Source organism: Colius striatus, chromosome 3 (assembly GCF_028858725.1).
Source record: "Colius striatus isolate bColStr4 chromosome 3, bColStr4.1.hap1, whole genome shotgun sequence".
NCBI classification, from domain to species: Eukaryota; Metazoa; Chordata; class Aves; order Coliiformes; family Coliidae; genus Colius; species Colius striatus.
Window position 1 is genome coordinate 54,080,117 of NC_084761.1, and position 288,358 is coordinate 54,368,474.

Below are 288,358 nucleotides of genomic sequence, written 5' to 3' on the forward strand. Positions count from 1 at the left end.
CTTTATATTGTTAACAGGTACAGATTCTTCTGGCAGTTTCATTCAAAAAAAGTGCATCTTAGTTCCTACAAAATGTGGATGTACCAGCAGAGATGGTATGAGAAAAGGAGTGGGAAGAAGGAAGGCAAAGCTCCTAATTGTTTCCAAACAGTCAGGAAAACATATGCTGCAGTCTTCACTGCTAGTATAACTTTGAGTTTAAAAAGTAAGAGATAAATCAACTGCTGACACAACAGAAGCCTGACACCAATGTGAGAGAAATGTCAAGGCTGCCCCAGTCCTGAAAGCACTGTCTTTTGGCCATTGACTGTTTTGGGACTTTCCTCCTCTGTCATTCCAGAGCCTGTCATTCTACTCCCACCTGCTGTCCTAGTTGGCCTAGAGCTTTATGAGTGACCTTAGGTTTTGTTGTGACTTCAGTGCCCAGGAAGATGATGGAGCAGATCATCCCAAGTTCTCTTGTGTAGCACATGCAAAACAATCAGGTGATCAGGCCCAATCAGCATGGGTGTATGAAAGGCGAGTCTTGTTTAACAAACCTGATCTCCTTCTATAACAGGGTGACCAACTTGTTGGATGAAGGAAAGGCTGTGGATGTTGTCTACCTTGACTTTAGTAAGGTATTTGACACTGTTTCCCACAGTGTTCTCTTAGAGAAATTGGCTGCTCTTGGCTTGCAGATGACACCAAGCTGGGTGGAAGTGTTGATCTGCATGAGAGTAGGGAAGTTTTACAGAGCGATCTAAACAGGCTGGAAGGTTGGGCCAAGGCCAATGCCATGCTTTTCAATACAGCCAAGTGCCAGGTCCTGCCCTTGGGACACAACAGTCCCCAGCAGCACTACAGGCTTGAGGAGGAGTGGCTGGAAAGCTGCCAGGCAGAGAGTGGTCTGGGAATGTTGAGTGACAGCGGCTGAACGTGAACCAACAGTGTGCCCAGGTGGCAAAGAAGGCCAATGGTATTCTGGCCTGTATCAGGAACAGTGTTGTCAGCAGCAGCAGGGAGGTGATCATTCCCCTGTACTCAGCTTTGGTGAGGCCACGCCTGGAATAGCATCCAGTTTTGAGCCCCACTCTACAAGAAGGATATTGAGGCTCTGGAGAGAATACAGAAGCAGGCTACCAAGCTAGTAAAGGATTTGGAGCATGTCTCATGTGAGTAATGGCTGAGGGATCTGGGACTGTTTCGCCTGGAGAGAAAAAGGGCTCAGGGGAGACCTTATCACTCTCTACAACTACCTGAAAGGAAGTTTTAGCGAGACAGGAGTCAGTCTGTTCTCTCCAGTAAGGAGCAATAGAACAAGAGGAAACAGCCTCAAGTTGTGCCAGGGAAGGTTCAGGCTGGATATGAGGAGGAATTTCTTTACTGAAAGGGTTGTCAGGCATTGGAATGAGCTGTCCAGGGAAGTGATGGAGTCATCATCCCTGGAAGTGTTTAAGAGACAGGTGGATGTTGCACTTAGGGAAATGGTCTAGTGGTTGCTAGGGCTGAGACAAAGGTGGGACTGGATGATATCAAAGGTCTCTTTCAGCCAAAACGATTCTAAGATTCTGTGACTTGATCATGTGAAAATCTTGTTTGTATTTTCACCTGAATTCTTTCACTCTTCATCTGTTACTTTGAGTTGCCCAGGACTTTGAATACTGCCAAATGCTTGCATTCAGTAGAGGATAGCATTTAGACATATCAGTTGACTCCAATAGTATTAGTAGTGCTTTATCTCTCTGCAAGCTTTTTGACACTTTCTGGTTAAAAAAAGGTAAAATAAGTAAAAAAAGAACTGAAGCTACTTCTGGTGGATCTCAAACTGTATTCTACTGTTATTCTACTGTTGCAAAGGCACTTGAAGCTCAACTGTGAACAACATGAATGGGTACATTGTGCTCACACAAGATTTTGTGAAAGAAGACAATAAATTTATCTTTTTCTTCCTAATAAAAATTTTAACAGCATCACATAGGACTGCAGACAACTTCTCATACATATTATTGTAATATTGATATTGGCTTCAAACAATATATAGCCCTATCATTACAGTTTACTAGAGCACGGGAGTGGAGAGCAAATCACACCACACTTCATCACCCTGCTGTTTTAAGCAGTTTGATTAGATTTTTTTCATACCCCTTTTGATGGAAAAGCAATAGAAGGTAAATATCAAAGCATTTGTACAACAGAGCAAAGATGCTTTCTCAAGGAGACTGAACAAACACAGTCTCTATCATATTTTTACTAAAATACAGTTGTATACACCTACTTTAACATCAGCTGCAATAACAGAAAAGAAAAAAAACCTCTAGATTTGCACTAAATTTGGCCATATTAAAAGAGAACAGCATCTCATGCAGTTACAATAGTACTAATGTTCAAGTAAACAATTGTGAGAAGTAGTAATTCAGCAAAATTCATTCTTCTTTCCATTTACTTGGAAATAGGTTTTATCTTAATTACCCACCATTAAAAAAGCATGCCTTATGAATTTAATTTTAGTAATTTGATTCTTAGATTTGAAGTGCTGCCTTTAAATATTTGAAATTCAATGTTTTTCAGATTTTGATATTAAAGTATATTCTTTAACAAAACAATTTTTGCCAAAGTATTTTGTCTCAGTTAAAAATTATTAAAGTAATGCTTGCAAGTAGTTTTTCCTGGCATCCTTGTGGTATTGCTGTGGTGTCCACAATGTAATGACATTTTTCACATTTAAAAGAAAGAGTTTTATTATGCCTAATACATGAATCAGTAGATAAATCTGACGGCAGGAATTGAAATGACTAAATTTGAACAAGCACTCATTTGCAATTTCAGCTGGTGATTGATTACGTTCTTCTGAAATACTGTCAGACAAATCATTCGGAGTACTCAATGCCTTACATAACATGGCACATCAAATCTGTGGAGATAGAAGCACTTTGCTTGAAGAATTGGAGCAGCTTAGAAATATAGTCTTGCATTCATAGGCCCCAAACCTTTACATTTTGTTCCTATGCTTCACCAGAAACTAGCATTACAAATCCCTACTGAGTTGTAAAAGGCTCTTGGCAACAGTAAGGCTTAAATGTTTGCAGAAACAGTGTTTTACTCATCCACTCTAATGTATCTACTTCCTTTTGGAAGACCACTGTTAGAGATGACAGTTTAAAGTTAGCATACAGATATTCAGGCTACTTGAACAGCTAAGTCTGAATATTTCACTTTCAGATTTTGTTTTGCTTCTACCTATCCTCTTAGGTAATTATATTTCTTGAAGGGGTTAAGAAGGCAACTGAGACTCTTTCTGCACAGAGGAGAAAGATTTGATTCTGGGCTTGCCCAGAACTGCCAAAACCTTGGGAGAGCTAAACAAAGAGCAAAAACCCTAGCCCTACCAGGATCTGCAAAGGAGGTGATCCCTTTCCTTGCCAGGCTTTCTCATCCTATGAAGTGTTGCTTTTTCCTTATCATTCTTATTTGTGTTCTTAAAAAAAATATCACTAATCCCCACTCTAAATTCCACCTATCTGTGAGAAAAGAAAGAAGTCTCCTATACCCCCAGCAGCACCCTTACTAGAACACCCGGCCAAGGAACAGAAGATGGCTTCAAATTCCCACCTCTACTGAAGGTGAGAGAATATGAAAAGTACACTCTATAGGTTCACAGGGCACTCTGACATCCTTCTCTATCAAAGGAATTCTGCTTCCATGGAAAAATTACTTCCCAGATCAGCGAGACTGAGAAAGAAAGCGATCATATGCCATCTTACAGTTGATGTCAGAAAATTGCTTCCCAAGTGTGTAAATCTAACTGGATAACCTAAGAGAACATTTATTCAAGAAAGGGACAACTCACCAATCACACTTCATTTAAATGGTTAACTGAACAATTTCACAAGCAAAACAGAGTGCTTTATCACAGAATTCTTTTCTTGAAGCATTCTTACTGTAGATAGGTGAGTAGGGTTCAAACCTTTCCATTGGAGAAAAACCTTAGTTTTCTAAAACCTTAGCAAATATTCCAACATCTAAATACAGTTTTCTTTTCCTTTTAAGAGGTTATTATTCCAACATATTTTAGTTCTGAGAAGCTTGTGAGGATTATAAGCTACTGATAGACTGCATTTATGATAGCTACATTTTGTGGAAACAATTGGTTTGCTCTTTTAAAACCAGTATCTGTGGTTTGTGTTTTAAGAACAAAATTGAATCTAAATACAGCTCAGTATCCCACTAAGTATCTGATTAGCCGTACTTGCCAGATTATCACATTGACTGACATTGAATTTATTAAATTTGATGAAACCAAATAAAGGAGGTTGGATAAGGAGTGCCAGAAGACAGGACCTGTCTGTGTCTTACAGTGCTTCTTCCTCAAGGGTGAACTGAGGCTGCTACAGTTTCAAAATTGCCATGTCAAAACTTTCTGGATCTTGACCACAGAGCATTCTTTTCAAAATTGCCATATACACAGATGACTCAGATATGGGACACACAGAAGCAAAACAAAAAAACAGAGAGATACATAGCCACACATAAGCAGTTGCTGATTTCTGATCCAGGTCACAAGGGGACTGTCTATCAAGCGTAGCCATAATATGCTTTGACATAAAAACTAAAAAAACAATAAGTCATCTCCTAAATTTCTCATGGGCTACATAAATACTTAAAAAAATTATAGTCTACTCTGTTTTTTAACTAGCCTTCTACACACAGCCAATTTTCTTACTTTAAATGATACTCTTGCCTTTTGAGACACTTGAAGATCATAGATCATCCACTTCTTTAAAACACCACCTCACTGTCACAGGAATGTCCACGAAAAGAGAAATTCAAAGTTCACAGCTCTCCACACGCTGGAAGATCTCTGTGCTAGTGAAGGTGCACTAAAATGGGCTCAGCTTGCAGAAATTGCACAAGCAGATAGCACAACAGGTGTTTGCAACTGTTACCAGCTGAAGAGCAGCAGCAAAATGTGACTGCACCCAACTGCTAAGTACTCCAGAATTCCCACCTGTCTCCAAAAAATATACTCCTGCAAAGAAGTAAGGGAGAGGATAGCATAGGGAGTGAGTATCAATGCCTTTTTCTTTCTAGAATAGTGTATTAATCACTGTCACATCAGAGGGAAACAGCTCTGGAATAACTTTTGTTTTCTGTTCTCAGACCAACAAAAAAAGGACACACACAGGTGCCTGCTGAAGTGATATGAATCATTTCATAAGAAAGTTAGTCCTTTTGAGGTTTTGCCAGGCCTTCCTTGTGCAGGTGTAACATGTCAGCAGGACTGCCAGGAGCTGTGTAGCCAATGCCCACATTCCAGAGAAGCTTTAGAGGCCACATGGTCATATCCCCCAGACAAGGACAGCACAGCCCAGCATGGAAACAGACCTGCAGGGCTCCAGGAAACATCTGAAGGGACCAGGCATGTGTTGCACATTCAAGTTTAACTGCCTCAGAAAAGGCTTGTTTATGTTTTGACAAATACTTTGAACACTTAAAAACCCTTCTGAAGTCTCCTCTGGAGTGGGCCATAGAAACCTTGCTGTTACTTTTTTTTTCCCAATTAATATGGGTAAGGGGAAATATGAATGGCAGAAATTAGGTGAACAAGCACTCTTACCTGTCAGAGATATGATAAAATTTATCCTTGACATTTTTTTTTTTTTGCTAAATAGACAATGAAATGATGTACAAAGTAGTTACACTGTTAAAAATATCTGGCAAATCCCGAAAACATGTAACAGGGAAGTCTTAAGGGGAAGGGGAAGTTTCTGTTTCACAAATAAATTACTGATAGAAAGAAAAATATTTTGGATAATGCTATTACCTTGCATTTTGTAAACTGTTTTGGCCTACAGTATTACTACATTGCTTCTCCATTTGCAGTGCACTGACATGTCCCTTATGTCTCTATGTGTGGCTGCTCAGTATGCCTGTTTTAAGAGTTTAATGCTATCTTCAGCCATTTACATATCAGAAAATCCCAATGCCAACCTGACAAATTTTTACTAAATTAATGTATCTATGGGTTAATCTTCCAGTACTTAAAATGTGGGTGAGTTTCAGATCCATTAACTCTTATACTTTGTATTTACAAGCACTTGCAATACAAATGGGTGGATTTTAAGCCTAGAAGGGGTAGAATTAATCACCGTGAGTTTCATATGTATTAAGAAGCACACAAGATGCATATTTGGTGACAAATTTTGTCACCAATCGACAGATCAATTTTCTGTTCAAAATACATAGTTGCTGAAATATAGTTAAAATGACATTATTCTGCAACTTCCAACTTTGGTAAATTAACCTACTTTGGTATTCTTATGCAATCTGTAAGGTCTTATTCATCTGATACAGGAGAATTTCTGCTTCACTGGGATAAAATAGTAAAATGAACCAATAAAGCTGACTTTCAAGACAAAAAAATAGTATCTATAAAACTCATTTGTAACAAAAACAAGATAAATTCTCAAAGAACCAAATAGAAGATCTGGGTAGCCTGTAAGTCATGGTAATGACAGTGACAAGATTTAATAAGACAAAATTATGAGATCAACAAGTGATCCACAGCTTAGAGGCTGTTATATTTTGAGGAAAATCTTATCTTTAAAAATCTCTGTTGTCACCATACTGTTGAATTATAAGTGAATCTTATTAGTTGATGGCGGATTGTAATATGTGCCATCTCTGAATGGGAAGTGGACAAACAGACAGTATATGACTACAGGCAGCTTTTTATTGCATTCTCTGCTGCAACAAGAAGATATTACTATTAGTCAGTATTAATTAGTACATCTTACCAATCAGTATCCTTAGCAAAAAGAATGTCAATTTTTTTTTAAAACTATCTGCTTTTTCTGCTACCTCTTAGATGAATAATTAGAGTTTGCTGAAAAGCAGCGTAAACAAATCAAATCTGTTCTTAGCTTTGTAATTTTTCATTTTTAAACTTGTGTGATGTTCTATTTTAATTTCGAACATTCAATCATAAGAAAGTGAAGTTAAAAGTTTAATTGTGGTTGCTCTTGCTGATTAAGTGTTTATCTGGGTTTTTTTATTTAAAGAGAATGCTTACATTTCTAAAACACTCACAGAAAGCTATGCACCATCCTTGAAAGACACATCTAAAACTTTGAGGCCTCTAAAAAATGCTTTACTGGTTTCCTGAAGAATTAAAAATATTATTCATTGAAATATTAGTTCACCACATTTCTCATAGGAGCCAGGAAAAAAAAAAAAAGGCATGAAGCAGCAGAAAAATCTAAACTGTAATTTATGTGTTGATTTAAGCAAAAATGAAAAAGTTAAAAATGGAATGACTATTTACATGTAAAAGAGTGACAATATTTAACTCCTGGAGACAGTGAGTGTCAGCAGATGGTACTTCTCCAGAGGGTAAAACTGCTGGTGAAGCAATTAAAGATTGTTTACGGGACAAACAGAGAAACAAGTCCTGCAACTTAAGGTAGCAGAGGTAGAAACGTAGCCTGCTATGGTGGCAAGGGACACAGTGTGCTTCATGGACCTTTACACATTTGCTCTCATCTGTCCTCTTGTTGACTGTTGCAGTCAGTGAGTGTCATGAAAGGACTAGTAAACTCGTTCTTGCTGGCTCTTGTCTTAGTACACATGCAACACTGCTTGTGCACAATACTGTTGCTTGTGCAAAGGCCCAGGCAGGATATGAGGAGAGTCCTCTTCCTCTGCAGGGATAATATTATAGCCTAAAGCATGACGTTCACCTTCCATTATCCAGCCACATGTTTTCACTGCACGATAATTTCTAATAATGAGGATAAAAAAGTAAATAGAGAAATATTCCTCCATGCTACCACAAAAGCTTGAACAAGTTCTGTTAACAGGAAATCCATTGGCTGCCATGGATTTGCCATGCAAATCCATTTGCACTGCACCTCATTAAAATCAAGCAATTTGGGGACAGATTCTTAGCTGCAATGTGGCTGGTTTTTGCCACCCTGCACTGCTGCACTTCTGGTCAATGATTGCAGTAAAGGCAAATTTTAAACAAATCCTAAATCAGGGCAGTCCTCAAGTTGTTTTATGGCTTACGGAAGGCAGCCCAGTCTGCAGGGGACCACACAGCTTCAGGAATAGTGGGAATGAAAAAATAGGCCACTGTTGAAAAACTTGGTGGTGCTGAGCATGTATAAGAATAGCTGCAAACTGGCTTAGCCTGGAATCATCTATCTTTACTTATCCATTTGAAGAGTCTAGGAATTTATTGCCTGTGTGGAAGTAAAAAGAACTTGACGCTTTTCTCCTAGATGCTTCACAGTGAGTAGTTCAGATGATGGGATTAGTATTATTTCAACCTTATGGTGGTGTCAGTAAGAAAGCAATGTAGGCTGGCTTCTACTGCTTTTTACTTGCATTCCAGAAACTATTTTTGCACCATATGTGATCTTATTGCAATATCTAGGTGGGATAGATCTTATTATAGATAAGACCACACAAGGCAGAAGGCACAAAGAATGAGCTCCCCAGGGCCTTATTCCCATGGGTTGCTGAGTATTCTCCTCTCATGGGTAACCAGCTGATCAGCTGATTCCTCCAATTCCTGCTCCCCATGTAACTAGGGGCAGCAAGGATGCATTCATTCTCCCCACTGAGAGAGGAGCTGAAAGGGAGATTTTTATGTTCAGCCCTCTGCAATAACTGAATATCCTTCCACATTCCCAGGAGAGAGATAAACTGTCTGTACAGCCACTTTGCCCCAGACCAGAATAACACAATAAATCAGCCATGCTTTGTCAGGGCTGGGGTTGTGAACTGTGGTGCCTGCTTCAGGTGTTTCTCAGCAGCTTTCCATATAATGTATGAAGAAAATGCCTGCCCGAAGATCCATCTACAAAGCTAGTCAGTTTGTTGCCCATAGGAAGCAGGCACCCCACACATCACACTTCTTCACTTTGCAGTGCTTTGATTTTAGTACTATGCCAAAATACCAGACCTAGTTATATTCAGGCACAACTTTTGCATGGAAATCTCTGCATAGTGGGAAGATTTCTGGCTTGTTTTTCATCACAAATCTTACAGAAGAGCAGCAGTTTCAAAGACTTTTACAAAGAAGCCTCGGGGCTTGTTTGCCAGACTTCAATGGAGATGTTTGGAGTATGGTATATAGAGGCTGAACTGCCTGACTCCCATTAACATTAATAGAGTCAGAAGGCTAAATGCCTGCGCACCACTCTGATTACGTACCCAGAGTGTCTGGCAAGTAGCCTGCTGCCATTTCTAAGTCCCATTGAATATGATGCATCCCTCCTCTATATTGGAGTGACAAAACATAACAAAGAGGAATAGCCTGGTTTCCTTCAATTAAGTACAATAACTGTGGAGATTTTGCCTCAGTTTTAATAAAGAACCTTGTACATAAACATAAACTTCCTTACATACAAGTTATATAACAGTGTTACAAAAATATTTTCAAAAAATGTAGCAAACACTGACAACAAACCACTGGTAACCTATTGATTTAATATAAAAGAGTAGACTAGCATTTCCACAGGATTCATGGTCCCACCAAAGGATACTTAGATTATACATTCTCCTTGAAAATTGCAACAAAAGGAGTTGCTTTTCTAGGACTAAACCTGAAGCTGTTGTACAGTCGAGGCAAGAAGTTAATTTAAAATGTATCCTGTATTAAAAAAAAAAAAAATATATCCTTCATTCTCTGTTTATGAACACCTGCAGTTTATATCACACACATTTTCATTGGAAACAATCTGTTAAATCTGTAAAATTGTTATAGTGTAGTCCAATAGCATGTCACACTGTGGCAGTACCTTTGATCTCAGCCCCTGGGAAACATTTTTTCATGTGGGCAGCAGCAGCAGCTGTAAATACAATGTTAATACTATTGGGGTATTGAATTTCCCTTTTATTTTGCTGGTTGAAGTCTGACGGCTTATGAAGTACTACACTTCCCATATAACGTGCTTTCAAGTTTCTGAAGCTTCAAGATAATCTAGTAAATGGACTGTCTTAGGTACTTTTACAGTGGTGTTACAAGTGACAGAAATAGGACCTCTCTGTTTCTTTCAAATCTGTGAAAACATACTTTGGTGATAAATCTTAATCTCTCAATATCTTGATCCTCTCCTCAGTTGCCTAACAATTCACAGTTTTTCTGCTTTAATCTGATTAAAAGCAACGTGTTGGCTAAATTACTCTGTTAGAACCTATAGACATCCTGTATGTTTGAGCTTTTCACATGTGTACTCCTATTTTAATGAAAAATATTTTCCTTTTAAAATGTTATCTCTCTCCTAGACGGTTGTATCATCACAACAGTAAAATTCTAGATCATATATTGACTTTGCTGTGCACAAACAGTACAAAATCTGCCCTTAGCTTGCCACCAAGCTATGTCACCTATCAACCCACACACACCTATCCCAACTATACCTGCAGTCAATGGTAAAGAGATTAGATAGTGCTCTGAGCAGTCTAAAGAATAACTTGAGCTAGCCCTTATTCAGAGATTTAGATTAATGCTACTCTAATCCCTACCATTTTAGTCTGATATATTTGCTTAGCAATAATATCTTGTTCAAGTTTATACTGGGAAGGTTATAAAGATTAGGAACTTCTTTTATCTTCCATGTACTGAGTGTACATCTTTAGTAAGAATATATATTAAACATTTAAAAAAAAGGGTACATACATTCTGTTAAGTAAAAACTTTCATTTATACACATATCTGTAAGTTAAGTGCCTTTTGCCTCTCAAGAACACTTACTTTAAAAAGTCTTAAGAAAATTGTTCATACCAAATGGCATGCCAGTAGTCTAAAGTGTCCAAATTATCTTGATTTAGCCCCTCCTATTCACTGCTTTGCATTCCAAATGACACACACAAGCCACAAGGCCTGTTCTTCTTTGCATCCTCTGTACAGACTGCTGTCAAATCTGCATAATGACATCCATTTTTGCTCATTTTCAAATACCATTGTAACATCCAGTTGTGCACACAAAGCTTTTGAAATGTGTATGCTGGGTTCTGTGCCTTTGGGCAAATCCTATCTTATGCTGTTTGGTGTAAGTCTAGTTTGAGAATGCCTAAATTCAGGGTCTAAATCTGGGAAAAAACATAAAAGTCCTGTTAGATGGAGGGAGTAAGGGTGGGGGAGAGAGAGGCAAGCAGGTGAGTACACTTCCTACCAAGGCAGGTACGTCTCTTTCCTCTTCAACCTGTAAGTAGCATTAGACATCCTGTTGAGATTTGCAACAGCCAGGAGGCTAACGTTCATGGATTTTCTGTTAATCAGTCATCAGGTAAAGCTTTTAAATAACCACTAGCAACAGCTAGAATTCAGACCTCTCTTTTTCCCAGACAAGAGCTCTAACTGCCCCGGGACACCAAAATAACATGACTATTCTGGCACAAATTCTGTGCACATTCTTCCCCACCTCCTCCCATTTACTTATGGAAATAAGTATGTATTCCTTTATAATGCAGAGCTGTTTCATGGGGGAAAGCCATATTAGAATAGCTTTTAAGTGGAAGATTAGGTTGAAAGGTGGGCATAAACCCTTTATGACAGGAAGACACTGAATCCAAGCTGCCCACATCACCTACTAATACTCTTAGAGGAATGAATGAGGAAACCCATCGCCTCCCACTGCTGTATTCACAGCCTGCACCATTAGCTAAGAGGATGCCAGCTGGATAGAACCCCACAGGTAAAACAGGCTGAGGAATGCCTTGCTTATGAATCCAAATTAGGCTTAAATGTAAATTAGAGCTGGGCCACTCCACACTAAACTAGTTCTGGGGTGCTCAGGAAAAAAGAATTGAAAAGCCTTTAGGAAATATTGAGGTTTTTACATGGACAGGTAGCTAAAGACAGATGCAGGTTTAGTCTGTATTCCCTCCAGCCCAGCTCCACCTAAGCCTGCTCCATTTGAAAAACTGGACAGCTATGCCAGCATGACAATGTGGTGAGGGCTCAGAAAAATCAATGACAACTGAAGAATTCAGGGGGCTCCAAGATTACACGGCCACTCTAGGAAGTTATAAAGGCTGAAGTTTTGGACATAGCACCTTAAAGCAAGTATTAGATACCTGTGTTCTTTCAGATTTGTTCTCTCTTGTCTTTCTTCAGGTTATTTATATGTTGGGAAATCCATGTTAAAAAATTCAAAATTTTAGGGGGGGAAATTTCACATTACTTCAGATGACTCAGAGGAAAGAATTACACTGTGAAAAATCATGGTGCAGAAGAGAACATGTCAAAAGGGAGAAAAAATGGAAGAAGGGCAGAAATATATGCTCCTCCAACAAACTGACAGTCTAAAGACCTGAAGCACTACAGAGGTCCAGTGAAAGTATTTATGCAGACTTCATTGTGAAAATGGTCAGTCTCAACATTTGGAAAGATTTTTAAGAAAGTAAAATATAAGATTGGTAGTGTTATAAAGGAAGAATAATGAAGTTATTCTCGACATTAAAAAAGAAGCAAACACACATATGAATACTTGTGTAGTATATGAATAGTAAATTGAGATTTTTCTTTTGATACCATTTTTAAGCTGCCAATGGGAGATTTTGTTTAGAGCTTTTTCAGATAAAGAAATTTTCACCTCAAACAAAGGATTTCTTAAATTGATATACCTATATTTATCATGTAATTTCAGATTCCTTCAAATACAATCTATATCAGGTTCAATATGCTATGCTCCTGCAATTGAAATGTTTGGTTAGAAAAGCCATTTCAGGTAGCAACATATATCATATGAAAAGAAAGAAAAGCTTTTAGAGGGAAACGGCAGTCCAAATGTAGAAAATATTCCTGAAGAAAAAAAAAAAAAGAGAATAAGGGGCATTAAAGAAAGTGTGGCCAATCTTTAGAAATCTTTCTCCTGGGGATTTCACTGTGGCTTGCTGCAGCCAAATATATATAAGCTAAGACTGCTGAGGTAGGATCTCTGATAAGCAGCACCTCATCTGCCTCTCAGTTGTTTCGGGGATACTGTTGAATCTACATTACCCAGGTATACAGGAATCAGCTCTTTTTTAGAGAAAGCTCTTTTTAGAAAAGTGAGGAAGAGAGAATCTTTTCCAAGTTTCCAGTAACATACTCTAAAAAAACCACATTGTACAAGGGGCTTGGTATGAACGTCTGACAGCCTCCAGTGGTTCAAAGCTATTTGTCTGCATTGAGAAAGGTGATTCTTGGGTCACTCATTACAGCCTGCCTCGGAGTCACAATCGTAAGTGCCTTTAACTGTGGCATTGTAGAAAATTGTATAAGGATGAAGGCAATTCCTGAAATCAAATAGGAATGCACTTCTGTGTATCTTTGACACCAAAGCAGTTAGGGATGCCACCCATCAAGATGACAAAGAGGAGAGATGTCTCTTTATAAATTTTAAAACTCATCCTATCTCTCATATCAAATACTCTAGGGCTCCCACCTCAAAAGCTGCTCAAGTCATCTCCTAACCCAAAACTCCCACTCTCTAGCCTCTTCTCTTCTAGATGCCTATACAGTTTCACACATTATGATAGGAACAAAATAAATAGATTTTAATACAAATCATTCTCAAAACAACTATGATCAATGACAGGATGATGTATTTGTTATGGTCGATTTAAACTATAATACTGACATTTTTCTTTGAGTATGGTTCCGTTGCTCACTCTTGTTGATGTACCAGATAGAGAAGAAACTATTCTGTTTACTATATAGAAAGCAATAAACAGCATTATATACAATGTGCAAAAACCTGAAATTACTTTTGTCAGAGTACATGTTTATAGGTCTATGACTTTAAGATACTACAATATTATTTAGTATAGAAGTTTTTTCTGTGGTGTAGATATAGATTCTGGTAAAAAAAATTTAAAAAAAAAATCTAGAAGTACTCTTTCCTTTCCCAGCACCTTGGTATTCAAGCTGGAACATTATGGGTCTGGATGGGTGGTCTCCTAGATGAGTGAAAACCTGTCTGAGCCCTGAGGCCCAAAGGGTGGGTGGTTAATAGTACCTGATCCATCTGGAGGCCAGTTATAATTTTTTCAGGGGTTTACCCTAGGGCCTCTCTTGTCTAGTATCTTTTCTAGTGACCTGGAAGAGAGGTCAGACTCACCTTCCTTCAACTTTCAGATGACACTTAATTGGTGCATGCAGCCAATCTGCTTGAAGGCATGGCTGCCATCCAGAAGCACCCAGGTAGCTGAAGGAGTGGACTGAGAGGAACCATAAGAAACAAAGCTAGGATGAATGCAAAGTTGTGCACCTTAAATGTAGCAAACACTTGTACTGGTGCAGGCTGGGGACTGACTGTAGAGCAGCTCTGTAGAGAAGACCTTAGCAGACCATAAGCTAAAGATGAACACTCTCTGGCAGTCATGAAGGGTAGTAGTTTTAGGGGCTGTATCATCAGGAACATGCACAGTGTCTATTCCCATTACTTAGCACTTGTTAGACTTGTTAGGATGCTGTGTCCAGTTTTGGGTCTCTTGAACAAGAAGTTAAGACATTAATAAAATGGAGCAAGTTCAGTGGGGACCTACCAAGGTAGTTGGAGACTGGACACCAAGGTGTGCAGGTGTCCTGTGAGGAGAGGCTGGAGCTTGCTCAGCTGGTAGAAGAGATGGCTTCAGGGGGATCCACAGTCAGCACCCCAGTTCAGCAAGAAGACACAGCCACAACAGCCCGTGACAGGTGAGTGAGAGACAATAGACATAAACGGAAACAGAGGAGGTCCTGCTGCAAAAGGAAAGCACTCTTTTGCTATGATGGCAGTCAAGCAGTGGAACAGGCTGACCACAGAGGCTGTGTAGTCTCCAGCCTTGGAGGCTTTCAAGATTCAATTGAATCAAGCCCTGAGCAGCCTGGGCTGACCTCAGGACTGACTCTGCTTTGAGCAGCAGGTTGGACTAGAGACCTTCTGGGGCCATTTCCAGCCTGAATTAATCTATGACTCACAATACATTTTCAGACCTTTCCTGCAGCTTTCTAATCACTACCTTCTCTAACTTGCTTTAGCATGAAAATCTTTTCAATTATTTCTAAAAGTACAACCCTCAAAATAACTCTTCTACTCCAAATACTTTCACTGTATATATAGAAATATAAATTCTGAATACTCTAGCTTATTTTGAAGGCCTCTTCATAAAATAAGGAAAGCAAAGGCAAGCCATTTAAAATGAAATCTGGATGAGCTATGTAGGAATGAATTAGTGCCTAAGGATATTCTATCATATTTCAATGTAGAAAAAATAACTCCAAGTGCTACAAGTAGAAATAAAGAGCTTCTTAGATAGGGAAATTGAGACTCATTTAAGAAAAATAAAAAGGAACTGCAAATGTCTGAGTGACTTAAGTTTCCTTCTTTTGTTACTATGGCTACAATAAAGAATTACCAAAGGAGAGAATTGGATTGGTATGGTATTAAAGATTTGGCATGCTAATTAGTATTCTCCTTTTATTAGTCTGATAGCCACATAATCCAGAGCTATTTTTTTTCTAAATCACTTAACTTTGAATACATTTTAGCATTGTTTCTCAGGCAAATGCTGGCTCTGTTTCTTACACTTTTGTCTGTATCTAAAAAAACAGAAGACCTGTTTCAATTAACATATTTTTGAAGTCTAGACTTTGCTATTTTTTAAACACTCCAGATAACCATTTATCAGCTTTCTAGTGGTGGCATTTTCTGTCGTACAAGTACATATTATGTTTCCTTTGATATATAACTATTTCTGTGGTGCCTCTACACTTTTGGACACACAAACTGTATGTGTATTTGAACATAAGCTACCTCTATCCAAAAAATAGCTCTTTCAAACAGAAGCACATCCAATTTTTGTACCATTTTAACTACATATTTTTATCACATTTTTCTAACATAAAAAATATTTGAAGTCAAGCTGTCTGTTGTCCACTTGAAAATAGAACATTACATTTTTCATCTTCCTGTCTTATTTTGTAGACTAAGTTTGCAAGATGTACATACACAAATAAAAACAAAAGCATACAAAGCTGCTGACAAATAAAAAAATAAGAGAGAAAGTAATAAGGTACATTTTTGGGAAGAGATATATCCTCAAATAACAAAGCAGTTAGGGTAAAACAACTGTAAATGGAAAAAACAAGAGGTGAATTATTTCTATGTATTAGGCACTGAGCTTGGACTCCAATTGTGATTCATTCTTGGCTCTATGGCAGACTTGATAAGGAACAAGCTATCTAATCTCCTTTCTGCCTGAGGCGGTAGGTCCTAAAGTTGATCTGCCTGCTAGCTGCCTCAGTCCTGCCATCCTCCCTATCTCAACTCTGACCCTGGCTGAGCCATTTCAGTATGAAAAGATATATCAAAGGGTTTTGTTCTCCCCTCACTGCCTTTCAGGTTAGTTTTCTATAGATTTAAGGCATTGAAACAATTCAAAGCAAGGCTGGACAAACATTAGAGCTGGTGTGAAGAGAGGATTGCTGGTTTGCCAACAGCGACAAACGTGAATGGCAACAGCCTAAACTAAGGCTTAGCTACTCTGCATGGGACAGCAGCTTCAATTTCTGTCTGTAACATTGGCTTATTGTTGGTTCCCTCTTTCTTTACTCCATAGCTTTTATTTTTTAGCATAGAGTCAACTTAGGCCTGAAAATATTTGTCAACACTTATGTGCTATACATAAAGACTAAATGCATAAAAGCACTAAATGAATGATGTTAGGAGGCAGCAGAATGAGGCAACAAATGAATTTCTGGCAATGTGTTAAGTTTAGAGGCTTCTGGGAATGTGTTTCAGTAGACGTGTAAGAGTATGATGAATATTTGAAAGTAACGGAGGACAATTATACTCCTGCTCTTCATCATTACTATTAATAGGTATTTTTATAAATGCATTAACAGCACTCTGCAATACTAAGATCAAGAAAACTGCGGGGACTTCTTTGAAAACCTTACTCACCCAAAGATGGAACTAGAGGATATCAATACTTAGCCACATTTTCATCACAAAGTGATTTGTTTGCTATTATGTCTGGTCTGGAAAGAATATTCTTCTCCAGAAATGGTAAATTGGATACATTTATCCAATCCATTCTGCTCGCCATTTGAGCCAGCAATAATTGTATTTGGCCATGCCTAGGTGACATTAACATTCTTTTTCCAAAGCAAAAGGAACAATTGAGGACTTGACTGGAAGAAGGGCCAAAACATCTTTGAATAAGTTAAGGGTTACAAAACTTCTATAAGGAAAAGAATTGGAAGATAATTAAATCTGAACAAAACCCCACTAATTTCCAAGAAACAGTGGAACAGAAGCTAGTGATATTTCTCCTTTGCAAATTGTCTGGGGACATTAGGTATGAGGCAGGAGAGTGTTACTGATCATGTGTGTTAGCAGAGTGATAGCTTTCTAACACAGAGTGGATACGTGAAGTTGCTTAGAAATACCCTAAACCTGTGGAAATGGAGGCCCATGGTAAGCATGACCGGAGAAGTGTTCTTAACAATGCTCATCCACCTTGCAGATTTCCCTGGAATATCTGAACAAGGAGGCATACCTCAATTATCTGCAGGGGTGGGCAAGACAAAGATCTGTGTGAAAGAGCAAACAGATAACAGCAAGGGTCTGGGTATCTTCCAGTAAGTAACGTGAGACAGATAAGGTCCCTCACAGCAGCAGTCCGTACAAAGACAAATGCTGTCTATAAAAACATGAATATTCAAAAACTTATGCAGGCACTTCATGTATGTAAGAAGTGTCATCGACTATAATAGGATTACTCATGTATGTTAAACTAAGCCCATCTGTAAGTCTTTGCAGAAGAAAGCTCTTGGCACATACGTGATACATGCTGGTAATAACAGGCTGCTGACGGTGAAGTTCTTTAAAAAACAGTTCAGAGCTGAACTTTAGGATAAATCCACTGGGGAAAGGACTGGTGATCAAATGCCATACTATACAGCTGCTGTTACCAGATGAGTAGCGGTCCTGACACACTGAGCAGCTTTTAAAATGCTACAGTTTGAACTGGGAAAGAGTACACAGGTAGCAAAAACGTGGAAGCAAAGTGGCAGGAGAAGTTGTTATGAAATTTTGCATAAACAGCAATGATGTCATGTGAGTGGGTTTTTTTGTTTGGTTTTTTTTTTTAATTCCTTTGCAGTTTGCTAGTAACTGACAAATATAGGAAAAGCAAACACTTGGTGCAAAAGACAGGTATTTGGCAGCTACTGCTGTAGCATCAATCACTTGGCATGCAGACGGAAATATCAGAAGAGAAAGACACAGAGTAGACCACCTTGAAAATATATTCTTCCATTAATAATGGCTTAATATAGTCAACAGAGCTGTAAGAATTCTGCAATATGAAGAGGTTTACCAAAAGTCATGCATAATCCTTACAAAGAACTTAAAACCAACCTGAGAAGGTTGCTGCCACTGTCTGCTTTGGATCTCTTCCACCTCAGGTTAAGCAGTTGTAGAATATTTGAAGAAAAACTAAAAATATAGTAGTAAAGCACTAGAATTGAGATCCTTAAGGATACTGTACAACAAATTAAGGTGGCTTAATTCCTGTTAGCACAATTATAAATACTCATGTGTGCAGGTGACAAAGCAAAGCCTTTGTCAGAGGACAGCAGCCAGATGGAGACCTGACCATCTTTAGAAAACACTGCACAGCCTTCTATGGAAAAAGCCTTGCCAACATCAGTGACACTCACAACTCAAGTACTACATTCATTACCACCATGTGACAACCCTGTCTCCCTGCCCTGTGAAAACAAAGCAAAAAATAACAAGTAGACTTCTGAAACTGTCAAGAGTATTTTGATTATTTTAAGGTCTACATAAAACTTTCCTATTCATTTTGTGTGCAAGATGCTCAGGTGTTACAGGGAACAGCAACAATAAACAACTCAACAGTCACAGACAAACTTCATTTCAGTGGCTGACAAAATTACAAAACCACCACCACCCTGACACAAAGCATTCTAAATAATTTCAATGTAAATAGCTGTAAAAACACGAGGATCTTATGACTCAACCGATGACACATCACACCTTAAAGGGATGTGAATAACTGTTATTTCATCAATCAAACATTCAGCCTTAATTTGATGCTATTGTTTGGCATGAAATGGCACATGAGCACAAACATGACAATTGTTATGTGGCACTAATTACTTGTATCACATATTAATGTTTTCTAGAACAGAAATCCAAGAAATTGCAGTGCAGATCTTGTCCTTTCCATCTGATTTCCTCAAAACTGTGTGAATCTGTAAATAGAACTGTGGGGGAAGTACTCACATCTAATGCCTGCTGTTCTTGGTTATGAATGAGTCAGACACTCTATTAAGTCTTTGGCACAGGTGAGATTTTCAATATCTGAGTTGCATATTCGAATACTGCAGTCAGATGAAATCGGTTGTCTCTGGTTTGATAGGGCAGACGCATCGGCAGGGCACTGATCTATCATGTAGGAGCAGCAGAATCTAATCATAATGAAGAACACTTATAGCATCGTTCACTCCTGAAGCTAGAAGACCTTATAATTATGGGTTTTTTTTTTTTTCTCAATATGTGATGTCTCCTAAGGAGCAATAAAAATGAGTGTGAGAAGAGAGAAAAAAAATGCCATCATAAATTATTATCAAATTCTTGTTTGCAAATAGAGTTTTCAGATGAAAGTCTATAATAATTCCAACCTCTTCACAACATAATTGAAGGAGTATTGAATAATTTAAAAAAAAAAGATTTCTCCATTTCTCTTAAGACGTCCCATATTTTATTTTTAAGTAACTTTTCCATTTTAAATAGAGAAAAACATATGAAGATAGATTAATAGATATATAAATATTTTATGTAAATAAATAAAATATAAATAATAAATTCTTTCTTTCATGATCACATTTACAACATAAATTATGTGCATGATTTTCAATACTGGACAACTGACTCTACAAAAGGAGTTTCACTTTGGACACAAAACTATGAGCAATAAAAACTTCTGCAGCCCGCATTCGCATGCATGCTTCCCCAAGGAATATTTTCAACTATTAACTTACTATCTCAGTGTTCACTGATCATGTCAATTATCAAGATATAATATAGATGCATAAAATATGTCCTATATAATTTAATGTCACTTGAGCTTCCCCTCAGTTGCCTTAAGGTATCAGTTAAACTCCCCTATCCTCCTAAACTCATTATTTTTCTTCAAAAAAGGCAAACAAGTAAACAATCTGACATATGCATTATTCAGTTAGATTCCTGTGTTATTTTTCCCTTAAAGGAATTCACAGTGCATAGCAAGGTTATAGTACCTAGTCAAAGAAAATATATTTCTTAAGAACTACTGTTTCTTTCCCAAACTTTCACAGTTTGCATTTCTAGATTTCATCTTTTAGTCTGAATAGCTATACATTTCATAATATATAGGCAGATGAGCAATTGGTCCTAAGAAATCCAACAGTATAACACTCAGACACAACAATGACACATAAATGACTCACTCCCTGAAGAGGCCTGGTCTAAAGTAACTTGAAGGGTATTACAATATTCATGTATTTATTAATGAAATTAATAAATAAAAGTAATTGATTGAAAGTGCTGTGTGACCTTCAAGCTTTAGCACATGTTAAACCAAGAATCTATGTATAGAAGTCCCGTTCCCTGAAATGTCAGAACTGTAATATTAGGAGCTGATAAAAAAGGAACATGCAGAAATGTCCATGGAAATATAATTTCTGGATGTCCTGCTGGTTATTATTTCTTTACAGTGCAATCACCTCATCCATATTACTAATGGTGCACTTTCATTATTCAGTTAATGTGTCTGCACACATAAATAGGAAAGGGATGTGTATTATGGAATGGTAAAAGGAATACTGTGTTTGCCAAGTTGAACGAATACGTCTGCTTTTCAGTGAGCTAAAGATGGCCAGCATGTACAACTCAGAAATTATCATCTGTCTGTTCCTAATTAAATTCAGCCAACTCTCACAGCTTGGAAAGGAAGATTTAAGCATCTCCAGTATCAGGCCAGTCATCTAAACATCTACTCCTTCTTCTTGCATCCTAAGTGTAAAAGAATGTTATCTATAGCCCAGTACTCCCTGAATCATTTCTTGGAATAACTGCTAAAAAGGGAACTCTGGGAATTAAAAGCAGTGAGGAAGGACACTTCACCCATCTCCCCTCTTTGTACAAACATAACCTTCTGCCACAAAAAGCAGAATTCCCACAGAAGATAGAAGTTTTCTGTAGACTTCCTCCGGACAACAGCTTGATGCAGTCACCCAACATTGCATTCAGTGTCAGTACCCTCCCTTTATCTTCTGAAAGGGTTGTCACGACAGCCACAACTTACTTCTAGGTCCATTAAAGACCATTCAGACAGCTCCTCTGTCCTTATATCTTGCCTTGCCTACCAAGTGGATGCTAATATTTTTTCAAGGACATCCAATACTTATAGAAGGAGAGTTAGAGCTAGCATTTTGTAAAGTGTCCATCTTAAATGCAGAGTTTCTAATCACAAATTTCACATATAACATTGTATTTATACAAGAACAATAAAACCTGCCCACCCTGATCTTCTTGCTAATATTTGTGAGATGCTTGAGTTTTCTTTTGCATTTTCTATGAGGACTTTCTATTCCTATTTATTCCTGTACACAGAATCACAGAATTTTAAGGGTTGGTAGGGACCTCAAAAGACCATCTAGTCCAACCCCCCTGCCAGAGCAGGACATCTAGTTTGCTCAAGTCCAGTAACTGAAAGAAACTTACAGAAAAACAAGAGAGAATCAAATTATTCAGTTCATCCTCTTTCCTGTAATGCCAAGTAAAACACATGTTAATGAATGTCTTCTATGAGTTTCTGCAGCTGTTTTCAGGCACAATAAGAATCAGTTACTTCTAGCAAGAGACTGTTTTGAAGCACAAGAGGTTAAAGCTGTACACAGGGCTAATATGTGATTTCATTGATTTTACACATATTGAAAGTGTTTGTGGGTGGAAATGCATATAACCCTTTCAAGTAGGTGGTGCACCATGATTTACATGAGAAAGAGGGCTCACAGATTACACCTACTGGAATCAGAAAATTATAATATATTAGGAATATAGTTCAGGTCTCACACTTCTATGAGACAGACCAAAAGGAGTAATTTTGTATCTTTCTCCAAAAAGCTAACAGTAGGATAGATTAAACCAAATTGTTTTTCTTTTCCAAAACAAAGGCAATTTCAAACAAATCCGATTATATCGAAGTCGCACCCTTAATCTGATTTAAAGTTAATAGACTTCAAGATATGCCTAAGACTTCAAGGCTTCCAGGGACTCACACAACAAATCTGTACAGCACCATATAGATATACTAGCTGAAGTTTGGTTGCAATATAACCAAGGCCACATCATCTTGTTTCTGAGACAATAAATTAAAAGATGACACTCATTACCTCTCATGCAACATTATGTGAATGTGCTCAAAATAAACCTCCCATCAGCCATAATGCCTTCTCACAGCTTTCGCTTGAACTTTAATTTCCAGGTTTAAATTGTCTCGATAGGATCAGCTCAATACTTTTGTAGTGGGTCTGGGATGGTAGTGATTTTCCACAGCAGCTCCTGCAGTGCTGTGCTTACTGTTGATATCAATATTATGACTACCGCTTGCACAACATCGGGGCTGTCCCTCCAGCATTCCTTCCCCCACCTTCACCAATAGCTGTGAGTGGGCATGATCTTGGGAGGGACTATGGCCAGGACAGCTGACCCAGGCTGACCAAGGAGATATTCCATACCATATGATGTCAGCTCAGTAATATAAACTGGGGGAGAGGAGCAGGAAGGGGAGGCGAGATTCATTTCTGGCCTTCCCAAAGCAACCGCTATGCGTACCGCAGCCCAGCTTCTCGGGAGGTGGCCGGACATCGCTGCTGATGGGAAGTAGAGAGTAACAGCTTTATCTGCTTTTGCTTTGCTTCCAGCGCGCGTAGCTTTGCTGCTTATTTATTAAACTGCTTTTATCTCAACCCACGAGACTCCCATCTTATTTTCTCCCCTTCCCTGGCTTGCTGAGGAGGTGGGGGATAAAGTGGTGCGGTGGGCACCTGGCATCCAGCCAGGCTCAAACTACCACAACTTTCTACCCCTGCTGACTCACCTATGTCTTTAGAATTTGATGTACTGAAGACTCAGATGTACAGAAATGTTAAGGTTCCTAAATGCATGTGATAGGCAAAATTAAAGGAGTGGATCATTTCCCTTGTGATGAAAGGCTGAGGGAGCTGGGGCTCTTCAGCTTGGAGGAGACCGAGAGGTCATCTCATTAATGTTTACAAATACATAAAGGGCAGGTGTCAGGAGGATGAAGCCAGGCTGTTCTCAATGATATCCAATGATAGGACAAGGGGCAATGAGTACAAGCTGGAACATAAGAGATTGCAAAGAAATGTAAGGAAACACTTCTTAACTGTGAGGGTGACAGAGCACTGGAATGGGCTGCCCAGATGGGTTGTGGAGTCTCCTTCCCTGGAGACATTCAAAACCCACCTGGACGAGTTCATGTGTGATCTGCTCTAGGTGGTCCTGCTCTGGCAGAGGGGTTGAACTACATGATCTTTCAAGGTCTCTTCCAACCCTTGAGATTCTGTAATTCTGTGTAATATCAGTTCCAAATTACAAGATAGCAATTCACATAAAATAATCTCGCTTACATGGGAAGGGGAGAACCTGGAGAAGCTGAATTTCCCTGCATCCCCACTGGGTAAAAAGACTCTAGGCTCAGCCTACATAGTCTGTGAGACATGCAAAGTGGCAGAGCTTCAGGTGGCCCTCTCACACAGGACACAGCAGAGTTACAAGCAGGGGCTCTGACTCCTCTGCTCCTCAGGAGGCACATAAACTCAGATGTAGTGTCACATTAATCTAGTGATGTGGTTTCAAAACCCAAACCAGTGCTGCACTGACATCATATGGTCAGTTAGGTGCTAAATCAGGACAAACCGGGCTTTTTCCATCATGCCCCATGGCAAAAAGATGGATAACATCAAGTAACAAACACTGCGGATCTAGTGCTGAATCCATTTGTGGATGTGGCCTTTTACAGCTTCTGAAAGTGGTCTGGCACATTTCAGTCTTTGAAATTTACCTTTCATCACTTTCCTAGTACAACTTTCATCCTCATCAGCCAAAAAAGGAACAAAAAATATATGGCTAGTACCATATTAATTTAGCAGACTTGCTTGAATGCTCGTGAAATTTCTACTTCTCTTGTGAGTTCGTGAAATCACCTAGAAAGTGTCTTTATATAAGTCTGACAATGATTTCAAAGCAAATCAGAGAAGAGAGAAGAAAAAAAAAACCTCTTGAGAAAACAAAAAGATTCTTGGAAAGAAAAGTAACACTCTCAAAATATATGCCACTTTAAGAAGTAGTTACTGTGAGGAGTTTGTGTGATAATCTAGTTATTCTTTACTTCATTTGCTTTCCAGAGACTCCACAGTCTATAAAAGGACTGGAAATTCCTATAGTGAATACTATAAAGGAATTTATTGTGCCAGAAGAATTAAGCTTGTGTCAACACTTCCATTATAAAATCTTCTTTTTAAGAGCTGGTAACTTGTCTCTATAAATACTGCATGTCTCACTTTATTTCTGAATAAGTCAAAACATTACTATCTCATGGCATAACGTTGCAGTGATGTTACTGATTTTAATAAACAAAGGTCTTGACGAACAAAGATGAAAGTGGGAAAATAAACTTACTACTTTATCACTAAACAGTTCATTTTTGCAACAGTGCATTTTAATTTTAAAACCTATAATACTGGTTTGGGGTTGTTTGTTTTATTTCCTTTTATAATTTAAAGAACCAGCAGTCAGATGTTTTCTGTGGAGACAACTACACTGTTTTTTCTTGTTTGGTTTTTGGTTTTTGGTTTTTTTTCTTTTTTCAAAACCATGTCTGTTACAAAATTATGGTTTGGTCCCAATTTGAAAAATGAGACTCTAGAGTTCAAGCAGGAGATGAAGGAGAAAACAGTCCTCATACATTTGCAGAAACAGATTAAATGGCAAAAATGGTATGAGAGTGGGTACAGCATCCTTTCTTTGTTCTACCTTACACGCCTTCCATTCACTGCAACAACAGCAAATCTGATCTTGCGATTGAATAAAGCAATGTTCAAAGGTTTAGAGTTAATACTTGCTAGACTTATGGATTTACTTCAGAAATTCTAACTTTGAAAGAAGAGAAGAAACCAGGTGCAGAAGGAACTATAAAGCCCATGGTAATTTGACTCAGGGTAGGGTGCAGCTTTCCTTTTGTCACTGAGCATAGGTGTAAAATATAAAGCACCGAAGGCTTCTGTGTTTAAGATGTTACTTCCTATGTAATTTGCACTCTTTACCACTCATTCTTTTGTTAATGTTTATATATTTTTTGTTTTCATAAAACTCCCAACATTATGGAAATGACAACATGGCAAATTAATAAATATATATATAAAATACGGAAGAATCTATGTCAAGAAGACAGAGTTGACTTCTTATAAAAGGTAACAGCTGAAACAGATATGTGCAATTACAGACATTTTTACATTAAATAAACATTGTTTAGCTTATAAATGCACAAATAAGGAAATGCACATGTACATATAAAGAAGCATCAATTTTAATTTTGAAACATCAACACTAGACCCCAGAGATTTTCAATGATCGAGTGCCAAGTTGTAGACACATTACTTATTTCATGGTCTATTTAAACTCTGCAGTTTTAGTCCTTTTTTTAATTACATCACTTTAGATGATTACCCTAAATTTTATGTTCTAACTGATAAGTTTTTAGATTTGTAGGTGCCAAAAGGAGTATAAATTGGGATTTCTTGTAATATGAGGATTCAGAAGGAAGAAAAGATTTTCAGAAAAGCATTTGAAAACTATAAAAAGTTTTAGGTTAGAAAGAAGCATTTATCACATCTATAAAGACTAAGAAGTATAAGATTCTCCCAGTAACTTCATAAACAACTCTTAAAAACAGAAATAAATACCATTAGCACATTCAGTCAACAAATAAAATGGCTGTTATTGAAATATTGAGCATGGATTTCTAATATATCAAATACATGGTAAAGTGGAGGACAGACGTCTGACTTGTCTTCTTTCAGGATGACCAGGTCAGAAAAATAACTCATTTCAATCCCTTTAACTCTCACATGTCCAAATAATCCATAGACAGTAAAATGATTTCCTTATTATCCTTCAAGCTTTAGATGGCAAGAAACAGCTACAAGGAAGATATAAGCACTGGAAGAACAATCATTCTTATTTCTGGCCTTTCAGGTAATTCATACTGTAAAACCCAATCTTCACTGAGCTATATTGTATATCAAGCAGTGGAGACACAGATAAAAATACCAATTTTGGAATTCATTGTAGTCTTTACATGGCACAATACTAGTCCTGCTGATTTGGGTAAGAAGTTGCACTAATGAAGATGTGTTAAAAAACCAATCAAAACAACAAAGTACTACATTTCTAGTTTAATGCATGCCTGGGTTACTCTGAGAAAGCAGAAGTCTCAAAATTAGGAATGCTACATGCATCATTCCAGATCTTTATGGAATAATTACCTGAGTGAATCACAGTCTTCCCCTTATATGGCAATGCAAGTACATGCCAAAAACTTCTGCAATTCCATTTCTTTTTAACTCTGTATACCTCTGGGTTCATCTACTTGTGATTATTACAGATATATAACAAATAAGGTTGTACTTAAAATTATGGTTTTGTTCCATATTCAGAATTCCGAGTGCCTAGTAAAAAGCAAGTACTATCACCTACACCCAACAGTGTAAATTAAGAAAGGGATAATAACTTGCTCAGCATCACATCAGGCACCAGTGGCAGTGTCGGGAGAATAACATTGATTTCTAGTCCAATAGGTCACCAGCTTGAAGAAAGGTGAGGAGAAGATGGTGTTATTATGTTAAACCTGCAAGTCTAGCTTTTGCTTATAACAGTACAGAATCTGTAGTGCAGAATTATGGTCTCAATTTATCTGTTTTCTTTTAATGTATGAAATCCTTAGTGTTCTGGTCGGAAACAAAGGAGGTGAAGCTTTCCCATGTAAACTGAAGGCAAAATTCATTACTAAGTAATCTATCTGTTGGTTCATTAAAAGTGTTTCTGGAATGTCACAATATAAAAAAATATGCACTCAGTTTAGTTTAGAATATGTTTTTATCATAAAAGAAAATTGAATTTTAACATCACTTGGAGATCATAATAATCTAACTGCAACATTATCAGAAAGTACGCTAAGAAAAGATCAGTATTAATTTGAACAATTCTTCCTTTTTCATGCTAGTAAGAAAAGGAGCTCTTTGTACAAATATTCTTACTGATAGTCTTCCATGTTTTGTGCACATACATTTGTGAAGGCGTTATACATGTGTAACATCATGTAAACAGTATGATCTATTGTGCAGAATCTGTATGTTTAGATGTTTACATGCATTCCTGCTTCAAAACTGTTCTCCTGCTTGAATGCTTTGCAGACAAATCCACAGAAGACCATGTAGGAAACTGAGCAGCTGACAGACTGAGGAGAGTCCATCCACTTCTTAAAAATGGAAGAAAAGAAGATGATCTGGATACCTGTACAACAGGGAAATGTCAATATAAAGGGACTACAAAAGCATTAAAAACAGAGATTCAAAGTCTCCAGCCCAGCTCTCCCAGTCTGAAAGAATACATGGGAATAGCACTCAAATTTAACTTTGCTTCCATGGTGTCAGGCACCAGAGGTGATAACATGCAAGGGCCAGGCAGCACCACAGAGCACATGGCCCTTCTTCCCTCAGTACCTCACCAGTGTGCCTTTGCGCATATCCAGCATCAGAGAGTATCTATTTGTGTTTGCTGTTGGGTGAATGAATCCATATTCCTATGGCCGATACAACTAAACTAACAGTCAACATGCTTGGAAATGCTCTTAACTCCTCTTTAATGTCTCCTAAAAGACAAAGGTATTAGAGGAAAAAAATATTAATCCGTATGTCAAAAAGTTTTCTAATTTTAGGTAGAAAGCTGAATATTCCACTATAAATGAACAACTAATATTAAAGATCTCTCATGGAATGAATGCATCACATTATTTTCTTGTTCTTCTCACATGAAGCAATTAATTTCACCCATGGAAAGCTCAGGAATAACATACTTCACAGTATGTACCTCTGGTAAACAACTTTGCTGGAGTTCCAAGAAAAAGTTTGAAACAGTAGAAAATGGAATATAATGCCTCCAATTACTGGAAATATTACACCCACAGTAAGAATGAAATCAAACACAATAAGCTAAAGGAACACCAAGGAACTTAAGATTGCAAACAGAAGACTAAACCTTCAAAATAAAGGTATTCTTGATTGCACAATGGGAAAAGATTGCAAAGAGATGTATCCACTGCTAGTTTTTTAAAAAAATAATTTCTTGCTTGCTAGAGTCGAGTCTCAAGGTACTCATGTCACATAAACGACAATTGCAGCAGCTCACTCCAGCTGCAGAAGTTCAGGATTTGCTGCACTAAACAGCTGAAGAAGACATGCTACCAGAATTAGGAAACAGTCAATATATTATTTTGTTGTTATTGTTTAAAGTTAAATATTAGCCAGCTGCTCAAGTTACAGTAAACTTATGTCACAGGCCAGATATAAGTTTTTACACATATTGTATGTTTTAAGAAAATGCTCCAATACTCAAGTCTTACTCAAACACGTGCAACCACAATGAGCTCTTGTCATTACACTTTTTAATGGCTTTTCAGAAAACAGCAGACAGCCTCTCCAAATCCCTGCTCCACCTTGCAATGTATTCCTCTATGCTTCGCAGATAATACCCAAAACACAACACAAAATGGGAACTATTAGAGTATTTGGTTAATTGGATTTGAACGGAATGCATGTCTACTTGATCTATTAAACGCACATTCCACAGTCAGTTCATATCTGCTACAAAAGCTGCTTGTTTTTTCCCTTGCTGCAATTTAGGTACCTGGTATACAGCTTTTCAGGCCAAAGAAACAATACGTTGGCCAGGCTTCCAAGAATTATAACTCTCTCTCTCCAAACTAAATCTACTCGCACATGACAAAATGTTTCTACTCAGAGGCTGTGAAAGCTTTAAGCCACCATGGCATCATGAACTCTCTTTATCTTCTCCATAACAGTCTCAGCAATAAGACCCATGGATCAAACAACACTGCTGTAACTATAGAACAGTTCACTTTGTAATTTATTTGATCAGAAGCCAGGTGCAGCAACAAAAAAATAAATACCCACAATCAATAAATCTTGTCTATAATCTCACTATATAATCTCAGAGTCAGAAGTTTAAGTAACATAACAAAATCAAGTATTTTCAAGTATACAGGTGGAAGTAACTCCCACTCCTGCATTTCTTTAAGATGGAAGTAACCATTCACTGCTTCATGGCTGGGGTGGCACTTCCAGGTTGTAGCCTTCCCCTCCACACTCTTTCTCGACAGTCTAAACTTGCTAATTGATGTCTCTGAACTACTTTGCCATTCAACACTAAAAACAGTTGTCTTCCTGATGAGTCTCTGAACATTTCCCCCCACAAGCACACCACAGCTCAGTCCCTCTGTTTATTGTCTCAATAGTTAAATCTCTCCATATCCAAGCTTGCAGCTGCCAACAGCACGTAGTGGTTGACAAGCACTCTCTGCATTGCCCACTGTTCCTCCTGAGCTCTCTTGATGCTCTTTATGCCACCTGTGAAAACAAACAGGTATTGGCAACTGAACAAATTACCAATGGACAAATTAATATCCATCAACAGAGTTATAACAGATCCTAGATGTACTTATAGCTAGCACTGATGCAAAATGAAATGCACTAGCTCCAACTACCATTACAGCTGAGGCATACCACTAGTAATAGCAGCACGGACCACTAATGTACTCTTTCTAATGGCAGGATGGCAAAGAGAGTAAAACATACAATGGAAGGAAGAAAAGGATGGGAAAACACTCTGTTAAAAGTTTTATGACTTGACAAAGTAATGTCAACTAGTTGAGTTTCCTTCTACAGCCTGAGAGAAGTCATACCTCACAACATATCCAAAAAACTATCTCACAAGACAGCACATTTAGCATCCAGGTGTGAAGACATGGCAGATTTCTCACTGTACAGCATATTCTTTGCCAAGATCCTCTCTGTCCCTGAGGGCATACCTGAAAGCGTAGCCTCGCAAAATCAGTAAGGAACGCTCCTGCCGTAGTGGCCTCTGTGAAAGGTTTCACACTGCAACAGGTGAGCCTCCTCCTTCAGCCTCTCATAGTCAAGGTGCCCACTAACAGGCAGGTCTCTGCCATGCTTGTTTTTAGCATCTTGTGCTCAGAGCTCCTCAAACAGCAAATACCATCAGTTCCCTAACATGGCTATCTTTCCTCATCAACACCAGTTTTAGCCTCACACTTAGTTTCTGTGTCCTCTCTCACCTGGACTCCTTTTCAAAGATTTGTTCCTGTCCTCATTCTCTTTTGCTCAAAGGAACGATCTTCAAAGACAATAATAAAGTCAGATCCTAGAGCCTACTGGCTCGCAGGAGATGCTACATGCTTACCTTAAATCAGTGTCTGTGAAGAGTTCCACTGCCTCTCTCATTTTTCATCTGTAGAGAACCGAGCTTTTTTTAATTGCATGGACTAACTGTTCTACCTACTAATTCTATTGCTTAACTACACTGACATTGATCTGAAACATCCAAAAAGGCTGTGTGTTTCTGCTTTTCGGGGCCCATTAGCACAGCCTGAAGCCAGGCAGAAAATGCATAGGCTCGGGCAGTCTGGATTCACCACTTGTATTGCAGAAGGACATATACAAAAAAAAGTAAATAAAGCTAAATATTAGATTATAGGATTCTTATTTTAATCTTCTTATATTTTCTTATGAGAGTTTAGAAAACTTAAATTTGAACAGACAAAATAATCCTAGCTGACGAATGGGAGTTCCCTTTCTGCCAATTGGGAATTATTTCTCTAGCCCTTTTCCTTACAGCTTAAAAATAAATCTGTGCTGGGCCTGTTCTCTTGTATTTAAATAAGAGTACTTCCATGAACTCACTGCTTAAAACTGTACTAAAGGTCACAGAGAAGAAATTTTTTACTGCAGCCATCAGAGTGACCTACAAGGAGACTACGAGTGCAGCCAAAATTCTAAAATTTGTTAAGACTGCTTAAAACAGTTGAAAACTAAACTACCATGTTTAAAACAATAATTTTACCCGACCACACAAAGCAGTTTGACGTGATTGAGTGGGGTTAGTATAGCAGTGATATGTTAATACAGGTATTTTACAGAGAAAATTATTTTAGAGGATCTTGTTCACACTCGAAAGAATGCTGCTCTTACTGATTTAAATACCACTCTGGAGCATGGGTAAGGAGATCTGCAGCGTGGCTTAAATACTCTTATTTGTTGTTTCACATTCCCATGAGGCAAAAATAATTTATACTTACTGGGATAGTTTAACTTGCTCCTCATTCTTTTTTTCTCTTCTTTTTTTTTTCTCTTTTCCAGGAAGAGACTAGCATGATGTCATTTGCCTGAACATATTCTCTGAGATAGAGTAACGAGGACAAGTCAGCCTTTGAAGAAGTGGATCCTTTCCGTAGTTGGCTCCCAGCAGTGCTGCTCACCAGCCCTGCATGCTGGGGTTATTTACATACTGGCCTGTCTGTGAGCTGGTGGCAATCATCGTTGTGTGTGGCACCATTGCTGGCATTGCTGCCTCTGGACCACATGACATAAAATGTCTCTATTTGTACACACTATGCAAAGCAAAACTAATATGCAGGAGGACTATTAGGTAAGATATTTGGTGAGAGTTCTAAGGCTATCGCTTATACAAGAAACTTGATCTTACTTGCAAAATAAAGGTGTGATTTCACACAGGATATTGGCCTAGATATAGGCTTTTTCCTATCACAAAACATGATTATTTCATAACTTTATCTTTAGATTTTAACTTGAAAGTAACGATTAACAAAGCACATATTGAACCCAAAGAAGCCTATTCTGGGAGAAATGTAAGTAAAAGAATTTGCCATCTATCAGATTGTAAACATTACAAGGTAATTTAAAACCTAAGTATAACCCTTATGGTGTAAGGAAATGCTTCCCTTTGTGCTTATTAATTCTTAGTTCTCTGATGACTTGAATATCTCAGTGTTAAGATGTAGACTTTAAGTTAAGTGGAATTTGTATGTGTGTTAATCACAGAATGGCTGAGGAAGTGACCTCTGAAAATCATCTGGGTTGCCCCTACTCAAGCTGGGCCACCTTGAACCAGCTGCTCAGGGCCATGTCCAGAATGCTTTTCAATGTCTAGAAGGAGGCAGACTCCACAGTCTCACCAGGCAAATTCTGCCAGTGCTTCATCAGAAAGAAATTTTAATTTATCTGAAACTGGTGAAAGAAGAGTATATCAAATGTATGAGAAAAGATTGTCCAATCTGACAAAAGTCTTTGGGATAATAAGGTTTATAAAAGAAAATAATATGTAGCACATTAACAATGCTTTGTAAAGCAACAATTAGCAACTTAAATTTTATCATTGCAGCAAGTAAATAGTCTGCATGATACTACCGTTTTCATTGAACACTTCATAGCACTTGCAATAAATATGTGGCTTCTCCTGTGTATATCACCTGTACTTTATTATTCCCCTGCCTTTTTAGTAGTGAAACAGCTCATCTGTCCCTTTTGAACATATTAAGCTTAGGTGTGCCAACGGAAACCGAACTTATGACACTTACGACAATCATCTCTGACAGGCAGGGCCTGTGCTGAATTTCAGCTCTCTCTGATCACATTATAAGAGAAGACACATTCATTTATGCAAATAGCCTGTGTTTTATAGCCACTGACAAGGACGTTATGGCCTGTAATTCAAATTCTGGCTAAAGGAGTCCCAAACTACTGATCTGTGGAATTTGGAAAGTGCACTTGCATGCTTTCATTGACCATCACCGTGAATAGATACAAGTTGTTCACATGTCACATAACTAGATGAGCAACTGGTCTACAGTAACATAGACCTTTCATTTGCTTTCTTATTCAGAAAGTTCCAATTCTTCATAATCAATAAGCAGTTTTCTACATGGAAGCCAGTCTGTGGCCAAGGATCATCATATCTCTCAGCAAAACATACAGACTGCTTCCCAGAGACAGATGCAATGAAACAGTTAAAAAAGGATTCCTTCTCACCCTACCCTCACAACCCAGAGTTGATTGTTTCTGTCTGTTTAAGAAATTAGTGCTTAAGCTCCAAGATGTAACTACAGAGCACAACATGGAATGTGACTGTTGTTGTGGTTTACTGAATGCATTGTAGCTCTTGTTGCTTAAGCCTCTGGATGAAAAAGATCAGATACACATTGTCTTTCAACACTTAACCTTCCACAACATGGCATATGAGAATTAACTAAGTGGGTTGCAGCTAAAAAGACTTATTTTTGAGGGTTTGCATGTGGGGCACATCCCTTCCAGAGAACAGTGGTGGTTTTGTTCATTTGAATTCCTTACTTCCTTTGGCAATATCAAGCCTGCTATGACTTCACACTTCACTTTACGCAAAGCCTCTGAAATCAGTCAATTTCTGCCTACCACGTTCTCTCTGTAAGTATACTGAAAGTCTGCTTAGCCACGTAAGCAGATGCTATACAGTAGACAGGTCACCTTCTTTCCCCACTGAAGAGTATATTAGTCCCAGTTAAAGAAATGTCACCTTGAAGGCAGAAAGAATTGGGGGGGTGGGGTTTGGAGATGCCAAGCCTTTTAACATCTGAGGTTATGGAGTTACATATTAATGTTACTGTTTTTGAGGGCAATTACTCAATTTATGACAAAAGGACAAAGAATAAAAAGGACACAGGATAAACAGTGAAGGCAAAAATCAGACTTTCTTCTGAAATTCCATGGAAAACTGTGAAAAGAGTGAAATAAAAGCTTAAAGACTTGTCAGTCTTTAAATGAAGCCTTTTAAACAAGATGGCACAGTTAATTTTACTGTCTTTTGGTTCTCAGACTTGCTAATTGTACTGATCACTGTGTGATGCTGTTCTCAAAAATCAAAACCCTAAACATCGTGACCTTCACTGGCCTTCTCTCTTAAACGAGCTTGAGACAGGTGCTCTCTGAGATCCCAAGGCATATGTGACTGAAGCAGGACAAAATGAAAGATAAAAAAAAATTTTCTTGCCAACCTTATTAGCTTATTGAGGTTCTGCACAATGAAAGCCAAGCAAACTTACTAAGAGAGATGTGGTTCATCACCCACTCTGAACAAGAGACACCAGAACCAAGTTGGCTTGGATTTGTCTGCAGCACTGCAGAATCTAAGGAAAGTAGCACAGGCTCGAGTCAAACTGGCATCTGTCTTCACTAGGCAAAATAAAATCTTGTGAAATCAACTATATGGAAAAACATTCGAGGCTGCAGAACTTCTTGATAGTTGTCTTTGAGAAAGAGGCCTTTTGTTCAGAAAACAGACCTGTAGATTGGGTATTCACATTGATTAACCTCATGCATCTAACAAAGCTGCTTCAACTGGGAGGGCCAGACTTTGACTTTAACTCTGTGAAGACAGATGAGCTCAATGAAGACTGACACAGAGCATGATTCAGAGCGGGAATCTAACTTACGTGATCTGAATCACACTTTCAAAAAAAGCTGTCATCTTCCTCCCGTGACTGGGACTTAATTTTTCTTTCAACAATCTAAGGGAGTTCCAGTGAGGCAATTCGCAAACTGTCTTCTCTGAAAAGTGTCCAATTTATGCTGAAAAAAGTAGTCATATTTTTACTCTGATTTTGGCAGACAAACAAACAAAAGCACTGTCTTTGGGTTTAAAGTATGCGTGAAAGAACTTTCAAAGGCAAATTGTTTCATAAAGCATTCCATGAGAAAAAAAAAACAATGTGAAGAACAAACTTAATCAAAGTAATTTAAACATCATATCATATCACAAGCAGCATCAGAAAAGTAAGTTGGCCTACTTAGCTTCAGAGCTTGGTTTGAACGAGAATCTTGCAACTGTAATTCTTTTAACATGTCTGCATGGGGTTTTATGAGAGATTTTTTTAACAGCAGCACTACTACTCTATCTTCAGAAGTCAAACAGGAAGTAAACGTTTCCAATCTTTATTTCCAGAGTTTGAGACCATCAGAATGAGACTATTTTAGCACCTAATATCCGAATGGCAAAGTTGTAAGAGTTTCCACACATTCCTCCTTTAGAAAGGAAATCAGGTAACAGCTTACACTAGTTGATGCAGTAGCTACTAAACAAGGCAGCTTTGTGCTTTCATCTGTCTTTCCCCTCTACACACTGCTGTATCATGGTTTTTTTTGCTTTTCTTTTTTGTTTTCTCTTCTTCTGCAGAAAAGGAGCTGTTAGCTTGTGCAAATGGGTAGACAAAAAGAAAGGAAACTTAAAGAGCTTAAGAACCAACAGATCTGCAGTTAACGCCCTTGGTGACTAAAGTTTTGGTGCTGCTCCACATCACTCCCATGCTGGCCACAGCTGACAGGAGGGTTCCAGGAATGTGAATATCTACAGAATCCATAAAAACAAGGCACACCATCAGTCGGCAGCTCTCCACCTATTCCTCTGTGGGGAATAATTACTTTTAGCTGAAACCATTTATTGGGAGTACGATAAAACCTACAAAATGCAGCCTACACTATTTTACAGGAGCTACTTTATTCCCCTCAGCTGTTTCCACTGCTTAGGCCCATTGGAAACAGCCATTTCCCTCTTTATTCCCAGACACTGGTGCTTACATTAATGCAGTTCAGCAACTCATGGCTTAAAATAGACAGCAACAATTAAAAAAAAAAAAAAATCTCCACAAACATGTAAGACCTAAGCTTGCAATTGCTACACTGGAAATCACAGGCTTTCTACTCACTTTTGTCAATCTTCCACACAAACAGCAGCCTTGGCATTCAGCAGTGATGACCTGTAACTGTGAAAGGCACTGTTGTTTGCTTGTTAGGAGTTCATTGTTGATATCTTCAGTTAGTTTTTACCACACTTTTTTATTCTAAACAACAAAACATTAATAATAAACCAAAACCTTCAGAGGAGCATTTTCCTGAATACTGTATATAACTGGTACAAGTAGTCTTGGCTCCTCGGAAACATCTGGCTGAAAAATTTCATCCTTGCATAAGAAACTCTTAATACTTCTCGATGGAGAAATTTAAAGGAAATTAGGAGAGGTAGTTAAGCAACTGTTTCTGTAAGTACAGTGTGAAATAATTCCTCTATGCTAAAACTGCATCTACTGTAACTACTGCACTTATTACATAAAGTTCTGGTTTTGTATCAAAGATATTTATCAAAGTTTAAGACCAAATGGTGTCAATGCTCAAAGCATCCCAATTAAACCCAGGGTGTGTGTCTGTTTCCTATCTTCCGCTGGTGGGCAGCATCCCTGAGTGCCTGCTGAGGGCAGCCCAACAACTGGGGCTGGACAAACCTCCCAAAGGAGGAAGGGATCAGGGAGCTACAGGTGTCACTGTGGGGAAGCTGTCAGCAAATTAGGAGACTGTTGTCATTAGCATGTTTTGTTCTTGTCCTTTTCTTATGTATTCCTCCTCAGAGGCCCAGGTCTGACCCAGCCCAGCCTTGCTCCCTCACCATTCTTTGCCTGGTCCCACATATTTTACCTCACATCACTCCTTCTGGCCAAGAGCAACCAGTGTGATTGATTGTTGTGACAGAGCTCTCCTGTGCTGTCAGGAGGACATCTTCAAAACACATAAAGACTCTTCTGGATGCAAAGACCACATAAAACTTGGTTTCTAGACCAAGCCTACTGCACGCAGGCAGGATGCAGTATCAGTTCATCCTGTTACATCACTAGCAGAAGTTACCTGATGCTGGGGTACAACTGCTCTACCCAGTAGGACAGAGCAGGAGAAGTGCACCACTCATTGCCCAGTTGGTACCTTTCTTGAAATCCTTTTCTTGAAAAAAATCAAGTCTGCTTATACTCTTTAAGCTAGGAATGAGATGGAGTGCTAAATCCCTTGAATATACGAGTGGAGGTGGAAAAACAAAGTCCAGGTAGTGGCAGTGAGAAGACATAGCTACAGCACAGAGTTGTGGAAGAGCGAAGGAGCTTAATGATACTTGCCAAGAGGATGGCAAACAGGAGAGATAGTGATTTTGGATCAGATGAGGAAGACAGCACCGTGAAGGGCCAGGACAAAGAGTTCTGATGCAGTTCTAAAGCAAACACTTGGGAAAGAAAGTGGCGCACAAAATTAGCAAGAAAAAGTGAGCCAAAGGCAGAGTGGGGAAATAGAAGAAATACAAGTGACTTATGGGAAGTATTACCCTCCACACCCTTTATAGTTCCAGAAACTCCCAATTCCTTTGCTATCACCAAATACCTACCTCAAAGCGCAAGTCACGCCTTCTTTCATTAGCAAGTCTACAGAGAGAGGACTGCACTTCCTACAGTAGAAATTTTTGTAATGGAATTACATTTTTCAATTGTTCTGAATTATGATGCCAGAGCCTATGATTTCTGTTTTTATTTCAACTTACTTTTCAACAGCTCTTTAAATTACAAAAAAAAAAAAACCCAAAGGCAACATTCATACCAAGCAATTCCCAACATCCCTGCAAAACACACTCCAGTCAAAGACTCAGAATTCAAGTAAATCAGATCTCTTCATTCTGATACAGGGTTAATATTTATACTGTATATTTCACAGTTACATCCAATACTTTTCTTATTTAGTAGGAGGCTGAGGCTGCAGCAGAACAGATCAACTAAGACAGAGTCAGAAGGCATGTGAGAATTTCCCTGAACTGATATCCGAAAGTTATACCAGCTTGCAAAAACCTCCTCATTTTTGTCACAACTCCTTTTCACAATGGAAGCAATAACAGAAGATGTTCTTTCAATTTGGTGGCTTCACATCCCCACATTTTTGAATATGTTGAATGTTTATACAAATAACATGACATTCCTTCTTTCCCCTCTTTCTTCTTGAGGATTTAAAGTAAAGCAGAATTAAGAAAGCAAGTGGAAGCCTTGGTAACAGAAGACTTTTGTTTTTATAACCGACTTTCAAAATGGTAAGTAGAAATCACCCTCTTTGACTTTTCCTGTTATTGTACATTGAACAGATACAAATATACAACCACACAGAAACATTTATTCTCCCCAAATTAGCGTCATTACTTTATTTGGTGATTCCTTACAATCTGCAAATCCAATAGTAAAAAAAAAAAAAAAAACAAAAAACTAGGCATAATGTTAAAGCATTTTACAAGCAAAATACTTTACTGTTTCCTTTTCAATTTGCATAGGGTGGGATAAGTGTACTGGTTAAAGAATATATCGTACAGAAGAAAAAACCCATAGTTCATTACACTGTACTGAAGAGTGTTATGATCCTGTGAGTGGAAAGCTCTTAAACAGCTATAACTGTCAATGGAAAACCATACACTTCAACATTAACAAGGTTGCCTTCCCATCACCGTGATGCATCATGAAGGCTGCAAGCCATTTGACTTCTTTTCTTACGTTGTAGACCATACTACTTTAAAGAAATTAAAGAGTTAAACAAGCCAGACTGCATCTATCTATACTCATTTCTTTTCTACCTGAAGAAAGCCCAGTATGGAGAGAGGGAATTTTTAAAGTGAGCTTCTGAGTCTACTTATAGCAACATCTTGTTTCTCACATTTTCAGTGCCAAGGAGCTAGCAAGCTTAGAGCTTCTTCTACGTATCTCTGTTTATTATTACTGTGCATCCAGGTAAAAACTGTATTTTCTCACTGTGGAGTAACAAGCTGCAAAGAGATCATGCTCCTTTCCCATTGTAACCACATCTCTGTTCCTCCAACTGTATAAATCTGGCTTCAAAGTCTCACAAAACTAAAAAATAGTTGATCTAGATTGTAATAAAAAAAGAATATTAAATACCTTTGGTAAAAATAGATATATTTAACAAGTTTAGAAAAGCAAATAGTTATATTGTCAAAAGGAGGGTATAAAAATGTACACAATAAAAAAAAACCAACCAAAAAATATCATCAGCCATAGTAGTAAGAATAAAGGCGCTGTTCTTTTCAATGTTTGCTTCCTTAGCTCACGTTATTGTCCAGTCTTCTTCTAAAAGGCAGAAGCTTTACTAGAGCATATGGAAAAATCCAGTCCTTCCTACCAGCATTAGACAAATTAAGTTTAATTCAGAACAAGACAGTCTGTTTTAATCCAAGTTTATACAACAGGGATCACTTTGATTTAGAGTAATAGGAGTAGCAGTTGAACACAAAAAGATTTCAGGTGTTTTCAACCAGAGGCCAGATGTACTGGAGCTGTAGAAATGAGACAGCCAGCAGGATCAAGTCTCCATGATGTGAGCCTTCTAACTTTTTTTTTACTCCTAAATTATAAATCCACGTATTGTCAAGAAAATTGTATGGGACAAAAACAATGTAGCTATTGTTTTTAAATCCCTTTCTCCCGTTCTTTCACTGGGCCTCCAAAGAGAGCTGTCACACAACATATAATCCCAGTTTGGCTTCTCTTTTTAGAACTCACTGTAAATCTTGCAGATGGAAGATTCCCAAAGCAAACAACTGAGATTACAGAAGGAGATAATGCACAAGCCCCATAATAGAATCAGCCATTGATTGAATGTGCTTTGAAAGAAAACAGCACAATTAAATAATGTTTATCCTTCAGTATTCCCTTTGCACACACAGTCACACTCCTCGTGGTGTTCCAAGGGTACGTCTGTCAATGATTTATGCAATCCCCGGACACCAATCCTTGGCTTCAGCTGAAGAACCTGAAAGAGAATCAGCCATGCATCAAGAAAACAGCAAGTGCTTCATCACACACCTAGACTATGGGCTAGATTTCACCAGAAACATCCTGGATCACTGGAAGCGTATTAAAAGAAATCGGCTTTCCTCAGCTGAATTTCTTCATTTATTCCACTAATTATTTTTGCTTTTACCTCAAGCCCTTTTACAAAATCCATTAAAACATGTTGAACACACACTTGCTTTTATCAAAGAAGAAAGTCTTGCAATTTCATATTTCTACTTATTTCTACTTAAGGGCTATGATATAGTTAACCTAATGGAATTATTAGATAATTTTGTAAGACATAATCTTAGTTTTAAATTTATAACAATGTAAGTGGAGAGATATCTGCTCCTTTATGAAGTTTACATCTATGACTAGAGAAAGCTGAATAAAGATGTGTGGTTGTGATGTGTCTGAAACTGCACCACTAAACAAATACCTCAGGAATGACTTAATCGTTCCAAAGAAAAGTATTTCAACAAGGAAGCTATTACTTTTTTAGGTAATATCTCATTAAAATGGTAAAAAAAAATCACTACAATTGCAATACAAGAAAATAAAAAATATTGGTGCATTCTAATAGTAAAATTAAATTCCTTAAACGGCTTTTGGTGTTTCCAACATGCAAATGTAAAAAAAGTGTGTACCTCATGGTATTTTTTGGTGACTTTTGTTGGTACACACTGGCACTCATTGCAGCTCTGATGACAACAAGCACAGTTTCCACCACAACGTTTAACCAGAAGACATAATGGCCAGAAGATGGTGTCAGTTCGCTTCAGCTCCTCCCTCAGCGACACCGAGAAGTTGCGAGGAGTACAACTGTACAGCCGCACTTCCTCCTTCAGGAGGTTGAGATCAACCACTGCAAAAAGACAAAGAAACTGGTGCTTTTCTGGTTCATAATCTAAACTCATTGGTGGTAAATCACCTTCAGCAGTGCAGAACCCCCAAGGAAAGCTTATTTTTGTGCAGATGGGTCATGTTCAGACACAAGTTTAATACTGCACTTACAAGAACACCATAAAACCTAAATGGATTGCTGTGCAGGAATATTCACCAACTATTTTATAATTCAGTCAGAGTTGATTCAAATTAAACAAAGCAGGCTTTGGCTACTGTATTCCAATAAATATTTTACCAAATCACCCCTTTGTTCATGCTACTACTCTGAGCTATAGTGTTGCTATTCTATATTAATTTTGGATTGGAGCAAGACACATAGCAAATGAGAATCTTGTAAACCTCCAAATACATCTTTTAATTAACCTGCAGAAAGCATTCCAACTTCTTCCCTGATAAATTTTAGTTATTGCTTCTTCACAAGGGTGAGAAAGAACCAAGCTTTTTATATCTAAGAAGAACTCCTATGTACTAAAAAACTTCAAGAAGTCATATCATCAATGAATACTGTACAGACAACTAAGTACACAATACCTATATAACTATTAGTAGGCCTCATTTTTCCATCTCCTCCTTCATAGTGCATATATATGAATTTGTTGCTTCTCTAGGTCTCACTTTCACTTCATGCATCTTAAAAACTTAAGTTCCTCCTCGTAAGCACAGAACTCGAAGTGCAAGTCAAGTATATAAATATTTAGCACTCGTTTCCCTATATACTGGTTTGACTGTATCACTATGTCAATGGTGGGAACAGTAAGCTTATGAAAAGGTCTAAAGCAGGGTAAACTCCTTTAGGTTCACCTTAGCTGCATAGCCAAGAAATGACAGCTTGTGAAAGACACAGTTAAGACTGAAAAAAACATGGGCTTGGTTTAGTGAAAAATATAATATTCTTTTATTTTGGTGAAAAGCAATGTTATTTCATTTATTTCAGAAAAAATAGACTACAGTGATCATGATCTGTGACTTTTAGTCTGAACTACTTGTCTCCAAACCTACCACCATTAAGGAACAGAAGTAATATCTAATTTACAGGGATACTCTGACTGGTTAAAAAAAGAAAAAGAAAAAAAAAAAAAAGAAAAAGAAGACTCTATGAAAATATAGCTAATGAGATGACTGAAGTAGATGTCTCAAACAAAGCAAGAAAGAGCTTTAAGGCAACCGTTTTCAAGCTAAATCAAGAGGAAACTAGAGGAAAAAGTATCACAGTGTCTTGATTTTTCTGGACAGATACTTTGTATCTATTGCTAGCACTTTGTAAATACAAAGATATAAAATAAAGCTAAAATATCTTCCTGATCTGAACCACTCTCTATACAAATACCATTTTTTCCCCTTTACTGGCTATGTAAAGGCCCTCTAGAGGTCCCAAGGAGGACTTCAGCCTACCTAGGCAAGATAATACTTCACTTATAAAGTGAATTTATAACCTGCATTTCTCTAGTATAAATGCTCACTAGTACTGTCCCAGGAGCATATCTTTGGGTAGCAATTTCATTCTTTATTTCTTCAAACATTTCTTTTGGACACCATATTTGTATACTGGCAAACATAAGTAAATTTTATTGTTGTGAAAGGTCAGTTAAAAATACTGAAGCCTTTTCTCTGCTCACACTTAGAATGAATGCCAAGCTAGGGTACTTCATTCCATCACTATCAGGTTAACATAGGATCCTAAATAAACAATTTGATTTTTAAAAGCAAGGAGTGTGCAGTAACTCCAATAAAGTTACTGATAGGATGCTAGCTTGCCTCCCACACTGCAAGAGCATTCCTTGGAGAAAGCTGAGAAGGGAGTAGAGGAAAAGAGAGACAAAACTTCCGGGGCAAAGATTCTCTGTGAGAAATCAGAAATGATTTAAGCTCTTCTGTTCAGCTAATAGCTCTAGGCTGAGTCATTTAGAGGGTGGACATGTCTACCTCCATTAATCAAGGGCTGGGAAGAGGAACAGTATTTCTTCCTGCTGTTAACGTTTTCAAACATATAATAAGTGAACTGCCTGAATGAGGATAAAATGCCTAAAGCACAATGAGAGAAATGCTAGCTGCTAATACTTACTGCTGGTAGATTTCTACAGAGACTGACATGCTTGGTTCAGTGAATTTCACAAAGTTAAGTTTATGCGGCCTAACACAAATGCTGCTCAGACCTTCCCATGAGAAACTAAAAATGAAAGCTGGGCACTGATGTCTCTTCCAGTAAGCCCACCAACCAGTGGGAGAGAGATGCCTGTGTGGCATTGTGCTTCTCTGTTACTTCCTGCCTACTGGCAGCAGCAGAGGACTGCATCCATTTCCCAGTAACAGCTGCAGTTATAATGTAGAGGAAAGGGCAATATACTAAAATGACCAGCAAGTGTACGATATATTTTGTCACAAAATTGGAATAAAATTGAACTGCACCTCTCAGACCTGCAGACCCAAATTTTAAAAAGGTTCTGTAGAAGAACATGCAATTAGCTCTTTGCAGATATCTTTTAGCATGCCTCACTGTTACAACAGGCTTCAGAAAGATGAAAAAAGTCATATTTGGTTTCCATGCTTTACGATGTACTAAGGTATATTGCTATTATACCTCACAATGAACCCTTGGCCTACCTTATGTAATTCAATTTCATTAAAAGGTCTGTGGCAAATTTATCTCGTGCTTATATAATCACTTCTTTGAAGTGTGTGAATGAAGCTGTTATTTTTTCAAAGAGTATCTGTCTGTCCAAAATTTATTTTAAGACACTGTGGGCACAAAGCTAGATGAGAGAATGTATATATTCCCTTAAAAGTGTTTACTTAACCACAATAAAAGGTTACGTGGATTTCCCAAGTGCACTGAGTTCCAGTACCTGTTATAATGTGAACATTTAAACACCCCTTCAACTTGGCTTCCACTCATGTATCATGTTTGACACAACAGTCAAAGTTCTTTTGTCTAGCTCTAGCTCAGGAAAAATGGAAGGCTCTGTAGTAGCACATGAAAGGGAAACACTAAAATAAAAATAAGGGGACAAGGAATAAAAAGGGAGAAAAAATGTAGATGTAGGTAAGTCTACAAGAGAGTCTGTTTCAAAAATGTGCCTTCACTGGCACATGCAACTGAAATAATCCATGTTCACATCAGTCTGAAACTAACTGTGCTCTCTATCTGGCAACTTCTGCAATATGTATCAAGTAACAGGGAGAATCCTCTTTCTCAAAACATTTTTCCAGCTTGATGCTGCTCTGAAAGTCAATGAAAGAAAATAAATTCTGGTTGGGGCACTTGTGTGTGGGTACAGATAGCAGCAGGGTGGTTTTCATTCCTAAGCACCTTGGAGATACCTTGGAGACGTTCCTGCAAGTGTTTCTCACTGGTTCCTACAATAGCACAGGGCTATTACAAAACCCCAAATGAGGAGTTTAGGAAAAAAAAGTTAAAAAAATAAGTCAAGAAGTCACATTAACTATACAAGAAAAGCATCTACTAAGGGCTGGTTGTACTGTGATTCTTCTTAAGGAGACTTCAGAATATGGTCTAATGCATAGTTTTCAGTGGGGAGCAATGGGATCATTTTTTTTTTTTTCCACAGCAAAATATATTGTATTTTTAGGTATGTTTAATATTATAAAAGAATTTTGGACTATATTTAGACATCAAAGCCTCTGAACTTGGTGTTTCTTCTTTCCTGGCTAGAAGTTTTTGGAAGCATTTTATCCAGAGAAAACATCTGACATAGAAGTTCTGTGGAATTTAGGTTGTCTAAATATAGTCTTTTTAATATGAATTATTAAGTAGGAGTAGAGGACAATACAGAAAGTAACATACACTTTTAATTACATTTTCATTTAATCTAGATGTAAACTGATGTTTGTTTATGAAAGCAGGACAGTTATTTAGCTTTTACACCAAAATACTGCAAAAATAAAACTGATCTAATTATAGAATCAAAGAGTTTGAGAAAGTCAAACATCTTAGGGCATGCACTTATCCCAAACATTTCTTAAAAAGGTTTCTAAATTAAGCAAACATGCTACTAGAAGGAATAACATTTTTAAAAAAAGAAGAAATCAAAAATAATTTTTAAAAAGTCTGCTTTCCCTATCTATTGAATAGACCTAACAGTTAATACTAAGTCATCTCAACTGGACACATTTTTCACCTCATGCTATTACACTATGCACTTGGTAATGCAGTCTGAGGGTGGTCTCTTAAAGATAAATGTAGCAATACCATGGTATGTTTATACAGTGGAAAAATCTATTTCAGCATCTAATTAGAAGACTTAACTCTGATAGTTTCTTTCTAAGATACATCTTTCAGGGAGTTGCTTTTGTCTACATAGATGTTATCCAACACCTGTATTTTAGTTTATGTAAGGTTTCAGAAATTACTTTTTGTTTTTCTCCCACTTACTGTGTGCTTATGCCATACATTTGGCAAATACTGAATCTCTTTAATTAGAAAAGTGTTAAATGACTATTTGAAAGGCATGGTCCATTGCCAAAAACTTTTAAAGATATTTTCTCCTCTTTGACTATTTAGTTGCTGTCTGCATAGCTCTAGTAATACAAGTTAGGTAGAAGGGTTGATTTTTGTGTCTCTCATCCAAGAATTAGCTGTCAAAAAACTTAAATTTTTGAGTTATGAAACGTTTCACTTCCTCCTGTTCCTTGCTGATCAGATGAAAATCTAGTCTACATTTGTTAACAGAGGAGTCTATTCAGTTACACTCGTAAGTTTTGATTTTCATGCTCTATGGTGAGCAAAAAAGGAAGTATTGCCTGCATGATATCCATCCACATGGAATCCATAAACATGAAATAGTGGGCAGCACCTGGATGATATGTGGTAGAAAATGTATGAATGCCAAATTTAGACGGAAGAAAATTATTTGCTGAGAAAGAAATAGCTCCACAAGTCTTGAAATACATCATCTACTTTATAGCTGATTAAGCTGACAAATACATGATCAAACTGGACATGGACGCAGGGATTTTTGTGGTATGGAAGAGAAATGTTTACCTAATTACTCTCGATTCTAAGGAAATAAACCAATTGTTCACATGATACAGTAGTGCAAGAAATTACCAAGCCCAAACAAAAGATCACTCAGGGTCCCTACAGAAAATTATTCTGTCTGCTTCTGTTTGTTGGTTTGGTTTTTTTTCCCCTCCCTTGGTTACATTACCCTGCGAAATTCCTTTCAGTTTTGAGTTTAGTTATTGTCCTTTTTCAGATAAGAGAAAGGTGAGAACAGCTTGCAGCAATGATCTCCGACATATCTCTAACATATTTCTTTCTCAGAACCAAAATTCAAGGTGAAGAATGCTTTCAATTACTATTTCTTTGTTAAAAAAAACATACCCAAAGAAAGCTGCAAGGCCACACAGAAGAGTAATTTACCTCTTGATTTCCTCCCATGAATATATGCCTTTCCAAGAAGTTGCCACGTTGGCCTGTACAAATCTTCCAAATCCAGTTGCCATCGATCTGGTTCAAGATACCGGATAAGTTCTTCCACAGTACTAAAGCCAGCAACAGCATTGTTTAATACATCTAATGGTAAAGCTGATGGGGGTAGCAATGATGGGCTAGGTGCTTCTGTGTGGTGCTGAAATCAAAGACAAGAGTACCAGTCAGAGGGTTAATGGATGTGCTTTGATGAAGTGCTGTACTTTATGAAGTTACATAGCTGGGAAAGTTTATAAGTGGATAGTTTGTTTCCACTGTACAGTTTACCTAATAAGACAAATGACAAGAGTCCAAAAGTAACTAATTATTCTTCAATGGTAATTGTAAACAAATGTCTGCTAGACAGTTTTCCCACTTCTTACATTCCTAGCCTTGAAGATTGCATGTCACTATACCTGTTTTTTGAAGAAATTTACTGAGTGCTGGTCAAGATTTTAGAAATGGAACAAAGAATGGTTTGAAAATATGGACTCATTATAGGCAATTACTGTAACCCTCTAGAAATCTGAGGAAACACGTTTCACATGCTGCCTTTCCTCTGAAACTTAGACACAATCTTTGTCTTCTTGTCTTTCAACGTAATATATGAACATACCCCAGTACAAAGACAGCAAATTCTCCTGCTCTTATCTATAGATGGTAAAAAAGCAAGAGTTGTGTTTCATACAATACAAAGAATTATGTTTCTGGTTAAACAATAATGAACACAGTAATAACAATGGCTGGCATTACTATAATTATTTCTCCCTTAAGAAGAAGAAAAACATTTTCCCAGGGACATGATAAGTACACAAATGTTGAAAGTGAGTACTGAAAAAGTCTATGTACTTTCCCACAGCAAAAATCTCACTGACAAAAGACACTGCAGGGGGGTACTCAGTGACAAGTAATTCATGCAAAGGGAGACTTCTGTTTAAAAATTATGCATTGATTCACATTTTCAAAAGAATAAAAAAAGGCAGAAAGGGAAGCCTACGAGGGAAGCTGCTACAGTATACTGTTAGGAATGAATGACTGAATGTTCTTCCGATAAGTGAACTAACACACTTCTTGTTCATTCCCTGTGCAGTGCATGCTAGTACTGCACAACATTTACATAAACATATTTATTAATATGTATGTATATATATTTTATATATATTTTACAATTCTTATACCACTTAAGTGTCAAAATGGCACTCTCAGTACTTCTCATTTGAATTTTATGCATACTGCAATTTTTTTCCATCTGTTAGCTCCATTGTACTCATTTTATCTTTTCAAAATTATAGAAATACGTGAGAAATGTAAGTCACACAAGAAACAACTACTTAATTAAATAATCCTTGTAACTACTTAATTAAATAATCCTTGCAACACCAGATACAAAACAGCAGTTTTCTAAAATACATATGCCCATGATAGCTGTATTTCATACGAGTAATTAGATTTTCCTTACTGTTCTCTCAATTCTATTAAATATGTATTTTGGTTACAGCTAAATGTGTGGTTGAAATGGCAGCAAATGGAAATAAAAACACACTCTTCCTATTTTTTGCTTCAAGGGTTTTTCTCTCTCCATCTTCCAGAAAGACCGACACTTGAATGATTTGTGCAGCTTTTTAACTGGAGGTCTTGCAAAGATAATAAAATGCATAGATCTAGTGTTCTGCTACTATTAATTTTACCATATTTTCATCTTGCTAATCTAGCATAATTTCCAGTTGAGTAAGTGAAGTAGTTGCTTCCCACTCTGGATTAATGTGGATTTCAAAAAGTTAAAATATTCTTTTTCCTCTTCTTTCCACTGCCCATGTTAAAAATAATAAAACGTCAATCCATCTATTAGGTTATTATAATAAAGCACAGATTTGAGTCTATAATTTAAATATTTGCTCTTAGGAAAACACACTACTCAGCAAGTTTCAAAATAGTGCTACAAAATTATAATTCAGATGGTAAAAAATAAAAAAAAATCCAAATTTTTTCTTTCTGTTTTTATCCATGATGATGTATTTGTAACAGTCACACTTTCTGTTTTGAATGCCAGAAGAAAAAAAAAACAACAAAATAAATCTGTTTCCATCTCAAGAATTTACTTCCATTTCTTACTTCTACTGGTATTTTTTGTTGACAATGGACTAAAAAGATTGTAGATGTAAATACATTGGTCTATAATCTATTTCCACATTTATAACTTTGAATAAGCAAACTTAGCAATACATACCTAGGAACTAACCCATCAGTTCATATTATTCTAGAATCATAGAAGCATTACGGTTGCAAAAGATCTTTAAGATCATTGAGTCCAACCACTAACCTCACACTGCCAAGTCCATCACTAAACTAAACCAGATCCCTCAACACCTCATCTATGCGTCTTAACTATATCGAGGGATGGTGACTCCACCACCTCCCTGGGTAGTCTGTTCCATTACTTAATAACCCTCTCAGTGAAAAAAGTTCCTCCTAATGTCCAATCTAAATCTCCCCTGGCTCCACTTGAGTCCATCTCCTCTTATCCTATCGTTCATTACTGAAGAGATCGACCCCCACTTCACTACAACCCTGCTTCAGGTACTTGTAGAAAATGATCATTATCTCCTCTCACATCTCCTCTTCTCCAGACTAAACATTCCCAACTCCCTCAGCCTCTGCTCATAAAGCCTTTTCTGCAAACCCTTCATTAGCTTCGCTGCCCATCTCTGAACACACTCCAACACCTCAATGTCCTTCCTTTAGTGAGAGGCCAAAAACCGAACACAGTGTGTAAGGTGTGGCCTTAACGGTACTGAGTACAAGGGGACTTCCTTCACATCCTCAGCCCTGCTGGTCACACTATTTCTGATACCATTCTGATACGATGCCATTGGCCTTCTTGGCCACCTGGGCACACTGCTGGCTCACATTCAGCTGGATGTGGATTAATACCCCCAGGTCCTTTTCCAGAGAACAGCTCTCCAGCCACTCTGCTCCAAGCCTGTAGCGCTGCTGGGGGTTGTTGTGGCCCAAGTGCAGGACCTGGCACTAAGCCTTGCTGAACTTCATACAATTGGCCTTGGCCCATTAATCCAGTCTGTCCAGGTCCCAGATTCTAGATCCAGTAGGCATTTGCCTCAGTTAAAATGTTATGAGGATATGGTGAATCATTGCACTTAATGGTAACACAATTAAAGTTGTCATCACTTTCTCATCACTCTTAGAGTAAACCAAATCATAGAGACGGAGTAACTGAAAACTGCCAAATTGCTCAACACTTTGAAGATGAACTTTATTCTGAATAAAGTAGTTCACATCTTAAGATTAAAAATGTTTTTCCTAATAATCTTTTAATTTAATGAATTCAAATGACAGTTAAAATGTACCCAAGACTAAAGATAATTGATATAATTGATGCTATAATTTATAACAAAATAACCTTTTTGAAATCTCAGTTTAATATAAATGGTAATTCATATTATACTCTACATAGCTTTTACTTGCTAACGGGTACTACTTATAATTAAAACTCTTTGGACAGAAGGTCAGAGTGGCATAAAGAATACACCTCCTTTGACTAAAATTTTATCTTGTAATTATATATGATTAATAAATTCACTTTGTTTTCTCTAAGACTTTTTTTTTGTTCTATAAGCAATGTTTATACTTGCAGTAAGGTCTCAGAGAAGGTTACAGGACAAATGACTTAATGCAAGAAATTAAAACTCACCTTCATTGATGGGACATACTTTTTACAACAAATACAAAACTTCAGCAAAATTGAAATGTAACACTATTGTTGCAACTTCAAAATGCTGAAATGCTCCTTAAATGCTGCTTTTCTTCACTTTACAGTAAGTCTAGTACTTCTATTATAATTTCTTCCAATGAGATAATCTCAGATAAAAAACAACATGCCTCTCTTGACATTCTTATCCTTGCTTCCACCTGCATGCCTGATACACACTGAGCTTGTCAAACTACTACTCTCTGTGTAGTGCTATGGACATCAGTACTTAGTAGATGTGAGATGCAATTTCACTGCAGAATGGTGGTGTGAAAGCCTCACAGGAGGACAATCATTAAGCTCTATCTGTTTTGCTGTACAATATTTACAAGACAATGAAGATGATCTTACAATGGAACTACTTGTCAACTGTACCTCTATTCTACAGCTGGTATCACCTAAATTGCTTCACAGGACTATATCCCCCAACAGGTCAGCTAGCTCATAATCAACCTAACAGACAGATGTCTAACAGACATCTCTCTATCTGACAGGTGAGACACAATCCAAGACAGATACTTGCTTAGATATAACAGCTATCTAAAATAGCTTTCCAGATGGAGACCACATACTGGAAAAGGGTATTCTCCAAGCTTTTGTAACATAAATACTGATTTCCAGTAACATTTTTTTCTGTCATAAAATCACATCCTTAATAAATACCAATGGTTTTTGAGTTTGTTTTTATTTTTTCTTCCCAAGTATGAATCATTTCTGTTAAGACAGATTGGAAAAATACATCAACTAGTTCTGTATTTTAATGTGATTCCTCTAGTAAACAAAACACTATATGGTTTTTGGTTTTCTGCCCAGGACACAATTTTAATTTACTTTCATAAGAATAAACATGTTTAAAACCAAGATAGTGCCAAACAGTTGCACCTTTACAGTTAGTTAAAATGATTCAGGATGAAGACCAGAGCAGAAAACATAGGGCTTCTGCTGCCCTGTAGAAAAGCCAAGAAGAATAATTAGTGTTGGATCAAGCAGAATATTCTTTGCCTGTTTATATTGTATTTCTGTATGTGTCCTTAGCTCTCTCAAAACAAACATCTTATAGAAATCTCCTAAGGTGTTTACAAGTGTAAAAGGCAGACAAATAGATCTAATTTAGGAAACAGTTTAAGATATGGGCTTGGAAAAAAAGGAAACAACACAAAGACTACCTCCACAAAACGATCCAGGCCTGAAGACTATACATAACAACAATACTCCAGAAAAAAAAAAAAACAAAAAACAACTTAAGGAGTAAAATGTATTTTACGGTGCTTACAGTGTTAATTATGTGTTATTAAAAAAATCAGAGCTACTCCATCCATCTTGTTTCTCAAAGGGAAAAGGGTAGGACACTCTTACAAGTAGAATAAAAAGGTGACCATGGGTGGCGCAGTGAATTGGAACACAAACTGCAGTAAATGAATACGAAACAATCTAAGAGATAATCCAGTGCATAGCTGATTTTGAAGACTTATGATTAATTTCTTGTTCTGACACATATTTCCTGTGTGATCCTGAGCACAGTATTTAGGCCACAGATTCATGGTGGAAAGCATGTGGCAGCAGCATCCCTTGCAATGCCACCATGGCCATGTATGTGGCTGCATCATAAAGAAGTAACCTTTCTGAAAAAGAGTATTTATCATTTTCTTTTTTCTTTAATTGCAACATTACTGACAACACAGACCTCCAACAGTCAAGTCATCACACCCAAAAGCCTGCTGCTAACACAACCATTTTTAGATTCACTCAGGCACCAGGAATTTCATAGTGTTCAGGTTTGTAACACAGCCTTATGACATCTGTAAAATAAGCATAAAGGCAATTAATTCTTTGATCTCACAAGTTCTGTGAGAGGATTAATACAATAAATATTCCTTACATTCTCATTATTCATTTATCTGAAGAATTCAGAAGTATTTTAGACAATAAAGGGTAAAACTTTGGATATGAGACTATGTTATAATAACCTTTCCTATTCTGCCACTTTCTATCTGTTTTTTTCCTTGCACTGAACCTGCTCCAAGGATAAGCCATTCAGAATAATACAGTTTTCACATAAAATCTACACAAGATCAGTTCTTAAGCACCACCATGATCTAACCAAAGTCCTACTTTTGCTCCTAGGATAGGACTGTAAAGGTATTGACACTACCCTCTTCCAGTTAAAGGAGGGACCAGAAGTAATTTTGTTTGTTTGCTGCAGCCAGGAGAGAGGAATTTCATGTTTAAATAATGTAATCACTGAGTTGAGCTTGGAACAACAAAAACAAGTGAGTCAAATACTTGGCATGACAAGACATTTGCAAGTAGTGAATAATATGTCTAAAATAATTCCCTCCCCACAAAAGAAATCCCCATTTTTAAAATTTCTTGTGCTGAAGAAAACATTGTCAAGTAGCTTCTGAGGGAAAACCCATTCATCAGTTGACACAGTCAGGAGAAGCTATTAGACATCAGATCAGAAGAGACACAATGACAAAGAAAACCTCAGAGGAATCTCCTCTCCTCTGAAAACCAACTAGGATCAGTACTTTGAAAGAAATAACATATTTCTTTTAATGAAATATCCTTACAGCTTTTTTTTTTTTTTTTCAAAAAACCCACACAAATTATTATTATACAGGAACGCTCCACGTCCTGCTTAGATTTGGAGATATGCTCTTGAAAGTAATAGTACATGCACATTCTTGCAACACAACAAAGAAAGCCTGTTTTCTTCCTTTACAATCATAGGTAGTCCTCCTCTTAGAAACACTAGAAGCTCTAAAGGAGAGCAGATATGCAACTCTTGCTGAGTTTGCCCTAAGGACATAGAAGCTTCTTGGCATAAACAATAGCTATTTCTTTATTCCCATGAGTACATGGAGTAATAACTGTGAAAAGCCTCTAGAAATCCTGGTCTACCTGAAAAAGCACAAACTTTTGCTTGCTTGTATGTATGCAGTACAGAAAATCTAAGTCATTTATGGAAGTCTGTTACTTATAATGATATCTTCTCTGCACAACATTAACCTGCACTACTGCTATGCAAATTCTTAAGTCTTGTTCATGCAGCCATGTAAAAGGAAGCGGGGATGACACATAGCTATGTCTGTACACAATCACCTAAGCAGAAAAATCAAGTTCCAGGATCTTCTTCTCGTGCCTCCGGCAAAGGAACGAAAAAGAAGGAGCAAAAGCAGATAACCAACTTAGACTGCCAAAGCCAGAGAATAAAGCAAGGCTGTTTACTTGCATGTGTCAGAGATGGAAACTAGGAAAGCCAGTGCAGCTTCTATCCACTGCAGCACTTATTATTTCTTTAGCTGAAGTTATTATCACAGCAGCTCCAAGGCGTCTAAGTAGGTAGGTTTGGTAAATTAAACTCCAGTGGCACTGAAGAAAACATGCACTCATTCAGCCATCTTCACTTCAAGGACATGACTTCTGCCAGTCAAATGACATACAGGTACCAACTTTCATCAATTCAATCAGCTACTGCCCATGATATCCAGAATGCAGGACGACAGCCCCTTCTTTCTTTACTGGGCCTCCAGCTCTCTGCCTTTTGCAGGCTCCTTAAATTTTCTGGTTTTATATTCTGCTACAACCTCTTATCAAAAGCTTGTCTAGCATTTCTCGCAGGGCTTTCCTGTGATTGCATTAAGGACCTTATTTGCTGCATTTGCTCCAGTTTACATCTTAGACAGAGATGGTTTTCCAAACTCTACATTCATATTTTTGTTATGGTACTTTGAGGATTGCTTCACAAATTGCTCACCATTTCTACTCTCCTTTCAATAACTGCTAACAGGAGAAAGGTCAGAAGGGAAAGTGAATGCATGTATGCTTTTTTGTCTCTGCCTTTCACAAAAGTGAACAAAGATGTGTAAAAGTAGCATTGGGAGCAGGCCAATATTTCCTCAAATTGAAGTTTTGAGAAAAAATAAGTTTTTTGAAAAGTTTAAATATTCCCCAAACAAAGATTCCACTCAGTTCACAGTGAAAGCCTGGAATTCTAATTGCACCGGAAACAATCTAGAGATGCTCTCAAGGAAATAGCATAGGATGTCACTAATCAGTGTCTGTATTTTGGAAAATTGCAGCTTTTTGCCTGAGTCCTGTGCACCCTGACTCCTTTTGAAACACACAGCATAGGTGTGAGACCCACTCCTGTGAAGACAAAGGTGACACACATCTAGAGCAAGTTCATAAACTCTCATCAATAATCTCTGGAAGCTATTTTTCAAATAACTTCCATGATTTGATTGGTTCTCACCATAAATATCTATGATCACATATGTGTACATATACATGCATTTATATATGCATAAAATACTTTTTGCTTTTTTTCCTGTGATCACACATATCATTAATAAACCATACTAATTCATTTTAAAGGCAAAAAGAAGAAAATTACTGCTCACAGTTTTGTATGGAAGACCTTAATGCCTATACACTTCCATCATGACAGTGGTAGTGTGTTTTGTTTTTTTTTTTTCACTTGGGAAATATAGATACACAGAGAACTATCTTTCCTGGATGCAGTTGCATGGAATTGATTTTTTTGGTGCACCTGGTAAGTCTTACCAAAACAGATTACTTCACCAAAATTTCATAAGCACTACAAAACTACCAAATTTTACTCTCCTATGTCTCTTCTACTGAGAGTATTTGCTATTCTACAAAATGATCCAATGATTCAAATATCATTTTGGGCAAGAAATTTATTCACAGATTTATTCTTTTATTTCATTAAGAAGGGAAGATATATGAGCAATTCTGCTCAAAAGATGTGTCACCAGCATCTCTAGCAACCGAAGAGGTCTCAAAACTATGAAGAGAACAATCCCTGTAAACCCTGGAATCCAGAAAGCTTGCAGATTCACTCTACTAGATGCAAGCAAAGTCAGGTTTTTATGCTTTTCTTCTTTTACTGTGTTTTTTTTACTATATTTGTTTACATTAGGAAATTGTGGCTGTAGTATTGAATGAAAAGATTCTAGATAGAAGACTCAAAGAAATGCAAGACCTCTCACATTCTGGACATATTTTGACCTAGTAGACAAACACAGCTTTATTCTGAAAGCATGTACTGAGTTGAACAGTCAGAATCTAAAAGCAATCATGTGGAGTAGTACAGAACAAGTTGTGGCATTGGCTGTCTCCATAAGAAAATGTTTCAAAGTGAAATTAGTGTGTTGGTTTACCTACACTCTCTTCCTCAACTAATTTTTCATTTTTTTGTAGATTTCCAATTACTGTAGATATGCAAACTAATTTTAAGTATACAGTCTCTGAGTTTTAGTTTCTATAAAGTCTTCTCATGGCAAGTAATATCTAAACTATAACTACTTCCAAAATCTTAAGTTTAGTGAGCAATGTCTTCTTATTTATACATCTTTCTCTTCTAAATGAGACTTGAAACAAAATTTACAGTGAGCTCTCCCCACTCCATACAAGTGTGTATATCTATATGGGCCAAAGGAAAAAGTAAGTCTACCTTCTGTATCCTAGTAACAACTGCAAAATATTTTGATTTTTTGAACTTGCATTATATTCTTCTCAAACCAAACATATGCAGTACATTTAAAACCAACTAGGTATTTCTTTACCTCGTGTATGCACACAGAAGGACTATAACTGTAACTTTAAAAAGTTAAAACTCGGTATGTAATTTCCCTTCTTCTGTTATTTTAACACTTAATAAAAATATTTAGTCTAATTCAGACCATGTGCAATACTAATATCTAAATGCACACTTTAAAGAGTACAAAGTGTGTGTTTATGTTTATACAGACAAAGTACCTGATGTAAATGATTGAAAATATACTGTGTATAGGCAGAATGAAGTCCTAAAATAATTTACTGAAGTACAGTTTCTCTCACCCCAGTCTTCTAACAATTTTGTCTGGAGAAAGTCCTGATATGTATCTTGTGTTTAAAGTATGGAGCTCAAACAAACAAAAAACCCAACATCCAAGAAATCATCCTATCAAAGTCTGATAGCATTTTTTATATATATATTCCCAGAACTGTCCTAAAGAAATTATCAGCTGCAATGAATCCTTTCAATATATGGAACATATGAGGGACTGAATGTCTTTTATAAGAATTTGCTAAAAGTCTGGTTGTAGCAGACATTGGCAACAGCCTTCTGCCTTTGGCAAGCCTCTGTTCAGGATGATTGGTTGACTATTCACATCCCATGGAACTGGTGCCGATTCCTGAATGCTTATTTTTTGAAAAAAAAACCACCAAACCCGAAAGTATTATACTATATAGTAACTCTGTCCTCCCTACTCTATTACCTCATATCAACTCTTTCTTAGTATGTAAACTACTCATCAGAATATTTAAGGACATTTAAGGTTTATCCTCTGCTTATCTATCATCTCATTGTTAAAAGGCAACCTGCAGTGTTGTACCCATTCCCAGAGCAGAACTTCATATGGATTACTTGCTATATATTCCAACAACCCTTACATTTTCTCCTTACACTGCTCTCACTGAGGACCTAAAGTAGAGCTCTATAGAGACTCTTTTATAACTATGTCTTCACTGTTTCACAGCTTTATGAATATATCCATTATCATCTTTTTATACTTCAAATATAAGCTCTGGAAAGAACTTGTTTGTTTTGCAATTGACTTGAGCTTGTGACAGCAAGGCAGTAGGGTACTTCAGGACTGTTCAGTAGTAACAACACTGCAATAAAATATTCTCACATGAACAAAGATACTTGAATTAGTAAACAGCAGAATAGGAAGTGTTTTTGAAATGTTGGTATAAACAAACCCTTTACTTTTGTGTATATAAGCTTAAATGCAAAAGTGTGTAGCATTGCAACTGATATATTTTTTTTCCTATTAAATAGTATTTTCTAGAAATTTCTATTTTGATGAATGTTGTGTTTCGCATGCACTTTCTTTCTAGAAGAGAAACTTTATAAAGAATTGTATATTAAGTACTTAGAGCAAGGCAGAGAATCTTTCTTCTCAGTACTTATAACAAGATCCTAATAATTTTTTTAACATTCAGATCAGAAAGTCCTATTTAGTGTACTGAGACCTTTGGCTCCAATATTTAGCTAAACTTTATCATAAAAGGAGAAATAAAAGAATCCCACTGAAGACAAATTTCTTTCACTGAAACTTTGATACTTTTGCAAGTCTTGCATACACATCTCTTTTACTTCAGTTAGGAGAAGGATTTGCAAGGGAACAATCTGAATTATGCTTAAAATATGAAATTATCTTCTAAAAGGATGAATATCATTATAATTGAACAAGCAGTAACATAACAGCCTCAGTGCACAAATAAGTCAATGCAAAAAGAGCTTCCCACAATCTCTCTCCCATAAAATGCAGATAGCATGTCAATACAGTCCAATGAATGTTTGCTCAGATGTTTTTGAAAATGGGGTTACCATGATTATTAATCACTGCATTTATAGACACACTGAAAATTCACAGAGGAAATATGCTTGCATCTGGTACATTTTTGATTTACAGAGGGATTTTTTTGTTGATGTTCTATACACAAAGCTCTATTTCTTATCTGATAGACAGTCATTTGTAAGGAATAAACAGTCAACATAAGTGCAGCTGTTCTGAATAGAAACAAGTTTTTGTACATTCTTCTATGACAGTGGATGTGGTCAGCCATAATTAAAGGACACCATGTCTGCAGACCTATTTTTAAATTACTCATTTTACTCAAAATACTTAGAAAAAGATTAACCAAATGGAACAACAGCAAGTGTTTGGAGTCAGGGAACTGAACTGGTTTTAAGTTCTGCCTAGGTATGAGAAATGGGTAGTTGTTGTTAAGAAAATGTCTACTTATCCCAGAAGGTTCACAGGACATTCATCAAGCCTTAAACACTAGAAACACTGTTTATTACAACTAGAAAGTGTGTTTGGCAAGGACGATAAAAATTATTTCTACAGCACGAGTAATTTTAATTTGATCTTTCAGTTTTCATGTTAAATTGCATTCCACAACACATTTCTGTTCATTTCGTATCACAATAAGAGGAACACACCCAACATTCCTGTAAATCAGACATTGCAAATCAGAGCTTGTCCTGCCTTGAAGGTAGAAAGCCTTTGAACAAAACATTACATTACAGGGAAGAAATCTCAGCTCTGTCCTCACGTATCTATTCTTAGTGTCATAAAACACATTAGAGATTTGCCATACTTCAAGATTTGTGAAGAAAAATATTTTGCATTGTTTACTTGTCATATTTATATTTGCTTTATAGCGTAGCACACACATCACAACCCAAAAAAGCATGGTAGAGACTATGGCTACATTGCCCACATGAAGATTCTCACTGTTTGAACAAGCCACATTTATAATCAGTGAGCTAACTTTTACAGCCCTTGTACTGCTAACAATAGTGTTATCCTGACACACTCTAAAATACTCAGCTGTATCACTTCTACCTGCATGTTTTCCACTATCTATATGTTACCTCATTATACTATGCACACAAGTACAGTATATGCGATTACATAACTATTAAAAGGCAAAAGTAATTGGGAATAAAACATTAAAAGCACAAATGTAAAATCATAAGTATGGAAGTCCTGAAACAGAATAAATACTGTTAAAAGGAAACGTCATCTGAATAGGACATGTGATCCTTGTACAAAGAAGGTAAATCTCATTCAGATATATTCAGAGCAGTAGCATAAAGCCAAACTACTGAGCTGCCAGAGAGGTCTCAGCTGAAATACAATAATCAAATTTATCTCCAGTACTGGTAAGATATATGGAGTGAGAAAGAGAATATTCAGACAAAAAAAGTAAGGGAAAAAAACGAAAAAAGAAAACATGAATCGTGAAAAAAGATTGAGTGGTACAGGTTTCTTTAATCTCAACACAATCAGGCTGACAGGAGATGAGATATACATGTAAGACAGCATCAGCTGTTCTGTAGTTCATCAATGACAGGAAAGATGTATGTTACATATTAGAAAAAGATTTCATACTATGTAAAACAGTGCAACAGATATTTGGAGAAATCTCTGAAATCTTCTTCCCTAAACTTCAGGGACAGTACAAATATCTAGCAAGAATGAGCTTGGTCTATCTACACCCTGCTTAGAGCAGGAAAGTGGCTCAGAAAAGATCCCACTGAGTTTCTTTCCAACCCTGCATTTCTGAGATTGCATGAAACTGTATCTACTTAGTACCCTTGCTGCTTTGACAAAACATGAAAAATTATGCTGAGGTAAATGCTGAATTCTAAGAAAAAAAAAATCTAAATCATAAAAATCTGTGCTATTAACAAATCATGCTGTAAATTCATCTGTATATATAACCAAACAATATACTTTCTTCCTCAGTGATTAATTCTCTATTCATGCATTTTAACCCTTTAGAGTTATCCAATTAATGCTGCAATAAAAATCAATAACCACATGCCTGTATAAGTAAATAGAGAATATTTGGTAGAAAAATATTTTGCTTTTGTTGAATGTCAAGCAACAAGCCCTTAACTCACAATAGAATATGCAAATTAATGAAGCAATTCCATATTTGGATGTCAATTTAGCTTTCTCCTCAAAAAAGTAGGGAGGTTTTTTGGGGAAAAATAGGGAGATTTTAAATAAAAGTTGATTCACTGAAAGAAGCAGAAGTTCCTTTTGCACTACCATTTACAATTTCTTTGAAGCCTTAAAATAGTATGTAATATATCCATCAATGACCTGGATGAGGGGACAGTGTATCCTCAGCAAGTTCGCTGATGACCCCAAACTGGGAGGATTGGCTGATTCCCCAGAAGGCTGTGCTGCCATTCAGCGGGATCTCTAGTGCCTTGAGAGTTGAGCAGAGAGGAACCTCATGAGGTTCAACAAGGACAAGTGCAGAGTCCTGCATCTGGGAAGGAAAAGCCCCATGCACCAGTACAGGCTGGGGGTCGAACTGCTGAAGAGCAGCTCTGCAGAGAGAGACCTGGGAGTCCTGGTTGATAATAAACTGTACATGAGCCAGCAATGTGCCCTCGTGGCCAAGAAGGCCAATGGCATCCTGGGATGCATCAAGAAGAGTGTGGCCAGCAGGTTGAGGGAGGTTCTGCTCCCCCTCTACTCTGCCCTGGTGAGGCCTCATCTGGAGTCCTGTGTCCAGTTCTGGGCTCCTCAGCTCAAGAGGGACAGGGAAGTGCTGGAGAGAGTCCAGGGCAAGGCCACCAAGATGATCAGGGGACTGGAACATCTTTCATATGAGGAAAGGCTGCGGGAACTGGGGAGAGGAGAGGAGACTGAGGGGTGATCTTATTAACATTTATAAATATCTAAAGGGTGGGTGTCAGGAGGTTGGGACATCTCTTTTTTCTATAGTAGGTAGCAACAGGACACAGGGTAATGGGATGAAACTGGAACACAAAAAGTTCCACTTAAACATAAGAAAAAACAATTCCACTGTGAGGATGAGGGAGCTCTGGCACAGGCTGCCCAGGGGGGTTGTAAAGTCTCCTTCATTGGAGGTCTTCAAGACCCACCTGGACATGTTCCTACGCGATCTGATCTACGTGAACATGCTTCTGTAGGGGAGTTGGACTAGATGATCTCTAAAGGTCCCTTCCAACCCCTACCATTCTATGATTCTATGAGTCATTTAAGAATATGGTTTTAGCATTAACTATAAAATAAAAGTAGATGCACTTCTGTCATGCTCTACTTTTTCAATCTGTATGGCTGCTTTTTAAAGTGAATCGTTCAAAGACGATTTGAAAGCTTCATTCTATTTCAAGTAGATTTCTATTAAATGTTGTGCTGCTTTCAGTAGGAACAAATCTATCAAAACAGAATAAAATTTTAAGGCATCGCTCCATCACTGTCTCTTCCTGATTCTTGGTGTTGTAACAAAAAAAACCTTAAAATCTTTGGAACAGTCTAATTACTTTTATTTTAAGGAATAAATATATGTTTTCCTTTCTACATGCAATTCCTTCTCAGCCCTTTCCTTGACACATGTAAAAAGAAAAAGAAGAAGAAATCTGCCAACTAACAAACCCACAGTATTAACAAATCCAGCATGCTGTAGAGAAAATCTCATTCTCCTGAAAACTGCTAGTAAATCAATTGACTCCCACTGAAAGAGCTCAAGTTACAACACTGTCACTGTCCACAGATGTGGTCAAACTATCTCTAACCAATATGGTCAATTAGATAAAGTCTCTTGATATCTATCTCTCTATCCATATAGATATTTAATTACATTAATTTGGGCTTGCTAATATGAGTAAGGGTGGCACTTTCTGTAACAGAAATGATGGAAAAATCAACCACACCGTTAATCTTCCTTGTAATGTTTTAAACAAGTCTATGCAGGCATTGATTATGGCCTCAATCCTGCAAGCAGAACTACTAGCACTATCATACTGAGCTAAAGGGATGATGTCGTGCTGCTCTGTTCTTGTACATTCGCCATGCTGTAAAGATACACAGTTAAAAAAACTTATCTGCAAAAGAAAGGAAGTGATAGACACTAATCTTAACCACTTACAAATCACTGTTCTATCTTACCATCAAATTTAAAGGAGATGTGGGTTTTGGCTTTTTTTTTTGTTTTTTTTTAATTTCAAAAGCATAATTTTAAAAGAGTTGTAAAATCTTCTGCAAGGGCATTGTTTATTCTGTTTCTTATATGTATGTTTTAACAGACATTTGAAAAAAAATTTACACATACGAACACACTTTTCTGCTTCTATGATAATTAAAATATTTTCTTCCTCAGTCTCTCATTTTCTCATTCAAAGATTCAGAAATACTGTATGTTTCTCAAGATTTCATGTAGGATATATGGAACTAATTACAGAACATAGACATCAAAACCTGTGGTTTTCTAAGCTTTAATTAATTGTGGTTTGACAGGCTGCTATTCGTTGCAATCTAGGAAGCGGTTAGATGTGGGATTTATTATCAGTCTAAATAAAAGAGGCAAAGTGTGAGGTAGTGGTTCCACCTGAATTTTCCAGCCCATTAAAATATTATTTTTTTTTTTTTTTAATTGCAGACATCATTTTCCTTCTGTGGAAAAACAACATCACATCAAGTTATTTGCTGCAGTAGTCTACTCTACTGAAAGTGGTTAACCACAAGTTCATCCTTTGATCACGACAGAAACTGTGCTTCAAAACCATATTATTGAAAAGCACTGTTTTGTAAATAAGCCAAATAAGAAGATAAATTAGAAGGTATTAAAAAAACAACATTTACATGTATTGTTCACTGAGTACATATCTTAGTAAGTTTTTTCCTGGGCATAAAGGACAGACATTGTAATCGGCTGCAGAAGAGGGGAAAAAAGAAGAGAGGCAGAGCGGAAAGCAACTCTGGAAGGAGAGATCTGTGTGGCTAGAGAGACCTGTGGATACTTCAGGTGGGATATCTTCCAACTGCACTTCACAGTGAAGCCCCATAAGATGATTTGTTTGTTTAAATAATAATAGAAACCCATTCTGAAAGTTCTCAACACCAAAAATGAAATGCAATTGTGATGTACTGCATAAATTACACGTATGAAGCAATGTCAAACAAGTTGGGTAAAATTGATTGTGATTACTGACATGCTTTGCTGAAGAAAGAGTTAATATAGTATCTGGAGAAAATATTTTCTGTTTTCGTAAACAATTAAGCATTTAAGATACCTAATTGCCAAAAAGATAGTATTATCATATTCTTAGCTGTCTACCACTATTTACTATTTAATTTGAAGCTGTTTCACATCTATCAGATTATCTATGCAGTCCCACTGGACAAACATGATGATTTGAATGAACAAATTAGGATGTATGAGCACAAACCACTTGTTGAATGGAAAGTCATTTCAAGTACATCACCATAAACTTAATATGATTTGACTGAATTTAGATAAGTAAAAATGTCCTTCGAAAGTTTATATTCCAGCTAAAGTCAGAAGAAGACATTTTGCTGTTTAACAATTAAGGTTATATTCTCTAATCAAACAATGTGTTACAGTTAGGTACAGGTTACCTTAGCAACGTCTTGTAAAAAAGGACTCTGAGAAATGAGAACATTTCAAGAACCAACTGAAATGCTGGCACCTTTTTTTTTTTCCCAGTATTGCACTTCTTCCACGGAAAATTAAACCAATTTATTTAGATAAACACTGACTGTGAACTCAGAGATAACATCAATACTAGTTTTAACCCAATTACCATCAACATTAAACTCTTCCAGGCAATCTCTGCTTCATTGTGGAAACTGGTCCATAGTGTATATTTCATTCAATTAGGAAATTAGAGGAATAGGTAGCAAATGTGAAATAAGGTACCACTCAGAGCATTATTCTCAGTATAATAAATCCATGTAGAGAAACAATTATTTTTGCTAATTAATTTATTGATATATTTTAAAAGAACCAATAATTACTTAAACTTGGATAATATGGCCACTATTTTGATGATTGCTTTGTCAGAGCCCAATGTCTAATATCTCCTCTTGAAGGTAATGGGAACCACTTGTTTATAAATGTGTTACCAGTCACACTATCTGTATGACAAAGAACTAGAAACAAAACATCGAAAGATTTTAAAAGCCTATAAAATGAAAAGTATAACATTGTCTATGACTGCAATTTCAATAGTATGCTTATCATTATATGAATAGAAATAATGAACATTGAAATTGTTTGAAGTAATAAATCCAAGGTGATGCATTGTTACAATAACTTCAAAATACAATTCTCCTGACAAAATTCCACAGGAACATAATCTTTAAACAGAATGATTCAACCATGACCATTTATCAATATAACTATGCCATTTACTCCCCCCTCAGGTAATTGACTATTATTTTCTCTTTCTTCTCTAAACTTCAACACTCATCAGAAAACAAAAGAGCTTCCACCCTTTTACTAAACCAAAAATTATCAGTGGAAAGTACAAGTGTCTTACTGCAAAGAAGTCATGGTCTATTACAGACTGTTCCTCGAGAAAGAACAGTGTATATTACACAGTCAGAATAGGGTACAAGAAAGCCATACTGAAAAGTTCACATGCTATGCCCTGTGCCAGATGTGATTCTTCCTGCTTCTGTTTGGGGATCCTCTAATTGCTTGATCAAGAGATTAATTAAAGACAGGACAGTGTAGAGTCTTTCATATGTATACACTCATGTTTTATTAGGGAATTAGATTTCAAGAGAAATTAAGTAATGATCGTTTCTTAAAGTTGTGTTGTTAAAATGATATTCCTCTGTTTTCAGATTTTTGTGATGACATTCCCTTATTATTTTGCCAGTCTTTCAAAGGTTAAACATAAAATTTAGGCCACCTCCTATCTATGAATTATCCACTGGCATTTTTGTACAGCACTGATTTTGTAAATTGTAGCTTTGAATAGCTTGCTTAATGATGCTCCTTAGGCTCGCATTATTGTTTTTAAGTTATCACTAACTTTTTTCTAAACAGTCTGCAGAGAAAAGTTGGTTCTGTTCACTGTCTGAGAGCTTTTGTTTAATCAACTTTCCAAATTACTATATAATTTGTAAGCAGTCACAGGTAACAAAATATCAAATCTTAACATGAAAATTCAATGCATTTTTTCCTTCTTCATTAACAGCATGGTAAGCCTCTTTTCCAATTTAAAGAGGCATTTTCCCAATATTAGATGCAGTAATAACACACAGTTCATAGAATGGTAGGGGTTGAAAGGGACCTTTAGAGATCATCTAGTCCAATCCCCCTAGGTACACCTATATCAGGTCATACAGGAATGCGACCAGGCTTCCAAGGAAGGAGACTCCACAACCTCCCTGGGCAGCCTGTGCCAGGGCTCCCTCATCCTCACAGTGGAATTGTTTTTTCTTATGTTTAAATGGAACTTTTTAAGTTCCAGCTTCATCCCATTACCCCTTGTCCTGTTGCTAGATACAATAGAAAAAAAAGGATGCCCCAGCCTCCTGACACTCACCATTTAGATATTTGTAAATATTAATGAGACACCCCTCAGTCTCCTCTCCTCTCCCCAGTTCCCGCAGCCTTTCCTCATATGAAAGATGTTCCAGTCCCCTGATCATCTTGGTGGCCTTGCCCTGGACTCTCTCCAGCACTTCCCTGTCCCTCTTGAGCTGAGGAGCCCAGAACTGGACACAGGACTCCAGATGAGGCCTCACCAGGGCAGAGTAGAGGGGGAGCAGAACCTCCCTCAACCTGCTGGCCACACTCTTCTTGATGCATCCCAGGATGCCATTGGCCTTCTTGGCCACGAGGGCACATTGCTGGCTCATGTACAGTTTATTATCAACCAGGACTCCCAGGTCTCTCTCTGCAGAGCTACTCTCCAGTAGGTCCGTTGCCAGCTTGTACTAGTACATGGGGTTCTTTCCTAGATGCAGAACTCTACACTTTGTTGAACCTCATGAGGTTCCTCTCTGCCCAACTCTCAAGTCAGTCAAGATCCCGCTGAATGGCAGCACAGCCTTCTGGGGAATCAGCCAGTCCTCCCAGTTTTACGTCATCAGCAAACTTGCTGAGGGTACACTCTGTCCCCTCATCTAGGTTGATGATGAATATGTTGAACAGGATTCTGGCCCCAGAACCCATCCCTGTGGAACTCCACTGGCCACAGGCCTCCAACTTGATTCTGTGCCATTGATCATCATCATTTGGGTTCTATCCTTCAGCCAGTTCTTGATCCACCTCACCATCCAATCATCCAAGCCACACCGCCTGAGCTTTCTGATGAGGATATTGTGGGAGACAGTGTCACAAGCCTTGCTGAAGTCAAAGCAGATGACATCTGCTGTTCTGTCCTCATCTAGCCAGCCAGTTATACCCTTGTAGAAGGTTATCAGGTTCGTCAAGCAGGATTTCCCCTTGGTGAATCCATGTTGACTTCCCTTGATAACCATCTTTTCCTTCGTATGTTCATAGGAAATGAGGCAATAACTAACAATATATAAAAAGTGTCTACTTAAAATTAATAGACAGCAACCACAGCCTCTAAAAATAATCACAAAAGTCCTTTGAAGTGTATCTATAATATAAACGAAAATCTGCAGAAGCCCCTCAATATTTACAAGCACTGTAACATAAAAACTTTAGGTGTTAATTTATATTCTTTTTTTGTCTTAATTCTAAGAAAATGTGTAAATTTATCCTTAACTACACAGAGATACTTGCTAGTTGCAAAACAGATGATTTTACTTTGCTTTTCTGTCGTGACACCACCTCAAAGGTGTTCTTAGGTTCAAAATTAAGCAGAAATATAGTGCTGCTGTGCAGTACATAACCAAAAATGTTTAGTTTACTATGACAAAGCAGAAGGCTGATATGGAGTATGAAGTTACTCAAAGACTCACACACACTTGTGCTTCATCTCCTTAGAGGGGTCTTTGCACAAGGTTCAGGTTGACCCATCTGTCATATTTGCCAAATATTGGCATTCAATCCCTATCTGCACATAAAAGATGTGAAGGTTTGTTCATGAATTTCTAATACTTTTAGATATGTTTTCTTAGCAAAGTAGTAAATTACATTCAGATTTTATATTATGTCTCATCCATGCCTACCTGTAAAAGTAACTCGTATTTTTATTCTTAATAATGACTGAGAACATAACTGAAAAACTCTATAACAATTTTTATATGTCTTTCTACTGGTGTTTTATACCAGTAAACAGTTTCAAAACACTTTTATTACCCTTAATTCCATGTTTATGCTGCATCAAAAGATATACTGCCATATTAGGCACTGAGTCACAAGGGTTTTTTTCTGAATGGTGCCTGTGATTTTCTTAAGTAGAAAGGCAATTCAAAAAAGTAAATACAGATTTTTAAGTTATACACACTGACAGAACACAAAAAGAAGAGTTCAATGACAGAATTTACTTTGACTAAAATACAAGAATTCCAAGCTCAAAAAAGGCTTTGCACAGATGATTCAATAATGGGAAGTATTTTATTAGTAACTTCTGATTATTCGGAATATCTAACATTGAAAAACCTGAAGACAAATTTGCATATACAAATCAGAAGAGTTCAGAAGATCAGAATGATTTTCAGAAGATAAGCAAGGGCACCCTTATTAACAGCCTACCTATTGAAAGCCTACATATATATGGGTAACTGTTCTGCCAGTTAGCAAGTTTAAAATGATTTGGAATTTGGCCCTTTCCTCAAAGAAATACAGATGATCATGAAGTGACTTTGATAATCTGTCTCAACTCAGTTACCTTCTTTTCCTTGGCTACCTGGTCATTGTGGTCATGTCAGTCATCAGGGATGTTCAGGGTCAGTTGCACAAAGTTAGCAAAATTTGTCTACAAAACAGTTGTAGATTGTAGATGTTACCAAGTTTAAAAAAGTCACACACAGTGAACGCACAAAAAGTAAAATACTGAAAACATTTAAAAATTGAAATTTAAGAAATTGTATTTAATATGTCAACTATTCACAAGACCATGATGATACTGATTTCTAATAAAATTACCTTAGCATTGTATCTGTCTTGTTAAAGTCAGTCATGCTGTTTAAAGGGTATTATCACGGTGTTAGAAGAACACTTAGAACAAGAGACGGAGAAGCTCTCAACTTAGTGCTACATTGTGGACAATAAAGCATCAGATTGATTTAATTATCTACACCACTAAACTGAAATTCCCCTAACCACCTAACTGACTCAGATGAGACCTGGGAATTGTTTGTAGTATCGGAGTAAAGTTATTATGGAGTTCCCTTGAAGAATCCTTTTGCAGCTGAAAAGGAAGAGCTGTTGGTAACCACTAACTTCTGATGTCTGTAGGACTACAGGCAAAATTTCTTCCAAAGACTGTGCTGTCTGCTTTCATGGCTTCACTTTTCAAATGTCTTTAAACACAGCCTTTCATAGATCATAGAATGGTAGGAGTTAGGAGGGCCCTTTAGAGATCATCTAGTCCAGTCCACCTGCAGAAGCAGGTCCACCTAGATCAGGTCACATAGAAACATGTCCAGGCGGGTCTTGAAGACCTCCAAGGAAGGAGACTCCACAACCTCCCTGGGCAGCCTGTGCCACTGCTCCCTCACCCTCATAGTAAAATAGTTTTTTCTTATGTTTAAATGGAACTTTTTGTGTTACAGCTTCATCCCATGACCCCTTGTTCTGTTGCTCCAGCTTCATCCCTTTCAGGCACTGAAGCACTCTTTTCAATATGAAGCCCAGCATTTTATTTCTCTGGTATTTGGCTTTGGTTTTGTTTTGTGGGTTTTTTTTTAAACAATTACAGTTCAACAATGTACACCAGCTATAAGGAGCAAACAGAAGCAACTCTCCTGAATTCCTTCTCTACCACCTTAGCCATAGATAAAAAACAGATGCAACAGCTTTATAATTATCTAGACTTTCCCATGAAAACAAACTAAAACCTTTTCAACAAAAATCCTGGCTTCTTCAGCTAAACCTTTCATCATCAAAAAAAATCTGAGTACCTATGAGAAGCTAACAAATGACAGCTCATAATCTTCAGCTGTAACACCAGAGGCCAGGTACTGCAAAGACAAGACAGGTGCAAATTTTGGTATTTTCATAGTGCTTATTATCTCTCTCTTTTTAGAAACAAAAGGATTTCTCTTAACACCATTACCAACACACCACATTAATCTTTCCTCAAGCAAACTCTTACCTTGAAGCTACTACACAGTGTGATTACTCTGTCAAGATTTTTTTCTCCTGAATATAAAGAGGTGCTTCCAGCAATCTGTGGAGTTAAATTGTGCAGTCAGTCACCTACAGAAGCTGCTCCCCATCTGATTTGATCTCAAATGTCTAGAGCTGCATCCACCATACCATTTTTTTTCTACACAATTCTGCTGTTTCTAAGGGCCTTTCAGATGCGGATCATATGTAAAAAAATAGAGAAGTTGCACTGAGTAACTTTGTTCTGTCTCAAATTCCTTCTTCTCATTCCTGTTTTCATCTTTTCCTACCAGAGATATGATAAGAAAAATCAAGAGTACACACCAGTCTAACTAGTTACTGCCCATTCTATTAGGGTGAGGCAACGGATAGGACAGTAGTATGACTAAGATATTAATAATGGATAGGGGCATGATATGAATGCAGCTGAAATAGCATTACTGAAAATTATGATGCTGCCTGAAACCTAGTGTCAAATGTGCATTTGCTTACCTTTTTTTCCACTAGCAAGTATGTCAGATACAATGTCACAGCATTTGAAAGCACAAAAAATCTAGGACTGTGCCAGTTACACAGGGGATTACTTTGAGAATGGGACAGGGTCACTTTGCTGTGCAATTTGTAGAGCAGCCATCAGTGTGCTTTCTCAAAAATCTGTGAATAACATGTTGATCCTGGAAATTGGAAAAGGGACAGTCAACTAGACAAGTTATACTTAAAACATAAAAAATAAAGTCAGACAAAAAAGGCCCCAAACCAACAAACCACTCAATGCAGATAAAGGGACCTGAGAGAACAGGAAGGTGGTGTTGGTTTTTTTTTTCTGGTTGAGGCCTCTTTCATTTGGGTTTTTTTTTGTTGTTTTTATTTACAGGGGGAGGTTGTAGGTTTTCAACCAAACATATTGTGAAAAGTAGCTTATTTAACATTTAGTAAAGTATTAAATTTTTTAAAAAATCATACACAAATAACTGAGGCACTGAACACTTGAGAAGAGATATGATCCATAAGACTGAACATATAAATTGACCATGACTACAGCATAATTTTAAAAGACTAATATAACATTTGGACGTCACTGTGGAGTATCTCTGTATATGTAGCATCCAATAGCTCTGACTACATTGAATCAGTGAGCTTACAGTCTGAGTGACACATTTTTATATGCACACACATCCTTCTCAAGTAAAGTAGTTGTTTGAAGTTTCTTTCCTATGAGGTACCTATACAATCTGATCTTTGCAAAGAATCTTGTGAAGGCAGGATGTTTACCTGGGTTCAAGGGGCACATGGACAATTACTTCCTTGGAATATCTGTTACAGATTACTACACAGATGAAGCACACAGGCTCAAGGAATGCTCATCTTCTGCAGAAAATAGCTGGCAAGCAGGAGAGTACCGGAGACTTGAAGGATCACATCTGCTTGGCCTCCTGCTCCTGCTCCCTGACATCCATTTGTGACCATCATAGGTTACAGGCTCCTGGGTTACCTTTGGTTTGATTCAAGGCAGTCTGACATTTGGGAAACCAACTGGAAATGCCTATAAACTTTACATGGTTGAAAAATATGTTTTCAAATATGCCAATATACATAACATATTAAACACTTTAATGTATTACTGCTGACTGATAAATATAAATGCACTTGGTCTGATCCTCAATCATTTGTAAAGAACCGTTTTAGAAGTGAGATTTCTAGAAGGGAGAATCTGTGAAGATCAGTTAAAGGAAACTGGGTAGAAATAGAATATAACATACTTTAGGCAAAGAGATACAGTTGTTACAGAGTGGCAGTGCTATTGTTATTTTTTTCTATGTAATTGCTCTGATTAGATCTAATTCAATTCTTCGTGAGCAGACTTAAAAAAAACAATGAAAAGACTCAAACACTATTTGAAAAAAAATTAATCAGTTAGTATAATGGTAGCCACTTCATCAAGTAAATAACTCACAATCTGGAATGCCTTTTAGGAAAAGAGCAAAAAGGGCGGCCTGCTTTTTCTTGACAGTTGCAGTATCCCATCTCTTGTTTACAGCACTGATTTCTGCTCAAAACGGGCTGTCAGAGTGATCTAACTTGTACTTAATGTTAAGGACAACTAAAAAAAGAGCAGTTTCCACAGGCTCTTCTCCACCTCACTTGTTTTGACTTACTCTCTTAAGACTTACATGAATGTTCCATAACCAGAATCGGTTATGTTACTTCTTTAAGATTCCTGAAATTGGCAGGAAGAAATTGAAGTTGTTGAATATAAAAAGTCCCAAAGGTATGACATTTAAGGTATGGTATCATTATTGCTGTTAATTTTGAAATTATTGTCACTCATTCATAAACAAGAAAATCAGTTATTTTTTTAATATCCTTTGCCAAAGTGAAACTGGGTGGTATATACAATAAACTTCCAAAATCAATGAATTTAAATCTGAGTCAAATATATTATTGATTTGTAAAACAAACAATCAAAAAAGTCTCTCCAAGAAACAAAACTACCTCTTCCTGCAAATTGTCAATGAAATGATTTCTTATTCTTTCCTGTCTGAGCTACTTTAAAACTAACATCACAGAAAAATACAAGAGAAAGAGTATATTTATACATACTACATGAGAAACTACATTCAGATTTTGGCCAGAGGTAAAGAAATCTAGTCCTTCAGAGTACCAAATTTGCTGTCATAAAAGCATATTCATCCCTTTTAAGAACTAAATGAAAACCAATTTGATTCAAAATGTCTCTCTCCCGCTTAGACTCATAAAATCCACCCTGACATTTCGTTTTGTGCAGGTCAAGGATACACTTCCATGTGCAGACCCATGACTTTGCTATAAATTTTGCTAGATTCATTTCTAACCTTGTCAGTATGCTTCACATACACAGATTTTTAACTTTTTTATGATGCCCATTTGACAGAGTGAGATAGTCACAGGAAAACGAGACGTTATGATTTGGTTCCGAATTATCCTTCAAAGATTCTGCTTCAAAGAGGTTTTTTCCCCTGACATTGTGGTCTCATGGACAACAGTAACCTCAGTTTTGTACTTTTTGTATTTTTTTTTGATTAACCTGAAGTATGTTGCTCCTATTCATGTATTTTGATTTTCAATATCTCATTTAAGAAAGCTACAAAGGAATTTCTCTTTGGACCTGAAGCACAGATTTAATGCACAATGAAATTTTGAGAGAAAGAAGGAGTCCTCAAACCTCTGATTTGCAATGAATTTTTTCCACATATAAAAAAAAAAAAAAAAGAGAATGATTGAATTTCACATTGGAACATCTTTAGGAGTTTGTTGATTTATCCAGGCTTAGGGTTCGTTATACCAAATCAGTAGAAACTCTGAACACTGAGGTTTTTTTTAATAGTACTTCCTATCATATGAAGGATTTTCACACTCCTTATGTACTTTATGTAGCATGAACCCTGAAATAATTTCCAAAGTCTTTTGATTACTTCATAAGAGAGTGTAGAAAACTTTTGTTTAGGATATCAATAATGTCATTTACAATGTTTCTGGAGGGTTTTTTAGTTATTGAAGCCAAAGTTAAGCCTCACTTGTGCTTTGGTGCTGACAGGAGAGATATACAACTGATACCTGCAAAGTTTGTGGACTCTGAAATGAAGGTAAGACCTTTTTGTTGTTCTGTTCTATCAATATGAACTTTTTATATTAGTATTTAAATTTTATTTGCCTTTTTTCATTAAAAAAGTTCCACAAACAAAATTAGCATGTTCAACCCTAAAAGGGCAAAGCTTAATCAATTTGGAAGGAATAAAGGAACATTATTAGATAGCCCTAAACAGATTATCTGCGCAATACTATATTTAATCTTCATTACCATTAATAGAAAGAGCACTATTAACAGCATCTTTGCAAAGGAAGAAAACCCCAATTATTGGATCGAAATACAGGTAATCATACAGGTACTGCACCAAAAATCACAAAACACCTCTCAAGTCCCTTTTAAATGAGATCAGTCTTTCAGAAGCTTCTTGTAATTTCCTCATTTTCTCTTGCATAGAAGAGGGTTAAATTTGTTCTTTGCAAAGATCTTTGGCATGGTCTGTGATGACAAATGGCATGCTACCATATGCCAAAAATTAAAAAAAAAAAAAAAGAGGAGGAATACAGTCACCTCCAGCTTCAACTTTAACTGGAGCTGCTTTGTTCTGAGTGCCCTGAATAATTAATAACTACTTTGGCAATCAGTCATGCATTCCTTAATGGCACCTCAGGCATCAAGTATCCCATTCACCCATTCCCCAAGTAACAATGGACTTTATTACAAGTTTGGCAGAGAAAACTTGATGTAACTGACATAATTCAAACTAAACAAGTCGCTAGGAAGACTGAAGCCCAAACATACATTACGAAAGTTTATAAGGTTTCCCTCAATTGCATGTGGCTACTCTATGGATTAGATCTGTAACTGAGGGCAAGTGAGAAGAAGGGGAAAAGAAATGAAATGAAATATGGATTATTTCCACAATAAAGTTCTAGGAGGGTTTAGGTGGTATAGTACTTCCAAAAGCATGGCTTTTAATAAATGCATAGCTGAACAGTTAAAATGCAGAACAACCGCTAAGCAGCCCTTAGTGAAAAAAGCAACTAAGTGACAGGGCAGGGCATGAAACGAGTGACTAATAGTAACAGCTGTGCTGAAAGCAGCATAATAATTTTGAAATAACACAAACTACATTTTCTTAGTAAGAATAAGCTTTTTCAATGTTTCCTTCCACTTTATGGCATTCCAGACAAAATTAACTTGCAACTACAGAACGGAGGCAAGGGAAGTGGAGTTAGATCAAAATTATAGAAAGTTATAGGTGTACTTAGGGTGTACAATTTAAAATGGAAAAATTCAAATTATTAAACAGCAATTAGCCAGAATCTGAAGAAAAGCTCCCTGTTTCTCTTATGGAGCTTTCTGCTTGTATATAGTATATGCACCGCTTTTATGTAGTGCTTTGAAACCCCACACAAAGCCTTTCTAGAAAGTGATGTTGCATCTATTGACATTGGAACTGCTCCGGGTCCTTTTGAGTGACTGAATCTTAGAAATTAAGTAATCAGATCAATAGCCATTCTCTCCCTACCTATTCATCATGTAAAAAGTTGATTTGAAATATAATATACAAAGTAAATATATATATATGTATGTATACGATAAATTACAGCAGATTTAAACAAAGCCATTTCTCTTGCTCTCTAAAAGACTTGAAAATGTGTCCGGTGCCCCTCTCTGTGTGTGGCCTCCAAATACAGAAACAAGCTTGCACTGTTTTATTTCAGTTTTGCTTCATTTCTCCCCAAACAATCTCTCATTGCTAGTCTACTAGGCATCTCCCCCTCCTCCTCTTGTCAAAAAATGAGGGGGGAAAATATTAACTGTTTAGGACCAATTCATTGAAGTGAATCACTAAGTGAATCAGTTATGTCTTTGCAAAAATTATTTAAAATTTACACTCATTCCTATATCTGACATCTTTTTTGTTTTGCAGGTAGTTGTGTGTATGAGGGGCTATACATTTTAGTTTCTCTTGAAAAGTTAGATGAGATAGCATCATAATTTTAAAGAAAAAAACACCTTTTTTGCTTCAGTTTTCAATTGCTTTAAGTATAAGAAGCATGTCTAAATCATGTGATATCAAGTGGAATCAATCACTCAGTGATAGATATTTCATTTACAATCTGCAGTCTGAAATGTGAAATTGTATTTTGTATGGCTTATAGAGTTAATTTTTTACAAAAGAGATCACAGCCCTTTTAAAGAGAGATTTTTAAACTAATCTTCACAAGCTGATAAGTAGCTGTTATACTGCATGTTTTGGGGTTAGTTCTGAATTCCTGTGACATGAAGGGGGCTTCTCTCACCTGTTAGATATGTGAGAGAAAACAGGTTTGGTTTCTAAGTCAGTTTATATCTATACTTCTTATCCTATGTGAACTTTGTTATTGGAGAAAAATGGGAAACAAAAAAATGCATCCTGCAATGTTGGCTCTGTTTTTGTCTATTGAATAAGTGCTGTAAATATTTTGAAGATTAAAGAATTGTTTTGCAAATGATGATAATTTACATGTTATAACCATTTTTTTATAATCAAATATCAAGGAATATACTCTTTCCATTTGTATGGCATGGCATTAATTATATATGTATCTATACACTATGGTATTTTTAGGCACCTGTGTTCTGTCCATTCCACATAAATTGCACCATACATAAGTCAGTTAGATATGTAGCAGGTAGGACGCAATAGTAGAGCTGCAATAGTGAAATTTGGCATCAGCCCACAAATACATCTATTTAGGGATTTTCTTTTACTATTTCCTAAAAGTAAACATACTTGTTACATTCTGCCCTCAGGTGTACAAAAGTTTAAATCTAGCCCAATTTCAAGTTCTTTTGGAAACTGATTGACATTTTATTTAATTTCAAAATTCATCATTATCAAGTCATTCTTTTCTATGAGCAAAAGGATCTAACTCACAAGAGTCAAATAGACAGATCATCACGATTATGCTAAATATCCTACTAAGAGGATCCTGCCATGTTTAAAAGATAAGCGGAATTGTTCTTTGCTTCCTCTCAGAAATTGAAGTTTTGCAAACATAGAGAAGAAGCAAAAATGGTAAAAGTCATAAGCAAGACAAATGCATTTTGAGTGAAGTGCATGTCAGTGGGGTTACAACATGGATTCTTTTGATCAGTTTTTAATTGAGCTTGCAGATATTTTGTACCAACCACATACCACAGACCACAAGACTCACAAAGTGAATTATGAGGAATTTAACAAAAATACTCCTTAGTCTCTTTAGATGTGGAATACCAATTACAAAACAAGTCTCCTCCTGTTCTCCTCCACTCTAATGTTTCAGAACATTATCTCTTTTTAAAAATCTATAAACATTGTTTTGCTATTGCAGATCTTTCATTTGGTGAAAAAAAGGTAATAGAAATCTGTTGACAATGAAAATCATAACATTTTAGACAGTGACTATTGTTTAACACCTGCAATTTACAAGTGTTAAACAATACTTAAGACAAGGCTAAAGTATAGTTTCCAGGGAAAATGCAGTAGAAAATTGTTATTATGCATTGACTGCTTTGTCACTAAATAAAACAAGCCAGAATTGCAAGAACTTTTCTGGTTTTGAACTAAGTATAATCATTTAGCTGTGCATGTTGAATAGCAGCTGACTAATACAATATTAATATGTTCAATCTTCATTGTAACTTCCCAATGCTCCTTCAATGTCTCAGAACTGATTCCTATAATGATTTTTTTCTTCTTCTCAAAGCTAGAAAAATAGGATTCTTTTCACAGTACTGTGTTAGGAATGCAAACATTTTATTGAAGTTTCCATGTAAACAACTTAAGCCCACAACTTCCCATTCCAAAGTCATACAAGAAGAACCACAAGAACACTCAGTTAGTTAACACACAAAATCAAAATGCACATTTCTGTAAGACAGATTGCTCATTGTTATTATTATTAAGAAATAAACAGTAATTAATCCTAAGCTATTAAAAGATTCTTTTGAGCTACCACTTCAAAGATTCTGTTTTCCTGAAATGTTTCAATTTGAAACCTGTTACTTACTGGCATAAGAAGTGTATAATGAATGCAGAATCCAGGTTCAGAAGGAAAATATTCATCAGACACAAATCTTATTCTGATCTGGTTTCCTTTGGAGATTTGTCTGCTCGGCACAGTACTGGAACCACACCAGCGCCCTAAAACAGTGCCATCACTAGGCTCTTCAACTTCTACAAAGTCATACCTGAACAGAAAAGAAAATCAAATGTTTATTTACTGACAAAATATCTATAAAATTCCTACTTTAATCAAGAATCTGACTCTGATGTTTGCAATTTCTCTTCTTTTCCCTCAATACTAAAAGTATGCTACCAAACCCAGCTATTTTAAACTTAGCTTCCAAGTTGCTACTAGCTTAAATACATAATACAATCATGCAGTAAGGTTAAAAAAATAAAAGCAGAGTTTGCATTTTGAAAAGACCCATGAGTATGGTTTTGTTTTCTCCTTTTATGGAAAGCAATTACAATATGTGGGATAGGGCAGAATAAAGTCAGAGAAAAAAGTCTGAAATTGTCTAAGTGTGGCACAGTAACTCATACTGCAATATCACTAGCAGTATACCGCATTTCGCCAGTGAAAGTTCATGGGTTTTTTGGTATGGAAAATTTGCACTCTTGGAAAACCAGTGGTGAATAAACTCCTGAATATTAAAGCAGCTTAGGAAAACTTGGAAGAACATTTTGAGTTTATGAGGCATTTGTTGAGCAAAGACCTAGACATACTGTGTATCAGAAAGAACCTGATTATTTTGGCAATATTGACAATAGAGATAGGGGTTGAGAGCTTTGGGAGAAGTTTCATTCCTTTTCATTGATTTCTACCATGTGGTCTGCATATCACTGGGGATCTGTGAACAACTTCAACTAGATCCATGAAAGGTAACTAAGAAACATCAGTCAATCATCATCAATAAAATTCAATATGCCACACAAACATCCTTGCTTCCACTAGAAATCTTTAGGGGGTTCCCAAGTCATAAAAATATTCAAAGCCACTGCTCTAGAAGATATGTCTGGTTTCAGTGCTTTAACCTGTTTGATGTCAGCTCTCCAGCTGCCAACTGACAGAATAAACACTAAGTATTTCAGCTGGATTTCCCCTGCTGCAGTTTGAAACCCTGAGCACTGGCAGCAGCATGGCCCCATGGTTTGAGAAGAGAGTGCATCAGTTAAAGCACAGCAAGCATTTGGAAATTCAAGGTATAGGTTTCCAAGTTATCTCTTTACTTTTAAACCACAACTTATACCCTAAGTATAATAACACCTTTGAGAAAGTTTCAAGGTTTCTGATATTTTTATGTTCTCTTACATGTGTAGTCATATACTGTCCCATATACATCTAATTTGGTAAATAGAATTAAATCTTTTTCAAGGGTAGAAACAGTCCTACCTCTGATGATAGCAAATACATATAATTTTAAAAATCTGTGCATACAATCTACCTAGTATGCCAAGCAATATTTAGTGTGAAAGTTATTACCTCATAAACATTTTCTACTAAAGCTTTTTCTGGATTTTTTTTTTTTTAGTAAAGCTAATCTTTATAATGATTCCCAGTTCCCTAGCTAGACAGCAGGCAATAAATTCTTGCATTGCATGTTTGTGCAAGACTGACTCGCACATTTATTATCTCAATTCAAAGGACTAGTATTTTTTTCCATTTAATTAAAAATGAATGCAATGAATATGATCATTAACTGTGTTCACAATTCATTACTGCCATGTACCACCATTTTAAACCTTTGTTGAACTTATGATACCAATTACTTTAGCACCATCTTTTTTCCCCCCACAAAACACTAACTAATTCTTTTAATTTATCCATCAGTGATCAGTTTATGATCAAGTCTCCAACAAAGGCAATGTCTACATTAATTATGCTAAGACTCCAGGACTCAATATACTTACTCAAATTGATTTTGAGCACTGAATTTTATAATTTTAAGATTAGCTCATGAAGTTTCTAAAGTTAACTATTTATGTTTTAGTTAAGAATAGGAAATAATTAGCTACTTTTGTATGAAGAGTGAATAAATTAATCTTTACATTTATTGACTTAGGCTTAAGACATCTGCGAGGTCACGCACAATACAGGTGTTAGTGCTTCTATGTAACTTGCACAGTACTTTCTATAGCACCCTTTGGTCTCTTGATACCAAAAAAAGAAGAGAGAAATAAGTATTCTGAAAAACCCAAAGAGTATTCAGCTTTCTGACATGCATCACAAATCCAGATAATCCTGTTTATCAGGGTATTTTTTCCTTTATTCAATTGTTTTGTCCTTCATTTTTGTACGTGGTATTTCTAAAAAAGCTGTTATGTGTCACCAAAATAACTTCTGATTTTTTTCTTTGCGTTTTCAGTGTTGATAGGTTTTTCAATCATCCTTCCTCTACCCTACTACTATTCTGATAAACATTAAAAAATACCTTTGTGTACAAGTGTTCAATCTGGAAACATACTAATCATTAGACAGCACTCACTGCACTGTAGTGTGCAGAATTATCAATATCACAAGTTAAGGGATAATAAAAGCTGTTCTATAAGCCAACTAAATGTGACTTTCTCATCAGAACATGGTACAGTACATACAGCATAGTTTGTAATGATAATTCCCTTTCTGCAATGTCTCCATCAGGATCCATAGACAAATTTTGGGTTTTTATGCTCAACAAACAAACCCAGTGCTGCAGACAAAAGTTTTTGGTTTCATAAGGAAATATACAATATTTGAGTTTTGGTTTCTTACTGCAGAACCCAGGCATAGGTGGAGCTCCCTGCATAATGTTGATATTTCACCATCAGCAGAGGAATCTTTAGAAATTCTGTATGTATCAACAGAAAAAAAAATCCCTCACGTGTTTCTTGGGCATAATGATATGTTTAACCAGTAACTGTATTCCTGTCAGCTATCTAGGCTGAATGTGCTGCAAAAGCCTGCCAAAAAAATCTTCTGTGCAACTAAAATTCCTTGCATTACACATCTGGACTGAAGTCTGAACTTGTGAAAAGTAACAAAACAAAGTGGTTAAGGTGCTTTAGCACTTACAAGATTTTGCTAAATAATTCTGCAGCTTCACGTCACAGGGTTAAAGAGCAGTGGGTACAATTGCATAGTCATACAAAAGTATTTCCGCCTCAAGAGAGACTTGTACTTGAAATGCAAGAATATTAGGATAAATAACCAAGAACTGAGATGTTATTTTCCCTCTGCAATGGAAGTAAAATGGTTAAAATGCACACTGAACTAAATAAAGAAGCCAACTTTTCTGTGCAGTGTACAAAGGAGAAAACATAACTCTCTTTGACAATCCTTAAAAAACCACTCTGGTGCTCTATCTATACATTACTCAAATATTGCTAAGTAAAATCTATGACCAAGAGGTAAATCCAGTCTGTTTTCCTGGGATGAAAGATGCTTTTGCCTTTAGTCACAATACCCACTATGCCTTCCATTATATCTGTTGAGAACATGCATTCCTTTTCCCTCCAGCCCAGGTGCCTGGGACTATAGCTTAAATTAACAACCTGAGCCTTTCCATCCGGGAAATGTATTTTCCAAGGGAATAGTTTTCCTCCCCTATTTTTCTGTGGTTTACACTCTCATTTGCTAAACATACTCTGACATGCTGTTTACCTTGGCTTGTAGTTTTTTGACCTTTTTGTGGCCTCCCTCTGCTTTTGGAATTCAACAAATATATCAATGAATGTAAGGAACAGAAATCCATGGTGTAAAATATTTTGTCATATCAGTGACATTGGATCTTTCCATCTGTATATAGATGCATGTTAGACAAAAATCTAGCATGCCCACTAAAGCAGCTTGTGAAATATATTTTTCTTTCTCCTTTTAAAAAGAAAATGTTTTCTTTTTTTAAATTTTTTAATTTTTTTTTTTTTTAATGAAGAAATAAGAAGCTGCCAACAATCCTTCTTTTTCTGTTTGGGCTTTGTTTTTGAGGTTTTTTTTTTTTTTTACAGTGTTCTGTGGGATACCGTAAAGTTTCTGTTCCAATTTGTTTTAAAGTACATGGATTTCCAAGGTTTTCCTGGTGCTGGTATAGCACACAAAAAAAATCTACCTCTTCTTCAGACAAAAAGCATTGCAGGTCTTCTGACAGTTCACTAGATAGACTTTTATGGACTGTATGTGTAGGTGGTTTATTTATTTATTTATTTGGACAAGTTCCATTTTGGAAACATCAGAAATCCTTAAAAACTGTCTTTATGAAAATGTAATTTTGACTTTTTCTATGAAAAATTGTAATACCACCATTTAAAGGAAAACTTGGTCTCCCACTTCTACCTCCATTTGGCATAATTTTCACTTTTACTACTGAAATATTTAAATTTTCTATGGATCAAAAATTTTAGTTTCCATAATTTTGACTTATCTCTGTACTTGTATAGAAAAAACTAAGGGTATTGGCAACACCTTACATTGTCTTCACCACTTAAATTACTTTTAAATTACATCTGTAAGTAATCATACTGCTCTTTGTGAAACAAACACTATATTTACATATAGAGGAAAGTAAGGCCAAATATTTAGCTTGAAGACACTTTTGCAAAGACTTGTCAGCCTCACTTGTAATAGATTCTGGATGCTTCCTTCAATCATCCAGCTCTCAAGTAATGCTCTGATGGACAGACTCATGTTTATCTGAGTGGAAAAGAGATCAATGGAACACAACAGAGACACAGAAACCAGCATGGGCAGAACGGAACCTCATGAGGCTCAACAAGGACAAGTGCAGAGTCCTGCACCTGGGGAGGAACAACCCCGTGCACCAGTACAGGTTGGAGATTGACCTGCTGGAGATTAGCTCTGCAGAGAGAGACCTGGGAGTCCTGGTTGATAATAACACGAGCCAGCAATGTGCCCTCATGGACAAGAAGGCCAATGGCATTCAGGGACGCGTCAAGAAGAGTGTGGCCAGCAGGTCAAGGGAGGTTCTGCTCCCCCTCTACCCTGGTGAGGCCTCATCTGGAGTACTATGTCCAGTGCTGGAGCATCTTTCTTATGAGGAAAGGCTATGGGATTTGGGACTGTTCAGCCTGGAGGAGACTGAAGCAAGACCTTATTAACAATTATAAGTATTTGAAAGGTGTCTCTCAAGAAGATGAGGCAAAACTTTTTTTCTGTAGTGTCCAGTGACAGGACTAGGGGTAATGGACAAAAGCTGGAACACAAAAGTTCTCTTTAAACTCAAGGAAAAAATTCTTTACTGTAAGAGTGAGAGAGTCCTTGCACAGGCTGCACAGGGAGGTTGTGGGGTTTCCTTCTCTGGAGGTTTTAAAAATCTGCCTAGATGTGTTTCTGAGTGAAGTGATCTAGGTGGACCTGCTTTAGCAGGGGGATTGGACTAGAGCATCTTTAGAGGATCCTTCCAATGCCTACCATTCTGTAGTTCTGTGAAATCCATGGTATATAGTGGTATGTAACAGCAGATTCGATCTGTTTAATCAGCTTTATTATTCCTCACAGGTCAACATGCCATACAGTCTCCAGCAAAAATGCATGATGGGACAAGGGGAATGCAAAGATTATGACAAAGGGCGGAGGGAAAATGGGAGAACCCCAAGAAAGAGGAAGGTAGATGAGGCGAGAATGACATGTAGGATTAGAGGAGTATGTATATTTTGGGCAAACTACAACACTACAGATGTAGCAATACAATTGTAAGAAGAGTGTACTGCATCATTCATTCAATAGGTGGAGAACTTTCTTCTTTTCTATTACCGATACTGCCCCTCTTGCTAAGACTGACCCAAGGCAGAGAGGCAAAAGACACTTCATGTGATATGAAAATTAAATAACATAAAAATTAAATAATTTGCTAACAATGAAATTGCAGGTACTTGTGTACTGTTTTTCTGTTTATGTAAAAGGAAGTCTTATTTTTGATATTATTATTATTTTTCCCTCCAATGTGGTCAAGCAGGTAGTATAACCATTTACCACCCAAGTTTACAAGTTTCTGAGCTGTTTAATTAATTCCTTTGCACTTCAAATGTATTAGTTTGTATCTTACTGTTTTATATCTGTTGCTATACAACATTTCTATGAACTTCAGACTTGGAAATATTGTCCCATTCAGTCCAGCCCTCCATTCACAGCCCAGTAGATACAAGGTTCCCAAAATCACAAAACACTAGCAGTGCATATCAGTAAAAATTAGCATAACTCCACTTGCCAGCCAGGCAGAAGACAAAAAACCCCCTCAATGATACAGAAAGTAGATTTCCTGGAACAATGGAAGGGAGAAGGCACCTTGACTGAAATGGTGAATCTGTGGCAGCATCAGCAAGTACTCCACATTGGTGAAACCTCAATGAAAAATGATTCTGCTCAACATTATCAGAAACATTTCACTGAGACTACTTTAAAGACAGTAAAGTCAGAATATAGGAAGAAAACTGTTTTTTAAAAAAACTACCTGATATAAAATTTTAAATATTAAAAATATTTAAAATATTCCCATGGATTTACTCTTTCCAACAGAAATTTCTGAAAAAGGTACCTAGAGTCATTTGACTCCAGTTCTTGAGGTTCACAGCATGGGCAGGCCACCTAGCCCACGGTCAGACCCCTAGCATTCACCCTCTTTAGGAGGATTTGGCAGTGCCTTCCCCTACAAGAGGAAATTCCTTTGGATATCATTACAGATTATCCAACAACTGAGAAGAGAGCTATATTCTATGCTTTCTTTCATACTTAGTCTTTTACTATCAAAGCAGAGAAAAGCTGACAGAACAACAATGCTTTGATATGAAATACATTTCCACAGTAGTACCTGTATCTGCTGATCCTACAATACATTTTGTTTTAACAGTTAGTGGAAAGAAACAGCATACCCAAACATAATCCAAATAAATAACTCATGAGGTCAGGTTTTTGTACTCTGAAAATGATGTTTAATTATACACAAATATCACTTCTAGCAACAGACATCACTTTCAGCCAATACAGCAAATGAGCATAAAAACTCCAAGTCTCCTGCCATGTCTACTTTTTCCATGAAATAAAAATACTCAAGGTATAAACAGAGAACACTTCTAACTGCCATTCACCAAATATGGATTGTAGTTTCTGCGCCAAACTACTTTGAATACATCTCTTATAGAATATGCAGCACTGTACATTAGGAATTGCCTTATGGAAACAGATTCATTCACAAATGTTAGACGGTTGCCATGGTTGTGTCTATTTAGTCTTTCCTCATAACGATTAGTACCAGCCTGAGGCTTCAAACACAAAACTCCCTGCATTTCTACCTTACTTAAGACACATGAAAAAAATAAATATAATCCTTAGATTTCAATTTTTCTTCCCTTTCATTCACTCTGTCGCACTTTGATACTATATATACATTTACAACACAAAGTGAAAGGGTAAAAAACCCAATAGAGTTCAAACCCTAAAAATTCTACTCTTCAAACATTTGAACACTTTCCTTAACAACAACAAAAAACAAACCCAAACAAAATCCCAAACAAGTTCACCAAATCAAACAACCAGTAACAGTTGCATTATGTCTTCCCAGTTTATCAGAAAGCATACTTCCATTTTTGGTAGATCTGATAAAAAGTTGAGGCATCATGTGACGCTGAGACATTTTGTGTACTAGCTCTTGTCACTTGGTGAATAAGAGCCAAAGCACTGAATGCAAAAATAAGAAACCTAAAGAAATGCATCTCTTCCTCCTCGTCTCCAAAATTCTCTTTTGTATCCAAAGTTTACTTTAGTGCCAACTGATAAACTGCATATTGCTGACAATCTTAATAAAACATACTCTTTCCCTGATGACTGGTAAACTGGCACACGAAATCCTTTAGAAAACAAATTATTATTTTGGTATCTAGGTGCACTAGTAAGCACCGAAGTGTCTCCATCTTTAGTATGTGAATGTCCATAGTCTCTGAAAGTAGCTTCTGCCTTGTAGGGAGGAAGGGACCTTAACTTTTCCACAAAAATAGGAAACTGTGAATTAGATACTTCGGAAAATGTACTTCAGGCTCTAACCAAACAATTCTATATTCAGACAGTAACCTGGTAAGTACTTAAGCGTATGCTAAAATACTTACACGGATAAAGCACACAAATAAGTACTTTCAGGAATATAGTAGCCACAAAATTCAGCCCCAGATAACCTCTGCAACAAACTAATTTATATTGATATAACTTCTATTGATATGTTATTGAATAAGAATTTTAGAGACACTATAATGCTAAAGATCAGAAGTGGAGGTAATAAGGAAAGAAGATAGTTTCAGAAAAGACTCCTTTCAATTGCCCTTTTTTTTTTTTACAAACTACCTACGCTTATCTTCTTTGTATAAAAGAATGACAGGTATTCCCAGTGCCAGTCAGGATAAGAAATGTGTTTAGCTCTCTTTAAATAAGGATTAAGTTTTGTCTGAAAAAAGCACATTACTAGTAGGGCGGAAACATCAATCAAAAGAGTGCTTGAAATTATGTACCAACACTACTATTACTATGTATCAAAGACAAAGACAAATCTGGCAAAATTGGAGAGTTTGGAACAACATACTAACACATATGAATCAGCTTGCAAATGGTGCCCCAGTCCATTTACCTATCTTGGCCTTCATCATAAATGCAGAGGAAGAAATTCCACAGGGAATAAGTCTCTATGATCTTTCATCACTCAGGGTTACAGTGTTACACGCATCTTTTTCGGTTTTTTCCTATTTCCTTTTTCCCTTCCTAGGGAGGTAGTCCACTACTCCCAGACAGCACACCTCCCAAGTACATGTCCTACATCATACAGTACCATACTCTTCTGATTCTGGAGAATGAAATGCAACATTTTTGAAGTACTTCCATTTGTAAAGTCTGGTATATTTTATCCTAGGAATTAGTGATTATAATAAATCACATGTTGCTAATGAATAATATTTTTTTATTAAATCAAAATGTGGAGCTCAGATTACACATCAACAGCCACAGTTGTGAAGCATTCTTTCTAAATCCAATATAAAATTTCTACTCCTACTCACACTTTTCATAGTGGTCAATGTATCTATTCCTGCCTCTGTGAATCCATGATTATGTTTTACCATTGTTTTCCAGGCAGTGTTTTAAATATTTATCCTAGCATTCCAAATAGAAATTTTTTCTATATGCACATTTTTTATATCCTGGAACACAGTAATGGCTCCAGTTGATGTGAAAACTATTGGCTAAGCAATTTCTTAACCATATTTAAAAGCAGAATTTGAAAGTAAACAAAAGATTTTTCTAAAGGGCATGTTTAGCATGTGAAGATTCACAAGCTAGTGTAGGCAATACTCCTTCCCCTCTAACATCATACGCTTGTCAGATTTCCCTTCTCCCTCCTCCCTCCCTCTTGCCCAGCTCAATGGAGATTTGGGCTCTATATATGTTTATTTAAACAAAAACACTTTTATTTCTTTAGTTCAGCAATACAATAACAGGTAAGTCTCTTGGCTGCTAGACTAGCACACATGATTTAGCAATCTAGAACAGATCATTTGTCATGAAGTCCAATATCCTGCGTCAGGACAGAGTAGAAACTGCTACTTGAACACAAAGCAAAAAATCCCTGTAATGTAACTGAGCAGTTGCGTGACACTGCATAAGGCAGAAAAATGTCTCCCAATCCTAGTGGGAGACCTGTTTTCACCTGAAGAGTGTAAAGAGTTTCTTCTCACTTCAGTTTATTTTAAATTAATGGTCATAAAATTATGCAAACTTATTTTTAATCCAGTCACAGCATATGAATCAAAGGCTAGTCTGAAGCAGTACTTCTGAATAATTGCTGCTAGTTTACTGGTCTCCCTCTTCTCATGTTACTGTCAGAGAAGGAAAAGATCTACATCTTTTACTTTACAAAACCCCTAAGACATTCCCCCATGACCATTTAAACCTTTTTTCCTCCCTTTTTGCAGTTTCTCATACACACACATCTTCTCAGATATCCTGATGATCAGATGAGAACAGATTAACATAAATTGTATTGCATCTCACTTCTACTTTGTCCCAAAGGATAAGCAGATAAAGGGCAAGTCAGTACTGTTACTGATTTGTCCAACTGACAGTATTTGCTGGTAATGCTAACTAAAATTTCATGTGAGCAACATACTTGATTAAAATATTGATAATACACATAATGAAGTGATCATAGCATACAGTGAGAGAGAGAGAACAGAGGAAGAAGACAAGAGGAAGAAAAAAAAGCAGCTATGTAACAGGTGAAGAAACACAACTGTCCATCTAGGAATAGGACAGTTGCTATGTCTGCTATTCCTGTTGATTAAACGGGAGAAAGTTGGTTATAAATGAAATGGTGAGCCTATAGGCTTAACTATACTTAGACTTTCAGTAACTCAGAAAATATCAAGGAGGGAGTGCATGCTATGTATAAACTGGAATATTTGCACACTACACAGAGTAACTTCAGACTATGTTGCTGTGCCTGCCTTTGCAGCTTGAATTTCTGTTGACATCAGATCTTGAGAGCCACACCAGTAACTGCAGGTGGCAACAGAGTCTATCTACATCCCTGAGCACAGATAGTGGTGGCTCATAGCGTGGTTTTGTGTTTCCTTGTAGTAGACATTTACTTCTCACTGTAGGAGGAGGAGAGAGCAGTATAGGGGAACTCCATCAACAAGTGTTCTCAGAGTACTGTAGACAGAAGCAAGACCCTAGCATGCTCATTTTCAAAGAAAATATTTTCATCCTAACCATTACAATGACAGCCAACTATGCTAACATGAAACAATTTTAGAAGCAATAAATTAGGATTAGGATGCTTTCCAAAAATATTTTTATATTGTGGACAGTTTAATTCAAGCTGTTTAATTCAGCAGCTTGCTTGAGATTGAAAGGACCAGGAAGGAATGTTAAGGAGCCTAAAGTGTTTTTAAAGTCAATGAGTGCAGCCTCTGGTTTGAAAAAGGAGTATGAGATCCTATCAATTTCCTACTGATGAGCAATCAGTATCCTATCATTCATCTGGACTGTGAAAACAGATCTGAAATTACCTGCTAAATAATATACATTGTAGTGTCCTCTAGCAACAGTGGATACTAAAAATGAATGCTGGATTTACTGTATAGGAAGGAAAAGTGGGTGGGCAAAAATGCAGTGATAGCCCCTAAGTTTGGGCAGCATGTCTTTCTGACCATAGCATGCAGGCTATGCTCCCATTCTGCTCAGAGAAGCATCTTCTTCTCTTTGCCTTCCTTATGTTGCACTGTGATTTGCTTAGAGAGTACAACTTGGTAGCTATAAACTCTCTTTGTAGAACTGTTTAATCTTTTTTAAGCTTAGGAAATGTGTGTTACAGAGTAGTCTCAGTTATAATCGTGTTGCATGTTGGATTTCTATTTTTTTAATCTTCTTTTACTGCCTGTGACATTTGCTTTGTCACGTTTATAAAACTGTTATGAAAATGGTATTAAGTAACTTTTAATAAGCAGTAGAGAGCCCTTATGAATGTGTATATTTCTGGATACAGTACACACCTCTGCCACAGTATGAACTATGGACAGTAGCTAAACCAGCAGAGTGGTACCTGCTGAGTTTTAATCGGTTAGTAAGCAAAGAGTCAAATCTAATGAAATAATAATAAAGAAGAAAATACAAAGAACCACAATTTTCTTCAATGAAATAAGAACAGAAAAGAAATAAATCCAGATATCCATTTTTCCCTGTGAAAAACCTCTACTTTTTTCTTCAAAACATACGAAAGCAGGAAAGATTAGTCTATTGGACTCTTTTGCATTCATTAATTGAAATAATATTATTACAATTGAACTCACATGAAAGAAATAACCTTTGTAGTACTAAACTTTTTTTTTTATTTCTATGTAGAAGAACAGTTAGATAATCAGAGGAATCTTCTCCTAAATTAATTTTAATTCTTAAAAACTTTGTTCACCATCCACCATTCTCCTGCTTCATTTAAATCCATTCAGCATTTAAATATCTCTTGAAATAGAATCACTGTTCAGTTATTTTGCAAGTGGATTGATCAACTAAAAATCAAAACCAGCAAAACACAACCAAATACCAGAAGAAATTACTCCATTAGCTGCCTTAAAACAAGTTTTATCGCATTTTCTACATACTTAAAATGCCTAAAATGTCACCTTCCTGCCAGCAGTAAAACATCAATGCTGCCACCAAGGACTTAAGCTTGAGTTTGTTATTTCATAATAATTATTTCCTATCAGTATTTCAGTTAATTTAAGGCACCTGATCACTAGAATTCATCCAGCTATTTAAATTATATGAACCTCTTTTAAGACTTTGAATAAAAATTATTAACAAGCAACTTCTGTGTTGGGGAGAAAAAATAGTAAAAAAAGAATTTGTGTATTGAGGAATGAGTATTCATATGCTTTTTATAATTTCATAATATTAATCTTCCATATGAATGGAATCAGTCCTATCCAAATGCATCTGACTCAGAGAACAGAGCTATAATAAATTTTAACTTTAGTATAACCTCATTTTTTGTTGAAGAGCTATAGCTAAGGTCACAAAGGAGACACTTCAGTATAACTCTTATGTAGTCACCTAAACAGAGCCTAGATAATCTATATACGTAGCATCTCATAAAAACTAATACACACTGCAATTCTATGGCAATAGAAAAGAGCTTTAAGGACTCGTCTTCACTATAAAATTCAACTCTCAGAGTACATGGGTTTTGGTGCTGACTTTTTTTTTTTTTTCCCCAATTTGAAGACTTCAAAATTTGAATTTTCAAATAGAAGGAGCAGTAGCAGTAACTCTGCATCTTTGGAGGGGTGAGGAGAAGCACAAATCCCAGCAGCCCAGCTGCTTAGCCATGTTGAGTTGCTATGAACATTGTCTGCACAAATTCCTCTTTAAATAAAGAATAGTTCATTTAAAGGTCTTTGTCCAGTTATACAAAGCCAACTTAAACTTTGTACTTATCCAAGAGATAATTTTACCCTCTGTAATCAGAGTCCACAAGAAGCATTTAAGACTGTCTGTCAGTAAGGATAGCTCTTCATTTGTCCAGAAAACAATTTTCTTGGGAACTAGACCTTGGTAAAACACTCACTGTCCTCAAAAGCCCCAGAATTAATACTTTATGTGAAGAGTTACATTTTTTTCCCTGAATCTATGCTTAATATTTGTATACTCCTCATTATTGCCAGCAGAGGCAGAATGTGGGGTGGAACTCCATCTTTCTAAAATAAAAATATGTTAAAAGTTTTCTTTCATGCATGCACTCTGTTGATGTTGTAAGGTCCTTCCCTGACAAAGGGTCAAACGGAAGCAAAATATGTGTCATCAGATTTGTGGTAATTACAATAAATGAACTCTCACTTGGTGTAAGTTACTCACTTGGTGTAACTTACTTGGTGTAAGTTACTGTCTTGTATTACACAAAGGTTGCTTTAGAAAATTACATAACAAAATGTTTAGCCTTTTTATTGTGTTTACTGCAATAATACATTGGGCACAATTTATGTCAAACAGCAAAGCAAATATTTTTCTTTTTCATAGCCATTGAATGAAGACAGGATCTGTTTCCTCTTATTAGACTCGTTTCAGTCTTGTCAGAATAAGCCAAGTCTTTTCTAAGCCTTGTCAATAATTTCCTCACAATACATTCCATAAGGAACACTGTTCCTGCTGAAGCCAGTTGGATTATGGTTTCTACCAAAGAACCTTTATTCGCTCTGAATGGAAGGAAATAGCTTGAGCATATTTCAGTCATAACAGCCTGAAGCCTTACTGAAACATTAGGGAGAAGAAAAATAGTGAATGTAATGTGTATGGCTCTATTGTAAAGCCTCATCCTAAGAACACTCAGAGGAATAACACTCCAAGTATTAAGCATTTATGTGATGTGAAGAAGAAAAAAATAGTCACAGTACTACTTACATAGATTTTCTTCCACGTTAGCATTAACTTAACCAGCGTTAGCATTAGCTTAACTAATTTTCCTCAGCAAAAGTTCGACTTATTGCACATATTAAGTAGACAAGTTTTGGGAATTCTTTCAAAACATTATAGCTAAATGCTTCACTTACACAACTATGTGAACAGATCCACATAGGGAGGGATGAGGGAGTGCTCTCATGCTCCAAAAAACAAAAAAAACCACTCACACAAAACAGATTATAGTGCATACTTTAATCAGAAATTAGTATAGCTATCCTGATATGATGATGGTTAAATGGTATCTCCTAATCAACTATCCATTGGTTCCACATTCTTTTACTCAGATATTTTATCCTTATCACCTTATTTATGATAATTGCACTTTGGATTTGTGACACATTTCTGTATTTTTTTATATATACTAAAAGTCAAACAGATAACTTCACAGGGAGAGCGAGAGTTTGATGCACACTACTAAAGTTTGGTTTTCCATTTTTCCTATTGTAGCATTGCACTGTAACGCTCCAATGTACAACCTCATATCAGATTGCCTTCTAAAGGCACTGTTGTGTTTATGTTCTTCCTGAAAGAAAGCTAAATCTATGTTTGTCTTCATTTCACAGAGGAGTTGATCGCAAAGTTGCTCTGAGAGACAGAAAACAACAAATTCAGACAACAAGCAACAGTTGAGCAAAAAACATTCCCTCCTGGTCAAGAGTAGTTATGGCATCTCCCTGATGATAGGAGCTGTCAGGCACAGAAGTCTAATGGCTTCATAATTAAAAGAGCATTGAGGAGTTAGCATCATGAAAAGAATGACCTGTCATATCAGCTATCATATCAGCAGAAGAAAAGCTTTTTCTTCATCAAAGAGGATGGGCATACAGAATGTAAATCCACTATTCCTCAGCTAGCTAGGTTTTCCCTCATGTCAGGAAAATTCACTATGAGGTTCTATCATCTAAACAGTACTGCACAAAACAGGACATTGCTTCCTTCTCCAGTTTTGTTCATTTGGTTTGCTGCAGCATTTTTTTAATTTGTAACCTCTTTCTTTTGTGAGTCACAATTGAAATCAAACAGTATAAAATACAAAAATTACTGCATTACTGTAGACTTCTATATATCCATATTATCAATCAAATAACCTATATCTCTTTTGAGATACACACATAGATCTAGTTTCCACACAAATTGGAGACTGTGATCACTTTGGAAAGGACACATTGAGACTAATATTTTGTCCACAGAAAGGATGTAGTGCAGATGAAGTAGAAGTATTGTTAAAAAAAATCATTAGCTGTATTTCAAGCAATGCAGAGATTAACTACATAAATTTCAAGCACATCGCAATTGTAAAACCAGAAGATAAAAAACATCTAGAGAAATAGAGGTAAAATACCAGAAGTTTATTTTAAAAAAATTACAACTTAAAATTTTCTTCCAAAACATACAGAATACAGCAATCATGCTTAAGATTGATAAGAATTAGAACAATGATGTTAATTACGCATATTAATACTCTTTCAGATGAAGACACAGAAAACAGATTTGCTATAATACAAACGCTCTGCCTTAGTAAATCCTCTAACTTGAATTGTAAGTAAAAAAGGTAGTGGAAAAAAACCCATGCAGAATCACTGTGATTCAGATTCAGCGAAGTATTTAAAGTAGAGGCTAGACCGGTACCTTCAACATTTCTCTAAAATGGTTGTTTTTTTCTAGATGATGAGACCTCCCAGAATAGTTTGACATGTCAGAACTGACTTTGGACAAATCCAAGCATAGAGAAGATCAGGTCAGCCAGACACAGGCAAAAACTTGCCATAGCTTCAGGATCTATCTAGGAGTTTTCTTCATCACCATCACTGTTTTCCTGTTACAAAACTAAGTTAAGCAAAAGAGTCTTATATAGCCGACATGGTTTAGTTTGCTTTTGTTTTCCAATAAATGAGCAGTATTTGAATTACTATGAGTTTTAAAAGTTGTTAGTTATCTTAAACTAATATATTGCAGCACGTTCAATCATCAGTTCAATGAGTTGATACTGCAGAGCGTTACAGCTTGGAGTGACAGAGAAAGCTCTGGCATGGCCCAGAACATGCAGCTTAAGAAGCCCATAAAGAAACTGAAAACTTTGACAATGACCACTGCAGGTAACACTGAGGCCCTCTCATACAGAGAAAGGTATCCTGGTACTAACTGTACACTGTTGCATAGAAAGTCTGGGCTGCAGTTTCTACCTACTTTCAGTGATAGGTCAGAACTAAAGGACCTGGTCACTGTAAGGTATAAAGTTATAATACATTACATTTCATGTCATATTTTATTGTCCATATCAACTTGCTTTTGGAGAAACTGCTGAGTACTCTACAGCACAAATATTTCTTTGTGTGCTTCACAATGGTACAGTGTGAGTAATAAACACAGTGGGATGTAGTCAATAAAAATACTTAGCTTTTCCATAGAAAGTACAGAGAAAAGATTAAATCATTTTATTAGGAACTATGAAACTAAGAGATATGAAACCCAATACATTACTTATATAGAGATACTACTCCGATAACTGGTAACTTGGACTGTGTAGAATTGTTTTACATAGTTAGACTCTGTGTTTTACTTATTTCACCAACTTTTCAAATATTTATACTCTCTTCTCATCAAACAAGGTATACTTTTCCTTTACGGAGTTTGTTACTGAATTTAAACATCATAGAAACCCAGCTGCATTTTTTTCTTTTGGTTAAAAGCAATAATATAACTCTTTCAGAGGGTTATATCTTCCAAGCCAAAAAGCCCAATGTGTCCTCAAAACTGCATGTATCAGGAATTGCATTCATACAATTTCCTGATATCCCTGCACAAATACGAACATGATAAGATTACAACTGAGTGAAGATTATGAGTGACTTATTAATGTTCTTAATTGGTACTTTTGCATTCAACACATTGTTTACTTAAAATAAATGTACTCCCATTAAAATACTATTCTAGTTACAACATTAAAAATATTTTAACTTATCTTACTTTTTTCTTTGCAAGTGGACGAATGAGTCACCCTACCTGGATTTTCTTTCACTCGTCACTTCACTCTGCCATATGCAAAGAAAAGAAAAAGCAAGCTAAGTTTTCATTTAAAAAACTAGAATTCTTGTGCAAAGGGAGTGCACTCATCTGAGCAAACATATGTTTATAGTACTTAGCATTGTAATTATATTTAACATGGCCTTGACAATTGCTCCCTTCAGAATTGTGAAAAAAAAATCTGCCCATCAATTGTGACTCTCAGCTTCCAAATAAAGGACAAGAGCAAAAGTAACCTCTAAAAAATGCAAATTTGTTATCAAAAGTTGATACAAGATATTAAACCAATCAAGTATCAATTAGAAAAACTGAAACCAATAATCAAGTCAAATGTGTATGAGGTACTCAAAAATAAAAACCCAAACACAAAACCAAACCAAAACAAAAAGCTATTTTGAAAGAAACATCTTGTGTGAAGTACCTCTGCAGGGGCACACAAATCACATATTTTATCTGTTACTTAGTTTACTGAAAAGAGTTCAGACCACATATCACTATTCTCACATTGGGGTGTCTTCTACGATGTGTTGCTGTGACAGCAAGACAGATACAGGACAGAAAAGTTTAGGATCTCTCCCCTTTCATCCACACACAGGATACACATGTGATGTCAGCCCCTACTGCCTCATGAAATATCCAAAACATGATCAATCAGGTGGCTTGGTTCTGAACAACATCCATCCGGATACCATTATGTCATAGTCATAGCTATAAAAGCCTTCACTCTGCTAGTCATAGGAAGGAAATACAGATTTCACAGGTCCTACAGAAGCCCACATCAGTGGTTGAGAAGGTAGAATATTTATTGTTTATGAAAAAATAATAGCTTTGGAGAGTGTCAATGTAACACTGTAAGTGCTATTCTTCATAGAAAATTGAGAACTTGACCATTAAGGCCATTAAAACATTATTCAGTAGTATGTGGGGTTTTCTGAACAAGGATGTTACACTTTGAATTATGACCTGAATTCCATTTCAGGTAAGCTGCCTACCCATATTTTCTCTGTAAAGATTAGAATAATATAGAATAAAATTAGAATAATCTACAGAATATAAAGAATAAAGAATATTTTCCCAGTTGTCAAAACTTTTGAGAGATTAAATATTCTACATTTTTGTATCATAGCTGTGGCCCAGATGCTCAAAGTAGAAGGAAAAGCTTTCAAGTACAAAATCCTTCTCTAGCACTACAAAAGAAAGTCATAAACTAATACTTTAAAGGATGAATTTTATAAATATATTAACAAGCAGATGTCACATTTTTGCAAAATCTGAACAACACTTTTGTTCCAGTCCCCATACCTCCCTTCAGATTTTTCTAAGTAACTTACTTGCAAATGTCATCTTCTGGGTCCTCAAGCCCAAATCTTTCGTCAAAAGTAAGCTGTATCCATACATTTTCATCTACTGCTACTAATCTCCACACTAGTACAGTATTGCGTGGGTATGTGTGTGGAAACTTGGGGCTGTGAATACTTCCATTAGTAGTAACAGTAATTATCTTCTCATGCTGAGGATCCTGCACGCCTATAGTAAAGAGATAGAAAACAGATGCATCAGTAATCATTTAGTCCCATTTTCCTAAAGCGTTTTTATAGTATGCACAGATAAAGACACTCTTGTTTTGTTTGCTTTTCTTCATCTTGCAAGGAATTTCTTCCTTGAAAATCTAGACAATAACAACAACCCAAAAGTGCTAAGTTATTACTCTGCTGGCTATTCTGCTGGCAAAAAGTTATTCAAACCCAAGTCCCAACTACTGCTCAGAAAGCAGAACAGAAGTTCAAGTGGAGGTTAGAGATGTGTGACTGCAAACACCTGAATGCAAGACTGAACTCCTCACAGAAGCCCAGCAGCCCAAGAGATGACACCGTGAAGCCTGCCAATGGTTTCATTTGTTACGGCAGATTGCACTGAGATCACAGGAGGATACAGGGAAAGGTCTGCTCACACCTATCACAAAAGTGATAGTTGAAAGTGGCCTCTTGCTAATGATGACTGTGCCAAGAATTTGATGGCTGCCACCTTCCTGAAGATTGTATCAGAACAAAGTTACCCAACAGAGGAAGGAAACTGGGACATGCTTGGGAAACCTGGGAGTCACCAAATGTAAGAAACCAGGCTTTTAATGACGAGCCTCAATGGAGGGCATTCATCAAAATTCTTCAGAGTATTGTTAGACTAAATATATGTAAAATTAAATTAATATTTTACATTGCAGCAGTAAATTAATTAAAAATAAATAGGCCAACTACATTTAATTTTTAAAGCACATATAACACTGAAACTGCTGAAAAGAACTCATCAGGTTATGATTTCATAACTGCAAAGAGGTGTCAAAAGGAAAAGACTCCTTCAGTGAGCAGCAGCCATGCCTTTCACAGCTACAACTCTCTTCACAGTAACTCAAGAAACCTTGTTCTCAAGTGCCCAGTATTCATAGCGATTCACGTTCATTAGCTGGACTCATCTCATATTGGGTATTTAGCTGCAAAAATAAGGCATTGATATTAAATACATTTTAACATTGTGACAATGATGAAATCTCTAAATTACAACATTTAATTCCATAAGCACATCATAGGAAAAAAAAAGCTCTTATGCTACAGCATATGACTTCAGGAAAAAATACGGCCTTTTCTAAAAAACTGTGTTCAATCAGGTTTGATGTTTTGGTCAGCAAGTCATAGGAATTCTCAGAGTTATCTGTTAATAACTTCAATAACAAAATAAGCTTGTAGTTTTCAGTTAGATCTGTTATCCTATTTTTCTGATCATTTTATAACCAGCATTACAATGAATATTTGTCTGAAGTTATATAAGACGTATAAGCTTCAGTCTACAATGAAAATATACACTGCAATTGTATCTTATTATGGCAACATGTAAAGGCTGACAGCTAAATTAATGTCATGCAAGAAAAGAAGGCAATAGAAACAGCATTGTTATTTTAAAAGAATAAATTATATTTAAGTATAGATTGAAAGTCTCATGAACTTTTCTGTTCTATTCTGATGTGCCTTCTACTTGTGGTATGAAAACTGTAAATTTCCTTTTAAGTGAAATTGCTGCCTATAGAAAACTGATGGAGTGTGGTGTTGCCAGTATCCATATCCAGTTGAGGAGTACCAGCTGTCTTGTGCACAAATAAGAGAGGACAGCATGCAGTAATTAAAAAAAAGTGCACAAAAAAGGCACATAAAGTGGATTGTGGGATTCCTTCGCTGGGTTTTTGCTAGCTGAGTCAGAAGCATTTTTCTATAATGTATAGTATGTCAGCTGAGAGTTGCATGCTAAACACAGGAGCCAACAATAATAAAAAATACTTTCCCAGAGATTAGCACACCAGAGTGCTATTTCCAAAGTATGCAAAGGACCATCATTTCAGACAAAGATGTCAAAGTGTGGTTTCTGGTGCCACTATATTCAGTAGTTTGTTTAGTCTTTAAAAAACCACACAGGATTACAGTCCATGTTACATTACATACACAATATATTGAAAAAATGTTTTATTTTGAATCATCAGGACAATGATAAGGACAGTGCTGCAAGTAAGGACTGTAAGTAATCCAAGCGTATTGAATGAAAAGTCAACAGAAAGTGGCAAAGTGAAGAAAAGGCATAAGGCAATTTAGTGAACAGAAGTTGTGGCATCTCCAGTACCTTCAGCTCCTCCATTTGTGAAGAAAAAATATCTATTTACTTTAGAACACAACAATGTTCCATGAACATATCAAATTCCCACACACATCACTTGCTCCATTTCAAATATTTGCTCTCCACAGTGGAATTTCTCCTCTTACAAAAGAATTATTTTGTATGACTACAAAGGCAAGTAATTGCTGTCACTGGAGAATGAAGTTTGGTGTTTGTCTTCAGATAAGCTGTAATATTCCTTTTTATCCGTTCTACATAAATTGTACCATTGTACCTCAAAAAGCTGGCCTTTTCCTATGGAGTTTGTGCATGTTCTGAACATTTATTTTGCATAATCTGTATAAAAAACAGTTAACTGAACGTGGCTAAGACAAAACTGTAGTCTTTATTCTTTGTGGAATGGCTTAGCAATTCCTGGCTTTATTTTAGGGATAAATTAGCCCAAGTAACACTTAAAAGGGAACAACAAGTTCAGTCAGATTTATAGCAGTCAGCTGTATAACTCCAAAGATAGCTACATTGCTGCTGTGATCTTTCTTGATTCTATTAACAACCATCTCTCCACCTAACCACCCCTGGCCCCATCAAAAAAAAGGAAAAAAAATATTACTGCATAAAACAACCCTGAAGAATCACTTTAGGCAAAGACTAAAGTAGACAAAAAGCCATCTTGGCCAGAGGGTAATGCTAAGATGGGGAAATTGGTACAGACAAGGAACAATAAAATGTATTTGGATTCTCAGTAAAATGCTTCGCCAGGATAGGCAGCTGAGATCACCTGCAGGAAAAAGTCCCGGAAACACGGTGTGCTAGATGGGAAAAATCCCTAGGCTGACCCAGAGATATGACACAGTTATGCTTATTAGGAAAGGACGGCACAAACTTAGCATAGCCTGAGTTGAAGAATGAGTCAACTGCAGTTGTCTTTGATGTGGTACAAGATGCTATCACCAGATTTATATATCTATCAATGTAAAAAGTCTGTCCCTGAAAATTACAAGATTCCAGGCATTCTGAAAGCACAGCGGTGCCTAACCCTTCCACCAATGTGGTAACACAGATGAAAAACCTCAGTATCACCAAACAGATCAGCAGATGCCACTGTAAACTGAAATTAAACCCATCGACTAGACAAGCTCATTCCTGCCTACTTCAAAGCAGATCTCTTCCCCCATGGGCACAACACATTTCATGAAGATCAGTGCTGACACTTTTTAAATACAGCAAATACCTCTTTCTTAGTATATCATAATCACTATATTTGAGCGAGGGCCATAGGTAAAACTCAGACAAATCACACACAGTTCAGGAGTCAGACAAGAAGTTGCAGAAGAAAGGGGCACCAAGAGTGGAGTAACAGCCTCTGCACTGATTCACTTCAAAGGCTGATTCACTTTAGAGGTCACACAGTACCAGTAAAACTGCTTTTTAAAACTTTTTACTAAACCTACACTAACGTCACAACAGGACAAGAGTATTGCTAATCACACACTGTTAATATATTATTTGTTTAATATATTCAATTCAATAGCCCTTAATTATGAAAATCAACTGTTAGGCCTTCAGAAACAGCATTAGCTCGTGTGTGGCTATCGCTGCTTTCAAAAAAAAAAAAAAAAAAAGGAGAAAAAAAGTGAAATTCTAATGAAAGAACCATTTTAAGTCTAAATATTTACCAATTACTATTACGGCTTTTTCAGATACACGGCAACATTGCAGTATGTGTGAGTCCTCTGCTTTAAAACTCAAGCAGATGACAGTTACTAGCTGTTCATTACTACAGAACTTTAGGGAAGGCTTCTTTAATTAAACTAATCAAAAGGATTTCCTGACAACGTTCTTGTATAATCTTTACAACTCTCCACATATATACAGAAACAGACTTTGTAGAAGAAATTCTTTGAAATGTAACATAACATGTAATTTCTTCCTCTCTCACCAGACTTCCAAAAAGAAGTAAGTCTACTTTCAGAAGTAGTAACTCAAGGCATACATGAGTACCTCTATCTATCCTCTGTCTCAGTTGCCTCCAGGCACTTCTTAGCTATAATCTGAATCTAACATTCAAAATGAAATTTAACTCTTTTTCAAGGTAAAAAGGAAAAGCTGGAAAATCATCTGTTATTGGCAGAAAATTAAAGACAAATACCCCCACTTAATATTGTTCACGATAAGATGGATATCAGAGCAAAGACGATCAAAATCATACAAACACTGCTCTGGAGACTTCCAGTCACAGCTCCTGATTTGGTTACAACTCCTGCTTACCCCACAGCAGGTCACTCATTCGAGGGTTGGCAGTTTCTAGCTAATAATCAAAACCCCTCATGGATAGAAACTCCACAGGGCTGTACTGTCTCCCTAGGTAAGGCATTTTTTCTAGTGTCCAACCTGAACCTCTCAAGCTGCAATTTCTAGACACGTTTTTTTGAAGGTTTGGTTTGTTTGTACAGTCTGCGTCCCTACCAGGAAGAGTTTAACTTGGTCATCCCCCTGCTACTGCTCTTCAGGCAATTGAGGGCCTGCTATTAGACTGCCCCATAGCCTTATCTTTCCCAGAATAAGTGAGCCTAGCCTCCTCACTGCCTGACATCAACTAGATGCTAAGCCTTCAAAGTCTGTCTGTCCAGCCAATTTTCAACCTACCTAACAAGCAGTCTGTTCCTCTTAACTATTGTACCTCAAGTACTCCAAGAAATGCTTTTGAAGCACCCAGAGTTTGTTTTATCATCCACTTTTCAATAGTGAGAAAACTTCATACAGGATTGCTATATCTCCTAAGACAGCTTTTCTCTTAAGTGGCTTTTCTGGGCTAAATCTCTGTGGATTTTTCATTTTGAGTTGCTTCTACACTTTGATATAGCTAGCTATTTGAAATCTTTACGGGATTCTTCAGGCATTAGTAAGAAAAAATATAGAGAGAAGTGCATATACCCACAGCGCACACACACACAACATACACGTATAAACTGTCAACCATCATGGCATGATAAATTCAACTTCTGACTGGGAATCTGCTAACTTACATGGGTACTTGTTACTTAAATTAGCAAATATAAAAGAATACAACATATAAGACGTTATATTGATATAAAGTAGCAAAGTAGAAATATGTAGGAGAAATATTACATCTTTAGATTACTGCTCCCTCTAATACATACTTACCTCACACTTGAAAAAAAAAAAACAGCTCACACAACAAGATGAATGTATAGAGGACGATTTGTTTTTTTAAATACTACAATTTAATCTATTCTTTTTTTTCTTCAGTTACTATTTTGAGTTCAAACTTGTACTGTTACCTTAGGCACTGAATATACCACACTATTTAACTGCAGGCTAAAGATCTTTCTGCTGAAGCTATGTAAAGAACATTATGTGAACAACTGCACACAGAAGAAGTGAGAAGAGAAGCAAAAGCTTTCTAATTGATCTTCAGGAACTCTCAGTTTTGGCAGCTGGCCCAACAGGGAAGGACAAAAGGAAGAAAAAGAAAGGGGAGAAAGAAATCAAAAAAATAAAATAAAACACCCCAAGACTTCATTGAAGAAGAGAGAATGGCACTGTGGTAACAGATTTTATAAAGTTACCAACACTGCATGACCTAACATCTTGCAGAAGATAACCATAACTACTAATAACCATAATATACTAACAAGACTTTGATTCCAAATTGCATCAAGAAACAAAAAAAGAGTTTATGTTTTTACTTTACAAATGTATACTTTATAATCTTCAAATATTCTGCTAGTGTTCTGCCTAGTACTCTGGCTTCTGCTCAAAGAAGAGGATGGCAATTAAGTAGGGAGGTTTGTGCATGGTAAACCTTCTTGCAGTAAAAGTAACCTTTGTTGAGATCTGTTTTCAGACCAAACTCTTTTGAAAGGCAGTCTTGGTCCTGAACTTCTCAATAGCTTTTAAAACTAGACAAATACCACATTTTAGCCAAGATAAAGAATTCCTTTTGCAAAGTGTTAGATGAGGTAACTTTTAGGTATTATCACATGCTTAAAAATCTGATTATTTTAGAGTGTTTCAATAAGCATTTATTCCAATGTCCACAGGTAAAGTCTTGATTGCACTGGAATCAATATTAAAGCTCCTGCTGACTTGAATATGAGACGAATTCCAGCTATATTAAATACATAAAACTATTGGAAACAATTGTAACAATTATTTTATAATGGACTCTTAATATTACCATCTGCTTTTTTCAGTCACTGGTCAAATATTATCCTGAAACAAGTAGGATTATTACTGTGTTGCATATTCATGAAATAAAAATACATTCCAGTTTTCAAAACTTAACAGAGCTCTGCAACATGACAATTAGTAGTCACATTTATTATAGCAATATTCTTCTTTTCTTCTATGGATAAAAAAATGTCACTCTGGTCCTTTTGATAATATTTTTCCACTTTTGTTCTTGCCTCAGTTTTTTTCCTAATAACAATATTGTACTGTAAGTAACCATCACATAATACAGACTGCAGTCTAGGACTGCTCCCTATGTCCATTCTCTTTAACAGAAAAGGCATCACTTAAGGAAAGAAAACTCTCATCTCTTCTCCCAGCCAAAATTATTTACATACTTGATGAATCAACCCAAAATCATGAACTCTTCTGGAGGTGTAGATGAAGAGGCAAGGTTATAACATTTCCCAGACAAAGTACCATAGATGTTTTATAGACACCATATTACAGTTACATGACCAACAGTATCAAGGGTAAATAGATATAATAAGCCTAAATACATGACCTTCAATACATCAACAGCAATGAGGTCATCACAACTTCACCTCAGCAAAGATTTGAAAAACCTTAATTAAATTCTTAAAGGTAAACAAACATCAACACGAATTATAAGAAAAAAATAGGATTTATGGCAACATCAGAAACTCAAGTGAATTTGAAAAAACATCACATACAAATGCTCAATTTGCAATTTCTTTTCAATTTTATTACAACAGCACTAACAAGCTACATCCAAATTTAGCTTTGTTAATACTAGAGACCACACACATGCCCACACAGTATGTCAGTCTGTCTTGAAAGATTGTACATACCAGCAAATGTAGGAAGGGACAGAGAAACAGAGCAGTATATTATTTTGATTTTCCAGACTGTGCGTGACACAGAGTGGTTAGAAGTGCAAGAAGATAACTTCAAAAAAACCATTAAATGAATCTGGATCTCCTGTCATCTTAGTCAAAAGTATTAGTTTCAATGTCATCTCTTCAAACCTACTTGTACTTCATCACTCCCTGTATGTTTTTAAATACATGTGACTCATATCCTTCACAGAAAAATTCTTTCAATTTAACCCATCTGAAAATCTCACTTCTTGATCTTAAGTCATACTGTTTAAAAGCAAGGCTTAATTTCATTATGCCCCTTTTCTTTATGATTCCTTTGGTTTATATTGTGCACCACTTGTTAAGAGCAGATAGTAATAAATATTTGTGAAAACGATTATCCATTGTCCATGTGGAATTCAGTGTGAATAAACAGACTCTATGGATACCGTATGTGTTAGTTACATCTCATCTCAGGTGTCCTGACACCATGTCCTGATCATGTTTTAAGAAGCAGGTGAGGGGGGGTGGTGGTGTGGAGAAGACATAGCGATGAAGTTATATAAGACGAGACATAAATAAAAGCCAGGGATTTGTACACTACAGTTGAAGGTGTGACTGCAGTACATGTAGGGCTAGTTTTAACTGTAAATATAACAATGAACCCAACACGGTATTCAGTTCTCTATCAAAATGCAGAGGGTCCTAAGCAAACAACAAAGCCTGTGCCAAACTCTTGGTACAGAAATAGCATTGCTACTGGGAACTCCAAAAGCCAACTTAAATCTGCCTCAGACTTACATTATGAATACAGAAAATGTACCTCCAGCATAGCCATATGTTAAAAAGGCAAGGGAAACAAAGAAAGTACTATAAAGAAATTATTTGGCATCTGATTATGTATTTTCTAAACTGGAATACACTATACATTCAAATTCAGACATGAAAAACCCATTATATCTTTCATAGACATTGAAGCAAAAGAAGTTTTAACTGCTGTAACCTGCTAAAAGAAAGTATGATTGCTAGATGTTGTTTTGGCAAAAAGTTGCCATGCAATATCAATACTGATCTGCAACTGCTATTGAACTGGAAGAACTTCAAGTGCACAGAACTCAGCACAAAATTAAAACCTTGAAAAACTCATTTCTAATATCCTTGCATGGAAGATAAAATCATGCAATACTCCAGAAAAGTAGTCTTCCAGAAGAGGATTTACACGTCTAGAAGCAATTTAGAAAGGAAGCAGAAGTCCAGCTACAAGAGACTGTCTTTCTGCAAGAAGAAAATAGGAAGGTTTTGTACAGTATAAAATCACCATATGGAGACATAATACCTTTAACAGGTGTCTCTGACCCTGATGGTTATTGACATGTACATGAACACCACAGATATCTTTTATACAGTCCACAATGACAAGCAATTAATATTTAGAGTAATTTATTATAGGATAAAATATATAGCTTCTGTGACAGGATTCCTGCAATTCTCTCTAACTTTAGATTAGTAAAATACATGCCATTTTCAATTAACTGCAAGTGGTATGACTTTACCTGGTCTTTCAGACTTTATGCACATCAGGGAGTTCATCTTTTACATTTGTACACAATTTATCTCTACTTTACTCTCACCTTTCTATTTTTCCAGACAGACTATAAAGACGTATGTAAAAGACGTATGTCCTATGGCATGTGCAATATAGCAGCGTGTCTTAAGTAAAACTGCTTCCAAAAGACCCTGTTGCTAATCTAGTATAGCAGGTGTCTTTGAAGAGGACTAACAGTAGGGTCTCAAGGACCATCCCAGTAGAACTTATTCCACTGAAAAGATTATATGCAGTGTTGTGGTCTTCAGAAACCTACTGGTATACTGGTATTCATTCCTCAGGGCTGCCATTGTTCACCTTTTTTCACATGTTCATTTCTGATTTATTAATATATCATTTATTAGCAATTTCACACATGAAGCTCCAGCTTCTATCACTAGATCTTCTGACTTTTTTTTTATTCCTACCTCTAACGTAAAAGTCTTCTCACAGAGTTATGTTTAACCCAGGAGCAAGAAGCCTTACATGGTATCATCTGAAAAGTCTTCACAGTTGTGAAAAGTGAGATTTGAAACTCTTAAGTCACTCCAATGTCCCTAGTTTCAGGTAAGTTTTCCATTCTTCAACCTTTCTAAAACTATCCAAGGCAACTGTCTGTGGCGTTCCCAAGTCTTGGTAGTGCTATAGAGAGATGTATTCCTTTAACATAATTTGTTCAATCATAACATCACATCAAAAGCTACTGTTCAATTTGAAATCGGGTCTGCTGCTTTCCACAATTGTCTTACTTTGTGTTGTGATTGACAGATCAGCCAGATCTGCCATTTTACCTTTTTTAAACTTTAACCCTTGAAAAAACATTCATAATATTCTTCAAATCCTTTGGAAAATACATACTAGCGTATGGGAGGGTTGGGGGAAAACAAGGATCAAAAAACATTTTGCACAATTTTACTACACTTCTGAAGAACAAGTAAACATTAACAAATTAGATCCTTGGCCTTCATAGTACAGTTTGATGACTGCCCTGAGGGAACTAGCTTCAGTTTAGACAACACAGCTTTGTTTTAAGATTCAATGGTAGAAAAAGTAGTGACATAGTTGTAGTAGTATTAGTAGTGTTCTCTTGCCTAGTACAGATATTAGAAGTCTGTCTGTCCACAAACGAACAAGAGCTGCTTCACTGATAATTTATTCTAGGTCAACTGCAAACCAGGTCAGGTTATATGATGAAAATCACTTTTCAGTCTCTTAACATACTTTTCAGAATGTGCTTTGTATGCCTGTTATGGCTGAATCTATATCCTTGCTTGAACTCCTTGCAGCAGAAGGTGAAACTATTAATTCCACAGGCACAGAACTGAACTTGTTAACTGTAGTTTGGACAAGCTGAATTCAGAGTTCACATCACATGAGTCTCAAGGTAAGGAAGAAATTAAAATCCAGGATTCTATTTGGCAAAAAAAAAGTGAAATAAAAAAGATTTTGTCTTATTTATACTTGGAATCACTACAGAATGACTTGAATCCCCATGCTGTAATTGTTGAAGAGAATTCTATAATTCAAAGTAGAAGAAAACTATATCAATTTCAACAAAATGAAATTGTGCCTTATATTAAGGCACTACATTTTAGCAGGGCATAGCAGCAAGGTACTATAAAGAAGAGAGTAGCTTTTATAAATAACAACATCTTGATGCACCATGTATAATTTTATGCCTAAAAATTTCAATTTGTTCCCAACACAAGTTTATCAATGGTTTCAACACTAGTAGATGAAGCCAGTGATTCAACTGGGGAAAAAAAAAAAAAAACAAGATAGGAACATTAAGCTCAGAAGCTTATGCTCTCATGTAAATTAGAATGAGCAAATCAATAATATATGCATAATCTAATCCAGCACCACAATTAATGAGATGTCTAAATCACTTGGTGATGAATAGTCTACATTAGTTAAATATGCATATCTCAAGCACACGATGGCTAAAGAAGAAAGTAAATATTTTTCATATCTAATCAGTTCCCCTCTGTAGGATTTCAGTAATATCAGTATCTAAGAACTTTGATGGTCTATAATTTTGCTTACTTAGAACTGCATGAAAAAGAACTCTACACACACATAATGTTTAAGATGAATCTGAAATTTGTTAATTCAGTGCTTATTGAAGTTTCTAGCCAAGTTAATCTTATCTTCTTACTTCCAGGCACCTTAGCTGAAGTCTGTCCTAGGAAAATCTTGCGTAATTTAAAAACAAAACAAAACAGCACCTCACCATCTCCCCAAAAAAGGCAAACAAACCAAAGGCAGGTTTTACAAAAAACAAAGAAGGTGCTACAGAGGCTGTTTGGAACTGAAGGCTAGTTGGTAAGATTAAAATATGCCACAGGGGAAGTATTATGAGCACATCAAAGTCTCACTGCTGTAAAGAAATATGAAGTTCTAGATGCCAAATATTTACTGCCTCCACTCTGAAGCTGAGTAAGAGAGTAAAGATTCCTGAGTGAAAAATCAACTGAAAACATGGTTGGCTGGTTGTTTTAGAGGAGAGTCTTGTTACTCTTTTTGTTGCTGTGCATTTGTATTAAAAACCAAATGTATTAACATTTTTAAAGTTTAATTTTAACATTTAAAAAAATGTAATAATAAATACAGTGAATAGTCTTGGTCTTCTGCAAAATCAGATAAGTTAAATAATGTCCTTGGTAAACCTGTCTTGATGACTGGCAATTCTACTGTTAGAGGGCCCCTTCCTCACTGACTGGATTTGAGGGAAGCAATTTATCTGCCCCGTGATGGTTGCAATTTAAATTGACACAATTTGACTGTACACTGACAGAATCATGAAGCTGGTTTCTGAAAACATTATTCTCTGAGTAGATTAATTTGAAACATGGCCATTACATGTAATTTTCCTTAGGACAAAAAAACTTCAAGCAAGTTTCAGAGTAACTTTTCTAAATCCAAAGATGTCTTAAGTTCACCTCAATCAGGTGGAGGTCTTCAGTAAGCCTTAGGGCATGAGAGGGAGGACAATAATTGGTATTACTTATTTACTTAGAACTAAATGTCACCACAATGTCTGATTTCACTGCAAGTGTAACAGTTCCTCTGAAGTAAGAAGTTTTCAAAATAATCTTTGAGGTGTTACTGTTAAAAGAAGGAAGGCTAGACCACAAAGGATGAAAAAAAATATTTCACTTGAAAACAGGACTTAGCTTTTAAAGCTAGCAAATACAGACTTGCTAACAGAAACATTTTCCTTGATATGGTACTATCTTTACTCTGGTTTCAAATCCCTTTTATACCAAAACATTATTACAGAGAAAAATGGGAGTTTGGTCTCCATTAAAAGTAATTAGACTATGCTACAACACAAAAGAAGTGATATTATTTATTATTGCTAAAATCTACAGAGCGGAAAAAAAACCCTGTGTACAGAACTCTCACACTATTTAGACGTTCTTGGATGAAGAACATTATGAGTTGCATTGCTGCAAAGACAAACCACATGCATCCATATACAGGCATTTACTGAAGTAGTGATGAAAATAAACATCTTTAAGACCTCCATCAATTAAGAATATTTGTTACTTTACCGTTCTGTGGTCTGTAAAATCTTTTCAAATTTCACTTTGTGGTTTACAAAAAAAAAAAAAAATCTTGAAATAGGATCTCATCCTAATGTTTTCAATTTTTATGGTATGTCTAATTACTGCTAAGTACTCTTCTGGAAGTAATATCAAATCTATTTGTAAGATCCACAGAGTTCACAGCACAAAGTAAGAAAGTAATTGAAAAGAACAACAACAAAATAAGTTATCATCTTGTTGTGAAACTAGCCAAATCTGATGAAGGCTAAAGCAATCATACACTCTCAGCTCATGGGAATATAGATTTGCCTCTGGAAGATTCTTAAATAAGAATCTCAATTTGAAAGAGGAAAGTAGAAATTGTTTCTGATAACTTTGAGGAACAGCTCTAGGCCTAAAACCAATAAAGTTGTAAGCATCTGTGCCCACTTCAGAAGAGCCGAGTGTGAAATATATCCAGTATCAGAGACATACAGGAAATCAACAATGTTCACATCCATCTTAAAACGCTTCCATATCATTAGAATCATTACTAGTAGTAAAGGAACCCCAACACATTCAAATAAGAGTAGAAATTAAAAATGTGGCCAGATTCAGAGCGGCGCATTCCCCAGGATTTTTCAAATTACAATCAAAGGATATCCTCAGATCAGCATTACATAGTCTCATCACTTCACTGCCTTGGTGTGGAAACATAAAAAATGTGCTATAGGTCAGCAAGGATTTGGGGAGATGTTAAATAGAATGTAAAAGTGACAAAAAAGGGGCAAAGATCTCGCTGCCAGAAGTCCAAGCAATTGTCCAAAATGTGTCCTCCTCGTCTGCCACAAGTTAACTTTCCCATTTGCTCCATCATTCTGCTGGAGTTTACTAAAACCTTCACAATTCCAATGGCAGGGCCCTTCCCCAGGGTGAGGGACGTGGTTCCACACCAGCACAGTGCTGCTGGTGCTGCCTTCTCCTGTCATCATTATTACCATCAAGCCTGGCACCAGTTGCAGTACGGGACTTCTGGGTATAAAGTAGTTCCCATCTCTTTGCGATAACATATATACACTGCCAGAAGGCCACTAATATTTTGGTCAATCCCAATGCAAATTTTTTAAGTTTGCTGGTCAAAGTAGAGGGAACACAACATGCTTTTTATAAGGATATTCATTCTCTGAAGCACAGAGCAAAGCAGTTATGCTGGGTGCAGTTAATCTCAACTGTATCAGAAGCATCTAATTTATTAGAAGAATGGTACTTTACTAGGAGATAACAGACAGAAGACTAAACCTAGGCATTTCAGAGGTTTGCTGTACCAATAAGATTTCCTTTGAGAGACTTCCCAAAAGGACTGGAAGTTTCCACATGGGCCTGCATTTGTACTTTGTCCAGTGTTAGCTTATTATCCTTACTACTCCTAGAGACTTGACTAGGAAAATGTTAGGCAAAAGCCCAATTGAAACAAAGTAACCTTTGTACAGTAAAAATAGTATAGATTAATATAAAGGGGTTGGAAACACAGTTCCTTTCTTTATTTTGGCAATTTTTCACATGCAACTCCCTCCAACCCCCAACAGTCGGAAAATTGGGTTTCATTCCATTTTCTGGTACATCCTGCAGACGACAGTAAACCTGCTTTATCCATTTGCAAAATCACTTGCTTTCTTTGTGATTGCTGTAAAAATTCAAGCTGATAACAAAAACACTCCCTTACTCACAGATGCACATGCCATTCCTACAGCACATACACCTCAAGCTCTAACGTTGGACAGGACCACTAGGGACACGAAGTCAGCAAAACTGAACATCTACTTGCAGTTGAGGCCAAGGTCATTCATTAATATGATATTCTTGGACTCACTGAAGTTACTTTGTTATATCATTCAGGTTTCTTATTCTAATAATTCCCTTCACAGTGTAACTTTTTCTCTTAGTGCTACTGGAAAATAATGCCACATAAATAATGAGCAACACTGATATTTATTATCAATTCTCAACTATATAGCCCAGGGACTTGTTTAAATTGTCTTCTGAAGCTTTAACTTTTACAGTTACCGTAAGAAGAGAAAAAGTCACTTCCTTATTTGTGTTATAAATTTCAAATTAATAACATTTATTGAAATTTTGGTTACAAGCCAAAACAATTGTGTCTCAAAGTGAAAAGTTAGGAAGTAAAATAAGAAGTTTAAAGGCATTTTGTGTAAATATAAATGAAAAAAAGCAACTTAAGATAAATACTTGCTGTGTCTATCTACTCATGGAGATAAACCCTAAAAGATGATGAGAACCATTCTCTTTTTCAACAGAGCATGTAATTATCTTTTTACCAGGCTCACATTACCAACAAGTCTGGGCTTGAAGATTAGTCTTAGATTGCTAACATAACAAAATCTTATACTTTGAGTACAAGGGAATTTATCTTAAGTCTAGGCAAAAAATTAACTTAAAATATATAATGACCTCCAAAAATAAAGGAAATCCATTAAACAGCTTTTTTGAAGTACACCAAACAGTTCATCATTGAAGTCTGGGTTTTACTACTACCTTAAACTTGGAACTCCTGAAATTTCATCTTCATTAATCTTCCTTTATTATTATTGATATTTTTAATTGTTTCTGGGGGATGAGTAGTTGTTTGCCTTTCCTCTCCCCTTTAAATTCAGAGTACTGTACCACTATTAATACCTGAATGTTTAAATTAGTCATAGTCTTTTGATGACACAATCTACTGGAATCTCTCTCATCTGCTCTTTCCCTCTTTTATTCCATGTACATTACAGCTGGTAACGTGGATGAAATCCAGATGTTATGTAAAGCAGCTGCAAATATGTGCTTCTATCTAAGCCTCCAGAGCTTTTACTCTTACATACAAAATGCTTATATTGTCAATGTCTGCAAGATCAGTTCACTGAAACAAGTTGTCATCTCACATGCCTTATTAACAAAAGCCAAAAAGGACTTCGAGCCAGACTCAATTCTTGAATTAAATTTGGATACCACTTGGTTATCAAGTTACTCATTCAATGAAAAAATGTACTATTTTATGTAGCAGTTTCGTGTCTTTTTCTTTTTCCCCACAAATCCATTATTCTTTGCGTTTTACTTTTTCAGTTTGATCCACACATACATAACAGCACTATATAAGACACAATTATCTCTTCTTTTCCAAGATTTGCCAAATTTTTATTTACATCTGCAGTCCTAGTTCATTGATGAAAACGAAAGCCCCAATTTTTCTCTGTTTCCATTGCTTGAATACTGAATGATATTTTTATTCACCACATATTTTTTCAGTAAATTCAGTGGAAATATTCATTGATCATAATAGAAAATAAGCAAACAAAAACTAGACGCATCACAAGCACTAATGTATGGATTGTATAACACCTTAATTTAGCACAGTTTACAGAAAAGAAAAAAATATGGATTTTATTCCAGTCTCATACAAACATTAGATTTGTGATGTTCTATATGAAGTATCAGGTATCATGCTTGAATAAATATTATCTAAAAAACCTGTATCTGTCCAATACTGAATTAGAAGATAAACTAATGACAAATTATGAAATGATCCTGCTAAACCTGGTGTATTAGACCATCTATATCCCTACAGCTAAAACTATTCATTTTTTTTTCTCCACACACACACAGAATAATATTGTCAGAATTCTATTGCTGTGAAAGAAGGCAGAAGAAAAAGAAATATCCACTTCTGATTAAGCTATTTCAACTTGAAAGACATTATGACATGCACTTTTAACTACCCGCAAGGCTATCAAATTTTAATCATTATTCATCCTACCAGTCCTGTTGCCAAGACTGGTGTCTTTGCAAGGAAAGGAGGGAAAGCCACTAGTAATCATTTTCTGCCATTTATGATGCAGAATCCAGTAAATTACTTGGATCAAATTAAGATACGTTGTTTTTATTTATATATCCATATACATACACACATATATATGCATATGCACACATGAAAGCATTTTATACATAATGATGATGTCTTTGGGAGTGTACTGTGTCCTGAGAGAAGTACATAGTTCTGTCTAAATTCTAGATCAGGAAGGATCACCTATCTGCTTGCAGCATAGCCTAGCACCCAGGGAAATTGAGTTCAGTATCATGCAGTGACTCTTCATAACATAACAAGAGCTAGCTGCCCAACTCTATCAACAGTTCTCATCTGTCACTGCAGGGTGGTCTTGCAGATTTTTAGCATAAATAAGCAGCTGAGTGCAGTCTGACACATCTGAATAATAAAGGTTTGAACATGAATGTAAGGAACAGTGAACTAGTTGCTGAGTGTGAGGCTGCAGTGAAGTTCTGAATGTTCAGAATCAATCTAAGGTTACAGGAAGAAAATATTGAAAGCATTTCTACAAATGGAGTGCTGCTGTATCCTGATACTGTAAGACTGACTAAGATCCGACAGAGCATTAAAAAAAAACTTTGGCAGGTGTGTATCTCCCAATTAGTAGGGATGTAGGATAAAAGAACTGCTATCAATGAATTAAGAAGAATAATTTTTGTCATGAAGCACAGATAGATGCTGACAGTGCAGCACTGAAACAGTCAGTTTCCTTCTTCCACAGGTCTCTAACTGTAGGACTGTGCAGGAAACACAGATGTAATTTGTCTCAAGTTATTTCTTTTTCCCTTTGACAGATCATAACTTTACTGGGTTTGTTTGGGTTTGTAACACAATTGGTTGCAAAGATATTCTACTGGGAAAGCTACTCCAAGGATACTAGGAGTTCTCAGTTTTCCCACCACAGCAGCAAAATTCAATAGTATCCTTCCAGGACAGCGCTTAACAAGTTCTAACTGACTCCTCAATGTAATTGATTACAGACTGGATTATATCTCATATTTTACAATAAAATTCAAGAGACTTTACCAAAATGAGCACCAGTTTAGGTTGCAAATACTGATAATTGTATTCCAGAAAAAAAAAGTACAAGTGTGAAAACATAACTCAACATTCATAAAACTATTATGATTATTTGTAACTGGGAAAAATAACATGGTTTTCATTCCACATTGTTCAAGACTTTTTGATTCTTCATTTTTTACAACAAAACCTGGTTTTACATGACATAATTCACTATCAAAGGTAATAAGTAGTGCTGTGAAGTGGTGAAGCCTTTTCAGTACTTTCCTTCTAAATAAAAGGCCTTTACTCCTGAAATTATACTATTTCATAGCACATTACTCATACTTTCCAATTTTATTTCCAAAATGAGGAGTTTACATTTCTTACACATCAAAGACGAAGCTTTACCTTTCCTCTTATTTTATCATAGTTATGATTTTCTCCTTCTTTCCATTTTGAAAACAATGTTGACGTGAACAGGGAGGAAAAAAAGTCAGTTCTGGACAAAAATCTCTGCTTTCTTTCAGGGGACAGCATAATCTAATTTTTCCAGCAATCATTTTTCTTTCTTCCCTCTATTCACAATGAATACATAACAAATACAAACCTTTTAATAAGTAATTAATAATTTTTACAAGTTGAAACACTTCTGATTTGTAAACTGACTACTTTAAAATTTAGGTATAACTGTCATTACATTTGTTGTGTTTCCACATGCACACACAAATTAAAGAAAGTATAGAAAATTACAAATATTCTCATTAAGAGCAGACGTTAAAGGTCTTTTTTTCTTTAACCAAGATTGCACAAACAAGTGGAGGGTTCTCCTACTCTATCTTCTGCAGATTAACCCTATTTTTGAAATTAAAAATCCCTGAAGTTGCTTTCCATTCTTTTAGCAGATGCATTTAAGCTACTTTTATCTCTTTAGAAAGATGAAAATCTAGTCAAAAGCAGAATATAGTTTAAAACATCTTTGTTTATCATAAACAACTTCAAATTATGAATCATAAAGTAACACTCCTTATTCACTGTGTCTTAGTTTCAGAAAGGTGTTTTTACGGCTTTTCCTCCTCCTATGTAACTATCACAAGTCGAAAAACGTAAAGTAACAAAACTATTTCTAAGATTTAGAAATATTAGCATAGATGCCTTACACACGCATATTTACAGGTGTTTTAATCTTTCTGAATTTAATACTATCTGGTGCTTCTGCAGCCACCAAGAAGGCACTGTGAGTGCTTTTGGAGAGCTGTAAAGAGGAAACATTTTGGTGCCAGGTGACTCCTTCCAGTAGGACAGGCTACTATGTGTGCAGACAGGGAAAGGGCAAGCTAAACAAACCATTTTTAAAGCTTATTCTTGCAGCTGTCTTCATTCTCTTAGGTACAGCTGTGCAAGCTATGAAAAGTCTACGTCATAATTAACTATTTTGGTTTTGGTTTTCATCTCCTCTATAAAAGACAGTTACTTTTATGCTAAAGTTTGTAATATACATAATTACTATGACAGTAATTAAACCAAACTTAACAAGAGCAATTTAGTCATAATCATAGTGGCACTTACAGTGTTAACTAATGCTTGATGCTAGTGACAAATTACTATCAGTAGATACTGCATACAGCAAATAACATTTTTCTTTTGTCTGCCTTAGTATTGGATAAAGAAATCGCTTCTTTTTTGAGTTTGTTTTGTTTTTCTTTTTAATAGTTCCCAGCAGAAAGAAAAAAACAAACAACCAAAAAAAACCCCAAAAAAACAGACACACCAACAAAAACTCCCACATTTTCATGATTAATTATATGTCCTGGTGCTGTCCCTATGGTCTTACAGGGGTAACCTAGTAGAATTCTAAGATCCTGCTATTACCTTCTTATTTCTGTCAGACTAAATGTAAATATTCATAATTTTTCAGAGCTGTATTATGTAAATACACTTTAAAAAAAAGTCTGCGTAAAACATCCAGAGCCTTTCCAGTCTAAATACTAGCCTAGTATTTATTCTCACTACTATTTGTGAGGTCTCTGATTTCTGTAATTACTCTTGCAACTTACAACTGTCACCAAGATCTAAATGGCGCACGAAGAGACAGCTTCTGCCATCTCCCTGGGGACTACTCTCAGAATAATACATTATTCATAATGATTAAGTCTAGTAGGATGCACTCCTCAAGATTATGAGACAGGCTGAATTAGCAGCATTTTCTAAGAAAAAGTTCTTCAGAGTAAAACTGTTTTTCCAGACTACATCTGCCCGAAGTCCAGCATAAGTCTAACAAAACACAAGAATTCTGCATTTCCTTGAAATAGAAAGAGGCAACTTTTTTCTCACAGAACCCAAGTTACAATCAGGAAGGTTATTATAAGCACACTTGCCATCTGTACTCAAATACTAATGGTTCAACTGGATTGACTGTATATGGACAGAAATGGTCTCAGAAAGATTTGGATTACAAAACAGATAAAACATAACAGATGTGCCCATCAGCAGGCAGGCTGGCATTCGCTCTGCAGCAGCTGAAGCTTCCAAGAGCAAGCATGCTGGAGCAATTCATCTGTTTTGAGCTTTCAAGTCACAAAAAACCAGACAAGTTCAAAAGTACCCTAAAATGTGAGGGGAAGGAAAAAAAGAAAATAAAAAATTAAAAAATTTCTTCTTTCTTGGACTACTGATGATAAACAAGCTCCAGCTCTAAACCCTGTCTGTGTAGTATTGTTCTACTCTGGATCCACCCTCAAACAACTAATTTTGCCATTCTCTCGTGTGTCCCAGCTCTACAGTGTCACAGAGACCTCAAGCATATCAAAAAAATGGGGTAAAACAAGAGCAAACACTGATGCAGATCTGCAACGAGCAGTCTTGCATTACCCACTTGACTCATGTAGCTTCAGACATTGCATCACTCACAGGCCCCAGTACACCCAGGCTAAACAAAAGGCATTGGACAAAGGCAGATTGCTTTGAACAGTGGTCCTTCCCCACGGAGCAGGGCACTGCCTAAAGCTCATTGACAGAGGCACTGAGCACATCACTGTAGAGCCAAACTTGAGCTCCTGCTTGAACTACAGCTAAGCATTACACACTTCTATCAGTAAAGAACTGCCTTCCTTATGGGAAGATGGGGATGTTTGAAAATCCTGGGAAAATTCCTCGGGCTGGGAACTGATCAGTTTCCTAAATCCCAAACAAGTCTGTTACGGCAAAAAGAAGGGAACCACCAACAGTTCTTCTTCTAATCTTATTTCTAAGTTACCAAAGCCAGTAAAAGATTTACACTATAATTTTTTTTTCCTCTACAGTATGTTCAGATGATGTTCCACTTGCAAAGACCATAATTTATTGTGTATGTCACCATGTTCAAGTGAAAAAAAAAAAAAAATTAAAACCATCTTTAAATATTTGCCAAGCTTCTACCAGAGTGGCAAGCACCATCTGAAAAAGTTTTATCCTTCTTTACTAGTTCTGGAAAAAATGCAACAGAGAAATACCGTTTCCAAATTGAAAGACGGGATTTTGGAAGAAGACCAATTTTCTTCCACTCTACTAATCTGAGAATGACATAATGACCTGATGAAGTCAACTGCCAAATACTTCTGAGGCAGACTTCAGGAGTGCCAGATGGCATTATTCAGAAGTTCTTACAGTCCTGGTCCTACCGGCTGGCTAAACAGCATTAAAAAAATTGTTATTTTCCATATGAAATCTAGCTTCTGACCAAAGTAATAGTTCCATTGCAAAAAGGTTATGTGCTTAGAGATGACAGGAGGCAGATCTGGTTTTCTCTAACAAGTCTCCAACCTTCAAATGAAATTAATATCTAGTTAGGTAGCAGAATAAGTTAAAATCAATATTGTATTTATATTAAAATCCTAAATAAATACAAAATTTATTACAAATACACAAGTTGTTTATTTGTGCTATTATACACAATTTGAAAATTAGATATTGCAATTTTATGCATCCCAACCTTGTCTTGACAGTTTCAACTCTGAAAAATTCAAGTTCTCATATCATTCAAGTTAATGCTAACAGAGTTTCTAGTTTTATATAAGAACACTTTACCTATCATTTTTATCTCACTTGTAAGCATAATGTTAAGGGAAAATATCCCATTCTCTACAAAAGATTCCTCAAAGGTTATCAGAAATACTGTCAGGGTCCAATGACAGAATTTAAGCACTGTAAGAATTTGCATTAAAAGCAGCACAGGTTTCAGTTTTCAACACATTAGGATATAACTCAATGGACGTTAATTTTCTGTGTGGGAGGCATTTTCAGAGTTGTTCTCCCCTCTTCTTAATACCAAACGAAATAAACTAAATAAAACCATAATCCACTTTGTTGGAACTGGAAGTGGGCTGGTAGAATGAATGTTAGGTATAAAAGCTGCAGCACTTGATTTGTAGGTTGTTTTTCTGGAAGATCTGGTTAAATCCTTAAAAAAAAAAGTCTACCATCAAATAATGGTGCTGGCTGCTACCACCCTATCCTAAGGACTGATACCATGCTGGATATTGTCTTTTAGACTCAGTATATAAATATACAGAATAAGAATTGGAGCGTACCTGATTTACAAATGTCATTATGTAGAAATTATTTTTAATGAGCCTGTTAAAGAAAGACAGGTTAATGACAACACTGGTTGTGAAAGAATACCACTCCCATTCCTCTTCCTCTTGCCCCTTCAACTTGAGTGAAAAGTTTAGTTTGACCTTCCAGCAATTATGCTTTCATTGCTATAAAATCTGCTGATCTTATTTCCACATTCCTAACTCTACTTTGCTCAGATTTCTGGTGGGCATTTATAAAATAGCAAAGATCAACAGTCAAGATCATCAGTAGGCTAGCTGGACAACCTGAAAATATCTTCTAACATGGTCTTGAGGAGGTTGCACACGAACAGAAACCGTTTCCCAAAACAGCCAGTGACACAGGAGGTAGCACCACCAGCAGCCAAACACCAGACTGTTTAGAGGCAAATTGGTAGTGTAACATTTCTAGTACAAGGTATTATTTAAGAAGAGACCAAAACACAAAGAATAATTGAAACAAACATATCAAATATCACTGGAAACGTTTCACTGATTTCTATAAAATACTCAAAAATGTCTTTGAAAGATATTTAAATAAATTAATATTGAGGCATGCAGCAGCTGGGGAAGTCTGGTATTTAGTAAGGAATCTTCATTTGCAGGTCTTATTTCCCTAAAGTTAGCATGAGCATAAGGCAGTGCAGGTTTTTGTTCTTTGAAGATTATTTTGTGCTCTTGATTTTTTTTTCTGAAATAAGGAAACAGGGTTGCAGTGCCTTGGTATGTTAATGGTGTCTTTATAGAGTTATTTATGTGAACTGTAAATTTACAAAATCCCTCAAAACAAACAAACAAAAAAACCACATCAACGAGATGCATTTCTCACTGTGAAACAGCTTATTATTTACAACCTCAATTTTGAAAACTCTTACTCATGTGCTTAAAGATTGCAGTTAGTACCATAAAGGTCAATGAAATCATACAAGTATAAATTTACATCTAAACAAAAAGCAGGCACATAAATGAGTAAAGTGTTTTTAATGGAAATTTTTGTTTTAATAGGATTTACATGGAAACCTTTATTTTTTACTATTTTAGATGTCATTTATAAGAGTGCCTTAGGTCAGAAACGGTTTCCTCCAAGAGTGGTAACTGGTAAAATACAGAAAATGAAGAGCAGGTATGTATTTTGGGGGTGTTTTGTTTTGTTTGGGTTTTTTGTTGTGTTCTTTTTAATTTAGAGATATAGTCCCTCAAGAAACAGTGCTGAGACTACTCTTGCTGATGTACTAATGATTTTAGAAAGTAGCAGAAAAGTGAAACAACAAAAAAGTTAATTAGCGTGGCTATCTATGAAAAAAAATGACATGAGAAGCTAAGAGTTCACAATATCAAGTGACAACATTGCATGTGCAACAAGCACCTAGGCACATTCAGGAATGAAGCATTGGTATCACTATGGAGACCCCTTGAAACTATCAGGTCAAACTTCAGCTGTGAGCAGAAGCAGAACTTTAAGATTATTGCGATGAAAAAATAGTCAAGGAGGCTCCAGGGAACAACAGTTAGTCTCAGTTCAATTCCCAGGCAGCAAACAGAGCAAGTCCAACCTGAAACTATCTCCAGGCACAAGTGCAGCCAGGAGGTGACATACAAAAGACAACACTTGCTCTTGAGCAACCTGTCTTCTAAGATGACATGGCTGGCTCTGTGGATGAGCAAAGAGCAAAGCATTTCATTCACGTTGACTTCAGCAACACTTCCAACACTCCCCAACATCAAATATCCCACTACTTCTTGCAGCAAAGCTGAGGAGATTCAGACTGGATGGGTGGACTATCAGGTAGGTGAAAGAGTGGCAAGATGATCAGGCTTAAGAGGTAGTGGTCAATGGTTTGAAGAGTTCATATTGTGGCTGATGCTGTTTATCATACTTTTACCAGTAACCTAGGCAAAAGGAAGAAATGCAAACTCAATAGATCTTAAAGTGAGAAGAAAAGGGACATTGTGGACAGGTTAGAGGGCAAGGCCTGCTGTGCAGAGGTACCTCTGCAGGCTACCAGAGCGGCCTCTCAGTAGTCTATGGAAGGCCAGCCCAACAAAGTGCAGCTGAGGACAGGCAGAGGCAGCCACTGAAAAGGTGGCAGCTCTGCAGAGAAGGTCTTGGAGGTCCTGGTGGGCAGCAGAATGGACAAGTCAGCAGTGCACCCTTGCGGTAATGAGGGCTAAACACACACCCAGCTGTACAAGCCACCAGATGAAGGAATCAATCACTCCTGAGGCTGCATCAGGAGACCTGTGCCCACTGTAAGAGACGTGGACAAACTGGAAGCAGTTCAGTGGTGAGACACCCAAAATCCTCAGTGTTTGCAGCAAATGCCGCAGGCAGAAAGAAAGACTGAAGAAGCTCAGTTTGTTTAGCCTGGAGAAGGCTAAAGATGCTTCTCATAGCAGTATTCCACCACCTAAAAGGAGGTTACAGAGGAGATAGCATAGCTCAGAGCAGAAATAACAGGACAAAAGCCAATGGTTGCAAGCTGCAACAAGATGAGATCTGACTGAACACAGGGATGACAAGTCTTCCCACAGAGCAGCCAAGCACTGGGACAGGCTCCCAGGCAGGACGTCAACTTCCATCGTTAAAAACGCTAAAAATTCAGGTGGGTGAGACCCTGAGCAGCCTCACCTACCTTAGCCTTGCTGCAACGAAGTTGCTGGACAAGGTGAGTTTCAGAGTTCCCCTCAAGACTAAATTACTGTATGCCTCCAATACAACTGGTGTGCTACAGCTTCATTATGAGTCTGTGAAGCTGGGAATTAGTCAAACTGCAAGTCCAAAGACTACAAATGGACTCGTAATACTCATTAATAAAACACAGCAATGTCTTTACATTCCAAATATTCCGAACAAAGAATCTCAAATATGGTTGCATTTAAAGTCTGTTCTTGATCTGCACTCTACGGCACATCTTAGCATTTCCTCCATGCAGATATAGGCAAGCTTCTAGCAAACTCAGTGCTTCAGGCACAGGGACAATGATCTGCAACATTTGGTGGTTAAGTAAGTGATGCCATGGAAAATCAAATCTTTCGTTGTATGCTTTTCTTGTGTACTTCTTTATGATAACTACCTGGAGCACTGAGAGTAACTCAGAGCACAATAAAATATTGAGAACTGTTACTTTTATGTGTGTGCAGAACTATTGAGAAAAATATATTTAAGATTAATACAGCGGTAGATTACCTTTGACATTAATCTTGTAAAGTTTAAAACTGTTTCAACTTTAAATTATATAATTGCTTCACACAATATAAAACACAATGTTGATAACTTCAATACTAAAAGAATAAGACACATTTTCAAATAGGCAAATCTAAAATCCATATACAATGAATTCAAGTAATGACTCCCAAAAGTCATGGTACTAAAAAGACCGTGTACCATGGGTACTGATGCTTTTATGCTATCAGCAATAAAAAGTTCTAATTGCTGCATATACATAGAAAATTTATGCCTATGTAATAATGATATGCACCAGCAGCTATTAATCAGCTTCTTTTCAGGAACTTAGTACACTATTTCAACTTCTCACTCTACAGGTAGACTGAGTAGAATGGAAGTCAAAGCATTTTTCTGATATATGCAACAACATTACCTACACTTAAAAAAAAATTACAAAAGCTCACAACTTATGCCCATACTAAAGTCAACCTGCTGGAGCTATTCTATGTTCATGAAAAATCTAAAGTCCTTAACAGAACTGTACTTAACAAATAGCCTGAAGTCTAGTTTTCTCCAAACAAAGGCTTTTTTTCCCCAAACTAATAAAAATGCCTCCACATTTAAGCAAAACATTTAGAGCTACCTCTTAAAAACTATAAACAAACTCTCTATTTTGTAACTTGATACAACAAATTTGATTCAAATTTTGAAAGTATACTAAGAATATGAAAGTTGCTTTTGCTAAAGGTATATATTATTAAATATAATTTGTCCCTCTGATAAGAAAAGTAGGTGTTGCTTATTCTATGTGAATGATGTTAATTGTTGTTGTTTGTAGTTTTGTACAAACAGGATTTACAATAGGAACAAATATTGAGAAAGAAAGAAAAAGATGTGTCATTGAAAGACAACTTTTATAACTGCCAGTGCAAGACAGTCCTTATGATTTAAAATGATGCTACCTCATGCAACAATATGCATTAATGTCCTGCAAGATATTTGGTAAAGTTCTTCTAAATAGTAAAGAAACTGTTAAAAAATATTCAAATGTAACAGCTTTGAAATCTGCTTCACAAATTAAACTAGGTAAAAGAGAATTTACACACAGAGAAGAGTAAGAAAATGTGTAGGCATGGAACTTTTCTTTATAAACTCAAACATACATCTCTGTAGTTTTACACAAAGATTTTGCTATGCATATTCAATGTAAAAATGAACAGAAGCTTCACAATTAAATCTCACAGAATTTTAAAGTAAACAACATGTTTGATTCAGAATTGTGACCAATTCTGCCAACCACCACAATCATTAGGGTTTTAAAGTTACTGTGAAAGTGTGTCAAAAAAGACATCCTTTAAGGATTTTTTTTTTTTTTTTCTGGAATTGAGAGACTTACTGCAAGTTGCAAGAAATTAAGTGTTCCCTGCACGCTGCTTGAAACTGTTACAGACATATTCAAGAAACATTTGCAGCTAGGACAAAGAGGATAAGTCCCATATGATATGGAATTCATAAATGTATGTGCCATAGAAATATTTTCCTGAAAGAAAAGGGTAATTTTATCAGTTCCACCAGACAAAAGACTTCTATCTACATATCAATACTAAAACATTCCCTAAAGGCTGGTTGTACGAATCAGAATTCAGTAAGGCTGCAGAAGAAACTAATACATTTAACTTGACCTTTCCGGCTACCACTCTATCTCCACCTAAAATAACATGATCTAATTATGCTTTTTTCTTTATGTTTTAAGTGATATTTTTTGTGCCCATGCTTTACATGGCTTTTGTGTTTAACCGGGCCTAAAAACAAAATATCATTTGGTTGTATCCAAAAGCATCTAATAGGAGATAAAATGGCTCTATTTCTCTCTGTTATCTAATTAGGTGTGCAGTTTCTTGAGCTGAAATGGAGAGGAAAAATTAGAATGTTAGTTTGCATAAGTTGCTATTTTTCTATCCTTAAATTTTTGTTGAGAAATTGGAAAGTGACATTATAGACAGATATTAACCCATTATTTCATATAGCCTCTAGCAGTGACCAAAGTATCTGTGCAAAACCAGTAAATTCTAAATGAAACATCTACAAAACTCAATAGCTCAATCAGTTTCTTAAGCTTACCTTCTCTGTCTCGTTCCATTTATCTGATTTCCCCGAATCACTTATATCCAATTTAATGCCTAACACCACATTTACAACCAGCAATTGTTACAACACGATTCTCACAGGTTAATTTCTTCAAGAACAGGTCCTAGATAACAATGATAAATTGTGAAGTAATTCTTTGGTGCTACAAACTTTATGACTTTATGACTTATGAATAATTTAGTAATCGTGGAAATCAAAGACATTGAAAATACAGAAAATGAGGCTGAAGAAAAATGAAAACAGTAATAGAGGTATAAAAGTGACAAAGGTTCTCTTTGCTAATTCAGAGGACTCTGTGGCAATGGTGGCTGAGGAAGTCCTCTAGATTGACCATACTAAATTAAGTCCTGTGAGCTGCCAACTAGAAAGAGCATCACTCTTTGGACTCCTCTCTGTTCCTATGCTATGCCCAGCTAGCTGGCAGTAAAGCAGATTTATAGAATAATAACAAATCAGTATTATTTCTTCCTGACTCTTGTTTTCAACTGATTATCTTCTGAAAGCTTTGTAATAGAGCCAAAGGTAATTTATAGCCAAAGTTTAACAAAATGAATAACAGGAAACTGCAAAGTGTTAGATTTCTTTACAGGGTAGCACTCCAAAAGGTAGACAAAACAAACTGGCCTAGGGAGGCAGCTATAGTAAACTACGCTTCATTAAACACATGAAGAGTTTAATTCTGTTCAATACGCTTTTGTTGAATTTCTGCTTCCTTGAAATCAAATTGGTCATAAAAAAGAAAAGTGAGGTAACTTTAAAGGATTAAAGCAGGAAGGCATCTGTCATCCCACAGACATTCAATGCATTCATACTGTAGTAGTGAAAGGGCTGAGAAAAGCGACGGAAACTCCAACTTTGCAGCGCTACAAAGCACTGTGCTCTTCAAGCTGTCCCTCGCTGGAATGGCCAAATGAGGTTAATGATTTTAACTTTGAACATGCTACCCCAAAACCCATGCTGTGATTCTGCTACAAATGATTGAAGAAATAGACCAGTCTACACATCCACACAACAGTCCACAGTCCGCTCGCAAAGTCCACTTTTTAATACATCTGTATTGCAAGCAGGGAATTCCTCTGCAAAATTATTACAGTGCTTCAGTCATTCTCACCCAAAGTGAGAATGTCATTCTCACCTTGAAAGCAGGAAGCTTTCAAGGACATTTACTTTGACATGACTCTTCACAGCATATCTATTTGCTGTTCCAAAAGTCAAACCTCTTAACATATACTTTAACTAACCTCACATTCCTTCTTTCCTAAAAAGCCACAAAAAAACCCATTAATTTATATCTATATATCCAATCAGATTGACAAATAAGTCTGGAAGTGACTAGAATTCTGAAGAGCAGGACCAGGAACACTGTATCAGCAGCTAAGAGGGTAGGCAAGGTTTATGCCTCTCAAGTACTTCTATTTCTACAGTCAGTCTTTACTAGTTGCATTGGGTTTGAGCAGATAGGTTTTGGTAGCAGGAGGGCTATAGGTGTGGCTTCTGTGAGAAGCAGTACAGTTCCCCTGTGTCTGATAGAGTCAAAGAGATGGCTGAAAGATGGACCCACTGCTGGCCAAAGGTAAGACCATCAGTGATGGTGGCAGTACCTCTGTGAGAATATACTTAAGAAGGAAAACAAAACAAAACAAAACTGCTGCACAACAGCAGCCAGGAATGAGGAGTACAAATATGTGAGAGTAACAACTCTGCAGACACCATGGTCAGTAAAGGAGAAAGGGAGGAGGTGCTCCAAGTGCTGGAGCAGAGGTTCACCTGCAGCCTGCACTGCAGCCCCTGGTGAGGCAGGCCCTGCCCCTGCAGCTGTGGAGGCCATAACAGAGAAAAGATCCACCTGCAGCCCAGGGAGGACTCCATGCTGCAGTGGGTGGGTGCCCAAAGAAGGCTGTGGCTCCATGAGAAGCCTATACTGGAGCAGACTCCTGATCCCATGGAGAGATGAGCCCACACTGGAGTAAGTTTGCTGTCAGGACTTGTGACCCTATGGGGGACCCACACTGGAACAGTTTGTTCCCTAAGGACAGAACCCCATGGAAGGGACCGATGCTAGAGCAGTTCATAAAGAACTGTGGCCCATGAGAAGGACTCATGTTGAAGAAGTTCATGGAGGACTGTCTCCCATGGAAGGCACCTCATAGGGGAAGAGGAGAAGAGAGTGAGGAGGAAGGAACAGCAGAGACAACGTATGACCAACCAACCACAATCTCCAATCACTATCTCCCTGCACCACTGTGTAGGGGGGGGAAGGTAGAGAAATTGGGAGTGAAGTTGAGCTCAGGAAGAAGGGAGAGATGGGGTGAAAGTGTCTTAAAATTTGGTTTTATTTCTCATTACCTTTCTTTTCTTGTAAGTGGCAATAAATTAATTTCCCCAACCCTACCTCATCCCACAAGCCTTCTGTTATATTTTCTATCTCCTCTTCAGCTAAAGAGTCATAGAGTGGCTTTCGGCATCCATCCAGAGTCAACCCACTACACCAGTATAAGGGCTACATTCAGTCCACATGAAGAGCATACATAGTAGTTTGTCCTGAGGCTCTTGACCCCCAGCTGGGAGTCAGAGCCTGCTCTGGCTCCTATCTTACCAATGTGCTTCAGTGTCACCAAAGGGTTTAGAAAAGGCAAGAGAATGACAAAGCTAGGGAACAGTTTCTATTTAAGGAACAAGTAAATCATTTACAATTCTTCAGCCTTGAAACAGCAGGACAAAGAGGTAGTTTCACAGGCCTCTGTCATAGCACAGGGTTCACAGAGAAAGGTAAGTGGTGAGAGGTCCAAGGGCTGAGAATTGCAACCAGCAGGTAGTGTGCTCAAAACAAGAAAGTAATTCTTTAAAAAAAAAAAGACATGGCTAACCTGTAAACATTTTTACAAGAGTACTGTGAATGTTGAAAATATACAGAGGTTGAAAGGGAAGCTTAACCAGAATAGAAGTCCACTTTGCAAAGAAACTGCTTCTGATATATTAAGTCTCTGAATAGCAGACAGCTACACTTTGGGAGATAATTCAGGGACAGTAAATACCTATTCCCTTATATATTTACGAATCTGTTTACCTTCAGCCACTGCTCAGACCAGGAACACTGGCCTATACCTGAACATGCCTATGTTCCTGTTCTACAGAAAAGGAAGTTATGTGCCTATTTGCAGGTTTTTCCTTTAATCTCTTTCAATATTCTACATTTCCATCATCAAAAACATTCTCTTAAATGACAGACTAACATAATGGATAAGAATAGTATTGATTTTTACATCTGTAATTGCTTTGGAACAAACTGTAATTAAAGAGTACCTTGTCCTCATTGAGCCTAATTTGGCACAGTAACACAGGAAGATGCAGGAAAAGGATAAATGTTCAGTTATTAAATACTGTATTCTAAGCTGCATCACAGTTAGAGGCACAACTATGTACATACGTTAAAGAGAAAATCCATCTACTCTTGAATCATCAAAACTATTTGTTTTGCCCAATCTGCACTCTATGAATTTTCTAAAAAATCACAAAGTCAGTGAAGTAATTTAAGTATTTTAAATATAACAAAATATCATGTTGCTAGTAGTAATAAATTAAGAATTTGCATTTTGATATTCTAACACAGGCTACAGCTTGGTCTACCCAATCTATACGACCAGACACTTTCCAAGACTCCACAGGAGTATTTTGAAAGAAATGTCTTGCAATCTAAGCCTTCTAACATGATTATAGGATGTTAAAACACCACAGCTAGAAGCCTACTAAGTTTTAATACAAACTCCCTAAACATACAATTCAAAGAGTGTTTTCTTTACCCTTCAGGACCACTTTCTCTACCCCCCCACAGCAGAGAGACTTCTCTGCTCTCTCCAGGTGCTGTAATGTTGCACTCTGCTGTTCGTATCATTTTCTCAGGAAGAGGAATGAGAAATGCTCTTCCCCTTTATATACAGCCAGATAACTTTTGGGGTACAAAAACAGTCAAGAAGGGCTCAGAACTACTTCTCCCATTCCTGAATGAATACTCTGAACAGTAGGCTACCATGTCAAAAAAATAAAGAGGCAGGACCATTACTTCTTGCAGCCTTCCGCCTTTCAGGAACAAACAAGGTAATCTGCATATAAAACCATCTCACATGTCAAAGCGGGCATGCAATCATTTCTAAGTTTTATATAGGATATCATTCTTGGAAGGTCAAGGATCTAAGGGTTTTTTCTTTGGTGAGAAAGGAGATCAGGAATAGTAAAGAAATAATTGATTGGTCCTATATGTATCCAGACAGGGCAGACAATGTGCCTGTTCTTTTTCAGTTTCATATAGATAACTAATTCCATATTTACTGCTGCCTATGATAGAAAAAATCACCCACATAACTACAAAAGTATGTCCAAGTGTTGACGAGAAATTGAGATACAATTTACAAACAAAATAAAATTCACATGACTTTGTTTTCCCTCACAGACATTTAGTTTCTAGTATACAAAAAAATCCTAAAAACTAACTAGTGAGACTTCAGGCTAAGAAATATTTGTTTTTTAAAAAACCCACCTTATTTATAGCTTATTAAGTTCAGGCAAATGGCCCTGGATCAATATTTATAGTATTTTAACCTACTGTTGTTTAAAATAAATTATCTCATTCAAAACATATTAAAAATAAATCCCAGAGTCTTGCAATCTCTGTGGTTTTACTACTGCAGCACTAAGCAATTGGCAGCAATGCGAGGAATGCAGGTGTTGAAGAAGAGCCCAGATGGAAATATAGCCCTTCAGAGAGTTTGCCTCAAATCTGTTCCAAGCTTTGAAGATAAGGATATTTCAAACCTTCTCCAAATGGGGGAAGGGGGACAACAAACAATCTTAACTCTTCTCTTTCAACAAGTGTTTGTCTAATAGGATTGGTGATCTCCTGTGCAAACTTCATGTTTGAGCCTGGGTTCAAAGTATTCTCAGGAATACATGGGCTCCTTTTACACAGAATAGACTAAGTCTTCTCTGGTAGTTGAGCATACAGAGATCTGTATTAACTTCTCAGAGATCAAACCAGCTCATGCAGAAAACTGAGGTCCCAAGACTCCTGGACAGCACTACACAGGGTGGAAATAAAGTCCTTGTAACCCTACTGAAGCATTCCATAGATTCATATTGCTTTAAAACAAACAAACAAAAAAACTCCAAACACCTCAAAACCTTTCTGCCATTCACCTCCACTGAAGAGACTTAACTTTGCTAACATGAAGGGGAAGTAGTGCTTTCTTGTTTTTTCTTGTCTCTTTAAAAGGAGAATTTTCCTTTTAAAGAACATTATCTACACATTCCTAAGAAGTCACAGAAACCAGAGTCTGAAGAAAGCAAAATGTTATTTGGGATGTTAATGTACTATATTACTGTCTAATTTAAACAATTATAAGAAGTACCAAGTTCAGATTTGGAATAAACACATTCAATGCCATTTAATTTAAACATCTTCCTTGCAGCCAGCTGTTTTCGAATGTATCAAGACTGTGCACTCTGACCACAAACATCCATTCTTAGCCTAAGCTACTTAAGTCCTTCTTTCCACCACATGCAATGACTACATTACCACATACTCTTCAAACAGTAAACTTGCTCATCTCAGATACCTCTAATTAGAGGACAAAATAAAATTGCTAGCTAAATTTAACAGAGAAGAGCGGAGCTGGGGATTGTAATTCTGGCCTCAACGGCATTCCAGTCATGTCCACTGCCTCCAGCCAGAGCTCATAACTCCTACATCCTTCAGCTAAGTCAGTAACACTACTTCAGAAAGCTCTACTCCCTCTATCTGCAAGGCACTGCTCTTCAGAAAAATTGACCTCCTCAGCTCTTCATAAGACATGTAATAGCAAGCCAAGTCACTAGACAAGGTATCTGCAATTTTCCTCATCATCTCCAAATATGTGTAAATTCATAAAATAATCCTTGCAGAAAGAAGTCTCAAGAAGTGTGTCTTGTTCTAGCACCACATACGTATACATAAGTCAGAAAATGCTGAAGGTCAAGTACCGTGTTTTCCCTCCCATTTAACCTCAGTGACAGTGAAAAATGGGTGGAACTTCATAAAGAAGAAAGAAAACAATTATGTCACAAAAAATGCAGTTAGTGGCAATCATTTAATCTATTTTAGATGGCTTGTAACCCACTTGTAAGGCAGTGTTCAAATTTCTTCCTCAGAGTGGTGTGGGTGTACGTTAAAACACGTTTATTCCTCTGAGTAGCATGATTTGTGATAGAAAATGTTTAAATTAAGAGATACCACTGTATCACTCACCACAAATTAGACAAAGAAAGCACATTAAAAATTAAGTGAAATCACAGAATTTTCCAAAATAAGAAATAAAGAACACATCTGTAAAACATTTAATTGTGAAAGGAAAATAAATAGACTGGAAAATTTTGGAATTGACTGCTTAGGTCAGACACAGTAGTTCAAACACAGTTGTTACAGACAAAAGAACAAATATATTATCACTATAAGGTTTAGAGTTAGATTATCAGTTTTTAACTATATGCCACCACATAATAGCCTTCTGAATGTTTGAGTTCTGATCTGTTTATAGCTCAAACTCATTGTCATCAGTCTCATTTTATTTCATCTACATATGAGGAAATACTTCTCCTTAAAGGATGAAATTTCTCAAAGGAGAGGTGTATTTCACACTCATCCTGGCAATGTGCCTCACATTCCCTGAGGACACTGATCTTTCTGTCCTACTCACTGGTCAAACTGAAGTAATTTCCAGTGTTACACGAAGTACAGTATCTTCAACAGTACCCAAAGCCAGTTAACTTAAATTAGTTGTAGAACCCACATTAAAATCCTGGAGCCTCAAAAATTACAGGAAATATTTTAGTCTTTCCAGATCAGTCTTTTAGGATGCTGAAAACATTTCTGACTGCAAGGCTCAAACACAGGAAAAATAGTTGCTCTGCAGACTTATCAGTAATGAGAAGGATTACAGCATTACCAGGAAAATTAAGTAGTGAAATGACTAAGTGTTTAGGTTTTCACATAAAAGTATCAGCCCATCCCTCTAATACATTAGTATTTTAAAAAATCTCCATTATTACAAAATGTTTCTTTAGAATCACAAACATATTGAGAAAGATACTTCTAAAAATTATTTTTGTGGTGCAATTATATTACAAAATATTTTTTTAAAATGCTACATTTACAAGCATTTAAAAACAGAAAGAGCCATTCACAACAATCCAGATGTCACCAAAACTGCACACAGACATCACAAATTTCTAAATAGGAAAGGTAAGAAGCAAGGTAAATTTCTTAAGCTTAGCTGCATGATAATTAAGCACGGTGAGCACTTGTGACAAAAATATAGGAAGGTCAAGTGGATTCATATTTATTAAATCTTGAGAGGACAAAAGTTTTTCTTTGAAGTTTGAGGAACACAGATGTCACTTGCAGGTTGACTTCAGTAACACCTGCTTTGCTATAAGCAGTCATAGCGGTCTTACCAGTCAGTCTTAGCGTGTCTAAGCATTTTACTGATAAAAGGTAGGATAACCTGAAATTCTTCAAATTAAATTTGAATGGTCCACTGAACTCTTAATTATGCTTAATCCCTTCCTTTTTGAGATTGTGGACATATTTTCCAAAATGGTGTTGAAAAGACCGTCTTCTAATAAGCTTGAGAAGCTTCTTAGGTCTTAAAGAAATTTAGAACAGGAGAGCAACCAGATCCAGCTTAAAAACAAGAAAAAACTGTAGTGAATAATTCCATCTAAAGTTAGTATAAAACACATAAAAACTGAAGTCTTGAAAATGAACCAGCTCAATTTGTACACATGATGTTTGTACCACAATTTAAATACCTAATTCACAAAATGCTGCCTTGCAGTAACATTTTTACAATTATTAGTTAGTGTTACCAGAACCTGAACAGCTGGTAAAAATACTTACAAAGCTTTTAAGACTAAACCTTCTGAATACTTTTACTGACTACATGGTCAAATAGTCACCAAAGTCTCCTAGTTCTAGTCATAAGCTATCTTAGTATTAATTTGTAATCACCTTGTTTAGAAAACTCCATGTTTCAAAAATAGAGAATCATTAATTAGTAGATAGATTTGAATCTGTGTGCTTGGACACATAACATAAGAAATAATCTAAATTACACATAGCTTTAAAGGCAATATTGAAAGTCTTTTCTCCACCAGTAAACATTCATTAGACTGAAAAGCACATAACTAAATTAATTCTACACATGCATTTTACTACTTCACCATACTACTTGATAGCATCCAAGACGCTCTTATTTTAGTGGTCTTGAAGAGGCAATTAAAGGCAGCACTGCTCAAAAGAGGAAAATATAAATAGCCCCTGTGCATATTTGAGAGTTGAAATAATAAAACAATCACATTAGATTTTATTCCAAAAGACCATGAACTCAACTATCCTTAGGAGAAGGAGGGGGTGGGTAGAGGTGGGAAGACAATTTAAATATCTAAAGTTGCTATAATGGACATAGGCTTTGTAATAAAGTTTCCTACACAGTGAACCTTCACTAAGATACTGACATAAATTTTATCATTGAAAGTTTCAGCTTACTTAGCAGACAGTGTGAGAATTATATTATACTACAGATTATACACTACTAATACAGATAATATGCTACAGATAATGCATACCTACTTTAGCTTTTTCTGTTAACTATATTACTTAATTATATGTTTAAGGTTGTGCTTTTAATAGCTGAATATATTTTTAGTATAATAATGTATATAATTATAATTCAAATATATTTTTGCAGTAGGAAAATTAGTTCAGCCCTTAAACAGATTTTAACTGTGAAGCAATTTATAAATTTATAAAACTGAGTTTCCACAAAATAAGTGTATTAATTGAAGTTTCAAACATTCTTGCAGTCATCTTAAAGGTTAGAAAATGAGATTGTCAGTAGCTCATTTCTCTAAGGCAAGATTTTTCATGATGTGATTTTTTTTAGTGAAACTACATTCAACAGTAGTTCAAATGCACCTTACACTTGATTCAGGGCATATGAAGAGAAGCTGAATATCACAAAGTTCTCTGCTGCTGTTTTCCTATGAAAAAGACCATATTCTACTTTCTCAGATCATGTGTAGTCCCAGCACTATCATCTGCTTACTGAAACTGCAGTGACCACTATAATGGCACAATATCAATGCTATTTTTATCAACATTTAACGAGTTACGATGAAACGAGGATGAATACCAAGAGCAACTGCAGTGTTTGGCATGTTTCTCATTAACTATATTTTAACATTGAGTGACATAAGCTTGAAACAAATATAAAGTTGTAATTCTTTCATAGTGCTTTAGAGACCAAGGCCTCAACAGATGTGACTTTTACTGCAAGGTTCTTCAGATACTGTGTCTTGTTGCTACTGATTTTCTTTTTTTCCTTTTTTCTTTTTTTTTTTTTTCAACTATTTGGACATTTATATTCAACAGCCTATTTTACCAAAACTCTAAAAGGGATAGGTTAACAGATGCTCAGCTGCCTGTACTACCTGCACTGCATGTGCAAATATCATTCCGAACGGTGTTTATAAAACATGGTATATTTTCGATTTTCCCCACTGTAGGAAGATAATGATTAAAACATCTTTGACAGATGCTGTAATGTGGCATTCAAAGGACTCAGCATAACTGTGTATGGGTTCACTTTCATTAAAAAAAAAAAGCATTTCTAAAATTTATACCAAAATTGAAAGCTAAATAGTTCTGACCATTAATGGTAATCTCAAGGGAAGCATATAAACCAGTAATCTCTCAGATGACATACTGCTGTCCTACTATGATATTCTTAAATGATTATCAGCATCTTCACTGGAAGTAACAGTTGATAAAAAGAAAAAGCTGATACATATTCCACTACTTTTCAAGGGGAAAAAATTCTCTGTAAGGTGAAATTACAGTCTTCATTTTAAATCACTATTAGGGGGAGAAAAAAAACCACAAAAAACCAATGAGGCATTCACAGCTTTCACCATCTACTTAATGATCTTTCAAGTTGTTTTAGAAGAAAAATATGGTACAGGACTTATTTAACCTCTGCAGAGTAAAGAAGCAGCCCTGAGAAATATTACTATTTTCCCCATTTAAAAAATGTTTTTGTAATATTTTCTACTTGTTTGTGACTCCTTTAATTCTCCCCTAATTGTGAATTCCCTTAATTCATTCTCCTACTGCAGCTCCCCAGGAACTTTCAACAGACAAGCTTTGCAATGCTAGTCAAAAGGGTTAAGGCAAGCCTGCATTAGAAAACTAAAACAAAAATTTTCTGTTGGCCCATTAGCTGACTAAGGACCAACTCTGAGCAGTACACACAGCAGGAGAAAGCAGTGTTGTGGGAACAAACATGCAAGTAGGGAATCTTAAAGCTTTCTCAGAACTTCTGGACAATTTAAAACTGCTTGTATTCACCAGATCAATTTTTCCCTAAGCAGAGACAATTTTAAAGTGCATTCATGTAAATTAGCTTGATTTTTAATGAACAAAAACTGTTTAGAAGTCAATGGGAGTGAGAGGGGAAATCAATGAGGTTTTAAGGTCAGGTGAGGCCATGGAACCCAGATAGCACAACACATGACACGCATCTTCAGTCTGCCACTTCTCCATCTCAGTTCTTCCCAGGTGAATTCAGTAAATGAACTGGGATAAGCTGTCGTTTTTAAAGCAGGCAAACACTGAGAACATGAAACTACCTCTGTTTAAGATCTCTTAAGTTCTCTCATCTTTAAATAGCTATGTGTTATTCTAAAGACTCAGAAAGCAAAACGCCAAGTATTAATACAGCATTACCTTTGATATAAAGACAATGAAATTCAGAGGGCAGAACAGATTTGCCCTCTTTTCTTTTTTTCATGCAAAATGAAAGGAGAAAAAGTAGATGATGAAAAGCATATGCAGCTCCAAATTCCTCCAGTAAACATTTTTTTTCCACTTCACTCAGAAAGCTGACATATAACTTCACTTACTTTGAAAAATTGAACTTTATTCCTCAGATTTTTTCCTTTTTTATTCCTCTTCAAATGCCTGTCTAGCTACCATTTCTTCTCACACCTACCTAAAAAAACTTTCTTTTTCCATATAACTGAAGCAATTTCAGTTGTTTTAAGGTTTATTACATTTGCCTTAGGTATTGCTTAGCTAAAATATACACATTCAACTCCTAATTCCCTATAAATAAACTCTGAAACTTTTCTTTGAGCTTTATCCAAGTCATAACAGTATCTAAATCCAAAAAACAAGCTCACTGGGGTCCTCTACTTTACAGGAGGGAAGTTACAACTGCCCAGCATCTCTGGCTTTCATACAATTATGTTGAAATGGTCTTTCTTTGCTACCACATTGCCTCACAGCTTTTCTCTTCACAGTCCTCTCTGACACTGCAGTTTTCACTAGCTCTTCCTTGGACTGAATTTCCATGTTCTGGTAGTATCAAAGTAATGATGTTATCTTCTGTATATATTTTTTCATTCTTGGCTTTTTTTTTTTTTTTAATCTACCTATGGACAAATATTGATACAAATTCTTCACTTTTGATTCTAAGTCTTGATTTTATGGTCTTCATAATTTGCAGCACATAGTTTCCACTTTTTTTTTCTGATAAAGATAACAATATCGAGAAATTGTAATACTACGTTACCCTTGTGCTACTGCCTTGCCCTTCTCAGAGCAGATTCAAGTGAACTGAAGCCAGGACTTCTGAACTTGAACTGGCTCCTAATATTGCATGAAGTAAACTCAGCTCAGCAGCAAACTTTCACAGTACCTCTCATGGCTCTACTCACCTGACCTATACTTTCTGTCTCCTTCTAGTCTTCTAACAGGAATTTTGGAGACAAAAAATCTCAAAACAAAAACCTCTGATGCTTTTAAAGACAGAGCTTGATTGATGCAAAACAGATTGTTCCTTCTAAACTGCACAATCTGGAGCATCACATTCCTTGCTTCTGTATAAATAAGCTACCTTTTAACCACTAAAATTTGCACCTGTAAAACATTCAATATTGAGATACAAAATGTCCAATCACAGAAACAATGAGGAGCTGTATGATTAGAAATAATGTTTCTACTGCTAGATGCCACAAAAAGAATGAGGATCCAGTCTGAAAGGCATCAAGCCCTGTCCCAAACCAGCTAGAATTTAAGGTAAAGGCTGTAAGAGAAGATGTGAAAACTGCATATTTAAAACTCAATGCAATGAAAACACAATGCAATGAAAAACCATTTGTTTGTTTCTGTTTTCCCTACTAGTATCCTTTCCACTCTAGTGAATTTCACCTAAAAGTAATTAAAGCTTTAAAGGGCTATGTATTTGTAGGTCTGTTTGAGTCACCTTTCCGTTAGAGACCCACCGCAAAATAAAGGGAAAATGCACAGAGTTCTCTTCTCAATACAAGTTACACACAGTTGACATCCTAAACTGGAGTACAGAAACTCCAGATAGTACTCTGAATAGTTATCATCCTTATGAGGAAAGGCTGCGGGAACTGGGGCTGTTTAGTCTGGAGAAGAGGAGATTGAGGGGAGATCTCATTAATATTTGCAAATATCTAAATTGTGGATGTCAGGAGGTTAGGGCATCCCTTTTTTCTTCTGTATATAGCAACAGGACAAGGGGTAATGGGATGAAGCTGGTACAAAAAAAGTTCCACTTAAAAATAAGAAAAAACAATTTCACTGTGAGAGTGAGGGAGCAGTGGCACAGGCTGCCCAGGGAGGGTGTGGAGTCTCCTTCCTTGGAGGTCTTCAAGACCTACCTGTACACGTTCCTGTGCAACATAATCTAGATGGACCTGCTTCTATGGGTGGGGTTGGACTAGATGATCTCTAAAGGTCCCTTCCAACTCCTACCATTCTATGATTCTACTTAAAAAAAAAAAAAAAAAAAATCGATACAGAAACAAACCACAAACAACACAGCCAAAGATACTTACTCTGACTCTTGGCTTAGCCATGGAGATCTCTTGAGTCCTTCCACATAGAAACTGTATATGTAGCATGGCTAACAAAGAGCTGAGAATTTGACCTGAGAAGGGGCAAGTATCCAGAGGACATATCAGATTTCATGATGTGAAAGCTATTATTGTACCCTTTCTCCTGCCAGGTAAGTGTATGTTTATTTGTAAAGACATGTACATGTGCATGCACTTCCACTTAACCCTCCACCCCCCAAGTTTGCTTCTGTTGTCTTCAGCAATAAGACAAAAACTTTACAATAGAAAATTACATTAGTTCTTACTAAGTGGTACAGATTTTTATGCCAGGGTCATCATCTTAATAGGACCATGAAATACATATAGCACTCATATATATTTCAAAATAAATATCTTAAATAGAAAGTTAAACAAGGAATTATTAAATATTCTGGGTCATATGAACATGAATCATGTTAGCATATAATTCTAAACTATTTAAAAAATATATTTCCATTTAAAAGTAAAAATTATCTCCCAACCAGTTACTTAAAGAATTTTTAAAATGTAAGACTACACAAATGAAAAGTTAGAGTTGATCATTAACAGAGTTATACTTAAAAAAAAAAAAAAAAAAAAAAGCCAGCCTTGCAGACGCGTAACCTGTTAGCGTTTCAGTCAAAGAAAAAAGAAATTTATGAAAATTTCTAAACATAAAACCTTATCAGTGTAACTGTTATAAACATCATCTGATGGGACCAAATCAGGCCTTTTACACTATATTTTGCTACCACCATCCAAACATCTAATCTTGCACTCAATGAATTCAGCCATTGTTTTGAAATTGCTTTTAAAGCAATCAACTTGCTTTGTCAGGAATGAAAAATAGCATTACACATTCATTTTTCCTACCGATGGGTAAAAATAGGTTAAAAAGAAGAAAATTCCGTAAATCATCATTATCTCATTCATATGTCCATAACTATGCAAATTTACCAGTTGATTTCACATGGGACCATATGTCATTAGGACTGAGCAATACTTCAATGCTCACAGTTTTCAAACTGTATTTAAAACTGTATTTTGGTTGACAATGTTCCACCAGGTAAGATGGCAAATGACATCACAGTTGCCGACACTTGCAGAGTATCAAAAAAAATACAACAGTATAAAAATATATAGCAACAACATAACATCCTCAACAGAAGCTAGTGCTTTGAAAAAAACCCTCATCCTATGGAAACATAATTTTAAAAAAAAAAAAAAGTAAATAAACAGATACATATCTTCCAAATCATTCTCTTGCATAAATGCTTTAGCCAAAAGTTTTGCCCTAGTACAGATGAATGGATGATTTATGTTAGTTGAACTTTGGAGACTTTCAAGACTAAAAATATATGTGAATCCACAAGGAGGTAAAACTTTGCCATAATTCAAGATTAGGCCTTGTACTGGAACATATCTTGAATACACCAGAAATTTGCTCAAGTCTTCACATTCTTACTTTACCGTAGTGTTCATTATCCTTGTCCTACAGTATATACTTCTGTGATCTCTGGACTGTAGAGTTAACACACAGAAAAGAAAATAATTGTCAACATGGTAGAGCAAAAACAGTAGTTCTGAAAGAAAGGAAGTTCAAATTTGCAATTTCAAACATTACTACATAAGTACATTTCCTCAGCATACAGGTGTATCTAGCAAAAATACAGATATGTTGGAAGAGCAGGTGGTTGGCACTAAAGAGAGTTTAAGACTGCATTCCATTTTGAAAATCTGTGTTTTTCAGAAAATTTCTGTATATGTACCACAACACATAGAAAATTACATATTGTTTTAAAAGACTGAATAACACAATAATAACAACATACATGTCAAACTGCTCATTTGTTTCTGCAAAAACGAGAAACAAGAGAAAAAACAGGCTTAACAGTATTTGTAATACAAAGACATTGAAGTATTAAGCAACATATAAAATGCCTTTTTAGCATTACACAGAATCATAGAATCATTACAGTTGGAAAAGACCTTTAAGACCATCAAGTCCAATCACTAACCTTACACTGCCAAGCCCATCACTGAAGTAAATCAAATCCCCCAGTATTTCATCTACACATGTTTTGAATATCGCTAGAGGTAGAGGGTACTTATCAATAAACTTATCTACGCTACAAAACTCTCAGCTTAGTGTCTCATTTTGTTTGAGGTACAATCTCTTAATATAATCTCTCTTTTACCACTAAGAAACAAAAACAAAAAAACCCCAAATTTACTTAAAATAATAAAAGCTTAAACAGGTGACTAATAATAAAACAAGTCTCTTTTACAGATTTTTCTCCCTGCAAACAGCCATGTGGTACAGAAATTCTAGCACATACAGGTACATCCATGTTTTAAAAATCCAAGTTTTAACCAAACATCACTTCATTGAAGATCTAACATATCCATGTTCTTCTGATAAAAGGAAGCTAAGTAATTTTCAAGGAGGAAGTTAAGTTTCAAAAAGAACACTGACTTTATCATAAGCTTTGATTATATATTCCTGTTAAAAATAGTAATCAACCTAAAACAATAAGGAGAAAACCCACTTTGAAGACGGGTACTAGGTTAATTGCACATTAGCAGGGGTAATGCTAGCTCCACTACAGCAATGAAGTTCTGAAAGTAAGCAATACTGCTTACTAGATCTAGAGCACCTCAACTAAATATTCCAGCAACTCAGGAGAACTTACATAGTCTATTTGATCTTCTCAACATGGGCCCTGACAATGGGCTGCTTTGCAATGTAGAAACATGCTCTTTTCCACCTCAGGTTCTCACTTATTCCCTATCTATCTATATCCTTCTGTAAACACAGGCATAGGAACCACACTCAATCACCACACTATTACGTGGTAATATGCTACCATTTCTCTAGAAATTTTTCCTGCTGCGAATTCAGCTTAGTTCTCAAGCACTTTGGGATCCAGATCCAAATCTCTGGTAAGTAACCTCACAAAATTCTTCAAGCAACTAACCTTTGACCTTTTGGACATCAGAATGTCGCAATATGTTATTTGGGATTTTTTTTAAAAAAAAACCCTTTACTTAGCATAACAAAGATGTCCTTCAAGCCCTGTGCTATTGGTTGTTCAAAATGAGCAACAAGATCAAGGGTGGATGGGAATACAATGTTATGAAGAAACAAAACAAAATCACTTATTTAGGCGCTTAACATCAGATGTGTGACCACGGTAATGAGGAGCACCACATATACACACACTTGATGAAACAGAGTGAGAGAATCCTCTGTTTGCAAGACAAGGGCACAGAATTGGAGCTTAACATACTCTTTAGCTGAAATGTTTATCTACAGAACTTCAGATTTATGCAGAGATTAAATCCATTACTTAAGAACACTCAACCACTGCTTCTCCATAGGAAGCCTTTTATTAAGATGTACGTGGTGGGTCTCTGCTGTGGATACAGCTGGTTACAATAGTCAGGTCAAAAGAGTCAGCACCAACACACTACCAAGAGGAGCTGAGCATCACTATCTAAGGCTAGCCAACACATGCAGAGATTAAACACCAACTTCTATCCTTCCAGCTTTGTTTAATAAAAAAGATCCCTTTGGGATCTTTAAGGGAAAAATGTTTTCTGTGTCTCTGTTTTCTGAGGGATACACTAGCAGAGACTCCTTGGTCACAGATATGTTCTGAGAAGAAGTCCAAAGTAGTATAAGGATCACTCATTCACTGGGCTCATGTGATTCCCAGTGATTTTGGCAATGAAGTGAAATGAGGTTTTGCAGGCCAACTAAGAATATAACCTTGTTACTACATCTTCCAAAGAGACTTCACTCCAATTTCATTACTAGGTGAACCACAGTCTAAAAACAAGAGAGGTATACGTTTCAATAGTCAGAAGTTTGTCATTAATACAGCAGTCAAGTACACACAATTTGGAGCCTTCTATCATTAGCAGGAGATATAGCAAAGGCACTGTTACAGTGGGTTACACTGAAATTATTATGCCTGTTACTTCCATTATAAAGACAAATTCTTGACTTTATACCACCACATGAAAACACTGCAACTTTGACCTTGTAACAAGCTGGAAATTACGTTGAAACACCAAGTTGAACTCTAAATTTACGAAAAAGAAATGCATAAAGCCATGACATTAATTCCATATTTTATAATGTGGAAATGCCAAAGATGCTGTTTGTTCACTGTTGAAGTTGAGACAGTGAGGCTAAATAAGGTGTCCTTGACACTGCTTCTGGCCTTTGTCATTTAAACCCTTCAGAGAAGGGCTGTTTAAAATCTAGAGCATGTTACAATAATACCTGCTCAAAAAAGATAAATACCCATTATTGCATCCATGCTTTGCAGATTTTATGTAACAGACATTAATTATGAGATCTATACTTTTAAGGACGACTCATTACACCTGCAACTTAACAGAATCCATTGAGATGATCACCTGATGATGGAACAGGATTATTTTGATGCTATGAAGAGATCCTCACACAGAACACACATGGAATGCAATCACAGCTACTAAACCAAGTGAAAGAAGTACTGAGAATTGACTTTATGAATACCTGGCACAGACTTGCAATACTTTTTTGCTTGCCATGGCTCATGAGACTACTTGTTTCAGACCAAACACAGTCAGGTACAGGATTTGGCTAGGTAAATGGTAAAACTGCTGCTTTGTGGTTAGAATAACCATAAACAAGCAGAGCAACAGACAAGGAAAAAAAAAATCCTACCCTTTTATTTCTTGAGAAACAGTTACCTCAACATTTTCCACATCAAATCATTATTGGATCTAAATCTCAGTTAATGGACTAAATAATGCGACAACAGCACTTTACTGAAAGTTGAGATTAATGCAGACATGTAAAAATTTAAAACCAGTACAAAATATTCTTAGCAAACCTTCCACTATTTTGCTGGATTTTGCCTTTTTTTTTCCTTAAAAATAAAAAAAGGCAGTAAGGCTTCTCATATCAGCTTCTGGGAAAAGCATTTGTGGGATTCAATGTTTGCAGTCCACTGTGAAGATTTGAATAGAGCAACATTAACCTGATAAATGTGTGACTAATTAACGGATTATTTAACTACCATGCACTATATTACACAGACATTGCTCAAATTTCTAGTGCTAAAGATTTCTCCATGTTCGTTCAGTAAATTCCTGCTTTTACAAGGATGGAGATTAATATTTTGTAACCAATCTGGAATGAAATGGTTTGCAAAGTTTCATTTCAAAAGCATTACTAGTTTCATGTGTATTTACATGTTTATAGTGCTAAAGATCCAACCATTTGCATAAATTTATGCCCCAGAATTTGCAGTACATTATACATCACCTGTCCACTGAATTTGTTATTTCTGAAAACTTGGCTTGGTTCTAGCCACATTCAAAGGTTTTCCTTCAAAACCATCATCTAAATGCCAAGTTTTGCTAATGCAGCATTGTCCATAAAAATATTTTATATATATACACATGTATATGCTTTTTTTATATACAGTCACACACATATACATATATACACACATAATCATTCCCCTCAAAGGAAAAAAAATCCAGGTCTTGTTTTATTACCTTTTTGTCCAAATCCCAAATTATGCTTCCACAGAACAAACTAAAAATGGATTTTTTTTTTTTCAGGATAGTTATGCCTCAGAATCTCTTGCTTTATTTTTTACCAAGTGTAAGCTTCAAAATTAATCTGTAGCTCTCAAGCTCCACCACATTCAGGCAACTGCAGGAGTACCTCTGCATGTACCTACAATTAAGTCCAGACACTACGCATAAAAGCTAAGTAGTCTGCTAATGCTACCTGTTCCATGGATAGTATCTTCAGACTGCTATCCTTGATTTTTCACTCATCCAAGCTATTCCACATCGCAAGATAACTATAGCAGCACAGTTTCTTAACGTCTTATTACAGTATTTACGAACAGTTTTCAGAACATGTCTAATAGCTTCTTTCACAACGAGTCAATTTTTAAAGATTTAAACTTCATTGATAGTAAAAAAATAGTAAGACAAAAATAGATGTTTAAGACAAGCTCATGGGCCACAGAACATACACATTAAAAGTTAAGCGTGTTATTAATTAAAGCAATGGTACAGAAATTTGTATCTCTGAAACTTTCAATTTTTACTTTTAAGCCAAGAAAGTTTTTAAGGCTAGAAATGTAACTCCATCACTGGTTACATGATCCTGTGGGCCATTCAACAAGATTTACCCAAAGAAAAAATACGTAAACTATCACCATTATTAAAGGGTCAACAGCAAAGATTGATGAAGCAATTTGCCAGATACCTTAGAAACATAGCCCTCATGGGAAAATTTGTGCTGCTGACTGATCTTGTATCCCATGCATATCCCAGAATGTTTTACAAGTTACGTGTAATTTATTGCTCTCTTGCATAATCCTATCTGAGGGTTTCTATGCAAGATTAGTCCTAAATGTAAAAAACAGCATTATTCAGGCAGTCTCCTCATATTGCTCAAGCAACCACTTTATAGTCTGACAGGACCACCTGTGTGAGCTTAACTTTTAGCAATAAAACTAGAACTAAAAAATGCAGGAAAAGAAAGATAGGAAACATGAAGGGGGATGGAAGGGACAAAGAGGGGAACATGAGAGTCCTATAATTAGTTTTGTAAATGCACAAACATTATCCAATTTGTAATAAGCTCTAATTATTCAGCAGTTTCCCATCAGCAAAGTATAGAGTTTCAGGATTCCAGTTGTTCTGTAAAGCATACTGGCTTAGAAAAGGTAATAACGTCAACAAAAAAACACTAAATGTCACAATTCTGTGTATTCACGTTTCTCAGAAAAAGTGAAACTCATTTCATACATAACATCAGACCTTTTAAGATCTGCAGGTGTTCTGAACTGTTTCTTCACTTACTGTCTAAACTTGTAGGGCAGACATGATTTTATAGAGCACAAAACATCTTCTAGCTATACATATATAGAACATGATCACAATTAACAGTTCAGCCATTAAATGTTAAGACTGATCCTATAAGCACTTAGCCAGACATTTAATTGGGATTGACTCCATAGGCTGTGAATGATACTATCACTTATGTAAAGCTGTATGCAAAAGATCAGATGCTGGTTCTGCCTAGCCATGCAGGCCCAACAGCGCCTCATTCCTGTTTTATTGTAGAGGAGAAAAAAGGTTCAATGGAAGAATGTTTGACTGCTTCACATGCAGGGCATAACATTCACCCATCTCTCATGTCAACGCAGTATTTAAGGGCTGACAGTACAGCTTTGACAATAAACTAAAAGGCTTTTCAATTTTACATCTCTCTCTTTATATCTCTCTAGTTTAACATCTCCTCGATTTAAAGCAAGAGAACTGCCCTTTTATGGTATGATACAATGGGTTTATGTAATAGATGGCTTCCATGAGAACTTGGGTATTATGGCCTGCAACAAGTTGCTTACATAAAAATCCAATTTCTCATATACTTGTCATGCAATTACAGTTTTGCGGTCACTGAAGATCTAGATGTTTATCCACAATCTAGTTCTTAATAGGATCATCATACTAACAGTACACTTTTCTACTTAAAGACAGATCAAACAAGACAGCAATATTGGTATAGACTTGTACATGGGAGGGAAAGAAAAAAAAAAAGAAAAAGAAAAAAAACCAAAATATGTAGAAGTATCTTAGAAATGAGTGATATTTACATCAAGGCAAATTGGACAATTTGAAAGCAATATCAGGAGACTGGAGTTACACAGAACTTTATCAGAAGTTGCAACTCTCTTGTTTATATGTATATGGAGATACAGAATCATAGAATGATAGGGTTGGAAGGGACCTTTAGAGATCATCTAGTCCAACTCCCGTGTAGAAGCAGGTTCACCTAGATCAGGTCGCATAGCAACATGTCCAAGCACGTCTTAAGACCTCCAAGGAAGGAGACTCCACAACCCCTCTGGGCAGCCTGTTCCACTGCTCCCTCATCCTTACAGTAAAATAGTTTTTTCTTATTTTTAAGTGGAACTTTTTGTGCTTCAGCTTCATCCCATTACCCCTTGTCCTGTTGCTATATACAGTAGAAAAAAGGGATGCCCCAACCTCCTGACATCCTCCACTTAGATATTTGTAAATGTTAGTGAGATATCCCCTCAGTCTCCTCTTCTCTAGACTAAACAGCCCCAGCTCCTGCAGCCTTTCCTCATATGAAAGACGTTCCAGTCCCCTGATCATCTTGGTGGCCCTGCACTGGACTCTCTCCAGAAGTTCTCTGTCCCTCTTGAGCTTAGGAGCCCAGAACTGGACACAGGACTCCATATGAGGCCTCACCAGGGCAGAGTAGAGGGGGAGAAGAACCTCCCTCAACCTGCTGGCTACACTTTTCTTGATGCATCCCAGGATGCCATTGGCCTTCTTGGCCACAAGGGCACATTGCTGCCTCATGAGATATAAAAATAAATGACCAGAAAAGCCACCAAGTCACAGCTTCCAGAACATCCTTTTTATACGTCTGTCCTCCAGCTGGTCTGCATATTGAAGTTGATATAGTATAATGCTATTTATCTACATTTACATTTGTGAATCTACAAGACTCACACTTTATATTACAATATGTTCACATAACAGAAAAAAAAGAGACTACATTTGCTGCTTTATCTCCACTAAATGTCTAAATAAGAGGACTGGTTTAATGGTGGACTTGGCAATGTTAGGTTAGTGGTTAGACTTAATGATCTTAAAGGTCTTTTCCAATCAAAATAATTCTATGACTATGACTTCATTATTTTATGTAGTATCTCTTAAAAAGGTATCATATACCTAATATAGTCTGGAATTATTATTTCATATTTTCATAGTAGGATCCAAACTGCTATAAATATACTTGTTGTATGTCATAGATTTATTTTGCTCACATGTTTCTAGAAACTAAAGCTGTATATCAAGTTCTCCTGCAAATCTGATGAATTCCTGAGACAAATACTGAGTCTCTGAAGACAGTAAAAAACTTGAAGTAGTATTTATATTTATTACCTGTTGCACAGGCAAAATTGTCTAAGTTTTGTACTTTAGCTTTGCTCTTAATAAAGCATAAAGGATCAGCTGAAAAACAGATTTCTGGCAATCTCAGTCAACAGGCCTCAAGTTACAGTTCACTGCAGACTTTATTCAAACAAGAGAAAAAAAGTAGGAGATGGCTGGGGGGGAAGAGAAATAATGGCAAAATGAGGAATTCAAGAAGCTGAATTGACTTACTGTCTCTGAATAGAGTACATCTCTTAAGTTTGTGTTTATCAAGTGGAATAAGATGATAAAAAATGCTGCCCATCAACAGCAATACTATTTATCTGTTGATACTGAGATACGAATTATCAAAGCTTAAAATTTTAAATACTACAAACCCTACTGCATATTTTCACAAGCTCCTTGAAAACCAAGTCAAAGTCATGTTCCACAGATGTGCACTTTTTTCCTCAGAAAACAGTGTTTTTTCAATAGATTGGCATTCACTTACAGAGTAATGTAAATGAAATACATAATTTTCATTCTACTCAAAATAATGCCAGATTATGTCCATGTGCTTTGGTCTTTGTCTGTTTGTTTGTTTAAAAAAAAGAAACAATTATCCATTTCTAGAAGAACCATTTCACAACATGAAACTAAGAGACAGTGAATAAAAAAAAATTAAAATCCCATGGGCACTGCCTAACCTCACATGGTTTCCAAGTGAATCTAGAAGTCTGCATTAGGCTTCTGAAAAGAAAAATGGTATTTCATAGAATCATAGAATGGTAGGGGTTGGAAGAGACCTTTAGAGATCATCTAGTCCAACTCCCCTGCAGAAGCAGGTTCACCTAGATCAGGCCACATAGCAACATGTCCAGGTGGGTCTTGAAGACCTCCAAGGAAGGAGACTCCACAACCCCTCTGGGCAGCCTGTTCCACTGCTCCCTCATCCTCACAGTTAAATAGTTTTTTCTTATGTTTAAATGGAACTTTTTGTGTTCCAACTTCATCCCATTACCCCTTGTCCTGTTGCTAGCTACTATAGAAAAAAGGGATACCTCAGCCTCCTGACATCCACCATTTAGATATTTGTAAATATTAATGAGATCTTCCCTTAGTCTCCTCTTTTCTAGACTAAACAGCCCCATTTCCCTCAGCCTTTCCTTGTATGAAAGATGTTCCAGTCCCCTGATCATCTTGGTGGCCCTGCACTGGACTCTCCAGCACTTCTCTGTCCCTCTTGAGCTGAGGAGCCCAGAACTGGACACAGATGCATCCCAGGCTGCCATTGGCCTCCTTGGCCACGAGGGCACATTGCTGGCTCATGGTTAGTTTACTATTAATCAGAACTCCCAGGTCTCTCTCTGCAGAGCTGCTCTTCAGCAGTTCGACCCCCAGCCTGTACTGGTGCATGGGGTTGTTCCTTCCCAGACGCAAGACTCTACACTTGTCCTTGTTGAACCTCATGAAGTTCCTCTCTGCCCAACTCTCAAGCCGGTCGAGATTTAAACAATAACAAATCACAACCCCACCAGTTCAAAGCAGTATGTGTACCGTGAAAAGAATTGAAGCAGAACAAAGAAAATGGCAGATGGCATTTGATGGCATGAAGATAACTGGCAGCTGAAGATAACTTTTTTGGTGGGGTTGGGGAGAGGGAGATAATGGTGTTAAGTAGAGTTTTTCCTTGAAAGAGGTCCCTCTTCTTTGAAAGGCTTCAGTGCCCTTCTAGAAACAAAAGGGGAAGGAGAAGGGGAAGGGGAAGGGGAAGGGAAAGGGGAAGGGGAAGGGGAAGGGGAAGGGGAAGGGGAAGGGGAAGGGGAAGGGGAAGGGGAAGGGGAAGGGGAAGGGGAAGGGGAAGGGGAAGGGAAAGGGAAAGGGAAAGGGAAAGGGAAAGGGAAAGGGAAAGGGAAAGGAAAAAAACCAGGCAATTCTGCTACTTGATTTCTAAGCCTTGTAAATTGACAAGGTCTGAAATCCTCCAGAAAAAAAGGAAAAAACCTTTGCCTCTGCCATCATAAGCTAAGCTTGAGAAAGGAAGAACAGATTTCATTACAGCAAGCAAGAGGCACTACCACTGTGTTTTGTAGGGAACATATTTACATAAACATGCATAAAGTATGGTTTGATTCCTAATTAAAGCACAGCTGGGAAGTTGAGTAGAAGAATATCATCTGCAGCTCACATGACGACAATGCATCACTTCAGCTTGCCAGGAACAGGGTATTGATAGATATACACAAACACTGAGCCTTTTAGGTAGTTATCAACTACTTAGAGGAAGGGTATCAAGAGATGTTAGTTCTTTCCAGCATTAGATTAAATTTAAGCAGGCACACATAGGACAGTCATTTTATGATGGGGAAGGTGATATTTGAAAACAACTGTATGTACCTAGCACAGAATCATTAGAAAATAACCCCTGGGAAACACAGAGATTAAAGTAGACTTCCAAATCAAGGTCAAATGCTTTAACTACAACATACCCTCACCTTTTCTCCCATTCTTTGGACTGCATTCTTTGCACTACATGCACTTTAACAAAGAAAGAAAATGTCTCCATCCATTACTTCAACATTGAATTACGTCAGTTCAACAATATTCTTCTATTTCATTACAATTTTAACAAATTAATAACCGCAGCCCTGAACTTGAGCAGTAACTGAGGATACTACTGCAAATATAAAATAGGTAATAAAATCCACTTTAGTTCAGTCTAGCTTACTAATATTCAAACTCAGTGTCACATCCCTCACTTAATCAGTTTAAAAGCAATACTTCAACGTTTCTGACAAAAAGGTTTGAAATTCTATTTTTATACTCTTTTTCTATATCCTATTAAAAAAATCCAAACACATTAAAAAAGTCCACCCACACCACAAAAATCCAAACCCATCACTATCTGCTGGGTATATAAGAGAGGTTGACTCTACACAGACAAAACCAAAAGGAGCTGTGAAAGTAAAGGATGCAACTGCTCCACCGTTCTGACCTCTAGAAGGATCTAGCTTTTCAGCAGACTTTAATTGTTTTGTTTTGGAGGTGAAATGGCAAATATTTCCTGTTATTGAGAAAGGTTTTGGATTACCTCTTCTCACTCAAATGCAAGACTTCTGATAACAGCCTTTTTATTGTCATTGTGGTTAGTCAAGATTATTCTAAAGCTGTACTAAAAAGCAGCTCACACTGCCGTTGGAAAAAACAACAAAATTGAACACGTGGTCACCACTAAAATTGCATTAAGCTTTTTGATAGTGCAAACAATCTCAGGGCCTTGACAGCTAAGATTTACTCCTTTCCTAATTTCAGGTAAAAACCAGCAACCATAGAACATAAAAACTAATGACCTGCTGCTTTAAAGGTGAAGAGAGTTGAAAATTAAGACTGAAATTTAACCCTTTGGTGCCATCAGAAGCACAGCTTCCACAAATATCCCAGGCTTACAAATATTGCTTAGACTGGAAAAAGACACTTGAATTTTTTAACAAGGCTTTCAATCACAGAAAGGTTTGTCTTTGGAGTTTTTCATTGATGATTCCACAACTGCAGAATTTTGTTCCTTTATTCTCTATATACCATGATTTCAGCTTCAGTGGTAATAGAGGATGTCATCTGCTTCCCTGTCATTCCAACAAAAAGAAGGCCTTTATGTTACCAAACATACTTTTGTGTGGTTCAGAGCAATAACTGATTTTACATGCAGACAGACTGTAAAAAGTATAAGTAAGATTCAAAAATAACAGGGCTCTACAGTTGAATGAGCACTCTAATACTTTGCAGAGGTAGTCAGGTTCAAATCGTTATTTTGTAACCTCAATTTGTAATGTATTTGACTATGCGAGTATAATGCACATGTTTTTATTACAAAATACCTTATTGTAACAAATCTTTAGATTTTAAATATCACTAGGTCAGAAGAAATAGATTTAAACCTACAAGATACTTGACACTTTGGCCCAGATCTAGCAAAGCACCTAAGCAGCAGCTGAACTTTTAGCACAGTCCCTTTGAAAAGCTTCCTGGTCATGATCAAAGTGCTCACTGTACTTAACACAAGAGAATCACCCTCTACTTAGTAAGTCATGGATATAACTCTCATCTAAAACATTAATTAGCTCCACGATACTGTGTATGGCTAACTGAGGAACAAGCTTAATATGCAGTCACATGAAACAGAATCAATAAGACTTTTGAGAAGTCATCTGGGTCATCCTCCTGCCCTCAGCAATGATATCATTAACCAGTGTCAACTACAAAATTACACAGCAGAGAAAATAATTTACATAATGTGCTACCAATAACAACCGTAAAAGGTTAGAAATGGAAAAACAGTACAAAAGGCAATTAATCTGACATGAGGAGGCAGAAGAAACAAAAACTAAATAAAAAAGGAAAATAGAAAAATTATATCCAGATTTGTAGAGTGAAACTTCACTGAAGATATATTTTAGTCTAACATCAATAAAAAGGCAGCTTTAACCCAAAAATTTGCAGATTAGTTATTTGTAACTCCAGATAATTGCATATGGCATATCCTGTGAATCAATAGACAATTAAACACATTAAGTGACAACAATTGAATTGTCAGAATACACTTGATCCCCTTGAGGCCAAATTTTCATTTTAATCCTGCTCACTTATTTCCACTTAAGTAATAGCTTTGCTTGCCTCTGGCTGAGCAAAGTTCAGGATTACACCACTAATTAACTGGTGGCACTAGGATTTCTAGGCCTGCACAAAGTAATGAAGAGCAAAGTTGAGAAAGTGCCCTAGAAAGTCTATTATGCCATTGACATTTACTTCTTTGAAACAGGAATGATTTTCTTGGCTCATCTTAAGGCAAGAGATGTTCACATAACTTTTTTTCTCATAAATCTTTCCTGACTTCCACACATGCAAGTTAAACAAGAATATGAGTTACCAATTCCTTCATAAACAAAATGTGGCAAGTGTCTAGTGGAAGTTCACCTGCTAGTAAAGCATCAATAGCACAGATTTGGAAAATTCATTCTTGTGAGTCATATTATCACTTCTCTGCACCCCAAGCCTTTTTTCCCCTGTTCAATAGACACCTAAGCAACATGTTACCCCCAAGAAGCTGATTTTACAGCCAATTCCATATTAAAAACTACAGTACTAAAAAACTTGAGTTTTGCCTATGGAAGAACTAATAAATACAAGTACTACCTAACTCTTCAGAACTATTTTACTACATGTGTTCAAAAATTACATAAACATTGGTTTATATGTTCATGCAAGAACATGACCTTGGAGAGAAAGCTCCCTGTACTATGAAAGCATCTACAAAGTAATCTTAATTCTTGTCAAATTCCTACTGGTATGGACTGATTCAAAGAAATTACAAACATCCTCCCACAAAATTTTAAGCCAAATCCTTTATGAATGTTTCCACTGACTGAAAATTAAGACTTCTGTGATCTTAAACTGAGAGTGATCTGACCAAAGGCAGCCTACTTGAAAGAGCTAGCCATGATATACAATTCATCTCTCCTGAGTAGAAAAAAAGCAAGCTTTCAAAACACTTCAAGCTTATCTTTGATTGTAACTGAATATGTAAAACCCATGAAAGTACTACAATTTAAACTATATTCTTGTCGTTTAATGACATGTATTGATATTATAATGTTCCTCTTACTGTGACTGAATTTTGACCCTATTAAATAGTCTTGAAACTGAAAAACACTTCAATGGCAAGTCTCACATCTTTCAGTACAATCCATCTTTGGGAAACTAAGTGAAAATTTTGAAACCTATCCTTTTTAGTAATTAGCATGTGATTTCTCTTCTTATTTTAATTATTCTTTTTCAGCAAGTTTTGTCTGCTTAATCTGAAGACAGCAAGCAAATAGTTTAAAGAACAGGTATTTAAAACCTTTCAGGATAAAAGCCAGTGGAGTACTCCATGCATCATGGCATAAGTACTGAAAACAGTTTTAACACTCTTGTACTTTTCTTCAAGTGCTTAGATTTCAGATTAATTACAGTCTTGCAAGCTCTGATGACCAGAAGTGATACAGTCAGTGGAATATCAAACCCCACCTGTACCACTCAATAGAGCTTTCCTGAAACAGTTCAATATTTCACATAAAGATACAAGATTTATTATGCTCTCTGAAGCGGAATTGCTTTGTAAGAAAACTATTGCATTTGTGCCTTGTATACTATTCAATACAACAGTACTTTTTAATTGCAGTGACATCTATCAGTTTCCTGCATCCATCTTATAAGGCTGTCAGTCAGTCAAATTGAATCGGATAAATTAAATAACAGATCTCAGAGTAGCTACTACTTCTGAAATATTTTCACATCATCTAGGTGGGCTTGTCTGTTGTTTTTTTTTTTTAAAATACATAATCATTTTTTCTAAAATATTACTGCAATAAAGTATCATGATGTATTATGATTAGTTGATATAAACAGTATCCAAAAAGAGCTCTTGGATAAGTTCTGGATATCCTAATAAGCCATTGTCAACTGAATCTCTCTTGATAAACAGACATTTTGAAATGAAGAAACACAGTCACGAGACCTTGATCTAAGTCTTATTTTTAGAAGTAAAGCTGAATGAGGCAATTCAGCTTAGCATCAACTTTAAAACCTGCTTGTTCATCATAAAGTATATTTTTACTGAAAAAAAAAAATAAAGAGAAAGAAAATAATCCTTTTTTTCCCTTTAATCTCCCAAACTTCTTTATTTAAACTCAAGTTATATCTGCAAGTTTCTGAACTGCATACTTGGAAATGCAGTTTTCCAAGTAGCTCACAAAGGGAAACACCCCTTCCTGACCATAAAAGGTCCGAGTGCATGTTCTCAAGTGGAAAATGTGTGGGATCTTATTTACAAATGTATAAATACATGCCATTCCTTTGCGCTCACAGGCACAGTTGAAAGCAAGCCAGAAAATGAAGTACTAGCAACTTTATCTGAGATTTCTATTACATTTCACATAGCATAGTGTCACTTCAGCCTTTATTTTCATAAAAGTCTAACTATTTTTGTGAATATAGCCACACAATATTCTTCAGATAAAGCAAAAACATTCATCTTTTCAAGCATTTTTTGGTTTGTATACCAAACATCCACTTCTCTTCCTTCTACCTCCCAATAACTTTAGTCCTTCCTAAGGCAGAGACAGGAGATTGAGGAAAAATGCTCAGGTGATCACTACTGGATTCGTCAGCAACCAAGAAATACATATCACAGCAAGTACCTTTTCCTTCTGAAAAGGCTTCCCACAGAAGAAGATGATGGCAAGCAGCATGCCACTGATGCCATCCTCAGGGACACTGGTCCCTGTTGTTAATGCTGCCCACAAAGAACCAGGCTTGGATCACTTACAGGCTTTACTTAACAGGGTCATCCAACCCTATTGAAGAAAATGTAAAAATTTCAGCAGAACATGCATTAAACTGTTTATGACTGCAGAATTCTTTCTTCCTCCCAGAATTCATTAAAGAAAAAACAAATCAAAAAACAAACCAAGATAACTAATAGCTCAATTCCTAGGTTATCTTTAAATAAAGAAGGCAATCTTGAAAAGTATTTCTTGTAGGTAATCTCAAACACAAAAATGCTTACTAAGTAAGTTCAGTGTAAATCTAATGCTGACTCTCAATTCTATTTTAACATAATAGTGCCATTAATTCTAGAACTGCAGAAATTAAAATACTACCAGAAAACAAGTAGCTGCTACTATGGTAGTGCTTATCTTGTCATCTCTATCTGAAGAGGTTGATAAGGACTTATCAGCTAAGCAAGTGTTATTTATTGTGTGCATAATAGCCAGAATTTCAGAGCACAGAAGCCATCAGAGACACATGAGTTCCTTCTTTAATGTACTTTTCCAAGAGCAAATATTTTTTTTATTTTGGTTGCCGACAAAAACCACATTCTTAAATGCAGAATGGCATCTAATGCTGACTCAAGAAAAACTACAAAGATGCAGTCAGGTCAAGCATGTGGTACTCTGAAGGATATGTTTCTCTTCATCTAAAAATAACCAAGAAACTCTAGAAAATACTCTGTTTAAAAAAAGAGGGGTATGGGGAAATCAATCACTATTATATTCAAGGTAGACAGAGATATGCAGTTAATCTGTGAAACTCACTAGTAAGCTTTCTTACAAATAGAATTTAAGCCAGAAAGACAATAAGGAGAAGGATAGGACACTAGCAACTCCTTTGCAAGATCTAAATATTATTGTCTATGCTGCAGAACCTGCTTACTTCTATGGCAGGTTTCTCTTCAACTGGGGGGCTTAAATAATTGAGAAGCACAATTTACTGTCGTGATGCTAAAACATATCTAGATCTGATGCAAAACAAACTTTCCTACACGTATATGTCCTTCCCTCACATGAATGGCACATGAATCACAGTTTTCACAGCCTTCATGCCACCTTCAGAAAGCTGCAATTTGATGATGACAGTACTGGAAAGTGCTCCTTGTGTAAACTCGGTGATTAGACCTGCTACAACTTGCTCCTTTTGCAGGCTGGGAAGTCTCTGCTCCTCTTAGGCAGAGGCCTCATGGAGGTGTTGACTCTGGTCCTGAAAGTTTACAAACCAAAAAAAAAGGTCTATGGGAAGAAAATCAAGGCCAATCCAAACAGAACACCACTTGACACTACAACTTAACACTCAGCAAAGAACACTTGAGAAAGTTTACTTCCCATTTTTACAGTCACCACCTGAACGACAACATATTTTACGCATTAACAATTATATACTTGAACTGAAACATGGAAACAACCTGTTTCTGTGAACTCTGTGGCTTCATCTCACTGTGGTTCCTATCACTCCCAGATCTGAGCACAACAAAAACCAATTTCTCAGCATCTTTTCCCATGTGCAGAGCTGCCATCTGTTCTACCGGAACCTGATTACTCTGATAAGCAGACAAAACCTGAATATTAAAAATTTGCAGCAAAAGCAGAGACACAGAGAAAACATTATCACTATAAAAATCCATGGTATACTCATACCTTGCCTCATGGTGTGCTCAAAAACCGCTCGCCAATACTTTGATACTCAGTATATAAGACGATACATATTTTATATGCATTTTTATCCATATTTTCTATGCACACATGTACGTATTTACTATAGACACACAGACGCTATACAGGAGAACAATGTGGCAAATCCAAAGCTTCGAGCAGTTCTCAGATAAGGCTCCACAATAGCAGGTCAAATCTAAAAATCTAGGCAAATCCAAAGAACTAGATAATATTTAATAAAACAATGCAACAGTGCATGTGAAGCAAATGAAAAAAGATACTTACATGTTACACACTTAAACTTTTTCACCACTAGAAACTGGAGACAGCAAAAGTTTACAAAGATTCAAAAAGCTATTGGGCTACCAAACCCTAGAATTATACCTGCACCTAAAAAAAAATTCTGACTACTGAAAGCTAAAAGGCAGGAGAATAGATCAAGGAACTATTATGAGGTTTCCTTAATGAATACTGTCAGACACCACATGTTTAATGAACTAGACCTTTCTTTTGGCCTGGAATGGTTGCTATTACCTTCTAGATATTTCTCAACTGCTTTGGCACACAGGCTACATTATTAGTGCTTTCTTTTAATCTACAGTATTGTAGATCACAGCATTATACTTAACCTTATCTCTTCCTTTTGGCCTCATTACTATTGATGATATTCAAAATGCACATATTATTCCATAGATTTAATTACTTCTCCTTGCCTACCTTTAATAAAATTGTTTCATCTCAAATACAAAGCACTTATTTTTCAGTACAATCAAGATTTTTTTTTTAATTCTCCTCAGCCTAATATTTAATAAGCTAATTAACCCTAAGTTCTACATCTTTAAAAATTTCCAGATTCAGAAGTTAATTTGGTAACCCTTAACTGAATTTTTCTTGGTAAACAAGAGTCATGTCTGAGCGAGATTTGTAATAATTATTCTGTTGTTTCCCTTCACTTTCTCAAAGATTTCAACTGTGCTTTCAAACCCCAGTACCACAATTGCTACAGCTCCCCCTCCTATGTTTCCTCAAGTTAAAAATGAAACATATAATAAACGAACATTTAGTCACATCTTCTATGTAAAGACCCCAAATAATACTAAAATATTCCCAAAGACATGAAAGACTTTGGGCAACAGAATTGCAATTACTTTCTTACAGATTCACATGGGAGATAACTCAAAAAGTGGTTAATTAGTGGCTGCTCTAAACAAAAGATATTATTGCAGGGCAACAAAATTAAGTGTTTAGGAAGGAAGTTATGAGGACTAAAAGCAACTCTCCTATTTGGATTTGTTTAAAGCAGGGTGTGAAAACCAGATCTCAGTCATCATCTGAGAGTAGGGGGAGAAAAATAAAACAACAGAAGAGAACAAACAGCAAAATTCCTCAAACAATTACAGGAGTGCCACTATGTCATGTTCTGTACCAATATAGATGGAAGACTATCATACCATCTCCAAACTCTCTTCATCTAATACTTTTTATCTCTTTGAATGCCTACTCAGTTTAGGCCAAATTCAAAGTAAATAATAATTCAAAGTAAATAATTCAAAGTAAATTAGAAGTACAGAATACATCAAAAAGCTAGACCTTGTGCTTTCAATTCTTCATGCTTTATTACTACTTGAATGATGTCACGATATTAAGAAATATAACTTGGTTGCTATACCGACAGACTGACATTAAGTGAAGACCTGGCAATATTTTTGCATCAAGGAAGCAATAAAAAGGTCTTTGTGATCCTGCAAGATTTCTTCAGGTTTTATAATACAGATAGTGTTGGAGATAAAATTATCATTAGGTAATCCTTTGCAGTTAGATTAAAAATGTTAAAAATATAAAGTTAGGTCTCAAGTAATTTGTGTGTTTATAAGAAAGCTATGGAAAGAAAATAGAAGCCAAGCCTGAGAAATTGACAACACAGAAATATTGTTTTCACTGTAAGAAATATGAAATCTGAGGCTATTTAGAGATTTATTTTCTGGACACAATCTCGTTGAATGTGTCATTGCTTATTTGAATTGGTAGTTGTAAATAGACATTTGAAGTAGTAAGGAAAAAAATGAACCAATGAACTAGGTACTCTTAATAAGTGAAGAAAATCCAGGAAAGATGAATTACGTATAGAAGACTTCGTCTCTGGAAGGAAAGAAAAATCCAGAGCAGCAAGAATTTTAAGATGAGGGCACTCATGTTAAAAGCAAAACATAAACATCATTGTCAGCGAACTAAAGCAGATTCTTTGAGCTGGATCTTGTTTGCTTAAAGGCATTCTTAAATTTTCTTCTGTCACTTCTATTTCAAGGCAGTATTTATGGAACTGCAGAAGACAGCATCTTAGTAGCATCTATTCCCACACTGCAGAGAAAGTACGCACTTATATTACCCAGATGAAAACTGTCTATATATTTCATGGAAAAGACCTAGAGAAAAATTATTTGGCAAACATTGCAAACATTTGATCAGACACTTTTTGTTTGTTTAAGACCACGTTCTAGTTTTGATCCAATCACTGTAATTAGTTAACAAGATTTCCTATGGGATTTCTCTACTGTCTGCTACAAAAGGCAGCAGTAACATAAACAGATTGATCCTTTGAGTAAATTATGCTATTATGTTTACCATGTATTCTTTGCTTGAAGAAAAACATTGCTTTGGTTTTGATTGTTGGGGTTTTTTTGGTTCAGTTTTCAGAAGATGAATCACATATCACTCTAGCTACTCTAGCTCTTCTCTAATTGTTACAGAAAGTAGATGTCACATAAGTACTCAAAGCCTCATGTTGACCATTATTACTTATTTCTGCCAAAGATGATGCCAGGGCCTGCAGGGCTGTTCACAGACAGAATTACTGAAGTTCTTCCTCCTGCTTTCCCCATCATACATAAATACACATCTAACCATTTCTGACTGAAATCTTTTTGGCAGGTACAAGCTGCTGACCTTTCCACTTAAAAATCAACACTGTAACTACTGTCTGGATCACACTCTTTTCTCTTAGGGCCCAATTTATTTAAAAACAAACAAATAAAGTAACAAAAAACCCCAAAAAACTCATATATTAAAAAAAAAAAAAAAAGCAGAATTCATTAAGGCTAAAGCCACTGTTTTTCCAACAGCCACAAAATTATTACCCTTGCATTTCTTTTCCTTCTCCCATCATCTTACCACAAGAATGCACTTGTTTTCCACTACACTCTCTTTAACCAAGCCACCCACTGACTTTTACAGTCATTTGGTACATCACAACCAGGAGGCACCTTTTAATCTCATAAGAAGTCAGGCCATAATTTAAAACTTTCTACTAGATACTCTTGTTACTTTCAAAATAAAAGATACTTTAAAGATATAAAATGGAGAGTTAGATCAAGAATCCTATAAGGATACCAATGGAATGTACATGCCATACTTATTTTGACAAAACAACTACTGTTAAACTACTGTTTCAGTAAGCAATTAGTTTGGTTTATCTTCTGATGTTCTTCTCTGTGCCCCACAAACAGCATTTATTTCCATGAAGATCGCCTCCCCATGGCTTATAAACATAGGTACTCTTAACTGTAAACACAGCTCTTGAAAGAGGGCATAACATTATGTTCCTCCTATTTTGGTGTGGGTTTTTTAAGTATACAAAGAAAAAAAAAATTACTGCTTACCAGTATGACATATAGCACAAGTACTAAGTAGAGTTCCTCAACTCATACAAATAATTAAAAGTTAAGGGAAAGAAAGAAAGAGAGAAAGAAAGAGGTCTTGGTAGCAATTATGCTTCTTCTCAGAAACATTTCAAGCATTATGAAATCACTTTCCAAAAGTGCCAGGAAAAACAACAACAAAAAAAAAAATAGTTGCACTGAATCTATCTTGGCACCAAGGTGCCATTGCGCAGTTACTTTCTCTCCTCTTGCTTTTAAGGATCAAGTTCCTAGTGGCAACATAACCAAATGGCAAAAAATAGAGTATATTGGGAATTTTCAGACACACACTTTTTTTTTTTCCATTGACATTAGGTTGATCTTGATTTTTTTAAAAGTATTACCAATGGCTGCTTATCGCTTGGAGGGGTATATACTTTGCTGGATAAAAAACTGTCTGGATGGTCCAGCCCAGAAAATGACAGTGAATGGAGACAAATCCAGTTAGCAGACAGTCACTAGTGGTGTTCCTCAGGGTTCAGTGTTTGGGCCTACTCTGCTTAACATCTTTATAGCCTACGTGGACAAGAGGATCGAGTGCACCCTCAGTCAGTTTGCAAGTGACACCAAGCTGGGTAGGAACATCCATCTGCTTAAGGGCAGGAGGGCTCTAAAGAGGGACCTGGACAGGCTTCAGCAATGGGCTGAGGCCAGTTCTATGAAGTTTAACAAGGTCAAGTGCTACATCTTGCCCCTAGGCCACAACAACCCCATGCAACACTACAGTGACTGGAAAGCTGCCCAGGGGATAAGGAGTGTCAGTCAGCAGCCACCTGAATATAAGCCACTAGTGTGCTCAAGTGGCCAAGAAAGCCAACAAGCATCTGGGTTTGTATCAGAAATAGTGTGGCCAGCAGGACTAAGGCAGTGATGATCCTCCTATACTGTACTGGTGAGGCCACAACTCAAGTAATGTATTCAGTTTTGGGCTTCTCATTAGGAAACGGACAGACATTGGGGTGCTGGAGCACATCAAAAGAAGGGTAACTAAGCTAGTGAAGGGTCTAGGACACATATCTGATGAGAAACAGCTGAGGGAACTAGGGTGTTTTATCTTCAAGAAAAGGAGGCTCTGAGGGGAGACCTTATCACTTTCTAAAACTACTTGAAAGGAAGTTGTAGTGAGGTGGATGTCTATCTCTTCTCTCAAGTAACAAGCAACAGGACAAGAAGAAATGGCCTCAAGTTGAGCCAGAGGAGGTTTAGAGTTGACATTAAAGATGGGGAAAAAAAAAAAAAAAAACCAAACAAACCACCAAAAGGGTTGCCAAGCATTAGAACAGGCTGCCCAGGGAAGCAGTGGAGTCATCATCCCTGGAGATATTTAACAGACATTTAGATGTGGCACTTAGGGACATGGTTTAGTGGTGAATGTGGCAATGCTGACTTAATGGTTGGACTCGTTTAGGTTCCAACCTAAATGATTCTGTGATTTACTCTTATTTAAAGTAAAGAAAATTATTGATAAAAAGTTGTCTCTTAAAACCAAACTTACTAGCCACACGAAAGCCATGCAATTTTGAAGGCCATGTCTGACATTTTTCTTCTTGTGCACCAAAATCAAATAGAGATTGGTTATGTCAAGAATCCAATACTGATAAAAATGCCTAAGAATCTGCTACTTTTGTCTGTACTTCATCAGACATAAATGCTTACGTGACACTGAAGAATGTTTTAGCGTGAAAAATTATCACAGCTGAAAGTATTGGATCTCTTTTCACTCTCTAATAAGAAGTGAGAGAGAAAATAGCATGGTATTCATGTCCTTTTCTGATAAAGTAAACCTCCACTCCTATTGATCATCATGGCCTAATAACAAATACAAAGCCAATGGCTTACTACTTGGTAACAAGCCAGCCTTGGGGCATAGTTAATGACGCATTATTAATTGCCTATCAGAAGTGTAGCTGAATGACAGCAAAGACTTGCCTGTTCAAACTACCACCACCAACACCACATGCATCCTGTATTTTCAGCAACAGCACCTCAGAAATAGCTCACAGTCATGCCACAGATGGACAAACTAAACCAGTATACTGCCATGTTTATGAAAAGTATGTCACAGTTTTTGCTATTTACAGCTTCATACCTTGATTGCTACAGTGAAAAATCTTCCAAACACGCCTTTTCAATATCTTTACATGATATTAAAATCATGTGATATCTGCCCAACAGACTGATAAGATACTCATGCATACCAGTACAAAAAAAAGGACGTAACCACATATAGTAATCAAAGAAGAGTCACTGTGCTGGAGTCCTTTTATTCAATCTCCAACTACAGAAGGAAAAAAAGATATACAGAAAGACAATTTCTATGTAGTGTAGTTCACTGCTAATGGTTATTTTTTTTTTCCAATAGAGGACTTTTAACAGTGATTTCCTTTTCAAATCTCTGCCTTTACCTCCAAAGCATACCACTTCTCTGTGTTAGAATACATCCAATGTTGTTCAACCATTCAGGATAGTGTGGAAAACACCATTTGTGCTAAAGGAAAAAGGCAAAAGTTTTTTTTTTTGATTGGAGTTTTTATCAAACTATTTTTAAATTCTTATGAACAGCACATACTTCCATATCTGTCCATCAATATTTTACTGTAAATGAGGTAGAGGTCCTATTTGGTTTGGTTTCCTTTGCTTAGAATCATAGAATGGTAGGGGTTGGAAGGGACCCTTAGAGATCATCTAGTTCAACCCTTCTGCAGAAGCAGGTCAACCTAGATCAGATCCCACAGGAACGTGTCCAGATGGGTCTTGAATCTCGGGAATCAGCCAGTCCTCCCAGTTTTGTATCACTGTAAACTTGCTGAGGGTACACTCTCTCCCGTCATCCAGGTTGCTGATGAAGATGTTGAACAAGACTGGCCCCAGAACCAATCCCTGTGGAACCTCACTGGCCACAGGCCTCCAACTCAATTCTGTGCCATTGATCAACACCCTCTGGGTTCTGTCACTCAGTTCTCAATCCACTTCATCATCCACTCATCCAATCCACAGTGAGCTTTCTGATGAGGATGTTATGGGAGACAGTGTCAAAAGCCTTAGGAAAGACACTGAATAAAAACAAGAAAATAATGCTCTAAACACAAAAATATGATTAGTTTTTATCTTTCAAATACTGCTTTCCATAAATTAACTTTAATACACTTCAACCAATATTTTTTTTTCCAGATAAGAAAGTAATTCACATGCAGTAAGTGATATTTATAGCTAGACAGGCACAACTAGTATAGCAAACATGAATACAATTGCTGTACTTAATTTCACATTTTATGTACATATTCAAAATTTGAAAAATAAGTCATCTTGCTAGATGTTTCCTTTTTCCAATATTTGAATGAATGACAATGGCTTGATCTTGCATATGTGCACCATGTATTTTTTTCATAGGAACTAGACCCAATCACTTCTCAGTTTCAGGGGAATTCCTCATACTCGGTGAAAAGTTTTTAGATACCTTTGTGAACAAGTTCTCAACGTATCTTTGCATATTTTACGCCTATCCAAAGAACTGTCAGTTGTGAAATTCAGGAATTAGAGCTAGTCAGCTATTAATACACTATTTACAACGAAGCATTCATACTTAAGCGAACAGTAAATACAATAAATTGCTAGTACATAGTGCATTACAGTAAGTGGTAGGTTTAGAACTGCCTTTATATTAAGGATTTTACTAAAGCAGGGGCAGAAGTTAACTAAATGCAATCTACTGTCACAAATATTAAGTACTTTACAAAATATCCTTTAGTGTAGACTTCAAGCTTCAAAGCAGTGAATATCCTGCAAAATGATGGCAGAAAGCAGCAAATGCAACTGAAGAAACAGCTACTTGTGACTGAAACCTAACATCATTATGTTGTAGCCATCTCTGAAGTGTTAAGCCTGCCAAGGAAATACAGTAGAGGAAATAACTTACTTTTTTCAAGAGAGAGTGCTGTGACACATTTGTAAAACCATTCACTTAAAAAAAAAAAACAAAAAAACACACAGAAAAAATAAACCAACCCAAACCCCCAAAATAAATTTAAAACATATTCGACAATTGTGTTCTAAAATCCTGAAGATGGATTGAGGTGACAGGACTCAAATCAATAGCTACTCTATACTTTATTCAGTAGCAACATCTGGGTGCACATGCACATTCCAAAACCAAATGGTGTGAACCAGCTGCAGCTACACAGATGAGAGCTTATTCCTCTATGAAGGATATCAGCCACATCCAAACTGCACAGTGGGCTATGATCCACATGTTCAAAAGTCCTTATTGCCTGGTATTAAATGAATACAAGAATAACTGACATACCGAAGACTAGGGAAGATTCACTCTTCCTAAACCCAAGACAACAAAAGTGAAATGTAAGTATGTCATGTTATCTCACATTAGTTGCTCTTTATACATACATTCACATAAGATTACTATTTAAACTAGGCACTATTTTTTGATCGTTTGGGAATCTGATTAACATACTGCTAACCCACTTTTAATGCAGTCAAAATAGTTTTAACTCCAGTATTCACCATTGCTTGTCCAAGCCAACTCAAAACAAGAGATTCTTGCTTTTTTAAAAACTGAAGAGAACATATTTTCATCTGAACAGCAAACATTGAACACAGAGTTTACCAAGTACTTCCTGAAAATGAAAAAAAATCTGAATAAGTCAATCTAGCCTGAGAATGTTTCAATTTTGTTCACTGAAGTAAACACACATTAAGCATGCACATACATAAAAATGTCAGAATAAACCGCATACAGTGCACGTAACTATACATTTGAGCAATTAAAGACCATCTATTAAACAGCTTCTCCTAGAAATAAAAGTTGTGTTCTTAAAATTGTCCATAAGAAACCTAAGCCTTCACTGTATGGTGATATATTTTAAACTGTTTCAGATAAACCAGAACATTAACAAGATTTTGAGTTCTTTTCAATAACAAGCAGGGGAAATCAGCTTTATGCAAGAGCCTTGATCCAGCCTTGAAACAGTATTCTTAACAGAAACACTATAGATTCTGAAATGTATTCTCAAAGAAAAGATACAGATGCTGTAAAATTAAGGTGCAATGTTAGATATACTACAACCACATAATTGGTTTCTTTCCCTAATGCAAAGAACTAACCAGGCTGAAATTTTGTTAACACATGTTAAAAAGCAGCAACAATATGGAAGCACTTCACACCTATTTCCATGTATAATGACTATACAGTACCTTCATATCCATCTTGACTAATGAGATAATCAGAGTTTTGCACGATTCTCACTGATAAGGCAAGCATGTGCTTTAGAAACCCACTTATATTTCTACTTGAGAACCATACAAAGCTACAATTTCCCCCAATAGCAGTAACAGAATTTTGCAAATTAGGTAGATGCTTAAGTACTCTCTTTGCTAGTACATTCCCTTTACTGATGCATGACACTCTTGAGGTGTTAGGTAAGATCAAAGATGATCTCAATGGTCTCTCTTGAGATGAAAGTTAATGAGCTCAAAAACTCTATGCCAGTCCTACTTGAACTCAGCCTAGGATACCCACTTCCCCTCACACATACTACCTCTTGCAGGTCCTGATAACAGGTATAAAACAAAGATTCCCAATGAAGAAATCAAAGATGGCTGTTCTCATCTTAAGCCAATCTTTATAAAGGATCTTACAAGAATAGGTAAAGATTGCTGAAAGACTCTGTTGGCAAAGACCCTTAGCAGTAGCGATACTGTTCATCACAAATTTAGTTTCCACTTCAGAACAAATAACTACAAGGCTGCATTTGCATTAGAGTAAAATACTTCATGAATCTCTATACCAGCAAGTACTATGAGAAATACAGTGAGTGTTAAGCAGAAATTTTTAGAGTAATTCATGGTTTAGACTGATTCATAGTAGCCTGATGGCAGCTATGCCATGCTCTCAGGGGCTCCATATTTTTCAATGACCCAAAGAAAAGAAAGTAGGCCCAACGAGAATCCTTAGAAATACTTTTTTAGGTAGTATTTAGGTAGAGTCATATGCAACAGTTTCATCTCATAGTCTAATAATCATGTCTGGTTTGGAGCCATTACTTGTTAGCTCTCAATTATGATGCTTTACTTCAACTTTAGGTCCACTATATTTACACAAGCAACATAAATGTTTTCTGGTAGGGATTTCTCTCTGTAACAATAGACATACTTGCAGTAAGATACTGAAGACTTGAGATATTAAGATAAACCACTTTCCAAAATGCTGTTTTAAAACACAAATTGCCAATAATATAAACACAAACCTTTTACAATTGACAGTGCACAATGCAACACTCATTTGAATCACTTGCTAAAGGACTTATTTAAATACTGTAAAATCACATATATATGCTTCCCAGTTTACAACTATTATTTTCACAGGCACAGTATTAAGCATCTAAAAGATAAATCAACAGCTCATTATTTAGCACTGAATTTACAAATAGGCAGCTTCACTCAGGTATGATTAATTACAGCTAATTCCAAACACACACTGAGTAAAGTTATTTTTAATTCTGAAATTATCTGTAGATTTTAGTACAAAAAGAGTTATGAAAGGTAGTTGAAGTTCCATCGTTGTTAGTAGAGCTGAGCAATCACATCTAATGAGAAGAAAAGCATCCCACAGTAAACACCAACATCCCTTCCCCAGACCCCAGAAAACTGTCCATACATAGGCTTACATCTACATGAAAGCATATAAATACCCCTGCAGAATGCTTTTTAACATGTAAAGCTATTAGTTATCCACTTTTCTGTTCCACTTTTTCAGTACTCTCTAACAAATGAAGTGCGTAACCAGAGTCTTGCACTGTTGATGCACTGTAGATACAATGTTCAATGATTCAATTAGATCTGACATAAGTTTCTGTGACTAGTGCAGTTTAACTTGGATCACAGTTGATGCTGTTCTGTGCAAACCTATTTATATGAACAGAGCAGAGAGCCAAAACGGTTGCTTTGTAATTAGTTCAGGCATGTTTGAATCCAGAAGGGAAACTCTTTGTTTATTTTCCCCAGGAATGCTACAAAGTTCCACTACAGCTTTACAGTGTAACCACGCAGATCAAGAAAGGCCCCTCCTTCACCTAGAAAAAGATCGAATTATACTACTGAATTGTTCTCCAGTTTCGTCACTTTACTTTGAATGGACTGAAATGTTAGAAAACACAGTTTCTGAGAATTTGTTAACTGTAGTGTCAAATGCACTCCTGGCAGAAAAAAAGAAAGTCTTGTTGAGGGCAAAATTCAGTCAAGATGACTGTAAAACTTAATCCACACCTTTGAATTTGGACTGAATATCCATCACTTAAATATCTTGTAAATGACCCAATTTGTTTACACGACCCTCTAGCTTTTATGACTTTTCCATAAAGAAGTTATTACATCCATTCCTTTTATTTTGTTTTAGAACATTTGAATGAGCCCCAGAACCACAAGCAAGTGAAACAGACTCTCTGCAGATGGAAGTGGCCTCATATAACTCACCACTACCGGTGAAATGGTCAGAACAACACTTGCAGTTTAGAAATACCATACCTTCACATACAGCAAAAGAATTTCCTGAGCCATATGTCTTTTTTAAATGTTTAACTATTGTATAAAATGAGTGTTGGTTTCCTGTCAATCTCAGGAGGAACATGGAGCCCCAAGGACTCATGCCTCTGTTTCAAAGAAGAATAAAGGCAGTCAGATGGTTCCAGAATGAAGTACACTGGAGAAAAAAAAATAATAATTATAAACATCCCAAAACTTCCCAGATATTCTAGTTGCTATCATGCAATGGCTCATCCAACAAAGCTCCTCAAATAACAGTTTAAGAAAAGAATGGACAACTGAATTTTGAGGAAAAATCTACAACTAAGGGAAATAGTTAAAACAAGTAATACTGTGCATTATTTCATGAACTAGTACGTCCTCCAGAAAAGTAATTTTTCCACCTCGCATGCTTTTTAAAAAAATATATGTTTAAGAAGCAACACAGAGAGATTAACAGCTAGTGACTGACATAATGCTGAACGTGTGCTAAGAGTGTCCCCAAAACCATTTTTCCAGTGGATGCTACTCTTTAAATATGACACTCTTGGTATTTTACATGTGGACTTTTCTTTCACAGAAAATTCCAATTTTGTTGATATGTGACAAACTGAGTAATGTTTTAAAGATATACAATATCAAAACTACAAAAAGGGCACCACTCCTTTACCTTTTGCTAAATGAATCTGGTTTGAAGTCCATTTATCAGATTACAGGACCAATTCCCTAATTAACTGCAGCATCTAATCTCCGGTCTCCCCATCTTCTTACATAATTGATTGCCAATTCATAAAAACATTACGGCAAAAGCAATGCAAAATGGAACTAAATGTATAGGAAATACAAGCAGCATTGTCTCCTTTTCCTAAGATATTCTTTGCTTTTCCTGAGACAGAGAGACTTAACATTTTAAGAAAAGCCACATAAGGGTGATGAGGGAGCTTAAATCCCACACTCGGTTATCATTGGCTACACCACATTGTTCTGGTTTAGCAAGGAGCAGCTTTTGGCTTAGTAACAGGGGGAGCGGGTTGCAGTGAAGACCCGGTAAAGAGTTTGCGGACTCTCCCCCGGCTCCTGGGTTCACACCCACCTCCGGCCCGGCTGGGCCAATCTGGCGCCTCTGCCATCACTATTTAGGGGACGGGAATTTGAAGTGCTGGCAGGAGGTGTAAGAGTGATACAAGATGGAGGCGACCACGCGGACCCTTCAGCCAGAGGAGGAAGGAAGGAGAAGCAGTAGACCAGAGACTCCTCTGCAAGCCGTGGCGAGAACGCAAGCTGTGCCACTGCAACCTATGGAGATCCGTGGCAGGACCGAGAGTTACCAGCAGCTTCGTGTGAGTGAGCCCGGACGGGCGAGGGACTGTGTGGGGAGATGGCCATGGCCCAGGCCGTGCTGGAGAGCCTGCACGTCGCAGAGCAGCCCCACACAAGAGGCAGAGAGGAGCTGCAGCCTTTGGAATAAGTGCGCGTCGGAGCAGCCCGTGCAGGGCTGCCATGCGTGTGAGTTACCCCACGGACTTGCAGGGAGGACTGGTGTGGAGTTCACCCGTCCTGAGGAGGGACAAACGGCAGAAGCTATCGGGAACAGACTAACTGAAACCCCCACTGCCTGCCCCCCCGAACCGTTCAGGGGGGGAAAAACCCCGGGATCAGGGCTCTGAGCCCGGGAAGAGGGGAGGTGTGGCAAGAAGGTGTTCTTAAAAAGGCTGGTTGGGCTCTTCATTGATGTATTACTCTGTGTTGTTTCATTTTGGTTATGTTTTGGGTTTTTGGGGTATGTTTTAGTTGATGTTGCATTAAATTGTTTCTCTGTTTTCTTCCCCAAACCGAGTGGCCTGGTCTGTTTTGTCCTGAACCTTAAGCGGCAATTAAGCTCTCCCTGCCCTTGAGCAATTCTCAGCCTCTTCGGTACTCGAGGCTAATCGTGGTCTTTGTTCCCTGATGGGCCTAAACCACCACACACATATTCGCTGAAAGACGAATTCCTTCTCTTTCCTTTAGTAGAGCTGTAGTACCATATGTAAAAGAGTAGCTGCCCAACTAACACTTCTGTTCACCTAGAGAATGGTACTAAAAAATTCAGAACAAAGATTTCTACTTCTAGCCACAGTACTGGCAAGGTGCAGGACAAGAAAGCCTCAGCCTCCCTGCCACCACCTGCTCCTTTATTCAGAACTGGCTTTATTCTGAACCAGTGCATACCTCACAGTTCATGTAAAAAAATCAGTACAAGGGTGACCAAACTAAGCCATGTCTGCATGTGATTTTAACATAGCCAACAACCAGTTTGATCAAACTCAAGGAGAAATGTCAGTGTTTTGGGCATTCAGGGAGGAGAAGAACAGAGGTGTTCTTTGCCCTAGAAGGATCTTGTTAAAACATCTGTGTTCATAATGATATTTTTAATGAATTTACCATAAAGCACAAGATTAATGAATTATTTATGAGGTTTAATCCACAAAAAGCAAGTTGCCTCTGAAAAAAAAGGTGTTACTGTTTACTCCCTTGCAACTCTCCCACTCTTGGTACTATAAAAGGATGCCACTACACAGGTTTAGCCCTGGCTGGGTGCCAGGTGCCCACCAAGTCATAATATCACTCCCCCTCCTAAACTGGACAGGAGAGAGAAAAAAATATGAGTTGAGATAAGGACAGAGAGATCACTCAGCAATTAGCATCAAAGGTGAAACAGACTGAACTTGGGGAGAAAAAGATTTGACTTATTAATAAGCTACAAGAACAGGTAGACAAGAAATAAAACAGAATCTTAAAACACCTCCCCCGACTCCTCCCTCTTTCAGGACTTGGCTTCCTTCCCCCACCCAGCAGCACAGGGGATGGTGGTTACAGTCAGTTTATTACAGATGGACTTTGCTGCTGCTTCTTCTCATCACACTTCCTACTGCTACACTGTGGGGTTCCTCCCATGAGAGATGGTCCCTTATGGATTTCTCCAACTTGGGTCCTTCCCATGAGATACAGTTCTTTATTAACTGCTCCAGCACAGGGCCTCCACAGGGGCAGCTCCTCACACCTTGCCCCAACATGGGTCATTCACCGGGAGAACAGTCCTTTGGGGACAGACTGCTCCAGCCTGAGTCCCTCACAGGGTCACAAATCCTGACAGCAAACCTGCTCTAGTGTGAGCTCCTCTCTCCTCACAGACTCCCAGGTCCTGCCAGGAACTTGCTCCAGGGTGAGCTACCCACAGAGTCACAGACTCCTTCAGGCATCCACCTGCTCTGGCATGGGGTCTCCCCCAGGCTGTGAGTGGATCTCAGCTTCCCAGTAGCCTCCAAGGACTGTAGGGGGACCTGCCTCACCATGGTCCTCACCACAGGTCACAGAGGAATCTTTCTTTCAGGGCCTAAGCATCTTCCACCCCTCCTTCTCCCCTAACCTTGGTGTCTGTGGAGATATTTTCACATTCTCACTCCCTGTTGCTGCTGCAGTTCAGCAACTGGGTAACAACTTATTCTCAAATACGTTATTCAATATGCCAATCACTAAATTATTCAAATATATCAATCACTAATTGGCCAGGCCTGGGTCAGCTGCAACGTCCATCTTAGAATTGACCAACAATGCCTCTATCAGCTACAGAAGAAGCTTCTGGAGATCTTTGTTTAAACGAAGCCACCCCTGTAGCAATCCCCACTAGCAAACATCTGGCCCAGGCAAAACCACTACACTTTTGAATATTTTCATTTTTCACGTGCAAACGCTGTTTCTGCCTATATCTTGTTGGACAGCAGTACCTGGGAGGTTAATTCGTGTTCTTTCCTCAGCCCCAACTACTTGCATATCAAAATGGCAGTAATAAAAAAAGGAAAAAAACCCCCCACAAACCCAGCAACTAGAACAGCGAACATCTTCACTGCAGCATTAACTTTCATAGTCTCAAATTAGCCCAGTTTGAATGAGAGCTGCCAAAAGAGAGAAATAAGCCAGTGACTGAAAAAGACTTAACTAAATAGCTGATGAGTTCTTTTGAGTTGCAGCCAGCTCACCTGACGTTCTAGTAAGTGAAGGGTTGAAGGCTGGCACACACTCACAGGACTTCAGAGGAATCCACACCAACAAGAAGCCAAGCAACCTATGAGCCCAGTGCAAGTGTATAGTCATTCCTATGCAAAGTGAATGCCAAAGGCCAAAATCACAGGCATGCTTAACAAAGATGGAATATTTGGAATATCACTAATTAAACTCCAAATAAAGACAGCTCTTGATAACTCTAATGTGAAAGTTCTGCAGGAGACCAAATAATTAGCTGGTCTCTCTCCTTTAATTTACATTATTTTTTTAATAGTTCTTATACTCTGTGTGTATAAGAGTTTTTCCACAAGGGTCTAGAATCTCAAGAAATCCAAGAAACTTCTGTAAAAGCTCATTAGGTAATGAAAATGTGTAAAGGTGCTGTTGTACAATACTTCATAAGATGGAGTATCTTCACATTAAAGAAACTGCTCATTATGCAGTAGGATCATGAAATTAAGCACAAATAATTCAATGCAACAGTGGGGATATGTTTATAAATTCTCAGAAGGAGATTCAAGAAAAGAAGATCAGAAGACTGATGAACCCCAAGGTTAGGATGTCTACAGTTGGAGCCATGAATAAATTTTCTTGGTATACGCCACCTTAAAGTAACATCTTACAATTTAACAAAGCCTCCAGAAAACACAAATTTGTATTTTAGCTTCATGGTAGTATATTAAGAATTTTCACTCACCTACATGTATTTGACTGTAAAATGCTTTTATTCAAGCTGCAAAATTCTTTCCAGAAGGAAACAACAGTACTAAGTTTTAACATACAATTAATTTCTCAAGAGCATGGAAACAACTAAGCACTCATGCAGATACCCAAGTACTACTAAAATAACCATATTTCTACTTGTTAGTTCTATCCATTTTATGTTGCAGAACTTTTTCAGAGTCCCAGGGGTTTCTGCTAAAAGTCTGCTTACCTACAAGCTAATTCCTAGGACACTTAACACACGGCGAAGTGCAACTTTATGACTAAAAAAGCAAAGGCATGGCTCTCTGGTAAAGCCAAGAACTATCTATAAAGCAATTGAAGTGGCTCATTTCCAGCTAAGGGAAGTGGGCTTGCATTGCATGTCCTCTTTCTAGTAATCAGGAAGTGCCAGACACAGCAAAAATCAAAATTAACCACTCAACAGCAACAAAATCCCCCAAACCACTCTGCTATAATGCACCGTCGCTTCTGTAAGATGCAAACCAGTACTTTGCTATTACACGTTGACTATGTAATAGCTAGATTCAAAGTGTTTGGATAAAGTTATAAGATACAAAAACATTATGTTTATGTGAAGACAAAGTTCAATATAACCCTTTTGGTATATAGCTGTCAATGTCTCAAGGTATGCCCTGTGCTACTTTTCTGTTACAGAACTCTGTATCTGACTGAAAGATAAACATACAACCCTCGAATAATATGACATGAAGCTTTAAAGTTTGATTTGCAAACCTAATAAGAAGTAGTTACTATAAAAATAAGACTAGAAGTAGTTACTATAAAAATAAGACTTTACATGTTTCTCCATTAAATTCTATTCAAGAATAGAATTCTATTCTATTTAACAAAAATAAAGGAAGGCTGGAATATCCACATATTTAGGACAAGTAGCAAATGATCTGTGTTTCTTTTACCTAACAGAAGAAAACAAGAGAAGTATCAGGACTAAAGAGAAGTCCCAAGTAGCAATCTGCTGAATAGCAGACAATTTGCCAGAAGACCCCTACAAAGGCAAAAAACAGTTTTAAACATTTTCTTACACTGCAATTTATTGCAGCATTGAAGAACTTCTCTAATTTATCACAGTCTTTTGCTTAAAGTCGAAAGAGGATGTGGTGCGTTTCTTCACTCTCCAGGAAAAGGGCTTTAAAACATTTCAAATCAAGACTTGGGCTAAAAAGAAATAGATTAAACTTGGGAAAAAACGCATCACTATAAAGGTTCCCTTTAGCTAACACATGCCCACTTTTTTACTTCCTTATCTTCCCAAAATGAAGAAGTTAGCTACCTAGCAGCAGTCAACGGGATGTACTGGCACACTCAACCCAAAGTACTGCCATTCCTATCTCCAAGGGTTCAATGTACTGTATCACTTGGACATTCACACTTGCTTTCAGGTGTTTAGGCATAGTTAAATGAACTTAATCAGAAACTCTATGTTGGGATATTGTCCAGGTCCCTGAATAAGCTGGAAGCTTTGTTTGGAGATACATGGACTGGGGAATCCTCTAGATAGTTGTGAGGAGGTGTGAGAGGCCACTCACACAATAAGGAAAAGCTCCCTCTGGTACTTCAGCTACTTAGTTCCATCAGCATCCACCAACTTTTCCCAAGGATGGCCTGAAATACATGAGTCTCAAACTCTAGCTCAAGGGGCCCCTGCTCATTTTTATCTTTGAGACATAAATCTTTCCTGTTTCAGAAGATTTAAGAAATATATTATGAAATGATCAGTTGTTGGATCTTATTAAGAGTTCCTGTTTACGTGAGGGAAAAAAAGAAATAAAGAACTACAGACTATCAAAAGACAGATCATAACCAATACATTACCTATACTGCAGGCTGAGAGAAATCAAAAAAGTGCCTTAGTTTTCTAAGATTTACTTCAGCAACTCTATTTACCACTGTTCATTCAGAACTGACTGCAGGAAAATGAACATCCCTAACTAGTTGGTTCTGGAAATTGCTATTTCTTGGACCTCTGAAGCTATTCATTACTATATTTAGCACATAAGCTATACACACCATTGCTTATGGCACTCAGTAGTAGTTTTACATTATTTTCTATAAAGACATCCTCATATTTCTCACAGAAATCTTAACAGCTGATAGCTTACCAAAATTACCTTAAATGTCTATCATCTTTTGTCATGAGACAGTCAAGAAAACAGAACTTGGATTCTCTTGCCATCTTATGTAGCATTTCAAATTTACATTGAATTAATAATGTCATATAAATAAGTGCTCTCAGAGCACCAAAGTCACTAGAATTAATTTACCCATGTTACTCAATCCAACAATATTTCCCTGAGACATTGCTGAAACTACAGAAAATGGAAGAAAATACTGCATAAAAATAGCAGCCAAAAGTAGATGGAAAAGTAGCAACAACTATCATAGAAGAAATCAGTAAACCATCCAAGTAATCAATTTCAATATGCAAGAGATTCAGTTCTGTTCCACAAAAGAAACTGAATCATCAATTGTTCTTGACTCTACCCCAGTATGGAAAAATGGTAAGAAATGTATGAGACATCCGTAAGACAACTGATGAAGTCACCTAAGTATGAAAAAAATCCTTCAAAGCATAATTTGTTTTTCAATTTGAGAGAGTACTGTGGAAGTGAAATCCATCCAGATAAATGGGAGCCATCACTACATGCACCACTTACCACAACTTCAGTTTCCCAAAAATTTTTGCATAAACTTCTTAGATCCTCCAGGTGAATATTTACTCAGTTAAATAAAATAAAAACATTAAAGCTAAATATTATTTTTTCACAGAAATCACATATAACCCCGTATGGTCAAGTAGAGTTACAAATAAAACCCGTTCTTAAAGAAAATCTGACTACAACAGAGGGCCAATAAAAACAAGCAGGTAGATTTAAGTAGTTTCAAATGGAGCTGCACTGGCCCCACAACAAGCATCACACCGAATTCCTAGGAGGTAGTAGCAAAACACTATGTTCTAAGAATATCTAATTTACAATTAGACATATTTACACTAGGAAATTGCCACCTAAAGTTACACTGACTACGCAGAAGAAACAAGAGAAATCTTTATGTCTACATTTAGTAAATAAAGTCAAATTGTCATTTTGAAGTTAATCATCATTTAGCTAATAAATAAATACTAGTTACAAAAAAAACCAACAAATCCTTAAGCACATGTTTACCCTTTGTAACACAAGCAGTCCCACTAATTTAATAACTCATAATAGACATCTTCAGTATCACCTTGAAACAATAGCTGCAGCACCCGGGTGTGCAGATCAGTAATTCTGTAATCCATTAGACTGCAAAACTTCTTGGCCATTTAAAAGTTTTACAAGTAAAGGACAGAATTGCTATTTGTAGACTCGATAAGTGAAAAATCTCCCTCTCTCCTGACCAAATATTATTTGGCATGTGAACAGCAGTATCTCATTCTCACACTCCAGGGAGTTTTAACCTGCCTCTAGCTAAAAGCTATACAATCTTCAGATTGCAGTAGAGTGTAAAAATCACTCTAATTAAATCAAGTAAGAACTGGTTTGACCAGTGTTACTGATCCCTCAAATAATTAAAATCAGTTAATAAAAGTCAGGGGTTGGTACATAGCTGTACCTAAACATGTGCTAATTTTTAGAGTAGGTTTTATAATTGATCATCTAGAAAGCAAAATTCAAGCAAGCCACAGGAAAAACTCGGACTGTTTTAAGTATAAACTACCACAGAATACAGTTTCAAGGCACTTTTTAAAACAAATTCAAAGCCAGGAGAACTTTGGTTTGTTTTTTTTTTTTTTTTTTTAAGATGTGGTGACTCTATCTTAGAGAATGCACTGCAAACCAGTTGCAGCCTGACTTAAGACAGCTGCATTTCTGATATACGTGAATGGGATAGTTTGTTTTGTCACATATATTTATACCTATTTACATCAAGTTTGCATCTATGCTGTATGATCTATCTTTTACACTTTTGTGTTCCCACTGTTGGACACCAGTGGTCCTTTAGGGCCCAGCTGTTACTCTGCAACAAACCTCATGTGGCAAGACTGACAGTATAGCAGGTTTCTTTCCAGCCCTGACAAAGTTAAAGCAAAGCAATCTTAATTCTGTGTGCCAGCATGCTTCACATGCACACCACTTAAATTTAACAGAAGGCAGTATAACAGCACAAGACTTTAGTACGTTAGTGCCAGGTCCATTTTGTCACACACTGGTGCCTCTAAACGCCAGGTAAGATGGGGAGGGGTAGAAAGTGAGTGATTTCTTTTCTCACACAGAGCAGATAATTTCCTGTACTGTGCACAAAGTCTGATTGGTTTCCTGTCAGAATAGCTGGGTCTCAGAGTCTTTTGATCACTTTCCTCTGGCCCTTCACTGTTGCTCTGATTAGAGATTGATCCCCATGCTGCTCTTTGATCAGCAGCTCTGGCAGTCTGCAGGTGCCATATATCATCACATTAGCAGACCACAGCAGTATTAATCTCCCCTTGCTAAATTTACTAGCATACTGCATATTCTACTCATTCACAGAGGTCTCTGAAACTTTGCTTTCTATTAAAAGATATGCCATAGAATACTTTTATCTGTGGAGTGCCAAGTTCAAAGTTGAGAGAATAGAATTAGTCTTGAATCTGTGTTTCTGCTTTATTTCATTACAGTTCAGAGAGATGTGAGAGCTCCCTGCTCGGCCTTTTGTGTTGGTTTATGCCCAAGCAGAAAGTTTGCTCTAGCTAATATGTAAAGTACTCAATATTTCAACCTTCACCCCCACCCCGTATGTTAAGCACCAGGGTTTCTGTGAATGTATGCTAACAGCCTTAATTTGAGATATTCTACACTAAGTGTGGTTTCGTGCAGGATGTAACGTTTCAGTTTGTAAAATATTCTTTAAAATGACTTCATAATAGCAGATCAAGAGAAAAGGCGCTTAAAAATCTGAATAATGTAAATCATATGGAGTTCAGAGGCTAAGCAAATTACACACCCCGAAGCTGCCCTTGCTGTATGAAAGGAGTCTTTCTCCAGCTCTGCACAGTCCCAGCCCAAGGGAACTTGCATTTGAGAGTTTTCTAAACATTTCAGGTACACTTGAAAGTTCAAAGTAATTCTCATTTCCTATGCAGGATTAGCTAGTTTCCAGCCCGTACAAAATAGCTCTCATTCACATACAGACACAAAAACCCACCCCCGAGAGCTAAGCATTTAGGGTATAGAGGTGCGTGGGTCGTTGCTTTTTTGGGGGGGGAGTGGGAGGATGGGGGGTTATGGCGGGCTACAGATTTCGCCACTCCGACCGCAGAGAAGGGAGCCTCCGGGCCGGCGCTGGGATCCCTCCCGGCGACCTAAACCCGCTGCCCTTTTACCCACAGCGCTCCCCTGAAAGTCGGCGGGCGAACACCCAACTGCCGAGCCACACTCTCCCCGGCTCGGCCTCGGGGCTCCCACCCCTCCTCTTTTGCCACCCCGCGTGGGGCCGCGCTCCCTCCGCGGCGCCGGGCAGCCCCACCAGCGAGAGAGTCCCGCTCCTCTCCGCACCGGCCGGGCGCCCGCCCCCGCCCTGCCCCTGCCCCGGGCTGCGCGGCGGCGGAGTGGCTGCTCCTTACCGTTCTGCTCCTTGGCGCCGGAGAAAGCGAACTTGCTGCTGAGGTCGGACTCGGCGGCGGCCCCCTGCCTCCGGCCGGCCAGGGCACATGTCAGCAGGAGCAGCCCGAGGAGGAGCATTGGGCCGGCGGGGCGAAGGGCTCCGGCACAGCAGGCACTGGCGGCGCGGCACCGAGGCCCGGGCGTCTCTCAGCAGCGCCCGGAGCGGGCTGCGCCGCTGGGGAGAAGGCAGCACTGAGCCTGCTCTGGCAGCAGAGAATTGCAGGGTAGTTTCCACATAATCCCATCCAAAACTTTTTCCTAGGGCCCTTTTCTGTATCTCCAGGTTTTGTTTTTCTTTGGCTTTTTTTTTTAATCTCTCTAAAAAAAAAAAAAAAAAAAAAAAAGAAAGAAAAAAAAAGAAAGGATCAAAGCAAAATCTGGACCCAGACCAGCTTCCCAAGGACTAAACAATTCGGGGCCGTGGCGGGCGGGGGCCAAAGGAGCCGGGGCTGGTGAGGGCGCGGGCCACGCGGAGGGGCCGGTTGATGCGGGGGGCAAGCGGGGCCACTGCTGCCGCGGAGGAGCGCGCACCTGTCAGCCGGCAACCAGCGGCGGGCCGGGGGAGGGAGGGCGGCCGGAGGGGGGCGGGACAGCGGGGCGGGAGGCAGGCGGGCAGGGCGGCCCGCCGCGCTCCCATAGAAATACCTTCCGTCGCCCTCCACTCCGCGGATGCGCTGCCAACTCGCGCCGCGTCTCTCGGCCCCCACCCGCCCGCCGTCTCCTCGCGGCGAGGGCGGCACCTGGCGCGGCTGTTTATGCCCTGGGAAGTTGTCGGTTGGGAGAAAGGAGACGAGCGGGACGACCTCCGCCGCTGCCCCCTCTCCCACGGCCAAATGGCGGCGCAACAGGTGCTGGTGAGGCTGGAGGAGAGCAGAGGCCCCCCGCTGCCTCACCAAGGCGCTTCCCCGCCCCCTGAGGGGAACGGAGGTCACCTTCAGCCGAGGCCAGTTACTGAGTTTGTTAGGGTGAGACGATGTGCTTACTGGTACTTGTTTACAGGGCTGTTACTACGGTAATTGTGTTCGCGCTTGAAAATTTTAAGTTTGATTAAACGTTTAATCTGGAGCATGTTCTTGATATTGGAGCTAAAACATAGAGAAGAGGTTTTGAATCTGGATGCAGATTATTTTTGTGACAGAACTTACTGTTTTGACAACACTGAAATGAGACCTCTAACATTTACATAAACGGAGGGACACGTGAGTTAAACAGATGGAAACACACATTCGGCTTTTTATAACTGTCCCTCTCTTGCTAAAATGCCATGCGATGCTCAGTGAGGTGGTATCTGTAAAGTACACAGGGTTGAGTTGCTTTTTGTTGTTTCACCAGACATCAGAACCAAGAAATATCCCGTTAATGCCCACGAGGACTAAAAGAACTGATGATATTCAGCATTTGTTGACATGATTCTGTGTTCAAGCTTCTCTGCTAGAGATGACATTTCTGGTTTGCTTGGAATAAAGTTCAAACCATAAATTAACATTTAATCCTGCTACCCAGATCTATCATGTAGTTATACATGTTGGATCTGGGTAGCAGGATTGAATGTTAAGTAGATACTAGGAGGGCAACAGAAGCAGTAGGAAGGACAGATCTTTTCCTCTCGACTGAAAAATCTGGGGAGAGTTTTTAGTGGTGACTTCAACCCTCACAGCTGTGGGGAAGACCTGTATAGACATGGTCTCAGTGTCTGCACAATACACACATGAGAGAAACTGAGTCTATGCTGCTGGAGACTTGAACACATGCTATATAAGCTTCTTATCCTTTGACCCAGCTCTTTCCATTATATAACTGAGCTGTTTCTTCACCTCAGCCAAAGTAACCCTTGAGACAGTGATAAACATCCCCTCTGTTCCTAATAAGTGACATATTTCTAGTAGCAACTGAAAGCTGTCCAGCCAAGCTGGGCTGTCTTCTGAAAAGCAGACTTCTAGCATACCATAAATAGCAACCTTTCCCTTAGAGCATGAAGAAAGAAATATACCACATAAAGTAGACTCTGTAGTTACTTTTATTCTTGTTACCATTATTAATTGCTATTGGGGAAGACTCACTGTGGTTATTCTTAAGTGGAAATAAAAATAACGTGTACTGCTTTCCAGGTCATCTACCTTAATGACTGCAAGCAGGAGGTTGTTTAATCAAATAAATGAAGTATCATACTGTAACTTAACTTTCATTGCCTGAGGATTTTGTGGGTTCCTTTGTATTTGGGGAATTTATGACAAATTCCTTTGGAAAAACATGAACCTGATGTCTGACACCATGTATATGAAAAGCAAAGCATCTGACCAACGTCTCCCATAGGTTTGAACACCTAGACTGCATCAGACCAGTGCTTCATCTGGCAACACCGATTGTCTTTTCAAATGAAAATGCAAGAACCCACATAGTGGATGAATATGGAATAACACTGCCTGGGGAGGAAGCTTTTGTTCTAAACCTCCTGTAATTAAGAGTTGGGGTGTATTTTTGATCAGTAAAACTATACTTCTTTTCAATAATGCTGTTTTTGGTTCTTAATCTCATCCAAAATACTGCCTGTGGTACTCCCTATCCTAATAAACATTCAGTCTCTGAAATTCATGCTAAGCATCCATCACCAGCCATCCACATTTATTTTTAATATTATTTCTCTCCAGTTTCATCACATATGTGCATGTGTTTGAATTTCAAAAATAGGTGACTATTAAATTATTTGACTACTCTACCTTGTTCATATTTGTTTTGGTTTTTTTTCATAGCCCATCACATCTTTTCCCAGATAGGCATTTTTTACTACATTTTTCATCTGAATATCTCTACACATCCAAGCTTTTCAGAGTCTCATCTATTTTTGTTATATTTGCAGTGGCACAAACAGAACAAAACATTCCAAATGAAGACCTAATCTTGACATATCTAGTGAAAATAGAACATTGTATTGTATGTAGTATTTCATATACGTGTCTATATGTTTTTATTTGATCTACTTATGCAATGATCCACAGACACATTGACATTAAAAATATGCTGAATGGTTAGATAATTAGGAGAAACCAATGTATGTATAGTTCAGATCATTCCTGCCAGTGCATATTACATTGCCAATAATGAATTTCTATTGGGACTGCAATGCCAATGCATCTAAGATTTCTGGTTATTCTAGTGCCCAGTACAGATTCCTCTGAATATCACTAAGATTCATCTGTATTTTCTGACCATGATGTTCACATCCTTTTCTACATCCATAATAAATATTTTAAACTACACAAAGTTTTGTATTCCTAACTTTCCTCCGTGCTGAGAATTGCACTTCAGTCTTTGTCTTTTGTGTCAGTCACCATGCCATATCTTATCTCACAACTACTTAGTTTACACTATATAGTCTCTCTGATGGTGTATCAGAGACTTTTTTTTTCCCCAAGGGTTTTGTAATATAGTCTGTAAAGTTGTGTATCAAGTATTTTTTGGTTTAAATAGTGCAACAGACATTTCTCCATTAATTGGCATCTTCAAATACCTTCAGACACAGACTTGCTCTGTAGAATAGCTATGCTGATTTGACACATTTTCAGATGGTTTTATGACAGGTTTTTTTATCATCTTCTTTTAGAACTTTTTGAAGCAGGATTTCTTGGACTTGAATAAAATTTTAATTACCCGGATTATCCTACAGGAATTTATTTTTACTGAGACCTAGCCACCAGAGAAAGCAATGGAAATTTGGCCTATTTTGACTCCGAAGACTTACTGTGGTGGTGTATAGCTTTTGTACTCCTGAACTATAAATATCCATGAAATGAAATGCTTTCTCTGTGATTATTGTTAACTGGGAGAGTTACAGTTAAATGTCACATAATCTTCACAAACTTACATCAACAGATTCAGTTCCCTGCACCAAAGTCGAAACAACATCATCCTAGCACTGACAGAGGTGGATGGTTAATACAGACTCCACCCTTGTTCCTTCACCACTCTACAATGACAAAGATCACTCACAGTTACTTGTGGAAGTGGGCTGAAATTGGCAAGATGCACATGTGTTCACAGACCACCCTTTCTGATTTGAGCTTATAACCAAGAGATCTCAACTGTCTTCAGGGGGCTCTAGATATCCCAAGCAAGTTCTGCAAGGAGGTATACTGGGGGTTTTTTTCCCTATATTCTGTCTTCAGACAGACGTTTTCCCCCTCTCCTAATGTATGCAACAAGATAAGCATTTCTCTCCGGAGGAGGAATAGAGTGAGAAATACAGTATTTTGGGTGAAAATAGGAAAAGGCTGAGATATAAGCCTATTCTTAGGCATGATGTACAACCAAAGAGAAACACTTCTTGGGACACGTAGCTCCACAAACATAGCTACCTCTATCAAGTTCACCTTACAAGAGTTAGAGCTAGGCATTTATATACCTTTACAAGATTAGGACCCACTGTTAGGAAAAAAGTATTTATTCCATTCTCTCCCCATGACTTATTTCACTTCCATTATGAATGCAGACACAAAAGTAATTCATCTATATGTATCTTTATATTCCCAAATATTCCAAATATACCTGTGTAATCCTCTTGAGATTAAACCAAAATTAACAAAAAAAAAAGTATTTTGCAAAGCTTAGGATGTAATTTAAAAAATATCTGCTCATCCAGACACACAGGTAAATGTCTACTTTTATTCAAGATCCTCTTGATTTCAATGTAGTCATGTGAATTAGTTGCTGGTATAACAGGGTTAAGGTTTAAATGCTTGTATTCACATTATGGAATTATTTTTAACTGTGCAAAGAAGTCTAAAACAGTTGTTAAATACTATGTTTATACAAATTTTTTTATAGATGAGTGATGAATATGAAGACAGAAATTGCATTACAGACACTAATTGTCTTAGAAAAGCAACAATTTGACATTCTGAGCAAGAGAAAAAGAGGCATTTGAACAAATAAACATTGCTCTTTTAATGTTACTAATGTGAAGCAAAGAGGCTGCATGTGGACTTGAAGAGAAAGTTATTCCTGCATTAGAAAGTACTCCTGTAAATGAGGTAGCATTAACTTTTCTGTATTTCAGCCTTACTGTCTATTCCTACTGAATTTGTAAACAAGTTGAAGACTAGTGGTCTCATTTCTAGAGCCTTCAGTTACGTTGATGCTTATACAGTGTGCGCTACTCAGACAGAAACAGACAAGAAGAAGCTCCAAACGTACTTTGGTCACTTGAGTCACAACTCATTGTGCCATTGTTATTTCACAAGTCCTAAAATCAAACTTGGAACTTATAAATACACCTACAAAGAAGCATTTGAACACAGATTTCTAAGCATATCACTGTTCTGTTTAGCATTGCACAGCTTAAACAATTATTTTTTTCATTGGCTCACACATTTTGAGAACCAAAGTCCTTATTTTACTTTTATGTGTTTTCTGTTTATAAGCATTGATTTTGAGCAGTCACATTCAGTAATTCCAATATTTTGTCAACTACATACACATACATAGTCCAAGCTACATGCCAATGCAAATTTGCTTTAGGTAGGCTGTGGGAGCTACAAGAAGAGACAAGGAAGGAGGCTTATGAGGGGTCTCCCAAACTATTTAAAGGAATGCTGCCCACTTCTGGCACCTGCTAAGTAGGTGATGGGCTTCTAAAGCCAACATGCAAAGAGTAGAACATAGCTAAATCACTTAGGCCTTGAAACACATTTGCAGAACTTAAGCATGGACAACACTAAGGACTGAAAGGCCTTCCATGTTGAAGTTGAGGTTTTCCCATGGGGTATGTAGGAGTGTTCTGGGTAGGGGGGTACTTTCTCAAAGTACTTGCTTTCCTCTGTATGCTTTCAGAGCAGAACACCTATGATCTCTGCCACTTCCCCTCTAGTTCAGATGCCTCTCAGTGTTGAAACACCATATGCTCTTAAGAACATACTTGAGTAGGTGCATGAAGGACTGTGCCCAGATGACAGGCTTTCCTCTGTACACATGAATGTTTGCTTATGTGTGTGATGACTTTGCTTATGTCAGAAGCCAGATAAGGTTTCTGTCTGCTTTTTAATCAGATTATGTCAATTATTGATCAATAATGTCTTAGGTTCTATGAGCATGCATGAAAACCTGTCATGATCACAACTGAAAATGGCATGTCTCTACATCAGCTCTAAATAACTGTTGAATTCTGAATAACTATTGAATTTGATCTTCTTCCACATCTCACTTTCACGGAACATTACAATATGCAGGTTTACAATCAGAATACAAATTTTGATTAGGATTTCCAATCATTACTAACCACTGCTATTCCAAAAAATACTATGTATCACACAACTGTAAAGTTGGATAGTTTTATGCAGACTCAGTAAAAATAAAGGTAAACTATATTATGCAAAACACAAAGATATAAACAGATTATTTCATACAGTGGTAAAAACAACTTACAACATTTCAAGATTTTTTAAATTCCATACTGAAATATTTCTAAGCTTTTTTATATATATGTATTCTATGTCTTTGACCCTCAGAGAAATAAAGCTTAGCTGAAGGCATTTATGAGATAGCAGCACTATATTTGCAATGTACCTAACAGTTAACAGTCTGAATGCAGAATGTATATCAAATAAAGATACTAAGATAGTCACCTTAGCTATTAAAATGGAATATTTACATCTATTGAATTAGAAAAATAACATTTCTTGATTTATTTTGATGTCATAGGTGTTTTATGTTTACTAAGGAACATTTTTTATAAGAACTTTAGCTCATGATTATGCTGTATTGAACTAGAGTTTTTTTAAATACCTGTGGAAGTTCATCTTTAGTCTTCTGGTACTCCAGTACACTCAGAGCAAGAGTAATGCTGAGACAGTTACATAGCTATGAGCCTTAAGTTCAAATTCAGCAGAAGAGGAGTTATATTAACAGCACCAGCCTCCAAAGAGTATCGTCTTACAGCTACAGTAAGATGTAATGGGTTAATGAAATATATCTAAGAAGATATTGCATGGAAGTCCATAGGCTAGAGGAACATCAAAAATCTAACAGGACTAGAGGAGTAATTGGTAACTGAAGAGCAGATACAACCACCCAAGAATGATAATGCACTGGCAAGTGTGCTTCTACTATGTATAGATTATCTGTCCTACTTAACTCTGACTCACCACCTTACATATCCTCTCATCCTTATAATTTCTCTCATCTTCCTCTCACTTCTTCCCTTTCACCCTTCTCAATTAATTAGTTGCTGCTTCAGCTGCACTAATTATTTAGTTAAAGTCTTGGTCTCCTAATCTTATCTCTCCACACTAGATTTGAGTACTAGCTTGCCATCGTAACTGGTCCTCTGATACTACCTAGCACTCAATATTTGTCTCCTCTTTGTACTTTGCCCTGTCTCATTTCCTGCTAGTCTTCAGTCCAGATTTGCAGATCATGGCAAACCTTTTTCTTTTTTTCCCACTGTTGTCTCACAGAATTAGAATTTCCCACAACTTTACTCCGACTTTCATTGCACCTATTTGCACAACATAGGCGAAGAGTGAATCAGGTGGAGCTACAGACCCACTATCCACATTATGGTTACATTGGAGGAGATCTTTCAGTATATTTCCATAAGAAAGTTTAAGTTCTGCAAGACAACCATGAGACGATAATCAATGGTAAGAGATGTGCTTCAGAAGGTGTTTTTCTAATCCAAATTAAAACCCTAATGTGAACATGCCCACTATCTTGTCAGTCTCAACAATTAGCTATGACATTTTTCCCATACCTCTCAATTTTAATCTACAGTACTTACATCTCCTTACTGCCAAGATATCTCTACTTTTGAATGAGGAAGCTCCCCTGTTCCACATTGCATGGAGTCGCTGGAGAGAATATATTCTTATGATTCACCCCAGTCTAGGCTTGGCATCATCTACAGAAGCAGACCAGAGTTTTATTCAGGCCATCTGGAGCTTTCCCAGGTAAGGGATGAAGAGCTTCCAGGAAACTGATCTGTAAAATTTAAGACTTTACTGATCACGTGCAATTATTTTCCAAGCTTTTAAAATTTGAGTAATTTATGTTAAGAAAAGCAGCAGGCACACTTTCAACAAAACAGTTAATACCACTTTCTAAAATCTGGACTCAGAAGAAGTTTGAAAAAAAAATCTTTAACGCAGGAGGCATAGAAAATCATAAACACTGAGTTTCTCATCAATTACATCATTCAGAATTCATCTATCAGAATTATTTTGGCAGAAAGAAGATTCAAAATGGAATCTCATGGAGGCTTTAATCCCATGCATTTTTCCAAACTCAGAAATAGAAAAAGCCTTTTAAAATATCAGGTCACCTTAGTAGATGGCAACAGGTCTAATATTTTTTAGAATTCTTAAACAGATCTCACTTAATCCCTTCATACATTAATGCTGGAGTGTTTTTTTTCATAAAAAAAAAAAAAAGGAATTCCAAGCTTTTAGGAGCTTAATTTTACCAAATTATTTCTAACTCTTCCTACATAAATATAGGTAGAATTTCTGCAGATTATAAACATATTAGAATAATCTGAGATACTGAAGAGTAGTTAAATTTTTATTTAGATATGCTGCAGAAGGATCTAGACAAAAGCCTACTTTAGTAGTAATATTTCAAATCAGACATTAGTTTTTATATCTGGAAATCCAGGTAACACTGCAGACAACTGAAAACTTAAGGGAACCAAGGATTGCCAGTTGGACAAAGGTATAAAGAATGTACGAATGATATATTATTCATACCAGTAAATTCTCATTGTTATTTCCTTGCCAATCCACTGAATGGAAATATACTACAAATGAAAATAATTTTAAAGGTTTTTCCAGTAATTTTTCAAAGCTATCTGACTATTAATCACTGGAGTTCACGTCATCCAGTTAAGAATGCACAATATTCCAATTTGCTGCCAACATTTTTCTTTATTGATCAAACACTGGCATCAAATCACAATATCTCATTCGCAGAGCACTGTGAAAAAAAAGAACTTCAGCTTCACTGCCATCTGGATCACAGATCATCCCATAAAATGTGTTCAGGTTGACAGTAGGTCTTTGAAGTACTTAGTTCATATTATGCTTGTGATGCTGTTTTATGCTGTGTCCTGTCACAATCTATTTTGAAAAGAATACCATTCCATTAATGTTCAAATTTATCAAAAAAATACTATTTTCTCCTTAGACAATAATCTATGTCTAGTTAGGTATTTTATAGTGAATTTGTAGACATACACAATGATGTTGCCATTAGGGCTCCCTCAGCATACTGGTTAATGTCAGTAGCCTGTAACCAGGAGCTGAAGATGCTGAAGTTGTTAGCCTCTTTTTGGGTGGAACTCAGTACCACACAGGATTAGGCCATCATTCAGAAAGCACATCAGCATCACCCAGAATGAACTGTGTGAACAGGAGTGGATGTGAAGAGATCCTTAATGAATGCAAAATATGAATGTTGTTACTAGGACATACTTTGAAAGTGTAAACTGAATTTCAGATTATAGTTCTTAATCTACATGAAGGGTGCTAATCTAAATGGATTTGTAAAATCAGATTCCTAATCCTGCCTACTATACTATTGGATGAGAGCCTAAAAACTCTTCTACATAAGAAGTCCTATCACACATAGAATGAGTAAGATTTTTCATGCCTAAATAAAGCAAACATGACTTGAGCCTCTGTAGTTGAGCACACTTTTGCACTGTCCTGTGAATGCTAATTCCATTCTATTCATTAAAAATTCAAAAACAAAGCTAAGAAAGAGTACTTAGTCCTTCACATAACTGGAAATTAATGATAAAGATAATTCAACAGTGGATTCTTGGCATTCAATTCAACTGTCCTGTTTATAGCCCAATTAATGGATTTTTATCTTTTTTGATGAAGGAATAATGAAAGCTGTGTTTGATGCCACATCTGGTCATGACTGTGTCATACTACAGCAGAATGATCATTCTGAGGGCTGGGGAAACCTAAATAGGCCGAGTTACTGCCTTTTTATATCGCCCAGTTTTCAGGACTCATACATTTTTATTATTTTTCAGCCATCTTGTCATTAACTGTATGCTTTTGCACTTATTACCACCTACAAAAATCTTTTTTCATACAAACTTATTTGTTATGTTTCAGATATTTTGAGAAGTTTTGTATGGTAAGTTTTAACAAGTGATTATGGTGAGAGCTTTTCCATGAGTGTCTTATGTCTTATTAAAGCAGTAGGAATTTTACTTTGGTAAAGGCAGCAGAGGACAGCCAGCAGACTATCCCTTTAATCCTGATTTAAATGCCATAGTGCATCGGAATTCTGCTCATGGAAAGAGAAATCAATGCTAGTTTTGTACTGGAGACTATTATTTTAAGGTCATTCCAAATCTCTTTGACCAGTTTTATGGGCATGGACTGTATTTGCTCTTCCAGCACTATGGGAGAGCTGTTTGTGAGGGCAATTCAGTGACATTACACAGAATCACAGAATCTCAAGGGCTGGAAGGGACCTCAAAAGATGATCTAGTCCAAGCCCCCTGCCAGAGCAGGACCATCAAGAGTAGGTCATACAGGAATGCGGCCAGGCACTGAAACAAGATCATTCAGTCACTGTGCACTTTCTTCCTGGAAATCACTGACAGTCAAATATCCTTGTACTTCAAGTACCAATTTATTATAAATGTATTTTAACATCAGCAGTTTTAGTTGAGACTAATATATGGCTTTAAGTAACTTAGGGAGATTAATGCTAATTGAATAGATGAGAAGAATATTAGTCATTGCACAGACTAATTCAAAACTGCTAATGCAGTTACCAGACTGAAGTCAGATTTGTTGTACCAGTTAATTCTTATGTGAATATCATGGTATTAAGAATATCTGTTTCATGTTGAAACAGTGGAAAATTCTAAATGCTTTTTGAAAACCTGTTCCATTTCTTTTTCCAAAGTTGTTAGCTTTGCTTTGCAGTGTTTTATCTAATACTGAGCAAAGTTTTTTGTAGGACAAAGTGCATTAATAGCTTAGGGCAACGTAATGAGTTATTTTAGGTAAAAATGGTCATAGAACAATGTTTACAGCGTCTAAATAATACTATTTTGGGTTTCAAGGTTATTAAATCAAGTTCTAACTTGTAATGACAGCATGCAAAGAAAATAATCAATATAATAAGATACATAATATTTGGAAATTAATTATCTTGAAAACCTATCAAGTATTCAGTGGATAAAATAAACATTCACATTTCACTTTGCAGATGTGAACTTGTTCATTTTAATATGTAGCAGGTTGCAACATCCAGAATGAAAAAAACCAAAACACCACCAAAAAACCTTCCAGCAACACATTCTCTTTTCTGTAGTCACTCATCCCTGATATATCAGGGACAGAAAGTGAAGTGAATGAAGTATAAGAACCAGCAAGTGACATCTGACATAAATTCACTAAGAAGTGCTGAAACAGCTGCAAAAAATGAAAGCAGAATGGAAAATTTCACTCCAGAGAAATCACTATGGGGATTAAACAAGGGCTAACCGATTTGCATGCAAAGTTATGCTAGCATGGTCATGTACTAAATTTTAGGATGTCAGCTTGTATATCTTTGCAGTGCTACATTCTGCCTTCAGAAAGTATCAGTAGTCTCAGATAGCTAGCGTTTTTTCACCTAGTCCACCTCCACTTAAATTCAATCTAATCACATGCCTCCCCAAAAAAGGATTTCTCTAGTTCATCTTACATGGTGCTCTCTTAATAGGACCTTAGAATTATACATTTTGTCCATTCAATGTAAGTTTACTTTACTGTCATCTGAATTATGCTGCAAGATGCAAAATTCCTGCCTACTGAATTATCCTGATATTCACATCAGCTGGAAAAGAAGTGCTTCTGTAGTTACAGAAAAGTCTGTGCAAAAGTAACTGAGGCTGGTAAGCAGCAGCTACCAAAAACAGCCATCTAAGTAATCAGGTCTTACTGATTTACATCCAACCCAAGAAACATGCCCCAAAGGAATTTCAATAATTGTGCTAATTTTTGGTAAAGTTTGGACTAATCGAGAAGTTTTGAAAAACTGGGAAAAGCAAGTGATGGTGCTTCACCTTAATGGAAATATTATATTATGTAGTCATTAACATATCCTGTCCTGTGGCAAATTAAATTTCAAGTTCTTATCAGTAAATACTCAGTTGCTTAAAAAGAGATATTAGAGTGATCAAGTCAAAAGAGATATATTATCTTGACTTTGATAAATTAATAGAGAACTAAAGGTAATCATAGAATCATAGAATAATTTTGGTTGGAAAAGACCTTTAAGATCATCAAGTCTAACCATTAACCTCACACTACCAAGCCCATCAGTAAACCATGTTTCTCAGCACCTCATCTATGCAGCGCTCCACCACCTCCCTGGGCAGCCTGTTCCAGTGTCAAACCCTCTTGGTGAGAAAGTTCTTCCTAATCTCCAATCTAAGCTTCTCTTGGCTCAACTTGAGCCCATTTCCTCCTATCCAAGCATTCATTACTGGACAGAAGATATTGACCCTCACATCTCTACAATCCCCTTTCAAATAGTTGTAGAGAGTGATCATGTTAGTCTCTTCTTCTCCAGCTAAATAACCTCTGTTCCCTCAGCTGCTCCTCATAAGACTTTTTTTCTAGACCCATATCAACTTCATTGTCCTTCTCTGGACACGCTCCAGCACCTCAATGTCCTTCTTGCAGTGATGGGCCCAGAACTGGACACAGTATTCAAGGTGCAGCCTCATCAGTGCTAAATACCTGGGAACAATCACTTCCTTCATTCTTCTGGTCACACTATTTCTGATACAGGCCAGGATGCCATTGGCCTTCTTGGCCATCTAGGTGTACTGCTGGCTCATGTTAAGCCAGATGTCAGTTAACACGTTCAGGTCTTTTTCTTCTGGGCAGATTTTGAGCCACTCTGCCCCAAACCTGTAGCACTGCTGGGGGTGTTGTGGCCCAAGTGAAGGACTCGCTACTTGGCCATTTTGAACTTCATACAACTGGCCTCATCCTATTGTTCCAGCCTGTCTAAGTCCCTCTGAAGGGCCTCCCTGCCCTCAGGCAGGTCCACACTCCTTCCCAGGTTGGTGTCATCAGCAAATTTACCAAGGGTGAATTCAATCCCTTCACCCAGATCATTCATAAAGATGTTAAACAAAACAGGCCTCAGCACTAAGCCCTGGGGAACACCACTGGTGAACGGCTGCCAACTGGATTTAACTCCATTTCCCACCACTGGCTGGGCCTGACCATCTGGCCAGTTTTCCACCCAATGCAGAGTAGGTCTGTCCAAGCCATGGGCAGCCATTTTCTCCAGGAAGATGCTGTGGGAAACTGTGTCAAAGGCCTTACTAAAGTCCAGGTCAACTACATCCACAGCCTTTCTCTCATCCACCAAGTGGGCCACCTAATCATAGAAGGAGATTAGATTGGTCAAGCAGGACCTGCCTTTCATGAAGCCATGCTGACTGGATTTGAACCCTTGGTTGTCCTGTATGTTGCCTCGCAATGATGCTCAGGATGATGTGCTCCATAACTTTCCCCAGGACTGAGGTCAGGCTGACAGGCCTGTAGTTCCCAGGATCCTCCTTCTGGCCCTTATTGTAGGTGCGATGTGTCGTGGTTTGGCCCAGCTAGCACAGCAGCACCATGACAGTCTCTCACTCCATGCCCCCATTCACCCCCACCCTCATTAGGATGGCAGAAGCCCTAGTGAAATGGGAGTAAAAAGATAAGCAAGGTTGTTGTGGATTAAGACAAGGGCAGGGAGGGTTTGCTGTCAATTACAGTTCCAGGCACAACAGACTCCAGTATTCAACTTACAAAGTAGAACAGCTTATTCTACAAGAAACAGAATGGAATAAAGCAAAAAGGGAATAGGATGGTGAGAAAATTACAACCAGCACTTTAAGATCTCCCTCCCTCATCCCTCCTTTCTCCCCGGGCCCAGCTCACTGCTCCTGTGTGGTAGTTTGAGCCTGGCTGGATGCCAGGTGCCCACCACACCGCTTTACCCCCCACCTCCCGAGAAGCAAGCCAGGGAAGGGGAGAAAATAAGATGGGAATCTCGTGGGTTGAGATAAAAGCAGTTTAATAAGTAAATAAGCAGCAAAGCCGCGCGCGCGGGAAGCAAAGCAGAAGCAGATAAGCTGTTACTCTCTACTTCCCATCAGCAGCGATGTCCGGCCACCTCCCGAGAAGCAGGGCTTCAGTACGCGTAGCGGTTGCTTTGGGAAGGCCAGAAATGAATCTCGCCTCCTCTTCCTGCTCCTTTCCCCCAGTTTATATTTCTGAGCTGACGTCATATGGTATGGAATATCTCCTTGGTCAGCCTGGGTCAGCTGTCCTGGCCATAGTCCCTCCCAAGATCATGCCCACTCACAGCTATTGGTGAAGGTGGGGGAAGGAATGCTGGAGGGACAGCCCCGATGTTGTGCAAGCGGTAGTCATAATATTGATATCAACAGTAAGCACAGCACTGCAGGAGCTGCTGTGGAAAATCACTACCGTCCCAGACCCACTACAGTCTCCACCCCTTATTCCATACCATTTATGTCATGCTCAGACAAACCATCTTAACAATCCATATACATTCTTATATACTCTCATTAACCAGTACCCCTACTCTTCAACAGACAAACATCATTCTTGTATTCCCTCTTGCATCTTGCATCAAACAAACAAACAACATTCTTATATCTTTCATCCTCTGTAGATGTTCACTGGAGCAGGTCATAACTTCTGTCTCATCCATCAAGATGAATATCCAGGCCAGGGGAAACAGTATGTTCAGTGTTGGGCACCAGCACCGGCTTGGTTTGTCCACTTGTTCGGTTTTTCTTGCAAAGTTCATCTACAACAGATAACTCACATAACAGGTTATTTTTCCCCCAAGGTTAAGTCTCCTTGAGGTACACATCGAGTTTCCCCATCCTTTCTCATCACCCACCAAGTACAGCCAGGCCCTTGAGCAAAGACAATCCCACGAATGGGTTTGCCTTTTCCCATGGGAGGTGCAACCCATACTGCCTTCCCCAGCCATTTCCCTGGGTGCACTACGGGGACCTTATCTCCTCCCACAGTATGTAGTGGTTTTGTTTGGGCAGGACCAGGACGGTTAGTTGAACCTCTGCTATTGACCAGCCAAGTGGCTTCTGCTAAATTTTTATCCCACTGCTTCCATGCCCCATTGCCCAGTGCTCTCAACATGGTCTTTAGTAACCCATTATATCTCTCAATCTTTCCAGAGGCTTGTGGGTGATAGGGGATGTGGTATATCCACTCAATGCCATGTTTCTTTGCCCAGGAGTTTATGAGATTATTTCGAAAATGAGTTCCATTATCTGATTCAATTCTTTCTGGAGTGCCGTGTCGCCACAAAACTTGCCTTTCAAGACCCAAGACAGTATTTTGGGCAGTGGCATGGTTTACAGGGTATGTTTCCAACCAACCAGTAGTTGCTTCCACCATGGTGAGTATATACCGCTTGCCTTGATGTGTTCGTGGTAGTGGTCCAACATAGTCAATTTGCCAGGCCTCACCATACTGAAAACCCAGCCATCGGCCTCTGTTCCAGGGAGACTTGATTCGTGTGGCTCGCTTGATTGCGGCACATGTTTCACATTCATGGGTGACCTGTGTGATGGCTTCCATGGTCAAGTCCACCCCTCGATCACGAGCCCATCTATATGTTGCATCTCTTCCCAGATGTCCTGATGTTTCATGGGCCCATCGAGCTATAAATAGCTCACCTTTACGCTCCCAGTCTAGATCTACCTGAGCTAGTTCAATTTTAGCAGCTTTATCTACCTGTTGGTTATTCCATTGTTCTTCATTGGCACGGCTTTTTGGCACATGAGCATCTACATGACGTACTTTCAGAGTCATATTTTCCACCCGAGCAGCAATGTCTTGCCATAATGCAGCAGCCCAGATGGGTTTACCCTTGCGCTGCCAGTTGGTCTTCTTCCATTGCTGTAGCCATCCCCATAGAGCATTAGCCACCATCCAGGAGTCAGTGTAAAGATAGAGTACTGGCCACTTCTCTCGTTCTGCAATCTTTAGAGCTAGTTGGATAGCCTTCACTTCAGCAAACTGACTTGACTCACCTTCTCCTTCAGTGGCCTCAACAACTCGTCGTGTGGGACTCCACACAGCAGCTTTCCACTTACGATGATTTCCTACCACGCGGCAGGATCCATCAGTAAACAAAGCATAATGCCTCTCATCTTCTGACAATTCATTATATGGTGGTGCCTCTTGGGCGCGAGCTACTTCCTCAGGCAATGCTCCAAAATCTCTGCCTTCTGGCCAGTCCATGATTTCTTCCAGGATTCCTGGGCGATTAGATTTCCCCAGCCGAGATCGTTGTGTAATCAACGCCATCCACTTACTCCATGTAGCGCTGGTTGCATGATGTATAGAAGGGGTTTTCCCTTTGAACATCCAGTGTAACACAGGCAGACGTGGTGCCAAGAGGAGATGAGCTTCTGTGCCAATGACTTCTGAAGCAGCTCGAAGTCCCTCATATGCTGCTAGTATTTCTTTTTCAGTTGGGGTGTAGTGGGCTTCCGATCCTCGATATCCTCGGCTCCAAAACCCTAATGGTCGACCTCGGGTTTCTCCAGATGTTTTCTGCCAGAGGCTCCAGGTGAGACCATGCTCTCCAGCGGCAGTGTAGAGGATATTCTGCACATCTGGTCCTGTACGGATGGGCCCAAGGGCGACTGCACGAGCTATTTCCTGTTTAATTTGTTGAAAAGCTTGTTGTTGCTCAAGGCCCCACTCAAAACAGTTCTTCTTTCTGGTGACTCTAAAGAGAGGGCTCACAAGCTGACTATAACCTGGGATATGCATCCTCCAGAATCCCACAAGGCCCAGGAAAGCTTGTGTTTCTTTCTTATTAGTCGGTTGAGACATAGTAGCTATTTTATTCACAACATCCATAGGCACATGCCGACGCCCATCTTGCCATTTTATGCCCAAAAACTGTATCTCTTGTGCAGGTCCCTTTACTTTGTTTCTTTTTATAGCAAAACCAGCTTTCAGGAGAATCTGTATTATTCTTTTCCCTTTCTCAAACACTTCTTCTGCCTTGTTGCCCCATACAATTATGTCATCAATGTACTGTAAATGTTCAGGGGCATCACCCGTTTCCAGCACAGTTTGGATTAGACCATGGCAAATAGTAGGACTATGTTTCCACCCCTGGGGCAATCGATTCCAGGTATATTGGACACCTCTCCATGTGAAGGCAAATTGTGGCCTGCACTCTGCTGCCAATGGAATTGAGAAGAATGCATTAGCGATGTCAATCGTAGCATACCACTTGGCTGCTTTTGACTCCAGTTCATACTGGAGCTCTAACATGTCTGGTACAGCAGCACTCAGTGGTGGTGTCACTTCGTTCAGGCCACGATAGTCTACTGTTAACCTCCACCCTCCATCAGATTTTTTCACAGGCCATATGGGACTATTAAATGGAGAATGAATTTTGCTAATTACTCCTTGAGCCTCCAGTTGATGAATCAACTCACGGATGGGAGCCAGGGAATCTCGGTTCGTGCGATATTGCCTCCGGTGCACTGTCCTGGTAGCAATTGGTACCTGTTGCTCTTGAACTTGCAGCAATCCCACAACAAAAGGGTCTTCTGAGAGGCCAGGTAAATTAGAGAGTTGTTTGATTTTCTCTGTATCTACAGTGGCTATACCAAAAGCCCATCGATACCCCTTGGGGTCTTTGAAGTACCCTCTCCTGAGGTAATCTATGCCAAGAATACAAGGGGCCTCTGGACCAGTCACAATGGGGTGTTTTTTCCATTTGTCCCCTGTTAAGCTCACTTCAGCCTCTAATACAGATAATTCTTCACATCCCCCTGTCACTCCAGAGATCCAGACAGAATCTGTGCCTCTATACCTTGATGGCATCAATGTACACTGTGCCCCTGTGTCTACTAAGGCTTTATACCTTTGTGGGTTTGATGTGCCAGGCCATCGAACCCACACAGTCCAGTAGATTCGGTCATCCCTTTCCTCCTCCTGGCTGGAGGCAGGGACCCTCTATTTCTGTTCTTCATCAGAGTATTCGCTATCTGATCCTTGCAATTGCAGACCTGAAGTCTCCTCATTGGCTTCGAAGGAAGTAGTTGCAGTTCTTCTATGTCTTGGAGATTGTTGATTGTCCTCTTTTGTTTTGGCAGCCACTCTGCTGACAGCCCTCTTGGGCGGTCCTTTTCTAACAGCTGCCTTCCCCCTTAGTTCACGTACACGCGCTTCTAGCTTAAAAGTGGGTTCACCATCCCACTTCCTCATATCCTCTCCTTGGCCACGCAAAAAGAGCCAGAGTTCATTTTGCGGTGTACTCCTGCGTCTGGGACTTCCCTTTCCCCTGGTCGGGACAGTGGATGACTGAATTCTTGAGGCAGATCTAACAATCAGGCCATCATCCCACACTGATGAGGAGATGCAGAGGCTCTCTTCATAGTTCTGTAACCAAGAAGATACCCTCTCCACTGTTGGTATGTCCATGTCTGGATGATACACCATTGCCAGGATATTAGAATATGTAGCTGGGGCACTCTGGATCACTTTTCTCAACATGGCCCGTGTACACTGGACATCGTCTGGATCTGTGGAGGCCTCAACATTATCCAGATCACCATAGATGACTTCCAACACAGCTAATTCCCTTAGATATTGGATCCCTTCATCAGCTCTAGTCCACTTTCCTCGGGCATTTACAAGGTCTTCCTTGAATGGGTATCTTGCCCGTACACTTGAGAGGAGTCGTTTCCAGAGACTACAAACTGAGGTTTTCTTTCCAATGCCTTTATCAATTCCCCGGTCCCTAGCAAGAGATCCTAGCTGTTGGGCTTCTCTGCCTTCCAATTGTTGACTGTCAGCCCCGTTATCCCAGCATCGGAGCAGCCAGGCACCAATCCGCTCACCTGGCTGGCGACTGTAATCTTTTCGCATATCTCTAAGTTCTGTTGAGGTGAGGGACCGAGTAGTTTCCATTTCCTTTTCGATTTCTCTCACTTCTCCTGATCTCCTTACCGAAGGACCAGTTTCTTCTTCTAGCCTTTCCTCTTCCTCCTCGTCTGCCCTTACTAATCGATGATATGGACTTGACCTCCTTATCCACTGCTTCTTTTTCACTACTGGGGCAACCACTGTGGTTGTTGTTTGGTTCCCTGACTCAACCATGGTAGTCTCAGGTATAGTTTGAATTTCCACCTCGGCCATAGTTCTCTGAGAGGGCTGGACTGCGACTGACTCAACTATGTTGGTCTCAGGTATAGTTTGAATTTCCACCTCGGCCATAGTTCTCTGAGAGGGCTGGACTGCGACTGACTCAACTATGTTGGTCTCAGGTACCGTTTGAGTTTCCATTTCAATTACAGTTCTCTGAGAGGACTGGAATGCAGCTCGGTAGGCAGAGGCTAGGCCCCAGTATAGTGCCTGAACCTGATGGGCCTCATTAGGGTAGGTAAGACACCCTTCTATCAGGTAGCGTGTCAGTAAAGCAGGGTTTTTTATCTGTTCAGATGTAAAATCCCAGATTACAGGAGGTGATAACCGTCCTAGGAATTTGCCTAAATTCATCCACATACCCTGCCACCCAGGGACTGGCCGCTTCAGGGGGCATTTTAACATGTTTCCATCGCAAATTTGTACTCTCTGATACCCAGATGACTCCAGATTCCACAAGATATATAATATACCAACCATGTTAATTAGTAATATTAAAACTCTCGTATAAGGGTGACTAAGGACCTGGGAAGTCTGTGTAACAGAATTGTCTAGATCAGTCCGAGCTGAGGAGAAAGAGGTGCTTTGCCCCATGGCCTCCACAAGATAGCTCCCACAGCACACTAAATTCATCAGTAACAGAATGAGACTTGCTATTATTATTTGGGCCATCATGTTCCCAGGCCCTTTCATCCTCTTCACAAAATTATATAGCCAGCTTAGCAAAGCTATTAAGGTTAAAGCACAGCCGAGAGTCAATGTTAGGAGCATCATGTTCCCAAACATTAGAAAGTGTAAGATAAGCTGCATAACAGCAAGGCCCCGTGACCAGCACAGGAACTTTGCTCTCATTGGTTTACTGTAATTGCAATGCAGTTAATGTAAATCTGCTATTATCTCGCCCCACGTTGGGCGCCAAAAGGGCTGTGGTAGTTTGAGCCTGGCTGGATGCCAGGTGCCCACCACACCGCTTTACCCCCCACCTCCCGAGAAGCAAGCCAGGGAAGGGGAGAAAATAAGATGGGAATCTCGTGGGTTGAGATAAAAGCAGTTTAATAAGTAAATAAGCAGCAAAGCCGCGCGCGCGGGAAGCAAAGCAGAAGCAGATAAGCTGTTACTCTCTACTTCCCATCAGCAGCGATGTCCGGCCACCTCCCGAGAAGCAGGGCTTCAGTACGCGTAGCGGTTGCTTTGGGAAGGCCAGAAATGAATCTCGCCTCCTCTTCCTGCTCCTTTCCCCCAGTTTATATTTCTGAGCTGACGTCATATGGTATGGAATATCTCCTTGGTCAGCCTGGGTCAGCTGTCCTGGCCATAGTCCCTCCCAAGATCATGCCCACTCACAGCTATTGGTGAAGGTGGGGGAAGGAATGCTGGAGGGACAGCCCCGATGTTGTGCAAGCGGTAGTCATAATATTGATATCAACAGTAAGCACAGCACTGCAGGAGCTGCTGTGGAAAATCACTACCGTCCCAGACCCACTACATCCTGATATCTCTACCTCCTCCTGTTTCAATGGCTTGGGGGGGCAAGGAATGGGGGATGTGGTCAGTCTCTCACAGATGGGCTCTGCCACTTCTCTCTTCTCAGATGAGGATGACTCCTTGCATTCTTCCCCTGTTATGATACGGGGTCCCTCCCACAGGACACAGTCCTTAACGAACTTCTCTGGTGTGGGTTCTTCCCAGCAGCTGCAGCTTCTGCTGATACAGGGTCTCTCACATGGGATGCAGTCCTTAGTGAATATCTCTGACGTGGGTTCTTTGCCACAGTTACAGATATTCTGCAGATAGAGGGTCCTTCCCTCGAGACAAGGCCTCTTCTGGGCATAAGTTAATGAGCTGGTTTGTCGTGGGTTCCTTCCCACAGTTACAGCTTCTGTGAATATTAGGTACCTTCCTCAGGACACGGCCTCCTCCGGCCATAGTTTTAATGAAGAAAATCACTGCCCCTGGCTCAGGGTTTGTGGCAAAATCAAAGTGAGTGTCTACCGCTGATGTGGGGTCTTTAAAGAAATGCAAACAGATTACTGCTTCACCAGTCCTCTCCGTAGAATGCAGGGGAGTCTCTGCTCCAGTACACCTGCTCCTCTCTTTCATCACAGACCTTGGAGTCCACATGGTTGTTTCTCTCTTTGCCTACTCCTTGCACCACCACCAGCCAAAGAAGAAGAAGGAATAGAAGGAGGAAGAAACAGGAAGAAGAAGGAGGAAGAAGTCTCCTCTTCCGGCTTCTTCTTAAAAAGTGATCATGGAGGTGTCTAATTGGCTCAGCCCCAGAAGTGGGTCTGGCTCAGAGCTGGGGAGAGTTTTGAGCAACTTCTTACAGGAGTCATCTTTACAGTTCCTTCCCCCTTACCAGAAATGCTGTCACATCAAACCATGACAGATGTTACATTTGCCAACCTCCAATCCGCTGAAACCTCCCTGGTTAGCCAGAACTGCTGGTAGTTGATGAGAGTGGCTTAGTGAGCACTTCTGCCAGGTCCTTCAGCATCTTCAGGTGGATCTCATCTGGTCCCACGAACTTGTATGGATTAAGACAGAGCAGCAGGTCTCACACCATTTCCTCTTGGACTAAGGAGGCTTCATTCTATCTCCTGTCCTTGTCTTCCAGCTCAAGTGGATGGGTGCCCAGAGAACAGCTGGTTTTACTATTGACGAGTGAGGCAAGGGAAGTATTAAGTACCTTAGCCTTCCTGGACTCCTTTGCCCTTCAGGACTGCTTCTCAAGAGATTCTGACAAGTTACTTCCTAAACAGGTCATATTTCTATCCATTAATTTAAATTGTTCAACACTGTTTCTGGCAGATAGAATTTGACATTTTTTTCAATGAGATTACACATTTAGTTGCTAGGAGTAATAATGTTGATGTAAAATGCCTGATACAAATTTGAGTTTATGATGTGATACAACATAGCATGTTGATTAAAAGACTGGAATGTAAAATCAACAAGAACGGAAGGTAGAGCTGTTTGGAGCCTTAGGGGGTAAAGACAAGAACAGTATCTTAGAATAAGCACTCAGCTTCATGATTCAGCAGATGTGTAAGAACTCAGGGGAACAGTACTACATAGTGCCATTCAAAATTTGAGCCTTGAAAGAGTGAGGAACCTTGTTTTCACTGACACTAATAAAAGCTAGAATTGATTTATTTACAGCTGTAAAATAGGGACAGAATCCCTTTCAGTTAGCACTTACAAACAGAAAATAAAATGAATGTGCAGTGAGGAGGGCTCATATCCAACCAGCTGGCAAATTTTAATTAATTCTAATAACATTAGACCTCCAAATTAAGATAATATTAAAATGCATTGGTTTTCTGCAAATCAGGAGAGCAAGACTTCCTACTAAATGTGCACTCATCAAAAGAGTACCCAAAGGGACATCTGCCTCACCATCAAACTGAAATTTTATTATGATGAACCACCTCTGTTATACTATGTCCTCGGTGAAGTCCTTCCAACCTGACTTTGACTGTATAACTGACTGTGATGCTATGAATCTTACTGGTTTGCATTCAAAGAGTGAGTGGCCCTTTACTCCAGAATATGGATTTGAATCCGCCTCTCAAGAGCACCTTCATCAGAAAAAAAATCCTCCTTACTTAGGCAAAAAAGCCTTGCCTTATATTTAAAGCCTTATACTAGAAGGACATGGATCAAAACTCGCTAAGGCTGAGAAACATGGTGAACCTGGATCTCTGTGCAGTGTATGGTGGCAGTAACCATTGAGCTACTGAGCAGAAAGTAGAAGCAACTGCTCTCCCATCTATCATTTAAATGTATGTGCAGTTAAACAAAGAAATTTGAGGCCATAAGAAGACTTACCTATTATGAGAATATTCTCAGCTGTAAACACACCTGTCTGACATGCTTTACACAGGCAGAGAGGAAATCTTACATGACTCTGTGGATTTACCTTCTAGCTATCTATGGCAATTTATTTCTCAGAATGTGAACTGTTGAGAATCCAAATTTTATGTAACAGTTCTTATGTATCATGCAGGGGAGCCTTAACTCAGAGCTGTAAAGACCACCAGATGACAGAACGTTTATATAAAGTGCTGCAATACTCAATGCCATTATAAACCTTCTGCTAAAAATAACACTTTGTCTGATTAGGAGGTCATTTTAAGCTACATCACAATGTGACCATGGAGATCAGGCATCATGTATTTATTAAAGCTGACATCTGAAGGTTTTTCTAAAAATAAGCTCCCACTTTGCAGAGAGGATTTCTCAATCACCTTAACCTTTTGTGGTATGTGAGGATAAAAAGACGGTCCAATGACCGGAAAATTTCGAAAAAGATATCTGAAAAAATGAAAAAAAAAAATCATATGATTAATGAATTGGCCATTAATTGAGATTTTCTTATCATACCTTCTAGCTGAGAGCTGAAGGAGCTGTTCATCATTCCATTTCAGGCCCTTTGTCTAGATATATTAAATCCCTCCCTGGTATATCAGCGAGTGTCCTCCTACCACGTGAATCACCCATAGAGGATGTGCCTGTCCTGACTGCCCCATAGGGAACCCCCTACCGTGCTGATTTAGAGTTTTGGGTACTTAGTAACCAGAAAATCTGGGTTTAATTATATTCTCAAGTTCATGGTGGCCTAGTCCATCTTCTCCTCTGAGAGTCTATGAGGAAGAGACACTCTCTACATGACCTATTAAAGTGATATTAGTGTTTAGTAGCAAATCCCAGTTGCACTGGATGACAGGAAGAAAGTATTGGCTCTCTCCATCTAGTTAACAGTGCTTAGTGTGGACAAGAGAATACTAAACCCCTACTTATGTATTTCTCGCTAGAGTTTAGTGGAAGCTATGAACAGCTAACTAGGATTTCCCAACTCTGTTTTGTCTCCTCAGTGCCTTAAAAAATAGATAGTAGCATCATGCTTCTGTTTTTCTGTGTCACATAACCTTGCATACTTTGCACAGTGACATGTATTCATCAGCAAAGGCTCTGGATGTTTCTGTAGCTTCTGTAGTTTTGTATTGGAAAGGACTCATATTGTAGGTGTAGACTGGGAATTCAGTGAAATCATCCTGTGTACTGGGGACCTTTCATTTTTTCTGGAGAAACAGTCTCACAACTGTTCTCCTGGGAGACTGGCAATCTGCCCAATCCAGAGTGTTTCTGGACAGAAACAATGCCCTGAGCATCTGAAGCACTTCAAGGGCTCATATAAGGAAACAACAGTAAGTTTAGGTGCTGCCAGTGTCTAGATTGAAGCTAGATCAGACAGTCTTTTGTGGTGTCAGACTGGCAGAGAAAAGTGTGCTTAATTAATAATTCAAACTGATGAGTATTTAATTAACTTAATTAACTGGGAAAATAAGTTTGTTGTTTCTCAGATGGGGAAACTGATGTATAAGGAAAATAAGGAGTTATTTTAATATTAGTGTTCCCTGCTGCCTAGCTCAAGTCAGAAGGCCAAACGTATATTTCCTTGCTTTTCTGGACAGCCTTTCAGTGAAGATTAAATAATGAAATTATACAGCAAAGTTTGCCAAGAGACATAGGAATGCACACCTAGAAGAGACTTCCTGCATTAGAGAGACCTCCTTACCTGAAGACTTCCTTTTAGAGTTCTTTATCTGGAACATTGCCCATTTTATTCCAGATGAAATTTCCACTTTAGCTCTTTATCACTGCTTGAAGTACTAAATCTAGCTGGAAACCTTATAAACTGCTAGACCTCAATGCCACTAATATATTCAGATCTCTTCTATGTTGCAAATCCTAGCAGGCTTAATCTTAATAGGCTCATAGCAGAGATTCTTAATAATTTTTTATCTGAGTTTGTTTCATACTATATTCCATTTTGCTATTACTTTTCTAAGCCTCACAATCATTCTTCATGTATAATAAACTATTTACTCCTTTCTTCATAATTGCCGACAGCTCCGTGGTCAGATAATTTTGCTAACACATAGCAAAAGCCATTAAGGCTTAGAGATCACTTAAGGGAAATACTAATTAAAAGTCTGATTTCAGTGTATCTCCACAGTTAGTTTAAGACAGTGCAGGATAAATAATTATATCTTTAACCTCTTGCCACTCTCCAGATTCCAAAACCATATCTTGGAATCTTGAAATGAGCTACTCCTGAAATTAATCTTCCAGGAGCTCCCTACTGCTATGCAGGAGGGTATATTGGCTTCTTGTTTGGAAAAAAAACAAAACAAAACAAAACAAAACCAAACACAGCTGTATGTATCAGATTGTTATTATGTTTAAAAGCACATATAACTAAAAATGCAGAAGAAGGAAAAATTGTTTGGCCTAAAGTTCTCTCAATTTAATAAGAAGCAAAACTGGATTAGACAGAAGTCTGGAAAAGCAGTGTCATAACTACCACATGATACAGTCATTCTTAAAAATCCAAGCCAATAATGAACTCATCTGCCTATCAGCTTGCTGCTTAAGCTAATGAAAAGGTGTTTCAGGGAAAACTGAAAGAAGTTGAGGAAATGCTTCTGAGAGACCAAATTTGCATTTATCCAGTATTTTGAAGGGTGACACAAATATGATTTTGGTACTTTAATTTAAAATGGACTGATATTTTCTCACCAAAACTGATAAATATTTCCTAATTCCTTCTTGATGAAACTATGTACATTTAACTTTAATCAAGTAGGTAGTGTTAATTGAGTTACTACAGGGCTTGCCAGGCAGGTAGATGGACAACAGCAATGGTTATCCTTGATGTTTTCACAGGATATTTGGCTTTCCGTGGCCCGGACATCTGAAACAAATCTTTTCAGGCTGTGTTGAGGTCCTATAGAACTGTAAAACCTGACCACAGTTGTTAATATTTTAGCTTCAAAAAGTGTATCAGAAAGCTCTCTCTCACCAAGCAGGTTACACTGTACACTTGTGTCAGCTGGGGTTCATCTCCAGTTGTAATTTGCAGCAGGTAGCTCTGTGTTAAGGCTCAGCCTCTCTGCTTGTTGTGGAAATGAGGACTAGGTGGATACATGAAGAGAAAGAGAGTCTGTGACCTTTGCCAATGTGCAACCATTCTGAAAGCCCAAACTGACACGTGGCTTGAGTCAGAGAAGAAAAAATCGAGGAAGTTCAGCTGGCTCACCATGTACAGTGTTCTCAAACACCACAAACACAGTTTCCAATAGGGAGCTTTCCTGGAATTTCTGGTTGCAGGTCATTGGAATGAAATTAGCGTTACAAAATACTGGAATTTCCCAGTTTTACTGACAGTATGAGTGAAAAACAGATCCCCAAAGTAACTTGCAGTTAGAAAGAAACCTCCTTTGCAGAATTTGTTAGTAAAAGATGAATTCTACTCCCTACCCCACCCCCCTCCAAATGCCAATAAGTAAAAATGCTAGACATAAACCTGAAGCTGAAAGATTAATGAGACAACTCTCTGCTGATATTTTCAATGTTTCTTATTTGTCTAAACTCAATGTGTATTTTTGTTGTTCTTGTTAGAATAATGTGAAAAATATCTCATAATATGACAGAATATATAATTCAAAGTTAATGTTTAGACATAATAAACACTAAATTAACTTAGGTTGTTTGGCAATGTTTTCAGGTATCTTATTTGAGGACATTACCATGTTATACATATGCCAACCATTTAAAACAGGGAGAATAGGTTGATTGGTCATACCGCAGAATTCAGCACTAAGCCTCTTGGGGCCATAAAAGTGGAAAACACTTGAATGTGTTTACATAAGATTTTCTTTTTGGTTAATTTCCCTTCATATGGGCCAAAAAGATAGATAGGAACTCAAGATCCCATCTGTTGTATAATATGATTTTAAAATAAATCAGAATAAGATTTTATTTTTTATGTTAAACATCTTTGCAAGCATTTTGTAGTATTTTTCTAATACTTTCTCAACCTTTAAGAATCCCTGAGATTCAGAATTGTGAGATGATCTGCTTTGTATAAAATCTATTCTGCAATGAACCTCTCTAGTGAGGAATGACAGTTATGGGAATGCTGGTGCTAGGGACTGCTGCAAGTAACCTTCTTGTGCTTGTAGGTCATCAGGATCCTTCTGAGAGAGTAGCTGATGCTTAAAAGCCCAGAACCTCAGAAACTGGGCTGTTTTGTGCAACTACTAACAATTATCTCCTGACACAGTACAGGCTCCTTTTCCTGGTTAATGTCTGTGATTATTACTCAAGGATCCATGTAAGCAACCCTAAGTATAAAAACACGTACCAAAGGGAAGCCATGTTTGACCAACCAGATAGCATTTTACAAAGTTGTAACCAGGTGGATAGATGATGGTAGTGCAGTGGATGTGGTTTATCTCGATTTCAGTAAAGCATTTGACACCACCTCCCACAGCATCCTCACAGCAAAACTGAGACGATGTAGGTAGTGAGGTGGATTGTTAACTGGTTGAAGGGAAGAAGGCAGAGAGTGGTGATCAATGGGGCAGGGTCTAGTTGGAGGCCTGTGTCTAGTGGAGTCCCTCAGGGGTCAGTGCTGGGATTGGTACTGTTCAATATATTCATTAATGACCTTGATGAGGGAATAGAGGGCACTATCAGCAAGTTTGCTGATGATGATAAACTGGGGGAAGACTATGCTGCCATTCAACGAGTCCTGGACAGGCTGGATGGTTGGGCAGGGAGAAATCTAATGAAGTTCAACAAGGGCAAGTGTAGAGTCTTGCATCTTGGAAAGAATAATCCCATGTACCAGTACAGACTAGGGAATGAACTCTTAGAGTGCAGTGTAGGGGAAAGAGACCTGGGGGTCAGGGTGGCCAGCAGGATGAGCATGAGCCAGCAATGTGTCCTCATAGCCAAGAAGGCCAATGGCATCCTGGGATGTATTAGAAGGGGTGTGGGCAGTAGGTTGAAAGAGGTTAGAAATTCAGTGGCCTTAAAAAGGAAACTAGTAAGAAAACACCTGAGTCCTTAATCAACACAGCAACTATGATAACAGCACTTAACAGTTACTTGTGTGTGGCCATAAACACATACACACATAAATTGTCTAATCACTAGAGCCATGGCTGTGGGTAACTTATATCAACTAACATGCACATTTCCATTTGATTCATGTTGCAACTCCTCATAACAAAATATAAGTCCAAATTACAGAATCATAAATGTTTTTCCCTGGCACAGAAAGTTTTACCAAAGAACCCTCAGATGTTTAACATCAGTCAGAGAGGTCTGCTTATGTGGTGAATTTTCCTTCATATGCTCTTCCTAAGTTTTCTTTGCCTAGCATATTTCTTTGAATTTATTTGTCTAGTGACTTTTTCTCCAGGTCATGTACAAAATGGCTGCTGCAAATTGACTGCGTTTTAAATGTTCCTATTTCTTTTGACTGAACAAGCACCTCAATCTTGATGTTTTTCCCTGCTGTGATTTGAAATTGGCCTTCCATATCCATTTTTAAAAACTACATTTCTATACCTCTTCTTGCCACACACCTTCACTCTCATTTTAGAAATAATAAAAGCAAAAGAGATATATGTATAGCCAAAACTATTTTTTTAGAAAAGATGCTTATTTTTCTTTCTTAACAGCAGAGGTTTAGGAATCTGGTTATTTTTTTTCCTGTTGGTAAACATAAGTATGTTTCCATTGTCTTTTGGACTGAGATGAAAGTCATTACCAGAACTGCAAACAGAATGCAGAAAATCTGTGTGTTTTTTCTCAGGTTTTGTAGCCAGAAAAAAAAAACCCAAAACCAAAACAATAGACTTAACAGTCATAAGATATAGTGCATTTATGTAGGTAATCACTTCACTATCTATGAACTCTAAACAGTAAGGATACAAGCATAAACTTTAAATATAAAACTTTTCAAATGCATTTTCTGTATCTCTCATTGAGATATTTTCTAAGTTCTTTAAAAGATTTCAGACAAGAAATGGTAATTGGATTTCCAGACCTGCCTTTATTACTTGAGCTAGAAAGACACATCCAGAGTGAAATGGTCTAAGCACTTGCCAGAATAGATTCCTAACTAACAGTAACTGGCTCTGCTTTTTTACCCTAGGGAAAATGACCCTCTCACATATGTACATTGAAAAGGAGTCTGACACTCAGTTTTTAGAGATGTAACAAGAATAGTATTAGCATTAATTGCATCCTGATCTGCAACAATTATGTACATGCCTATACAGAATAATAAAAAAAAAAAAAGAGGAGCAAAACTGAGAGTCGAATGACAATGGCCTTTAAAAATTGTTTTGTCGTTGTTTTTAAGATAATCTCTTTCTCACCTAGAAATATCCTTTCCAAAAACATACTCACTTTGACATTCTGATCCTTTATTTTTTAGCAGACCTACTTCTGTCTCAAAGCACCAGAAATCTGTGTCCTTTATCCTTTAGATGTTTCCTAGGAATTTCCTAAGAAATAGGAATTCATTTTGGACAGAAAAGACAACACCAGCTCCATTACTTAAAAAAAAAAAAAGACCTTGTTTTAGATGCATCCTCCTTTGCTGTTCTGAAATTGAATACACCCGAGAAATTTTAAATGCATTCGCAAATCTTTTCCGTGTATACAAAATAAATTTATAGATTTACTATAGACTGGACTGATACATATAGTATATATAAGCAATTATAATGCACTGTTGAATCTATAAATTCATTCCTATATCGAGAACAAAGCCTTACCTTACACTGAGTTCATATTGCTAGCCCAAACTTTCATATTGCTAGCCTAGGAGGTTTCCAGTATGTCAACTATAGGGAAATACTCTCAAGGGGAATGACTATGACATTTTGGTGATTCTGTAGAACTGGACGTCTGAATGGATTGAAAAAAAGGCAGTGAATTGCACGTGTCAGTGAAGTGTGATGTCAGTGGCTTCACGTTCAGACTGCTAATATGGAAATTTCCCCATTCATCCTCTTACCAAGTCCTACAAGGACTGAAGTCTAGTGGTATTTTTGGCTCAGACATCATCATTAGAGCATAAAACAGAAATATCTGCAAGTTTAAAGTGTTGGTAAGCATGATTATACTGTTAAACTAATTCTGTGGATGGAATAGATGTCAGAGGAAAATCTAATCTACTCTCTCAAATTGGTCTGCTATACTAAACAGGTTAACAGGCAGGAAAAAAAGCAAATATATGTTTTAATTCTGATTATACTGTGGATACATCCTTATACTAGATTATACCAATTTTATATGACTGCAAATGCCCTTTGAGATTATGGATGGGCATCATTTGTGTTTCATTTTTTTTTAAATAGTCTTTGTACCTTGTTTCATTTCCATCCTTAGATTATGAGGTTTTTTTTACCCTGAAAAGTCTTAAGAAAATCATACTTTGTGGAAGAGAAACATGGCACAAATGCTGGAGAGATAATGAAAGCCATTCCCACAGGTTTCTGTCCCCCATCAATTTGCACAACCTTTGACTAATTCAAGTAAACTTCAAACAAGCCCACTTCTTCAATTTCAATGTAAACTTTGAAACTCCTTTGAGTTGCTTAGGAAAAAATATCCTGGAAACTAATACTACATGATCCTCTATTTGAGAGTATTAATTGCACTGACCATTATCCAGGGAAACAACTTTTAATTTCCTCTGCTCCAAGTCAAACATAACTACAGTGAAGGTATTGCACTCAAAACAATTTGAAGTGAGCGTGATACATTAAAAATATCTCCAGACTTCCTTCCTTTCTACTTGCAGCTATGGACCTAATTATAGCGCCCTTAAATCCTGTCTGAATCTCTGCTAATTTTGCCAAGAGAACTGATTATGAAGCAATATTGAGTAACTCTGTGTATCTAGTGAAGCTGTAAAATATAAGTGCAATTATGTGTTGCCCCCTTGATGAAAGAATGAGGTCATATGTAACATGTAAATAGTATTGAAACTCAAAAACAAAGCACTAACAGAAACAGAGGTGGCAGTCAGATAAATTGTTCTTTACCTACTTGGGTCAAGATGTTCAAAAGACTAGAAAATGCATTTGGTCCTCTTTGGGACATGCTCCAATTGTGCCTGAAAAACAATTGTACTGGAAAAGAGAAACATTGCTGGGATGTAACAATCTTCAGATAGTTTACCTAATTTGAGCATAAATTTACTAGCAATCTCCATCATGCCTTTCATGCTGTTTTAATCTAGTTATATTTGTAATCTGTTCCTTATTTTCTAACTTTGGCTAGTAAAGAGTCACTTTGCATTAGAGGGTGATTTAACCTACTCATAATGAATGCTTCTGGGGAGAGTTCCAGCCACTAGAAAAACTGCCTGCTGATCCTAAAGGGTTTGGTATCAGATCTCAGCTTCAACGTCCTGTTTCTAGTTGCCCAAAAAGAAAAACATAGACACTTATAATTCAGTAGATACTAACATATGTCGTAGGAAGTCCTGACTGAGGAAACTGAACCCATTCAAGCCTTGTGATGCCCTTAAACTGGAAGAAAAAAGGAGAACATGTATTGTTAAGAAGCCTTGCATTTCTAAGTCTGTGCCTATGAGCTGAAATTCTCTTAGCCAGAATAGGTTTGTTTTACATGACAGAAGGATTATGACTCCTCAGCTTCCATATCAGCATTTGTTCTTCCCTTTATTCTAGTTGCAGTGTTTATTGTACTCTGGCAGTTTTTATAATTCAAATACTCAAAGGTTCTTGGGTCTGAAATGGAGAATTGTAAGACTACAGAAAACAAATTTCCTGGGTAATTAAAGGTTTATCATGGAATGTTTTACCTAGTTATAGAACAAGGATTACCATTCAATCCATTACTGTTAAAAGAAAGTCCTGGTCCTCCCCTCATTCATGGTTTGCTGTTCAAAACAGGACCGTACTGTTTGGGACTGAGTGAACTTTTCATCCCCTTTTACTTCTTGTGTATTCAGAAACCATCTCTGAACAAATCTCCCCCAGAAGGAGGCCTACATGATAGCAACCTGAAACTGAACACTGGAGTGACATGGCATTTAAAAGTAAATTGCATATTTGTTTATAGAAATGTTGACTGATTAAATGCTTTAGGACTGCCAAGGTTCCCATGTTGCTAAAATGATTTTAGGAAAATTGTGGTTACAGAACATCTAACTGCTGCCATTTGTTGGTGTCCAGTCTGGTTTCCCAGGAGACCCCTTCCTTGACCTCCTGAAGCCCGTGCTGCCCCTCTGACTTCTGTTTGTTTCTTTGTTGAGGAAACCCTTGTACCAAATAAAAGTGCAAGAAGGGTGGTGTGGCATTGGAAGAGGTGTGACTGCTGGTGACAGACGTAGCAGCAGAGGAATCTGTGTTGTTCTTGGCTCCAGCCACTTCCAGGCAGGAAAACAATAGCTTGTTTTCTTCCTGCATCTCACAACCCCTGTCTTTCAGGGCAGGAATTCCATTATACTTTGGATGGGTGGAAAACCTATAATCAAATGCCTGTGGCAGGTAAAAAGGAAGTTTGCAATAGGCTACCAAAACAGAAGCAGCAAGAAAAAGACCTTAAAGTTTTAAGAAAAACAAAGCGTGTTTTAAGGAGCAGCACTTATTGTAGTTCAATCAGCACTCTCAGGGTTGATGGCTCTGCAGCCATTCCTTCTGTCAGGAGAGGAATGAGAGTGAGAAAGTGAGTGAAACTGCTTCTCAAACCACTATGTCAAATATTTGTTAAAATTAAAATCCTAGAAAAAGTGAGTTCGGAATTGGACTCTTTTAAGTAATCCACTTTAAAGTTCTGTAAGTATACCCAGTAGTTTATTAAACCCAGCATGAGTCAGAATAGGACATGCACTTTTAATAGGAATGGGCAAATTTAACTTCAGCTCTGTTTGAAAGTTGCTGATAGGGTATTACCTGATGCTTATTTTGATCTTTTTTTTTTTTCCTTAGAAGAAATCAAATTTTCTCCAAAGTAAAATAAGAGGTGGTAAATTCCAGTACTGGAAAGAAAGAAAGAAAAAAAATGCAATTGGGAGAACTTGGTTGAAGGTGACTTTCTCTGCATTTGCTCATGGTGGATCTTCAGCAGGGAGGCCTGGCTTGATGCTATTTTTCATTGGCATCCTCCAACGTAATTCTCTGGAAAAGGTAAATCTGGAGAAGTTAGTTCTGCATGATCTGATCTCTCAGCTCTTTGTGAAGAACACAGTGAGTTATTGGCTCTCCAAAAGCCTACAAAAACAGGAAAAGACCAAAAAAGATGCTTAGTCTTCATTAGACCTGAAGTACTGTATGATGGTGTATTTTCTATGGTGTGCCTATACAGCACAGTGGAGGTCTCTTCCATGACCAAATGTCTGTAAGTCTCTGCTGAAAGAAAATAATGCCCTCATAGACATTTGAGTTACAAGTATTTTTTAATGGCAAATTTAATGTGATAATTTGTTTTTGTTAAAGTCAAATTTCATTTTTTTGAGTTTACAGTTTTCAAACCTGTAAAGAAGAATCTATGAGTTTTTTAAATGTGAGCTGACATTTTTTGTTAAAGAATGGGGAAGCTTCTACAAGGAACTTCAACTTTTTAAAAAGAAGATCACTCCTGTGTCTTGTTCCATATAGACCTGTTCATCATACTTTATAAGGCTAATCTGATAAGACCTAGGGCTGAAATTAAGGATATGTTTTGTATTATGTGCCTTAAAGCTCTAAAATAGATTGCACCAAGCCAGCTGTCCAAGTTCCTATGTAAACAAAAACATAACAGTATTCCTACTTAGAAGTCCAACTTCCTCATCCTTAACAATCCTCTGGACATTACTTTGTCATTTCTATCTCTCCTTGAAATTGAGAGGGAGATGGGGCTCTGTTTGTTATAGACATATAGTCCAGTATTGTTAATATTGACATGTGTGTCTGAATTTGTACATTTAACTAATCCTACTAAGGTCATACCAAGGACAGAAATATGCTACCAGCAGTAAATGCAGAGCCAATGAATAATAGAATCATAGAATTGTTTCAGCTGGAAGAGACCTTTAAGATTATTGAGTCCAACCTTTGTCCTAGCCCTATCAACCACTAGACCATTTCCCTGAGTACAATATCCAGCTGTCTCTTAACACTTCCAGGGACAGTGACTCCACCACCTCCCCGGGCAGCCCATTCCAATGCCTGACAACCCTTTCAGTAAAGAAATTCCTCTTCATATCCAGCCTGAACCTCCCCTGGCACAACTTGAGGCCATTTCCTCTGGTTCTACTGCTTGTTACTAGGGAGAACAGACAGATCCTCACCTCACTACAACTTCCTTTCAGGTAGTTGTAGAGAGAGACAGGTCTCCCCTCAGCCTTCTTCAGACTAAACAGCCACAGATTGCTAAGCTGTTCCTCATAGGAGATGTGCTCCAAATCCTTTACTAACTTGGTAGCCTGGCTCTGGATCCTCTCCAGCACCTCAATGTCTTTCTTGTAGAGAGGGGCCCAAACCTGGACACAGGTGCAGCCTCACCAGTGCCGAGTACAGGGGAATGATCATCTCCCTCCTCCTGTTGACAACACTGTTCCTGATATAGGCCAGGATGCCATTGGCCTTGGCCACCTAAGCACACTGCTGGCTCATGTTCAGATGGCTCTTGACCAACACTCCCAGGTCTTTTTACTCTGAGCAGATTTCCAGCCACTCTTCTCCAAGCCTGTAGCATTGCATAGAGTTATTGTGACTCAAGTGCAGGACCTGGCACTTGGCCTTATTGAAACTCATGGCATTGGCCTTGGCCCAGCCATCCAGCCTATCTAGATCTCTCTGTAAAGCTTCCCTACCCTCAAGTAGATCAACACTGCCACCCAGCTTGGTGTCATCTGCAGACTTACTAAGGGTGCACTCTATCCCCTCATTCAGATCATTAATAAAGATGTTAAACAGTAGTGGCCCCAGTACTGAGCCCTGGGGGACACCACTAGTAACTGGTCGCCAAATGGATTTAACTCCATTGACTACAATTCTTTGGACTTGACCCTCTAATCAGTTTGTCACCCAGGAAAGTGTATGCCCATTGTATATTCTCACAAAGTATCTTCCCTAGCTGATTTGAATGCACCTTTTAAAAATGCACTGTATGTTTTTACACTGAGAATCACTTTGGCAAGTTTAAATACCCACAGCTGTAAATGTAGTATTCTAATGGAAATGGAGTAACCATGGCTCAAAGTTTTATGAACAGTTAACTCTTTCAGCTTGAAATTTTTCACCTACTTTACACCATTGAAGGTCTCTGAAATTAACTTAAGAACTCTGAAATGAATATAAAATTAGAAAAAATAAAATTAAAAAAAAATCTTACAATACCTTTTCTTCCAATATAGAAAAACTGATATTCAGTAGAGATCCAAATATTCCTTCAATTTAATAGTCCAAAGAAGTTGTTTCCAACAAGCTTTCCTGTCTGCTTGTTTGCTTTTATTGCTCTACAGGGATAAACTGGTTTACTTTTAGTAATTCTTACTCTTGTTTAGTCTGAGTTCTTGTGAAGTGATTCAGTCTTAAGGAAGCCGATTAAAACCAGTGCATTTATTATTTTTATTTTCACAAAGCTTCCAAAAATCTTCTTGACCAGGAAGTTTCTGAAGGGTTGGGTAAGGTTATGAAGTCAACAACCTAAAGAGGAAACTGCTGCTGGTAGTTCTGGGTATATTGAGCAATTGCATTTTTGAGTAAGCCTTGTTTGTTTTTAGCTTTCTGGTAACCTTTCATGAAGCTTCATACGGCTAGTGTTTCATGCAAGGGCAAAACCTGTCTGAGAGATTTCAGTTTTTAAATAATTTCTTCTTTGGACACAGGAAAGTAAATAATAATTACTTGTGTAAGCAGGATGATGCAAGAGTTCAATGTTGAAAGTAGGGAAGTGCAGAGTATTCTTGTGCATGGATATCAGGATTATACATAATTTTAGTCAATAGTGATAGAAATTCATCAAACACTTTTCATTTTTCTCACATTATTTTCCTTTCATGATGTTCTTTTGGGACTTGCTCATATGGAACTCAAGGAAAAATTTCCCTGAAGTCCTTTGCAACATTTCAGTTCAAATTAAAAATTATGCTTGGCACCAGGTCCAAGACCAATAATAAATACTAGGATAGAGATGGACTGCTCAGTATATACTGCTATTTATCAAGGTTACAAAGTCAGCCAGCCTCCAATACAACAGAAATCTAAGATTATGCTTTTAACTATCACATTCAAATAACTTAAATTCAAAAATGTATGCCAATGAAGATCTCTAAAATGCATGCATGATAAAAGAGACTTAGATTTTTTTTGTTTAAAAAGAACTAATTATAGTAGAATTTAAGCACTGAATAATTATTTTATTTGTGAATCTCAACTAAAGATAATCAAGATGATATAGACAAAAAGATACTTTAAATTCCCACATCAGTAGAAGCTATTCATGAGAACTTCTAAGCTTTTAAATAAAGAAGATAAAGTCCTGTTAAATGAAAAATTAGACTTCATAAGGGATACGTCTACTACCGTGATCTTTCAAAAAGTCTTTCAGCTTATAAAACATGGAAAATGCATGGCTAAATTCTCTGTGACTTGAAAATGTTACCTCATAGCTTAGAAAGCATTGGAATGAGATAATATTTCCATACGGAAAAGTTCTGTCACTGTTGAGGCCTTTCATCATTCATCACTTTATTTTTTCCTGTGGAAAACAAGAAGACATACGGAGAGTTGATTGGTCTGGATAGGAGGAAAGGATAAGTGTAATGCCCCAAATAAGAAAGAGGTGAGACATATGCTGATACAATATGTACTGTCTATTTATTTAATAAGTATGTCTGTTAAATATATGCAGCCAAATTCAGTCCTAGCACCAAGATTTTTTTTCATTTTAAGCAAAAGAAATAAGTTAGAAATGAAGGAGAAACAGTTAGTGACTCAAAAGAATGATATTAAAAAGTGAACTATGACTGGAAGAATAATCTAGCTGATGAAACACAACTCTTGCAAGTGAGAAAATTCCATCAGCCAGGATGACAGCCCAAACAACAATGCTTTCTCACAGAGTAGGACTTATCTCTAATTGGGGGTCTAGTTTCTCTTGAATTCCATTCAAGACAGAAGTCAGTAAATTTGGTAACTTGAACTGGTAAACTCGCATTTTGGAGGTCAATGACATATCTTATCATCATCATAACAACTGCCTGAAAATGTCTTTCTCAGCCTGCAGTCCTGTTGGTAGGTATTCTAGAAGTATTTCTAAACTGTTCTTCTGTCAAAACTTTTTCTTCTTCTCTTCTTGGGGAAGGTATGTACTCTTTACTCCTTAGGGTTCATCTAGCTAGTGACTAATACCCATGGGGGAGTGGTGGTGAGGAATGGGTATAAAAATCCCACAACTAATATTTCATACTGATGTTTATTTAATTATGAAAATAATTTGAAAGACGACAACAAAAAAATAACTCCAGAATCTTTGTCAAACATACTCTGACGCCTATAAGCCACTAGTAAACATTCCAATAGAGCTTCTTGCACAGCCCTGTTTTCAAAATTGTGTCTCCAAAATGTCATAACTGGATCCTCTGGAGCCTGGAAGGTTTGAACTGAACCCATCCAGAGGATGTGGGCTGTGCACTGGCCATATGGCAGTGCCAAGGGTCATCAATGGAGTTCGGTGGTGTTTTGAGCAAGCTTGGCTTTCTTTAACAAAATTCATACTTCTTGTCCAAACAGAAGGACTGGTGAGGTGGTGAAAAGTCGTGAAGAAAAGGTCGTCTCCTTTAAGTGCACTCTTTCTGGTTGCTCTACCAACACTTACAACTCCCATGGAAACCAACAGGAGTTGCCTGTTAGCTCAGGAGCAGGGAACAGAGCAGTGAAGGAAGAATTAGGGGCATATTTTGATTTTGTTTTGTTTATCCCTGCATGAAAACAGGCTCTTAATGCATTGTGTTTTCAGAACACTTTAACAAATAAATGCAGAACAATATAGAGTGAATCTGTTGGTAGAGATACATTCTTAAGGATAGAAGAGAGTATTTGTATGTGCCTCTTTGCCAGGTGAAAGGGTTATAGGATCAATCAGTGCCTGCCTGCCTGCCTCAGAGGCTTGCTTATCTCTGCTCATCTGCCACACCAGTTTCCATTTTACATGTGATGTCTACCACATCCTCTTTCCTGTAAGTGGTCATTTATTTCTTTAAGCTCTTTACCGTTCCTCTCTATATCTTCATATATGGAAGAGGCTCAATAATACAGAGTACACAAGTGTCATTATTTTCTGGTGACATGTGAGAATTTTTATGGTAACAGTCATTTTTCAAAGAAGATCTCAGAGAATGAAGGAAAGGAAGCAGTTTATCAGTCTGCTGCTAATGACTTCACCTCATAAAGTCTATAAAGTGGGGAAACATTATCAAGCTTCCTTGATGCAAGACATAAGAACTAAACATTTCCTAAAGATGAGAAGCAATTTTGGCAGAGAATAGAGAATAAAGAAAATTTTACCAGACACTGGACTGTCTTTTCCTTTTTTTTGAGGTAGCTAGAGTGAAGTCGTTGGCAATGCTCACTGTGTTCTCAACTACAGGGTATTTTTCTGTGTGAGGAATTGTCTAGAAAAATGCCATTATTTGAAAACTAAACAGATTGTAATTCTTGCTTTTAAAGCTGTCTGCTATATAAGCCATTATTATAATCCACCTGTATGTCAAATTCAGGGATTGCATTATAACATCTTTAGATACATGGACATGCCAGAGACTGTGGAAAAATCTCTTTAGTTTGCCAAAGCAAATAAATGAAGGTAAATCCCTGGGGGTAAGAAGTGAATGAAACAGATGTGATAGCTTTATTTCACATTCGCTCTGCCCCATCTATAGGTGCCACATAAGAAGTATAGTTTGAATCTTGTTATATTAGCCAATAGTCAGCAGTAGAAAAGTCTCTTTTAGTATGTGGGCAGATAAATTTAAGTTGTATCAACCCTAAGACTACTGCAAATTATTCGAGATGTTGAACACAGGACAATTTACAAATCTCCTTTTGAGTTGAGACATACCGATCAAGTATAATTTCACTTGAAAGGAGAATTGCAGTTTCATCCTTGTAATCTTGCTCCTCTACCCTTTCCAACCTTATAAAGTTGGATATTTCTTTTTCTGCTGCAAAACATAAAAGAGAAGGAAAGAAAAAAGAGGTTGCCAACTGGCTGATTTCCAATTTACATGGGTATAACTGAATACAGAATCAGCCCAGTATTTGGCTTTATTTAGAAACACAGGCTTTTGTCCAGATCCCATTAAGACTGATGAAAAATGCACTTCACTGATTTCACTGACAGTGGATTGAGCCCATTGAGAAAAATAAGTTTAGAATCAGGATACTGGCAGTTTGTGTGTAAACTGGAAAGGATCTAATCATTTGTAGACCAAGTGAACATATTTTCACAATTTAATACAAATTCCAAACAAACAAATTTGTTTCAAATTAATTCCAAACTAAGATAGTGTCTGTCAATAGTCCTGTTTTCCTACTGAGCAATACTGCTAGAGGAGTATAATGAGTCTCTTGGTTATCAATCAAGAAAATAAAAGTACTTGCAGTGAGTTGAATTATATTCCCAAAGTATCAGTCACTGTGACTACACCAACTTTAACGAGAAGGCCATTAGCTGTTGTGGACTTCTATTAGATTACTGCTATCCTACAGTCTAGGGTGAGACAGATAAAGAACTGATATTCTTTTACTGACACTAAATGGCTAATGTGAAGATAACTCAAAATGACTGTTTCGCTCTGGGAGAAAAATAGCTGCACACTTGTGACTTAGAGTACCAGAGGGGTTGAATTTGCCTTGTGCTTATAGTTGGAGTCTTGCAAGATGTGCCAGAGTGTGACAGCCATACTGGGAAATGGTTAACCTCCTGGTGGTACCGAGGTTGAAGCCACTCATGGAAGTGCCCCTGACCCACTTCAATTGCAACATACCTCTTCACGTATGTGTGGTGCATGCCTACAGTCAGATGTAATGTAACTTTTGGCAAAGGCAACATATGCACATGTAGTCTTAGAACCATATAGAATGACAATATATCAAATGCTTGTTCCTTCTATTTCACTCTGCGCCATTTAGGAACATCAATGGAAACCTAGTGCTCCTTAAAACAGCATGTCTGAAGAATGGCTCCAATTTGCATCAGCCTGACAGTGAAGCCCAAATGTCAGCCTAGTCCATGCCTATGAATGGAGACATATACTTTGTCAGATTTAAGGAAATGCCTTGATTCCTTGAGAGAGAAAGGGTATGTGACCCCAACATTCTATGATTCTATGTGCAGGAAAGGAAAGCTATTAACTTTTTTTTTCCCCCTGCAATGCAATGTTTTTAGGACACACTGAGTTTAATAGCTTTTGAAAAATTTCTGCTCACTGAGTTTGTGAAAGCAAGTCTCATGGAAGTGCTAGGGAGATTTTAGTAGAGCAAATGCTAATAGTAACTTCACTGTTAGCTCATTTCAGAAAAAAACCCACAAACGTGTTTGGCAGGAGCCTGAACTTCTCTCTCCATTGATAGAGATAGGCACAGATGACAAGTCAAAGGGAAAAAGGGCAAGTATAGGGGCTCCTTTATATTCCAGAGTCCTTTCTGGGAAGATTGCCTTCTTTTCCTTTTCCTTTGCTTCCTCTTTTTACCTTTCTTTACCTCTTTTTCCTCTTTTTTTTTTTTTTTTTAATTAATGTGCTTTTTTCCACCTATAGTTTCTTTTTTTTTGTTGTATTGGGATTTCTTTGCTTTTTTTTCTTTACTACCTAAATCAGATCCCAGTCAGGGTTCAAGTATATGCAGGAGATGACAAAACCTGACCTCATTTCTGAGCTGACCTCACTGCTGGGATATATGAGCACTGCAACTCTGTCCCAAGGCAAAGTCAAACAGCTTAGCTTTGTGCAGCTTCCCCCTGGGACAGATGAAGAAAGCAGTGCTTTCACATCTAGGAATCATCTCTTGCTAAAAATCAGTGGTGAGTAACACCGTCTCCCAGCAGATCTGAATGGGAGATGCCTGGGTGGAAAGAGACAGAGCTGCTTTGGTTGGCTGGATCTCTTTCCACACAATTGCCACGTGGTCAGAGCAGGCCAAGGTGTGGCACATGTTTGGGTGTCTCATCAAAGTTCAAATGCAGCTCGATTGATTTGTAGAATCATCAGTAAACATCAGTGGTTAGTTTTATGGAAAAAATACATTTTCAAAATAAAGATTTTTTTATGTGATCTTTTTTCTGGGTAATCTAAAAAAAAGGTTTGGGCTATACTTCTTTACATTTCTGTATTTGCATTTGTTTAGTTTCCACCACTTTAATACAAAAACCTGCTGCTCTAAGCTGATGTTGTAAATAGCTGGGTGGCAGCAAAGTTGTTTTGAAAGACGAGAAAAACAACAATAAAAATCTTTTAATCCACACTGCCAACGATATTCCACAAGTAGGGCTCAAAGTTCACATGAACTAAAACGGAATTTTTTTGTTAACTGTGACTGGGCAAGGACTGTCCATGTTTTTGAACTAGTCAGCAGTCCTCTTTTTTTGTTTGGTTTGTTAGGAAAGTTCACTGGAGCATTTCAAGGATAATGGTAACATGCTGCATAGAGAAATATCAGTTATATGTGGATTTTTCATTCTTAGTAAATCATAATGAACATCTCAAGATTTCTATGTTTTGCTGTGATCTGTATCTCTGCAAAGTTCCAAGCCAAGATACTTATTAAAGGCAGATGTCCAGCCAATTTTAATGTTTTTAATAAAATAAACATCAGAGTTAGCATTCTTACGGTCATCTTAAATCCATTTTATGCAAAAGGCTTGATACCTGAAGTAGATTAAGTCTTCTGACTGAAAGAAAAAAACATCGTTGAGTTTTGAGGATGATCAATCCAGCTACCAATCTGGAAATTCAGAGAATCTCATGATTATTTATATTTGTGGAAGTTAACCACAAATTTAAAGACAGGAAAGTTGAGAAGAGGCCTAAATACAATTCTAGAACTTTAAACTTGATACCAGTTCAATTTTATTAACCTATCATGAAAAGAGAGGAAAGAAGGAATGTGAAATTCTAGAAAGGGAAAGGATATAACATATTTATTTCATCAAATTGCATACACATAAAAGATGAGGTGCTAAGAAGCATACAATATGGGCTTGTCAAAACACACCAAGTCAACTATTCTTTGACAGCACAGATAGTCTACTCTCTAAGTGAATAAAGTAGGTGTGAAATAATTTGACTTTAGTAAGTCTAGGCCTTGTTATATATCACAGCATAAGCAAACACAGAAATGTGGTCCAGATTAAACTTTATTAGTGCCAATTTAACCTCCTTATCGTCAGCTCTTAGCTCAACAATAACACTATAGTTTCTTCCCCCTCCCTTAGGCAGCACTCTGGATACCCAGTACACTTCAGTCACCATTCAACTGGGAAGGTCTCTAGCTTGTGACTGCCAGCCTAAACATCTAACCTCATCATGCTACTCATCTCCTTTATGCCAGTTGTCTGAAACTGTTATCTAGAGGTCCTTAATTCCAACTGAGGCTTCACTGATGAGCCCACCCAGTCAGTTTGGAGCTGAATTAAGCAATGGGTGAGAGGGTCCTGACATCTCCCACATGCTCTGTGTTAGTGTCCAGGCCCTCATGCAAGGATTGGAGAGTGGGATTGGACTGTCTGACAGGATAGATCAGAGCAGGTGCTGAGAGGCTGGACTGTAAAACTCCATAATAAAAACTGAGTGAGGAATACAGTGAGACTGTAGCGACTGAAGCAGAGACTAAGGTTGAGGACAGTTTGTGTAGTTGGCAAGGTCCATGCAATCTGGAGCCAGACAGACGAGGGTTTAACTAGGGATGTGTGCCTGAGACACAGAGATTTAAAGGATAGAAACAGCTCTGGACAGCAAGCTGCAATGTTTGCATCACACCATACTGCAGCATGCCACTGAAGAACCATGGCAAAACATTCAAGAGGAGGCTGATTGGCAGCAAAATGTCTCCTGTGATCTGTCTTCCTAAGTTTTGTGGCTGACATCTAATTTGAGGGTTGTAATTGCAATACTGACAGTATGCATTCCTTGTGTTATTTTGAGGCCAGCTGTCTCCTATGCATTTTATTTATGCTATCAGTTTTCCAGCAGTGAACATCTTCAGCATCAATGCCACTAAGTGGCCAGAGAACCATGTCAGTAATTCAGGGCCTCCAGATTCTCACTGACTATAAGGAGCTAGACCAGATAAGCCAACAGAAAAGAGGCCTCTCTAGATTTTAGGGAAAGTTGTTGGGACTTACAAATACAATAAAGCTCCTTTGAGATACATTTCACTCAGCATTGCTGCCAGTAGACCTAAGTAAAGTCTATGATGACTGTCCCTAATGTCATTATACAGTTTGCTGATATCTTTACCCAGTTCATTATGTTTGTATGTGATGTCATCTTAGTCTCAGCTTCTGGTTCACACGCAAGCCACAAACAAATTGTTCAGGTCCTTTGTAAGTTTAGTCTCGACAGTCTCGGTGGCATTTTGCTGCTCAATTGCACTTCCAGCAGCAAGAGCCTCAAATGAGACAGGAAACAGGTTTTGGAGGCTGATCTCTGAAAGGCACTAAGGGCAGCTTCACAGTCACACTCTGCTAGATATTCTACTGGAAATCAGAAATAGCTGCTGTATGGTCTGTCTTCAGACAGATCTTCACTGGGAGCCTATATGTTTAGATCCAGACATTGGCATGCTAACATAAGGCCTTTCTTCACAAGCTGTTACTGGGCAGACCAGGGGTGAAGCAAGGAAAGATTAGGATAAGGATTGGAAAATTGCTTCTACCTGTGAACCTGAGTGATTTTTGGTTTTATGAAACAAGGAAAATGGGGGGAAACTGTGTTCCTGTCCACAAAATACTTATGTGTATAAACTTACAGGAAAAGGAAAACAATGACATAAAGAACATGAGGTTTCTGGCTCTTATTTACCCAGTTCTTCTGCCCCACAGCAGCAGCAATTTGATCCTTGGAGCTGAGCCATCATGCTAAACTTGAGAGGTGCAACAGCCAGTCACAGACTATTTCTCTTCAGTCTGACAGTTCCTCTGTGCACCCAGGCTGGCCCATACTCTTCTTTTTCTAATCTTGGAAGGGCAAGACAGCAGTGCCTTTGATATGAGCCTTGTTTTAATGAACTAATATCTATGTTCTTTCACAACAGGACTAAGAAATCTCCTGAGTTGAAAATGGTTGGAGTTTGGAACGGGATTTGAGTAAAGTATAACATCTGCTGGGCTTGTTCATACTCTTCCCTAAGCATCTGCCTGTGGCCACTGTTGTAGACAGAATGTTTTACAATAGAGTCTGAAGTAGAATAGCTGCTTCTATGCAGTCATTTGACAATATTCATCAGATATTTGATGACTGTATGGTCTTCATATGAATAGTACTGCAATTAAGTTGGATATAGGATACTGGAATGGTACTTTGACACAATATTTCTGTCTGGTCAGGCAAATCCAGTCCTAGTCCTTTAAATGTTAGAAAATGAATATTTCCTTTGAGTTCTGCATTCAGAGTGACTGCAGGATCTCTGATTTTAACTACTATATTTAGGATAAGTACTAATATAAAATATAGATCCTTAATCAAACAAAGCATTTGAAATCACAAAGACATGAACAGTTCTACTGAAGTCAATCGCTCAGCTGACTGGCCTAAGTTGGTATCATAGTTAACCTATGTGAAGGCAAAAATATAACAAGAATCAGCTATAATCTAAAAAAGAGAATGTGTTTTTTCAATAACCAGGTTGTTTCCAATGTAAAAATAATTCTGTCTAGCAGCACTGACGTAATTTCTATTAGCAGATATGAGTCTGTCCTAGTTCAAGACAGGAAGGATAATGTCTTACAGGAGAGAAAATTATGCTAAGGATGCAGCAAAAAGTCAGTATGTTCTTTAATACCAAATGATCACACATGCTAAAACTTATTGGCAGCACAAGAACTTTCACCAAAGCCTCTTGAACTTTCAGTGCTAGATTTTTTTCTAATGTTGATGTAAGGGATGCAATTTACACTGTACATAATGTGTAAAATAATATGTATTTTAGGGCATAATGTGTAAAATATTTGTTTCCATAACAAGCTGTCATTGTAGGATTTCTACAGGGATTTCTGGGTGACATATCTTTGGAACTTTCTTATTTTGGAAATTATTAATTGCTATTATAATTTCTAAGAAACCGTGTAGTGTAATAACTAGGCACCAAGTATATAATTATGGTTACTCTGAAGTGTGTTTTTCAATCTAGGAGGACATGGCCTTTATTGCATGCTTAATTGTACTCAGAAGTATGTTTAGTCAAGAAGGTTCATATAACAGTGATTGCTCCAACCCCTAATTTTCTTCAATGTTACCCCTTCAAATAGGGTGTCACATACTGGAGTTTGTGCCTCAGTTACCTGTTCTTGCTGAATGTGTTTGTCCTCCAGGATTTCCACTGCTGTATACATAATGGTTCTTCTACATTTTATAGTCTTCATTTCATCCTTACCCAAAGAATCAGCAGTCAGGCATCACCAGTTCTTCAGGTTTTCTGAAAGAAAAGTAACAGAACTTTAATTTCACAGTAAAATTAATAATGCCTTTTTAGGATCTTCTAAGGCAGACCCTTTACCCTGCATGGATCCTTCAGGCAGGAATTAAGAGTGAAAATTCAGACATTCTCCTAGAAATTGCACTTATTATGATGGTGTCCCTTTTCTGAATTACTAAATCTGGATGAAGAAACAGATCTTAAAGTCATGATTTACTACAGTGCAAATGTAGAATCACAGAATCTTAAGGGTTGGAAAGGACCTTGAAAGATATGGTTCCACATATTTTTTCAGACTAACAACCAAAGCCCTTACACTGAGATTCTTTTGAAACAGCTGTTTGAAAGGCAAAAAGGATCTGTTTTCTTTAGGTAGCAGGCACATGATGAATTTGGGGGCTCATGTCCAGGTTGGAGTTGAATATGCACAATTCCTTGTAACACTATGAGTGTGCCATAAGTGTTCCAAAGATTACAACTGAGCATCTTGTGGGTTGTTAAGAAATTTGCCCCGAGGGCCTTTGGCACCATATGTCTAGCAGGTAGCTGACAGCTGTTCCGACTGAGTGCAAATCAAGAGGAATTTAAGTAAAGAGCAGCTACTACAGTAAAGCACATCAGCGATGTGATTTAGGCAGAATGCATACACTATGATAGGCAAAAAAGAAATTTGGATGTGACATTGCAGTCTGTCCTCACTTCTATCCTCACTTTCAGCAGAGTCAGCCAGGAGGAATCTTGAATCATACTTAAACTTATTATTAGCTGGAATTGCCTTGACTTGCACAGTAAGACATCTGTCTCTTCTTTTCTCTTTATTATGTAAGTAAAGGCAATAAAACCAGGTACTTAATCCTGTGTAGCACTTTGCATGTAAAAAGTGCTTTTAGAAAGTGTTTATGTTGCAGACAGTATAGAACACGTTGTTGAATGACATTTAAATAATAACTGTTTTCCTGGTTCTTTTCAAGGTACATATGTATAGACACATGTATGACCTACATCTACATATATATGTATGTATAGACATAGCTGTGTTACAGTTTGTCATAATGCATGCAGTTCATGCCTGTAGCATGTTGATAACAATTACTAATCATGCATTAACTCTTCACAAGTCATTTATATCCTCTGTTTATGCATGAATAAACACTGCCTCTAAGAACTTCGAAGCTGACAGGCTAACCCTTTTCACTACTGACTTGTATCTCCATTCTTAAATGGCAGGATAATCCACATAGGAATTGACACTGGCACTAAATGTGTTCAGCCAATTAGTTACACAATCATAATTTTTTATTGAAACATGGGGGTTAAATGTGAGCATATGGACTAAAACTGGGTGCTTACAAACAGACATCTTTTGATTTTTTTGCCCCCCAAAACTGGTGTGACTATCTTTCTGAACTTTCTGTAATATTATCTTACAGGCAGAAAAGAACCTGAGTAGTCTGAGAGATATGTTTCAGATGGGAGAACATTTTTTTGAGAGTTAATGTATTTCTCAGTCTGAATTACTTGTCTTTCAGTAACGTGCAGAACCTCACATGGCAATATTAATAATATTAGATCCTATTTGCCTAACAACAGGAACTATGAGTTTAGTCACTTTGGAGACTGGTTTTTAGGTTGGAATCTCTATAAGAGTTTTTCACCCATAACAACACAAATCCTACTGGCTTCTGTGACTTCGGATTAAAATTTAATCTGTAAGTATCATTAGAGAACTGTAGAATCAACATATGAGTGTCTTCTAATATAGATACCTCTGCTTTCCATATTGATCAGTCCTTTCAAGGATTACAAGACATGTACTTGGTTCTGTTGGGTTTTTTTCTGAGCTTTGAGATCATTGCTACAATATTTCCATTTCAGCAATTAGAGAGCAGGGAAAAAAAATCTTGGTCATGCACACAGCTCAACAGTGCTTTGCATATAGAGATCTGTCAGCAAAGGCATAGCTACATAAGCAAAGCAAGTAATAAAATGCATAAACCTTCAAGAAACATACGTTTTGGGCATCTTATATTATGATAATTTTCTGTGTTATCTGTGACAGCAATAAGACACGTGGCTGCTTTCTGTGCAGCACAGGCATTATTAATATGATTATGCCTATTATGATCGATACATGCCATTGCTATTTTGACAATCCCAGGCTTCTTATAGTTACCAGCAATATGGTGTTTGAAGGGGCACACATTTCTAATCATTCTTTCACTTGATTTTTAAAAATGAGAAACTTTTTTTGCATGCAGCTCTCTCAAAAGCCTTCATTTTAGAACCTCCAACACGGCATAACAGTCTGAATTTGCCAGCATTCAGATCGACCCTGTAAGGATCATCTGTCACACTCAGTATCCATAAAGGAGAGAGATGAGGGAACTGGAACATTAAGGAAGACAGACTATAATTTTCTTCATCTGATGGTTGATCCGTTTGTTACTTTGTTCTCTCCTGGGTTTGCTACTTTAAGTTTCTGTATTTGAAAAAGGAATGAAAATCACTATCTTTTCAGAAAGAAGCAAATCAGGTGCCTTCTGGTCATTGGTACCATAAGGGAGAAACATTTTATACCAAATACCTATTTTGTCCCTATTTCCTACAACGACATGAAGATATATACCTCTTTAGAATAGTAGAAAGGGAAAGAGGAACAAAGAGCTTTCAAAATCCTTAGGAAACCATCTTTCTTAGGAGCCCTGTAAACCTTTACACCTTCAGAATGATCACCAAAGCCATCAACATGTGACAAGTGAATGAAACAAAAACATTTGTAGTTACAAAGGTTGCAGAACATGAATGGCTTTTTTTTTAATCATGATTTATAATTGTGTGAATTAAATAAGCTCAGTTTTGAAGAACCACTAGTTTGGTGAGCTTTGAAACTAATGAAACTTGATTTACAAATGATGTGGGTCTTTGGCTGCCTGGCTTTTTCAATGAATTCATCTGAAAGCTAAGGCATGGGTACTTCTGTTAATAGAAATTTTAAAATACATATTCACCTTCCAGAAAAAAAGCTTGGTAAAATCTTTAGTAAAATGTTGTCAGCTATTTAATATCAGAAGTTCTGGTTTTCAGTCATAATTGCTCTCCTAGTAAAGCAGCTACTTTATGAATTAAATATGTTTGTGTTTAAATAATTTATAATATCTTCCTCCCAGGTGGATTTCCTGATGTCTGCCAATCAAGATGCCAATCTGCTTTCTGTCACACTTTTCCTTCTGCAGGTACATAGGCTCAATGTATGTTCCCAGCCACCTGTCTTTGCAAAACATTAAGGACTTAATATCTCTGTGCTTTCTATTTTTTTTTTCTGTTTTTTTTTTTTTTTTAACATGTGGTATCAATCTGTTGAAAAAAACAAGTTTGCAGAAAGCTGTTTGAAACGTGTATACATAAAGAGGGTTATTACACAAAACAAGGTAGACCGAAGAGAGCAATAAACCCAAAGAAATTCTGTCTTATGCAGATATAAATTATCTTTTGTGTGACTGAACAGCAGAACTAGACTCAAATCTCCATGTTCCACTGCAAACTAAAGAAAGGACTAATGTGCTTGGCCTGATCACTAAGAAAAGTCCTGTAACATGGTATATGGTTTACAAAACTATTTTCTAGTAACTGGGATAATGTCTAAGACCAAGAATTCCTGTGAAATCACCCTGAATCAATCAACATGGTCACATATACCCAACAGTGAACACAACAGCAGTTGCAAGCAGAGGAAAGATAGCAAAGTCCACCTCTGCACTCTGAAATACAATGAATGCTGAGACAGAGGTGGGTATGCCCTTATAGATTCATTTATAGTAAAACTTTGGTTTTATTTACTTATTTCACTTCAATAGCATCTCTAAATGACAAAATGACAAAACGACATCAAAACCATTCAGCAGAACCTGTCCCATTACTCATGATCAACCATGTTGCTGGTACAAGACTTTTTTTGGGGAGGCCTTTTTCCCCCAAGTCCTTCCCTTTTGAGGATGACTAGGTTGGCTGGCACTGCAATAGGATACTTGAATGTTGTGCAGACTCTCCTTCAAAGTCCTGCACATGTGACAGCTATGGCTTTTTCTGGCAAGTGCCAAGAGAGGGGGATGCTGTGAGACCTGTGTCTCCACTGGCCTGCCAAGAAGGTGCTGCTGGGTAAAAAAGCAGCTGTCTGTGACCTTGGCTAGTTTTTACATGGTGAAAGGTAAAAAAAATGATTCGTTATTATCTGTGAGATGTAAGAAACCTAAAGGTATTAAATAGATATCTTACCAAAGCAGCTCTGTTTTCTTTTCTTTGACACATATATCTCACTTTTTTCAGCTATAGAAAGATATTAGCTGTATGCTATGATTTAAAGTGAACCTGAAGGGTGGATGGTATTCATTTATCTTTTAAGCCTTGTCCTGTTGAGTTACCACAAATATTGATCCATCCTTTGGTATTTATAGCCATAGCTGCATCAGGAAGCACTTGCAAATGCCAGTGGATTCACAGACAGCTCAAAGAAGGAAATTAGGTTCTTTGCATACAAGAGGAGGTAACAGGGAGCCAGGCTGTGTGGCTGCTGGGTGGCTCTGCAGCCTGTGGACAGAGAGCTGCAGTAGCTCAGGCTGCTGGTGCTTGCTTGCAGTCATTTGTTCTGCTGCTGCTGCTACTACAGCACATTGCAGGTGCTTGCTCTGCTGCACTGTATTAAGGCTCTCTTAATACAAACAGGGGACACCTATGTCCACGTGTCTTAATCACGTTGCTGTCTTATTTTTCATGCCTCTTACCCCAAGTATCACAACAAAAACACAGGAAAATGGAAATGGCAATCAGTGGTTACCTGGTCACAAATACATTTGTGCCAGCCATTCTAGATCAGGTACAGCATCCTAGTTTCCTGAGATAAAGTTCAGAGAGGTTTTTTAAAAATAAGCTTACCTTTTTTTCTTCACTGAGATAGTGTTATGGGAAACCTCTGAGCTTTCCTTTCTGTTCGAGGAAAAAACTTGTCTTTATTTAATCTGCAAGTTCCTGTGTTTTAAAATGAAAACTCTGTCTCAAGATACCTGTGTCCTTAAAGCGACCCATGGTAGCAGATTTTTGCATCCCTGTGCATGTATGTTGTCATGACTTAGCAAGAAGCCGCTTTTGCTTGGTAACAGGGGGAGCAGGTTGCAGTGCAGACCCAGTAAAGAGTTTTTGGACTTTCCCCTGGCTCTTAGATTCAGACACAATTCCAGCCCAGCTGGGCCAATCTGGTGCCTCTGCCATGACTATTTAGGGATGGGAATTTGAAGTGCTTGGGAGGAGGTGTAAGAGTTGTACATGATGGAGACGACCATATGGACCCCACAGTCAGAGGAGGAAGGAAGGAGGAGCACCAGATCAGAGACCCCTCTGCAAGCCATGGTGAGAATGTAGGCTGTGACCCTGCAACCCATGCAGGGCAATGGCAGGACTGAGAGCCACCAGCAGCTCTGTGTTAGTGCACCCAGATGTAAAGGAGACTCTGTGAGGAGGCAGCCATGGCACAGGCTGTGCTGGAGAGCCTGTGGGCCCCAGAGCAGACCCACACAAGAGGCAGAGAGGAACTGCAGCCTTTGGGATGAACACACGTCAGAGTGGCCTGTGTAGGGCTGCTGGGTGTGTGAGGTACCCCACGGACTTGCAGGGAGGAATGGTGCAGAGCCCACACACCCTGAGGAGAGACAAATGGCACAAGCCATCAGGAATAGACTGACTGAAAGCCCCATTCCCTGCCCCCTTGAGCCGTTCACTGGGGGAGGAGAAAAAGACACTAGGATCAAGGCTCTGAGCCTGGGAAGAGGGGAGGGGTGGGGAGAAGATGGTCTTAAAGGGCTGGTTGTGCTTTTCATCATTGTACCACTCTGTGTTGTTTTGTGTTGGTAATGTTTTGGAGTTTTATGGTTATATTTTAGTTGACAGTGGATTACATGATTTTCTGTTTTCTTCCCCAAGCCGAGTAGCCTGGTCTGTTTTGTCCTGGACCATAAGAGCCCTTTGGCAATTCTCAAGTCTTTGGTACTTGAGTCTAATCATGGTATTTTGTCCCTTGGTGGTCCTAAATCACGACATACGTGCACACACACACATGCACAAATGTATATGGCAATATATGTATACCTTATGACAGAAAATAATGAAGGGCATGGAATAATTTTCAATGTGTGCCTATAACACAATTAGGACAGGAATGTTACTCAGAAAGTGGATCTGAAGATACCTGATATTTGGCTGTCGCACAATCTACAAACTGTTTGATGCCTGTTGTGGTACACATGCCAGATCATGAGCCCACTTCTTGTTTAACAAAGAAGTGACCTTCTTCACTTTTTATCTGCCATTATCTTATAGTCTAAACCCCAACAGAGCTTCACAAAGAAGCATGAGGAGTATTACATGATGTTGCAGAAGGCATCCATTGATGTAATAAACTTAATCATTGTTTCCATTCTGAAGAAAAAAATAAGTGTTCTTCAGATGATGGTGCTCTTTTTTCATTCTGCTGACTGGAGCTCTGGCAGTGTATACTAAAGGTGATATGAAATAAGACTAGAAGATAAAGACTTGGAAATAGCCATGATTTGCAGCAACTTGAGTGCTAAAAGGAATGTGAGACATATGGAAGACAATGCTTTTGAACTGTAGTGGGAGGGTGAACATTTGCTAACCTAAGACTAATCGGCTGTACAATGATGTTTACCCAGCTTGCACAGAGAGATTCTGGAGTCTCCTTCTCTGGAGGTTTTCAAAACCTGCCTGGATGCATTCCTGTGTGACCTGATCTAGGTGAACCTGCTTTAGCAGGGGGTTGGGCTAGATCATCTCTAGAGATCCCTTCCAATCCCTGCCATTCTATGATTCGATGATTCCCCATATTCACACCAAATAGGCAATGTAAGCAAGAAGTCCGGCATGCACTTGTAATTCTAGAAGCATGCAACACAAAGAGCTCCAGAAATGAGATTTCTGTTCCATTAGGTCTCTATTTATAATGCAGTTAAAGCCTACAACAATTGGAAAACCAACATCTTTTTAACAAGGACACCCAAAACAAACATTTTTGGTTTGTCGTTTTTTGGGTTTTTTGTTTTTTGTTTTTTTTTTTCCACCGGGAAATCCTGACATTTTAAATGAAGTGATGGTAACTATTGACTATTTACATGTGTGCACAGAGACATATAAAATCTCTTGAATCTTCCTTCCATCCTACTCAGCCCCTGACAACTCTATTGGACTCTTGTCTTTTCACAACACCGCTGAATGCTCCCTCCTCCCGACAAAGACCAGAGGATCTTCTCCCCTACACACACGACGGGGAACAGATGGGGCGGCGGGAGGGGGCGGCCAGGGAAAGGGAGAGGGAGAGCGCCGACCCGGCCCTCCCCTGCCCTCCCGGAGCCGGCGGCGCCACTCGCCCAGTGCCCATGTGCGGGCGAGCGGCCGGGACATGCTCATTGGGAGAACCCCGCTCCGCGGCTACCGCACATGCTCACTGACCACGGAGGGCACCGTCGGAGGTAGGGGTTCGCTCCGCCACCGGAGGAACCGACCGGGCTTTCTCTCTGACCGGCCCTAACCGCAGCGGTGGAGGGAAGGGGTGGGGGGAAGGCGGCCGCGGCGGAGCGTCTGCCGGTGAGCGCTGGGCACGGGCGGTGCGGGCCGAGGCTGCGTGTGCGTGCGGGGCCCGTGGCTCCAGTGGGACGAGCGAGGGGAAAGGAAGGGAAGGCGGAGAAGCAAAGGGGCCTCGCGCAGAGCGCGGTGTTCCCGCCGGGTGGCGACCTCCGAGGCCCCATCAGGACCTCGGCCAGCGCCGGGAGCGGCGGGGCCGGGCCGCGGTCGTGGGGCTGGGGCGTGAGGCGGCGGCAGGGGAAGCGCGGCCGTGAGGGCGACCCCGCTCGTTCCACATCCCGCGGTCCCTCACGCAGCGCCGGCAGCGCGGAGGCCGCTCCCTCTCCAATGCTGAGGACGGTGCGAGGCCTCGAGCCGGGCCGGCGCGGCGACGAGGCTGGGCGAGGGGCAGGGGGCGATGGGGGCAGCTCTGACACTGTTACCGGCCGGGGGATGGGAGGAGGCTGTGGCTCTCGGGAGGAGCTGAAGTGTCCCTGTGCCTCTTGAAGGCAGAGAGAGGGAGAGAGTCAGCTACTGCTCCTTAAACAGGATTTTTAAAAAAACATTACATCAAATAAAAGTGGAAAATGCAGCTGGTATTGAGACACCTGCGAGGTTTCCAGTGACCCAAGGAAATGTCGGGGGATCCATGGGATCCATCCATGGGATGGGCAACAAATGGGAAATGCCCCGGGTGTCACACAGCAGCAGCTGGGGACAGGTGGGTCTGCCTCTGACCACTAACTCAGCTCTTTGTCTTTGGGGTACATACTTTTTGCTGTGAGAAGTCCTAGAGAATTATAGAATCACATAATGGTAAGAGCTGGAATGGGCCTCATGTAGTCCAACCCTCAGCTCAAGCAGGTTTACCTCGATCAGGTGACACAGGGACGTATCCAGGCAGGTTTGAAAACCACTAGAGAAGGAAACTCCATACCCTCCCTGGGAAGCCTGTGCCAGGGCTCCGTCACCCTCACAGGAAAGAAGTTTTCTCTTGTATTTATGTAGAACTTTTTGTGTCCCAGCTTTTCTCTGTTACTCCTAGTCCTGTCCCTGGAGACAACAGAAAAAAAGTGTTGCCCCATCCTTCTGACACCCACCCTAGAGTTAACAAAGTCCCCTCCTAGTCTTCTCTTTTCTAAAGTCAAAATATTAAACTGAACACAGTATAATAAAACACACTATTGCATTTTGTGTTTAGTCATCTTGGCAAGGCCCTTTCAGTTGAGGCTCTGCAGCACAAATACTTCACACAAAATAGTCATTGCTGTTTAAATTCTGTACATAAAATCAAAAAAGTTTGCAACTCGTTCTCATAAGTAGCATTGAAATTATTGCTCTTTTGCTTGTGCAAGGTCACAGAGGGCTTGCAGTCTCTGCCTGACAAGATGACTGACCACATTTAACCATATTTACTGCAGTTGATACATGACATTTTTTGTGAGAAAATCTGTTTCCAAGTTTCTGATTATTTTGAATGATGTAGTCTTTGAAGGACATCATGTTTATTTCTTAAACACACTGGAGCAAACTTGCAGTTAAGTTATGTTCCACAACATCAGTCTCTTAAGCTTGGGAAGCAACTTGACTCTCAGAAAATTGCCTAAGTTGGTTCCATATGAGGTACAATTCAACAGATGCATTTGTTTACTTTTTGTAGGTATGTGTTCCCATTTGCCCTACTAACATAATTCTCTTTCTCTTCTTTTACCCCAGACTAAAGGTTTCTCTGTAGCTTAACCTTCAAAGATGAAGTTCTTACTAGCCATTTTCTTTTTCATCTCTTTCTCCCTGTGGATTGAAGAAGCTTATTCCAAAGAGAAGTCTTCAAAGAAAGGAAAGGGGAAAAAGAAGCAGTATCTATGTCCATCGTATGTTCCTTGTTTCTTTTATCTATTTTTCATGATGATCCTACCGTATTTATAGCAGTGGAAATTGCGTGGCAATTGAAGTAGAATGTGATGCTTTCTGCTGGAAAAATGGCATTTGGAGTGGGAATGGGGGAAAGGTTTGACCAGCATCATAGCTAAGTTCTGTCAATGAATGACATTTCTTCTGCAGCAGTTTCTTTTTTTGTGGGGGATTCCAGCTCCATGTCTTGTTACTTATGGGGACACAGCGATGTAGTCCAGTCGTGCTGTGCTGTCTAGTGTTGTGTTGCAGGCGTACTGAGAGGAGCAAGGAGGATGGAAAACTGTTGTACTGAAACTCAGTTTCTGGTTAGCTTAGTTCTGTATGAGGAGGCTTGTCCTACATGTATTCTTGCTGCATGTTAATTAGGAGTAAGGTCTTCAGCATCTTCCATCACTGATTTACTGTACTATAACTTTTATAGAGTTGGATTAATTGTTTCTATAAAGCATACACTTATAAAATAGTCTCTCTGTAGAAATACAGAAATTAAAATCTATGATTGCCCAGCTGAATAGGGACACTAATTCTGGACACTTATACTTACTTGATGTTAAAAATATTCCCTCTTTGTAAGACCTACCACATTTTACGTTATGATCCATAGGACAATATGAAAGTTTTATTTATGAGTGCTTTTTTTGTCACTTTCTTAACCAAACTTGCTCATCTTGTTAGTGTTATGGTGTAAATATCCGAGGAAAATACTGATGGAATATACTAAGTTGCCAATAAGCTTAGAAAAGCACTATGCCTTAAAAGGTAGTATTGCTTTGACAAATTTAAAACAAATTTCTTCCTTGACTGTAAAAGAGGAAGTCTGGAAGATGAGACTGGCTATTTAATATTATTAGACTTTTTCCAATGGGAAAAAAAAGTAGAATAACCAGACTGAAGCAAAGTTTGAATAATACTTTTTAAAGTTCCAGCTCCTTTTGAATATCAACGGTGATGCTTATTTGTAACCCAACATTTTTAGAAAGTTTCTGCATATGGTGAATGGTTTAATTATTTTTCTTTTTAATATCAAACCTGAAAAATGAGATGTATCTTTGAATTTGAATACACTAAGATGCAAGTTTCAAATGTGATTGTGCCTCATCTGAAATGACCCCTACCCGTTCTATCCCCTTTGACTATTTAATTTGAGCTCTGATTGGAGGTTTTGATCTGAACTATAATGATTTGTAGCAAGTAGAGCAATGTCAGTTCCCAGGACAGGTGTCAGCATAGAAACCCTCAGAAAATGAGTCACATAGCTGAAAATTGAATCCAGATCTTCCATGTCTTGTGGAAGCAACTGGCATTGTGCCCTTTTCTTGACTTGGTCATAATTAGAATTCAAAATGTTTATATTATTTTGTCTTGATAAGTAGATGCCTGTTTTTTGTTTGCTTTTCTCTTAACCACAGCATTTCTTGGTACTCTATTCTTTTTGATACTGGTTGATGTTACAACCATTAAATATGATGTCATTTGTCACCAATATTCTTGAAAAGCACTGAATAAATGCTGTGATTTTAGAAGTGATACTTTTGTATTCCAGCCTGATGAAGCTTTCTGTGAAAATACTAGCAGAATCCAGTGCTTGACTGATGTATCAGATGTGCAGTGTTGTTAGCTAGAAATAATTGCCATAGCAATAAGCCTCATTGAGTTTTCTGAATAATTAACAAGTTGTCTATATCTTACATGACTAAAGTTCACAGCTTGAGGGACAGCCACTTGTAATAACAGGGCTGCAGGACTGATGGTTTTGTGGTTGGCATCTGGAAGACTTCTCCTGTGAAGGAGCAATGAAAGTCAGTTCTATCTTGCAGAGAAATAATAAAATGCTATCTTAATTCAGGCTACTGAAAGCCTGAATTTTTTTTTCTTATGTTTGAATGGAACTTTTTGTGTTCCAACTTCATCCCATTACCCCTTGTCCTTCAAAATCATAGAATCATAGAATGGTAAGGGTTGGAAGGGACCTTTAGAGATCATCTAGTCCAACCCCCCCTGCAGAAGCAGGTTCACCTAGATCAGGTTGCATAGCAACATGTCCAGGTGGGTCTTGAAGACCACCAAGGAAGGAGATTCCACAACCTCCCTGGGCAGCCTGTGCCAGGGCTCCCTCACCCTCACAGTGAAATAGTTTTTTCTTATGTTTAAATGGAACTTTTTGTGTTCCAACTTCATCCCATTACCCCTTGTCCTGTTGCTAGACACAATAGATAAAAGGGATACCTCAGCCTCCTGACATGCACCATTTAGATATTTGTAAATATTAATGAGACCTTCCCTCAGTCTCCTCTTTTCTAGACTAAACAGCCCCAGTTCCCTCAGCCTTTCCTTGTATGAAAGGTGTTCCAGTCCCCTGATCATCTTGGTGGCCCTGCACTGGACTCTCTCCAGAAGTTCTCTGTCCCTGTTGAGCTGAGGAGCCCAGAACTGGACACAGTACTCCAGATGAGGCCTCACCAGGGCAGAGTAGAAGGGGAGCAGAACCTCAGAACCTCCCTGGTCCTGCTGGCCACACTCTTCTTGATGCATCCCAGGATGCCATTGGCCTTCTTGGCCACAAGGGCACATTGCTGACTTGTATTTAGTTTATTATCATCAGCATTTTTAAAATATTATTTCACAAAATTTCTTGACTTTGTGACATCTCGTGTGTTACAAAAAAGTCTGTCTACTCTTAATGATATTTTTCCTGAAAAAAAAAAAGTAGGGAATCTTTCCTCAGAAACAAACCAAAACCCAATGCAGTGGAGTGGTGATTAAGTGACATCAAAAATAGTCTTAAAGCATGTGGTTGAATGAAAACTTTACTAGTAAAGCATGGAAGAAATCCTTTAGAAGAATGCATTGTATCTTTTTTAAAGAAAATAAATAGGATTGTGCATAAATTCTAAAATAGACTGGTGAGAATTCCTAATGAAAACATACAGAATGGTAGGGGTTGGAAGAGACCTCTAGAGATCATCTCATCCAATCTAAAGCAAGTATGCCTAGATCAGGTCACTCCGAAATGCATCCAGATGGGTTTTGAAAACCTCCAGAGATCGAGACTCCACACCCTCCCTGGGCAGCCTGTGTCAGGGCTCTCTCATCCTCATAGTAAAATAGTTTTTCCTTATGTTTAAATGGAACTTTTTGTGTTCCAGCTTTTGTCCAATACCCCTGGTCTTTTCATTTGAGACAACAGAAAAACATTCACAAGTTAAAATCATAATCTGCCTTTAATTTGCATTGGTTGCTGGTGCAATAAAATTCAAAGCTTAATTGTAAACAAGTTATTGACTTTTGTTTCCTTACAACATGTGAAAAGCTAAATTTTTACCTCCTCAAGAGAACAAAAAACCACACTAATAATTATTGAAGGAACAGTCTTCTCTTTACAAACTTTATAATGCAATTCAAATGTAAGCAATTAATTTCCCAGGAAAGATTTATGCTGAATCTGGTGTTACTCCTTGAATTTCTTATCTTGATGTTAAGAAATGGATGGTTATAAGAGTAGTTTGGGACTCTAGCATGAATTTGTATGAAAATTGAGCACACTTTAACTTTTCCTTTTATGGCTCTCCAGAATAAAAGCCTTTTGCCAAATGTGCCCCACTGGCATGAAATTAGCTACTGTTAGAATAAGCTGAAAGCAAGCCAACTAGAAACCCCATAAAAAGTTCATTATTGTCTCATAAACGCATACTTGCTTCCTTCAATCAGGAAAATTCTATTTTGTGTCTCAGAGCAAAACCTCTTACTTGTGATTGTTCGTAACACTCTACTTCTCAATGCATTCTGTGATAGCGTCTTGATTGGCCATCTTACTTTCATTTATTTCTGAAACTGTTTTTCTCAGCTTTTTTATTGAGGAGTTTCGTGAAGCTGATGCTTAATCACTTGATTCTTCTTTTGATTTAATGCTTGCTCAGTACAGATGTAAGATTTCACATCTTACATTTAGATAATTTTCCTTCTTACTACAGGCTTTACCAAAGAAACAGAGTAATTATACTTGTGTCTGATTCCTGAATGTTCATTGATTTACAAAGAAATTTATATATTAGGACAAAAATCCTGTAACAGAGAGTTTTCAGCATGAATCTCACAAGCTGACTTTCACAGATACATAGTACAAAAAAAATACAAAGCTTCAAAGCTTCAGTGTGACAAAACTCTTGTCTTTTGTCTCCATGGAAAATATTATTTAAAATCCCAGCAAAAACCAAGTCCACCTGTTCATTAAAAAAAAAAAGAAGACAATTTTGTGAGTTCAGTCTTCTGTTTACAAAGCTTATTTTGAAATTCACTATACTGAATATGGATTATTTAGATATAGTAACAGATGGATTTAGTCACTTGTTCACTTTCTTGATCGTAGACCACTCATCAGCTGTATTACCTCTGTTACTTCCTATTGACTTCTTTTTAATTCTTCATAATACTTGTTTCTGGTTAACATGTTAGACACAGTTGTGACTTTTTCTAAGAGCATTGCTGGAGAATGCTTTCTTTTTGTTATGTTGTAATAAATACTTCAATTATTTTAGGATATTTGAGCTATTACCTTACTATCCCTAGTAGCCCAGAAGATCTCTACTCAAAACTACTTGCAAAATGTCCAGATAAATGAAGTTATAAGGAAAGGGAAGTTTTGCTATGACAATGTTATAGAAGGCATAGAGATGTATCAAAATCAATTAAGATTGTGCCCGTAATCACAATTACCAGTCTTTATTACAGTTTTAGTATGACTCGGCTATTTACTTGCACAGTGTTCATTTCTGAAGATCCCACAGTGTCTCTAATGCTACAGCAATGCTAAGAGTATAACCTTAGTTATTAAATCTCATTCTTTTTTCTGGATACCAAGACTGCTTTTAAAACAGTGTCCCTCCCTTTTAAAACAGGCCCCCTCCACATGGACATTTGTATCCATGTAGATGATTAACTCAATACTGTCTATGTATGATGTGTGATGTCTGTAGAGACCTTTTTAGCCACAAAGCAGGAGTACAAATCGTATTTTGACATGTATTCAATAAAGCATATCAGCTACTTCAGAAACTGTGAAATGGCCCTCTAAGCCCTCCAGAAAACATGGCTAGTGCCATCTGCCAGGGAAGAAGCTTAGAAAGGTCACAGATGACAAGGTTCAATAAACACCTTCTTTTAAAACATAACATCGGAGTACAGTGGAACTAGGGAAAAAAAGTCTTGGATGTGTTTAAAACATAGAGTTGGATTAAAGTCTGTCCTAATGTTTTTCTTGGTTAACTTTCAGCTTCTGAGATACTCTTTCTATTCAGAGTCTAGTTCAAAAGTGTGTCTCATATCTCGGATTCTCTCCACAGACTTTAAAAAAATTATCAAGTGTTTGGGTAAACATGGCCTCTGTATCTGTAGTATGTGATCATTCCCCAAAATGCAAATGATGGGAAAATAGAATCATCTCTGTTTTCCTTCATATCTTATGGAAGACACAGTTGATAGTCTATGAACATCGTCATTTGTAGGTACGATGGGAGGGTTGATACAGTTTGTGGGAGAATGAAGTTGAAAGAAGTGACTAAATTTGGCTGTGGAGGCAGGTACATCTCACGGTCACTCTGAAGATAAGTACATTGCAGAGCCCAGGTCTGGTTCCTATAAAATTATTTTGCCCCATTGTAACAGCACTTAGTCAATGTTTTAATTTTTTTGTAGCATGCAACTCTGATGGGAAGCTGTGATCCTGAACAGATAGGGCCACATTCCAGGAGGTTTGGGAATTTGTTTTCATAGTGGATAAATGCACAAGGGAGTAAAAGGTAAAGCTATATAAGCAAAACCTAAGTTCTCTTGTAAGACGGTAATTGAGCATGGTAGGCTGTTTCTTGCTCAGTACTTCTCGCTCTCAGTGAGCAGTATTTACTCCATTCTGAACACTGTAGTGACAAGATTCTATGATCAGACAGAAAAGTTACAAACTTTGTAGTTCATATACAACCTCCAGACTGAGAAAATCCATGGATCTGCAGGTTAAATTACACCCTCTAAACCTAAGCTGAAGGAAAAGAGTAGGTCTAAATCCTATTCTCGGCTCCAGAAAATGGATCTTTGAAAGACAAATTATATAAATTGCATGTCCACTTATACTTTCTGCTTATAGTTCCACTTACACCACCACACAGGTGGTTAGATTTTACCAGAATCCATGTATTGTTTCAGTACTTAACACATTTGGGGGAAAAAAAAAAAAAAGCCTGGGACAAGGAACCGATGTGGATGAATGATTTTTAAGATGTCTATAGTTCTGCTTAAACATCTGGATGCTGCTTGTGTTTTGTGTGTGTGTGTGATATCAGGACACAACAAGGTGCTCATTATACACAAAGATTGTTTAGGTGGTGACTTTAGTAGTATACAGAAATGCCTGAGCTAGGACCACACAAGCTAGTTTTAAGAAATGGAAGCAGTGCTGTGTGCTTGCTGTGCGCAGTACTAGTCAGATTGGATGCAATGCCATAATAACCTGGTCCTATTGGCTTTGGAACTGTCATCTCTATGGCGGGCAGATAATTAAGCTTACTTTTCTCAAGCCTGGGAAGTAACAAGGCATTTCACATTGCCATATTAATACTCCTTAAGGTGTCTAACTCTGGCATGTTGAATGTGAAACCAAAGGTGGACTTAGAAGTTTCTGATTGACAAAGACTGAAGCAGTGACTCAGCTATTCACACCTCTCAACTTGAGGAAGATTGCCTACGTGCCCACACAGGACACTGTGCACTTTGGTCTCTCTACAGCAGAAGATGGAAGATCAGTTATTTCACTCCCATAATTCATGATTCAGAATTTGGGGTGCTCAATCTGTGCTTCTGTTTCAAATTTCATTGTGAAAGAGCCTTTCTGCTTGTTCACCACACTGCATTAACTCCTAATTTAGGTACTGAAGTTGCATATTTAATGTTAGGTGTTTAGCTGTTAGCTGCATTCATGAGGATGTGCAAAGAGTTATTCAGAGTTACATAGTATTAATGTAATTTGAGTGGCATTAGCATTGTAATTATTCATCCTAGTAACAGAGATGTCACACGGTATAGTTTGAAAATGTAACTATTAAGTATACTGGAGATCACAGAGATCACTCAGAATTATATAGTATCTCATTGATCTGTATTAATCTGTTTTTATGCTTTGAGTTATTGCAGTCAGAAAATGAAATACCTGCAAATCAGAACACCAATAGAAGGGAAATAGTACTTAGGATGTATGGTGAGATAACAAGACATTGTGTTTCCCAAAACTTATTTTTTCCTATTCCCAGATGTACACTGTCACGTTATATGACTGAAATGCCAGTTTCCATCACATCGATTAGATGATCTGCACTAAAATCTGTTATTTCAGCATTATATAGGAAGTTTTGCTGGAGATAACCGAACAGTGTGAGTTGAAATACATCTTTTAACTGTCAGACAATAATCTAGAACTATGTAAAGGTACAGCTTAATGCTAGATTATCCAAGCTATGCACTTTAAGCAAACACCAACAATAGGCTGAGCATACTACCTGATTGTCTGCACTGCAGGATATTTATAAGATGACATGTGATTATGTCGCTGTGATGTGTTTTTTTTTTTCTTTTCCCTAGTCATAATGCCATAAGTAAAAAGTACATTCATGTTCTTTTATAAAATTAGAGATTCTTCAGAATAATGGGATCTTAAGACTAGAGATCAGAGCAGCAGTTGAATTAATACAACAGCAAAGGTTCTCCTTCCCACTTGTGTAGAATATTGTTGGGTTTTTTTTCTCCAGTCATCCTCCTGTATCATTTCTTATCATGAAGACTCTTTGTAACTTCACTGAGCTCTGAGAGACCAAGTGTCATGAAAACCCCTACACATACAATGTCTTCTGACACAGTTACTTGATACAAATGTAAAGAAGCTATATAAATTTCACACCAAGTGGAATATATTCCTTCTCTTGCCATGCATATCTGCTTATCTAAACTTCTGTTTTTATTAATGAGTTATGAAAATAATTATCCATTGCCATCAACTGAAAATGTTAATCATGTTAATCAACGGCAGTGATAAAATGCGTGGAGCTGCAGTGGCAGAGGTGATAGATGTATTACTGCATATCCTGTGAAATACAGTGTTTAAAATCATTCTTTTACTCATCAGTGATACCAGAAGTGATCTCCCAAAGACCAGAAAGAGGCTAGTCTTGTCACATAGAGATTTTATACCAAAAGACTAATGGTATTTTGTTTTCTTTCTGGATTTTGAGGACATCGTTCATAGGCGTAAGAACATTTATAAGAACACTGTTTGTCTTCTCTTTTTTTTTTTCAGAAAAAGAGAAATCATATGTTGAGTTTGGGGTTTTGTGCTGAGTTGTTTTGTTTTGTTTTTTTCAAAATTGCTATTGAGGCAAAATCCTTGACAAAGCAATATCTAGCTTTACTATTACTTGCTTTTATGTTCCCTTCAGAGCAACTGTGAGACTATGCATTTGCCTGTCATTAATTTATCCCAGAATGGCCAACTAATCAGGAGTGGTTAGTGGCTTTAGGTAAATATCTTCATGGCATAGTCTCAATGTGTTTCTCTACGCATGTAAACCTTCCTATTCGCTGTTTTTTGAAGTTGCTCTGCTCATCTGTCTCTTGAGAGTGGCATAACCTCTTAACTCACCAAAAACTACACATATGATTTACTGATTTGCTGGTGAAATTCAAGCATTTTGATTAGCAAGGCTCTCTGAAAGAAATCCAGTCCTTGTGATGATGTTAGTCACACAAGTGCTATTAAGTGACAGTAGCTGAATGACAGCATGCTGTAAAAGAGAACAACGAAAATACAACTGAAACTGAGCAGAGCTTTTTTTCCAGTAGCTATTCCAACCACTTCAGTCAAAGTCACCTTTAAAAAATAGCAGTTACTCTCAGTGAATCTTCTCCCAACTCCAAATAGCCAGTGCTGTTGTGTGTAATTTTGTTCTTATATAAATGAGGATAAATTTGTGCACATTACACTTGCACAGGTTCAACTTGCGGAAGATGTTGTCATGATGTTTCTCTAACAGAAAGTAGCATTGCCACTCATTCTCCGTCTCATCTCTGTCTTCCCAGAGTAGTAAATCTGGTTTGCCTGATTTATGGATGACCTTTGAACAAACAGCTTGATAGTTCTGCAGCAGATCTCACAAAACTACCATCTTATTCCTCTTCCTTGAAGACACAAATAAATCTGTCAGCTGTATTTGGTTTTCTTTTGCTGTTTGATGATCACTCATTTAATTTCTCAGTTTTTTTTATCTCTTTTCCTCAGTGTATTTTATGACCATCTGTATTTAATTTATATAGCCATGTTTTCTTGTGTGGTTCAGTTTGCCATCATCACTATTTAATTAACTTCTTGATATAATCCATAGCAGAATTAAAAAACAAACCAAAAAAATTCCAATTTAGGTTTGTTCATTAGTTGGTGTTAGGGTTTGTTTTGATATTTTGTTGATAGGAGACATGTATGATTGAGAAGTAAATTTTACTGCCTCAGTTAAGGAGACCTTTCTTTTAAAAATATAAATTCTGTAAGTGTCTGGTGTAGATATTTTAGAGATTAAGATGTGTGACTTTCAAGGAAGCAATGTCATGAACTTTTTTTGTATCAGATATAATACAGTGTACAGAGTGTTTGCCTACCTTTGAAATAGTTAAATGAACATTCTTTTATATCTTGTTCCTCCTACAAAATGGAAAATAATCTCAACATTTAATTTTGTGTTTTCTTAACATCCAATTAGTGGTACATGGGAAAAAAAATGATATAAAACTTGTTGTATTTCTGCAGCAACCTGTTCATTGGTAAAATCATCACTGAAAACTGAACACAAATCTCAAAATTACAGAAATGGAATGGAATGGAATGGTTGAGTTGAAAGGGACCTACAGTGATCATCTAGTCCAACTACCCTATCAGTTTAGAACATAAATTAGTTCTTTTGCATAATGATCCAAATCAAGTCAAATATAAAAAGCTGTAAACACAAACCTGGGAGAATTGTTTGAAAGCAAATTTCTCAATTATTCAAAGGTCTTAGAACATCTATTGTTATTTAATCACTCATATTAAATGAGCAGAAAATTGTTGTACACAGAATAAGGACATACTAGTGGAAGTTCACATATGTTACTAAAAGATTCTTTGGTTTTTTTTGGTGGACCATTTATGTCTGGATATGTTCTAATAAAAAAAGTAGATCACTTATGTGATTGTTAAATGTTGCAGATGTTTTAGTGCATTTGCAAGAAATGTGTGAGGAATTACATACAGCAGCCACTTGATGCTGCTTCACAGTTCTCATCCTGTGTGTTATAGTTTAAGCTATACTCATGGATACACACTTTTTGCTAGCTATGTTTTTGTATAGCCTTCAGAATTCATGCTAATCCTGCTATTGGCTGGTGAGTTGCCTGAAATTTCATGCAGGATTAAGTGGCTATTTGCTGTGGTAGCTGAGTTTAGAGATACCTTTCTTCATTATGTATAATGTCAAGCAAATACAAGCAAGTAGTTGAACAGATATGCAGCTTAATATTTTAGAAATATCCTGAATATGATAAGGAAAACAGAACTCTGGTTGTTTTGTTCCTGAAGCATAAAATGCTCCAAGAGTGTCAAGGAGACTATGATGGGAAAAAAACCAATTATGTTATCATAAATGTGTGACTTTTTTAATAATAGGGAGCTACTTCATAGCTTTATTTAGAAACATTTTAGTTGTATATTAACTGAGAAGAATAAATCTCATCATGAAAGCCTAGTAAGTGCTGCCAATTCAGCAGATCTTGGTCAATTGGTCATGTTGCATAGTAAGTGCTACCAGTTCAGCAGATCTTGGTCAATTGCTCATGTTGCTTCCCTTATGGTTTGAGATAAACCAGTTGAATTTAAAGGTAGAGTTATATATAAAAGCCTCTACAAGGACTAGGATCTGGTCTCATCTCCATTTTACAATCAAATACTGGTATTGTGAAATTGTGATAGTTACTTTTTAATTAATTAATTTCACAGTCGTCAGTAAGGAAGATGCTGAACAGGAGCTACTATAATTGGACATCTTAAAATCAGGAGGTCTGATATATTCATACAACTTTCTTAAAAAAATCCCTAACCTGACCAGAAGCCTTTTGGAGAATTAATATTTTCTTCAATAAATGAGTAATGTGGAAGCCCCAGAGGACATGAAGGGAACTGAAGGATGAGGAGAAAACTAGCAGTATACTAAGATGTTATAAAGAATAACCCATAGGTCTGTTGAGCTGATATTAATATAGGAAAGAATAATGAAGAAAAAATAAATTAAGCAGCACAAGGGAGGCAACCACTACTGATACTGATTATGGAAAACATTTAGGAAATACACTGGGTAATTTTTAAAGAACATGTTGATGCATTTGTTTACTAGAGGTAATAGTGTAGATGCCAATGACTTATGCCTCTGTAGGCTGTTTGTCTTTACATGGTATCTTTGTTACCAAATTGTAATGACAGAAAGTCAGAAGAGTCATCATCATGAAATGGATGGAAAAATTATTACAGGTAGGATTCAAAACTGGGAAACATTACAGGACAGGTTCTACAGACAACAAATACATTCATTTACATGACATTATCAGCCTGCTAGGTGGTTAAAATACATAGGATGGGGACTGGTGCACTCATTGCTTTTTATTACCATCAATTTTATGTTACTCTTGCATCTACATTATCTGTCACAGCTTGTTTTTAATTTTAGCAATGGTTTTAATTTAATGCTGAACCCAGTAACAAGGTAAATAGAGATGGTTAAATTCTTCCTGAAAAAATAGAAGAGAGTCCAAAGCCTCATTTTCCATAACAAAGCTTTTATTAGCACTTGACAAGATTATGCAATGGTTCCAGCTCTGGGAGTAATAGCTGGCATTGGCATGTGAGAGCAGGAGACTGCCAAAAACCTCTGCATGATTTGGCACCTACAAAGTGCCTGTCAGTTAACTTCTGTTCCTAATCTGACAGTCACTAAAAATAGTTCAAGTGGCTGCTTTCTACTTAGGAAGAAATCATATTCCTCTGGATATTTTTATCAGGAGAGAAAAGAACAATTAGTAAATTGCAGTTTATTGACTTCCAAGGCTACAGTTACGAGTATATAGAACTTTCATGTTTGTTACCTTTTCTTGAAAAACACAGAAACATCACAAGGAGAAGACTATACATTGTGGAACCTGAAAATACTGAGCATATTTTGCTCATGAAATAGGATTTATGGCCTGACTTTAAAATGACTGAAGTTTTAGTATACAGTTATTTCCATCTTGATAGTAATGAATGTAATGAATGTTCTTTTTTTTTTTTTTCCCCACAGCCAGCAATCAGCTGAAGATCTGGCCAGAGTACCTGTTAATTCTACCAGCAATATCTTGAATAGGCTATTGCTCAGTTATGATCCCAGGATAAGGCCTAATTTCAAAGGTTTGGCAGATATTTCAACCCTTTGTTAATGCTTGACATTTAACTTTTGCTCCTTTCACCCACAGAAAATGTATATGGAGTCAATATTCACAATCTAAATGTCTGTGTTTTTTTAAAAAATGGAAATTTCTCTAGATAGTGTGAAACTACCCTTTTGAGGTGAAAGGTAATATGTAAGTCATTATCGTAAGAGTATGTGATGCTTTATATTATTCTTATTATTTTATGAAAGATTTTTAAAAAACAGAATGGAATAAGTTCTTAAAATGTCTTTTTATCCCTGCATTATAGTTAGACTTTAGTAGTATCTCAGCTTTACAGTATTTTGAAACAGCAAAATTCTCTATAGAGGTCCTTTTAGATGACTTTATAAAACTTGGGATCAGCAGTATCACTATTTAGAAACCATACAGTTATTAAATCCTTTAAATATATGTTAGTAATACCACTTACACACTTTGGAATTTCAAATGAGTAATGAATTTAAACACATTCTCTGACTTCAAGGCATCACCCTGGGTAGGCAAATATTTCAGAGATCTTCTATGAAGGCAAATGTGGTTTCCTTACATATGCAGGAAATGTCGGAATACATATTCTCAAAAACTCTCATGACTCATACAGCTGTAAATTACACTTTCTGGGAGTTAGATTATTTCCCTTCCGGAAAAAGACATAGACAATTTTCTTACAATATAGACATTACAGTTTACATAAGTCAGTTCCTTCTTTTTAAAACTCACATTTAATTATACATTCATTAAAAGATGCTTTAACATGCCCATCAATAGTATGAGACATTTGGAAATCTATAATCTTTAATCTTTGGTATACTTTTTTGAAGACACCATTTTCAGATGGTCTGTTTAACTAAGATTTATAAATATATTAAACTCAATTCTCAGCAAATGTCCTGCTTCTTTCGTGTTCTCTGTAGAATCATTTATATGTTTCCAGCACTGAGCCTTATCACAAAGAATAGATGTCCAGTCTCTGCTCTACCTGTGCTTCAAGCATGATCAGCTTGTAACCACAAAGCATGTTGCAGATTTCTTTATATTTTTTATAACCCTGCTGGCAATCTAGTAAGAATCAGAATGGAAAGAAAAGGAGGACATATGATGTTAACTCACAGGGAGGTGGAAGAAAAAGAATATCTTCTGACAACTGTTTTGCCCATGTTAAAATGTTCCTCACACACGAGTGACTTTCTGCACAGCATTTCCTTTTCAAATCTGGAAAAGGCAGGACAGTCTTGGCTACTGGTGATTTGGTGGGTTGTCCATCACATGCATCAGGCATTAAACAAAGTATTATGCTTATTGCATAACCAAAAGCATCACGTTTAACTGGTCTGATTTAAAAACAGGACCAAAAAACAGACTGGTTTAACTGAACTAAGTGAAATATTGTCGTAGTGATTTTCTGCTGAATGAAGAGAATGAGTTTTAATTTATGTAGTAATTGTACACTGAAATATTTTATGCAGACAAGAGAACTATTAGATGCAGCATATATTACTTTGTTCTGTAACTATTTACTCTGTCAAAGCAGCCTTCATATATTTTTATATCCCTTTTGTTGCTGAAAATAGAAAGAAACACACTGAACTAAGTTTTGTAACAGTGTAAATGAGATCAAGTACATATATCTAGTGTATATTCTGACACCTTCAACACACAGGTGCTAAATAAAATTAGTGGACCATAATTAGTTCTCACATCCATTAGGCCACTTCTCCTTGCTTTGTGATAACTCTCTGTTAACACCAGATTAAGTGACTGCCAATCAGTTCCCACAGGGTGACACAAGGCAGATGTAGCAGCTGTCACACCAGCCCTGTTTAACTACAGGAATCCTGGCTGTGGAAAAGAAGAAAAAATCCCAGCCGTGTTAGTATCTTTACAACTGCTGTTTTCTAAAAATTTTTCTTGGCAAATTGGTAAACATCGGAAAATGGAGCAGCTTTCCAGGACTTTTTCACCAAGGCAGTTCATGCTTTACAGCAATGTGTTTCACCTGCACAAAGAAATATACTCTTAATATATAAATAAATGTCTCATTGTAAATCATAAACAGGTAATTTGGGATGATAGATCATTGTTATGACCATGATGTCTAAAAGTACTACTACTAGAAACGTGAATTGCCTCTATCCATTACTCTTGTGTACAGAAGTGATCCTGGATTGTGCATTTTGTGATAATAGAAAATCATGGAATTAAAAAAATATTTAAATTTATGATCTGTGAAATGCTTTAAGCTTAGCACTCTGGACTCAGGTGGGGTTGATTTACTCTGTTTTCTTATGACTAGATTGAAAAGAGGTTTTGTGATTACTGTTGGCCTTCAGTGGAAATATTTAAAAATTTGGTATAGGCTAACTTGAAAAGATAAAAGTTGTGTGACCCTATACAAATTTTGACGTTGTGATACCAATATAAAAGAGCTTTAAATTAAGGATAATGTATCTTTACCGGATTGTGCAGTTCACTGGAAGTATTCTCTTTTTTTTTAAAGGAATTCCAGTTGATGTTGCAGTCAACATCTTCATTAATAGTTTTGGGTCAATTCAAGAGACAACTATGGTAAGATTGAAATGAAATTAATATAGCACACGTGGAGATTTTCTTATTAAATTAAATTTCAAATGAGGATTATGAATTATAAAGTAGAAATTATTGTTATGATTGCAGACATTAAGAATTGAGTTAATGGGGTTAGTGATAGACTAACGATGTATTATGCCATAAACCTATTAACCTATTTCACTCTGTATTTGTCCACAGATTGTTATAGCTTTTAGGATGTGATGTACATGAAAGGAAATCATGTTTCTAAGATGCAAAAAAAGACACTTCATTTCCATAAATTTTGAAGTTCAGGAGAAGAAACCATCTGGTAGTATGAATTAAGTAATCATCCTGAGAGTTAATATATAGGTTGCTTGACATATTACTTAAGAAGGTACTATCACCATATGTGAGAGAAAAAGAACTGATAAAGCTGATGCATACAGGTTCCCCATCTTATGCAGATCTGAAGATAGGAGTAAATTGTGGAAGAAGAGGAGGAGGAATAAAGGAGTAAACCATCAGTGACCATGATCTTACTCCTTTTTATTTACTGTGTGACAGAGATAAAATGAGGAACGAAGTTTCTAAACGTGTATTTGCAATTGAATCAGAAAATTTCAACAAAATTTCGACCTTTTTTTGTTTAGGAAATAAAATCTACCTCAAAAAAAAGAAGTCATTTTAGCAAAGCCCTTTACAATATATTGCTACTTGAAGATCATTTTACAATGGCATTTCCAATAAATATCATCAAAAGAATTGCCAAAAAAAAATTGCACATAATTGTTGAAGATGTTCTGACCTTGTCAGGTTTTTTCATTTGTATTAAAAGGTGGGGAGTACACTGTATTTTTCCCGGTACATGGGAAGCCACAGCTAGGGCATACACTCAGAGTGGGAGTTCAGACAACTCCCTGAGCGTCCCATGTAGAAATAACTTTGGTGATCTGCTGCATCAAAAACATTGAGGCAGTTCCCAAAATCAGAGTGTTTTTTTTTAGTGCTATGACTAAGGCAGCATTCCTACTCTGAAGCAATAAACCATACTATGACTAATAAATAATAAAACACCTTTTGTTCGTGGTGAAAGTAAGTACCTACTTAAAATCCAGAACCAGCTTACATGATACTCTAATGGCATTTCAGTAGAACTGCAGAGCTGCTGAGAGTTAAATATATGTGATGACTAAACCAGCTTTTTGAACAGCATAGCCAGAAATTTCTGTTTCTTTAATTAGGAACAAATACAGTTTTTGATTTAGTTGCAAATGTTAGTAATTCAACTAATGGCATTAGTGGGAAGTGATATTAAAACAGAGAATGTAAGTAGGCCAAAGATACCCTGAGATTTATTTCTGAAAACAAAAAGGGGACTGAGCTTTAAAGCAGGACAGAGAGGAAGAGCAGGAAAGTAGGAGTGAGATAAGTGTCTAAGACGGCAGGTGTATTAGGCCAGATGGCCCTTTGAAGTTTCTGAAGTTTATTGCATGCTTTAGATAGTGACTTTTACAGAGGCTTTTTTACAATTCAGCCAGATCCAAATAGTAACAAAAAATGAATGTAAGGGATGTCTGCAACCCACCCCCACAATTTAAGTATGTTCCCTATAGAAATGCATGTGTGCATGTCTGTGAATTCCTGATATGATCACTCACAAATTTACTAGGGTGTTCCGTAAGATGAGTCATGCTACCCTCCATATTTCACATCTTCAAACACCATCCTGCCTTACTTAAATTTCTACTTTTATTTAGAGTTCTATGTCCAACTGATACCATGACGTGTTTATATAAAGACTAAATTACTTCACAAAATCACAGAATCACAGAATGGTAGGGGTTGAAGGGACCTCTAGAAATCATCTAGTTAAACCCCCTGCTAAAGCAGATTCACCTTGATCAGGTTGCAAAGGAACACATCTAGGTGGGCTTTGAAAAACTCCAGAGAAGGAGACTCCACAACCTCCCTGTTGCATCTCCTCCGGGATCATCTCCTCCGGGATGCCTGTGCCGGGGCTCTCTCACCCTTACAGGAAAGAGATTTCTCCTCATGTTCAAGTGGAACTTCCTGTGTTCCAGCTAGCACCTGTTACCTCTTGTCCTGTCCCTGGGCACTGCAGAACATGGCCCACCTCATCCTCCTGACACCCGCCCTTTAGGTATTTACAAGCATTAATAAGATATGCCCTGAGTCTTCTGTAGGCTAAATAGCCCAAGGTCTCACCACCTGTTCTCGTAAGAGAGATGTTCCAGTCCCCTGATTCTCTTGGTAGTACTCTGCATTGGACTCTCTCCAGATATTCTCTATCACTCTGGAGCTGGAGAGCCCAGAACTGGACACGGTACTTGAGGTGAGTCCTCCCCAGGACAGAGTAGAGGGAGAGCAGGACCTCCCTCAACCTGCTAGCCACACTCTTCTTGTTGCATCCCATGAATGCCATTGGCTTTCTTGGCCATGAGGGCACATTGCTACCTCATGGTTAGTTTGCTGCCCACCAGATCTCTTTGATCCCTCTCTGCAGAGCTGCTCTCCAGCAGGTCAAACACCACTGTAGAAGGCTATCAGGTTGGTCAGGCAGGATTTCTACTTACTGAATCCATGCCGACTCCCCCTTGGTTGGCTCCTACTTCTGAGTGCCTTCTTAATTGTATTCTACTTTATCTACTTCTTGGTTGCCTTCATGTGTCACCGGAAACACTTCCAAAAGAAACAGTCAATCTGTTCTTCCATATACCACTTGGGCACCCCTTTCTGCTGCAGTGGCCACTGTGTTCTGTGAACATTCGGGAACCACTGCTCTCTTGGTTGTAGACGAGTACTTGTCTTCAAATGGTGTGGGCAATGCACCAGACAGTAAAGCAAGTCCCTTAGACTAGGATATCTAGGATATCTAGGATATCTAGGATAACTAGGATATTCTGTATCTGCAGAATCACAGGATTACTGTTCAGGAAGCACCAGATCTGTGAAGGACCAGAGGGGCCTCTTGCATTCAGAAAGAAGAGACATTTGCAGGCAGTAATATAACTTCTGAAAAAGATTTATCAGTGTTGGAGAAGAGAGCATCTGTTTCTCTGCTGTCTCAGGTGTTGATGTGAATCATGAGGAATATTGATTTCTTGACTGTAAAGTTACCAGAGGCAAATAAACTCTTTGGAGTGATATCGTTACTGAAACAAAAATCTGTGAAAGAATGTATTTCTATTTCAGTCAATGAACTGTTGTGATGATTATTGGCTCTAATTAATACATTTTACATGAATTAATACATCTGTACAATTCATGTACATAATACATGAATTAATACATTTTCACAGAATCTGTGTTGAGGTAAAGTGTCCTTTTTTTTAGCCACACTAAAGGGACAATTCATGATTTTGAATGAGGCAAGGATGTGGAAAAATAACCATGGATGCCAGGTGATTGGAAATGAGGTAGGGGTAGAAGTCCCAACAAAGAAATGTGTAGAGTGTCAGTGGAAAAAGGCCATTTGGCAAGCTAATCTGCTTTTGTTCAGAAGAAAGTTAAAAGAGATTCAGAAGGAAATATCTTCAACAAGATGTCCTATATTCCACTTTTAGACCTCTCTCTGAAATAGACAGACATTAATTAGATAAGCTCTAGGCTTAATATCTGGAACTTCTAGATAACCAACAGGCTCCTTCACGTCATGGTCCCTGGTTCTGATGGTTCCTCACATATTTCAGGAATCCCACAAAATTATTATTATATTATTTTTTGCTTTCTGTCCTATTCCCATGACAATTACATTCTTAGCTATACAGTTGGCTCATCCTCAACAAAAAAAGAGTAGAGATTAACTTCCATTAAGGTAGTCTACTCAGTTTTACATTTTTTACTTTAGTTAGGCTAAGAAGTATACTTAATTTTAAGAGAGAAGGGAATTTCTTTATAGAAAACTATTAACAGCTTTGAAGTAATATCGGTTTAAGCAAGACAGGACACATAGTGTGCATCCTATGCCCAGAAGTCTGTACTCCTTTAATCATGCCCTTGTGAAGAAACCAAAGGGCAAATATTTGCTCTGTTTCAAGAAAGGGTAGAGTTCATGTTATGGTGTTGAACGTATATGAGAACTGCAGCATTTTCATACACATATTGAAGAAGTTACCTAGAAAAATAAAACAAAAAATTAGAAAAATGTGAAGAGAATAACATTTCTATGGCTAAAATGGAGAAGAGTTTATACTAGAGGTGCTAAGCTCCCGTTATTTTGAACGCTTGTATTGTTCTAGCTCATTAGGCTACTTGTCTAGGTTCCCCATGCTAACTGTGCTTACAATTTTGCATGTGTTGGTTTAGACTGCAGATTTGTGGAATTACTGTAATTATTTCACATTTAAAAATTGTTATAGACTGGATGACCAGTCAAGGATTCCTCAGGATAGCTCTCTTCTGGTATAAATACCCATTGGACTATAATTTTTTAACTATGCTGGTGATCTGACCCTCTGTCTACAGTTTCTATATTCAAGATTTATACTTAAGAGTGTAACCTTCATTTACTCAAATGGCAAAACATCACTTCCTCTATCTCCTTTACTTCAACATCTTACAGATATGTCTTTATAATTTTTATATATATTAAGGAAAAGTGAGTTTCCATATCTTAATCTTAAAAATAACATTTCTGGTTTATGAAATTGAAGTGCTATTATGTTTCTTTTCTTTTGTATGAGTGCAGTTCATGTAGAAAAAGCCTTTCATGATTTAATATGTGCTCCAGTTTGCAGAGGAAGATGTTTTGGCTACGCCTAGTTTCTGGCCTGAGGAGTTTTTCTGGCTGCATGCCCACTGTTTAGTAGGTTGCATTTGAAATATTTCCTAGAATGCATCCCCTTTTAACCTCCTTGAAAACAACTTGCTGTCTGTTGGAGTTTTGCAAGAAAATAAAACTCTGTAGAATTCCTTTTAGCCCTGTGATTATTTTTACATACCAGGTCCTCCTAGCCGTACTGCTGAGGAGCATCTCTTCTAGCCCCTATCCCTTGTTTCAGTTTTTTTAATTGCTATTTGACTCTCCTTTATTAAAAAAGCAGACCATTCTACAATATTCGTCAAATTTTTGTAGAATGTATAGAGGAAAGACCATGTGCTTAACATAGACCACTTCTTCAGCTCCTATTGAAGTTAACAGTAGTGCACATACTGAATATTAAAATTCATTGCCCAAAGTTGAGAGAACTGGTTGCAGACTTCTTTCAAAATAGATTTATACCAGATCATAGCATATACTGCTACCAGATGCTGTAATGATAGAATCATAGAATGGTAGGGGTTGGAAGGGACCTTTAGAGATCATCTAGTCCAACTCCCCTGCAGAAGCAGGTTCACCTAGATCCGGTCACATAGGAACATGTCCAGGTGGGTCTTGAAGACCTCCAAGGAAGGAGACTCCAGAACCTCCCTGGGCAGCCTGTTCCACTGCTCCCTCACCCTCACAGTGAAATAGTTTTTTCTTATATTTAAGAGGAACTTTTTGTGTTCCAGCTTCATCCCATTACCCCTTGTCCTGTTGCTAACTACTACAGAAAAAAGGGGTGTCCCAACCTCCTGACACCCACCCTTTAGATATTTATAAATGTTAATAAGATCTCCCCTCAATCTCCTCTTCTCCAGACTAAACAGCCCCAGTTCCTGCAGCCTTTCCTCGTATGAAAGATGTTCCAATCCCCTGATCATCTTCATGGCCCTGCACTGGACTCTCTCCAGCACTTCCCTGTCCCTCTTGAGCTGAGGAGCCCAGAACTGGACACACTGCTCCACATGAATCCTCACCAGGGCAGAGTAGAGAGGGAGAAGAACCTCCCTTGACCTCCTGGCCACACTCTTCTTGATGCATCCCAGGCTGACATTGGCCTTCTTGGCAATGAGGGCACATTGCTGGCTCATATTTAGCTTATTATCAATCAGGACTCCCAGGTCTCTCTCTGCAGAGCTGCTCTTCAGAAGTTCAACCCCCAGCCTGTACTGGTGCGTGGTGTTGTTTCTTCCCGGATGCAGGACTCTGCACTTGTCCTTGTTGAACCTTATGAGGTTCCTCTCTACCCAACTCTCAAGACAGTTGAGATCCCGCTGAATGGCAGCACAGCCTTCTGGGGAATCAGCCAGTCCCAGTTTGGTGTCATCAGCAAACTTGCTGAGGGTACATTCTGTCCCCTCATCCAGGTCTGTAATAGTTCATATTCTTCTAAGAAGCAGCCCTTCTGCACATCATTTTCTGGCTAGCCGCAGTTTTTTTTATTCTGCCATCTCTTTGCTTCCTTCTACGTTTTCTGTATTGCCTCAAGTATGTGGCAGTCTTCTTCTCCAAGTACACTCTATCACAAGTCATTCTAGTTCTAGTCTCATTTAGGTAGATCTAAACTGACCTATTTTATGTTACTGGATTTTTCTTCCATTGACTGAAGCAGGAACAGAATTTAGTTCCTAAAATGTCACAACATCCCATTTTTTGGCATTTTTAAGTTCATTTGTAGTAGAGCAAGGAAAGAAATAAAATAGCATCCAGCTGATCCTACTTCCAATTTGTATTTTGCCAGTGCCATTCTACTTTTCAGTGATGTAATCATCTCCTCCTTCTGAATGGGTAAACTGAAGGCAAGTGTTGAACACTGCTTAGCATTTGCCTATGACTTTGAGAAGGCATCTTATTTTGTTAAAATTTGGGTTATGCACTTGTTTATGGGGAAATCAGTTTTAGTGTAATGAATGGTGTCACGTTTGAGAGCATTGAATGGTATGTAGTATTTGTCCATATGATTTAATGTAGTTTCTTTCACTGAGACAAGAAGTGCACATGGAATGGGAACTTCAGCAAGGAGCAAAGGAAGTAAATTTTCAATTATATACATGTAAGAAAAGAGATGCTTTCTGAGATAACAATCTGAATTCCCTCTTGTTCTGAAGCTTCTCTATGAGAATGTTCCAGTACAAAGTCAATTCATATTAACTTTTATTTTATACTTCTTCTTTACCATGATAGGATAATATAAATCTTTGTATAAGTAAGTCAGACTATGTACATTTTTTCAAAACTAGACTTCTGACAAGTAGTGTATCTCTCAGAACTATGCATGTTAATAAATACTGTCTCAGTTCTTTCTACTTAGTTTTGATGCTTTGCTTTTCCTTACAATGCATGAAGGAAAAATATTACACAGTATAGTGCATTAAAGAAATACCACAGCCTGATTTGACTGGTGGATTGGACAATGAGAAACTGGGCATCATATTACAATTGAGGTGTTAAATCAACAGAGTAGATTATTCTGCATGACAGCCAAGTGAACTTGCTACCTGCTGGAGTTAGCATGACTGTCTCAACATGGCACTTGCCTTGCACTGTAAATGTACATGTAGTAAGTACAACAGAGAACTCCCACTGCACAAAAAAAAAGTGTAAGAGGGCATTTACATGTAAAATAAATAACTTTGTAAAATTAATTTATTATGCAGAATAAATTGACAGAGCAAAACTATGTTGAGACCCTTTGCTCACAGATTTCTAGCATTTTGCTATAATTATAAAGCAGTGTTTTTACTGCTCTAAAAGACACAGCTCACTATCTCAGGACGCTTTGTACCTAATAGACAACTATGAAAAATGAAAACACACCACTGAAGACAAGTAGGAAAACTAGAAATAGAAGTTACCTTGCATATAGAATTTTGCTTTATTTATTTTGATTTTTTTCTTTATTTCATTTCATTCTTCTTCTGTATGTGATCCGCCTGGTTTACATATACCTAAAAAACAGTCACTGGCTCAAATGTAAATGTAAAAAGCAAAAAGACATAGAGGTAAGACTGAAAAAATGTAACTGACATACTGGGTCAGATTTTTTCTTTTGATCCGCAGAGCTTTCATTATGGACAGAATATTTGCGAGAATTGTTTTACCCTGCTACTCCACTTTGCCAAGGCAAAATTAGGTTCTCATTGAGCATGGCTCTACTACTTTCCATCCCTGAGCAGGAGTCCCGCTGAATCCAGAAGGAAGTTTCCTGTGTCTAAAGCCTTGATTTTGTCTCTTGGAGACCAGCTGTGTTTCTGTTTTTCATACATGCTACCTCAATACTTTTATTGCAAGCTGGCATCATTTTTTCTCAGTTAACCAAAATAGTCCCAAAATACTGTTACAGGGTCTGAGGCTGTATTCTGGGTGTCCAGTGTAAAATCTATTATCAATCTGGTCTGTTTTCTGCTTTTATACTGTGATATTTTGCCATCAGCGCACCACTTAACCAAATGGAGAACAAGCTGGAATTTACACAGGATATTCTGGTAGAAGTGATAACCATGCCTGCTGCCTGCAACAGTTTACTGTAGTCAAGCTATGACCTACCTCTGTCCTGCTGCATGTTTTTCTTTGTGCCTGGGTAACAGGAGGCTACTGTTGAGAGGACGCAAAAATGATTCAGGGGGTGACAATTTGGTCCTTTTTTTTTAAAGTTACTATATTCAATACGTGAGTGAGACATAATCTGCTTCTTTGTAGTTGTTTGACACTTATTAGGGTCATTTGAATAGTGATTGCCATCTTTGTGACAGAAAAAAACAGGGCATAAATTATTTTTCTTCTCTAAGTCTGATAGAATGGTTTTCTTTCTTTATGAGTTTTTTGATAGACTTTTGGCTAGCGTAATATTTTTGTATTCTTCCCATCAGGATTATAGAGTCAACATCTTTCTAAGACAGAAGTGGAATGACCCCAGACTCAAACTCCCCAATGACTGGAGAGGGTCAGATACGCTGACAGTGGACCCAACTATGTTTAAATGTCTTTGGAAGCCAGACTTATTCTTTGCAAATGAAAAAAATGCTAACTTCCATGATGTCACACAAGAAAATATCCTTCTTTTTATATTTCGGGATGGAGATGTCCTAGTCAGCATGAGGTATTTTATTTCTGTATTTCTACTCTTTTTCTAAATGATTTGATATGAGATATGCTGTGTTATACTTTGTAACATAATACTAATTGAGACTAATATTTACATTTATAAGGCAGTTTGTAAACAGTGCTAAATAAATTAGATGGAAATAAAATAGATATCTGAGTTGAAGCCTTCAGTAAAACATAGTAATTTGCCCATTGCTTGAACTTCTATATTAACAAAAGAATATTATGTTTACTTACTAGTAATATAGGTAAAGGCAGAAATTATGAAAATTGTGAATAGAAATGTTTTCAGAGCAGTACTGGAACATTATCCTGATTAAGGTCCATGCCTTAATGGATATAGAGTTTTTCAGAAGACCCCAAAGTATTGTTTAATTTTATTACAATTAACATGTACTTTTTTTGTGGTTTTACTTGGTTTATCAAAGGTATACACCATGCCATAAAAATAATCATCATCTGAAAATAGAAACTGTTTGAGTAAAAAGGAGCTTATAATGAATTACAGATCTGGTAAGTTTATAGGTATAAGGATTTGTAGAGATTAGACTCAATTTCCTAACAATGAGTGAATTTTTTCTAGTGTGAACTAGAACATATTGCACTGGTAGAGGAAAAAAATGATCACCCAACTATACTGCAGCTTTACTGGTTAGAGGGAACCCCTGTGAAAATCATGATCACATGAGCTATTTCTTCCTGGAGTAGAAAGGGCTATTAATAAAGAAGGTGGAGGAGCCTGGATTCTGCTTTTTCTCATTCCATAATGGGTTGAGAAAACTCAATCCCAAGACCTTTTCCAACAGTGACCGGGAAAGGAAATATATTGGTCAGTCTAAGCATTTCTTTTGGCTCTCTCTGAAGGTCCTGGTTCTGATTTCAGTTGATTCTGTAGCAGGTCTGAAATCTGTAGAAATTCATATTTCAAAGAAGAAAATCCCTTTCAGCTATAAAAAGAACTTCACATTTGAAATAGCATATGTTAAATGAAACATTTGATCTTTTTCAAATATTTTTCCACATTGCAGCTATTCATAAATGAGATTATTTCAGTCAATAGGTTAGCTAAGTGAATAGTGAATATAGAGTGAATAATAATAAAAATGTTTCTAATGGAAAAATTCTTCTTTGAAAACTTCCAAACAACAAAACCAAATTAAATAAATTTTGAAATTAGAGACTTGTGGTATAACAGAACGGTGGAGGTTGGAAGGGTCCTCTAGAGTCAAACCCCCCTGCTAACGCAGATTAACCTCAATCAGGTCACAAAAGAAACGTATTTAAGTGGGCTTTGAAAAACTGCACAGAAGGAGACTCCACAGTCTCCCTGGGATGCCTATGCCAGGACTTTGTCACCCTCACAGGAGAGAAATATCTCCTCATATCCAAGTGGAACTTCCTGTGTTCCATCTTGTGCCTGTTACCCCTTGTCCTGTCCCGTACAGAAAATGACCCACCCTGTCCTCCTGACACCCGCCCTTTAGGGTTTACAAGTGTTGATAAGGTACCCCCTGCGTCTTCTCTTCTGCAGGCTAAATAGCCCCAGGTCTCAGCACCTGTTCTTATGAGATGTTCCAATCCCCTGATCCTCTTGGTAGTACTCTGCATTAGACTCTCTCCAGATACTCTCTATCACTCTGGAACTGGAGAGCCCAGAGCTGGACACAATACTCCCCAGGACAGAGTAGAGGGAGAGCAGAACATCCCTCTACCTGCTGGCCACACTCTTCTTGATTCATCCCAGGATGCCATTGGCCTTCTTGGCCACAAGGGCACATTGCTACCTCATGCTTAGTTTGCTGCCCACCAGATCTCTCTGATCCCTCTCTGCAGAGCTGCTCTTCAGCAGATCAACCCTCATCCTCTACTGGTGCATAGGGTTGTTCCTCTCCAGTTGCAGGACTCAGCACTTATCCTTGTTGAACCTCATGAGGTTCCTCTCTGCCCAACTCTCAAGCCAGTCAAGATCCCACTGAATGACAGCACAGCCTTCTGGTGAATCAACCAGTCCTCCCAGTTTGGTGTCATCAGCGAACTTGCTCAGGATACACTCCGTCCCCTCATCCAGGTCATTGATGAAGATACTGAATAAGACTGGCCCCAGAACTGATCCCTGTGGAACTCCACTGGCCACAGGCTTCCAACTTGTTTCTGTGACATTGATCACCACCCTCTGGGCTTTTTCATTCCCCCAGTTTTCAATCCGCCTCACTGTCCACTCATCCAAGCCACACTGCTTGAGCTTTCTGATGAGGATGTTATGGGACACAGTGTCAAAAGCCTTGCTGAAGTCAAGGTAGATAGCATCTGCTGCTCTCCCCTCATCTAGCCAGCCACTTACGCTATTTTAGAATACTATCAGGCAGGATTTCTGCTTGGTGAATATATGTTGACTCCCCCTTGGTTGACTTCTACTTCTGGTTGCCTTCTTCTTGGTTGCCTTCTGCTTTTATGAATCCACATTGATTTCCTGTGATAACCATCTTTTCCTTCATATTCTTAGAGATAGCATCCAAGATGAGCTGCTCCATCATGTTTCCAGGGATGGACATGAGCCTAAATAGCAGTTTCCAGAGTCCTCCTTCTTGCCCTTTTTGAAGACTGGAGTGACATTGACCTTCCTCCACTCCTCATGCACCTCACCATTATCATTCAAAAATGATGGAGAGTAGCTTAGTAGTAATGTCAGCCAGCTCCGTCAGCATCCCATCAGTACCCACAGATTTGTGGATATCCAATTAATGTTGTCATTTAAAAATATTCTATTGGTTTTAACAATACACTATGTTAATAAATTATAATATATGCAGGTAAGATGAATTTTTTGAGGCACTGTGGTTTGGTGACAAGCTCCTATGGCTTTAATTTTTCAAAATATATAAATTCTGTGTCTTATATTTTTAATTTACAGAGATATTATCACATATAAATAGTTAAGAATTAGGAAATTGAATGTAGGAATAAACATGTAGTGCTCACATGAGAGCACTAGAGAAAGCAGTAGAGTCTCACAGAAAAATCTCTTCTGGTTCCTGTGCTGTTCAACATAAATTGTCTGGAAAAGTGTAAATTGACAGATGCTTTTGATGATGACAAAAATATTCAGGATAGTAAAGAGATAACAGTGAGAATTATAAGTTATTTGAATTATTAGGCAACAAAGTATATGATGAAAGTCAATGTAAATAACTTAAAATTATGCAAGTTGAAAAAAAAAAATTACTTTACATAAATCCTGATTGTATCAGCTAGGAAAAGGACTTTTGGGTAATAATGGATAATTCTCTGAAAATGTCAACTAAGGGCCCAGTACTGGCTGAGAAAGTGAATTGAGTTCTAGGAAGTGTTAGGGATTAAAGAGAAAGTCATACCACTCTATAAATTCATGCTGTAGTTGCATCTTGAATGTAAGGTGCAGTTTTGTTCTTCTCACTAGAAAAAGAGAGGAAAGGATGGTCAAAGGTGTAGAACAGCTTCCTTTCTAAAGAACAGCTAAGCAAGGCAGAACTTTTCATGCTGGGAAAAAAACAAAATAATTGAGATTAGGGCACAGAGATCTCTTAAGTCATGCATGGCACAGAGAATGGACATTGATTTTTCACCTTCTTTTCCAATAAAAGAACTATGAGACAGGCTCAAGACAGTTAAAAGGAGATTATTAGAGTGTATGCAGCTTAGCTATGGCATTCCTTGCTGCAGAATGCTCTACATGGTTCAAGTTCACATGGATTCCAGAAAGCAACTGAAAGCAAAGGAACTTCTTGGAAAGAAAAAAAAAATCTATGAAGGTCCCTTAAATACTGAAGCATCACTTCTGGTTTAGAAAGTCCTTGAGGTGCAATGTCTGGGAGGCTACTGAGTATCTGGGGAAATATTATTTCCTGTTTGCTTTAGTCTCATATATTTCTTCATGAAATGAAGAAGGCCACTGCTGGACACAAGACACTGTTCTGTATGGACCTGTGGTTTGGTTATTCTTATGACTTACATGTATTTTGTCGTGTATTAGTAGGTCTCAAATTTTTGAACTACTGTATGTTTAAAAAGCTCTATACAATTCTAGTGTCAGATTACTAGAGATAGCTCAATTTCAAACTGCTACTTGCTATCACTTTAAATTTTTTTTCTGCTATTTTAGAAGCTAAAAATATTTTTTAATTTTTCTACTACTGTCTTCTTACATGGCAGCTCACACTGTTTTTAAATTCTGTTTTTGTATTTTCAGATTGTCTATTACTCTGTCATGCCCTTTGGACTTGACCCTGTTTCCTATGGATACACAGCGCTGCAAGATGCAGTTGGAAAGTTGTATGTAAATCAGTCTGTGCATTAAAACAGCTGCCTTTTAAGGCTTGCTTGAGAATCAAACAAAAAATGATGAAATCTCTATTGTTTCTAAAAATATTGTCAATATTTTTAATAAATATTGAAATTAATAGTTGCCAGTTCCTACGCACATACATTTCCCTACCAAAAATATTTCTTATGGTTATGGCATCATGCAGTGTGTTTTTAGCTTTTGCTAGCAAACATAATGGCAGCAGATGAATTGTATTAAAACATTTAAAATAAACTTAGCAAAATGGAAACACATATCATTTGGAAGAAAGAATCCATGGTTTCCCCACATAGTTTTAACCTCCACAGCCTGTGCTGCTCTGTGGGTTGTTGAAGTTCAATTTATTCACTTGCATTGATAACGTATGTTATTGTTTGAAAATCAGCTGATATGGTACCAAAGCAAAAGTATTTGATGCCAATACATTGAGGGCATTTATTATAAAACCTTTTGAAAGGAGTTTCACAATGTGTTGTGGATGTAGTCAGGCGTACTAACTTACCTTACCAATCCTTTGTTGATCTTTTAAGCAATTTGATCTTAGGAAGGGGCAGGCACATCTGATTTCTGAAGGGCTTCATGCCACTCAGGAAGTTACAGCCAAAATGTTTCTGAAACCCATCTTCTTTTCTGCACCTCAAGTACAAGGTTATATATGCAAGTACAGTCTTTTCCCAACACTCTGATCCTTGGTGATTGTGCTTTCATGGTAATTCTGTTTCCCCGAGTAAGGACAACTGTGAAGCAGAGAGAAGGATGGTGGCTTGTTCCGGCCCGTCTCTGCTATAATACAAAAAATATTGTTCATTTGCTACTCCACTAGGTCTGGTGGAGAAAGTGAGAAGTGAGGTTAGGTAACAGAAGGAAGAGCAAAGAGGGGATGAGGTTAATAATAATAATAGAGTGATATTAGAGCTTTATAATTTAGTTTTTAATTGCCAACATTTGCCTTTACAATTGTAGTATGTCCATAGCAGTTTTGTCCACCAATAATATGAACATGCATTAGCCAAAAAAAACTTCTTAGGGTAAACCCAAATGATTTTTGGGTTAAACTGGAGTTAGACAATATTAATGGGATTTTGCTCAAGCTTTCTCACTCTGTGTTGCTTTACAAGCATTGCAAGGTATAATTATTTAGGGAAGTACTACTTTAAAAAAAAAATCTCAATAACTTTGTTTAAACAATCTTATTGTCTCTCTCCAAGCTAAGTTTATATATTCCAATTCTGGAACAATTTGTTCCTTTGGAAAGACAGTGTGCACTAACTTTCTTCTACCTTTTAATTCAGTTGTCAAAAGCAAGAATGGTACCTCCTGTCTGTCCCTCCAGTTCCAACAGTGGGGCTGTTTTCCCTGTTAGCCATTGTCAGTTTTCTTCTACTTCAGTTATTTTCAGATCAATGTTTTGTTTCTAGTTACTAGATTTCCAAAACCAAAAAGGCCACCAGTTTTTACCAAGCTTTTCTCATATCTTCAGTTATGATCCTCAGTTCTACATGTTCCCTACAGACAAAATTTTCACTGTCCAGTAATTGTTATCACAAGACATCTTGGCAGCTTTGTGACTTGCTGAATGTTGTAAGGGGATGAGACTGATTTTATGAATGAATCATTAATCAACTTTTTTTGTCATATCATCTTACATCATGGAGCTTTGAGGCATTGTGATTTTTATTGAGTTGTGAATCTTAGAGAGGTTGGCTTATGAACAATTTACCTTTTTTAATCACAACTGTTTTTTGAAGATTAAATTAAATGAAAAAAAAATCTGTCTAATGCCTGCAGAAAAAGAATCGTTCTTTAAACTTTTTTCAGAGGCTTTGAATTGCAAAATGCTGCATTCCACGTCCATCTTTTTTATGTTTCTCCATCTCTTTTCCCTTTTAACAGACATTATCTCTGTTTTAGTTAAGTTAGTCCTTAATAAACAGAAGGTAGCAGAGAAAAGTTGTGTAAAAAACATGATTATTATTATGCATATTTAATCAATATTGCTTTATGATTTAATATTTTGAGCCTAACTTTCTTTGCCTGTCACGTAGTGGTGTTATATATACCGTGACTTAGACAATCAGATATATACTAAATCTGTTCATACTCAAGAGATCATGAAGACAATGAATAGATTTCAGCAGGACTGCACATCTGGTTAAATTCCTAGTCAAGTCTTTCCTGAACGGCAATGCTTTCATGAATCAGGGCCTTTAATCTGAACAACTAAGCAGGTTGTTTTGTGTAAAAGGTTGTTTTACACAAAAATGAGATTAAATTGTTAAATTCTTTCAATTCACAGATGTTACATTCTTTTGACATTACTAGGACTTATGACTGCTGTTAAAGTTCAGTATAATTTTCACGCCTTGATGAAACAGAGTATGAATGAATATGGAGGCTTCAGTGCTTTGGAATAGAGTTTTGCTTGCTTTATTTAAACAGCAAATACTGTAACAAATGTCTGTTAGTCAATGTAATATTGCTGGCAATGTGGTGTTCCACCCACCAAGTCCTAATTTAGGCCTACATAAAAATTCACTTGTGGGTTATATCCTTTCTTAATTTAATTCTTTGAACAGGAAATAGAAAAAGAATGAAAGAAATACAACACAGATGTGTTAGATTTTCTTGAATAGTTTACTGTGATTGAGATGGTTCTTGAAATGAATATTATTATTTTGTTCTTGTAGTTGGTTACACAACTGATGACTTAAGGTTTATCTGGCAGTCTGGAGATCCTGTGCAGCTCGAGAAAATTGCTCTGCCTCAGTTTGATATTAAAAAGGAAGATATTGAATATGGTAACTGTACGAAGTACTATAAAGGCACAGGTAGGTAATATAAGTGATTTCCTTGGTAAAAAACTTTAAGCTTCCTTCAATTACTGTTTATAGTTAGTGGCTAGTATACCAGTTTATGTCTTACATTTCATGAAATAAAACAGATTACTTTTAACTGACAAGGAGTTCATTAAATAGAAACTGTTATATGTGATTACCGCAAACTAATTCAAGTACAGAAACATATAAATTGAAGATGAGATTAAATTTTTTTCTTGGGATTGCTTACACATCTTGTGATTTTATTGTCACTATTTTGTTTCTATAGTCCTAATGCCTATTTATGCTTGAAATTGTCTCGCTTTTCTGGAAGGATGTTCATATAGAATTATGCCACTTGCAGCCAAGTAAGATAGTTTTGGATTTTCTGGTTTAACTTTTTTTCCCAGAAGTCAGTAGTATTAGAGTATAACTTCAAATACTTCACCCTGCAGGTTCTTCCATTCTCTATGTTCTGGAAAGCCTGTCATTTTTGAAAGCTGCTGTATTTATATATCCTATGATTATTTTCTGAGTGTGGACATGAACTTATCCAATCATTTCCATACTCTGACTTCTAATGATTTATGTTTTCTATCTTAATTGATTCTTGACTATACTTATATCCAAACTACTCATACTATGGCAACAGCAAGACTTTTTAAAACAACAAAAGTCAACAAGATGTATTTTAGTCAATGTTCTTGCATCATATTAATAAATCTCCCATTAAAACTCAATGGGGATGACTGTGGTGCTGCAGATTCTGAGGGTCTTCTTCAAGTTTTTCATTGGCTATTCAGCTGAAGTCAAGGGTTTGTTAGTTGCAGTTGCTCCTGAGCTAGATCTCAAGTCTGAAGAGATCTCAAGTAACCTTAGCACATCTCAGAGTTAATGAATTTAACATGAAAAAGATAATGAAAATTGACATGAGTTTTGGTTTTTAACTGCAAAATTAGTGAGTTCCCAGCCTAACTACATAATACAGCATCTCAGGTGATTTGCCATTTTTAAGTAATGTGAAATCAGCTTTCCTCAGGAAAATTCTGCACGTGTGAAAGCACAACCAACAATTGGCAGTAATTGCATTTAAATCTGCCAGGCTATAGTAGAAGCTTAATTAGCAGTTACAAAAGTATTTTATTCTTAATTAACAATGAATTTACTGAAAAAAAAAATTAAATAGTGACTATTCTGTTGAGGGGAAAAGGAAATACTCAAGATTGCTATCTTGTTATTGAAGTTGTTAAGATCATCTTGAGTTTTTCCCTAAATCAAAAATTAAACATTAAGTATTCTTCAAGTATTTTTAGGAATCTTAAAGAAAAATCTGAGAATTGTATACATTGCTGTTAAATAGGAAAGAAAATCAGTGGTGTTCTCTCAAGTTGCAGCACCTTGTGTCCACAAGTTGAAATGACACTGCGCAAAATGCTCAGTAAAATGATCACATTTTATATATCTCTATGTAATTTGAATATGCAAAGAGTATGTAAGAACCATCAGATTGAGTGGAGTGATAACATGAGACTTTTTGAAAGTTTTCACGATTCTTTTATTGCAAGACTTTTTATGTTTAAAAATTAAGAACATCCATGTTAATCTCATAATCAAGACTGGAATTAATACTTCATAATATGCATGCAATATTTTAGTACTCTGAAGTATTTTCAAAGGATGTTTTCGGTAATCAGCAGTTGTTTGATTTACTTTACAATCTGCAGGTTTTGTACACATACTTAAGATGAATTCAGTTAAGGATTTTGTCAGGTAATTAAGAGGCAGTGTTGCATTTGTAAACAAACTTTCAAAATTGTGGCTTATGTAGAAGATTGTTGCAGATTACAAAAAATCTTTATGACATTTTATCATACCTACCTAAGCAGAAGGAGGGTCAACAAATTTGAGGTGACTTTTTGTGGCAATAAATTGAATATTTAAGTTCGCAAATTACCTGTTCTTTGTTTATCGATATGTAGAATCATAGAATCATAGAATGGTAGGGGTTGGAAGGGGCTTTTAGAGATCATCTAGTCCAACCCCCCCCCCGCAGAAGCAGGTACACCTAGATCAGGTCGCAATGACAGATCCAAGTATGCCCTTGTGAGCTCAATGTTGAGGGCAGTAGGTACTATGCTCTGCTTGATGGAAGGTGATTTAAAGGCATACAGAATGCATTTCTGGCATAAAGCATCCCCCATTTGAAAACAAAACCTAAAAGTATCCAGAAACTATTCAGAAATTATTGAGGCAAAAATTGCCAGACAATAGAGAATAGAGTGAACTACAAAATATCATATGCTGTCTTCTACACAGGAAGAAGCATATTTTTCCTTAATATTTCTTAGTTGTGTTGTTTTGATTACTGTATGCCCAAATATCACTTTTAAGATGACCTATCTTTCTATGACACTTAACTGCTAAAATATAGAAGATCAATAGCTATATTTTGACAGATTCTGTCTTCTAAGTCAGCTTTGCACCAACTTGATGGATAGATATAGACTGATCTGAATTACTAAATTGTCCTAATGTAACAGAGGAATGCCTTTTCATTGTGATAGAATAGCTTATGAAGTTGTATTTACAATGCTATTGTGTTCACATAGAAATGCCAATTCTGCTATTTGAGTGAAAATCTGAACAGAATTTGTTTTCTGGCTATTGGACTTCCTACTCCATCTCCAGCAAAACATCTAGTATCTGCAGCTTTATTTTTTATTGAATACATCTTAACAGATATCTTCTGAAATGTTTATGTGCTTTTGATCCTCATTTTAAAAGAAGATTTGGGTTAGTATTCCTAGTGTTTAAAAATTTACAATGTTTTTAAAGTCTTTTTTTAAAAGTCTGTACAAATTTTAGAAGTCACCTATACCAGCTTTCAGTACTGGGGACTTCTCTGCTTAGAGTCATATTCAGATCAACCTCTTCCCGTTCCAAACTTTCTATGCTAATATTTATTAATTCCATCTCTTGCACAAATAAATGCACAGGTGAGATTAGGCTGGTATGACAGGTACACCCCTTTGCTCTTATCTTGACCACATCTTGAAACCAGCACGAAGATGAGAGTCACTTTAACTGACTGTTGCTGATGCATTGTGAAAAGATGGAGGGTACCTTATAGAGCATAGAGAGCACCATGTACCTGACCACACTTGATTGTTATATAGATATCTGTTTTGAACATCTTTTTCAAATTGAACTTTTCAAATTGAACTCTTTGCCTTTATATATATATATAAAAAAAAAAAATCATTGAATTTTTACTTTTAAATAGAAAAATACCTAGAAGAAATGGAGCAGAAGAGGTTGACCTACAAAGCACATTAAACATTAATGCATTTATTTTTTTAAAGGTTATTACACTTGTGTAGAAGTAATCTTCACTTTAAGAAGACAAGTTGGATTTTACATGATGGGTGTTTATGCTCCTACACTGCTAATTGTTGTTCTATCCTGGCTGTCTTTTTGGATCAATCCTGATGCAAGTGCTGCAAGAGTCCCACTGGGTAACCTGTGTTTACACATACCATCACAATCCACTTGAACTCCATTGAGCCATTCTCAGTTGCTTTGACGACATATACAGGACACTGAAAGCAACTTCACTTCCATTATCCACTCACCATTTTCACTGAAACTTCCTCATTCCTAATGCTGTAGAACCTTAACCTGCACGTTAATACTTTGCTTGATAATGGTTCCAGTGTTTGTGTGATGAGAACACTGTCTCTGCTCCTCCCAACCCAGACAAATCTGATCATGTACAGGTACAGGTGATGCAGCAAACACTGCAGCAATGTGCAGTTTATAGGAATTTGAACATTTGAATAATAAATAAGAAACCAGGAGGATGAGTAAGCCTCTAAATAGCTACCTTGAGGAGCATTTTTTTCTGAAGATTAATAGAAACAGAATGATAGCTGGAAGAGATTTAGCATTCTTTTACCCAATTGGCTTGATTTTATTAAAGACTGAGTTCATGAGAGCACTTCAGGCTTGTGCATTCATGCTGCTCAGCACAACACAGTAGGCAGGCCCTTCAATTATTGTGAAATAGTAGGACATGGAGTTAATCAAAACAATATTATCATGACTAATTGTACATGGGACCCTTGCTCTGGGGTGGCCAAACCTGCTGACCTCAAGAGATCAACAAAGTGCAGAGCCAGGCTCTTGCATACTGTCACTCCTCCTGTTTACATTCCTTTCCCCATACCATGATCTTTCCTTCCCTATACTCTTTTTTTCTGGCACTCCCACCTCCCCAAGTCCATACTTTTCAAATCTTTTTCATGTTCTAGGAGCTTTGGTGCACCTGTTTTCTAGCGTTCAGGGATCCAGTTGCAGAATCACTCCAGCTACCTATTTTCCTCAGAAATCTCTCACCCACACTTGAACCTCCACACCCCTACAGGACATAACCCCTGGGCAGGGTCACATGTGTGAATATGTGTTGATAAGCACTGGAGACCCATTAAATCAGGACTAGCCGCATCTGTGTCTGTGATCTGCAGTCTTGCAGCAGTGGGTAGCTGAAGTACCTACATTAAGAGCCAGCTGCCCCCTCAGTGCTCCCATCTCAGGTCATGTTTCTCCTCCAGTGATATAACACAGGATGTGAAGGTCCTTGAATGCATCCAAAGGAGGGCAACAAAGCTGGTGAAAGGGCTAAGAGGAGCAGCTGAGGACTTTTGACTTGTCTAATTTGGAGAAAAGGAGGCTGAGGAGTGATTTCATTACTCTCTGCAGCTTCCTGAGGAGAGGACATAGAGAGGGAGGTGCTGAGCTCTTCCCCCTGGTACAGAGTGACAGGATGCATGGCAGTGGCTCGAATCTGCTGCAGGAGAGATTTAGACTAGACATTAGGAAGCATTTCTCCACCAAGATATGCTCAAATACTGGAAAAGGCTTCCTAGAGAGGTTGTCAATGCCCCTAGCCTGTCGGTGTTTAAGAGCCATTTGAACCTTAAAATGGCCTTAAGAACATGCATTAACTTTTGGTCAGCCCTGAATTGGTTGGGCAGTTGAACTAGGTGATTTTTGTAGATCCCTTTCAACTTGCAGTAGTCTGTTCTATTCTAGAATCTAGAGAACCATGACTGGAGTATTGCTCTTGCCTTGTGAGCCATTTGTTGGCTACCTTGCTCTAATTAAATGTAACAAAACCACTATTTCATTATAATTTTTGTATCTTTTATTTAGGGGCCTATTTAAGAATACATATCATCTCTTTTGACCTTTAAAAATATTAATGGCTACTTGGAGAGGAGTCACAATCTGTATTAGTTTGATAGTAGGTAACAAATATAATCTCTTGCCTTGAAAAGTAGCAAGGATACATTTAATAATATGAAACATAAGACATTTTAAGATAAAAAGTATGGTGAAAATGTAATATGCATTAAATTATAAATATAAAAACAAGAACAGGAATAGTGAGCCCCAATACAATAAAAATCTGACCTGTATTTCCACTTTTATAAACCTGCACTTCAAATAGCCAGACAGGCTTATTAATTATATATTAGATTTAGAGGAATCATAGAGATGATTTATATAACATGGATGTCTTTATGACTGAACATTTTTTGTTTATTTGTTTCATTTATAACAAGGCTTTGTTGACTCTTTTTAGATAGTAACATTTCTGAAATAATGCGTTTTCAAAGACAGTAACCACTGGCCTTGTCATGTGACTTTTCCTGGATCCCCAGAGAAGCAAAAAACCTCTAAGTCTGACCATCCTTTAGTCATGAGTCAGTATTTAGTAATGCAAGTTGTTAACACTGTCACTGGGGTAAGATTTATCTTTCTCTATTTTACAAGAGGGCAACTTCTAGGTACATCCTTGAAGATAGTTGACCTTAAAATCTAACAAGATTAACATTTACGTGTCAAGTGAATGATATCTAATTTTGAGAAACTGTTAGCAATTGCCACTATGCTCTCAATGGCTAGAGACAGATCTCATCAGATAAAAAGTTAGTTCAGATTAGTTAGTTAGTTCAGAATATCTTAATGCAGTCATCCCTAGAATTAAGTATAATGGGCTACTGCTCCCCATGGCAAGGAAGTTTCCAGGTGATTTAGGACACTTGTCAAGCCAGAAAACAGAATATGTGTTTATAAGATGATTCATGTTCTGGGAAAAGGATGTATGTTTGTAAAAAAGACCTGTGTCCTTGTAGGAATTAAATAAGTTGCAAGCCCTATTTATACTTTCTCATTCCACCCAGCTAGATCATCTGGTGGTAGGGAAGTCTACAAAGGACTGGTGTCTGGACAGCTGTGGCTAAGAAACATAAAAGCTGACATCACCGAATGCTTCTAATACATGTTGCTGTATCACTCTTCAGTTCTTTACAGGTGGAAAGCATGCCACCACCTGCTTAAAAAATTCCTTTCTTTCCTTCAATGCCCTGTGATCCCCAAAGGAAGATCTTCCCCTGGGCCTGTAGAGATCTGAGGAGCATCGGGCTTTTATCCCCCCTCAGCAGGCTGAGAGCATGCAGCATTAGTCCAGAGTGATGGCTGGGGTACAACAGGGTAACTAAAAGGTTGTAGTATCAATCAATTATGTATTCCCCACATAAAAGGGACAGATAAGTTTGCAGACAGGTATGCCCCTCCCCATTACTCTTGTCCTCAGATTTTAGTTCTAGTCATTTCATTTTGTAAAATTGTAACAAATGTAAGGTCTCAAAGGAAATATAAAGATACATTGTTAAAATTGTAGCACAAAGGAGTGACATGATTATGTCTTTTAGTTTATGAAGTTTAATGAGAAGGGAGTGTATTAGAGATATCAAATTATAAAGAATGCAAGACAGAATATTGTCTTATTCAGTAACATTAGATAGGTGAAGACAGACATTTTGAAAGCAGTAATATAAACCAGAAAATACTATTTTATACAGCACATAATTAACCTGTGGAATTCACTGCCAGGAGATGGGCCAGTAGGTTTGATGGATTATAAAAAGGGAGATTTACTTGTCTGGCAGCATGTAAGTGCTTTGTTGGACTGGCATTTTCAGATATGTGGTGGTTTAGCCGTGGCTGGGTGCCAGGTGCCCACCACATCATACTATCACTCTGCCTCCTAAAGTGGACAGGAAGAAAAAATATAACAAGAAGTTCGTGAGTCAAGATAAGGACAGGGAGATCACTCAGCAATTAGTGTCATGGGCAAAACAGACTCCACTTGGGGTGAAATGGTTTGATTTATTAACAATCAAAACAAAGCAGGGAAAGTGAGAAATAAAACCAAATCTTAAAAAAACTTCCCTCTTCCTGCGACTCTCCCTCCTCCCCACCAGTGGCACAGGGGATAGGGAATGGGGGTTACGGTCAGTTCATTACAGATGGACTTTGCCACTGCTTCTTCTCAGGGGGAGGCCTCCTCACACTTCCCACTGCTACAGTGTGGGGTCCCTCCCATGGGAGATAGTCCTTCATGAACTTCTCCAGCATGGGTCCTTCCCATGGGTTACGGTCCCTCACAAACTGCTCCGTCATTGGGCCTCCCATGAGGGCAGCTTCTCACACCCTGCCCCAATGTGGGTCACCCACTGGGAGAACAGTCTTCAGGTACCATCTGCTTCAGCCTGGGTCCCTCACAGGATCACAAGTCCTGACTAAATCTGCTCTGGCATGGGCTCCTCTCTCCCCACAGACTCCCAGGTCCTGCCAGGAACTTGCTCCAGGGTGAGCTCCCCACAGAGTCACAGCCTCCTTCAGGCATCCACTCGCTCTGGTGTGGGGTCCTCCATGGGCTGCAAGTGGATCTTTGCTCCCCAGTGGCTTCCATGGGCTGTAGGGGCACAACTGCCTCACCATGGTCCTTACCACAGGTCACAGGAGAGTCTTTCTTTCAGGATCTAAGCACTCTCCTCCCTCTCCTTCTCCATTTACCTTGGTGCCTGCAGAGATGTTTTCACATTCTCACTCCCTGTTGCTGCTGCCATTTAGCAACTGCCCAGCAACTTCTTCCCCTTCTCTAATACATTATTCACAGAGGGATTACCTCAGTCACTAATTGGCCAAGCTTTAGTCAGCTGGGGGGTCCATCTTAGAATTGACTGGCATTAGTCCTATCAGCTACAGGGGAAACTTCTGGCAGCTCATGGTTTAAAGAAGCCACCCCTATAGCCCCCTGCTATCAAAACCTGGCCCAGGCAAGACCACTGCACTGTATGTAACCTTAGGTGGTTTTTGTAAAATAGCAGCTCAGCACAATCATGCTTTAAGCTGTGAGCTAACTAACCTTACTGATAAACTAAACTTTGCCATCAAGAGGGATGCAAATCTAGGGGAAAAAATGCAGAAGTATTTCCTAGAAAGGCCAGCTTTCCCTTTGCTTTGCAAGTGTGCTTCTATCTGGGTTTTTTTTTTTTTTGTTACCTTGAAAACCTAGAAGTTTCTCAGACTCTGAGAATGAACTTTTTGTCCTAGGAATCCAGATGGAAAATAACAGCACGTCACCATGACCTCAATTGCTCTGCTGAACAAATTGACAACAGCTCAACTAAAGTCTTTTCAGCTAGTAGAATTTGTAAAATGGTATTGTAGAATTAAGCTTGTAAGGTCCAGCATTTTAAGTCCTACAAGATGGTTGTATAAATGTTTTCAGCACCAGGTGTGAAAATATTACTGTATAAAGATAGTAAACACTTTTAAATTTAGTTGGAAAAAGATCACAATATCAAAGATATTGATCCAGTCCATATCATTGACTAATTTGATTATTCAGGGTAAGGCTGCCTTTCAGAAATCGAGTGTAGACGTGCATGGTGCTTAGAGAACAAACAGCAAACGGGTCATAGGAAGGTGTCCTATATATGTTAGGAGGCATTACTGCCTCATTTGTACTTGTTATTGCAGTTCCTTGTCATCCATAATTAGGGCTCACACCCAGACAACAGGTGTGGATTGGTAAAAACAATTTTTTTTAAAAGAAAACTCTTCTGTCATTATGGGAATGTTGATACTCACGTGCTTCATGCACAGTAGATGGAAAATAAGCCAGAGTGGACACTGAGGATTATCTATTCGGTATTTGCCATGTCATTCTGATCTGAGATAGCACATCTCTCCATTTTGTATTATCCCAATAGAGAAAAAAAAAAAACAGTTTTGCAATGATACATTGAAGTTGCACATTTCTAAATAAAACATCATAAAATTGTGTATTTCAAAATCATATGGCTGTGATAATTTCTTTGTACATTCTCTTCAATGTTTTAGTAGCTAGTAAATTGCCCATTTAAGATTAATGCAAAATAAAGTATCATGTCAATCTTATTGACATCTAAATCAGAACAGTAGTAAAAGCATTACGTGTTATTTATGGTCAACCAGCATCGAATACTGTCGTACGCCAATACAGATACTTTCAGTTTTATTAACATTTTTAGATCTTCAGTTACTTAAAATGGATCTTTAGAAAATGATCTCAAAATTTTCATGCTTTGGACAGCACATTTGACCAGTATAAGAAACATAGTTGAGACTGAGTATCTCCTTTTGGCCAATATTTTTTATAGACATCAAATGAACTACATGAAGCCACCCAATCATAACTAACAATTTTTATCATTAGCACTCACAAAACCAAAATGGGACATTCTGAACTGGGAGACTGAACAAAGTTTTCCCCACGTGACAGCCATTTCTAAAGTTAGCTTTTTCCAAATGTAGCTCTTCATGATGCTATTTCCATTTCATAGGAGCCTGTGGGAAATCTTTTTTTGAGATCAAGCTTGTATTTTTTCTCTTGCGATGTGAGCCCTGTGTTGATGGTAACATTTGGAAGCCTTGTTAGGAAAAATGCTTGTTGAAACCCAGTTTCACAGTGTGACTTTTCAACAGCCTTTGCAGATGTCAGGGGTTTTTTTTTTCATTATAAGAGTTTCCTGAAATGCCCTGTATATAGAAAGCTTCCTCTAGATCCTGGAAGCTTCAATAGGGAATGATCAGAGACCCTTGGTCACCTCAGTGTTTTCATCTTCACAGTGAATTGGGAAGACATTTTAATGTGATGGTTTTTGCTCTTCAGCAAAAAACTTACCATTCACCCCAGCTCCTGCTGTAACATGGTTCAGATTTCTGGGACAACAGTAGTCTAATTCAAAAGACTTGGAGTCTTTTATTGTATATTTCTCTTCTGTCTTCCCAGACTGAGATGCCCGTTGTAAGAGAAGTCCCTGGAAACTCCATTTCTGACTTGTGTGATGTGTGATGAGGCAGGAAAATAGCAGCAACCAGTTTAGTCTCACTTATTTGTTTCTCTCTTTATAAAATGAAGGTACTCATATTAATAATTAATCATTAACTGCAGTACCCCACCGAAGTAGCACTTTAACTTGTTCATTAACTGAAGGCATGTGCACTTTGTATACCTGCTGCCCTGACCATGCTGTGAAGTCTCATTCACTGTTACAAAGCATCATTCAGTATTGTCTGTTTCAGAGGAAGAACACAACCTGTGTCAATAAGAGGAAGTTTTCTCTCATCACTGTATTGTTTGTCTTTTTGTAGGTATTTTCTCCGTGCTCAGCTTGGCATCCGAATGTACCACTCTCGCCGCTGAACTTCCCAAAGTGTCTTATGTGAAGGCCTTAGATGTCTGGCTGATTGTTTGCCTTCTCTTTGGGTTTGCATCCCTGGTGGAGTATGCAGTGGTTCAGGTAATGCTAAACAATCCAAAGAGAATTGAAGCTGAAAAAGCAAAGATAGCCAAGGCTGAGCAAGTGGAAGGGAAGGGTGGAAATGCTGCCAAGAAGAACACTGTGAATGGCACAGGGACTCCTGTCCACATCAGCACTTTACAGGTAGGAGCTGCGAAGCTGTGTACGCAAAATCAGCCTTAATCTGTATTAACACAATTCCGGGAATATACTGTCATAATAGTTTTGGATAGTGCTTTATCTTAGAGTGGCCAAGACATTAAAAACACACTGATAATTAATGACTAGCAATCTGACCAATTGGTCCCTAGTGATTTGGGGTCAGATGTACTAAATTAAAGATGTGTCTTTTAATATCCCAGCGCCATGATTGCAGCTGAGCTTCACGTAAATAAAGTAGCAAGCAGCTTTACAGTTGCTATTTTTCTCATAATAAATAGCAGCTGTCAAACCGTAACTATTCAGAGGACGGGACTCTCAGCCAGTATTTGCTGAGAGCGTACTCAAATAACACCCATCTCGTTGCTTTCCCCACAATGGCCACAGCTGCACCGCATTGCATGTCAAGCATCTCTGAAGCCAGGGATCCAGAAGCCTTGGCATTTGTAAACAAAAGACAGGTCTGTTTGTCTGTCAAACAGCTCCTGGATTTCTTCTGTTGCCAAATAGAGTTTATGGGTAAATTGGTCAGATCCTATTATATGGATAATGATGAGATGTACCTCTTGGCTCAGGCCAAGGTTTTCCATCATGTTGCTAAATTCATCATGTTGTAAAACTCCCTGTTTGTGCTCCAGGAGTTATCAAACATCTCAAGCCAGCTGCCTGCAGTCCTGAGTGATATTTAATTTACTTTTATTCCACAGAGGAAAATATGTTATGCTACAATGTGTGGAATAGGAATTTGTCTTACAGTTTTCAATGACTCTGCAATTTTAGTATATAAAATAAAGCTGTTAGGCCAGGTCCAAGTGATAATATTGGTAACATACAATGTGACTTTAAAATTTTTTTTAAGGAGGGAGTAGTTTACACCAGAATGGCAGAAACCCTGTCCTAATACCAAGCTGGCATTGCCCCATAATTAATGACCCCTAGCCCAGAGTTCCTGCAGGTATCACAGAGCAGTGCACTTAACTACCATAATTCTCATCTAGTAGAAGAGTCTCCTGGGAATTGTTTCAGCTGGCAACTAGGCTCAGCTTAGAGCAACTTCGTGACTGCTTTGACTTGTGTCACAAGTAATTCCCCAAGCCCAGGCAATGTCAGAACTGAGTAGAAAGAAAGATGGCTCCTCTGCAGTTTTACTTCCTCTAAATTGAATATGATATTTTTGTATTTTGCAATTTGCAAGTCACAAGTTCAGCTGTTTCTTGTAACAAAGTAGTTGCAACACTCCAGAAGAGCAGCATAAAATCTATTTATTTCTCTTTCAAGTACTCAACAAGTGTAAGTGTTCAGCTTGACCAATGACAACATTAACAAAAAAGTGTAGTTTTTCAGTCACATGAACAAAACCAAATTGCTAGGTTACTGACTCTCCTCAGTGTGTATGCCCTTTAAGATGCTTGCTATTAGCATAGCCACAGGGAGGATAAAATTATAACTTTTATCACCTACGTTATCCTTTCATCCTTTAATGATTATTTTCAAGTTTGGGTGTACAGTGCATTTTAAGACTTAGAGGAATGGGAGCCATTGACCACAAAAAATAAGCAACATTCTCTATGAATGGTGTCTAGCAATTTTTTAGGATTCAGACTTCAGTCTACTCTCTGTGATTTTGCAGTGTCAGGTCCAGTACCTCATGTCTGACCTGCACTTTTCAGAGTCTTTCCTTATTTTTAATCAGACACCGTTAACATTCTAGTATCTTTAATCTTGGCAACAATAATCTGCATTTAATTTACGTGGAGTCCTGCACATGCATACCTACTGGTGATTTTCATACAGAGAGTTACAAAACATGTGTTTACCAAGACATACTGAAAATATGTATTCATTGCTGTCAAAGCTGGTCATGTGGCTGAGTGGTCACCTCCCTTCACAGCTAGTGATAAGGTTTGTATCCACGCACCTGCTTTGAAATATAGCCTACCTGAGATAGTGTCCTGAGATGGTGACATCTGGGAAGATCACTAGGCTAAAACAGACAAAATGTCACAGACATTTTACATCAGGATGTGGTAGGATGGTGGTGCTAGTTTTTACGTATTTGAAGTCTATAAGTCTGCCTAGCTGAAAACTCTCTCTCTGAACCAGCTACTGTGTGGGAGTACTTTGAAAGTTCTCAGCCCTGGAGAAGCCTGTACTAAACTCCTAATTCAGAACAGATCTAAATCTTTCGGTAGCTCTAAACCTAATCCAAAACTAAATCTGCCCCACAAAATTTGGATTGCTTCCATACAGACCTAGCAACGATCAAGTAGAGAATGAATTTGTCATATGGCAAATATGCAAGGGAGGAAAACATTAAAGAAATAGGTAATGGCAAAAAAATGTATGTTGAAAGGCATAAAGATTATTAAACAAAAAGAGGCCAGAGTGCTGTCCCAGAAGTTCCAGGAACTGTTTCTCATCAGGGTCATGTAGGATTGTATATGAGGAGAGAGCAAATACTGGGCTAAATGTTGGGAAAGACTTAGGTGAACCAATGTGTAGCTTTAAGAGAAAAGGACGACCTAGAACTGCATCCCTGAAATTAGTGTGTGCATCCTGTAGAAATGTTCAAGGATGTTCTTTTTCCACACAAGAGACAATAATACTAAGGCAGCAGTGACTACAGGTGTAGCTGGAAATCTCACCATAATTAGGCTTGAAACAGTGGATAGACCAGATGGGACTCAAAGGTAAAGCCAACAGTAAAGACATGGAAGCAGAAAACTCCAAGTAGGGAAAAGCAGAGAGCATGAATAATTGCATTCCTAAGTGTTTCTCCAGCTCAAAATGAAGCACCTATTTATTATGAGATATTACTGAATGTTGCTGATATGTGACTGTAAGTTATTAAAGGGAAATCAAGTTTACAAAGAAAAATTACCTTGTTTCACTGTAAGATGTCCTGATCCTGGTGCAGGGCAAGTTTGCCAGCATTCCCCGAGCAGCAAGCTGTGGTCTTGCTGCCTCTCATGGTCATGCAGCATTGCAGGAGTGGTGTCTCCGCAGCACATTTAGGGAAGGAACTGGTGTTTAAAGTACAGGATGATTGCTGGAGTGGGAAGATCCCAGGCATAGGAAGGATCAGAGGGACCATAGGGAAGCAAATGGGGCAGTCAGGCACCCCCGTTTCCAGCCCTCATGGAACTATGCATTTTCATGAGCTTGCTCCATTTGTGAAAGACAAAAATGCCATCTTTACATATCAGATGTTAGTAAAAACCAAGCCACAATAAAATCATACTTAAGAATATAAGCAGCTGTTTTTCTGTTTTTTATGACAAGAAATTGTGTAAAGGATTAATCTTTCCAGTGTATCCTAAACATTAAAAGTTTGATGCCATCTGAAACGGAAGGTGAGGAGAAGAGATCCCCTGCAACAGTACCTGCAAGGATCCACCTGTAAGTTTTTGCCAGAAAGTACTTTTGGCACTGTGTTGGTAGAGTCAGTGATCACGACTGATAGTTACCAACAGCAACAGTGAAGTTGGCAGGATGAAAACAATGCTCGCAGCTCACCAGTCACCCAAAGATGGAGAAAGGCTTCTGTGGATGCATTGTTACTTCTCCTCTGCACCAAATCCTTGGTACTGGCTGTCGTAAGATCTGTGGGTTGCTAGCACATGATGAACCCCTGAATCCATGCTTTATGACTCATGCCCCCTCCAACAAAACCCTTTGAAATGTCAGTGCCATTTTAAGCCCAGAGGTTTATTGATATGGCTGGCTGATTCGAGTTAAGTGGTCCATCTGACAAGATGAAAAATCAGCATAAGTACTTTTAATGTGTTTTTCTAGGAGCAGCAATGGCCACACATTTACAGGCAAGAAGTGATGAGAAAGTACAGTTGGCTCCCTTAACTCATAGCAGATGCAATTAGATGCTGTTCTAAACAGAGGAGAAAATTATGCAACCTGGTGGTAACTGCTGGCATTGGCTTTTTATTGGGAATCCTCTGTAGGAGTCTGCCTGTGTTTCCTAGCAATGCAGCATCATACAGTGAGAAAAACAAGCAAAAAGGGAAATGTTTTGAGGATGAATCAGTTTCTTTTTGCTTTCACTGGTGGTGTGATTACAGGGAGAGATTGACCTGTTAACTATAACAACACCCGTCAATTTGAAAAGTCGCATTTTCATCAAGCCCATTTATAGAAGCTGCCCCCTGTAGATAATGTGCTTATGACTGGAGAGAACATTTGCTAAAAGAATGGCTCTGGCAGATGATGAATAGGGCTATGCAAGTAGTGACAATAGCTCTAAACCCAGTTATTTTTAAAAGGAAGTAGTGTTATTTCTTGCTTTATCTTGTTAGAGCCACATCTAGTCTCCAAACCTTAATGTGGGTTGTGTTCAACTCCACTGATTTATGATATACCTGACCACTGGTGGTGACCTGTGCTGACCTGATCTTCTCATCTTTGTCTTTTCTCCTTGACTGGCACTCCACACTCAGATTGTTCTTGTAGAAAGACCAGAAACCCAGTTTGCATTTTATCTTGTACATAAAATTACAGGCTTCAGTCTATTTTAATAGCTCCTGACAGCATTTCAGGTACAGAGTAGGTACTTTCTGCTCTTCTGACTCACTTATCCATCATTGGAGGTAATTCAGAGCATGTCTGTAAAAAGGCCCCACACAATCTGCTTTGAACAGGAGGTTGGACTAGATGATCACCAGAGGTTCCTGGCAACCTCAGCTACTCTGTGATTCTGTTTTATTTTATGTATAAACACTTTTTGTGCTGTACTTTGCAAGGAATATTTATAATGTGATAGCAAATTCCTCCTAGGTGCACCAGAAAATATACGCGGCCTGAATATACACTAATGCTAAACAATCACCCTTTATTTATTATCTACATCTATCACCATGGCAAGTGCAAGAGAAGAGCAGAAAACCAGTGCAAGAAAGATTAATGACAGAGTTTGTTAAAAAACTTCTCCTCCATCTTCTATGAAAGACACGACTGGCAGCGCTATTGATGGATCTGTATGCCAAAAAGAGGTTGGGTGCCAGAAGAGATGATTTTTATGGCAGAGGAGATGTGCTGTGTAGGGCAGAGAATGCTGCATTACAGTGGGGCGGCACTTCAGCCTGAGGGACACATGCTGAGTTTGAGAGGTTGCCAGTGCTAGATCATGTTTGAAGCTTTGCTAGAAATTATGAGCAATACATTTCTGCTTTCAAAAATTTTTGAATGCAAAATGATGGCATTATGTGTTACACTTCATCCTGATGGATAAAGAGGACTTGATAGCAGGATGAACAGTCAATTAAAAAGGATCTTTATTCTATTTGTACAAAACAAATTTAGTTAAATCCTCATATGTCTGATGCTCTGAAAGAACAAATGGCATAAATCTTAAAACTAGTTTTTCTCATCTGGTTGCAAGAACTTAAAAAAATATGTAAAATGTTGGTCAGCTGTCTGACATATTCTAAACAGCTACAGATCAGAAGGGATACTGTAGTAATTAAAAAAAAAACAAACCAAAAACATCCCACAAACAGAGCAATTGAAAACAAATTCCACAAAGACTGAAAACTAACTCATCTTCAAGCATTTCTCTTTTCCCTTCACTGGAAAATGGAGAAGCTGATGGCAATTAACAGAAGTTGAAATTCAAGAAGTAGATGTTGGTGACATGTAGGTAACAAAAGCCACATATAGTTAGCATAACTGAGGGCAATAGGAAGTTACTTTGCATGTATAAAAACAAATAAAAAGAGTATTGGCTGAAAGTGGATAGAGATGCTGTAAATATCAAGAACTACCAGAAATGGCAAAAGTGTTCAACAAATATTCTGCTCTGTGTTTGGGGAAAAGCCAGATATATTCAACCAGATGATTGAATAGCTTTCATTGACAGTAGCTAACAAGGATGTTAAACAGTAGCTATTAAAGTTAGACATTTTACAATTGAGATTTCAGCTTAAGTTGCATCCAAGATTTTTTTAAAGAGCTGGTCTGTGAATACTGTGGAACATTAATGTTGATTTTTTAATAAATCCTTTAAAACTGGGAGGGTTCCAAAAGACAGCAAGAAGCTAACTTTGTGCCAGTACTTCCAAAGGCTAAGTGGTATTACATGAATAATTATAAGCCTAACATCAATCAGTGGAAAATATTGCATAGCTTGCAGGGGGCTGACTTATAATTATTTTTCATCAGTATTAATTGTAATTAATATTATTTGTAATTCAGCCTCATTTCAGCAAATACATTTAAATGGATCAGTGACATTAAAGCTGATCTGTGTGTTTATTGATTTAATCAAATGGAATGTAATTTTGAGAAATATTATCAATTAGGTTGACAGAGATAATGATGTTGAGGTAAGACATTCTTAAGAACATTTGACTTGGCTTCTTATGTCAGCCTGATTACATCATCTGAATTATGCAAAATCAACGTTAGATTTGTTACCATCTGTAAGTACCAGCAGTTAATCAGAGTAACTGTAGTCATGCCTTGTGACTGAAAACTGAAGCCAAATAAATTCAGGTTAGAAATAAGGTACATATGTTTGTGGGGAACAAGGTCATGGAAAAAATTCTCCATCCAGGGTGTTTTTGAAGGAAAATGTAGTGTAACTAGTTTGGGCAGTAAATGTGGAGAATGATGATGAGCACCAGAGGCAGCAGAGGCAGCGATGGGGAGTTGGTTCCCTCTCCCTTACAGTCTGCATGCACAAACAGCACTTCTTTCTTTTCTTCTTTTTCATACGAACTTATTCTCTTAACTATGAAAAAAAAAAGAAAAAAGCTTTCTGAGCTGATTGTGGCCTCACTGCAGCGACACACACACCACAGCTCCAGAACAGTGAGTGGCTGCAGCAGGTCCCAAGCTTGGCAACAAGCACCAGTCAGCCTGAGTTTTGTAAAACTTGAGAAACAATCATCACGGGGGCCTTCTGGCTTCTAGGAACTATTTTTAGGTATTTCTGAGCTGTTCATCAAATGTCAGATGTCCTGTCCAACATACCAAGCCTAGACAAGGCGGCCTAGTCCTGGGAGAAATGGGAGTTACATCTATGTTTTATGCCAAGCTCTGAGAGCCATGTTACTTTCCTGTGTCCTCTTTACCCCCTGCTCCACCTCCATGCCAGAGGAAAGGTGAAGAGGCCCTACCCTTTTCCAGCAGCCTTCCCATCCCAAACAGCTATTCCAGCTGCTCCCCATCCCCTGCAGTGGAAAGACAGGAATGATAAAAGTGAGATAAACTACTTTTAATACACATTATCTCACTTTATTTAGGGGAAACTGTATGTCAACTGAAATGCATTTAGATTAAAACAACAGAAATATTAGAGAATTGAAGAGATGGATGAGAAGATATTTAAAAATATGTCTGGGCAGCAACTGAAAGCAGAAAATAGAAGTACATTAGGCCTGCAAACCCAGGGAAATGAAAGAACTTACTTTTAAAAGTAACATGTACTTATTAAAGAAAAAAATGGGCCAGGTTGCTCTTGCAAGGGAAATTGTGTCACCCTGATAAATCAGTACTCTGGCTGACACTAAACTAAGCAGAGCTCTGTGAACATGCTGTGAACGGCCCTCTGCTTGTAAGGCAGAGGTGACCTAGAAGCTGCTCCCTCAGTTCTGTGTCCCACAAGTGAATGAGAACTGACTTGTAACAGCCTTTAGGGAATCTCTCTCTAGAAACTGCAGCTAGAACAGGAATATTCTGTCTTGTAAATGAGAGCACTTAGGCTACAATTAGCATCACTGAGTTTTACAATACATTGCTGGTAGTATGAGGAGCAGACTACAAGTTTGCAGATTGAAAAGGAGGCTTGTAATTTCATAAATGATTCTGTTTCTTGTTATGGCCTTACTAAATCTTACCAGTTTTGACCATGGAGAAACTGTAATTTTCCTGTGACTCTTCAGTTAACATGCACTCCAGTCCAACAAGTTACCCTTTCATTGCACAAGGGTCTGCTTTATATCTTCATTACCCATATCATTGAGCACGATCTGATTGGAAGGAACCTCTCAGATCCCTGTCTGGCAGCCCCCATATCACCCAGTGTCACATAATCACGTTCATACATGTCTCAGTCACCACCTTGCTCCTGCTACTCTGATATTGAACGCTGTCGCAGGCTGTCAGCTCTTTGATGGCAGGGAAACAGTAAAAGGAAATTTGTGTGTGTAGTTTTGCCATACCATCATGGAATACCGATCTTGTTTTTCATTTTTTGTAACCTGTAACCTTGACTTTATTGTGTAACCTGCACTTTAGTTTTAGTGCGTTGGTTTCGGAATTTAGTGTTTTCCTGAGAAACAGAAGTCTGGCAAATCTGAAGAGGCATATCCACTCTTTGCTGAGGGAATAGCACCGTGCTTCTCTTCCACCATGCACCAGAGTCACCATTGTCAGTAATAGGAGTAAAAGCCACAGTTGAAGTTTAGGTATCTTCCTGACTACCTCAGTTCTGTTCATCCAGGATGTCTTGTCAGTTGTCATAGAGAAGCCAATAGTATTCTCCAGAATTCTTTTTCATTCATTTGTAAAGTTGGTATTATATTTCTCTATTATTATTTTAATTACAAAATGTGATAATGCAAACATCTCAAACTGTCAGACTGAGACTGCAAAAAAATCACAGGTGGAGATAGCTGAGAGTAAAATACCTGAACGCACTGTTGAGGATAGGTTACTGGGAAGTAGAGATGGATAGCTCTCAGAAGAACCCAATTTTAGTGGATCAGTGGCTCCAGGAAGCTCTAGTGAAACTTACCTTAATGTCAGTTGCCCATGTGTATAACCTGATTATAACCAGCATTTTTTCCAACTAACTCTCAGGTTATATATGTGAAATGGCATTATTAATAGTGCAGTTAACTTTCATAACTTGTATTCTATTTTCTTCCTTTTTTTATTTTTCTCCTTGCTTTACTGTATGGTGCAACTGAAATGAAACTTTGGGAGAGATTTACTCAAGTCACAAAACACAGTGCCTTACGAGTAGTCACCAAATCCCTTCAAGCTTCCTAAAGAATGTGGGGGTGATCCCCCTAGAGATTTGTTGTTCTTGAAATGCAAACTTTATAAAATACAAGGAAGGGAATATAGGATTTTAATTTTTTTTTCTCTCAAAATCACTTCAGTTTGAAAGGCACCAAATACTTCTTTTCTTTTAAACGTTCATTGCCTGTACCAGTCTGCGGTTGCCCCATAGCACAATAATATTTGGTCCCTAAGAGTACTGATGGAGCTGTAGGAAAGACAGATATTCAGTTGCTGGATTGAGTTATTCAGCTCTCCAGTGTACAGATGCTCTCCAGTGCTGAGAAGGGCATTGCATCTTTGTTACCTGTCTTTAGAGAGGCACCAAGGACTGCAGGTACAAAGAAAGTGCCTCCTCACAATGCAAGGTGATCACCCTAGGATGAAATACAGGATCTTGAGCTGGCTAGTATGTACAATCAGAATAGACTTTTAGGGTTAACAGTGACTATATATAGCTTCCAGGACCCAGAAAAATATGAGTATTGAATGGTATCTGTCCTGCAAGTTCACCAGCACTGAACCAAATTTGAAAAATATTCTTCACAGAAATATTGTCTCACCTTCTGTCACCTTAAAATGAAGGATTCTAACTATAGCAGGTTGTACAGCATGAGGCATCTCTTGCATGAAAAATTGCACAATTATGAATGTTTGGATTAGTTGATATGATTTAGTTATCATCCTTAAGTACTTCATAACGCAACCATTCAGCAAATTAGACTGATGTAATGTATCCCTATCAACAAGTAATTACCTATATGTTTGTTTGCGGTGTTCTCTAGCAGCTGCGTTAAGTTTGTCAATGAATTATGGTGAGTAGATCATGATTCCCGTCACTCTTTATTTCATAGGTTGGTGAGACCAGATGCAAAAAAGTTTGCACTTCGAAATCTGATCTGAGATCCAATGATTTCAGCATCGTTGGAAGCTTGCCAAGAGATTTTGAATTATCGAATTATGATTGTTATGGGAAGCCTATTGAAGTCAACAATGGGCTCGGGAAATCTCAAGCCAAGAACAACAAGAAGCCTCCTCCTCCCAAACCCGTCATTCCATCAGCAGCAAAGAGAATTGATCTTTATGCAAGAGCACTGTTCCCTTTTTGCTTCTTGTTCTTCAACGTCATATATTGGTCCATATATTTATGATAAATCTTTTGGGGTTTTTTTCATATGTGTAAAATATATCCCATTTCATCGCCCCTTCCAAGTCATGAAGGCCACTGTGTGAAATTATTTGCATTTGCAAAGCAATATGTTGCATTTTGATGCCATGCGATTGTACTGAACATGTGGCATCTGAAATTTGAATGAAAGCATGACACTGCAATGTCTGTGCTCCAACCAACGTTGTATATAAATGTACAGCATACATCTGGCTTTAGGAATATATACAAAGGACAATGCATACTACATTATAAAGCTGAATAATGCTCTTCAGATATTAGTAACATACAGAGATTTAAAGTGTTTCTGACAATGAAACTGATGTGCACGTTGAGTATTATTAAAATCAGTATTCTAGTATATGTAGTGTTTAACAGCCTTTCTGCTGACTTCCAGAGGAACAAAAAAAACCCCAAACATCTTGTTCTTGTATAATTTTAGATGGTGCTGTTGAAGAAAAAGCTAACATGTAATTCACATGATTTAGATTTTGTAGGTGAAGACAACATTGAATAAGCTGATCTTGTCTATGAGGTCAGAGAATTACTAATTTTCTAAAATCACCTCATTTAGGAAAAAAAAAAAAAACACAACAATTGTACCCATCAGGCAGGCACACTTAAGTGTGTGAGAATACACTGAAAATAAAACATTGGGCCAAATTTTGATTGCTACTTCTTTAGGCATAAACTAGATACAGTATGTCAAAAGCAATCAGGCCACTTTCCAAACTAAAGGTATGAGGAGTTTTGGAGAAACATCCCAAGATGCAGTTCAGTATCAGTTTATGTTATTTTTTTTTTACATTGCTCTGTCCTCTGGCTCGTTTTCTGTAGCAATCCTGCAGTATATGTCACAATTTTTTTGATGTTGCGTTGGATATATCTTACTCAATTTGTTTTGTTTATTCTATTGAGCTCTTTCTGTTTTAAAAAAAACAGTTGTTGCCAAGATGAAATCCCATTTTTACCACTGGTTATACTTTCTTTGTTTGCCTGTTGTAGCACAGATGACCAAAGCTAACACCTAGCCACTAGTAGGAGTGAAGACATGCCCAAAGGTCTAAGGAGCTGAGACTCTTGAATATATCATGAGGTGTTTTGTCTATGTGTTAATTAATGGCTGCCCTCACCAGCTCATTGATTTGCTGATGAGGTCCTTTGTGTGAAACAGTTCTGATAGCAGACTGCTCTCCTGATAGCAGACTGCTCTCCATTTTCCAGAAGAAACCCCATGACATGGAGACTACCTAAGCATGATCTCCTTGGGGTGTGTAGAGCAGGACCTGTGGTTTCCTGTTAGTGCCAGAGTACTGACAAGTCATGAAGTACAGCCAAAAGAAAGCTGCTCCTGTGTAGGTGTCAAGTAGCATGTGTTGCCTGGGAATACACAGGGACTAGGCCTCAGCCCTTGAGAACATGCCATAGAGAAATATGTCTCTGCTTGTAAATCTGGGGCACCACAGTCAGTTAAACCTGGCAATTCATGAAGGGAAATATGGCTTATTGGCTCCTCATAGGCTAGGAAGGGACTGAATTAAATACGTGAAACCATCCATAGCGTGAAAACAGACACAATCTTGTTTGTTGCACTACATTTCAAGTTCACCTGGGTTTGTTGAGTCAGTGCAGGCCACAGGTGGACTATTGGAACATTGAGGTATTGCCTACCACATAAATGTTGTCCACGTATGATGAGTCTGCAGGACCAGAACGTCAAAAGCAGGAATGTAAAAAGGGCATGGCATGCTACACTGGTTTCACTGGGCTTCCGGTAGATTTGCCCAGGGTTTTCTTGAACCACTGACACTTTGTGATATACAGCCTGGTTTCAACAATTTGGGTTTAGATTGAAGAGATCTTCTCTTCAGAATATGGTCATGCTCTTTCAATCAGCATCCTGGCCATCTTCTTGTGGAGATTTCAGGGAGATAGTTTACCAGGTGGCCAAAGTTTGTTCTTTCTGATGAGAGGAAATGGAAGGGAAATCCCAGATGTCACTGAGCTGACTTCAATAAGGGCGGGAGGTGGGAATGTTATCTTTAAGGTCTAGTTCAAAGTTTCAATATTTCTGTCTGTTAAAAATATTTACAGAATTGTCAGAAACTCTAAGAAGGATAAGTGAAAGAGAGGAAGAAAGGAAGGAAGGGAGGGGTAATTTTTATATGTACAATCAGAGTGCTATATTTATAGACATTATTTATTCTCATACCTTGTATTTTTTCTTACAGTACTGGAAGGCAAGAAAATAATTACCTTGTGTTGGAAATTATATGAATTTTGGAAGATAATTTTCTTGTTAGAACTCTTATTAAATGATTTATCTGTAATTAATGTCCACATTCTATCTGTATAATCTCAATTATAGATTTTATTGTTAAATTAATCTTTGTTCCTTCTTGCTTCCTTGCTTACTTGCTGGCTTTTGTGCTTTATCACAAAACATTTAATCAATAATACACTGTAATTGCTTTCCAACTCACACACAGAAAAAAAAAGGGAGCAAAAGGAATGTGTATTGTTAAGATAAAGGCTTTTCATTCATTACAGCACAAAACCAAGGACAGAAGCAAAGTTTTAACAGCAAATTTGAAGCAAAATTTGAAATAAAGTGGTATCAGCTATAAAGTATTAATTTTCTTTTTACTTACACTAGATAATATTGCAGCATTTGTATTATATTAATACATTCATTTGTACTACAGAGCAGTAATAATTGATTTATTTTATTTTTGTTCTCTCCATTAAAGGTCATTGAATTTTACGTACCATTTCACATTATGGTCCTCCAGCACCCTCTAGTTGTAAAATTCTGCCTGTTGACTGATTTCCAGAATGAGGTGCAAATAAAAAATATAAAGGCGGTATAGAATGTTACTTGATAGTGATAATATGATGGGGAAAATATTAATAAACCTTAAATAAATTCACATAAAATCAACAGACAGCTATAGAAACTTGCCATGCAGCATGAATTTAATATTGTGGAAATTAAGACATACAAGTAGTAGCAAAGGTATCTCATGAAGTACACATTAGTAACTAGATTAACTAGTCGTGATGTCTGAACAAACTGCATGACAGCAGAATCTACTTCTGAGAGAAAGACCATCTGTGTTGCAGCTAACATTTACTTTAAGTTCTCCTGTAGGAGACTTGCAAATTTTTGTTCTATGCTTAACATAAACCTTAGTATTTTCTTGGCTCTTCAGCATAGAGGAGTAGTATTCAAATAGTTTATTCCTTTCTTTCATAGCATTATGGCCCTTAGATATCTTTCTATTTCAAGACTTTAGAACACATTCAAACACCACATCAGGAATTTCCATGGAGATGAATGAAGCAATTTCTTTACTGAATCCACAAATTTAAGCTATACAATAAGTAAGGATTTCACTTTAAATGTATATCAGTGTTAATTCCCTGTTAGGATGTGTTGAAATGTATTGTGCGGAGTAATCCACACCTTACTTGCTCGTACTGTTTTGACTAATGTTTGACACACAGTTTTAGGAGCAGCTCTGTAGTGGCTTTTGCCACCTCCTCTTTTTTTTTTTCAGTCTCACATTAGTTGTAGCTGAGTTGGTGTTGAGAGAGGAAGCGTGTTTATTTCTGTAAGTGCAGCATGCAGAAGTTTGACCACTTGGAAAAGTTTCCAAGCAGCTTTAGTTCTTCAAAGTCTTCAGATTAATTTGGACTTGGTAGCAGGAAACGTGCGGGTAAAGGGAGGGCATCTTCAGTGCCCTATTATCCATTAAAGAGAAGGTAGTAACACTGCCTTTTGGGATGAGCATGAGCACAGAGATTAATCTGGCCATACAATCACTTTGAAGGAAACAGACTTACAAGTAATCTTTAACTGAAAATATTTCACTCTGATGAGAGACAATAACTTATTCAGGCAGTCTGTCATAGCTGTTATGGTAATCTATTAAGAGATGTTACAATCGAGACCATTGGTGCCTTCAATTAAAGCAACTTACCATTAGATGACTTGCGCTGAGGATATTTATAGAACAGGTAAAGTTAAATTATTTATTTTCAAGGGATTGCAGCCTGAATATATGCAACGTCAAGTGAATTTTCAGGCTGTAGAGATAGCTTAGTGCTGAAGTGAGTACAAATGCAGTGTCTGGCAGATAAGGGAATGACGGGACACTTACTTGATGCTGTGGTATACCAACTTTGGGATTAGAGAAGATAATGTGAAAAGAAATTCTCATACAGAGAGGTTGAGTAATAGTTTTGTTTATGTCTACAAATTAATGTGTGTCTAACAATTTAATTTCTCTGTATAGTAACAATATAACACTTGTGTTTTTTTATATTAAGAATTTATTAAAAAAGGAAAAGTAAGCTCACCTGTGGTGCCAGAAAGATACAGAAACTAGCTCTTTACATACAAAGCTCTATACTTAAATGAACAATGGCACATACAGGAAAGAATTTGCAATTTGAAAGACTTAAAGTTCTCATTATTGTGGTTTTGTGTATTCCATTGCATCAAATCAGTCACAAACAATCTGGGCTGCCTGCAGCATTTTGACATACTTGGGAAAGTTACCCTCACCTCCACCTCCAGGCACGTGTCCTCATTCCATGGGTGGTAATAGTGTCAGCAGACATGTAAAAAAAATATTACATGACTATTCTGAAATCTTTTTGGAAAAACTTCAATGCTATGAATATGTCTATGTTGCAGTCAGTAAAATGTCTGCAGCTAATGCAGGCTTATCCAAATTAGCTTGAAACTAGCTGACTTGAGGATGGCTGGCAACGTAGCCATGGTAACAGTGAGCTCCGGCTGGGAAGCCTCACCTGCTGGCGTAGGAAGTGTGGAAATATACTTTGGTGTTAACCTCCACAAAGCTTCATGCTACCTCGTCTATTGCGCTCAAACACTTAGTTTAAAGTTAGGTCTTGTGGGTGTTTCTCAGCCCGTGCCTGTAAAATGTGGATGTACACTGTATGACACACTCTGTGCTAGAACTGAGTTATTTCTTCCCACTGGTGATGTAAAAGATGCCTCTGTAATATATTCTCTTTCTGAGTCTTATTGACACCCAGGGTTTTCTGCCATATTTAACTTTGTGTACTGACAAGAGTGTTCACTGGTAGTGCCAAACGTGAAATCATTTTCCCAAAGCAATGCACATATAAAAGAATGAGTGTGATTTGCCCACCTGACCATGAATGAGGTTGCTTCCAGAGTCTAGGAGTCATGAGGTACTTTTACGCTTTGAAAGGGCCATTCTGTTAAGTCCCTAACTCTCATAGTGGATATTAGATAGTTAGCTTTTAAATTAATAATGAGACTAAAGAAACTAGTGATACTGATTAAACTAAGATGATAAAGTATTTTTTAGCTTCCAGGTTGTGGAGTTCAACCCTGGTTTTGACAGGCACTTTTTGCTTTTTGGCATGGTATTTCTCCACATGTCAGTGCCTGTCAGGGTCCATGAGAACAGCATCAACTGACTCCCTCCAAACAGGGAAGGTGTTTGAAGGGCCTCCAAGCTCATTAGTCAATCTTTCTTTGCAGTATTGAGCTAATTCTAAAGTCTGCCTGGCACCATCAGCTACCACACAGAAACAGCAGGTACATTAAGCAAGTACAAGAAAATGAATGGTCTTTCCCTTCATTGCCTGAAAGCATAGTTTAGTGGTGGAAACCAACCAGTAAGACAACATGAGTTACTAGGACATTCTGCCCCACCAGGCAGTTGCTGAAGCCACATAATATGCTTTGAAAGTAAGTTTTACAAGGTCTGTAGAGCAGAAAAGGGATAAGGTTTTGGTTAACCATTTTCCATCTGGTGAGTTCTTTGGCCTGTGGCAGGGGATAGTGTGATTTTTTCATACATATATCTGAATGTCTGTTTCTTTCTATGAATATCCACAGTGGGAGTAATTTTTCACTTAAGGAAGCAAACTAAAGAGGTTTTGAGGTCAAAGAAACCCTCCTGAGTATAGTAGGTCAAGTTGTTGTACTGTTGCCCTTACACAAACCTTTCAACTCAGAGGAATCCTTCTCTAGTGCCATAAGTAGCAAGAAAAATCCCTGTTGAAGCTGTGGCTGCTGCTGAGAGGAAAAGTTGTGTGTAGGCAGCTCGTGTGCTTCCACTTTCTTTCGCCTCAGCATACATCATGATAATCAATAGTGCCTTTTAGCTTCTCCATTCTGCAAAGCTCTTGTTTTATCAAGACCGAGTTATTTTCTCAGCAATACACTTCAGCTATCCCACCTTTCATCTCCATAAATTCAGAGCAGAGATCGTACCTGTGACTGACAGTGTTCGTGAAGGCAAGCCGGTACTGATGTTCAAGAACAGATGAGCAGTAGTGTATGAGAAGACCCGGGGCTTGCGCATTTCTGAACTATTTTAATGT

At 37.6% G+C, this 288,358-nt stretch overlaps 2 protein-coding genes across 2 annotated transcripts; one reads left to right on the top strand and one right to left on the bottom strand.

The window, feature by feature from the left end:
- Positions 1 to 39,059: 39,059 nt before the first annotated feature.
- On the bottom strand, positions 39,060 to 175,240 carry PDGFC (platelet derived growth factor C). The gene is made up of 7 exons (XM_061993375.1): positions 175,116 to 175,240; positions 174,431 to 174,788; positions 94,568 to 94,763; positions 76,236 to 76,416; positions 46,181 to 46,388; positions 40,542 to 40,759; positions 39,060 to 39,871 (listed from the first exon to the last, which is right to left on the bottom strand). Exons 2-7 carry the CDS (start codon positions 174,546 to 174,548, stop codon positions 39,755 to 39,757), a joined length of 1,038 nt encoding a protein of 345 aa, XP_061849359.1. The 5' UTR covers positions 174,549 to 174,788; positions 175,116 to 175,240; the 3' UTR covers positions 39,060 to 39,754.
- A 54,365-nt stretch (positions 175,241 to 229,605) lies between these two features.
- GLRB (glycine receptor beta) lies at positions 229,606 to 281,951 on the top strand. The gene is made up of 9 exons (XM_010206494.2): positions 229,606 to 229,727; positions 242,163 to 242,269; positions 244,790 to 244,857; positions 253,537 to 253,766; positions 257,997 to 258,079; positions 260,798 to 260,938; positions 264,289 to 264,441; positions 271,475 to 271,767; positions 281,655 to 281,951. Exons 1-9 carry the CDS (start codon positions 229,606 to 229,608, stop codon positions 281,949 to 281,951), a joined length of 1,494 nt encoding a protein of 497 aa, XP_010204796.1.
- Positions 281,952 to 288,358: the final 6,407 nt, after the last annotated feature.

Excerpts from the sequence above, each read along its gene's own strand:
- PDGFC (XM_061993375.1), bottom strand. The coding sequence starts at position 174,548 with ATGCTCCTCCTCGGGCTGCTCCTGCTGACATGTGCCCTGGCCGGCCGG. Across the intron at positions 46,389-76,235 it reads ATTATACACTTCTTATGCCA|CACCACACAGAAGCACCTAG; the intron begins GTAAGTAACAGG and ends CTTTGATTTCAG. Across the intron at positions 40,760-46,180 it reads TCATGGGAGGAAATCAAGAG|TGGTTGATCTCAACCTCCTG; the intron begins GTAAATTACTCT and ends GTCTTTTTGCAG.
- GLRB (XM_010206494.2), top strand. The coding sequence starts at position 229,606 with ATGAAGTTCTTACTAGCCATTTTCTTTTTCATCTCTTTCTCCCTGTGG. Across the intron at positions 229,728-242,162 it reads AAGCAGTATCTATGTCCATC|CCAGCAATCAGCTGAAGATC; the intron begins GTATGTTCCTTG and ends TTTTCCCCACAG. Across the intron at positions 244,858-253,536 it reads CAATTCAAGAGACAACTATG|GATTATAGAGTCAACATCTT; the intron begins GTAAGATTGAAA and ends TCTTCCCATCAG.